The 276106-nt window shown below is 44.0% G+C and overlaps 4 protein-coding genes and 1 long non-coding RNA gene across 13 annotated transcripts; 3 read left to right on the plus strand and 2 right to left on the minus strand.

Moving 5' to 3' along the window:
* Positions 1-1541: 1541 nt before the first annotated feature.
* Positions 1542-19486, plus strand: C9 (complement C9). Its single transcript, XM_035100495.3, has 12 exons — positions 1542-2041; positions 3010-3100; positions 5197-5341; positions 6081-6228; positions 7363-7501; positions 9351-9575; positions 12279-12519; positions 13089-13214; positions 13950-14131; positions 16446-16674; positions 17756-17944; positions 19274-19486. Exons 1-11 carry the CDS (start codon positions 1965-1967, stop codon positions 17920-17922), a joined length of 1770 nt encoding a protein of 589 aa, XP_034956386.3. The 5' UTR covers positions 1542-1964; the 3' UTR covers positions 17923-17944; positions 19274-19486.
* Positions 19487-27592: 8106 nt separating this feature from the next.
* Positions 27593-83176, plus strand: FYB1 (FYN binding protein 1). 4 transcript variants are annotated; one of them, XM_035100805.3, is made up of 19 exons: positions 27593-27728; positions 41142-42261; positions 45811-45967; positions 50956-50993; positions 53134-53153; positions 54241-54287; positions 55023-55134; positions 57906-58062; positions 58444-58588; positions 60838-60860; positions 61736-61808; positions 63517-63660; positions 64693-64724; positions 66010-66079; positions 67013-67118; positions 70534-70696; positions 78502-78535; positions 80187-80221; positions 80380-83176. In XM_035100805.3, the coding sequence occupies exons 1-19, from the start codon at positions 27726-27728 to the stop codon at positions 80400-80402; spliced, it is 2502 nt and encodes an 833-aa protein (XP_034956696.3). In that variant the 5' UTR covers positions 27593-27725; the 3' UTR covers positions 80403-83176. The 4 variants fall into 4 exon arrangements, with proteins under 4 accessions (XP_034956696.3, XP_088509216.1, XP_088509217.1 ...); XM_088653090.1 differs by having other exon boundaries at positions 64696-64724; XM_088653091.1 differs by lacking the exon at positions 63517-63660.
* Positions 83177-87522: 4346 nt separating this feature from the next.
* On the plus strand, positions 87523-156396 carry RICTOR (RPTOR independent companion of MTOR complex 2). Of its 3 annotated transcripts, none has more exons than XM_035100376.3 (39): positions 87523-87690; positions 87912-87959; positions 102102-102199; positions 108423-108487; positions 111289-111420; positions 112039-112102; positions 114590-114716; positions 115108-115277; positions 116518-116585; positions 116937-117004; positions 118673-118755; positions 119682-119769; positions 122202-122292; positions 122401-122467; positions 122581-122661; positions 124287-124387; positions 125947-126109; positions 126472-126573; positions 126673-126719; positions 127789-127924; positions 129823-129870; positions 130431-130630; positions 131601-131727; positions 132300-132464; positions 132941-133017; positions 133122-133200; positions 135098-135207; positions 135337-135424; positions 137458-137550; positions 138265-138371; positions 139097-139326; positions 142214-143243; positions 144179-144359; positions 144974-145058; positions 145459-145698; positions 146137-146295; positions 149107-149230; positions 150670-150808; positions 150905-156396. In XM_035100376.3, exons 1-39 carry the CDS (start codon positions 87642-87644, stop codon positions 150971-150973), a joined length of 5199 nt encoding a protein of 1732 aa, XP_034956267.1. In that variant the 5' UTR covers positions 87523-87641; the 3' UTR covers positions 150974-156396. The 3 variants fall into 3 exon arrangements, with proteins under 3 accessions (XP_034956267.1, XP_034956266.1, XP_088509351.1); XM_035100375.3 differs by having other exon boundaries at positions 130428-130630; positions 150905-152356; XM_088653225.1 differs by having other exon boundaries at positions 87630-87647; positions 130428-130630; positions 150905-152356.
* Positions 156397-158563: 2167 nt separating this feature from the next.
* Positions 158564-200460, minus strand: OSMR (oncostatin M receptor). Of its 4 annotated transcripts, none has more exons than XM_088653230.1 (19): positions 200321-200460; positions 194483-194600; positions 188025-188103; positions 186985-187187; positions 183971-184130; positions 182299-182556; positions 181276-181414; positions 180154-180278; positions 177737-177876; positions 175452-175617; positions 174127-174203; positions 172606-172828; positions 170220-170405; positions 168332-168433; positions 167209-167370; positions 163894-164058; positions 163207-163291; positions 161454-161502; positions 158564-160169 (listed from the first exon to the last, which is right to left on the minus strand). In XM_088653230.1, the coding sequence occupies exons 3-19, from the start codon at positions 188092-188094 to the stop codon at positions 159735-159737; spliced, it is 2745 nt and encodes a 914-aa protein (XP_088509356.1). In that variant the 5' UTR covers positions 188095-188103; positions 194483-194600; positions 200321-200460; the 3' UTR covers positions 158564-159734. The 4 variants fall into 4 exon arrangements, with proteins under 4 accessions (XP_088509356.1, XP_088509352.1, XP_088509355.1 ...); XM_088653226.1 differs by having other exon boundaries at positions 180154-180302; XM_088653229.1 differs by lacking the exon at positions 194483-194600 and having other exon boundaries at positions 180154-180302; positions 200321-200435.
* A 35273-nt stretch (positions 200461-235733) lies between these two features.
* LOC148684461 (uncharacterized) lies at positions 235734-259928 on the minus strand. The gene is made up of 3 exons (XR_015946010.1): positions 259790-259928; positions 244565-244649; positions 235734-237805 (listed from the first exon to the last, which is right to left on the minus strand). It is a non-coding gene; the product is annotated as an uncharacterized LOC148684461 (long non-coding RNA).
* Positions 259929-276106: the final 16178 nt, after the last annotated feature.

Below are 276106 nucleotides of genomic sequence, written 5' to 3' on the forward strand. Positions count from 1 at the left end.
TTCTAAGCTACAAAAAATGTGTTTGAAGTTGCTTCCCCAGCTACCGAGTTCAGGATGAAATAAATGCCACAGCCAGCTAGTAAATGTTTAATTTTTCTTTTGATTGGACATGGATTGCTAAAGAATCAAATGTCCCTCTGTATCTTTGAAAAGTAAACAATCTTACTCCAAACAAGGGCATATTTAAAAGGAACTTTGTCGAACCTTCTGCACAATCAAGTTGAGCTTAAGATTACTGCAGAACTATTCCTGCAGAAGTATGCAGCTGTGGCACTGGCTCAGAAGGGAAGCCAGATCTTGCAGTGCCTTGAACTAACTCTAATCTCTGCTGCCTGATACTATGCGATGGATGTATGGCAGGCTTCTTCAGACTTTGCCCTCCAGATGTTTTTGGCCTACAACTCCCATGATCCCTAGCTAGCAAGACCAGTGGTCAGGGATGGTGGGAACTGTAGTCTCAAAACATTTGGAGGGCTGAGGTTGAGGAAGCCTGGTTTATAGCATCTCAAATGTGTTCTCATTGGCCTCTGTGCCACGTACAACTCATCTTGAATCAAGCAACTGCACGGATCCTGCTCAGCGATGCTACAACCTCCACCAACCTAACCTGCCCACCCTCTTTGGGAGGGTGAATATTCCACTAACCGTGGCCTGTTCTGATGTCTGGTTTCAGCATTTGTGTAACTCTGGAAGTGTATACTCAATTCGGACCAAACTAGGCCTCCTATGTATATTTTGCTCTAGGGGACTTTGTCTGGTCAGAATCAAGTATGCACTTCCAGAGTTAAATACATTATCTGCCATGGAGGCTCACTTATCAGAAGTAGAGGGCCGTGAAAATTTGCGTCCCAGGATTTTTAGACTCTTCTCCTCATGTATTAAAGGGAAAGGGAAAGGACCCCTGGACAGTTAGGTCCAGTCAAAGGCGACTATTGGGTTGCGGCTCTCATCTCGCTTTCAGGCCGAGGCTGTTTGTCCACAGACAGCTTTCCGGGTCATATGGCCAGCATGACTAAACCGCTTCTGGTGCAATGAAACACCGTGGCGGAAATCAGAGCGCACAGAAACGCCATTTACCTTCCCGCCGCAGTGGTACCTATTTATCTACTTGCACTGCTTTTGAACTGCTAGGTTGGCAGGAGCAGGGACAGAGAAACCCCGTCAAGGGGATTCAAATCGCCGACCTTCTGATCAGCAAGCCCAAGAGGACAGCCCCACTCTTGCCCCAGGCTCTTCTCCCCATGTACTGTCTAAGGTTTTGGGCTGGCTCATTGAAGACCCTCTCCTTGTTTTATCTTAGGCGATCAGTTATCTTAGGGATAACTGATAATGCTGGTGCAGCATTAGGGACTTGTGAAATGCTCCAGTTAAGTGGTCTAACTTGTTTTTGGGTGTGCCTACTGCGTTCTTTTCTCCACATTCTTGCAAAGGTTCCTGTTGTGCGATAAAACAGGGCTGCTTTGTTCTCTCTCCCCCCCCCCACTTTGTGCATAAGAACATAGGGTGCTGCCTTACATCAAGGCAAACCATTAGTCCACCCAGCTCCAAATTGTCCAGGCTGACTTACAGGCAGTGGGTCTGCAGGTTTTCGGATGCAGGGAATTCCCAGCCCTACCTGGAGATGGCAGGAACTGAACCCGGGACCCCCTGTATGCAAAGCAGATGCTCTGACCCTGAGCTACCGCCCTATTGTGTAATGCGTGGAATTGGAGAGAGGAAGGACAGGTATTTGGGCTTTCTCTTCTACGCTTCTCTCTGCCTGGGGAATGCCCAGGCCAGCTGATTTTCCAAATGTTTCACTGTCAACAAACTCCGGAGTGCTTCCCGAAAGTCAGCAGCAGGCTCTGCCTCCTTTCGGCAGGGGTTTCTGTTTGTTTTTCTGCTAATCAATAACAAAAAGGAAAGGACAAAAAAGCTTCCCGTTTGAGTGCTACAGTTTTGGTGTCGCAGCCGACAGCAGCACCATGAAAACTTTACTGCCTCTTATAGCGGCCCTGTGCATCTTAGGAGCAAATAGCTTTGTCTCGCCAGGGAGGAAAAGGTAAGTGGACTTTACAATGAATACATAAATAAAATAAACCTGTGTCGCATTTCCCGCAGCAAATGTAGAATTTCTCTTTGGAGCCTGAGGATAGCGAATCCAAATGATTTCCAATTTCAGCATCAAGGTAGTATATGAGACCACAGTTCTGCGTATGCACAGATTGTAATCGGCACCAATGAATTCGATGGAAGTGGCTTCCAGTTCAAACATGAAAGGAAGATCCACTGTCAGGTTTCCCAGGAGGGAACATCTTGGGATGAAAAATGTCCTGTATTTTAGTCTGCCCAGTCTAGTTTTAAAGATAGAAGCATTATAAGAAAGGACAGTAAGGACCTTAAAAAGGTGAGTGCCTAGAGAGCAAGCACCAGATCACCTGGTGGTCACAGGCTTCCCCACTAGAGCAAGATGGGCTGTAAATATTTCTGCCTTTGCCTCTGTGTCCATAAAAATCAGCATATGAAAATATATGTCCCTTTTCTCTTTTGGTGACGTCTTCCCTAGTATGTAAGCGAAGGGGGCCTCTTTTTCCTGCTTCCCCAATAATATTGCTTCAGATTTTTAGTTTACTGAATAGTACTGCGGGACGCGGGTGGCACTGTGGGTTAAACCACAGAGCCTAGGGCTTGCTGATCAGAAGGCTGGCGGTTTGAATCCCCGTGACGGGGTGAGCTCCCATTGCTCGGTCCCAGCTCCTGCCAACCTAGCAATTCGAAAGCACATCAAAGTGCAAGTAGATAAATAGGTACCGCTCTGGTGGGAAGGTAAACAGCGTTTCTGTGTGCTGCTCTGGTTTGGCAGCAGCGGCTTTGTCGTGCTGGCCACATGACCTGGAAGTTGTACGCTGCCTCCCTCGGCCAATAATGCGAGATGAGCACCGCAACCGCAGAGTCGGTCACGACTGGACCTAATGGTCAGGGGTCCCTTTACCTTTACTGCATAAAAGCATCTTGTTGTTCTATATTAAGAGAGCGAAGACAAGTGGACGTCAGGCCCGTCGATTGTTTGCTGAGCCGCTGGAGTGAATGGGGACCGTGCAATGCATGTGCGAAGGAACGAGTAAGTCATGGGATTGTGACTGATAGTTAGCTCAGGAGGCTTTTGTTTAAAACAACAACAATGTGTTTTAGGGATAAGAATGTAAGATTAGCCTGAGGATCAAGACAGTGGCCCACCCAGTGCGGCATCCTATTCTCACAGTGGCCAATCAGATGCCTGCAGGAAGCACTCAAGCAGCACCCCAGCACAAGAGCACTCTCCCCTCCTGCAATTTCCAGCCCCTGGGATTCAGTATCAATGGCAACTAGTTGTTGCCATTGGTAGCCTTATCCTCCATGAATTTGGATTTGTCCAGACCTCTGGCAATGGCACACTTTGTGGAGCTCCTCCAGTTCATATTGTGATCTGTCATAATTGGTGGTGGCTCTGCTTAGCTAAACCCAGAAGCGACTCAGTAACTCCAAACTCCTGGCAGTAAATGTTCGTGACTTTGGGGGGCAGGGGGTAGCTTGTTTAGTTTTCTAACTTCGTAGAGCCACTGGATAATAATGAACTTAGTGGCATCATCCATAATCCGAATCAGAACAACAGTAAGGTACCAATGATTAAGGCTGTTGATAATTTTATCTCAACGCAGGGATTTAGACTCTGTGATGCAAACTGCAACGTTCCAGTCCTATCCTCAAATTATCCGGCAATGTAGTCAGCGTATATTTGGTGGATTGTAGCACAAAGAGTGCCACCTACTGGTGCACTGCACACTACTTTTAGAAGGTTTCTGTGTACAGTACAGTACAACACCCTGCATACTGGATGTTCCTACAGCCCTACTGTTAGGCAAGGTGAGGCAGCCATCTCAGGCAGCAAAAACTGGGTGACAGGTAGTAGTAAAGAAGTTTGCCTTGTGCTTCTTGTACTGCCCTCAAGTACGGCAAAGGACACTGTCCTTTTGCCACTGTTGAAGTAAAATTCAACTGCTAGTCCAGCAATAATAATAATAATAATAATAATAATAATAATAATAATAATAATAATAATTTTATTATTTATACCCCGCCCATCTGGCTGGGTTTCCCCAGCCACTATGGGCGGCTCCCAACAGAATATTAAAAACATGATAAAACATCAAATATTAAAAACTTCCTGATACAAGGCTGCCTTCAGATGTCTTCTAAAAGTTCTGTACAGTGGTACCTCGACATCTGAATGCCTCGACTTCCAAAGGTTTCGACTTACAAAGTAAGCAAACCCGGAAGTCTTTTTGCCGTGCGCACGTTCTGCGCATGCGCAGAAGCACAAAATCGCTCTTCGTGCATGCGCAAAATGGACGCTTAGACAACCGAAGACTTCGACTTGCGAAGAGCGCCGTGGAACAGATTGCCTTCGTAAGTCGAGGCACCACTGTGGTTCTTTATCTTCTTGACATCTGACGGGAGGGCGTTCCACAGGGCAGGTGCCACTACCGAGAAGGCCCTCTGCCTGGTTCTCTGTAACCTCACTTCTTGCAGCGAGGGAACCGCCAGAAGGCCCTCAGAGCTGGACCTCAGTGCTGAACAATGGAGGTGGAGACGCTCCTTCAGGTATACTGGGCTGAGGCCGTTTAGGGCTTTGAAGGTCAGCACCAACACTTTGAATTGTGCTTGGAAATGTAGTGGACTTCTGAATGTGGAATGTGAGGGCAGGGTCCCCTTTTGTCCTTTGCTTTAAGCAGCAAAATGTCTTCAGGCATTCCTGGATATATTAGCATTGTAGACAAAGTAGTCATTGGTACAGTATTTTCTAACCAGACATGCTTTTTGACCAGAACACAACAAATGACTTTGAAATAAGAAAATCATCTACCACCACTCTCCCTAATTGTTAATTGTTTCTTAGAAATAGCAGACTTTATTCTTTGTTTTGTTTTTCAACCATAAAACTAAAACATTTTCATTGTCTGGGAGCTCAAAGCACAAAAGAATGGAGACTCCATTGTGGAGGCGCGATGAGTAGGCCTCCCTTTAATTTCATCCATAATTCCCCCCACCCCAACCTCCCGCTTAGTTTCCGTCAAAGTTATTTGGCATGTGCAAAGAATGTACATCATTTCATGGCTGCGCAGCCACACCAGTCCTTTTGAGCACAGGCTGTAATTCTTCCTCCTTTCTTTTCTGAAGTATCGCTCGAGGAGTGTTGTGAGGTTCGGACAATACGGAGGGAAGCCATGTTTGGAAGCTCTGGGAGACAGACAGTTCTGCCAGCCAGACACCCCCTGCCCTGAAGAGCAACCAGATTGTGGCAATGACTTCATGTGTGAAAACGGTATGCAGTTCTTTTGCATTATTCTCTGAAACGGATTTCCCTGGTGGATTATATTGGAGTTAGTTGCCTAACGCAAGGCGGTCTCTAGGCGACTTACAGTCAAGTTTAGAAACATTGCAAAATCATTGAAAACAAGAGCTATCTAAACTTAGAGCAAATCAATACACATGAAACTTTTTTAAAAAAACAGCCTCCACAGATAACATGCAAAAAAGCATCAGCAACCCACTAATATAAAGCCAGGGGCAGGCAAATATGGATTGCCAAGCACCTGCTCTTTCAAGGATAACGCAACCAACATAGAACAAATGAATTGCTCAGTTGCGTGTTTAGATGTTTAAACCTCCCCCCTTAAATAAATTCAGACAAGACTCAAATTTTGGTTTGGTTTTTGGCAGAATTTAGGCCACAACTTTATTGATTACATCAGGTGAGTGGTTGCATAGGCTCTGGTTCGACTAGCTCCCTGCACCAAGGATCAAAGGACAATTATATATGTGTGTGTGTGTGTGTGTGTGTGTGTGTGTGTGTGTGTGTGTGTGTGTTTAATGTCTACATTTTCACAGTGACAGTTTTTTAAACGTTGAAAGGGTAAATCAGGTTTCCATTTCCTTTATGGTCAAAAAAATCCACCAGTGGCACTGGGGGGAAACCCAACTAGGTTTTGTTCAAGCCAAAAGACTGAGGACAATAAGAGCTGTTTAACAGCTAGAGATACTGTTCCTCATTCTACACTTAGGACACTGTGTAAAGAAAAGGTTAGTGTGTAATACAGAAGACGATTGTGGAGACTTCTCCGATGAAGACAATTGCGAAGGTGATCCTCGTGCACCCTGTCGTGACCGTATAATTGATGTATCAGAGGTTGGAAGAACAGCTGGCCGTGGGTAAGTTCTGGGAAGTTCTTGGGAGAATGATGGGAGATGTAGCAAATGTATTGGCAGGGCCGACCCTACCCTTAGGCAATTTGAGATGCCTACCTCTGGTAGTGGAAGCTGTTAGCTTATGAGGAGCAGTGGCAGCAGGTCCCTTGCCTGTTCCTCATGAGTCCCCTGGCCATTCTGCTTTGTTAGAGGGCAGGTCTCTGTGTGCCATGTGACATGCCCAGCACTCCCTATGATAGCTAGCTTGCCCTTCATTGTGGTAAGGATGAATTACAGTCATACCTCAGAAGTTGAACAGAATCCACTCCAGAATAGGAGCATAGCGTCTAGATCAAGGGAAGTAATAGTACCACTGTATTCTGCTCTGGTCAGACCTCACCTGGAGTACTGTGTCCAGTTCTGGGCACCACAGTTCAAGAAGGATACTGACAAGCTGGAACGTGTCCAGAGGAGGGCAACCAAAATGGTCAAAGGCCTGGAAACAATGCCTTATGAGGAACAGCTTAGGGAGCTGGGTATGTTTAGCCTGGAGAAGAGAAGGTTATGGGGTGATATGATAGCCATGTTCAAATATATAACAGGATGTCATATAGAGGAGGGTGAAATGTTGTTTTCTGCTGCTCCAGAGAAGCGGGCATGGAGCAATGGATTCAAACTACAAGAAAGAAGATTCCACCTAAACATTAGGAAGAATTTCCTGACAGCAAGAGCTGTTTGACAGTGGAATTTGCTGCCAAGAAGTGTGGTGGAGTCTCCTTCTTTGGAGGTCTTCAAGCAGAGGCTTGACAGGCATATGTCAAGAATGCTTTGATGGTGTTTCCTGCTTGGCAGGGGGTTGGACTGGATGACCCTTGTGGTCTCTTCCAACTCTAGGATTCTATGATTCTATGATTCAGAAGTCCGTTCGACTTCCAAAATGTTCAGAAACCAAGGTGCAGCTTCCGATTGGTTGCAGGAAGCTCCTGCAGCCAATCAGAAGCCGCGGAAGCCAAGTCAGGCATTCATGTTCCAAAGAACATTCGCAAACCGGAAAGAATCACTTCCGGGCTTGCAGCGTTTGGGAGACAAAACGTTCAAGTTGGTTTTAAGTGACTAAGATCCTGGAAGACCCTAATTTGTTGTGCGATGTTGTTGCAGTGTCAACATTCTGGGCATGGAACCAAAGGAAAGCCTGTTTTACAATGAGTTTTACAACGGAGTCTGCGACAGAGTCCGCGATGGGAATACTGGAATATACTATCGCAAGCCATGGAATGTTGCTGTGCTCAATTATGACGTAAGCCCCTTTGTGCAAAGTGGAGAGTGTGCATTTGATTCCATGCTTGCGTAGCTTTATCCAAAATGCATACGCCTACTGTACGTTGTTATAAAATGCTACAGCCTGATGCTTCTCACTGACTGGAGTCCTGAAGTCATTGCTAATTTGTCTCTAGCCAAAGTTTTTATTTTAAAAATTGTTGTTGTTTACTAATAATATTGCTGCTTTATTGTTTTGGTAAACCGCATTGAGGTTTTCTACAACCAAGTGGTACGTACATTTTATGAAATGAAATTTAAACAAAGGGGTGAGCACCTTTGCAAATAATGAAGCTGTGCTGATGTGAACAGCTGGGGGGGGGAGAGCTGTGCAACACACCCAGGGGGTGGGAACAACCTTGCCAAGCTCTAAGGCTGTGATAACCTCTCTCTTGCATACACAACTCTGCAATGCTATCAAATCGGTTTACAAACTCCAAAGGGTCACTTTCACATGAAATGAGACCTCTGAAACATCATTAATTCTATTTTTGTGTGGCTACCTTTCGTGTTTTGAGTTGCTATCCTAATCACCAATCACTACCACAGTAAAGCTCTGGACAGGTGTACTGTGGTACTTCGGTTTAAGTACACAATTGGTTCCGGAAGTCTGTACTTAACCTGAAGCGTACTTAACCTGAAGCGAATTTTCCCATTGAAAGTAATGGGAAGTGGATTAATCTGTTCCAGACGGTCCACGGAGTACTTAACCTGAAGCGTACTTAACCTGAAGCGAACTTTCCCATTGAAAGTAATGGAAAGTGGATTAATCCGTTCCAGACGGGTCCACGGAGTACTTAAACTGAAAGTACTCAAACCGAAGCGTACTTAAACCGAGGTATGACTGTATTGTTTTCTGTGAGGCTTCTCCAGCTCACAGAAAAGCAGCATAAAAGGCTTTAAAACGATTCAAGAAGTTCCTTCTCTGGAGTCTAGACAATGGGTGTTTCACTCTAGTCTTCTTTTGGTCCAATGAGGTAGATGTCAGTCATTGCTATGGCTAAAAGGTAAAGCACTGAAGGAGGCTAGTTTCTCACAAAACAATTGAGAATAGCAGCTGCACATTTTGTATTATATCTTAGATATTACAGGTGCTTGAATGTGGGGGTTATGGCTGATCCAAGGGCAACCAACCTTTTCTTCCCACCGCTAGGTGGATGCCCATGATTCTACAGATATATTTAGTTTTAAATATTTTGTTAAAATTTGTACAGACTCAAATTCTTGTTTTTAACTGGTCGGTGGCAGGAATTGATTATTTGTTTATTTATCGGTCCTCTCCCACTCTGCCCCATCTTTTCCCCCTGTTTTGTTTTGGATCTTCTATGCTTTTGTTTTTACTTTGGGAATGTGCTGGCCTTTGCTTATATTTGCTTTTGCAGCCGGATAAATGGGTCATTACAAGAAGTGATCAATTGTAAGGGTTTAAGCCTCGTTTTAAATGTATTTGGCTTTTCAGTGTGTTTTTAACTATTCTATGTGCAAATTGCCTTAAGACAGTGGTTTAGAAAGCTATTAATAAATTAATAACAACAACAAATAAGTAATAAAGTTGATGTGAAATAATAGATAGATAGATAGATAGATAGATAGATAGATAGATAGATATAGTATGAACTTTCAGAGGAAAGGTGAATGAATGAATGAACTTTATCTTAATTAATGAGCTTTTCTCTTTGTCCTGAATCTGCTGCCATACATTTTCAATTATGGGCTCTAAGTTTCTAATGTTATAACAGAGAGTGAAAACCATTCCTTCCATTGGGCTGCATATATTCCATGCAGATTGCCTACTCAATTGCCTGCTATATCTGTTTTTTTTCCCCAAGACAAAGGGAGATAAAAGATTTAGAAATGAAGTCTACGAGGACCAGGTGTCGGCGGTAAGGGAAATGTTCAGCGAAAGGCATAGGTCTGCTCAGTCTAGCTTTTCTCTCAAACTGACGCCTACAGAGATAGGAAATGGCACATCCATCGGCCTCAGTTTCAGCCAGAACACTGATTCATTCGCCAATGGAACTCTACATAAATTCTTAAAGGATTCTAAAGGAAAGGTAAGCTATCCTAAACAAATAAATAAACAAGCAAACAAAAAATGGAGAGCCCTTCTGTGTAATTTTGGGGACTTGATATTAGCATGCCGTTAGGAGTGTTTTATTTATTTATTTATTTATTTAGCATAACCCGTACAGTGGTACCTCGGTTTTCGACCGTAATCTGTTCCGGAAGACCATTCGAGTTCTGAAACATTCAAAAACCGGAAACTAAATAGGCGATAGCTAGGCCTCAGGATCTTGCACTCAGCGGAAGCCGCATGGCATGTTCGACTTCCAAGGCGTGTTCGAAAACCAAAGCATTTACTTCTGGATTTACAGTGTTCGAAAACCGAAATGTTCGTCAGTGCAATGTTCAAAAACTGAGGTACCACTGTATACGGCTTAAGATATGTTTGTGTGTCTTTTCCTTAACAGTATAAAGTATTTATTTAAAAAGCCATAAAAACAGACTTTCTTTAAAAAGGAAACACAATAAAACAATCAAAATATAGATAAAATCAACAGTTTTTTGAAGGGATACATGTGAAACTGACCACAGATCTATCCCTAGCTAAAGAGTTCCAGGAAAGAGCTGGGAAGAATATAGTACCTACATTTTGCCATTAAAAAGTTACCGGTGGCCTTGCTCCTTGTCCTACTTTTTAATACAGATTTTATATTGATAAAACTTTTATATAAACTTAATATTCTTTTTTTAAAAAAAATATGTTTGTTTTAGGGCATTGTGTGACCTATCTACTTTACTATCTCATTGCTCCTGATCAGACAGAGTAGGTTTCATAGGAGACAACTCCTCGGAGCCGAGGTCCCTCCAAGCTCCTCCATTAAAATATTTGAGGGGGGCTGGGCATCCCCAAAGTTGATGGGCATTGCCATTCAAATCCACTGCATCTTGTGATCAGTTATGTGCACAGGGCTTACCTGGGCTCCCCCAATATTTTATTCAAGTTAGTACCGCATTAGGTTCCAAGTCCCTCCAACCAATGGTGTGGATCCTAATCTCCCCTAATAGTTTGAGGGGCCTAAAATGTTTCAAGGGGAGGAGCTGTTCCCACATTAATTTTTGTTTCACCTTCCTTGGATAGGTATGCAAAGTTTTTTGAGTCAGTCCATCCTAATCCCCTAGTTGAAGGGGTCCATTGAAACTAAGTTTTGTTTTGGGGAGTGCAAGACTGTCCCTTCCACCCTGATGCTTAGGAATATGTTTAGAGCCCTTTCCAGATGCATGTTTGCATATACACCAATGAATCTTGAATGAGGAACAATGTGGAAGTTGTAGAGGTTTCCATCAACCTCAGCCAAATTGTCTAATTAAAACAAATTCCCTGCCACTTTGGGTCATTGATAACTGTAGAGCAGGCGAGAATTCACTGGTGAAGCTTCACCAGGAAATATTTAATTTCTATACAACCCTTCATCCGAAGATCACAGGGTGGTTTACAATATAAGAATACAAACCATAATAAGAAATGAAAACAGTAACCCATACACCAGGGGTTAGCAAACTTTTTCAGCAGGGGGCCGGTCCACTGTCCCTCAGACCTTGTTGGGGGCCGGAGTATATTTTGGGGGGAAAATATGAATGAATTCCTATGTCCCACAAATAACCCAGAGATGTACAGTGGTACCTCGGTTTATGAACACAATTGGTTCCGGAAGTCTGTTCATAAACTGAAGCGTTCATAAACTGAAGCGAACTTTCCCATTGAAAGTAATGGAAAGTGAATTAATCCGTTCCAGGCGGTCCACAGAGTACTTAAACTGAGGCGTTCATAAACTGAAGCGAACTTTCCCATTGAAAGTAATGGAAAGTGAATTAATCCGTTCCAGACGGGTCTGCGGAGTACTCAACCTGAAGCGTACTTAACCCGAAGCATGGGTGTAATTGGTTCTGGAAGTCTGTTCATCAATTGAAGCGTTCATAAACTGAAGCGAACTTTCCCATTGAAAGTAATGGAAAGTGAATTAATCGGTTCCAGATGGGTCCACGGCGTTCATAAACCGAAAATTCATAAACCGAGGTGTTCATAAACCGAGGTTCCACTGTATTTTAAAGAAAAGCACACATTCTACTCATGTAAAAACACACTGATTCCCAGACCATCCATAGGCTGGATTTAGAAGGTGATTGAACCGAATCCGGCCCCCGGGCCTTAGGCTGCCTACCCATGCCATACACACACAGTTTAAAAGGCCATAGTTTCTTTAATTGGCCAAAGGCCTGGGAGAAGAGGAACGTTTTCACTTGACACCTAAAGATATGTAAAGAAGGCACCAGATGAACCTCCCTGGGGAGAACATTCTACAAGTGGGGAGCCTGCTCTCGTGTTGCTGTGCTCTGGCACATGAAGAAGGGCCTCAGTCCGTTTATATGGGGAGGCAGTAGAAGCTTCAACTATTCTGCTTTAAAGAGAAAAGTTGAAGAGGGATGGTTGGTAGGTGTGACTTCTGGGGCAGCATTCTAACATGCTACCCTTGTTGAGCACTGCGGGTTTTAATTTTGACAAGGAGTCAAGCCCACGACAAGTTAACCCACTTGCGGAACAATAGTGCTTGGAATCCTTTCCAAAGGGAGGATGCCATCAAACGAAAGACTTCCCTCCATAATGTAGGACACATTGTCACCCTAGGGATGGGAGAACATCTGATCCTCTCGTTTTCCCACTGGCAGAAGGTTAACCCCGCCGTTCTGCGTTACAGCATCAAACATTTTTTCACGTGAAAGGAAACATTGAACTGGGGACCTTTCAAATGCGAAGGCGTGACGTCCGCCTGACCGACACGTTCCTCGAAGATGTAAAATACCTGCCCAGTGCATACGACAAGGGAGAATATTTTAAATTTTTGGAAATGCACGGAACTCATTTTGCTCAGAAGGGAACGGTTGGCGGGAAATATGAACTAATGTATGTACTGGACAACCAAACAATGAGAAGTGAAGGTAGGAACTGTTTTATTAATTTCAGAGGCTATACTCCGATCCAATTCAGGCTGGGTGCTCACCTATTTGATAATAATACTGAACTATGGACAAAAAAACTAGCAAACATACTTTTACATAACCAGTATCTATGGCAATAAACGATCATAAAAGGAACAATCCAAAACCGATAAGTAATTATTGGTCTGTTTGTGCAGCCTAAAGCAAAGTCACTGCTTGCAAGAGAAACCAACCGACTATAGCTGGTGTTACCTTTGATGTATTAGCAAAGCTAGAATTTCCATCACACGAGCTGAAAACTCTTATATTAGACTAGTCCTCAATTGCAAAATTGTGACTAATGTAATATGAAAACAGGAAGTGAGAAAAGCATAACAAAATTTGGCATTAGTCATTATGACATGACTGGATATCACACATAAATGAAAACTAAAAAGTCTTTGCTGCTTTTTTCTTATGGGTACAACTTGATTGTCTTTCCAAATATCATTTCATGGTTCAGGAAATTTGTTAGAGCCTTTCCCTCCTTCCATCTCTTATCGGATGTCTGTTTTTAACTCTGTCTGCAGGAGTCACCGTCGAAGATGTAAAAGCTTGCCTGGGTTACAATACAGATTTTGGTTTAACAGCTGGCACATTTGAAGTCAAGCATACCGGCAAAGGAGGTGACTGCAAAAGTGACAAGATTAGAAATGGTAAATATATTTATATAGTTAAAGATTTATGTTCAAAACACACATAAAGGGGACTATATATTTAGACAAACCCTCTTCTGAAAATTTCATGTCCAAGCTGGCATTGGCGATGGCAAATATGCCCCTGTTGCAAAGGTGGCCCTGTGGCAAGGAGGTGCATTTTCAGCACTCATTTATATTTGCATCATCCATTCCAAAAAAAAATTAAAAGACGAGCAAGTAAAATGATGGACTATGCTGAATCAGCAAAGTTAACAGCTAAGATAAGAGAACTTAACAATGACTGTTTTATGGAACAATGGAAGCCTTTTGGGATGATTTAAAGAAATATTATAATATGATGAATTCGCGAGCAGGATTTGAGCTATTTATTGCGTTGTGGTTATGATATAAAATAGGGAAGATAGGGCACAGTGAAATATTAAAAAACACCATGGAAAATGGGATGGGAAGTCAATAAAACTAAATATTAATTTATTATGTATTGAAACAGTGTGAAATTTGTGGAAATTTAATCAAATACTTTTTTTAAAAAAAAAAGACGTTTAAAAAGCAGATTGCACAGTAGCACAGATTTGAGTACAGTACATATGTTGTCATGAATTTGGCAAGGGGGGGGTTGTTTGTTGTTCTGGGCCTTTCCAGGTGTTTGTCAGCATAAGAAAGTCAGAATGATGGTGAGACAACACCCCGAGGGACCTTGGTCCATCCTTGTCCTGTTTCTTTCCTCTGCAGCGGGCAACGCCCCTAAGAGCGGAATTATCCACGATGTGATATCTCTCGTTCATGGAGGGAAGAGTGAAGTTCTGGTTAGGCTGAAGGAAAAGCTGTCGCGAGGTCACAGTGTCGTTGACGTGGAAGACTATGTCCAGTGGGCAGCAACGCTACCTGATGCTCCCACAGTGATACAATACGAAGTAAGAGGGTTTTCTTCCTAAACTGTTGCGCATATTGATATGTGGGAGAGCAGGCATGGCTCATCCCTGGTGAGAATGCGCATTGCCCTTCCCTTCTCATCAGATCTATTATTTTATGAGCAGGGAGGGGTAATAAACGCCGTTCCTCCTCAGCTTAATCTGCAGGGATCTACTGCAGTTGGTGACCTAGTGCCTTGGTTTGTGTGCAGTGTGCTCCATGCACATGTAAGAGAGAGTGTGTGGCAACATCTGCTTTCGACCACAAGCTGGCTGAGAGCGACTAAGGTCCTTAGGCCAAAATGTCAGTCACCCCTGCTGTAAATGCTGCCCCCTTTAAATGACCTTAGGTGGCGCTGTGGTTAAACCACTGACCCTAGGGCTTGCTGATCAGAAGGTCAGCGGTTCGAATCCCTGTGACGGGGTGAGCTCCCGTTGCTTGGTCCCAGCTCCTGCCAACCTAGCAGTTCGAAAGCACGTCAAAATGCAAGTAGATAAATAGGAACCGCTACAGCGGGAAGGTAAACGGTGTTTCCATGTGCTGCTCTGGTTTGCCAGAAGCGGCTTTGTCATGCTGGCCACATGACCTGGAAGCTATACGCCGGCTCCCTCGGCCAATAATGCGAGATGAGCGCGCAACCCCAGAGTCGGTCACGACTGGACCTAATGGTCAGGGGTCCCTTTACCTTACCTCATTGCTGAACCATGGCGAGTGAACAGGCAAGTGTTATGTTTCCAAGGTAAGCACAATAATCACCTGAATATAAGAGCCAAGGAATTTTAGGTGCTTTCCATGCTAGGGTATTGTGAAGGAATTGGAGTTTGCTGTCCTAGACTGATCGTATGAACCTTGTTTAATGGGCGTTTGTGTATTACAGGCACGTCCAACTCACAAGAGGCTGCGATCTACTCCCAGTATAAAATAATTGGCAGTGATCTACCCATTGTCATTTGAGGGAGGAGGAGTCTTTTAGGGGAGTTGGCCAGAGATGTTGAGCTTTGGGGGGGGGGGGTCGGTCAGAGTTGAGCTTTTTGAGGGGTAAAAGGAGGAAAACTGCTCACCATAAAATGCAGCGATGCCGATCACATGCAGCAAAGGAGGGACCTAGCACAGGCAGTAATGTCCCCGAGATCGACCAGGATCAAGCGCGATCGACCAGGATCACACAGGCGATCAACCTGTAGATCACGATCAACCAGTTGGACATCACTGGTGTATTACATGAGGAGGTAGATCTTCCTGGGTTTTAGAATCAAATGTAATGCAGGAATCTTTGGCCCAGCGTGTGGCTCAAATCCCCAACCCTGAGATTAAGAGTCCTATGCTTTACCGACTGAGCTATGGGTCGTTTGTTTGGAATGCTGTGTATTGAATGAAAATGCATATCTTTGTTCATTGGGGGTTATGGTGTTAACTAGCTACACCATATCCATGAGGCTAAAATGCTAAGGCAAGGAGCTCCGTTGTGAATATGGGGAAGGTCGCATCTCTTTCTGTCGCCTACTGGGAGGGATTGAACTATTATTTCCCAAAAAGAGCTCAACAACGATATGCCCAAAGAGGGAAGGGCTATTACTTGACGTAAGTGACATAGGGACATGCTGCGTCCCTACGTCACTATGCAGCACGTCACTACGGAGGGATGCTGTGCGCCAAGGGGCAGGGTGCTGCCCCCGGTACCAGGGATGCTTGCGACGCCACTGTGTTTACCTTCAGAGAAAACAGAAAGCTTTTTAGTCCGTTTTTGTGTTTTGCTTCAAAGGGAGTATTCTGCAACTTTTGCATGGCACACACCTTTCTTAAAACTCCCTATTTTTGTGCCTTTACTTGTTTCATAAACCTGTATGGCCCCTTCCCTGTTTAGGGGAGGTTTTTAATGCTTACTGTTTTATTGTGTTTTTAATATTCTGTTGGGAACTGCCCAGAGTGGCTGGGGCAAAAGAGCCAGATGGGTGGGTTATAAATAAATTTAATTTAATTTTAACATTCCCCAATAACCTATGCTACTACGTAAGAAGCTTCAAGGAGACCCCAGGAAAGTTTTGGGGGCTGGTAGATAAAGAGCAGCCTTGCAGATATAATTTCTACCCCCCCCCCTTTCATCTGGTGGCAGCAAATTCCTTAAGGGGGAAGAGTGGGTTGAGCAGAAAGATGCACTCTGTGTTACCTGAGAACACCCTTTCCTCACATGGTAGAGGACTCGGAGTAGCTACCGTAAGAGGTGGCTATCATATGTCAGGGAAGCTTATATCATGCTTGTGCAAAGAGTAACGCTGTTGTAACAAGTTGGATTAAGGCATCTGCTTTTCTCTGCAGCCGTACCCAATTTCTACTCTCATACCGGTGACGATACCCAACTCCACCGTAAAGAGGCAGAATCTCGACAGAGCTGTGGAGGACTACGTTGCTGAATATAGTGTTTGCAAATGCCAGCCTTGTCAAAATGGAGGCACTGTCATGCTGTTGAATGGAAGGTGCGAATGTGGATGCCCCCCTTACTTCAAGGGAGAAGCCTGCCAGATACCCACATCGTCTTTTTCACCAGGTCAGCAGTAGATCAAGAATTTAGGGTTCATTTCCGTATTCTATTCAGGACAAGTGAGCTGCGAAGATAAAGCCGTTATCCCACCTAACCCTGTACTAGGGCTCTGCTCATACGAACAGTGATGGAATTGTTCCTGGACGATGCCACTTAAGATGCATAGTTTAATACACCTGCAAAAACCCCTTTGCATTGAAAAGCAGGTGTTACGAAGAATATAACTTTCACCAAGATATTCTCTGGGCCTTCACATCTCTAAACCTGGAACCAAGAAACTCTACCAAACTGGTGGAAAACAGCAGGAGTTGGGGCACAATCTATAGCAAAGCAGTTGGGGTTCCACAATGGGCAGTCGGCCATTGTGTCAGGTAGAAAAGCGCCCTAGGGGAGGAGTTGTGGGGGAAAGGAACAAGTGGTAGGAAGGGTTAAGCATTCCTCTCCTGCACATAGGTGCTAACTCCCAGATTGAAAAATCCAGGATCGGCACCGGAAGTCGCACTGCGGCCATTTTGGAACTGGGCAGAGCAGCACCGGAAGTTGCTTATGCTCTGCCCATTTCCAAAATGGCCGCAGCTCCGGAAGTCGCGCTGTGGCCATTTTGGAACTGGGCAGAGCAGCACCGGAAGTCGCTTCTGCGCATGCTCTGCCCATTTCCAAAATGGCTTCAGCACCAGAAATCGCTTCTGCACATGTCCAGAGACTCCAGACATGCGCAGAAGGAGCCTCCCCGGGCCAGTAAGAAGCCGGGGGATTTACGGGGAGGTTTAAAATCTGGGCTGCCAGCGGGAAACGGCTGGAAAAACGGGGGTTTCCCGGGGAATACGGGAGACTTGGCAGCTATGCTCCTGCCCAGCCCTTCACTTAAAACGACACCTTGTCCTATTGCTTTGTAGCTGTTCTGTGGAAGCAGAGATCCCCTATCCATCTAAGAAACACCCCTATCCCAAACTGCACCCTGACTGACCATTTGGGCTTACAGACACGAAGGCAGTTACTTCAGTATCGAAGTAACTGCAATGCAAGTTTGTTTGCTTTTTGTTTTGATGTTAGACTTAAAATATTTTTCACTCCAATCTTAACTCAGTCCCGACTGGCACCGATGGGGGCTGGAGCTGCTGGTCTACCTGGTCGGCATGTGCGCAAGGAGAACGCACTCGCAGAAGGCAGTGTAATAATCCTGAGGCTCGTGGGGGCAAGGACTGTGCAGGAGCTGACTCGGAATCGGGCTATTGTGCTGCTGACATTAAATAATGGTGCAGAAGACCCAAAGCAGGTTTGTAGTTTACTCGGCGGGTGTAATAAATGGAAGTCCAACTTGGGTGGGGCAGGACAACCCCTAGATCAGCACGCAAGTGGAGAGGTAAGATTGTTCCACTGGGCAAGCAGAAATTCTTGCGTTGACAGAACATTTGTGTTGGCACAATGTTGAACTTTTATTGTTGTTATTACAGGGCGACCGCAAATTACATTCTAGGTCATGAGTGGGGAACCTTGAGCTCATAGGCCTCCCTCATGAAGCCAGGGGCAGACTTGGGTTCCATGCAAGGCCAAAATTTGGTGTGTGTGTGTCCCCCGCCACCTCTCACCTTCTGTTCTGTGCATACATGATTACGCCATAGTTGCAACGCTCTGCCATACCTGCCAAGTTGCTGTCAGAGAAATAAGGGACCGGGCCAGAAATAGCAGACCGGAAGTCGCACTGTCACCATTTTGGAACTGGGCGGAGCATGCTCAGAAGTGACTTTTGATGCTGCTTTTCCCAGTTCCAAAATGGCCGCCATGCCAGAAGTCGCACTGCAGCCATTTTGGAACTGGGCAGAGCAGCATCAAAAGTCGCTTCTGAGCATGCTCCGCCCAGTTCCAAAATGGCCGCTGTGCCAGAATAAACCAGGGGAAAACAAAAAAATCCATTTTTTCAGCTAGGAACAGCTGGAAAAACGGGGATTTCCTGGGGAAAACGGGAGACTTGGCAGCTATGCGCTCTGCCTTCAGCTCTGCACCCAGTGTGGAGAAACTGGTAGCCCTGCCCTAAATCTGCCACTGATGAAACTTCCCAGGCCCTTCCCATTTGCCTCACCAAGCCATTTCAGCCAAGCCAGTTGCCCCTTACCTGACATCATACAAAAAAATAGAATACCACATGCAGGAGGGAGGGATGGCAGTTAACAGCACCCCCTGGTGGAGCCATCCACTCTGCACACAAAGAGCCTTTACAAGTTATGCCCACTGACTAAATAGGTTGCACCGACACCGTACTTTTAAAGCACATTCAACACATCTGGCTTCCCCAAAAGAATTCTGGAAACTAGTTTTCCCTTTGCAGAGCCGTAATTCCCAGTACCCATACCAAGCTACAGTTCGCAGGGTTCTTTGGGGGAAGCCGTGTGTTTTAAATGTGCATTGAATGTGTTTTAAATGTGTGGAGTGGATGGGACCTTTGTGGCAACTCACATGCGCAGAATTTTGACCATGGCGTCGATCTCAAGTTATTTGGAAGCCACCAGCCTGCTTTGACATTGCAAATGTAGAGGATCTCTGCACATTATACCAGCCGGAAGATTCTCTGGTTAGTTGATCTAGCTGACTGTGTGTCTTTTCACAGGTGTCTGATAGGAACACAAAACAACTGGGATGACCCTCAGATCTCCACAGCAAAGTTCAAGCTGCCAAAGAGATTTGAAAGATAAGCCAGAAAATCTTGGAACCTTAACAGTACCTGTACCTGCTTGTGTTAATTTGTTTTTCTTTTCTTTTTCTTTTCTTTAAAAAAAAGAGAGTTTAAAATAAATTTCAGCTGATGACTGCCTTGGCAGAATACATTTGTATTATTTATTGCTGATACTTTTGTGTTAAATTTGTGTGCCACCCTTTCTCCAAGTTGCTCAGTGCAGGGCTTGATAGATTTGTAAAATCATTTATATTCTACTTTTGGGGGCCCTAAAGGACGCCCCCCCAAAAAGCAGCTCACATCCAAGCACAAATGTAACACAACAGAAATCAATCAAAATACAATAAAACTGAGAACAGAATAAAACAGCGAAGCATAATCACCAAGGAGAGACAATGGATTTAATTGTTATTATTATGGTATTCTTTTTTGCTGGCTAAATACTAGGTGGAAGTCTGAACAGCTCGTTTAAAAGGAGGGAAGCCCGACAAACCTCTTTAGTAGGGAAGCTTTTCCAGATTGAGGGACACATTCCCTTCCCGGACACCTTTTGAGGGCCACATACTAGCGGTAAGAGTGCTGTGTTTATGGAAGACAATCTTACTCGGCTATGAGTGATCGAAGAAGAAGAAGAAGAAGAAGAAGAAGAAGAAGAAGAAGAAGAAGAAGAAGAAGAAGGGGGGGAAGGGGGGAAGGGGTGAGAGTGGTCAGAAGCAAAAGCGAGTGCAGCAATAAATGCCAATTTTACCTTTTTAGTGCTCTCTCACACACCCCTTTCTATCCTCCATCAGCCCAAGCAAGAGACATTACCAGAGTGCAAGGACACATTCCAGCAAGGCAAAAACATTGGGGTACAAAGCAGGGTGTGGCCTAAGGAGAGTTCCATGGGCCAGACTGAGCGTTCTGGAGGGGCTACATTGGGTTCCCGGTCCTGCTCTTTAGAGAGGGAGTCCTATAACCTGAGTGCTGCAGTAGAGAAGTCCTACCTCATGTCCCAACCAAGTGTGCCTGCAAAAGAAGTGTCTTCTCCCTCAAACTTCTGCAAACTTTGGGGTTATTTCAACCCTCCTGTTGCCTCCCTCTCTTGTGTGAGCAGTGCTTTTCTGCCATATATGGACAGGCACTCAAAGAACAAATTTGCTATTGGTATATAAGATGCTATCTGGTTGGGCCTTTGAAATACCGGTAGTTCGTTGTTGGGAGGAAAAGGAAATAAGAATCTAAGAACATGGAAAGAACCTCTCAGCCTTCCTGAGAGATTTCAATGGAGGATGCAATGGAGAGAAGTTTTAGGTCAGGGGGGAATGGAGAACCTGTGGCTCTTCCGATGTTGATGGATTACAACTCCCATCATCCTTGACCATTGGCCATGGTGACTGCGGGTGATGGGAGTCCAGCAGCATCTGAATTGCAACAGCTTAACTATCCCTGATTTAACATAGCAAAAGCCAGCTTTCAATTGCTTCGTTTTTATCCAACTTCTGTGCTTTTTCCGATCACTAAGTTTAGGCAGGCATTTTGCCAGTATGGAAGATGTTTTCTGCCCACTTCCTGGTGCCACACAGACGGCAGCTCATAAAAGCACCATTCCCACCAATGAAGTCCCTCAAAAATCCCTCTGAAATTTGCAAAGTTATTTAACAGTAATGGGCTTGTGAATTGTTCAGCTGAGTTGAACAATGCTGACATTGGGTGAACTGGGGAGGGTGGGGGAGCAACCCATTCTGTAAGAAAACTGTAGCATCATCTACATCAAACGCTGGACACTCTGAGTCACGCTCAGTGACATGTTTGTTGAATGTCTTTCTTATTTTATTTGGCTTTTGTTTCCTTAAAAAAGCCTTAGTGACCAGAATTACTGTCCAGCTGGGATTAAAAATCTGGCATCTTCTTTCTCTTAACAAAGTAGCACTTTGTTTTTCAAATAACCTTGTGGGGCTGTGGGTCTCTTAGGACGAGTCAGTGAGTTGGATGACTTTGCAGAGTTAGAATTTAAATTAAAAGTTGGCTGCCTATGAAAAAAAACCCACAACATTGACAGGGCTTTGTTTTTTTTTGTTTTTTTGCCTGCTTCCAACTTTCCAGAGTTGTGAAAAGTTCCAGAGGTGGTGCTAGGCGAAAATGGCTGCTTGATTTGCAAATTTGTACAAATGGTGCATAAATGCAAACATAGACAGCTGCCTTATACTGAAAAGGGATGTAAGATGGCAGCGATTTTCATTGTGATATGTATTCATCACAGTGAGTGCTGCTTCCTTTCTGCTGCTGTTCAGTTTCCGCCAAATGCTACATTATCTACAACCCAAGCTTAGGGTATTCATGAGCAGATTTTGAACATCAAACTGGATATTGGAGATTTTATTACCCTCCTGTGTTTAGCTGTTTGTTCTTTGTAATATTTATTTGAAGAATTCATAAATAACACTTGTTTGCACGTATACTTAAGAACTGCCAGGGAGCCCAGCTCCCCCGGCCTCACTTTGTATTAAACACTGCTTTAAGTATCTGAGGCAAATGAGTTTTGCGTGCAAGTGACCAGGCAAAAGTTGTACTTGTTTCTATTTATTGCTTTTTACAAAAAGAGTCTTAAAGTGACTGCAAATACATCAATTCAGACAATAATACACATTAAAGGGGTTTATCCGAAGTACTGTAATCTATTACAGGTTTTTAAAAATGTCTTTTCCATTTGCAACATGAGGACGAGCCACCAGATACAATCAAAATTGCTTCAAAATTGCATTAATGTCCAAATGCCAGGAAAAAATAAAAATGTCTTTGCTTGGGAAAGATATTTGTCAAATCAGGTGACATTCTGTAGGAAGAGTGCTCCAAAAGCAGGGGGCTGGCACTGAAAAAATTGACTCTATTTAATTTGATTCTATTACAGGTAACTAGCAACACATTTAACTTTTGCACATTCAGCTTTACACACTTGGCCAAAAAAAAAAGAGAGGGTGGAAAGGGGGGACATGAACCCAGAAAAAAAGACTTTGGCTATCCCATTGAAGATTGTGTTATCTGAAATGCTGTGTTAATTATATATATGTTGCAGATCTTTTCCTGCCCTAGGACTAGCAATTGCTTAAGGAACATAGACCCTGTCCATAAGACAGGGTCTATGTTCCTTTCCCCAGCTTTCAGAGTCGCCGCACATTCCTCAATGGAAAGATGCGTCCCCGTTTGCGAACCCCAGCTATTCCCCCATAGTGTCCTGAGAGTAAAATCCAATTGCATCCCCACCATACTTTACAAATAACCAGATTTTGAACCTTCAGGCAATAAATAAATACATCACAGTAATGTGCATAGTGTTAAACTTTGTGCAATGCATTGTGAGATTTTTGCTCCATACTGCACTCACGGCAGGTGTCAGAGAGAGAGGGGGGAACACTTGAGGAATGTGATCTTGTGAATTCTGATAAGAAATGATCTGATCCAAACCCCCTAGACTAACATGTGGGTCTGGACTTAAGCTATTTACCAGCTGTCACACTTTCTGAGTGTTTTGACACCAGTCTTCTGCTCAAAAGAAACACCAGAATACATTTAAAGTCTGTATGCTTCTGCCTATTTTTGAGAGTAAAGATTTGTGCACATTTTTAAAAGTGTAGATTAATGAATAAATGGGACTTATCAAAACGTGTCAAGCCCTGGAAATAAAACTGATTTGCCCATCTCCCAAGGTTTGGATCCCCTCTTCCTAGATCTTCTAACCCAGGCACCCCCAAACTTCGGCCCTCCAGATGTTTTGGACTACAATTCCCATCTTCCCCGACCACTGGTCCTGTTAGCTAGGGATCATGGGAGTTGTAGGCCAAAACATCTGGAGGGCCGAAGTTTGGGGATGCCTGTTCTAACCCATAGCTTAGTAAGAACCCACTGGAAAATTGGGGCTGGGGGGATGTTAGAATAGCTAAATTGGGAAAGCAGAAGCTTGCAGAAAGAACAACACACGCCAGGGAAGGTATCTGAGATGCATTTGTGGTCTGGGGAGGAAGAGGGAGGAGAAAGGGGAGCTGCCTTCAACAAGAAGCTCTGGTTCAGTAAAATGCTTATAAATTTTCATGATCACTTTAAAAAACAACAACACACACACACACTGATGTAGAAATAGAGAGAACTAACTAAAGGTTAGGATGGGAAGCTGGGAGAAACCAAAATTGACAGATCCACCCATAGCATCAGATCAGGATACTATGGACTAGTTAGAAAAGACTTTATTTTTATCTTAATGCAACCTCTTGTTTCTTTTACTTCCTCTGTCTTGAATCCCTCCAACAGAAGTCTTGAACTAGAAACTCTGAAGGTGGCTCTGTATTTTGCTAAGGAAGGATAACCACTTCTGCATGCCCCAAGCTTAAAGGGGAAGTAAGCGGAAAGTTCAGATTTTGGTCCCTTTGTTAGCAAGACCCTGAGATTATGTCCCAACCCTCAGATTAATATCTGAAACTCTTGGCCATCTAGCAGCTGGGGAGCAAGGGGATTAAATGGGAGACGGTGGAAGTCTGTTAATGAATTGAGGAAGTGTGGGGCTCCTAGCCTCTTTACCTTGCATGGAAGAGATGGGAGTGAAAGCCCCTTTTGTTACAAGATGTGTGTCAAACAGTTGGAGAAAGCACCTACTCCCAAGATTACCTTTGCAGGAGCTCCAGGCTGTGTTCAGTTCACAGCAAGTATGTTCCTCCTTGCTTTGTCAGCCATCCATCTTCCTGACCAAAATGGAAGATTCAGACAGGACAACAAGCAGATATGACCTTCCTTTTGCATGGGACTGGCTTAGTTACAATCCTCTTTCCTTTTTGCGTGTTCAGACCTCCCTCCTAAATAAATACACACACGACTTTAGCCCATAACTTTATTGATTACAGAAAAGTGAGTGGTTGCATAGGCTCTGGTTCGACTAGCTCCCTACACCATTGCAGGTAGCAACGGTGGTTCCAGCATAGGTCAGCCTAGGGTGAACACCTGGAATGGCGGAAAGCCGGGGACATGCTATATCCACCACCCAGATGTCCCCCTGGACTCAGGCACAGGCACAACCCCTTGCAGGGTTGACCAAACCATAGAGTTCCTGGATTCCTTTAATGGAATACCCTTCACATTCTTAAGGAAATCAGCCCTGAGTGCTCACTGGAAGGACAGATCCTGAAGCTGAGGCTCCAATACTTTGGCCACCTCATGAGAAGAGAAGATTCCCTGGAAAAGACCCTGATGTTGGGAAAGATTGAGGGCACAAGGAGAAAGGGACGACAGAGGACGAGATGGTTGGACAGTGTTCTCGAAACTATGAACATGAGTCTGACCAAACTGCAGGAGGCAGTGGAAGACAGGAGTGCCTGGCGTGCTCTGGTCCATGGGGTCATGAAGAGTCGGACACGAGTAAACGACTAAACAAACAAAAAGGATGGAGAGACCGTTCTCCCAGCCCTATCACATGAACCAGTGCCTATCCGCAACCTTACAAGTTGTGACAATTTGCTATGCGGCAGGCAAAACCCAAATAGCAATAGCCAATCACTTACCTTCCAAGTCCCGGACTGCAGAATCCGGGACTGGCAGCCATGTGACACCGGAAGTTGCGTCGACGTAACTTCCGGTGTTGCTTTGCCCTTCTATGGGCACCAAAAATGGCCGCCACCAGCTTTGAAAGTCGCTTGTACGCATGTCAGGAAGTGCTTTGACACAACTTCCGGTGTCGCTCCACCCATCTATGAGCACCAAAAATGGCCACCGCCGACACCGGAAGTCACGTCTATGCACTTCCGGACATGCGTAGATGTGACTTTTGAAGCTGGCGGTGGCCATTTTTGGTGCCCATAGAAGGGCAAATCGGAAAGAAAAAAAATGGCCACTGGCAGGATTAAATAACGGAGAAAAACGGGAGACGAAGTGATACGGGGGACCCCCGAGAAAAGGTAAGTTTCCCGGGGAAAACGGGGTACTTGGCAGCTATGCAATCAGCTAAGTGGGGAAAATTCCTTTTGTGCCCCTCTTCCAACAACAGATGACACATGACGGCATAGCAAGGTCAATTGCAAAATACCCTAAATATAGGGAGAGGTGGGCGGGTGTTCCGTTTGCCCAAGCCAAAAGAGAATCTCTAGGTCACGTGCAATTTAATAGGTCGCTCGAACTGTTTAGACTGCACCCCATTGGCCAGATTACAACCAGCAACGAGGGACCCATTCATCCCTGACAATTGGCCAGACTTGCTAGGACTGATGGCGGTTGTAGTTCAGCAACAACTGGAGGGCCCAAAGTTCCCCACTCCCACAATAGAAGATGCCTCAAATAGATGATCTTTGAGAATCTAGGGCATTCTTGTTTTTGTTTTGTTTTTTTACCTTTATCTTTTCATCTTAAAACGAACCAGCATACAAAAAACTTCTCAGTCACTCAGCAACCAGTTCTTCCTGGAATCACTTGCAAACTCAGGTGGTTATGTTGGTTTTTAAAACTTTTCCCTTTGATACTAAACTAAAATAGCAGCTGCTCCTTTTCTCTTAGAATTCAGACTCTGGCTCACTACATAGACCTGTTTCTGTAGCTGTCTGATAAATCTGCAATATTTACCCACATGCATACAAATCGAACTGTTAGGCTGTGATTTACCTCACTTAGAAATCTGCGAAATCAATGCAAAATATGATGCATTTCCACTTTGAAGTCCAGAGTTCTTGATTAAATATGAAGTGAAATCCAAATCACGGTAAGCTTGGCAGGGAGAGGGGATGTTGGTTGGATGTGTGTTTTTCAAACAATACCTGCCCCTTCCTTCAGTGCCACACAGCAAAATGCTACAGAAGCTGAAAAAAAATTTTTTTTGGGGGGGGGAAGCATTCTGGGACTGCTTTTCCAGGAAAGAAAAACCTCCAAAAGAAATATCACTAGGCATGGCCCATCTTGCGATAAAGGGCCTCTTTTATTGCAGTGAGCTCTTGCAGAGAAACATCTTTGGGATCTTCCGGATTGGAAAGCTTTTTTGTGTGGATATTCTCTGCAGAATAGTCGTACCGTAATGGTAGATTTATACTGGAGCATATACAAGGGATGGGGCGTGGGGGTGGGGAATGAGTCAGTTCACATTTAAATGCAAACTGACCTGATTCCCACTTTTCCAAACAATATGTAGAATTTTCACGTCTCCAAATTTTGCTGTGCAAATAATGTGTACAAAAATGCATATACTGGTGTGCACGGATTAGTGAAAACAACATAAAAGATGCATTATGTTATAGGAAATTCCTTTGCAGGAAAATATATACTGTGGTACCTCGTGTTACCTACTTAATCCGTTCCGGAGGTGCGTTCGTAACTGGAAACCGCTCGTAACACGAGGAGCGATTTCGCTAATGGCGCCTCCCGCTGCTGCCGCACAGCCAGAGCGCAACTTCTACTCACAACCCGGGGCAAAGTTCACAACAATAGGCATCTACTGCCAGGTTAGTGGAGCGCATAACCCAAAGCATTCGTAAGGGGGGGGGCAGTACGTAACACGAGGTACCACTGTATTGGGCAAAGACAAATGTGTATATTAGGAGAAATGCACATTAAAATGTGGATGAATTTTTTATTTAAAAAATGCAAATTGATGTGGAAATGTGGAGAACCAAGTTTACAGTAAGCCTGGAAAAATGAGAAACTGAAAGCAATCACAAATACCAGACTGTCCACACATCATTCTGCTTCTTTAGTTGCTCTGTTGGGCTGGTGATTGGCAGCTGCTGGCAGTGAGCGGGCAGACGATTTTCAGCAATCCCCCCCCCCCCAAAAGCTCAACAACTCTGGTCAATCCCTCCCCCCAAAAGCTTAACAACTCTGGCCATCTCCCCCCTCAATTCTCTTAATTTGGGCTCCTCCAAAATAGGGGTCATCTTATACATGGGGGCGTGTTATACATGGAAAAATATGGTAAATCAATATCCTGTTGCAACTCCTAGAAAAGCAAGACCAACACACACACACACACCGGGAAACGTGTGTGTTAGTATAGTGCTAGGGATTTTTCTAGTTATTTGTGTATTCTCCCGCCCAGAGTGGCTGAGGCAACCCAATCAGATGGACAGGGTACAAGTAAAATAAAATAATTACTATTATTTGTTTGTTTGTTTGTTTCCCAGTTCCTTTGCCCCCCCCCCAGCACTACAGGGCGTTTTCAGGTTACTGCTACAACAAGCCGTGCTAGTTGTTGGATCAAAATATGCAAACTAAGGATTGCACTTGTTCGGTTTTTCCTACGAAGGCTGGATCAGAAGAAGAAAAAACAAGCCCACTTCCTATTTTGAAAGTGTTAACCGTTCCAGGCAAAAGGACAAAGAAAAATTTCCTCTTCTAACACTACATTCTTCAGCAGGCTTGTGATCCCACAAAGAACTTTGTTGTCATGGTAAGTGCAGGCTTCTAATTTTTATCGGTTTCACTGAAATAAGTTGTTAAAAAGTAAAGTGATAAGACAGCTGTAAGACTGTATTGCAGCTGTGGTCATGAGTGGATGATGCATGAGTTTTCATTTCATATCTTTGAAAGACCAGCTGTGTGTCATTCTAAGAAACTGTCCAAACCTCTTTCAGCAAGGCCAGCCGATCAGGCTGCACGCAGCTTGTGATCTACTGAGCCAAATGCTGTCTGCCAGCCACATCCTGGTGCCTCATCTGCAGAAGGTCCATGGCCCAGTGGCAGAGTGCATGTTTTCCATTCGAAAGGTCCCAGGTACAGTTTCCAGCATCTCTAGGCATGGCGGGCAGAGACTGCTGTCTGAAACCCTGGAGAGCTGCCGCCATTCAGTGTAGACAATGCTGAACAAGGTGGTCAGAGTTGCTATATGGCAGCTTCCTATGTTCCCGTGACGATGCCTTTTCTTTTCTTTCTGCAATTTGAGACAGGCTGCACAAATGCATTTCTCAAGAGCCTGGTGGTCCACCATGCGTACGTAGCTGGTGGGCTGCACTCCTCTCCATACACCACAAGTTGTAGATAAAACTGAGTTGTGTTGTGGTTGAAGGCGGGGGCAGTAAATGTGCCCCGCCGGTGTCCTGGACTAGAACGCCCATCCGCCCCAGTTAGGATGGCCAATGGTCGGGGATGATGGGAGATAAAGTCTACAACATCTGCAAGACACCACATAGGCTGCCCAAGGGTTAGTACTGAGCTAGGAATATGGAGCTCCAGGTCCAAATTCCTACCTAACCATGCAGCAATCCATACCACCCAAGTGCCCCTATTTTCCAGGGCCAGTCTCGGAATTTACAAGAGCCTTCCCAGCTTCTGATTTGATCCTGGAATGTCCCTATTTCCCCCACCAGTGCTGCCGCTGCTGAGCTCAGGGAGGAAGATGTCCTGAGCAGTGGCACAGCTGTGAGGGAGCACCTTGTTGCCTCTCTTTGGCCTCCCCATGGCTGCCGCTGTCAGCCTCCTCCCTTGGGCATCTCGTAGCAGCTGCTGGAGTGCAGGCAAGGAGGAGGAGGAGGAGAGGCTACGGTTGCAGAGGCCTCGTACGATGCACTGGCCCCGAGGTGCAGGTAGAGGACAGGGGCTGGGTGGGAAGAAAGAGGGAGCAGAGCAAAGTATAAAGAATCTAGTTTTTTTTAAAAAAAAATTGCTTTGGGTGTCTGCAGCTAATCTTGCCCCTTTCTAAAATGTATTTATTAGTGTGCAGGGTTTTTTCCCTTTTCTGTAAATCTAGGTAAAGGTAAAGGGGCCCCTGACCATCAGGTCCAGTCGTGTCCGACTCTGGGGTTGCGGCGCTCATCTCGCTCTATAGGCCGAAGGAGCCGGTGTTTGTCCGCAGACAGCTTCCGGGTCATGTGGCCAGCATGACAAAGCTGCTTCTTTCTGGGGCTGAGGCTTTGACTGGATCAAGAGATTGTCTGTGTACCTGCAGTCTTCAGACCTTCCCCTGAAGATCCTTATCAGCTCTGCACCTCTTCCACCTAACTCTGGGAGTTGAGAAAGAGTGATGTAACTTCGTGCAGTGACTTCATGCAGTGATTCCCTCTATGTTTGTGTCCTTGAGTGTGTGTGAGAGAGGCTTATCAGTGTCCACCATAGTCTGTGCTTAAAAGGTAAAGGGACCCCTGACCATTAGGTCCAGTCGTGACCGACTCTGGGGTTGCGGCGCTCATCTCGTGTTATTGGCCGAGGGAGCCGGCGTACAGCTTCCAGGTCATGTGGCCAGCATGACAAAGCCGCTTCTGGCGAACCAGAGCAGCACACGGAAACGCCGTTTACCTTCCCGCTGGAGTGGTACCTATTTATCTACTAGAACTTTGATGTGTTTTCGAACTGCTAGGTTGGCAGGAGCAGGGACCGAGCAACAGGAGCTCACCCCGTCGCGGGGATTCGAACTGCCGACCTTCTGATCAGCAAGCCCTAGGCTCAGTGGTTTAACCCACAGCACCACCCGCGTCCCATAGTGCTTAGCAGAGCATTATAGAGAACCGGCAACAGCCACCCATTGAACCAGCATATTGTAGGAAGGATTGCAACATGGGCAGGCATCTTGCTCATGGCCAACGTAGCCTGCTTATGCGCCATACATTCAAAGAGCCCCTCCCTCCACACCCTGGGCACTGTAGTTTGTAAAGGATGCTGAGAATTATAGTTCTGCAAGTGGTGAACTAGAGTTCCCATGTTTCTTCGCAGTGTACTTGAAACGTACCGTATGGTGTGTGTACATCTGTGGACATTAGGTAGGAAATGCATAAACATCTCTTTTATGGAATCAAACTGCTAAGAACTTTGTTCTTCCTGAATCCACAAGAATAGCCAGCTTTGATAAGTAGGGAAATACTTTTTATTATTATTATTGATAAGGACTTTCTTGCTAAAATTGTTGTAGTTGATCTCTACTGGCCCTTGAACTTCAGCAGCTTTTACAGTGAAATAGCATCAGAGAAGAACAACCAGGGCTATCTCAGGTGTGGCGAAGCCCCTGCTTCCAGGTTGGTTGCAGCCTGCTGTTGGGTTTCATCAGGTTCTCAGAGCCCCCCTCCTGCCTATCAGCTGCACAGCAGGGAGCAATGAAGAGGTAAAGGGGCTTTGATATTCTGCAGCGTGTGCAGTTTATACATCTTCCTCTGCAAGTTTTTAAGCCTTGCTTCAAGAAGATCAAAGCAGGAGGGGAAGCGTTTCAGCAGAGAGATAGTCTTGGGCTCCTTACAAATATGCAAAAAGTGCTCATGCATTTTGCAATCGTATGCATGCCATTTTCAGGATGAAATTGGACTTTGAAACATGAGGCTTTCTATAGGTGAAAGGAGAGTGTGCACTGATGTCTTTTGCTCTCTGCTGCTGGGATCCCTGAGCTCTTTTTGCAGGGCAGGGCAGGGAAAGGGTATCGGAGAACATTTTTGACAAACTTTGTTTTAAAAGAAAAATTACTTTCACTTTTTAAAAAACTCCATTAATTCAATTCCGATCCCTTTCCCCATTAATCTATGACATTTAAAGCAAAAGACTCCTCTAAAGATATGCATTTAAATGCATATTTGTATTTAAGTATGTATTTAAATACACACTTAAATGAATATTTTCTCCAATATACTATTTAAATGCTTGCGGTACTTCAAAAGGCATATTTAAATATGTGTTCAAATATGTACTTGCTCTAAAAATAAAATAATTAGATTATTTTTGTAAACCACTTAAAAATTTTATTACAATCAATGGGCACATACATTTCATTAAATAAATTAATGCATTAGTATTTTCTCGCAAAATACACATGCATAGTTTGGGATATTTAAACAGCTAAGGGTTCTTGACCATATGCAGATTTGTCCCTTAACCTGAAAGGTGAGGGTGAGGTCATATCGCAGAGGAATTCACAGAGACCAAATTATCCATGTATCCCTGTGAGTCAGCAAACATCTTATACCAGAGACCAAATTCATACCACATTTGTTTTGTTAATATTTACTGAAGTTTAAAGTTGAAAGATAACCAGGGCTGTCTTAAGCATATCCGGCACTGTGGTTCAAAGATCCCTCCGGCACCCCCCCCCCCCAATTTCCCAGAGTTGTCTACCTTTTCCCAAGCCTCTGTGGGAATCGCTCTCCTCCCGTGGAAGCTTGGGAAGGAAGCTGCACGCCTGCCAGCCATAGTCATACCTTGGTTTAAGTACGCCTCGGTTTGAGTATTTTCAGTTTAAGTACTCCGCGGACCTGTCTGGAATGGATTGATCCACTTTCCATTATTTTCAATGGGGAAATTTGCTTCAGGTTAAGTACGCTTCAGGTTAAGTACGGACTTCTGGAACCAATTACACTCATACCTCGGGCTAAGTACGCTTCAGGTTGAGTACTCCGCAGACCCGTCTGGAACAGATTGATCCACTTTCCATTACTTTCCATGGGAAAGTTCACTTCAGGTTAAGTATGCTTCAGGTTAAGTACAGACTTCCGGAACCAATTGCGTTTGTAAGCCGAGGTACCACTGTAGTTGGCAGAACGCTGCTTCCATCCTAAGCCTCTGCGGGGATCTCTTTCCTCCTGCGGAGGCTTGGGGGGCAAGCTGCACGCCCGCCAGCCATATGGTTGACGGGGCACAGCTGGTGTGCATGCAGGGAAAGGGGAGGCCGCCGGCAAAGCCATGCAGCTCCCCCACTCACTGGGGCGCCCCTGAGAGGCCAGCACCCTGGTGCAATGTGCCAGTAAGCCCAATAAGAAAGACTGCTCTGAAGATAACACTTAAACCAATTGGGAGAACAAGCAGGTGGCACTACAGCAGCACATTGATCAGTTTGCATCATTGGGTAGAATGGACTCCCAAAACATTCAACTCAATAGGTTGTATCCAACTCAGTTATACTCAGAGCAGACCTGTTGAAACTAATGGACCTACTTTCAGTCCTGTCCATTCATTTCAATGGGTACTCTTGAGTAGGACTAACATTGCATACAACCTTCTGCATTGTAAACCAGCATGGCATAGTGGTTAGAGTGCCAGACTAGGATTTGTGAGACCAGGGTTCAAATTCCCACTCAGCCCCGATGCTTAGGTGCCATAGAAGTGCCCTTTGGAGGTTTGCGTGATACTTCAGGCACTTTGTTTAAATCTACTTTGCATTTGCTCAGGGTGGGAAGCAGATTAGCTATGTGAATTCATGGCCATGGGCAAATGCGTTGCACAAATAACTGCACAGATGTTTTACATATGCAAATTTAAGATGGAAAAGAAGGCACAGCCTTGTTCTGGAACAACATGACAGGCGGAGGGCAATGGAGGTAATAATACCTATTACCTATGTAGCACTATTTTCCTTGAGTGATCAAAATAATGCACATGCATAATCTCAGGAATCATTACAACTGCTCAGCAATGCAGGCCAGCTCTGTTTCCTCTAGAGATTACACATGAGGAACTGAGGTGAAGGCCGGCATCGCTTACCTAAGGCCATGTAGTGAATTCATGGCTGAGGAGAGTTCATGTACACTGGTTAATCCTATATAAGTTTCCCTGCTTATTATCCTCCTGAATTTCTTTTACAACTTGATATCCAACTAAATTAAAGGTGATTAAGAAGAGAGTGATCATATCACATTAGTACCTGCTACCCAGCTATCCCTAGCCTGCGGCAACAAGTCCTATTTTTTGGAAGCTCTTTCAGATAAATCATAGTTCCAGGTTTTACCTTGGTAAGGCAGGGAATGCCTTGTTTAAAAAACGTTAGCATGTTAGAGAAAAGGCGGGATGTGTATAAACCATCTTTATATATGGACAGTAACTACAGATTCTGCTGTTTTTCTCTCCTTGGGATGGCTGCCTCTTGGATTCTGCTGCCTGAGGTAGTTGCTTCCATTTGCCTCATGGATGTGCCGGTCCTGCCCCCAGGCCACATCACTTACCAGCCCTGCTTCACACCCTCCTTGAACTCTGATTTCCATTTGTTGCTCCTCTCACTTTGGCCTCTGACCTTACCCACCACTGGCACGCAGCCCTTGGAAGGTTTCCAGAAAAGAATGTGGCCCTTGAGCCAAAATGGATTCCCCACCCCTTCCTAACAGTAGGGTTAGCCCTGGTTGCAGCACATAGCAGGGAGGGGGGCTTGAGATTGGAAGGGGGTAGGGGGAATCCAGTCCCTAAGTATGCAGACTTTTGAAAGTTTAGCCAATAAATGCTAATAAAAATTTAACATCTTCTGTTGGGTATCTCCTAGGGTCAAGCTATACCACACTCTCAATCTTGATTTAGGCCCTTCAGTTGTTGTTGTTTAGTCGTTTAGTCGCGTCCGACTCTTCGTGACCAACATGGACCAGAGCACGCCAGGCACTCCTGTCTTCCACTGCCTCCCGCAGTTTGGTCAGACTCATGTTCTTAGCTTCGAGAACACTGTCCAACCATCTCATCCTCTGTCATCCCCTTCTCCTTGTGCCCTCCATCTTTCCCAACATCAGGGTCTTTTCCAGGGAGTCTTCTCTTCTCATGAGGTGGCCAAAGTATTGGAGCCTCAACTTCAGGATCTGTCCTTCCAATGAGCACTCGGGGCTGATTTCCTTCAGAATGGATAGGTTTGATCTTCTTGCAGTCCATGGGACTCTCAAGAGTCTCCTCCAGCACCATAATTCAAAAGCATTGATTCTTTGGCGATCAGCCTTCTTTATGGTCCAGCTCTCACTTCCATACATCACTACTGGGAAAACCATAGCTTTAACTTTACGGACCTTTGTCGGCAAGGTGATGTCTCTGCTTTTTAAGATGCTGTCTAGGTTTGTCATTGCTTTTCTCCCAAGAAGCAGGCGTCTTTTAATTTCGTGACTGCTGTCACCATCTGCAGTGATCATGGCCCTTCAGTTACTCCTCAGCAAATGAAAAATACAGAGCTGTAGAAACATATCACATTTAATTTGACCCCTATTATTTGGGAGAAAATGGCAACTATCATTTGCCAAGCTCTTTTTCCATTCATACAGTTTGTTGTTGTCAGTAACAGAAACATCTCAAGAAGTTCAAGGCAAGGTGCGGAGAAGGTTGTCCCAACAGTTCTCTCCTGCCATCGCCAGGAGCTGATGGTAACTGTGCTCTTTGGTCTGGGACTCCTTGCTTCTTTCTTCTCTCAAGGTGCCCCAAGAATTGTCTCATGAGTAGACCTAGTGGCAAAAGTAGACGTGCTTCAGCCAAGCTTCATCTGATTGTCCCTGAAAGCTACAAGAAAGTATAGCCTTAGGACATCCCAGTTTGAAGGATGGAGGCCCAAATCACACACTTGTAGAGAGTCCTTTACAAGTGTTAGCTCCAGAACTTTAGCTGGTTTGTAAATAAATGTACGCCTAGTCCTCCTGGCAAGGAAACCGCAAGGCTTGCTTAACTGTTAGCACACACTGAATATTTTTGTACGTTCTCCTTCTATGACAGTAAAACAGGGGTTGAGAAAAGAGAGAGAAGTTCAGCAGTGTTGGCCAATGTTTCATCTTCCTCTTTCCTTGCCCTTTCTTCTCTCTCTTTCATGTCAGCTGATGTAGGGCTTGAAGGGGAAATAACAGTGTGTGAAAAGCCTTAATTTGACTACTAAAGGACAAAGAGAATGATTCAGGCTGGCAGAAAATATTGCAACAGCTTCACATTCTTTGGAGAATGGAGTGGTCTAGGGTAGCTTTTGCCAAGCAGATGCCCTTCTGTATGATCTTGTCCTTGGGTTATTTTACAAAGAAATGGCTTACAGTATTTGGAAGCTGAATGGGGGAACTCCTCTCCAACTGTCTTGTGTTTGGCCTGTAGCTTTTTAGTAATCTGTTGATTCCATTTGTCTGAATCATACACACAGAGAGAAAAGGACCTTGGTTTTATCCAAAGGCAAACAGGTCTTATTTCTCTTTTCAGGCCATCATAGCCAAATAATGAAACCATATGCAAAACCCAGCACTGAAGTTTATCAGCAGCAAGACAAGGATGTGTTGTCTTAGCTGTAAAGCAAGGCAAGGCATGCAAAGTATAGCAGGAAAGAAACATCTAAGAAGATAGAATCATAGAGTTGGAAGAGACCACAAGGGCCATCCAGTCCAACCCCCTGCCAAGCAGGAAACACCATCAAAGCATTCCTGACAGATGGCCGTCAAGCCTCTGCTTAAAGACCTCCAAAGAAGGAGACTCCACCACACTCCTTGGTAGCAAATTCCACTGCCGAACAGCTCTTACTGTCAGGAAGTTCTTCCTAATGTTTAGGTGGAATCTTCTTTCTTGTAGTTTGAATCCATTGCTCCGTGTCCGCTTCTCTGGAGCAGCAGAAAACAACCTTTCTCCCTCCTCTATATGACATCCTTTTATATATTTGATATCTCTACAGTGGTAGAAATGACAAAATTTCTCATAACTGGAAAAGAATGAAGAGCATGCAGATTATTATTACTATTATTTATTTATTTATTTATTTATTTATTTATTTATTTATTGCTGAGCCCCATCTGGAAGCAATTAAGCTAATATCTGGCAGTTAAGCTAATATGTGGGCAACTATATAGGTTCTTCCATTCAAAGGGCAGGCAGTTAATCAACCCAGCTATTAAGATATTTGTTTCTAAAATCATCGTTCAAATGCTCTACGGGGCTGAGATATCTGAACTAGAGGTTCGACAAAATAATTTTTTGAGGCAAATTTTGTGGCTTTCCCTTGTGGGACACCGGCAGCCCACCTCAAAACTGAGTTGGGCCTTTCATCGCTAGCAGCCAGAATTGACCTAGCCTATCTGAGATACGGGCGCAGGCTAAATGCCTTCGAGGATCATACTCTTACTAAGCTCTGCTTCCAAGGAACCCTGAACAGAAGTATTCCACACTGCAACATTTTGTTTCAGGCCTCCCTATTGCAAGAACAGTGTGTGTGCTTTTTGGCTTGATATATCACTTTAAGAGACAATTTCCTGTGGGGACATATCTCTACTGCCCTGAAATGCTGCCACAAAATTAACTCGTGGCTCTAAAAATACCAACCCATAATGAAATAAATAAATAATCCTAGGATCTAGCCCTAAATATATTAAGTAAATGAAGAACTGCAGCCTTTTCTCATTCCAGAAATCACATGGGCTACGCTTTTCTTTCTGAAGCCACATGAATTCACATACTAGTTCCTTCTTCTGTTCCCGCTCATATATCATGCTCAGCACTTTGCCTGCCCAGCCACTCTGGGTGGCTTCCAACAAAATATTAAAATACAGTAATCCGTCAAACATTAAAAGCTTCCCTAAACAGGGCTGCCTTCAGATGTCTTCTAAAAGTCTGGTAGTAGTTGTTCTCTTTGACATCTGGTTGGAGGGTGTTCCACAGGGCGGGTGCCACTACCGAGAAGGCCCTCTGCTTGGTTCCCTTTAACTTGGCTTCTCACAGTGAGGGAACCACCAGAAGGCCCTCAGCACTGGACCTCAGTGTCTGGGCAGAACGATGGGGGTGGAGATGCTTCTTCAGATATACTGGACCGAGGGCGTTTAGGGCTTTAAAGGTCAGCACCAACACTTTGAATTGTGCTCAGAAACCATATTCAGACCCTATTTTGCGCTCTCCTCTTTCACCCTCATTAATAGGTTCTGCAATTCCTCCTCACTTTCTGCCATCCAAGTTGTGTCATCTGCATATCTGAGGTTGTTGATGTTTTGAGTATACAATTTTGTGTAATAGAATGCATTTGATGTTATTTTCACTAATACATGCATTTCTGTGTGTATTCCCCTCCCCCAAATATACACATTTTTGCATGCATTTCGATTGGTTGGCGAACTGCATCGCAAAATTAGGAGAATTGCTAATGCTTAAAGGTGGCTGTGCTTCGGTTCATGCGCTGCTTCGGGAAGTGTGAATTAAGTAACACCGAACCGAATTCTTCCCCAGCGCTAGCTACTGCTGCTGCTGCTCCTCCTCCTCCTACAAATGAGAGCCCGTGTGGTGCAGTGCTTAGAGTATCGGATTATGACCCCACTCAACCATGAAGCTCACTGGGTGACCTCGGGCCAGTCACTGCCTCCCAGCCCTAACCCTATGAGGATAAAATAGGGAGGAGGATAAGTATGTATGCCACCTTGAGTCCTTGGAGTAAAGATGGGATGAAAATGCAATTAAAAAAAATTGTAATCAGGATAACATAGCTGCCAAGTCTCCCGTTTCCCCCGGGAAACCCCCGTTTTTACTTACCTTTTCCCGGTGGTCCCCCGTATCACTTCATCTCCCGTTTTTCTCCGTTATTTTCTCCTGCTGGCGGCCATTTTTTTCCCTGTCCGATTTGCCCTTCTATGGGCACAAAAAATGGCCGCCGCCGGCTTAAAAAGTCGCATCTACGCATGACCAGAAGTGCGTAGATGTAACTTCTGGTGTCAGCGATGGCCATTTTGGTGCCCATAGATGGGCGGCCCGACACCGGAAGTTGCGTCGATGCACTTCCGGTCATGCGTAGAAGCTACTTTTGAAGCCGGCGGTGGCAACTTCCGGTGTCACACGGCTGCCGGTCCCGGATTCTGCAGTCCGGAACTTGGAAGGTAAGGGATAATAATCTAGCAAAGAAAGCTATAGCTATACTTACCTGGCAAGCGAGATAATCACGAATGTTGGTTTTCCCAGGGTGATGCTCACTCATTGCAATCCAAGTGTGCTCACCTCTCCAATGCAGGAAACCTGAGGGCATAATCTGCAAATAAAAACAAAAAGTAATGTAAAATCCTAAAGTAGGAAAGGCATTGCATCAGAAAGTGCCGGTAAAAGTGCTGCAGGGCAGAGCTGGCTCTGGTGGTGATGACGGTGACGACGATGATGGTGGATGGGGGGATGCCAGCAGTTTCCAAGGTGAGAAATGAAAATGCAATGAGAATGCCCCCTAACACCATAGCTATAGACTGTCTTCTTGTCGCTTTAAAAATTCCTATAAATCCAGTACCATTTTCTCAGTCTGTCTGAAATTTCAGAGCTCTGATACCTTTGAGGAACAGGAGACTGTTCAGATAGAAAACAGCCATGTTACAAGCAACAAAAGCCTACGTGGGCCACCCATCAGTGGCATGGGATTTATGGAAATAAATGAACTAGCTCCAAAACAATAATAAAATGAGCACAATTGGGATAAACAAGGGCAGCATTCAGCTAGGTTTCCGAGTGGACCTGTTGAGGTGAATGGACCTAAGCTAGCCGTGTTCATTAATTTCAATGGGTATGCTATGAGTAAAAAAATAGTTGAATAAATTAAAGGAATTAACCTTTTAATAGTGGAAATGAAAGGAGTAGTGAAATGATTTCTTTCCCCCGCACAAACTCCTGTTTACTTTCTCATAAATAAGTGAATGGTTGTGGCAAAAGTAAATCGCCCATGATTCATTGTCATGTTCCAACATTTACAGGATTTCTAGACTGGTACAGTGGTACCTCGGGTTACAAACGCTTCAGGTTGCAGACTCCACTAACCTGGAAGTAGTACCTCAGGTTAAGAACTTTACTTCAGGATGAGAACAGAAATTGTGGTCTGACGGCGCGGCGGCAGCAGGAGGCCCCATTAGCTAAAGTGGTACCTCAGGTTAAGAACAGTTTCAGGTTAAGAACGGACCTCCGGAACAAATTAAGTTCTTAACCAGAGGTACCACTATTTAAATAGAAGCGTAGCGAAGAGACCTCCCAGATCTTAATGTCTCATCCTTATGAGGTCAGCCTGGTTTGAGAACTCTTCAGTTGGCACATTCTCTTGTGCTTCATGGAGCACTCTGCCTTGAAAATCTACAGGTTCGTGTTTCAAAACGGGATGAGTGTGTGGCACATGCTGACCTGCACATTCAATGCCCCACAGGGCTTTTATGTCAAGCCTCTGACTTCATGCTTCTTAGACTCCTTGGTTCATGATTCAGTCTAGAGTGCCAGTTTACAGCTTGCGGCATTGTGGGTTAAAACCACAGAGCCTAGGGCTTGCCGATCAGAAGGTTGGCGGTTCGAATCCCCGCGATGGGGTGAGCTCCCGTTGCTCGGTCCCAGCTCCTGCCAACCTAGCAGTTCGAAAGCACGTCAAAGTGCAAGTAGCAAGGGCGTACCCACCACGGGGCAAGTTAGGGCAGCTGCCCTACTCTAGAAGCCAGCTGCCCCCCCCAAGCTAAAAAGAAAGAAGAAATCTCAATGCAAAAAGCGGGGCGCGCGGCCCCAGCCAGAAAGAAACAGACCAGCCCTCCCCCCTTTCCCCTTTCCATAACCCATCGCACTTTCTCCTCTCCCCCTCCCACTATCGAGCTGCAAAAGCGGTGGGGTGTAAACGTAAGAGACGGAGGGATCCTCGCTTGTTCTCCCCACCCCACCCCAACCACCCCCACCAAGAAGTCACTTCTTTGTAGTTTTCTCTCCTGCAGCAGGAGAAACAGACACTCCCCCAATTCAAAATACAGTCAGTCAGTCAGTCAGCAGCAATCGCACACACACGCACACACACACACACACACACACACACACACACACACACACACACACACAGTGCAGGCTCCTTCAACCCTTCCAAGATCCTCCCTCCCCCCACTTTCTCCCCGGATCGAGGCACTCACACTCACTTTTCTGGCTGGGTGCCTTGATGTCTATGCAGAGCAGCTGCAGGGGCAGCTCAGCCAGGGACAGTGGCTGCGGAGCCAGCCCAGGAGGCACAGTGGGGAGCCGGGTGGGAAGCAGAGGAGGAGGAGGCTGAGCCGTCTGCGCTCGGGGCAGAAACAGCGCACCCGGGGGATGGGGCGAGCTGCCCAGAGGGGCGACCAGTGCCGTGGGCAGGGGGGCAGGAGGGGGCAATTGCCCCCTAGAAGCAAAAGGCTAAGGGGTGCAGCGTGGCAGCCCCAGGCTCCGGCTCCCAGCGCAAAGCTCCAGAGGCGCAAGGGGAGCGTAAGCGGAGGAGCGCTAAGCGGGAGCGGGGAGTGTAAGTGGAGGAGGCAGCCACAGGCTCGCGTTCCCCGCGCACCTCTGGAGCTTCGCGCCGGGAACAAGAGCCTGGGGCTGCCTCCTCAGAAGAGCTGGGAGGATGCAGGCCACATAGCCCCGCCCACATTCCCACTGTGGCCCCTCCCCTCCCGCCCCTTGCCCCCGCCCCTTGCCCCCCCTAATTTTGATCCTGGGTACGCCCCTGGCAAGTAGATAAATAGGTACTGCTCCGGCAGGAAGGTAAATGGCATTTCTGTGAGCTGCTCTGGTTTGCCAGAAGCGGCTTAGTCATGCTGGCCACATGACCTGGAAGCTGTACGCCGGCTCCCTCGGCCAATAGAGCACCGCAACCCCAGAGTAGGTCACGACTGGACCTAATGGTCAGGGGTCCCTTTACCTTACAACCGACAATATAAGAAAGTCAAAAACTGTCTGCTGCAATCAGCATGTGTGCAGGGTTCATGTGGGTGAGTAGCATGAAATGTGAGGTAAGGAAGGCTTCCTTTGTCGAAACTGAACTCACCTCACAAGGCTGTAAGGACACCAACAACACATGCACTATGAGAGGACAGAACTGCTGGGTTTAGCTGTATGGCTTGCTACATACATTTTAGGTCATAATATCACTTCTTTGTTCCGCAAATACGTTGGGAAGGGGGAAATTTCAGCAGTCATAGCAAGGCCAGATCCAGTCAGCAAAACTGCTCGTCTGCAGTAAACGCCTTGAAATAATACTTTAACCACAACGAGTATGTAGCAAAATGCTGAACATCTTTAGCCATACAGGAAGTTTAATGCTGAGATATCTCTAACCAATCAGGAGCGTCACAAGCCTCAAACCAGGAAACCCTTCCAAGTACAGTATATGCGAACGTTGCTGCAAACAACTTCTCACTGGGCTTCTTTATCTTTACCTTTTTTTTTAATAAAAAACTTCTTTGTGCATTTGTAGGATGGCAAGACAAATGTGAAGTCCATCATGGCAAAGTTTAGTAACAACCCAGCTGGGGAGGTTGACAGCCGACAAGCCAGAGTTGCAGGACAGCCGTCGTTGGTGGCAAGGACTGCATTTGAGAAATTTAACCACCTGGAAAATGCCGCTGCACCTCCCAGACCCAGCAACATCCACAAATCTCCATCTTTTAAACCACCTTTGGGCACCAAACCGTCTCTTCCTGACACATCGGACAAGGACCCAAAGCCACCCCATTTGAAGAGCAATGCAGTGGCCAGCAAGGTTGCTGCCCTGGCGCAGGCAGCTAACAGGGAAACGAGTGAAAAACCTGGATTTCCTAGGCCTTTGGGTCCCAAACCTAGCGATGGACAAAAAGCTGAATCCAGGCCATTGTTCCCAAAGCCTCCTGACAACAGGTTGCCTGGCTCCGCAGCACCAAAAAATGAACTCAGGCCACCGGGACTACCCAGGTCAAACTTTAAACCTGAACCTCAAGGAAACGAGACAAAGCCTGTGTCTCAAATGGCGGCTGGATTTAAAGAAAAAATAACCGCGGCCTCGCAGAATGACCCCAAACCTCCTTTTCCAAAGCCAGCCCTTGGGAAGAAACCAGGTCTACATCCTGTCCCCAATGAAGAGACTCCCCCAAAATACCCCTCCTTGAATCAGACTTCTCCAAGCCCACTAGGCCTCAAACCCAAACCCAACTCATTTATAATGGCCAAGGATGCCGAAGGAAAGAGAGAGAATGGGATGGATCCCACAGCTAGCGCTTTCCCTGGTGTAACCTTGAGACACGTCGCCGACAAGAGCAACCTGTCTCCGGCCCCCCCAAAATCTTACGGCCAACAGAGCAACGAAGAAGCAAGACCAAGTGTGGCCAAGAATATTTTCAAAGTCAGTCAAGAGGATTCTGGGTCAACTTCTGGAGGACCTAAATTCACTGGTCTGCCCAGGGCGACTATGACAGGACCTTGGGATAGCAACTCTGAAAAAGAAGAGAATTTGCCGAGACGGAAGGCAATCCCTCCGCCATTCAAATTAGGTCCGGCCCCGCAGAAACCCAGCAGACCACCAACGGTGAACCTTGAAAAATTCAGGAAATACACTGGAGAAAGTGAGTTATTCATCCCCTATTTGCTGTTGATTTTATGCATGGTGGAAGAAAAGCTCCTCTATGCTGGGGGGGGGGGGAGAGAGAGAGAGACATAATAAGAATAATGTGCCATGCAAAAATATTTCCCCAATACATCTTGTACTGAATTGTGTTTTATTGCGTAGTAGGGAACGCTCCATTGTCACTGATTCTCTCACTGTGTTGGTTACCTGGAGCTTTTGACTGGGCCACGCTAGATATTTATTTCATTTATTTACCAAAATCCATATACTGCTTGAATTTTAGTAAAATAGATGGGTGCAATTTTATCCTGGTTGCACTTTCTAAACAGAGAAAACGGCATCCACAGAGCTGATCGGGAGAGGAATGTGTTACCCTTTCCCCCACTTGCCATTTCCCACCCCAAACTGCCACTAGGGACTCTCCCACCTTGTGAAATTCCCTTCTTAATGTGTGTTCGCCTGCACAGGGAACTTTGTGAGGCAGGAAAGCTTGCTAGACATGGCGATTTGGAACGATGGAACAGTAACAAGAGAAAAGGTTAAGCACCCGCTCACTCTATGCCGACACCCCCTCTGACTTTCTGGTGCCAAATCATCACAATATTGCTTTTCCTGATTAGAAAGCGGTCTTGAGGAAAAGTGATATGCATTCAAGGATTTTTTTTCAGGGGGAGAGGGGCTAAGTAGAACAGTGAAGGGTGGGGGACACAGCCTAGTTTCTCACAAAAATGGAGAAGAACGGTGTGCATACGTTTTGTTTCACCTCTCAGGTTCTACAAATGCTAAAAACTGTTTGAAAAATGGGGTTTCTGGTCCATGTGGGGGTGGGGGTGCAACTGCCCCTCTCCCACCCTTGTGGATGCCCGTGGATGCCTCTGTGTGTAATATGCAGCCTAGACCACCAGCAGGAAGGCTAGAAGTAGATATGGGGATGCAAAGTCCAGTTATGTTCATTCATGCTTAGGTGGTGGCAGAGGGGGAAATCAGTTCAGCCGTTCTGAACCTGCCCCTGTTTGGAATTAAAACTGGGAAGTCTCCAAGCTTTCTCGTGTAGAAAGTTCCCTTCATGTCGAAAACAAAAGTAAACTAGCACATCAGATAGAATTTTAGGGATGGTTGCCACAGGGGCTTTTGGATGTATGGAAACATTAAAGTAATGTCACACCCATCTATGTTCTGAACTGGTGAAGTTCCAGAAGGATCAACCATCTGCCTTTTCCAAATTTGTGAACCCCCCATTTTACTGCTTCAGACTTGCAGCAGTCTAGGTGACCACAATATTAGAACTGAGACCAGGACAGAGCTCCTGTGCCTGCAATAGCATCGATGCACCACCATAATCAGGAACACCTGTTGAATTTCTGCATTGAACACTAAAAAGGGGGGGGGGTGCTGTATAAATGCAAGCTACTCCTTATGCTATCAGTTTAAACTTCCCATTATTTTATGCTGCATCATTATCTCAAATTTAATGCACAGAACTTGTTGTGTTCCTCCCTAAACTTTCACTTTCAACTTCATTTGTTAGTTAGTTTTATTTTATTTTTACTTTTTTCGGACACTTATTACATAACTCGCTAGGGTTGCTGTGGAATCGCTTTCTATAATAGTTCTAAAAGTTTGTTCTTTTTGTCTATTGAGGGGAAACATACAAATACACTTTACCAAAAAAGTGCGTTCCTGGATGCTATTCGCCCCAAGAAAGGGGGGGGATGGGCACTATTATTATTTTTAAACATCCATCAGCATGAAAGTTGCGTAGCCACACTTTTGTTTTCACCATTATAACAGTTTTGTGCTGGTTTTAATGCATGTGCTGTATTTTGTAAGTCACTTTTGAGTTAAGAAAAAAAAGCAGCTTATACAGTACAGTACATGCAATTATGAATAATTTAAATATCTATTTATAAGTGTATTTCTACACGTGTAGCGTATATATGTGACTGGGTTGCTATTTTTCTTTTTTTAAAAAATATTATTGCTAGTACTAAGCCTTTCTGCATTTAAATAGATTTCATTAACTATTTGTAAGAATTTGGTTTTTTAAAAAAATATGTTTATAGTTATTAACTGATTGGAGTTAACTTTGTATGCACATTAATTTTGCAAGTAAATATATTTAAATAAAAGATGGGGAAAGTGGGTGGATTTTGTGTTTTAATTGTGTGAGACGACTGCTCTTCACTTGCTTCTTCTATTGTCATGTATTAAGTTTGAACTTGTTTTAACTCCACTGTTTGTCTTGCCCCTGTCTCTTATTTATCTCTATTGCTTTCTCTCAGCTATCTACCTTAGCCTTACCACACATTCAGTACTAATCTCACTTACTAAACTCCTTATGTATGGATCTTTGGCACATTAAATACTCAGACGTCTCCTTTTCATCCTGTTTTAAGGAAAGCTTATCTCTGCCCCTTGACATTTCCTCCTTGATGTACGATTTGATTGCTTTTCATTCTACATTGATAAATTATTGTATATAGCCTTTGCTGTGCTCCATCCCAGACACCAGGTCTGACAACAGCTTATGGGAATCAAGCTGAAAAAGAGCAGGGAAGGGTTGGACGGCATTGCTCCATTCAAAGTCCCCTACAACTGCCTTAAAGTAAAAAAATAAAAATGCAGGGAGATCCAAATCATTGCTCTTTCTATGGCACACACTCCTGCTTTTATATATAAGATGCGCAGCAGATGCCAGCTACCGGCACTGAAAGACCTACACCTAGCAAGATGGCAACGAAATACAGGAGTCTGCGTTTTAAGCAGCCTGCAAGAAAAAGGAAACTTCTGCAGATGCAGTAGGAAGTGGATGTTGTTATAATTAAGCAATTTGGGAACTTTTTAATTTTTTTAAAGAAACAGCAATGTGCAAACAGGCACTTTCTAAAGTTCCCATGGTAAGCTGCTGTTGTTTTAAAATCAAACTGCAAATTGATGTATCTAAAGAAGTGTGCATGCACACAAAAGCTCTTACCAATGACAAACTTAAAAAGGTAAAGGGACCCCTGACCATTAGGTCCAGTCGTGACCGACTCTGGGGTTGCGCGCTCATCTCGCATTATTGGCCGAGGGAGCCGGCGTATAGCTTCCAGGTCATGTGGCCAGCATGACAAAGCCGCTTCTGGCAAACCAGAGCAGCACATGGAAACGCCGTTTACCTTCCCGCTGTAGCGGTTCCTATTTATCTACTTGCATTTTGACGTGCTTTCGAACTGCTAGGTTGGCAGGAGCTGGGACCGAGCAACGGGAGCTCACCCTGTCACAGGGATTCGAACCGCCGACCTTCTGATCAGCAAGCCCTAGGCTCAGTGGTTTAACCACAGCGCCACCTGGGTCCCTAATGACAAACTTAGTTGGTCTCTAAGGTGCTACTGGAAGGAATTTTTTTATTTTTAAAAAAGAGAAAGCGAGAGAAACTGAAATAGACGGATTCAACCTTCCCTATCTATCCTTCATGCAAATTGCAATGCTAGGTTCTTCCTGTGTATAAAAATGGAGCTCCCTGTGATTTCCCCCTTAAATATTATATCTTTTTCTTCCCTTGCAGGCTCCAGCAAACCCCATGCGGCAGGTTTACCTCCTGCACTTCCACTGCCTGTTTCGACCTTGCAAACCGCCACCCAGCTGCCTCCCCCGCCTCCTCCATCAGCTTCCCATCCATCAGCACAAGCTCCAGTCCTTCCCCCAAGAAACATCAAGCCCAGGTATGTCTCTATGTAAATGAATGTAAAATCTGTGTGCACGGGGTGGTGGTGGTGGTTTACATTCTGCTCTCATTTCACGGGGAACGAGGGAGCTTCTGATCTCACATTTATCAAAGTGTCTTCCCCATACAGTCATCCTGAAGTACCTTGTCTTTGGCACTCATCATGTCCCTTGTTTTCTTTTGCTGCTTTGTGACGGGGATGCTATGCTTGACGCGGTCAAGGGACGCGGGTGGCACTGTGGGCTAAACCACTGCGCCTCTTGGGCTTGCCGATCGGAAGGTCGGCGGTTCAAATATTCGTGATGGGATGAGCTCCCGTTGCCCTGTCCCAGCTCCTGCCAACCTAGCAGTTCAAAAGCACACTAATGCAAGTAGATATAGGTACCCCTGCAGTGGGAAAGCAAACGGCATATCCTTGAACCCTAGAGGCCATGCAAAAGCCAAATTAGACATAATGCAGCAGTAGCTGCCACATTTCTTTAATCATCCACCTCGAGAACCCAGATGTTCTTGGACTAAAACTCCCATTATCCTCAGCCAGCTAATGTATTTGTGACTATATATTTAAAAAATGGGCATAAGCGATTTTTATGCAAATGATTACCCTCTTTCCCCTCTTCTATAGTGATGCTTAAGCAGCCACCCTGTTCATGCCAAAGACGGGGAGTGGTGACTTTTCCCCCCATATGGAAATGGAAAGCTAAACATTTCTCTGACCTTATAGTTAGAGTTACTGGCAGTGAGCGAGGCCAGGAGAAAAATTAATTCATTGGGCAAGTGAGGAGAGTGTGCAGAGGAAGGAGAAAGTGTTCTATCCCCTCGTTCACATCACTTTTCATGTTAATATACTAACAATGAAGTCAGGTGCAGAGTAATGATGGCTTTGTAGCCAAAACATGGCTATTGGAAAACAAAAGGGAAAGATCAGCATAATGCCAAGGTTTGCAGAAGTAAGGAATAAAGTTACAGATAGGTAGCCGTGTTGGTCTGAGTCGAAACAAAATAAAAAAATTCCTTCAGTAGCACCTTAAAGACCAACTAAGTTTTTATTTTGGTATGAGCTTTCGTGTGCATGCACACTGTGTATCTGACGAAGTGTGCATGCACACGAAAGCTCATACCAAAATAAAAACTTAGTTGGTCTTTAAGGTGCTACTGAAGGAATTTTTTTATTAAGGAATAAAGGTTAGGGGAGGGGAATCCCTAGGAGGCAAAAACCTTTTAAAAACAGCCCAGAGCATTTCACGCTGCAAACTCAGTGTTATGGGTTGTCTCCTACGCAGAGTAGACCCACTGAAAATGATGGGCCTAGGTGTCTGCGAAAATTAATAGGCAAACATTGGCTCTAACTGTATATGCTTCCTGCAGGAAACACTAGTTTCAAGGGTAACCACAAAAAGCAGCCTCCCCGAATCTCACCAGATGCCATTGGTCTACCAACTCCCAGCAGCCCCAGCCAGCACGGCCAATATTCAGGGGTGATGGGAGTCGTAGTCCAAAATGTCTGAAGGACATCCAATTAGGGAAGGCTAATAGAAATCACTGGATGGGGCCAAACGCAGGGGCGTAGGAAGGGAGGGGCACTGGGGGCGCTTCGCCCTGGGCAGCGCGATCCTGAGGGCACCATGGCGGCTGCCCCCCCCCCCCACGCTGGGCGCCCTGCCCCAAGAACGCTTGCCACGCCCCTACGGGTGGAGCACCACGGCACTAGAATGCGCACCACGCCCCTACGGGTGGCGCGCCACAGCCCCAGAACGCGTGCCAGCCCCGCTCTCGCCTGCTCTCCACCCCCGGTGCTGGAAAATGAAGCTCAAACAATGGCCATACGTCATGCTTCAGCCCTCACAGCTCTTCAACAAATGCATGACACATGTTACTGAGGCAAGCCATATGGCTACGACAATACCTTATGGGAAACAGCCCTACTAGAAAAACGAACCAACAAACTGAAACTAACACAAGGACAAATAAAAGACGATGCCTTCACCCCAATATGGCTCCCCTTTATTACATACAGTACACAGCCCAACAAGATAACAACAAGAACCCACTGACAGCATACAAATCGACATGGCTGACTTGACCCAACAGCCTCACACATGCAAACAGAACTCGCTGCATTCAAGTGAAGGCAACCAACCAGGCCCTAGGCGCCCCAACCTCTCTCACCACCAAAGAAATCCAGTAAATGTATAGAAAGAGAACCTACCTGCGTGACACTGACACAAAGTCCCTTCCGCCGTAGGAGGAGGGGAGATTGTGGGCAATCACGAGCCCGAGCACATGCTGGGAGAATGGCTGCCATTCTCCCAGCCCATTGGCTGGCTCCCAGACGCGGCGCACCCTTGGCGTGTCCAATCAAGACGCTCCAAGTGGGCGTGGCTCGCTAATTTAAGCGAGCGCGCGGCTGGGATTCAGTCTCTCTTTTCCTGACCCCCAGCTGCTTCGTTTTCCCCGCCCACCCTCCCTTTAGGCAGGGCCCCCTTCTTTTTGACATTGCTATGGACCTCGGTTGGTCGCCGTTGAGGGGCCTGGTAGGAATTTTCCCACTTGGCGAATTGGCTCTGGCCTGGTGGTTTTTGCCTACCTTGTAGCAACTTTGGTTTTTGGCAGTAGGCATTGGATTATCTCAGAAAGGTTACAGGTGGAGGGGGAGGTTGCTGCCATCACCTTCCCCAAAATGCTGAAGGGTACTCCCTTAAGGAGTCCGGGGGCGTGGCCATGTCCGAAGCCGTGGGAGGTGAGGGCCAAAAGGCACAGCCCCTAGCGGTGGCCCCAGGGTGAGTCCTAGTTGATGTGCATCACAGGACTCACCCAACGGTGGTTAACCCTTCACAGACTGCCAGCAGAACGGGCTGGAGTCGGATATAGACGGTTAGATCCAATGCCTAAGCTAATACCTCTCTACATCCGTAATCAATAAAGTTGCGGCCTTTTAACGCCCATTAACCCAATGCAATTTGTCCAGTGTCTTTATTTACTCTGGGAGGGATCGGGGTATCGCCACACAAAAGCCTCACACATACACCATGCAGAATGAAAGTTTGCTACCCCCACCTCTCTTTTCCCGCAACCTTATACTGTGTACAACATTAAAATCTCACATCAAATAAAAAAAAAACCCAATACCTTATGGATAGTAGTTGTTGCCTTTATTTTTTGACCGGCCTTTAATGTGGGGTTTTTGGGGGGGGGATTTCAGGCCTTATGTGTGGAATGCTTCCTTCCAGGCATCTTTATCTGGACCTCAGTCCACATCACCTTTCTAAGGGCACACCCCTCTCTGGACCTGCCATCATACAACAAGTGTTTTTGCCTGGCTGGAATGTGTCTTGTGCTCTGAGGATGCCTCTTGCTCATCTAGTCTGGATGGGTGTGTGCGGAGCCTGGTGTCCAGAGGCAAAATGCACATTTGCTGCTCCACCCCTTTTACCTCTGCCCTCTCCCGCCATTGGCATGTTGCCTTCAGAAGGTTGCCCAGATGGCCCTTGGACTGGCAGGGGTTTCCCTCCCCTACTTTAGTGCAGCAGTGGCAGGCAGAGTTTCAACAGCATGGAAGTGCTGCAGTGTGTGAAACCTTGCTTGCCAGATTTCTTGCTGTCGCTACAGCTGTTAAAAAAGAATGAAAATAAAACCTGCCAGGGAAAGGTGTCAGATTCAAACTTAAGCATGCAGGCCTATATTCCTTTACTTAGGACTCTTGGAATCAGTGGGGGCTACATCTGTGGGGTGTCAGGTTTGCATTTTTGGGTTTAGAGATCTTTCCTATTCTAATTAATTCAAGAAGGTTCTGGAAGCTTCTCTGTGTGATACAAGCTGGTTCAAACTAGAAGTTTCTATCTAACAAGCAAGTTTCTATTCTGCCGAGAAACAAGCAGAAGGTTCCTGATGTTTCAGTTATTCCTTCAGAGAAGCTGACCAGCTGGTTCAAACTGGTTCTGTTATCTCTTTCACTCAAGGTCATGCTGACTATAATAATAGGCCAGAAGGAGCCTGGGTTTCACTTTCTGTTTCTCCTTCTGGTGTGGTGGTCAATACAGTGGTACTGTACCTTGGTTCTCAAACTTAATCCGTTCCGATAGTCCGTTCAACTTCCGAAACTGTTCGAAAACCAAGGCATGGCTTCCGCTTGGGTGCAGGAGCTGCACCCAAGCGGAAGCCACGTCGGATGTTCGGCTTCTGAAAAACGTTCGCAAACTGGAGCACTTACTTCCAAGTTTGCAGCGTCCGGGAGCCGATTTGTTCAGGAGCCAAGCCGTTTGATTACCAAGGTACCACTGTACATAGTATGCTTAAGTGCTAAGGTTTTAGTCTTATTGTAAGTTTAAGTTAAGTCTGCTGCAGCTGGATTTCTTGTGGACTGTACCAATCCTGAAGATGTTGGATTTGTGAATGTAAAGCTCATTTGCCTTCAGTAGTTTTTTTTTTAAGAGCTCTGCTGAATGAAGTTAATTGCCTCTGAGTTATTATTGGGAATCCTGCATTGTGTTTTATGTTTTTACTCTGCTAACTATATGTTGGGGTATGCTCTGGATCAATATGGAGCAGAATTCATTACATGGAGGAATGGGAAAACCTAATTTCATTAGAGGGTGCTCTTTTCCCAGCTTCTGCCAACAGAAGGTTTATAGGCTTCACAAACCTCCTCTAATGGAAAATAAAAAAAATTCCTTCAGTAGCACCTTAAAGACCAACTAAGTTTTTATTTTGGTATGAGCTTTCGTGTGCATGCACACTTCTTCAGATACGCTGAAACAGCTGTGAAGAAGTGTGCATGCACACGAAAGCTCATACCAAAATAAAAACTTAGTTGGTCTTTAACGTGCTACTGAAGGAATTTTTTTATTTTGCTTTGACTCAGACCAACACGGCTACCTACCTGTAACTAGAACTCCTCTGATGGGTTGGCTTTCAGTCAAAAGAGTGTTACGGGAATTGCAGCTGCATCTTTTTCTTTTGAACCTGTTCACCTTTTTCTTTTCATAGGGACAATGAAGAAAGCTACGATGATGTTGAGTTTGGAGGTAAGGCTAATCCGTTTTTGTTAAGACGGGCATTAGGAAATTTGTAAGTGGGAGCTGCGAGAAAGCGTTAAAATGTGGCGTGCTCCTGTTTGGGTGCCAGCCACCCCTGTTTCCACTATACTCCATTTCCCTTCCACTGTTTTCCATTACCGCCTCTCCCTTACAGGCAGCCCATTCAGTATTTCATGCCCTCCATCTACCGTACGCTCAGTCCTTATCAGTCTGTTTTTTTGTTTTGTTTTGGAGAGGCTATCCCCCTAGTATTTCTGAGAACATAGGGGTTTCTTCAGATCTGCCAATGCCTCCTGTTTGTGTGTGGATGGTGCCATTTTGACTATACGGTATAAGGATAACTTATCTCCCCGACCTGGCACTCCCCTGGTGATGTCAGGTGACCCAATATTGCCTGCATGGCATGAAATTACTATGCAAACAAAGTCACAGCTCACAAAGTGCCAACAAACAGCTGATTGTTGGGGCTGGCAAATTCCAGTGCACAGACATTGGCACAGGGCTTTGCTGGCACCACTGATTGGCTAATTATTGCGGTGAAGGCGGGCATAACTGGCCTAAATGACCTTGTGGCCCAAATGCCACAAGGTGGGCCTGATTTTCCCACTGCTGCTATATAGGATGACGGTGATGGCTGCTGTAGTACGGCCTTATGAATCGGAATGTCCTGTAAAATTATATCATTACTCCCTCTTCCCAGGGAAACCCTAATAACACTGTATTTCTGTGAGGAGGAGCTAGGGATCCCCCAACAGAAAATCCTGAATATACATACACCTTGCCCAACTACAATACCCAGAATTCCTTGCAAGAAGCCATAGTATAATAATAATAATAATAATAATAATAATAATAATAATAATTGCAGTCAAAGCGATATAAATGTACAGTATTGATAAAATGCAGATAATGAGAAAGTTAAACAAATAGTATTTATACAGAGTATAGTTTATAATGGTATAGCATCTATATATACCGGTATAAAAATGTGGAAGGTCCATGTTTGTTCAAGAACAATCTTCTCCGAAACCGCTTACCCGATCATTCTCAAATTTGGCCACAACCTCACATTCCCCTATGGGAGTGTTTCCATGCACTTACTTGGGATAGAACTCACCTAGGACAGGCATAAAACCTGGATTTTTGTAAAAAATAAAATAAAATTGCGCCCTCCAGTGGACATCTAACTCACACACGACAAACATACTTCCACAATCCTGCCCACTCCCCATCAACCCCCACCACCCCGACACACAACCCGCCCCATAGACCATGCCCACCACAAGCCCAGGCTGATCCCCATCCCGGACCGTCCACGGAGTAGGCCGCTATAGAGCCCTCATCCGTACCGGAGATCACGTCTCCACAAAGGACCAGGCCGACTTGACGGCACTGCCTACACAATGGAGACCGGGATACCCGCCTGCTCCCCTACCACCAAACAGACCGGAACACACCGACAACCCCACCACCCCCATCAGAGGTAGACCGGACCCCACCGGGAGTCACAGGGATGAACCGGGGGGATACAGGCTGGGGATGGGGGGGAGTCACAGGGATGAACCGAGGGGTGGGGGTGGAGGGGGGTACAGGAAGGGGGATCAAAACAGTCACAGGGATATGCTGTCCAATTGGGGGGAGGGGCCACTGCAACGCGTGGCAGGGTACAGCTAGTAATATATAGTATATATAAACCTTATGCCATGTATTTATAGCATGTAATACATAGCATATAGTTTGTTTTCCGCATGTAGTCAGAAGGGGGGAATTAAAACCAAGTTGTGGTGCTTGAGGTGCATACTATAGCAGATAAGCAGCTGGCATGAAGTATATTCTTCTGCTACAATTTAATTTCAGTTTTGATCAAATATAGATTAGCTTTATGTGGAAAGGTACTGAGCACTATAAATATATGGCATAATCTGTATTTGAGTTAGAGAAAAATTCTCGCAAGTAGAAATATCCAACTTTGTCCTAGGCAACGCTGTCCTTTGCCCAACACTTTTTGTTTAGAGGGCAATCCACAGACTTCCTGCCCTTTTATTATATATGGATATGATTATATTATATAGAAAATCTTCCCTGCAACAGAAAATTAACAATCAATGTTTGCCTTTTGATTCTTCAGGAAATGGGGATGCAGATGAGGTCAGTATCACCGTTCACAACATATATAAATGCAGCACAACTCTCTTTCATTAACACCCGTTTCATGAATGCCGAGGGGAGCCGTGGGATGTGTGTCTGTGGAAAGGGATGCAGGTGGCGCTGTAGGTTAAACCCCAGAGCCTAGGGCTTGCCAATCAGAAGGTCGGTGGTTCGAATCCCCATGACGGGGTGAGCTCCCGTTGCTCGGTCCCAGCTCCTGCCAACCTAGCAGTTCGAAAGCACGTTGAAGTGCAAGTAGATAAATAGGTACCACTACAGCGGGAAGGTAAACGGCGTTTCCATGTGCTGCTCTGGTTTGCCAGAAGCGGCTTTGTCATGCTAGCCACATGACCTGGAAGCTATACGCCGGCTCCCTCGGCCAATAATGCGAGATGAGCGCGCAACCCCAGAGTCGGTCACGACTGGACCTAATGGTCAGGGGTCCCTTTACCTTTACCTTTACAGTGGGAAGGTAAATGGCCTTTCCGTGTGCTGCTCCAGTTCTCCAGAAGCGGCTTTGTCATGCTGGCCACATGACCTGGAAGCTGTACGCCGGCTCCCCCGGCCAACAACACGAGATGAGCGCCGCAACCCCAGAGTCAGTCACAACTGTACTTAATGGCCAGGGGTCCCTTTACCTTTACCTGTGGAAAGGGGCAAAAGGCAGAGAGATTGCTTCATTTGCAAAGTGCTTGATGGCCTTGCTCTGTTTGTAGTCTCTGGAAGGGCTTAGCTGGAAGGAGAGTGTAAAGAAAGGACTGCAATGAATGGCTCAGAGGAGGGAGAATGAAAGTCTGCCTGGGTGAGTGAGAAGTTGTGGAAGTAGATGCAACTCAATGTGTTCATTATACCCAGAATGAACACCTAGAAATGGCTACGGTCTGAGCAATATTAAATAGCTGAATGGTCAAGCTCTAAAGAAGACCTTATTTCATACAACAAATGGGGTTTGAATTAATGAAATGACACATACCATTTGCTGTCCTTTTCCGTCTTAGTACTAGTGCTTAAAAATAAATTGTTGCACTTGAACTAAAGTATAATTTTCTCTTTCCCATTCATTTCTCATTACTTTTTTCCCCTACAGAGTCTAAACAGTGAAGGGGAGACGTATGAAGATATAAACGAAATGAGGTAAGAAATATGCAGCTCTGCAGATATGGCGGCTCTCTGATTATTGGGATCCCACAACTGAAGTGACAGAGAGACAAAATATAAACAGAATAAGATGCCCTAAGAGTAAATAGCAGACACCATTGCATAACCGTGGACAAAATATCCAAAATCTGAATTTGCAGCTTTATCATCTTCTAGGGCAGGGCTAGCCAGCATGTTGTCCATCAGATGTTTTGACCGCAGTTCCCATCAGCCAATATGGTCAATCAAGGATGATGGAAGCTGCTGTCCTGCAACATTTGGGCTAGTTTGAGAAGGTATTGGCTTGTATCCAGACTTTGCTTCCAGCAGCAGAAGAGGGAAGAGGAGAAGTGATTTTGGCTTTATCTCCCTTGTAGCTTCTAAAACTCTTCTCCTAAGGGTTTGTGGGCACCCTGGAATGGTGTAGGAGGGCACCAGCAAAAATTGCCCATGTCAGGCAAAAGATTCCTGCATTGCCAGGAGGGCTGGTGGACTAGGTGACCCTCATGGTCCACCTCTACCTTCCAGCTCTACCATTCTCTGAACCCAGCAGGCTCTAAAGGTTGGGTCCAAGGCCTCATGCACATGGACAGCTAAGCTTAGATCCAACGCAACAGCAACCATTGAGCACATTGCTCCAATATAGTCATCTTTCAAGAGAAGTGAAAGAGGCCCAGGTGTTTGTCCTCTGCTGTTTGTTGAGTTAAGTATGAATCACTTTTTATTTCACAGACCTACATCTAGAGATGATGAAAGGAAAAAGGAGAAGGAAGAAAGAAAGAAATCAGAGAAAGAACAAAAGGAGAAAGAGAAAAAAGAGCAGGACGTCAGGAAGAAGTTCAAAGTAAGGGTTAAGCTAGCAATTTATTTTTTAAAAAACTTTAATGAAAACAAATACATTATCCTTTAGCATTGTTAAAGATACTCTGTTTGTAGAGATGGGGGATAAATTCAGTTCAGTTCACATTTACAGGTGAACCTATTTAATTCGCACTTCCTGAAACGGCAAGCAAGCAGAGACAACCTCCCTTAAAAATTTGCATTTCTCTAATCTTGCAGTGTAATTCTCCAGGAGACTAATGTGTGAAAAAAAATCTATATACTACAGTAAAGAGTGCATATAAGTGCATGCACTAGTGAAATTAACATAAAAAATGCATTCTGTTAGGGAAAATTGCTTTGCAAAAATGCATACATTAGGGCAAAATTGCATACAACAAGGTGAGCATTAGGATAAATTTGTACTAAAATGCTGGTGAACTTCCATGGGATGATGATAATAATAATAATAATAATAATAATAATAATAATAATAATAATAATAATAGCAAACTGATATGGAAATGTGGAAAACTGAATTTAATATTAGGGGGGAAAAATAAACAGATTTGCCCATCCCTATCCATTTGACCCTTTTGCTATTTTATTTGAGTGCAAACCTTAAAGTCTGAATGAAGGATTTGGAGCTGAGCATTCATGCCTAGAGATTTAAAGCGTGTAGTTGGATCTAGCAATGCTGAATTGCAACCCACTTCAGTGGGAAACAAGTTGCAACTGGTGCATGTGAAGGCACTCACACAGCCTGATACTTTGCAGTTCTGCTCAGATGTAAAGCCCATTGACGTCAACAGTCGTCTTAATAGATACAAGGTAAAGGACCCCTGGACGGTTAAGTCCATTCAAAGGCGACTATGGGGTTCCAGCACTCATCTCGCTTTCAGGCCGAGGGAGCCGGCGTTTGTCCACAGACAGCTTTCTGGGTTATGTGGCCAGCATGACTAAACCGCTTCTGGTGCAACGGAACACCGTGATGGAAACCAGAGTCCATGGAAATGCTGTTTACCTTCCCAGTGCAGTAGTACCTATTTATCTACTTGCACTGGCGTGCTTTCGAACTGCTAGGTAGGCAGGAGCTGGGACAGAGCAATGGGAGTTCACCCTGTTGTGTGGATTCGAACCGCCAACCCTCTGATCGGCAAGCCCAAGAGAGTACCACACGCATCCCCTCATCTTAATAAGCAAACGTGTCTAGGAGCTATGCTTCAACTGCTGTTTATTTTATGTTCTATGTCTCTAACAATCAAATGTGTATTGAAAGCTTAACAATTAGCTGCAAACAAATTAACAATGACTGGTTAGACCAGGCATCCCCAAACTGCAGCCCTCCAGATGTTTTGGCCTACAACTCCCATGATCCCTAGCTAACAGGACCAGTGGTCAGGGATGATGGGAATTGTAGTCCAAAACATCTGGAGGGCCAAAGTTTGGGAATGCCTGGGTTAGACCGTTCTCAGAATATTAATTCAGATGCTTATAAATTCCGTAGCTTCTTATAGAGTTATTACATGGGAAATATTGGCATCACCAATTCAATTAGTAGAACTCATATTACAAAACCCCTAAGTAGAACTTGCCATAGCATTGATCTGATGTGTTCCCTTCTCCATTGTAAGTTGTGATTTCAGATATCTTTCATACAGTTTCTCATTAATGATCAATTAATGAACATTTCCGTTTTCCAGCTAAGGTTGTTTTTGCAGACTTGTGTAACAAGAAGATAATGCCATGCATTAAAAATAATAGACAATTGCCAATCTTTAATTTTAAATAATCAAATACTGAGTCCTTAGTGTCTTTATAATTCCATTGCAAAAATGTCTGAAACAGGTCCAGGGGTTGAATGTGGGTCTCCAGTCCTCTCTACTTAGCATCAAGACTCAATTCGCCTCAGGCTACATCTTGTTTCCCTGACTGACACTTCTTTTGTTCGGTTTCTGATAATTGGTTCTCATGGGAAACTTACAGATTCTTGCTTCACACAATTAACTCAAGGCAGTGTCAATTTACTCTTGGCAGAAAGCCAAGGTCTGCCTGGCCTGGCAACAACTCTCTCATTGGTTAATGACCAGCACTGAACTCTGTTATCTAGGAATGCTAGCACAGTTGTTTCTTGTGGGTGTTAGGAGTAGGAGTGCTGCGTATGGTTGGAGAGAGAGAGAGAGAGAGTAAGGATTTATTTTGCTTTGCTTTGTATGCAGAAACTCTGCTGGTTTTATTTTCTTTTAATAAATCCTGTAAATAGTTATTCTCCGTCTAGCCGACTAGTCATTTCCACCTCAACTAGCTTCTGCGCTGTGCAGGAAACCTCTGCTACGTTTGGGCTAAAGCCACTAGAGCGATGCCTGACACTTCAAAATTCTAAGATCTTTGTGCCCTCAAGTAGACACGATTGCGATAATGCCTCTTGTTTGCCTGTACACACCTCTTGACCTCTGTGCATCTGGAATCAAATCTGGAATTGTGTGTAAGAATCACATTGTGCCTCTGGCCATACCCACTATTTGATTCTGGTCCTTCCCACCATGGACACATGGGAACCAGAAGGTTGGCAGTGAGGGAATGCAACCCTCGGGCTGAAAATGGTTCCTTACCCGAGGTCCCGGCTCCAATTTGTCATGCCTGTTTCTCTCTCTCTCTCTCTCTCTCTCTCTCTCTCTCTCTCTCTCTCCCTCCCTCCCTCCCTCCCTCCCTCCCTCCCTTTCTCTTGTACAGTATTAATCCTGACCGTATGTGTAATGCTGATTTTCACCCATTTCTTATCCTACCTCTGTGTAGCTAGTGGGACCCATTGAAGTCATTCACCAGGCCCGAGCTTGCACGGACTTCAAAGGAGGGAAGAACGATCTGACATTCAAGCAAGGAGATAAAATCGAAATCATCCGCATCACTGACAATCCAGAGGGGAAGTGGCTGGGAAGGTCAAGAGGCTCCTGTAGGTATAAATTATGCAAATTTAAGTGAACTTATTTTAATATGTTTAATCAGAGTAATTTTTCCGATCAGAAAATTTGGGTTCACTCACCATTTGGAGTATTTGAAATGTCGCTAGTACACAATTCTTGGCCCTTGAAGACGTATCTGTATATTTGTTAAAATACTTAAAACCTGCACAACAAAGAAACAAACAGCAATTTGATGTTAAAAAATTGCACACCATGCAATGAACACCATTCTATATTGCACAGTGGTTTTTAAAGGGTGGGGTTTTTTTTGTTTTTGTTTTAAATTGCAGCCCTTATGATGTCTTGCTACTAAGTTTAAAATAAAACAGCTGGATCTTAGTCATGAAATGTGTCGGGCTTTTGCTTTTTAGATGGCTACATTAAAACAACCATGGTGGAAATTGACTATGATTCGTTAAAGCGGAAGCCGCGGCCTTCAGTCAACATTCAAATGAGGCAGCCAGACAGTGACCAGGAAGTGTATGACGATGTCGGGGAACAGGATAGCGTCAGCAGGTATGTCGAAAGGGATGGCCACACCTGTGTCCAGTTCTAGTGTGGCTTGCAGTGCAATCTAGCCAGCCATTCATCAGAACAGGAAATGATGAGGAAATGGTTGTTTAGCATTAGTAAGGGGAACATTTATTGTAATTTTTTGAAATAAAGTTATTGTTACATTATTTTTAGATTAGTAGTGGTCTTCAGGGAAGGTAGTATAGGGAAAGGACCCCTGGACAGTTGAGTCCAGTCAACAGCGACTATGGGGTTGTGGCGCTCATCTTGCTTTTAGGCCAAGGGAGACGGCGTTTGTCCACAGACAGCTTTCCAAGTCATGTGACCAGCATGACTAAACCGCTTCTGGCACAACGGAACACCGTGACAGAAGCCAGAGAGAACGAAACGCCGTTTACCTTCCCGCCAGAGCGGTACCTATTTATCTACTTGCACTAGTGTGCTTTGGAACTGCTAGGTTGGCTGGAGCTGGGACAGAGCAACGAGAGCACACTTCGTCACGAGGATTCGAACCGCCAACCTTCCGATTGGCAAGCCCAAGAGGCTCAGTGGTTTAGACCACAGCGCCACCCGTGTCCCCTAGGGCAAGGTAGTTGCACTTACCTGACCTCTCGACAGCAGCATCAGTTCCAAGGGCAGTGGGGGGCAAATGTGTGAGCGCCAGATTGACGCTGCTGGTGTGTTTGCACCTTGTGGCTTCTCCCTCCAGGTCAGTGACAGGAGGTCAAGTGAGCGCCAACGCCCCACCAATCGCTACTGCATTGGATTGTTTACTCCACAATCTCCAAAAAGCTCTGGGCGGTTACATTATCCCCCTATCTTTTATCCTCACAGTAACCATGTGAGGTAGGTTAGTCTGAGAGAGATCCAATATGCCTTTTGGCTGAGTGTTGTGATTTGGACTTGGGGATTGCTGGTAAGAAGTCTCAACAATCTATCCTCACCACAGTGGCTTTTCTTGATTGCTCATCTGCCCAAAGCAACATATAAGAAACTGTAGACATAACAAGTATAAAGTGTAAAGAAAGAAAGAAAGTCTAAACATTAAAAATAATGTCAGGCAGGCACGGAGAAAGAAAGCAATAGCGCTACCCACAAATGTTCCAGGTGAAGTGTCTGTCTAATGGCTTTTACCATTTTAATAGCACATCTGAAACCCCACAGTGCAGTGTCCTGATGAACTTCCTCAGGGGAGGTATTCCCAACACTGGTGCCACCACCAAGAAAGGCATATCACAGATGGCATTAAGTCTTACCTCTCAGAAAGAAGGTCCTTGAAGCAAGGCCTCCACAAACAATTCCAAAGACTAGGGAGGTTAGGAGGTGATATCAGTGAAGCAGTCTTAAGTCCTAAAGCAGGCATGTCCAACAGGTAGATCGTGATCTACCGGTAGATCACTGGACGTCTGCGGTAGATCACTGGTAGATCATTGGCTCCCCCCAAAGAAGCTGAACAACTGGCTCCCTAAAAAAAAAGCTCAATATTTTACCTACTCCCTGAAGAAACTCAACAACTTTGACCCCAACCCCCCCAATGGGGTTTCCTCAACAACCTGAACCCCAAAAAGGGGGTAGATCACTGCCAGTTTTTAACTGTGATTAGATCGCAGTCTCTCGGGAGTTGGCCACCCCTGTCCTAAAGGGATAGAAGAAGAACTGTCACTTATTCCTAATCCATTCCATAGTGGCAGTGTGAAGGTGCACAGGACAAACATAAAGCAATAGCTATGAGCTTCATTGGGGTGCCTGGCTGGCTACAACTTGAGACAGAATTCTAGGCTATAAAGACCGGGGTGCCCTCGGTATATTTCTGGACTACAACTCCCATCAGACCCAGTCCGCATAGCTAACTGGAAAGGATGGTGCGAGTCCCAGCAAGAGCTGGGGGACACCATATTGGCAACCCCTGACAACAGGCCTGATCCAGCAAAGCAATTGATACCTTCCTTATTTATTTATTTATTTATTTATTTATTTATTTATGGATTACCAGTTTGAATCACATTTGCCATTTTCTAGGCAATTACCTGGCTTTATGTGGGTTACAGAATATTGCAAACAATTGGGTTGGGGGGGGGGACATGGACTTTTCAGTGCATTCCTATATGTACGTGTGTTCTTTGGATGTAAGTCCCACCATGTTCAATGGGGCTTACTCCCAAGCAAGTATGTTAAGAACTGCATTATTTATTGTACTGTTTCCTCCTTTGACTTCAACCATTTCCCCTCCTTTTGTTTTCTCATGGCCAAAGTGGAAGTCAAAGTGCTGCAGGAGGTAGGTTCTGCTGTTCCTATCTATCCAAATTTTGGGGTTTGTGGGTCATGGGGCCCATCTTTTAACTCCTTCCAAGGGTATCAATTGGGGTATGACCAGGGTTTGTGATATCTACCAGCGGCCAGCAGACAAGCCATATATAGTCAAAGAAAAATAACAGTCCCCAAGCCTTCATACTTCCTCCTTCAATATTCATTTCTAAACCAATCCTGTAAACACCAGGGTCAAGGCCACTTTCAAGATTAGCAAATCTCAGGATTAGAAAATCTTGAGAATCTTCCCCTCCATCCCCACTCCCCCATCAGCACCAAGATGATCCAGAAAGGCTTGTCCTCCTGCTAAAGCAAGAATGGGAAAGACATGCTCTCCAGAGGTTGTTGGACTCCAAATCCCATCAGCACCAACTAGCATGGCCAATTCTCAGGGATGAAGGAAGCCGTAATTGAAATACAGTCATACCTCGGTTTAAGTACGCTTCGCTTTGAGTAGTTTCAGTTTAAGTAGTCCGCGAACCCGTCTGGAACGGATTAATCCACTTTCCATTACTTTCAATGGGAAAGTTCGCTTCAGGTTAAGTACACTTCATGTTAAGTACAGACTTCCGGAACCAATTGTGTACTTAAACCGAGGTATGACTGTAGTGCAAACAATATCTCTTGGTTTTTTCAATAGAAGCAGTACATATTGTTGAGGCTTGTTGTTGTTGTTCTTATTATTGATCATTTCAGTGTTAATGTTTTATTTTACTTTATGTGCATTTTGGAGGTAAGTAGCCTAGAGACAGTTTGCATTAGGTGACATAAACTGAAACAATAATAATCGAAGTAGTAGTGATAATACTGCCCTGCTTTTGCCTTTTAATTTTTTTTAAACAGGATTCCCTCCTCCTCCTCCTCCCCCTGATGACGTTTATGATGGGATCGAGGGCGATGATGATGCACAAACAAGGTAAGCATTAAAAGCCAACAAAATAATGAAAAGCAGATGGAGAATTCTTGTTTAGTTCATGTTTAAAAGATTATCTCATGATTAAAATATTAGTCCTCAATTGATGCATGATAAAATGGTATCAGCTGGGTAGGGAGTGTGTCTTAGAAGGGTGTGGAGATAATGTTTTTACCATGGAATTAATTGCTTTGGGTGTTGTTTTAATAGTCTTTACTGTTTTCATCTCCTTCACATGGATTGTATTAAGGCATAGCCTTTTCCAACTTCTTTAATTTTCAAGCAGAAGCCAGCAAGCCAGAATCTGAAGCATGGACAGATGTTTGTGTGGCATCAAAACAACGGCACACCTGACTCTTTAGACCTTAGTGGTGCTGTGGGTTAAACCACTGAGCCTAGGGCTTGCCGATCAGAAAGCACGTCAAAGTGCAAGTAGATAAATAGGTACCGCTCTAGCAGGAAGGTAAATGGTGTTTCCGTGCACTGCTCTGGTTCACCAGAAGCGGCTTTGTCATGCTGGCCACATGACCCGGAAGCTGTACGCCGTCTCCCTCAGCAAGATGAGTGCCGCAACCCGAGTCGTCCGCGACTGGACCTAATGGTCAGGGGTCCCCTTAACTTTACCTTTACCTATCCATTCATTACCAGTATGTATTCGCCCTCCATAGAAATCCACACTGATGCTGGTGAATTTCTCTGATCCTGGGATCAGAGATTAGAGCCACAGGGCAGATCAGGAGGCCCATGTACTAAGAACTTGGTCCAGCTGTGTTTGTATGAGGCTCACTCTTCATGCTGCTGCAAAAGTAGTTGGGTGCCTCCCCCTCTCTCTGCTGAGTGGTGGCAAACAGCCCATGGGATTCCAGGCACTCACCCAGGGTCTGTGGCTCTTTGGAGAATTGAGACATGGCGGAGACAGTCGTCGCTTTAAGAAATATGGTTTATTCACCTTTTTACACCTTCAGTCTGCAAGGAGGGACTCCAGATCTTACAGCATGTTTCTTGCAAGAGGGGCTTGCACCCCACAGCAGTGCTTGTACCCCACAGCCAACCACCCTTCTTCTTCCTCCTTCCTCCCAGCAACCTTGCTCCCAGACTCCCCTTTCCTGTCACCTCAAGGCAACTTTTCAAACCCCTGTATCTGTTCATACCTCAAGGCAGGGGGGAAAGGTGTTGTCTTGTATTGCAAATGGACCTCTATTGTTCTTGGATGGCCCTAGCTCAGTCAGGTTGTTCTGCTTAAGCTAGCTCAGGAATTCCTCTGCAGCTTGCATTCTCCCTCTATATCCCAAACAATTTCTAGGATTCAGGGGGTGTGGCATTTAAATTTATAACAATACATTTGTCGCAGGGAATACTGGCATGGTTGTGTGTGCTGTGTAAATGGTGATGGTGCCCTGAGATGTTCTCCTAAAGCAACCTTTGCCAACCTGGCGCTTTCTGGATGTTTTGGACTACACTTCCCATCAGCCCCAGCCAGCACTGGCATACTGGATGGGACTGATGGGATTTGTAGTCCAAACCAGTCAGAGGGCACCCGATTGGCAAAGGCTGTCCTAAAGAATGCAGGTATGAATGGACTTGAAGGTCCTTTTTATTTTGGGGGGCTGTTGTTGTTGCTGCTGATGTGAATCCAATGCCCCAGCCCAAAGTCATTTCAAATATCTTGCATTTCATTCTGCAATGTGATAATTGCGTGCATACTCCAAAGGTCTGTGCCACATGGTGAAGATAGGAGTGACTCCTGGCCCCGTGGGCTTTTGAAGAATCTGTTGAAGGGAAAAGATTTCCCCAAGAGAAGTATACGAGAGGCAGCAACTAAAATCAATGTGACGGAAGATAATGGAGGTTCCTCGTAAGAGACTGCTGTGAAAGAAAGAAAAATAACCGGTTCACTAAAACTAATAGCTAATATACGTGTTGATCATGCCCTACTAACAGCTTCTCACAGCAGCCTAACCAGCCACATAATCGTAGCACATGGCAGATAACCAAAGCTATGAAACCACCACATCCCTTTTCAAAGTTGGGCCATGCTCTGTCCTTGAATACCTCTTAGTTTAAGTCATAGGTACCTGTTTGCAGAAACAGCTTCACCATGAGGCGAGGTAAGATGGCCAACTCAGGTGGCCGATTAGGGGGTGACATTACGGGTGGCAGAGTTGGAAGTAGGCAGATCTGACCCATGGAGCAAAATCTGTTGGCTTTGTGTGTCTCCTATTTATTTCAGAGAGGAACTGAGGTAGAGCATGACACATGATCACCAGCGAAAAGTGGGAGTTTCTCTGGATTCTGCCTCAGGCACCTAAATGTCTTCGGCTGAAGCTATACAGTGGTACCTCTACTTACAAATAACTCTACTTACGAATTTTTCTACTTACAAATGGAGCTCCGTCCGCCATCTTGGATGCGGTTTAGATAGGATTTTTTCTACTTACGAATTTTTAGATAGGGTTGCTTCGACTTACGAATTTTTTCTCCCAATGCATTCCTATGAGATTCGACTTACAATTTTTTTTGACTTACAAATATGTGTTCAGAACACATTAAATTCGTAAGTAGAGGTACCACTGTATCTGAAAAGCTAGGTCATGGCCCAACTTTTGTTCCATTGCCAGCAATTTTGTAGATGTGATCCAGTCTTACCCATGACAAACAGTTTATAATTTCACATATTTAAGGGGCAGCAAATTAGTTGCAGTTGAATATGTGAAGGAAAGCACCCCCACACCCCCTTTGTTTTCGTTATCCAAGATAAAGTAGGTTTCAACTATTCTTCCTTTTGTCATGATGTACACATGATGTCCCACAATCATTTATATCCTGGGATAGGAATGGTTCATATGATTGCAATGCTTAATGAAAGTTATTATTTGTTTGTTTCTAGCAGGACTTCGTCAGCAAAGCAAATAGGGAAGGGTAAGTAATAAGATCAAAAACATGAAGCAGTTATTAAGCTGTGATTGAGTTCCTATAATCCTAAAACAGAAGCTTCCTTTTACACACATCGTGGTAAGCCAGAGTATGTAACCACAGTCTGCAACCAAAGGGCAAACTTGCTGATTTTGATTATGGAGGAGAGAGACTAACCATGACCCTGTGTTTGGATGACAAAATAAGTCAAACCTTGGCTTAGCTGCTAGTGATGCAGGAAACATTTGATCCAGTTTGCATTTGAAGACAAGCCTATGTAAAGCGTTCTTTCCAAAACAATATGCAAACTGAACTATGGCCATCCTTTGAAAGTTGCATTCTTCTGAGCTTTGCAATGCAGTTCTACACCCAAGTAGTGAAAAATGCAAATTCTAAGGTAAAAGTGTGGATAAAAATGCATATATTGAGGGAGATAACATACACAAATGCATTATATTAGGGCAACATTCTTATTAATCAATGTTGTTGTTGTTAATGTTAATGTTAATGCCCTTCATCCTAAAGTCCCAGGGTGGAGTAAAGGGGCCCCTGACCATCAGGTCCAGTCGTGTCTGACTCTGGGGTTGTGGCACTCATCTCGCTCTATAGGCCGAGGGAGCCGGCGTTTGTCCGCAGACAGCTTCCGGGTCATGTGGCCAGCATGACAAAGCTGCTTCTGGCGAACCAGAGCAGCGCACGGAAACGCTGTTTACCTTCCCGCCGGAGCGGTCCCTATTTATCTACTTGCACTTTGATGTGCTTTCGAACTGCTAGGTGGGCAGGAGCTGGGACCGAGCAACAGGAGCTCACCCCATTGCAGGGATTCAAACCGCCGACCTTCTGATCACCAAGCCCTAGACTCTGCGGTTTAACCCACAGCGCCACCTGGGTCCAGGGTGGATTACAACAATTTAAAACACTGCTTGAAAGAGTTTAAAAACTTAGAATAAAAAAATACACTCACAAAAATAGGGCGGCCTTAAAAATATTCATTATGGGTATCAAAGAGGTGAGTCTTTAACATTTGACAAGAACTGTATAATGAAGTTGGCCAGATGCACCTCTGTGGTGAGGAGGAGTTCCACAATTCAGGGGCTGCTGCAGAAAATGCTTTGTGAGCCATCCATCTGAGGGTGGCAGACAAACCAAGAGGCTCCTGAGAGGCTTTGTAGGAAAGGAGGTGGGTTTTTTTTTTTGGTGTTTTATATATTTGGGGCCTGAGTTGCAATGATTATATATTATTTCTCATTTTTTTAAAAAACAACAACAACCCACCACTTTCTGATTTTAGATTCTGGAGACAGTGATGTCTATGATGATGTAGAGCCAACTGACTTCCCTCCCCCACCCAAAGAACTTAGGTGAGTGGACATATAAAACAAGGATGTGTGCAATGGCCTACTGAGGGATGCGGAGGTGCCGACCTGTTTGCTGTTACTCAAGGGCCTCACGACACACGTGTTATAAGTGACATGACTTAAATACCAGGTGCAGCTTAGGGTGAAGGGAGGAGACTGAAACTTCTCTTTGCAACGCTGCAAACCCAGACATTTAGAAAGTTTGTATGGGTTTTAATTTGCTTTAGTTTATCCTACTGTGGTTTTACCTTCTTTTGAAGGCTTTAAATTGGGGTTGTGGATTTTTAGTGATGATTTTGTTGTCTTGTGTTGTTGTTTTTTGGAAAGCACTTTGAGGGTCCCCCCCCTTACAATCAAGCAGTATGTAAATTTGATGAAACAAACAAACAAACAAACAAACTGTGATCTTGGTAAAACATGCCCTCCCTTCACTGTGATTTATCATTAGAAAATTGTGCCTTCTGTTGGGTTAGTGAAAGTTCCTGGCCCGTAATACTAATTGCCTTGAAGGGGAGGGATATTTTAAATATCTGTTCCATGCATACTGCATTCTTGGCGAAATCCCCAACCACATTTGATGCATGCATATATATATATATATATATATATATATATATATATATATATATATATATCCTATCCTAATCTGAAGAAGTGTGCATGCACACGAAAGCTCATACCAAAACAAAAACTTAGTTGGTCTTTAAGGTGCTACTGAAGGAATTTTTTTATTTTACTTCGACCCAGACCAACACGGCTACCTACCTGTAACCTATCCTAACCATGTCATTAACAAAAACTTAATTAATTATTTAATTAATTAGCTTGCCTTTGGCTAGGCTTTAATTGACAACCTGTAAAATAAAAACTTACCTAATCTTTATATTGACAATCTTGATATTTTTTCTTCTTCTGTTTTGCAACATGGTGCTTTAGCCTAGCGAAATCCCTGAGCATTGCAAGAGCTAAATCAGATGACCGTGATTCGCAGAAACTCAAGAAGATGGAGAAAGAGGAGAAAGAGTTCCGAAAGAAGTTTAAAGTAAGACCTTGGTTTCTTAAAATTGTTTCTTAAGGCATCAGAGCTAACAGTATAAACCAGAGCAATAAAACTTTGCAAAACACTAAAACAGCATAAAACACCAAACAAAATGAGAAACGGGTCCAATTTTGTGTAATTACCACAGCCACAAATCACATTACAAGCCTTAATGAAGTTTACAAAAATAAAAAAATTAATCCAGGTTTTAGCTCACCTGCCTAAAATTAATTTGGCAGCTGCCTGTCTCAATAGAAAATGGAGTTGCGCCTCTGGAGGTGAAGTCAAACTGCTGTGTTAGTAGCACTGAAGTGACCTCCACACAAGCCTGGGTGGTGTGTATGGAGGTGTACGTAAGCAACAAAAAGTAAACAACAACAAAACCAAGGCCTCATCCGGATGACCTATTTATATAGCATTTATCCTGACTTGCTTGCTCAAAGCTTACAGGGAAGTTATATTACAGCCAGTCCTTATTCAGCATTAGTTCTGATTTGTTTGTGGGGAGGTTATAAGACAATAGGGACGTGGGTGGCACTGTGGTCTAAACCACAGAGCCTAGGGCTTGCCGATCAGAAGGTCGGCGGTTCGAACACGGCAACCCCTCAGAGGTACATTTGGCACTGTCACTATTCAGCCTGGTCATATGCTGAAGACAAATCTCTTTGCCCTCGACCTTTGACACTTGAGACATGTGCTTTCAAGACCAACCTATTCCTGTGACTGCGAATTGTTTTAACTGTTTTAAATTATGGATTTTAAACTGCTGTAACCCGCTTTGGGACCTGCTAGTGTAATAAATCCAACAAAAACAAAAACAACACCAAATGAGGAAGCTTTCTGAATATAAAAAGGTTGAGCTTCTGCCATCAGCTTACGGCCATAAATATTTAGTGTGCACCCCGTCAAACGCAGTGTGTTTTACAGTGGTACCTCGGTTTAAAAACACAATTGGTTCCGGAAGTCTGTACTTAACCTGAAGCGTACTTAACCTGAAGTGAACTTTCCCATTGAAAGTAATGGAAAGTGGATTAATCCGTTCCAGACGGTCTGTGGAGTACTTAACCTGAAGCGTACTTAACCTGAAGCAAACTTTCCCACTGAAAGTAATGGAAAGTGGATTAATCTGTTCCAGACAGGTCCACGGAGTACTCAACCTGAAGCGTACTTGACCCGAGGTATGAGTGCAATTGGTTCCAGAAGTCCGTACTTAACCTGAAGCGTACTTTCCCATTGAAAGTAATGGAAAGTGGATTAATCCATTCCATACCTCGCAGAGTACTTAGACCGAAAATACTTAAACCGAGGCCTACTTAAACTGAGGTATGGCTGTACTTCCTTGTGGCCATATTCAGGACTAGATTTTTAATTTAAAATGTTACACAATGACAAGAAAGCTTTTATGAAAATCTGTTTGGGAGAGTGAGCATTTTTCTTCACTTCCCCTGGGGGCAAATGTGTGAAAGTGGTGCACTTCCCCATTCTAAATACTATCAATGAAGCTCATTATGACGACGAGGGGAAGTTATTGGTTGTCTCAGGAGAGCATTTGAGGACTACATCCAGAGGAAGTGCGAACCGTATTGTTAAGATGGTTGCATGTCATTCATGTAGCACCTTGCTGTGAAGAAAACCAGGTACAGTATCCGTAACTGTAGGCCTTGCATTCCTGTAGGCCATACCTTTTCACTTGTGGACCACTTGTGGACCTAAAATGGGCATACCTGTGTAAAATCCAATGCATGTGGGACTGTATTATGTGGTCAATTGAAGACCCGCACTGGATGTAGCCTCCTCTTTCCACAGTAGCCATCTAGGGAATTCCACAAGCTGGGTGAGTGGGCAATAACTCTCTCCCACTGTAACTCCCCAGGAACTGATATCCCAGAGACAAAACACCTCTGGCATACTCTCCAACATTTCTCTGATGAAAATAGGGACGTCCCATCCGCAGTGATAATGTTACTTCCCTAAACAGGGCTGCCTTCAGATGTCTTCTAAAAGTCAGCTTCCAACATATATAAAAACACAATAAAGCATTCAACATTAAAGAAAACTTCCCTGTACAGGATTGCCTTCGGACGGCTCGGCAGTTGGATAACTCCATACCCTCCTCCAACATTTATCCAATGAAAATAGGGACATCCTAAGGAAAAGTGGGACATTCCAGTATCAAATCAGAAGCCGGGACAGTTTCTCTAAATCAGGGACATCCCTGGAAAATGGGGACACTTGGAGGGTCTGCTCTGGTCTTGGAGGCAGTACATAACCATCATGATTCATGGGTGTTGCTAGGCTTTTCCACCATAATTTTGTCTAATCCCTTTCTAAAACCAGCTAAGTTGGTGGTCATCCCTACCTGTTTTGGAAGTGAGTTTCCATAGGTTAACTCTGCACTGTGTGAAGAAGTCTATCCTTTTGCCTGTCCTGAATCTCTTCACCATTCAGCTTCGTTGGATGGCGCTGAGTTCTATTACGATGTGAGAAAGGGGGGAAACATATCTCCGTCCACCATGCATAACTTTCCACCCCTTTGCCATTTTTCTCAGCTAAAAAGTCCTAAACCTCGAGGTGTTGCTCCATCTCCATGTTCATTCCGGTTGCCCCCCCCCAGCTGTTCTACATGCTATTTGATATGCGGCAGACCCCCCTGGATGTTTTGTGACTGTTAAACTCTTGCACTTTTAAGAACATTATGACCCAAAGATAGGACAGACCTGCTGGGTGAATGGGGATGGAAGTCATAGTCTTTCGCTTACTGCCAGGCATAAGGGCATTAACAACCATGGATTTGTGTAAAGGTAAAGGGACCCCTGACCATTAGGTCCAGTTGTGACCGGCTCTGGGGTTGTGGCGCTCACCTCACGTTGTTGGCCGAGGGAGCCGGCGTACAACTTCCAGGTCATGTGGCCAGCATGACAAAGCCGCTTCTGGCGAACCAGAGCAGCACATGGAAACGCCGTTTACCTTCCCGCTGTAGCGGTACCTATTTATCTACTTGCACTTTGACGTGCTTTCGAACTGCTAGGTTGGCAGGAGCTGGGACAGAGCAACGGGAGCTCACCCCGCCACGGGGTTTCGAACCGCCGACCTTCCGATCGGCATGCCCTAGGCTCCGTGGTTTAACCCACAGCGCCACCCGCGTTAATGTGTAATCCTCTCTTAAAGCCACCCAGGTTGTATACATCTTGTATTCTTACCCAGTTCTGTCCTTTGAGCATCAGATTTCTATAGACTCCATGCCAGCCCACCAGGTTTTGTTCTGGCTCACCTACACCAACAATGCCAATGGGCCCAGTATCCTTGAGATTTAAAAGATAGCTTGAGCATGTCTTGTTTGTAAGAAGAAAGTGTGGTTTTAACTTTGTGCATAATGCTTTTTTGTGTGTGCAATCAACCTCTATTTTTATTTTCACAGTATGAAGGTGATATCCGAGTTCTGTATATTACAACCATATCCCGAGCACCATCTGCTAAGAAGAGAGGCTCAAAAGACTTACAAGTGAAGCCAGGAGATTCGGTTGAGGTTATAAAGAATGTGGATGATACTAAAGTCCTGTGTAGGAATGAAGAGGGGAAATGTAAGTACCAAAACATAAGGACAACCTGCTTTATGGTACACAGATAGCAAGGTGCAAAGGCTCTTTATGTGTCCCAGAACACTGGGATCTAGATAAACATTACAAGCAATTGCCCAGATCATGTTCAAATTAGTCATAGAACTTACTCTGAGTAACTGCTAACAGAACCCCAATTTCCCCTATTATTTTTAAATATATCCTTGCAAAAATCCATATCCTGCATATTTTCCTCTATCCGGGGCATGCCTTTGAAAGCAGGTTCAAGTAATTCGCTGTAGAATTAAATAAAACCCTAACTGCTGAAATTAAAGCCACAAAATACTGTTCAATGCACTTTAGTGCTGTTGATTTTACTCAGTTGAGTGAAGCCGTGATACCTAAGTGACCTGCTATCAGTTTCAGTGGGTGCACAAATAACTGCAGAATTAATATATCATGCATGTCCATTATAGTTGGGGGAGTAGGCAATAAGAGACAAATCTAAGCTTTCTCTACTATTTCTGGGCTGCAAGGCTAGAAAACCACTGGATTCTAGAGGGCTGTGACCAGCCTTAATATGGATCTGATCTGATTGTTGTATTAGCAATAGCAGTTGTGTTGTTGACTAGATCACATCCAGAACTGAATTATCAATAAAGACAGTTTGCCAGCATCTTTGTGCATACAAAACCAGGTTCCAACATTTTGTCAGGTTTTAGTGTCACTAAGAAATGACCGTACGAGCGATGCTGTGTGCAGGTGAAAAGGAGCAGGGCTACAGATAAAGGCTTATGCTTGACTCTCAATGGATGGGGTCACCAAGAGCAGAGATTAGGCTTGGTCTCCAATGTCATTAAATGTCAAATTAAAGTGCTAATTGGTTGCAGCAGAAAGTGTCGGATAGCATTTGCTTGATGCAACACAAGTCGCATCCGCACTATACATGTAAAGCTTATTTATACCACTTTAACCATCATGGCTACCCACCCCCCCAAAAAATCCTGAAAACTATAGTTTACCATTCTCACACCTTCAGTTCTCAGCTGCCTTAAACTACGGTTCCCAGGATACTTTGAGGGAAGCCACAACTGTTGGAAGTGGTGTAAAGGTAAAGGACCCCTGACAGTTGAGTCCAGTCGCGAACGACTGGAGCCAGTGTGGCGTAGTGGTTAAGAGTGGTAGACTCATAATCTGGGGAACCGGGTTCGCGTCTCCGCTCCTCCACTTGCAGCTGCTGGGTGACCTTGGGCTAGTCACGCTTCTTTGAAGTCTCTCAGCCCCACCCACCTCACAGGGTGTTTGTTGTGGGGGAGGAAGGGAAAGAAGAATGTTAGCCGCTTTGAGCTCACTCGCTGGATCATCACCTTGTCGTGGTGAGTGGGCTTGCATGTTCCTATGACCCTTGTGAGCGAAGCCGTCGGGAATCTCGTACTCCCAGCAGGGTCACCCAAGGCGGTAAGGTCAAAGGGAAGGAGCTAGACAAAGAATGATCCAAGAAGTCCTCAACGGCAGAACAGGCGGATGATAACAAGTGGTATGTTACAATGGCTGTGAAGGCGGATGAAGGCTGCAGCAGATAGGAATTTACCAGTTTGTTGTGACTACTTCATGCCATTGGAACAGAGCCCTACTGCGAAGACTATGCGTTGGTCAGCGTGCACTGATCTACACACATAAAACAAATTCACACACAAATTCTAAATGTAGTAGAAACACAGACAACTGGGAAACCCTGGCCTGCGGGCGCTCCAGTTGGAGAACAGCCTTTACCAAAGGTGTCATGGGCTTTGAAGAAACTCGATCTCAGGACGCAAGGGAGAAACGTGCTAAGAGGAAGGCACGCTTGGCCAATCCACACTGTGATCAACTCCGGCCTGGAAACCAATGTCCCCACTGTGGAAGGACATGTGGATCCAGAATTGGCCTCCACACACAGTCACTTACGGACCCATTGTTAAAACCGTGTTTATGGAAGACAATCTTACTCGGCTACGAGTGATCGCCAAAGAAGAAGAAGAAGCCACTTTGAGACTCCTTAGGGTAGTGATAAAGCATGATATCAAATCCAAACTCCTCCTCCTCCTCCTCCTCCTCCTCCTCCTCCTCCTCCTCCTCCTCCTCCTCCTCCTCCTCCTCCTCCCCCTCCCCCTCCTCCTCCCCCTCCTCCTCTGGGGTTGCAGTGGTATAAGGGTACATAAATAAGAATGAGTTCTCAATAAATACCTAACGTTTTCTAACTTTCCAGCAAACCCTGTGCAAACATGTCTGAATGAATTATCAATAAACAGCCCACAAGACCTCTCCTTCCCTCTCCCCCTCTCCTCAGTGAGAGCATGGGTTGTGGAATGAGAGGAATGTGGAGTGGGGCTTGTGACCTTTCACTTTATCTGCCTACGAAAGTCTTAGAAAGGGGAAAGAGGTAGCATTCCCCTGAGGTCTCACAAAGGATATCCGGTCTCTTCTGCCCACAACATGATATTTTGTGATGAAGGATAAGGAGTGCCCAGTGTCTTCCTGGGCAAAGATTCCTCTAATGCAGATGATGATGATGATTATTATTATTATTATTATTTTCATACCAGGAAAATTTCCTCTCTTTTTTCTATTTTTCCAAGAAGAAACATTCAGGCACGTTCAATTTTCATGCAGATTACTGAGACTCTCTTCTTTCAAGGCACAAACCCCACATTTATGTCCAAATGTGTATAATGAAACTGTGGCAATTCTCATAATTGCTGTAACCTAGATTTTAAAGAATTTATATATATTTAAAATATTAGGTAAAGGTAAAGGGACCCCTGACCATTAGGTCCAGTCGTGACCGACTCTGGGGTTGCGCGCTCATCTCGCATTATTGGCCGAGGGAGCCGGCGTATAGCTTCCAGGTCATGTGGCCAGCATGACAAAGCCGCTTGTGGCAAAGCAGAGCAGCACATGGAAATGCCGTTTACCTTCCCACTGTAGCGGTTCCTATTTATCTACTTGCATTTTGACGTGCTTTCGAACTGCTAGGTTGGCAGGAGCTGGGACCGAGCAACGGGAGCTCACCCCGTCACAGGGATTCGAACCGCCGACCTTCTGATCGGCAAGCCCTAGGCTCAGTGGTTTAACCACAGCGCCACCTGGGTCCCAATTTAAAATATTAGGTGTTGCTATTGGATTTTGCCCTTCTTTTCGTTCCCCTCAAAGCAGATACACGAGAGCAGAAAACTATTTGAAATCACACACACACACACACACAACCAGACATTCTTCACATTTTTTTTATAGTGAAACTAATGACAGATGATGTGGCTTGGCTATCTGCAGAACAACTGAGCAAACTCCACCCTCTCTCACAAGGCCTGAACATCTGCCTCGTCAGCTTCCACAGAAATTGCCGGCAGCTGAGGGGGTTCGAGATTATTTCTGGTTTCTTATCCCACCCTTTCCCAGAGGCTCAGGGTAGAATGCAGCATTTGAAATCTTTTTTTAAAAAAAATACCATAACCATCGCTCAGCCAGTAAAATAGCTAGGAAATTAGGAAATAAGCTTGCAATTTCCAGCCTTTTTGCCCGACCCTATTGTTAGGCAGAGTGAAGTTCCTGCCTCGGGCCACAGATACTGGGAGATGGGGATCAACAGGAACGTGATGGAGCTGGGTGTGCAATATGTGGCCTGCCCTATGACTCCTAAGATGCCCTCCAAGCCCGCTCCACCCAAGTGTAACCAAGGATGTTGTCCTGTTACCCCTGTGTTGAAGTAAGACCCAGCTTCTGTCCATGAAATTCTGAGGGAGGGGCCATTTTTTCCTTCCTCTTGGGTAGCAAAATGCCTTGGGAGCAGCTGTGCTTTGCTTGGGCCAAGGTAAAGGTAAAGGGACCCCTGACCATTAGGTCTAGTTGTGAGCGACTCTGGGGTTGCGGTGCTCATCTCGCTCTATTGACCGAGGGAGTTAGTGTACAGCATCCGGGTCATGTGGCCAGCATGACTAAGCCGCTTCTGGCGAACCAGAGCAGCACACGGAAACGCCGATTACCGGTACCTTCCCGCCAAAGCGGTACCTATTTATCTACTTGCACTTTGACGTGCTTTCGAACTGCTAGGTTGGCAGGAGCTGGGACCGAGCAACGGGAGCTCACCCCGTCGCGGGGATTCAAACCGCCGACCTTCTAATCGGCAAGCCCTAGGCTCAGTGGTTTAACCCACAGCGCCACCCACGTCCAGGCCTAACTAAACCTCATGCTAAATGTGCACTTGCATTTAATGTGAGCTTTTCCTTCTAACTAATAGGCACAAGGCAATCAGGATTTCAACAAAGGCACCCAGGGAAGGAGGTTTAACCTTTTCCCCCAGCTATTTCCCCGGTGAAATATTTCACACAAACGGAAGCAGCTTATAAACCATGGAAGGAAAGCTGCCAAATCCTGAGGCTAATAGCAGCTTTGGGGAGGTGAAGTCATCAGGACCATTGCAGGGGTGGAAGGAGACACCCCCTCCCCACGTCCCTTCATCACATTGGGGAGACCCAGGGCTTTAATATGGAAGGGGGAAAGAAAACTAGACCAGTTAGTCTGCGTACAAACCATAAAGCAAATTCCTCCCCCCCCCCAAAAAATGCTAGGAACTGCAGTGTGTTAAGGGTGCTGGGAATTGTAGCTCTCTAAGGGACGCAGGTGGCGCTGTGGGTTAAACCACTGAGCCTAGGGCTTGCTGATCAGAAGGTTGGCGGTTCGAATCCCTGCGACGGGGTGAGCTCCCGTTGCTTGGTCGCAGCTCCTGCCAACCTAGATAAATAGGTACCGCTACAGCGGGAAGGTAAACGGCGTTTCCGTGTGCTGCTCTGGTTCGCCAGAAGCGGCTTTGTCATGCTGGCCACATGACCTGGAAGCTGTACGCCGGCTGCCTTGGCCAATAACGCGAGATGAGCGCCGCAGGCCCAGAGTCGGTCACGACTGGACCTAATGCTCAGGGGTCCCTTTACCTTTACCTAAGGAGCAAACTACAATTCCCAGGATTCTGTCATGTTGTGAGATGGTTTGCTTGTTCGCTTTGAAGATTTATCTCCTGACTTTGGCCCAAAGAATGGAAGCTGAGAATTACAGAAGTTGGAAACAAAATAAAATAAATAAATTACAAATTAAATAAAGCACAGCACAGTCGGTTGCATGGCGGTGACAGCGGCAGGGTTCGGCGAGATACTGCGAGATCTCGCTGGAAATTGATGCCAGCAATGGGGCAGGCAGGGTTCCCATGGGGTGCCTGCCGTGGGAGACGGCTGCTTCACCCTATCCTACCAGCCCTGCCCTTCTCGCTGCCAGTTGTGCTTGGACATGCTACCACTCAGATCCCCTGGGAAGTAAACAATGAAATAGTTCCACTGGGGCACATTTGACTGCACATCCCTCTCCTCTCCCCATGCAACGCCCTTGTTCTGTGGGCTGCCTGTCCCCTTTGGAATAGATGCGGGGGGGGGGGGCAGAGGGACAGGAGAAGGCAGGGGTGTCCTGTTGCACAAGCAGAAAATCCTCCTGCTAGAGGAACTACTCTTTGGGATACTTCCCCCATGACAATCCGGTTTATAACCCCCTGGAAAGAAACTGCAGCATATTTGGTATGTAGAGTTCTGAATTTCAGTTTGCTAATGTGGGTGGGAAGCAGGCATTACTCATGCAAACCTCAAACAACACACACATCCCAGTGGCTTTTGCTTCTCTGGGAAGTGACAATATTGCAATAACCACTTCACTAAAAAACCTAACATGGGTTGTCTTTAAGGGACTTGCCAGCTCACACTCAAGAAAGACATCCTCTCTAAACAACACAATGTGATTTATATATTTTGTGCGGCCGTGACACTAAAAATCGATGATTTGCTCTGAAAGGCTTGCTAATGGCAAATATTATCTTGATGCGAGACCGGAAAGGGGAATAGAATACATTCGATATGAGCTCATTTCCCCAAGGGAGTTGTCCTGAAGTTGTGGTATTGTCCCTCCTTTAAGGAGAAGTCTTCCTGTCTTGAAATGAATGACAGGAACTCAGGTTTCAAAGGCCACCGAGGGAGTTCCATTATCAGGTTCAGAATGTTTGCCTTGCTGTTTTCAACTGCTGCTACGGAAGAAGAAGAGGAGGGGGAGTTTGGATTTGATATCCCGCTTTATCACTACCCAAAGGAGTCTCAAAGCGGCTAACATTCTCCTTTCCCCTCCTCCCCCACAACAAACACTCTGTGAGGTGAGTGGGGCTGAGAGACTTCAAAGAAGTGTGACTAGCCCAAGGTCACCCAGCAGCTGCATGTGGAGGAGCGGAGACGTGAACCCGGTTCCCCAGATTACGAGTCTACCGCTCTTAACCACTACACCATACTGTAGAAAAGAAAGTATCATTCATTATTCCTGTTTTCCCAGATGGGAAACTGAGTCACAAAGGCTGCAATGCACAAGCCAAGCATAGTCCTTTGAAAAGTCACTCTGAAAGTCATGAAGGAAACAGGCCGTGGAATGCTGCCAAGGCGCTTAGCACAGTATGAACATGACAGACAGATTTTATTTTTGTACTATGGCAGTGGCAGCGGTGCAATTGCTGATTCTCACTTCAATGCAGGAGAAAGCAGCCTTGCTGCAGGGCACAGAATCCTGTCCACTGTTTTAAAAAATCATTCTAGCACTGTGGATGCCGAGAACACAGCCTGCAGAGCAACAAAAAAAATGGGGAGGAGAAGGGGTTTTAAAAAAGTGTTTATTAAGATTTATGATAGCGAGTTAAAAGAGTTCCAAGCTCAATAGGTGATGGTATAGAATACTCTTGATGTACATTTCTGAAAATGCCTGCCGCATCCATTCAAACTTGTCCTGCTGAAAACAATTTTTCCTCTGGCAGACAGATGCATGAGTCTTCCTTCAGAACACTGATCAGCACTGAGTGTGCATTTTCCTTTCCAAGTTTGCAAAACCATCAAAAGAAAGAGGTCAAGGAAAGTGCAATGCATTGCTGTGGGGACGGAAGAAAATCTTCTGCCCCTTTTTGCAATGAGCATCACTCTTTCACTTTGAAGGGCTGTATCCGGGCTTTAGGCTGTTCGCATGTAGAATTGTGAGTCACTGAGTGGTAAGTTATCTGTTACGAAATGCAGTAGAGGCTAGTCCATCAAGTTGCTGCCCCACCAACCTTGGTCTGCTTGCCTCCTGTGAGGGGGTGGCTCTGCCTGTCTTTGGTGCCACCTACAATCAGAAGGTCGGCGGATCGAATCCCCGCAACGGGGTGAGCTCCCATTGCTCGGTCCCAGCTCCTGCCAACCTAGCAGTTCGAAAGCACGTCAAAGTGCAAGTAGATAAATAGGTACTGCTACAGCGGGAAGGTAAACGGCATTTCTGTGTGCTGCTCTGGCTCGCCAGAAGCGACTTTGTCATGCTGGCCACATGACCCGGAAGCTGTACACCGGCTCCCTCAGCAATAACACGAGATGAGTGCCGCAACCCCAGAGTCGGTCACAACTGGACCTAATGGTCCCTTTACCTTTACTTTCGGCCTCCCTGCCTTCCACCCTATCATTCCCGATGGCAGCAGCCATCACTGAGAACAGCCCTTTGCATGCTCTCTGGACAATGATGGTAAAATATAGAAACAAGCTTCTGAATGGGTGGTGGTGAGGTATTCGCTGATTTTTATTTCACAAACCTGTGCTTTATACCTTCTATAATATGCACCTAGATGGTAGAATCCCTAGATGGCACATGTCCTTTCTGCATTATCATTTTCACCTTCCTGCCTCGTGGTTTTCTTTCAGAAGAGTGATATTAGCTTCAGCAGATGATAACTATGTGCCTATAATTTTATTTTACAGATGGTTATGTCCGGAGAAGCTGCATAATGGATGAGTAAGTGCAATGTTTTCATATTGAAACTTTTTATAATACAGTATTGTCAAAGCTAGTGAAACAGTTTTGCTTCCCAAACAAGGAAACGCCCCCACCCCGGGCAATGCTATGTAAATGAAGACTTTCCCATAGAATATTGCTAAGTTGTTCCTTTGGAAAAGTTCACAGAAACAAAAGAAATTCTCAGAATTTAAAGCCAAGTGTTTATCCTCTTGATTTTTTTTTATAAGGATAGTGTTAATCATCACTTTCATTGTTTATTGGCATAATATATTGGGTAAAATCCACTCAGAATTTTTCCTGTATTGAAATGAACAGCATATGCAACACAATAGCTCAGTTTGAAGAGCATGAGGCTCTTAATCTCAAGGTTGTGGGTTTGAGCCCCATGTTGGGCAAAAGATTCCTGCATTGCAGGGGGTTGGACTAGATGATCCTCATGGTCCCTTCCGACTCTACATTTCCATATTCAACATGTCTTGCCCTGCACCTGTGGCCCAATTTCTTCTTCTTCTGCTTCTGCTTCTGCTTCTGCTTTACCTTAAAAACATTTAAATGGTTTCTAAAACAAATTAATACCTTTTTAATACATACCGTACTTTTCTGTGTAGAAGACTAGGGTTTTTTTTACTCTAAAATGATGTTTAAAAATGCGGGTTGCCTTATACACGAGGGTTATCTTCCCCCATTGTCATAAAGTTGAGTCCCCAAAATGGTTGCCGTGTTATACACAGGGGCACGTTATACTCAGAAAAATATGGTAAGTTGAGTTGCACTGGGATCTGATTCTAAGCGTTCATCCTTTTTAAGGTTTAATGTTTTACTGTGTTTTTATACATGCTGGAGGGACCCAGGTGGCACTGTGGGTTAAACCACTGAGGCTCTTGGGCTTGCTGATCAGAAGGTCGGCGGTTCGAATCCCTGTGACGGGGTGAGCTCCTGTTGCTTGGTCCCAGCTCCTGCCAACCTAGCAGTTCGAAAGCACGTCAAAGTGCAAGTAGATAAATAGGAACCGCTCCAACGGGAAGGTAAATGGCGTTTCCATGTGCTGCTCTGGTTTGCCAGAAGTGGCTTTGTCATGGTGGCTACATGACCTGGAAGCTATACGCCGGCTCCCTCGGCCAATAATGCGAGATGAACGGGCAACCCCAGAGTCGGTCACGACTGGACCTAATGGTCAGGGGTCCCTTTACCTTTACCTATACATGCTGGAAGCTGCCCAGAGTGGCTGGGGCAACCCAGTCAGATGGGCGGGGTACAAATAAATATTATATCATCATCATCATCATCATCATCATCATCATCATCCACACTTCCACTTGACCTGCATTTTGATTCTTTTGTGTACCAATCAATTCCCCCTGGGTCCGAGAGCTTTCCTCATTGTTCCATGGCCATGCCTTGTGAAAAGATGATCTTACCCGCTGCACAGGATCTTATCAGATGCACAGAAAAGCCAGAAAAGAGAGACTTTGCTTACCTGAGCTTCAGTTCAGGTAAGGTCAGATTTTCTCAAGGCTCAGCCATGGAACGAGAGAATGAACCATGGTCAAATGGACCATGCCTTTCTATAAGGCAGCTTCCTCTGTTCCTAATATATGTGAAAGTAACTACACCAATTGATTTTCTTTTTTTCTTTCTAAACTTACAGTGATGAAGAAATATACGATGATATCGCTGATGATGGTATGTTACACATGTCCAACAGAATTGTAGTGATTTGGGATTGAGTAAACAGAATTGTTTTATTTTGGTTGGTTTTTTTTAATAACAAGGGTAGGCATTTTTCATACTGTATTTACATTTACATTTCTCTCCCCACCCCCACCCCCACCCCAATATAGGCTGCATATATGACAACGATTAGCTGTGGATTTCCCCTCAGCCTGAGCTTCATCTACTCTAAATCACCAGGTGGTTGATGCAAGAGTGAAATGTATTCCTCACATTGGTTGTCGTCTGCATAGGTACAAAGATTTGGTTAAGCTATCTCACCAGTTTCTGGACTGTAAAGCAGGTCTCACAATGAAGGCATTGCAATGTTGATGGGACATGTCACTGTATTCCTCGATCAGGTTGAGGAAGCAAACCTCCAAACCACTTCCCTCTTCCACCAGTATGGTGAATATTAAATTATTCAGGCAACCACCCAGTTCTCATTTTGCAAACTTATTTTGTTTGTTTCCTCAAAGCATGCGCTTCTAAAATATTTCACAAATTAAATTAGTCACACTTATGTGTACTTGCTATACCCTGTTCTCACACCTGAAGCATGCTGGGCCTATTTCAGCTCTTCTCTATCAGTTATACATTGTGTTCATTTGCTCACCAGTACCGTACTTCTCCGTGTATAAGGCAAGGATTTTTTACTTGAAAATAATGTCACTGCAGGGACGCAGGTGGCGCTGTGGGTTCATGATTCAGTCTAGAGTGCAAGTATACAGCTTGTGGCACTGTGGGTTAAAACCACAGAGCCTAGGGCTTACCGATCAGAAGCTCAGCAGTTCGAATCCCTTCGACGGGGTGAGCTCCCATTGCTCGGTCCCAGCTCCTGCCAACCTAGGTTCGAAAGCACGTCGAAGTGCAAGTAGATAAATAGGTACCGCTACAGCGGGAAGGTAAACAGTGTTTCCGTGTGCTGCTCTGGTTCGCCAGAAGTGGCTTTGTCATGCTGGCCACATGACCTGGAAGCTGTACGCCAGCTCCCTCGACCAATAACGCGAGATGAGCGCCGCAACCCCAGAGTCGGTCACGACTGGACCAGAGTCGGTCACGACATTACCTAATGTCACTGCAGATGATGACAGCAGTCACGAAATTAAAAGACGCCTGCTTCTTAGGAGAAAAGCAATGGCAAACCTAGACAGCATCTTAAAAAGCAGAGACATCGCCTTGCCGACAAAGGTTTGTATACCGGTAATTAAAGCTATGGTTTTCCAAGTAGTGATGTATGGAAGTGAGAGCTGGACCATAACGAAGGCTGATCGCCGAAGAATTGATGCTTTTGAATTATACACGGAAAAATACAGTAAGTTCTGGCTTTAGAAGCAGAGTGCATTAGCAAACTGACCATAGAATCATAGACTTGTAGAGTTGGAAGGGACCACGAGTGCCATCTAGTCCAACCCCTTGCAATGCAGGAATCTATTGCCCAGCATGGGGCTCTAACCCACAACCCTGAGATAAAGAGTCTCACGCTCTACCAAGCTAAGCTATCCTGACCATGATAGTTTTGTTTGTAACAAGAACTTAACAGTCTTGCAACAAGTTCTCTTCGAGTGCATTTAACCCCCATGCACTCTTGCCTTGCTAGCTGTCTTGTGGCATGAAACGAAGCAGCGTGATGGCTTTTTTGCATGCATGCATATTAATTTGCATCACACACAAAACATAAAATGCTCCAACATTCTAGGCTCTAGAGATAGGGACTAAAGCCTGAAGAATTTTTAATGCAGTTCAAACTAATACAAAATTTAAAACACATCCCCAATATCTCTCCAAAAGGCAAAATAAGGACAAAATAGAGACAGTTTTTTCACCTCCTCCCACAAGAACAGACAGGTAGTGGAGAAGTAAGGGCTGTTCTGTTAAATATTGTTGGAGCTTATGCAAATATTCCTCTATGAAGGCCTGCATGGCCCCACTCCCTCTTATTTGCTTTGATCTACCTCAGCCTCCCCAATAAATGAGCACCTTGAGACGGACCATTGGCTTTTTCAACTTCTAATGTACTTTGTGGGGTGAGTGGGATGCAGAAAGGACCTGGGCACTGTATTGTTTATTTGAACTGTTTATATCAGTCGTGCTGCAAAATATGTGAGAATACACTTCATACACAGTTCAGTCTCCATCATAAGAGATTAGTCTCATATCAAAACTTGCCTGTGGCTTTGCTAGTTGACAGAAAAGACTGGGCAAAAGGTTCCTTATGCAGCAATACTTGTTCAGCAGACAAAGACCACACTACTTGGAGTGACGATGAATGTCAAAGTCCACACAACGGAAATTACAGGTTTTAGTAGTAAAGGTTGCAAGATGATAGGGATGCGTTTGCATCCATATGCATAAGTGGGTTCAGTAATTAGCACTAATGCTGATCAAGATAGAAGGGAACAGGGAGGGGGGTAGGCATCAAACATTTAGCCCACAGCTGCCCTGCCAACAGCCGATATACCGTTTTGCCTTTCATGGGACTGGGAATACATGTTCAGAACTGGCAACTGGGTGAGATAAGAAACCACACAACACGCAAACAAACACAGAACACAACTTTGCACGCACAGTTTCTCAGTGTAAAGATACATGCGCTGAAGCTCCTTGCTGACTCAGAGTGACAGAGGAAATGTGCCACCCTCACAGATAACCAAGGAATATATTTTCTAAAATTAAGTTATTGCACTTGGTACAAAACAATACTTCTGTGGAGTGTTTTCATTGAACAACCATGAATGTAATTTATGTAGTTTTCAATCCTTTATTTTATGCTGCGTTCTGAGATTCCAGCCTTGGCACCCATGGCTTAATTATAGTAGCATCTTGCTATGCTAAGATATATTAATCTTGTGTTTTTATTCTCTATAGATTTTGTTTTACATTTTATCATGCTTTGGGAAACATTAAAGATTTTATGGGTTTTCTAAACTGCAGCATTCTCCTTGTGCATTTCTTCACTCCCTGCTCACCCATAGTTAAGGCATCTTATTCGTTTGATTATGAAATGTATTTCTAACCCAATAAAAAAATTCCTTCCAGTAGCACCTTAGAGACCAACTAAATTTGTCATTGGTATGAGCTTTCATGTGCATGCACACTTCTTCAGATACCAGTTGATGGACTTCCATTTCATGAGGCTCAATGTGGTGCCTTCCATAGTTCTAGTTACAGGTAGGTAGCCGTGTTGGTCTGCCGTAGTCGAAACAAAATTAAAAAAAATCCTTCCAGTAGCACCTTAGAGACCAACTAAGTTTGTCATTGGTATGAGCTTTCATGTGCATGCACACTTCTTCAGATACGTATTTCTAACCCGTCCTCCTCCTGCACAGATGCTAGGGTGTGGCACAACACATAATATCAACAAGCTGCACAATTAAAATTATGACACGCAAAAGAAAAAAACCCCACATCGCAATAAAAAGAGATAGCTACAAACAAAACAGCCGCAGAATGGATTGAACAGTAAAACTCTTCCAATAGTTTGGCCACCTTTGTCAACCGCTGCTTCTAGAATATCTGGCAAAGCCACCCCGAAGAAGAAAAAGTAGAAGACGGATGTTTAATAAGTATGACTGGCTTGCCCACGAAAGGAGAGCGCTGTTTGGAATGGAAACATGGCCGGGAATGTGGAGTGATATTGCTGTCTTCTTCCATCGCAGCTTGAGTCAGCTCACAAGGGGAAGGTGACGGCAGCAGAGCCATGCTTGGTCCAGGCAAAGCCTGTCAGAACCCTGGACAGAGCACAGTAGGTGGTGGTGCCTGGAGCATACGCACCCACACAAGGGAGAGCTGTGCCCTTAGCACAGGGGTGGGGAACCTCGGGCCCTGGGGAACAAATGCAGCCTACCTCTGCACACCACGCACATTCCTCTCCAGGTCACACCCGCCCTCTCCCTCCCCGGGCTGCATCCCTCAATGGCCCAGTTTCATCGAAAAGTTCATTTATTTCAGTAATGCAACTTAAAAGGTGAAACCAATATATGAGATAGATGCATGACATGCAAAGCAAGATATGTCAAGCCTTTATTTGTTGCAATTGTGATGATTACGGCGTAGGGCTGAAGAAAACCCCAAATTCACAATGGGCGATGGTTCTTCAGTCGTGGGATTCTTGGTGGCGAGGCCCTAGGGGTCTCGGGTGCGCTTTTAGGCCTTGGCAAGGTTTCCTGTGTCTATCTTCAGGTTGGGAGGGATGCAATCAGGCTCCCCTCCCATGCGGCGGCTTTTGCAGGGGCCCGTTAAAGGGCAAAAACCGGGAGTCCCTGGCCCTAGAGCGGCGGCATGTAGGTCAAACTCCTGGGCCGAGGTTAGTGGAAGGGCATGCTGTGTAAGTGTGTGCTTTACAGTCCCCTTCTACTGTACCTCATCAGCCTGCATATCCTCAGCCAACGGCCTGAGAGGGTTAGCTGCCAAGGCCTATGCCAAGTTTCCCACTTCTGAAGCTCAATAAAAGTTGTGGCCAATTTTAACCCATACTCTGGTCTCTTGCATGTGGTTTAAAGAAAGAAAAAGGGCCATGGGACAGATATGAATTTTCATTCAGTGTTCAATTCATTGACAGATACAGCTATCAAAACAATGGTAAAGCACAACTAGGGGTTAGGCTTTCTCCATGGGAGGTGGGACAGGGGTGGGGAATTCCCCCTTTTAAGTAACATCAGTATGGACCTGTGTCACTCTGGCCAAATAGATTTTTTGCAAGTTTTTGAAACAATATAAAAGCCCTTGGAACCTTGTTTCTAGAGGCAAAAGTGGAATAAGCAGAGATACGGTATATTTCCCCAACAACTTCCAGCTCTTGTGGGGAGAAAAACGCATTTTAGCTGCCTTAAATCTCTGTGTTGGGAAGTAGAAAAACAGTTTCAATACTGCAGTCAGGCACAATTATTCTGAGTGTAAACAGGAAGCAGATAGTCATTTTTTTCAAAGAAAAACCAGTGACTTTTCAGAGTAAAACCACACACCCCATGAAGTGTGAAACTTTGCACACACTATTTGTTGAAAGTTGTGAATTGAATTTAGTGCCTTTCATCTGGGGTTTTTAAAATGCTATTTGCACAGCACATAGGGCACATTACACTTCACACAGCCTTTAAAATGTAAATTAAAAATGCTTTTAAAAGCAGACTAACCATTTGTCGTGTATGATAAAGACTTGCTATGCTGTATGCAGGTCGCTTACTTGCACTCCTAGTCATGGGTCCCCTGCAGATGGCATGGATCCAGTATTTAATTCATATTTTATGAATGTCCCCTTAGACTGTGGTGCCTTGAGAACATGTTAAAAGAAGCCAGAGATTACCAATGTGGATAGTCCCGCAGGGGTATTATTTTTTTAAAAAACTACTCACATCCTTTGGCTGAGAGAGGTTCATATGCATATCATTCCTGCATATATGTTGGGCCATGGCCATTTAGATATTCAAGCCTGTTGTAGGAATCATCTCTTCGAATAAATAGCACAAAATACAGAGATGAAAGGAGTGTTATTCCCTCACCATGAAGTCACTGTATGCAGCCAATCACCAACGTCTGTTTACTGCGCGGATGTGGAATCCAGCGGCCAAATGCGGCCCTTGACATTTCTCTTTCTGGCCCTCAGAACTCTCCCCAGGCCATACCCCACACTGCCCTGAAGCCACTGGGAAACCGACACAGGGAAGGCATTAGAGGCACCACACCCACTTGAATATTTTTTTGTAAAGGCCTTTCACAGCAAAGAGCTGTTTTCCTTTTTTTTCATTTCTGCCATGGTGAAATTTATTTGCGTCATTCCTTAATTTGAAATAGCCGCCCAGAAATATTCCCTGGGTGGCTTAGCAGAAGCAAAACAATGTTTGAGAGAAGTATAGTATTAAACCCAACATTTTTGTTCCTAGGTAAAAATGTGCAGCTCTGCCTGTTTTTTGATGCCAAGTGTACAGTGGGACCGTACAGTGGGACATGCCCACAACCTGTACTTTCCTGAAACAACCGAAAGGCATTCTTCCCCTTTTTTGTCTTGATGAGCTTTTTCAAGTGGGTTTTAGGTGTTCATTTTTGTACCAAACAGCTCTGTCCTAGGGGCTCATTGTGTATTGCTTTTAAACCACTAAAGCCATTTTCCAGCACCGTATATAAAGCTGTTTTTAACGTATATCGGCAAATTGCCTCAATAAATTATCATTTATTTATACCCTACCCTTTCCCCTGACAGGGACTCAAGGTGGCTTACAGTTAAAAACATAAAGTGCTGTTTAGACATGTTTAGAGGGCAGTTCATAAATGACTAACAAGAACAGATATTTAATATGAGTTTTGTTGGGGGGGGGGGAGTAGGCTGTATGTGAGAACCTTCTAACTCCTGGAACCAGTGAGTGTTAAAATAGAAGCCAGGCAAGCTTCCCATGTCAGGGTGATCGCCTGAGTCATTAAGTGAAAAAAAGAAAAGGGGTTAGTAGTTAGAAGGGTAAGGTCATACCCAACAACATTTCTGAGATGTAAATGGGGACATCCTACCATACTCTCCAATATTTATCAGATGAAAATGTGGGACATTCCAGGATCAAATCAGAAACCAGGACAGGTTCTGTAAATGCAGGACTGTCTCTGGAAAATAGGGACACCTGGAGGGCCTGGAAAGCCAGAGTTCAAGGTTATGTTGGTGATGTGACCTAGAAGGACAGCAGCAAACTGTAGGAAAAGTCAGACCAACAGTTTGGGAGCAATGTTTGATTTCTGTTTGAATCCAAGACTGCAGCTATGGGGGCAAAAAAGCCACTTTCAGAAGGCGTTGATGCTGTGAACCCCTCCATCGCAGCCTTACACATCGCAGGTTGTGTAAATCAGGGTTTCCCAAAGTTGGGGCTCCAGCTGTTTTCGGGACTACAACTCCCATCATCCCTAGCCGGCAGAACCAGTAGTCAGGAATGATGGGAATTGTAGTCCCCCCCCCAAAAAAACAGGCGCCCCAACTTTGGGAAACCCTGGTGTAAATAAAGCACGCATCAAAAAGACAACAGTCTCCGCTGCGCCTCATCCCCAAAATGAAACGGGAATCTCTGGTGGGGAAGAGCCAGGATCAACTGGAACCTCGCAGCAAATAGGTTTCCACAAGGAGCAAGCCGAGGGGGCACAGCCGCCTGCCCCGAGGAGGCGGCGGAGGCGGTACCCCCCGGCCGCCCCGCGGCTCCTCCTCGCGGCCCGCCCCCCACCTCAACAACGGCTTTATGGGCTGCCTGGCACCGGGAGCGTGCCGCCCGCCCTTCCCTTCCAACGGCGCCCGCTCCTCGAGTGAGAGCGCGCGGGCCTCCCGCGCGCGGGCAGTAACTAGGCAAGCCGAGCAAGGCGGCTTCCTCCGCTCTCTCGCGAGATCGGGCGAGGTTTCCGGTGTTGTGACTGCGGGGCCGTAAACATGGCGGTGAGTCTCCGCGCCCGCTCGCTGAGGCACCTCCGCATTCGAGGTGAGGAGGAACCCCCGGGGTGTGTGTGTGTTTGGCCTGCGCTTCGGCGGCGGGTGGGTGGATCGGTGTCCGGCTCCTGTCTCCCCCGTCGTCCCGTCCTCCTCCCCCTCCCCGGTCTCAGCATCCCGCTCCCTCCGGCCGCCGGGCTCAGCCTCTCCTCTCCTCCTCCCATCAATGACCGAATCTCGTCTTCTTTTCTCCCCTTCTTCCCCACCGCCCAGGCCGGAACGACAGCGGCGAGGAAAACGTCCCCCTCGATCTCAGCCGAGGTAATGGAGCAGGAGTGGGGGCCCTGCGGGGGGGGGAGCGGGGTGGGCACCCTGGTGGCCAGCGCCTCCCACCATCCCGCCCCCCACAAACTCCACATTCTGGGGTGTGTTTTCAGAATGGGAGTGAATGGAGGCTGGGGAGAGAGGGGAGCTCTTTCCTGACTTAAGGGTGGGGGTGGGAGATATAGCCCTGGTAGCGGGGATGTGTCTTCCTCCCAGCAGCCGGTCCCCAGCAGCAGGGAGCGGGGAGAATACTTGCTCCAGGATGCGAAAATTCCTCCCATGCCCAAGGCAATGCACATTTATTAAGGGGATTCAGCCCCATGGAGCTCAGGCGGGGGTGTTAGATTGGGAATGAAACCCCCTTCTGTTCTGTGGGTCTTCCTGGCAAGCATGGGCTGCAAAGGCTAAATTAGTAGATCTTGTTTTCATTTAAAATAATAGTAATAAACACCATGATAGGCTGCTAGCTGAAGCACCGTTGTGGAGCATCTCATGCAGGAGGTTGGACTAGAAGACTCTCATGGTCCCTTCCGTGATTCTCTGATTCTTCCTCCTTGCAACGGGACTGGCCTCTTTTTTCCCTCTCTCTCTTTTTTTTTAAAAAAGTTTATTACCGGCTTAAGTGCTGTACTTCTCTTTCTAACTAGAGAGGGTGAGAGTGACTGTGAGAAAGCAGCACCCATTTTTATCACTTGGCTAGGAGGAGGAGGAGGAGGATAGGTGTTCTGTTTCTGGTTACAGGTAGGTAGCCGTGTTGGTCTGGATCGAAGTAAAATAAAAAAATTCCTTCAGTAGCACCTTAAAGACCAACTAAGTTTTTATTTTGGTATGAGCTTTCGTGTGCATGCACACTTCTTCTTCTTTCGTGTGCATGCCACTGTATCTGAAGAAGTGTGCATGCACACGAAAGCTCATACCAAAATAAAAACTTAGTTGGTCTTTAAGGTGCTACTGAAGGAATTTTTTTATTTTACTTGTTCTGTTTCTGTTAGCAGAAATAATTTGACTTTGTGTTCAAATCGTGAGAGTGGAAAAGAGAATATGAGGAAATGGTGGAAAGCAAGTAGTCAGCTTCGGAAAACCACAGGGCCCACCGGGCAAGCACTGGAATCCCGCCCTTAATGTGTTATAGGAAGAGAAATCTTAAGTCACAAGGGGAGATGGCGAAGTCTCACTCTGGTGAGCTGTTTCTTGACACATGAGGGAAGGGGAGAGGGGGAGCAGGAAAACAAGAAGCAGCTGATGGATTATTGGCAGGTATGTTGCTCTCTCCACCCCCTAGACTTGTTTTGTACAGCTTGCTGTGCTGCAGGTTCATTATTTCCCGTCTGCTGGCTGCAGATGGGGCTGTTAGCATCATTTGAGCTTTTCAGAGCTTGGGCATTGATGTAGCCAGCAGTATGTAAATTCCAGTGGTCTTTCCAATTCCGGTTCTCTCCTACACTCTGCTTGCAAATTGATTCTGTGTTGTCAGTGATCTGCTTGGAAATAGTCCACCACTAGCCAGAGTTTGTAGATACTGTACTTAGGGTTGAACTCATGACTGCCTGTCCCTATAGGCAAGCTGACTTCTATTATACTTGGATATAGATCTTAAGACAAGGTGGCAGTTAGAATTCTTATCACAGTGAAATTTTTGAAAAACAGTTTGGATGCTTTGTATATTCCCATAGGTTTTTTTTTACTTCAATTACGGGCATATACAGAACAAAACTGTACAGAGGTGTATGCTGCGTATATTAACTGTTAGTGCACTGTGTAAAGAGAAAACAATTGCCAACAAACTTTTCATTGCTGCATTTTAACAAAAATCTGTTAAAATATTAAGTTTATTTTTTTTATGAAACAGTAGATATATTCAATAGGATTAAGAGTGCTGCATGTTATGGATTCAAGATAATTTGTACTGCAAAGTAAAAACTTTGTAGTAATGACACAATATATATAAGTAGACAGGGTATGGATGGTACTTATAGAAGTATGTAATTGGTGCTTTTCCACATGAAAATAAGGTAGCATTGAAATAACTGACAAAATAGTGTGTGGTAATCAGGCTGAAAGCACATTGTGAAATCTATAATGTTTCAGTGTAATATTCAAGGCCCACTGGGGGCCAGTAGGAAGATACCACACTATTCATCTGATTCATGTGTTTTCTCTATCTGAACGTAACTAGAGTAATGTGAGACCGGAGTACTGCCGTGGTAATATCTGAATTAGCACTACAGTGAATTGGAAAATTGGTGTTGAAGAATTGTAAGAGTTAAAATTCAGTGTTGAAATTCAAAAGGAGATTGTTTTCAAAAAGCTTGTTCTTACATTGCAGTTTGGTGTTTGCCCAATAAGCTTATTTTTAAAAAACAACAACACTGTTTTGTGCTATGCTGGTTACTATGTGCCCATTTTCTACATTACTGGGAAAATGCATACAGTATTTACATATTTATTTTTGAAGGTCCTAAGGTGCAAGTAGCATCTAGGGAAGTCTTTGAGCTTTCACTGCAATATTGTTTTTGTGTTACTTTGGTTTGTTGCATTAGGAAATTCAGCCCATGGCATTGCCATGTTGTAGTTGCCAGTTCCGGGGACACTAAGAATTCCTTTTTTATCAACGGCTTTTTGTTTTGCTTCTACCCATGCAGGCCTGCTTGCTCCCATATTATGTTAGATCTCCTCTTGCCACAAACAGATAGGTTCATTAGTTTAACTCAGGCACCCCCAAACTGCGGCCCTCCAGATGTTTTGGCCTACCACTCCCATGATCCCTAGCTACCAGGACCAGGTTGGGGATGATGGGAATTGTAGTCCAAAACATCTGGAGGGCCGAAGTTTGGGGATGCCTGGTTTAACTATATGTGATATAGAATTGTAAAGGTAAAGGGGCCCCTGACCATCAGGTCCAGTCGTGTCCGACTCTGGGGTTGTGGCGCTCATCTCGCTCTATAGGCCGAGGGAGCTGGCGTTTGTCCGCAGACAGCTTCCAGGTCATGTGGCCAGCATGACAAAGCTGCTTCTGGCAAACCAGAGCAGCGCACGGAAACGCCGTTTACCTACTTGCACTTTGATGTGCTTTCAAACTGCTAGGTGGGCAGGAGCTGGGGCCGAGCAACGGGAGCTCACCCCGTTGCAGGGATTCGAACCGCCGACCTTCTGATCAGCAAGCCCTAGACTCTGTGGTTTAACCCACAGCGCCACCTGGGTCCCTATTTTTCTGTCTAATATAGAATTGTAGAAATTCACAAATTTCTATTACCTTGTCTGTTTCTTCAAACTCATTTGAGAAGATTAACCTGAATATGCATCCCCTGGGAAATACATGAATTTATTAAGCATCCTGTGATGCCATACCATTTCTAAAGCCAACCTATGGCTACTTAGCATTAATGTTGTCCCTTGATATTTGAAAGTGAACTCTGCTACTACCTGTGTTTGATCCTTGGATAACAGCCCCTAAACTCATTCCTAACCTCTGATCTGTTTTTACTTTCAAGAGGTGAATGAGAGGTTGAAGTAAGCTAAAAATGATTCAGTGGCACGTGGCAGGATGAAAAGCTTTCGGCTTGTCTCTTCTCCTTAATCTCTGGATAAGTAATCCATGTAAACAATAGCCGACTTGTAGCTCTCTTAGATGGATAGAACTGAGTTACGACACTCACGCTGTGGAAATGGTGGTAGCGCACCCACAAGTGACTTGTGCATTTTGTTATGCTTCTATGGTTTTGTGCTCAAAAGGAGAAAAAACATCTTTACTCTGGAGTCATGGGTGGGCTCCCCTTTCAGTAACTTCTTGAGATAAGACTCCAAAACAGGAAAAAGGATGCAAGTTACTTGCACATTTTCTGTCTACTATTGCATGCCATGTGAAAAGTCATCTCCAATTCCCTGCGTAACTTTGACGCACATAGCTGAATGCAAGTCATGATCAGTGCAGTGTGGTCTCCCAAGTCCCCAAGCAATCAGTGTTTATTGAGCCCCTGGTCAGCTGACATGCCTGACTGGTGAGCTACGATTGTCTTGGTGGATCAAATGTTTTCCAGCCCTGCTTGAAAGAAACACAATAACTTTTGAATGACTGAGAAATAGTCAAGGAAGGGGAGAGGAGCTGGAAGTGACAAGAGTGAAAGTTTGGGATAACCACCTCTGAATACTGAATGTGTAAGCAAGCTCCAAACTGCCCATTTTTATTCAACATCCCAAAAGCTTAAAACAGTTTTTAGAAGAATTGAGGATCCCTGCTCTTAACCGCAAAACATCACAGTATAAATGGATAATTGTATCAAGAATGCTTTTTTCTTTTTTAATTTTCTAATTTTTCTTTTTCTTTTTTGTTTCAGATTCTATTTTATGTAGACATTTGTGAAAGTTTGCTTTTCATTTTTCTTTGAGTTTACTTCGTATTATTCTATGTCTATGTTCTGTACGATGATTTATTATGTAATGTTTTTAAGAAGAATAAATAAAAGTTTTTTAAATTTTTTTAAAAAAGAATGCTGAAATAGAATGTTATTTAACTAGACAAACACACTGAACCAAAACACCTAATTGTATACAACAGATGATAAATAACATAGATGAACCTTGCAATATGTATATAAAGAGATACCAAAGGCTTCAACACATTTCAACCTCCAAAGGTCATTAGTGGGAAACTGTACAATTTAAATATAAATTTCTACCTGCAGGGCAGGATATTATAAAACCCTAACATTTTGATTAGGTATGGATACTTATTTCAAAAGTAGGACATCTGTGGCCCTCGAGATGTTGTTGGACTCCAACTCTCATCAGCTCCAGCCAGCATGGCCAGTGGTTAGGGATGGTTACAGATATGGAGTACCCAGATGGTCGCCAGATTCTGTGTACAGATCTGTAGGCGCAGAGCACCACCACCCCGATCCAAACTAGTTCATCAAGAAAATCCCCAAACTCAGTCCCTCGGGTGATTCTAGGTCATGTCTTTGCGGTAGCTTATCTCAAAGTTTTTAGTGTCTATACTGTACGCTTATTGCATTTATAAATTTTAAATTTACTATTCAATGTTTAAAATGTTTGTGTTCCCTCTGGGATTGTACCCACGTGTGTTTTATATGCTGGTCTCAAACAGTAATAAATTGTCTATCTATATGGAGTACCACAGGTCCCCCACCATTAATTTAGTTTATTAAATCATGTTATTTTAAACTTTTTAATTTAACCTCTTGGATTGGCTTAGTTTGGTTTATGGTTAACACTAGATCATTTTTGTTGTTGAATTTATCAAGCAACATCCTTGATTCGTGAACATGGATGATTGATACTGAAATATGTAGGATTTCACTATTTGTGTATATATCACTTGGATATCTGTCACATCAGATGTTTAGTAGGTACCTTGTCCAAATATAATCACGAATATCTACAGTCTGGCATCGTAGGTTAAAAATATGTAAAATCCTGTTTATTTCAGTGTGTGTTGAATGCCTCTTAAGCTTCTCAAAGTTCAGAACTTTCATGATGGATTACATTAAGAGTATGCTATGTTGCAAATGAACTATTGTTTTATGTTGTGAAATATCCTGTTAGAAACAAAAATCCAAAGGGACTATGGGAAGGATTCTACAAATGTGGTTGCCTTCAGAGTCCTGGAATCTCTTTCAGACAGCAGACTGAAATATCTCTCTTCCTTCCAGTTCTTTGTGCCTCACAGAAAACTGGGGTGAATAGGGATGTCTATCTTACTTTATGTGTTACAGGTAGGTAGCCGTGTTGGTCTGATGCAGTCAAAACAAAATAAAAAAATCCTTCCAGTAGCACCTTAGAGACCAACTAAGTTTGTCATAGGTATGAGCTTTCGTGTGCATGCACACTTCTTCACACTGAAGTGTATCTGAAGAAGTGTGCATGCACACGAAAGCTCATACCTATTACAAACTTAGTTGGTCTCTAAGGTGCTACTGGAAGGATTTTTTTATTTTGTTTTTACTTTATGTGGTCCCCTACTGTCTGGAATCCTGTGTGCATGCTGGGAAACCTGGAGAATGTTCTCAGCAAGCCAGAATATGTGAACTGATGACTATAGTGATATAATTTTGAATATCTGAGACTATTTCAAGTGTTATTTGTCTCAGTTTCATATTTAGTAGCATTTGTTCTCAAATTCTTTATTAGAGAAGACATATCATGATGTGGAAGACTTCCCCTTTTCCATGCCTTTCTACTCCTTTCACCTGAAGCAAACAACATGTCAGCTTTGCTGGGTCTTTGGCCAGCATTTGAAAATAACTGTTTTGCATAATACAGTTCACATTTTTAACACTGATATGAAGTAAATTGAAGCTGAATCCTGAGATATGTGTCCTGAGTTATTGAGTCTAGGAAGTGGGAAGACTTCATGTTCTGGCTGTGTTTGCATTTCCTGGGAAGGAGCAGGTCTGTAGTTTGAGGGTTTTCTTGGATCCAAAGCTGTCACTGGAGGCTCAGGGAGGCTTGGTGGCTAGCAGTGTTTATTTCCAGCTTTGGCTGGTTTGCCAGCTGTGGCTTATTTTGGAGCAAGATGGCTTGGCTGCTGTATTCCACATTCTGGTAACTTCCAGACTGGTCTATTGCCATGTGATCTACGTGGGACTACCCTTGAAGACTATTGGGAAATTTCAACTGATCCAAAGTGCAGCAGCCAGATTACTAACCAGGGTTCTATTTTGAATTCATATAACCCCCGTTTTTAAATATCTGCACTGGTTGCCAGCTTGTATCTGGGCCCAATTCACGATGCTCACATTAGTGTTTAAAGACCTAAGCTATTTAGGCCTCCTTCATGGATCATGGATCACTGCCTTGTCGTGGCGAAGGGGCTTGAATAACTCAGAGAAACTATGAGCTATGCTGTGCAGGGCCACCCAAGACGGACAGGTCATAGTGGAGAGTTTTGACTAAACGTGATTCACCTGGAGAAGGAACTGGCAAGCCACTCCAGTATCCCTGCCAAGAAAACTCCATGGACAAAGATAACAGGCATATAAAAGTTATGACGCTGGAAGATGAGCCCCTCAGGTCGGAAGGCGTCCAACATGCTACTGAGGAAGAGCGGAGGACAAGTACAAGTAGATTCAGAGCTGATGAAGCGGCTGGGCCAAAACCGAAAGGTCGCTCAGTTGCGGATATGCCTGGAAGTGAAAGGAAAGTCCAATGCTGTAAAGAAAAATATTGCATAGGAACCTGCAATGTAAGAACCATGAACCTTGGTAAGCTGGAGGTGGTCAAAGGAGATGGCAAGAATAAATATTGACATCCTGGGCATCAGTGAACTAAAATGGACGGGAATGGGCGAATTCAGTTCGGATGACCATCATATCTACTACTGTGGGCCAAGAATCCCGTAGAAGAAAGGGAGTGGCCCTCATAGTCAACAAAAGAGTGGCGAAAACTGTACTGGGATGCAATCTCAAAAATGATAGAATGATCTCGATACGAATCCAAGGCAGACCTTTTAACATCACAGTAATCCAAGTTTATGCACCAACTACCAGTGCTGAAGAAAGTGAAATTGAACAATTCTATGAAGACTTACAACACCTTCTAGAAATGACACCAAATAAGGATGTTCTTGTCATTATAGGGGATTGGAATGCTAAAGTAGGGAATCAAGAGATAAAAGGAACAACTGGCAAGTTTGGCCTTGGAGTTCAAAATGAAGCAGGGCAAAGGCTAATAGAGTTCTGTCAAGAGAACAAGCTGGTCATCACAAACACTCTTTTCCAACAACACAAGAGACAACTCTACACATGGACATCACCAGATGGGCAGCATCGAAATCAGATTGATTACTATATTCTCTGCAGCCAAAGATGGAGAAGCTCTATACAGTCAGCAAAAAAACAAGACCTGGAGCTGACTGTGGCTCAGATCACCAGCTTCTTATAGCAAAATTCCAGTTTAAACTGAAGAAAGTAGGAAAAACCACTGGGCCAGTAAAACACAATCTAAATCAAATCCCTTATGAATACACAGTGGAAGTGAGGAACAGGTTTAAGGATTTAGATTTGGTGGACAGAGTGCCTGAAGAACTATGGATGGAGGCTCGTAACATTATACAGGAGGCAGCAACAAAAACCATCCCAATGAAAAAGAAATGCAAGAAAGCAAAGTGGCTGTCCAACGAGGCCTTACAAATAGCGGGAGAGAGAAGGCAAGCAAAATGCGATGGAGATAGTGAAAGATACAGGAAATTGAATGCAGATTTCCAAAAAATAGCAAGGAGAGACAAGAGGGCTTTCTTAAACGAGCAATGCAAAGAAATAGAGGAAAACAACAGAATGGGAAAAACCAGAGATCTGTTCAAGAAAATTGGAGATATGAAAGGAACATTTCGTACAAAGATTACCATAATAAAGGACAAAAGTGGAAAGGACCTAACAGAAGCAGAAGACATCAAGAAGAGGTGGCAAGAATACACAGAGGAATTATACCAGAAAGATATGGATGTATCGTACACCCCAGGTAGTGTGGTTGCTGACCTTGAGCCAGACATCCTGGAGAGTGAAGTCAAATGGGCCCTAGAAAGCACTGCTAATAACAAGGCCAGTGGAAGTGATGATATTCCAGCTGAACTATTAAATTTTTTAAAAGATGATGCTGTTAAGGTGCTACACTCAATATGCCAGCAAGTTTGGAAAACTCAGCAGTGACCAGGGGATTAGAGAAGATCAGTCTACATCCCAATCCCAAAGAAGGGCAGTGCCAAAGAATGCTCCAACTACCGCACAATTGCGCTCATTTCACACGCTAGCAAGTTTATGCTTAAAATTCTACAAGGCAGGCTTAAGCAGTATGTGGACCGAGAACTCCCAGAAGTGCAAGCTGGATTTCGAAGGGGCAGAGGAACCAGAGACCAAATTGCAAACATGCGCTGGATTATGGAGAAAGCTAGAGAGTTCCAGAAAAACATTTACTTCTGCTTCATTGACTACGCAAAAGCATTTGACTGTGTCGACCACAGCAAACTATGGCAAGTTCTTAAAGAAATGGGAGTGCCTGATCACCTCATCTGTCTCCTGAGAAATCTCTATGTGACAAGAAGCTAGTTAGAACTGGATATGGAATAACTGATTGGTTCAAAATTGGGAAAGGAGTATGACAAGGCTGTATATTGTCTCCCTGCTTATTTAACTTATATGCAGAATTCATCATGCGCAAGGCTGGACTGGATGAATCCCAAGCCGGAATTAAGATTGCTGGAAGAAATATCAACAACCTCAGATATGCTGATGACACAACCTTGATGGCAGAAAGCGAGGAGGAATTAAAGAACCTTTTAATGAGGGTGAAAGAGGAGAGCGCAAAATATGGTCTGAAGCTCAACATCAAAAAAACCAAGATCATGGGCACTGGTCCCGTCACCTCCTGGCAAATAGAAGGGGAAGAAATGAAGGCAGTGGGAGATTTTACTTTCTTGGGTTCCATGATCACTGCAGATGGTGACAGCAGTCATGAAACTAAAAGACACCAGCTTCTTGGGAGAAAAGCAATGACAAACCTAGACAGCATCTTAAAAAGCAGAGACATCGCCTTGCCGACAAAGGTTCGTATAGTTAAAGCTATGGTTTTCCCAGTAGTGATGTATGGAAGTGAGAGCTGGACCATAAAGAAGGCTGATCGCCGAAGAATTGATGCTTTCGAATTATGGTGCTGGAGGAGACTCTTGAGAGTCCCATGGACTGCAAGAAGATCAAACCTATCCATTCTTAAGGAAATCAGCCCTGGGTGCTCACTGGAAGGACAGATCCTGACGCTGAGGCTCCAATACTTTGGCCACCTCATGAGAAGAGAAGACTCCCTGGAAAAGACCCTGATGTTGGGAAGGATGGAGGGCACTAGGAGAAGGGGACGACAGAGAATGAGATGGTTGGACAGTGTTCTCGAAGCTATGAACATGAGTTTGACCAAGCTGCTCTGGTCCATGGGGTCACGAAGAGTCGGACACGACTAAACGACTAAACGACAAATTTAGACCCAAATATCTGAAAGACTGCCCAGAAAAACTGAAAGTGGTTCTCCACTTCTGGCTTAGAACTTTTGGCTGCATTGCATGCCATAAATATCTATGCTACTGGCCTACAACACTTAATAGCTAAGCTGGTAAGTGTGCAATTGCCTATTTTGTGAGGGAGTTGTCTGTTGGAAGAGGCAACACCAATTCTCTTCACGTGCCCTCAATATACACACCAGAGTAGTTTCAGAAGTTAGAAAGGAGTCTACACCCCTCTAGCAATTGGTTAGCATCTCCAAGACCCGCTGCTCTTTCTGTAAGATGTTAGAAGCTTGAATTCCATACTTAACCAGAAGGAATTTTTTAATAATTAACCGAATTAATGATGTTAAATAATAAATGGAAAAGAGACTTGTTATTTATCAGTATCCATTGTTAATTACTAGATACGTGCTACTTATATGAATTTCAGCATAAATGTGCAAGTAATTTTGAATTCCACCAGAAGGAGTTTGCAGATAAGTGCTACTCTGACTCCTAACTCAATTTTATAAAGCTTCAACTTTCTTTAAAATTTAGGCATATTTAACTTGAAAGCTTATTTAAAATTCAATGGTGGTTTCCCTAATTGATACAGTAGTGGTTTTGCTCAATACCAAATATTTTTCAAACTCCTTTTTTCACCACCTCTCAACATTTAATGCTTTCATACCATATAAATGGCTTGTTCTACTTTTCTTCTAAGTTGTGTAACTTTGTGGCATAGCAGGACTGATAATAAGCAACTTAGGCATACAACCAAACAACCAACTACAAATATTTAATACTGTGTAACTCTTACTTTGGTTGTTGTTGAAAAATTCTGGATTTTCAGAGCTTGTGGGGAAATTTTTGAAAATGTGACTGCACTCTTTTTTGTGTAATTTTTGAAATACAACCAGTGCGTGTTTCAGGATTCTTTGCAATCTGAAATAGATTATATATTTTAAAAAGCAGGATGTGAATTAGAAGGAAGAGTGAGTAGCAGTTTACAGCTGGAGACCATGATTAATCACAGGAGAATTTGCTCACATAAGTGTGTTGAAGTGGCCAGTCCTGGTTCAGCACAAACTGAAACCAGGAATCCAGGTCCATTTCATAACAGGCTTTAAAAATCAAATACTGTATATATATTCTTTCTCTTCTGTATACATACTCATATACATATTGATACATGTTACACACATGCACTGTACCACTGTCTGGAAGATGTTGTGGAATACGTACAAGAGAGTAGCAATCTATAATTGGAATTTATTAATGAAAGTAGAAGAGGGCATTGTGGGATGGGAAAATAGCAATAGTGTTTGATAGGAATCTGGGGAGGTTGTACTACTGCAGCAAAATTAAAAAAAAGTTTATTGTGCATGTGAAAAGTCTTTTATTAAATTCAAATATATTTGTATTTAATATCTTTAATAGTTCTAGTTTATGAGAAAATAGCTTCAAGAACCACAAGTTCTATGCTTTTGCAAATATATTGCAAAATGTAGCTGAAAAGTGTGTATAGTGCCTCGATTATTTTTAAAAAATGTGTATAGAGGATATCATTGGAGCAGCCTTTCTCAACCTTGAGTCCCCAGATGTTGTTGGACTACAACTCCCATCTTCCCTGATCTCAGGCTTAAGAGCTCCACACTCCATCCTGCTGCAGTCATGAGGAGGAGATTAGTAGTTTTCACTTCCTTTTTCAACTAACTGCTGTTTAGGACATAATTACTACCTGAAAAACTGTGGTTAGTCTACTCTTAACTGTGGTTTAGGGCAGTGGTAGGGAACCTTCTGAGTTTTTTGGACTCCAGGTCCCATCAGCTAATGATTATTCCTAAAAATGTGATAAATAGCCATATTACCTGTCCATCATCTCTCAGATGCCACAACAGTTCTCCACGACAAGTGGTTCTTCAGGGTCTTCGGATAAAGTCTTTCCATTTGCCTGACCCTTTTGACTGGAAATAACAGGGATTGAACATAGGGCCTTCTGCGTGGAAAGTATGTGCTCTGCCATTTCTAGTTATGAGTCTTTATAATGAAAGGGAGTAACGTACAAGCATTAACATTCTTGTATGAATTTGATTTGCCCCATCTCTTCAGGTTAGAATTGGAAAATAACGTCTTGCTTTTACATGCAAGCTGGAACTTGTTTTTCTCCAGGATGTGCTCATGGTGGGATATGAATTTGCTGTGATTGGTTTTACTTTTTTACTTTTTTTGCAAAAGCTGTGGGGGCAGACTTCATTACTGAGGTATGCCAGACCTCACCATAACATGCCACATATACTTTGAAAGGTTTTTCCCCCAATGATTTTTGTGTTAAGAGTGTTTATTACTTACCCAGAGAAGGAGAACATCCTTAGTTTTTGCTTGACATTCTCATTTGACCAATTTAGAATGTTTTTCTTTTCTTTTCAGGAACCTTAGTGAGGAAGTATCTTGTTTTTTTAATTCATGAAATCAAACATTCTAGAGAAATCTTTGAGGCACTACGATTTGGTACTTGAGATGCAATACCAAATCACTTGTACAGCTCAAAGCTTTGAAAGCTAGGGTAGCTGTCACCAATATTATGCTGAAAGCGCAAAACAAAGGAATAGGAATCAGTCAAATTATATTTTCAGCGAAGCTAAATTATAGGGAAGCAGTTTGCTCCCATCTATTTTATATCCTTGAAATTAAAGGTTATAACAAACTATTCTCTTTAATCTTGTACTTGTGGTTTGTACTACTTGATCTTGAAACTGGATGAAATGTTCTCTAGAATGGTCCCCCCTGGTAATCCTGAGCTTCTCAAATGCGATATGTGACAATCCATTCCTTCTCCACAGTATGATTTCCTCCACCACCATATTTTGCTTTGCTGTTGAAGAAATTTCAACTACAGTAGTGGCATTTGATGGCTTTTGCTACATCACTTCTTGAACAACTTTAGGCATATTCATAGTAGAACTACTAAAACTAGTTGACACAAGTCCGTTGATTTTAATGAGTCTGATCTGAGTATGACAAATGTTGGATATCACCCTGAATTCTTCCACTAAAATATGTGCTGCTTCATAGTAATTGATTCCAGGGGTAGCTTAAAAAAAGAAAAGGAAAGTAGCTAGTTATTTAGTTTTTAAGTTTGTTTAGAATTTTAATTTGACCACTTTGAAGCAAAAAACATTGTGTAAACTCATAAAACAAAGAATAGCCCCCCTAAAGTTGAATAAACTCCCTAATCCTAAACTGGCGTCAAACATTCACAAAGGTGCATGTTGAGATATGTTAGAAAATAGACCCCAGTATTCTTCACTAAGTAGTATATAATCTTCAGCAGAACCTTAGTTAGGCTGCTTCATGAAATTTTCAACCAAATTGAAAAAAGCTTCATTTGACACTTTCAATAGTGAAGCCTGTTTAACATATTGGGTAGTCCAGTGTTTCTCAACCTTTTTTGGGCCACGGCACACTTGTTCCGTGAAAAAAATCACGAGGCACACCACCATTAAAAAAGTTTAAAAAATTAACTCTGTGCCGCCCTATATTATAATTATGACTGTAAGAAACACTTGCCAAATATTGCTTTCCGGCGGGTCAGCGCTGCCGAGTTCTTAAAAGATCCAGGTTTCTGATCCACCCCACCCGACCCCGCCGTCCCGTATCTTACCCTGTGCGTGTTCTCGGACTTGTGAGAGGACGATTTGGCCTTCATGCCTCCGTGAATTAGCAACTAGTGTGCCGCGGAACAGCAGTTGAGAAATGCTGGGGTAGTCCATGTTTGTTGCTTACAATTATATTGCTAGTAAATTCCCAAATTGTGGGTCTTCCAGCTTTGGAGAGCTCTAGCTAGAACTCAGCCTTGGCCTTGGAACTCAACCAAAGAAACTTTGGGCATGATCCAGATACTTTCTGCAAATTAGATTTGGGTACGTCCTCATTTGGGCCAGGCAGCACTCTTTGGGAAACAGAGACCTGCATTTTTTGAGAGAAAAATCTCAATTAGCCTTCACTTCCCTCCTGGTCTTTAAACTATTAGCCTGCTGCTATCAAAATGTTTACAACTTCCTTAGCAGCAGAAATTGATTAAAGAAAGACAGGATAGGTAGTATAGTTGTTGCTTCTCTAATCTGTGCCTACCAAAACTTTTTCTCTTGTAGACCCTTCTGATAACCTGAGAGAGATTCTCCAAAATGTGGCCAAATTGCAAGGGGTTTCAAATATGAGAAAGCTAGGCCACTTGAATAACTTTACTAAGGTAAGAATTTTTATAATAGTTAAAGCATTTATGGGTTTGTTTGTTTTTTGCATCATGCCAAATCAATTGATTCAGTTGGCAAATAAAAAATAATCATGGTATGGAAAACTTGTGAGTGAATGATGTAGTGATGGGATGATAAAAGTGATGAAGGGAAACTGTATCAGTTCATTAATGTTTTGCTGAATATTGCTTACTTGGTCATCACAAGCTTTGTGCTACAGGAACTTGAGCCAGAACTTTAATGCAGTGGGTGGTATTCAGCTACATTTTACTCTGACAAGGTCCATTGAAAGTCATGGACCTATCTTTTTAAATTTCAGTGGGTCTGCTCTGATTATAATTTACTTGAGTAGAATTCTATCCAGTGAAAGAAATGGTTGAAGTATCTTTGACAGAAAAAATATTCGTCATTTTGGATATAGATAGAAATAGGGATATGTAAGACGTGTAACAAAATAACCAAAAGAAAAGCATATTGAAAGATATGTACAGTGCATCAGAAGTACCTGATTTTAGGAATATTATTTTGGATAGAGATTGTATAAATGAACTGCCATTGATATCTATTTATTTTATTTCATTGGTTGTAAACTGCTTTGAGGTTTGTTTGTTTGTTTGTTTACAAAGAGAATAAAACAATAAAAGTAGCAGTAAAAACAATTATTTAAAATGTTCAGAAAATAAAATCAGCAATAAGCTAAAAAAAAGTAAAACATACATAAACATTCTTCTACATGTCTGGGTAGGTTTGCCTAAGCAAAAATGTTCTTAGCAAGCGCTGAAAACTGTACAGTGAAGGTACCTGCCTGACGTCCATAGCCCAGGCGTTTCAGAGTGTAGGTGCTGCCACACTGAAAGATCAATTTCTTAAAAATGCAGAATGAGTATTATGTGGCACATGTAACAGTGGCAGAATGGGGCCTTTAGCAGGGTGGCATCTACCCTTTGGAACTTCCTCCCATTACATATCAAATGAGCACTGTCTCTATTGCCTGTTTGATATCTGTCAAAGTCCTTTCTTTTCCATCAAACCTTTTAAGTGGACATTTTAATTCTAGTCTGTACCTGCACTGAATTTGAGTTGCATATATACACAGTCGTACCTTGGATCTCAAACGCCTTGGCTCCTGAACAAATCGGCTCCTGAATGATCGAAACCCGGAAGTGAGTGTTCCGGTTTGCAAACTATTTTTGGAAGCCGAATGTCCGACGGGGCTTCCACGGCTTCTGATTGGCTGAAGGAGCTTCCTACAGCCAATCAGAAGCCATGGTTTGGTTTCCGAACGTTTTGGAAGTCAAACAGACTTACAAAACGGATTCCATTTGACTTCCAAGGTATGACTGTATTGTATATGTCTTGTTAATGCATTGAGATGTTTCATGGGAGGAGATTCATAAATGGAATTAAATAAAGTAATGTGCACCACATTAAGACCATAAATATTGAAGTTTGGCACTCAAGTGTAATTGTGCTAGCTACATTTTTGGAAATTACATTTAAATAGTGGAAAGGGAAAAGTTTGAAATTTTATCCTTTTAAACAGTAATCTCCTCAGACACTTTCACTGAATGCAGGCTTTTTAGAGTTTCTGCGTGATCCAGTGGTTTGACATATATCTCAATAACTAAATCTTCTATTTAGGGGAAAGACAGAGGGAACTAGTGATATGATCGCTAAACCATGTGAGTGTCACACACTTGTGTCTCTCACTTGTCATGATTTCACTGGATCAAGTAACAGGCATAGCTGACTGCTGACCAACAGAACTTAAATAATATTTGTAGCTCATTTAGCTCATTTTGACAACATATCTAGCAAGCAGTTGAGTACCTAAAAAAAAAAAGTGTTCGTCTTCTGAAAATTTAGTAATTTTTGCTGAGTTATTTTACGCAGGCAGTTTCTTGTATATTAGAATACAGTCGTACCTCGGGTTACGACCACCTCGGTTTGCGAACAGTTCGGGTTACAAACTGCGCAAACCCGGAAGTGTTTTCGCTGCCCGCGCGTGCGCAAAAGCGGTGCGCGCGCTATCGCGCATGCGCAAAATGGCGGCACCCATCGCGTTCAGGTTACGAACTATTCGGGTTACGAACTGCGATCCGGAACGGATCGCGTTCGTAACCCGAGGTATTACTGTAGTACATAATAACTGGAGCCGGCAAGCAGCTGTGCCTTGATGCTTTTTAATAACCGGGGTCCATGAGCCTACAAAATTTTCTTACATGCCTATATTGATGAAACTGACTTATAGTTGTAGATCTCATCCTTTTCTACATTGGAACAGGGCTTTTATTGTGGCTGCCCCTGTTCTGTGGAACAGCATTCCTCTTGAAATAAGACAGGCACCCACTATCTGCACTTCCTGGAAACAGTTGAAGACATTTTTGTACCACCAAGCTTTCTCAGCTATTTGAGTAGGTCTCTGCCATGGGTGTCTGTTTTGTGTTGTTTTTAAATGCCCTTTGTTTTTGTAACTGTGTTTTAGCTCTTTTTATTATATTGTAAATTAGGGGCATATGTGGAAGGCAATTAGTAAAGAACAGCAGCAATCAATTTAGTATTATCCTTTGTGTAGTAAGCATTTTTTTCAGGCCCCTGAAGTGGTATAATCTTTGTCTAGAAAGTTTTGCTGTATCTGATAGACCTCTTCTATGATGGCTTCTTAAAAAATAGCCAACTGCAGTTCCTGGCCTCTATATGTCCTATTATTTAATCTCCTCATCATTTGACTTTGTGTTACATGCAAACTGTTGATCAAGAAAGCTAACAATTTTTAGCTCACTGTTGATCAAGAATCTTAACCATTTTTGAAAAGTACCAGCCATGTTCTAACTTAATTACATTTAGTACTACTGCATATGCAGACTTGGTGATTTCATTCAGTATCATAGAATTGGAAGGGACCACAAGGGTCATCTAGTCCAACCCCCTGCAATGCAGGAATCTTTTGCCCAACGTGGGGCTTGAACCCACAACCCTGAGATTAAGCGATGGGCTTTGTGAAGTGCTTTCACAATTTCTCCACTTAGACTTTATTTGTCTGAACAGAAAAGCATACCCAATCCCGTTCAGTTAAAATAACTGTTGATATTGAATATATATTTTGAAACTTAGAACAAGATCTGAATTGCTTGTCATGGGAAAAGTCATAGCAAACCCTGCTAAGTTGAGGTGAGGGCTGGCTGAAAAATACTGCAACTCTTGAATGTAATAGACCTTGACCCAGCTCATAAAGATTCTGTAGTTTTTTTAAAGCGTCTCGTGTGCAACGCGGTTTAGCGCTTCTGCACATACGCACGCGACGAAACCCAGAAAGATACTTCCGGGTTTGCCGTGTTCGCATCCCGAAGTTTACGTATCCAGAGGGATACGTAAGCGGAGGTACGACTGTATAGCTCTACAATTTGTTTTTGTTTTTTTAAATTTGTTTTATTAAATTTTGTATAGCATTTAAAAAACATAACAAATTACAACAAAACATCAAAAATAACAAACCCAGAAATACACAACAATAAAAACAATAAACACATATCATCTTATATCATCTTGTTAAATCATTGTCCCCCTATAGCTCTACAATTTGGAGCCTCATAAGGACTCCTGGGGAAAGCAGCTTCGCCTTCCCTTTCTCCCAAAAGGGTTACGGGGTGGGGGGAAATGGACGTAATGGCAGAAAGCTGGAGGTCATTCCCATGCTGTGAAGTGTCATGAGGAGATGGGGAGCATCCCTAATTCTTCATGCTGTTTGGGGGAGAAATTTGTGTACTTCTGTGCTGGTGGGGATGCATTAATTCCTCATTTGTTTATTGTATTCTATTTATGGATGGCCAGAGGCAATTTACATTAAAAGCAGATTTTTTTCAAAAATGCCCATTGTCAGAAAAAGGAAACCACAACAAACCACCTTCATCAGGAAGGGTTTTTTCAGTTTCTTTGTGGCTGTGTTTTAGTTTTTTATTTGCAAAATAATAATAATAATAATCTGTGCACATGCTGAGTCCTTTAAGAAACCTGTTACCTTGTCTGCGGGTGGCCCTGTTTTGCTATTCTGCTGTCTGGCAGGGGATCAGGAACTGTGCAGTTAGAAGGAATGATAATTTTTCTCCTTTTTCTTTTCCCTGTGGCAGCAGCAGTAACGCCTGATAGTTCTAACTGTAAGCCACTGTTTATGCAATGACTCAGCCCTGTAGCTTGAACTATGGCTAGGTGTTATCCTGGAAGTTTTCACACTTAAAATATGTAGCTTCAATATCAGTGTGGCGAAATGGTAGAGTGTTGGACTAGCACTTGGGAGAGCAGGGTTCAAATCCCCACTCAGACCTGAAGCTCACTAAGAAAAAAAAATCTATATTAAAAGTAATATTTTTGGTATTTCCAACAACTACTCAGAATGTGTTGTACATGCTAAGTATTGTCAATAAGCAACAGTGAGTTCACCATATAGGTTTTTAAGATACCGTACTGCCTTTTTGGTTATTTACTGGTTATAACTATAGAGATGGGGAACCTCGTGCCTGGGGGTGGAAGGTGGCATTCCTGGCCTCTGTTTGACCCTTGGGATTCTCCTCAGTCTTATGCCCCCATACCCTTGCCAGATGCCTCACCTTCAAGGAGTGCATTTGCCCGGCTGGAATGTGTCATTGAACTGTGATAATGCCTCTGGCTTGCCTTGATGGAGGGGTGTCTGTAGAAACCTCTGACTTTTTTGTGGCAGGAATGTAGATTACCATAGAAAGGTAGGACTTAACATCTGTTATTATGCCCACGTTTTTTCCCCTCTGACCCACCCACCATTGGCACTATAGAATTCAACCCTAAGGCTGAAGAAGTCCCACCCCCACCCCCAGCTGTTGTAAACCAACATCCCACTTCCTCTTTTCCAAGTGTTTATAGTAGGATGAAATATTCTGCCCCCCCCCAAAAATATTTTAAAAAAAGTGTTGTTGTTTAGTCGTGTCCGACTTTTTGTGACCCCATGGACCAGAGCACGCCAGGCACTCCTGTCTTCCACTGACTCCCGCAGTTTGGTCAGACTCATGTTGGTAGCTTCGAGAACACTGTCCAACCATCTCGTCCTCTGTCGTCCCCTTCTCCTAGTGCCCTCAATCTTTCCCAACATCAGGGTCTTTTCCAGGGAGTCTTCTCTTCTCATGGAGCCTCAGCTTCACGATCTGTCCTTCCAGTGAGCACTCAGGGCTGATTTCCTTCAGAATGGATAGGTTTGATCTTCTTGCAGTCCATCAATAAAAGGGTACTTGCAAGTTAAAGTTTGTTTAGTGGTGATAACCCAACCCTTTTTTTTTTTTGCAGAGCTGAAAAAAATGCTTTTCACTTGAATTTCACTTTTCTAGTTTCTATCCCTTTAAGACATTCTGCCACTTACCTGGAAACCTTTCTATTAGAAGGTGACCTGCTTATCTGTGTTTTTAACAGCTGAATCATATAAAGCAAACTTTATCCTCTTGCCAGCCTGTATTTATAGATGTATAAACAAGCGCGGCAGCAGTGAATTTGCAGTTTTGCAAATGTCGAGAGTGGCAGAGGTTAGCTTCATGCACTTCAAAATGAAAAGTGCTACAGAAATAGATTGGACAAAGATGTGAAACTATTGTCATGAAACTCATTTCAGTCATTTGAATTATCAGCATATTTTATTGAAAGTAAAGGTAAAGGGACCCCTGACTGTTAAGTCCAGTCACGAATGACTCTAGGGTTGCGGCATTCATCTCGCTTTAGTGGCCGAGGGAGCTGGCGTACAGCTTCCAGGTCATGTGGCCAGCACGACAAAGCCGCTTCTGGAGAACCAGAGCAGCACACGGAAACGCTGTTTACCTTCCCGCTGTAGCGGTACCTATTTATCTACTTACACTTTGACGTCCTTTCGAACTGCTAGGTTGGCAGGAGCTGGGACCGAGCAATGGGAGCTCACCCCGTCGCAGGGATTCGAACTGCCAGCCTTCTGATCGGCAAGCCCTAGGCTCTGGTTTAGACCACAGCCCAACCGCGTCCCCCTTTATTGAAAGTACTTTTTTTAAAAAAAGGGGGTTGCTAAAATGCAATAAGATGATAACACATCTTTCTCTTTCAGCAATACCTTAAAAAAATTGCTTAGTTTGGTTATAACTAGGGAGAGATTTGAGTAGCTGTGGAGAAAAGTGTGTTTGACTTGTTACAGAACTCCTTACCCTGCCAGTTGACATACACATTTTTTACTTGCAGCTTCTTTGTAATGCTGGTCATACTGAAGAAAAGCTAGGTTTTACTTATGAAAACATCATCATATGGTAAGTCTCTCTCTCTTTATTTTGGAGCATTATTTGGACCATTCATGAATGATAAGCCAGTGTTTCTGTGACTGTTGTTTCAGTTGTAAGCTAAACAGCATTTTGAAGGCCAGTGTGTTGAGGTCATGATTCAGATTGTTCTGAGTATGTGGCAGGTGCACTATCCATTGCAGAGTTCTTGATTCTGATACAGCATTAGAAGCTGAAGACCAGAAACATCTCAGCCATGATCAGTTCTTGTGTTGGAGGAAGGAGGCACTGGTCTAGATTCTGGTCCTGGCTCTGTGCCCCTTTTGTCATTTCTTGTCCCTTAACTTCTACCCAGTAGCATTTTTCTACCCAGTCTTTGGTCATAGGGATGCCCTGTTGAAATGCTTAGTGTGAGCCTGGTAGCTTGTCTCAGATGGCACCGACAGGCTGCTGTTTGCCAGGTTTTCTACTCAGTTCATCGTGTAGAAAATCTGTGAGCAATTTATCGACTGAAAAGTCTGATTTTACAAAGTTAGCTAAAGTCCTGCAGGATTTCTTTAAACTATTGCATTGAAATTTTGTTAAAGCAACATGCTTAATATTTTATAAGCATAAATACAAAAGATGGGGTTTTTTTTTGTAGTGGTAATCCGCTAGCGGGTAACCCGTTCTTTACGTTGAAGCCAACATTGTCACCAGGCAGAGCTTCACTCAGAGCTTCATGGTGCATCTCCACAGATTTTACTTCAGTTGTAACATTAACTGGGGCAAATGTTACTACCATGCCTGGTTTCAGGATACCAGTTTCCACACGACCAACTGGAACGGTACCAATCCCACCAATTTTGTAGACATCCTGAAGTGGCAGACGCAGTGGCTTGTCAGTTGGACAAGTTGGTGGCAAGATAGAATCCAGAGCTTCCAGCAGTGTAGTTCCGCTAGCATTGCCATCCTTACGGATCCTTCACTTTTATCCAGTGAAGAATCTTGATATTCACATACTATATTGTTCTCTGCTAAGTTTGTGTATCAGAAAATGTTATTTATTTTACCATTAGCATGGGTAGCAGTCCACATCTCATTTACTGCTAAATTCAGTAGAACTTGTACAGCATAAGTCTATAACCCTGCTACATTAAAATCAGAGAGAATTTAGCACTTGTTGTCTATAGCAGTTAAGTGGTATACAGTCGTACCTTGGTTCTCAAACACCTTGTGACTCAAACGTTTTGGCTCCCGAACCCCGCAAACCCGGAAGTAAGTGTTCCAGTTTGCAAACTTTTTTGGAAACCCGAAAGTCCAACGTGACTTTTGATTGAGTGCAAGAAGCTCCTGCAGCCAATCGGAAGTCGCACCTTGGTTTTTGAACATTTTTGGAAGTCAAGCGTACTTCCAAAATGGATTCTGTTTGAGAACCAAGGTACGACTGTATTGTAAACAAATAGAGTGATATATTACTTTCATGGGCAATGAAACCACCCAAAAGATAATTGATAACTTCTGTGTTACCAATCACTACTTCAAATCTGAGTGCATATTTTATTTTTCTTCTTTTTGGGTTTTAGACATTCACTTGAAGTCTAATCTGATATTTAAAACAAGATGTGACATTGCAGCAGCTTGTGATAATTTTTGTGATGATTCCTAATATTTTAGCAATTATTTGATTTCTACTTTAGAAGGGGATGTGGCTAGTGGACTGGATCCAGTTCCTACCCTACCTTTAATTATCATTTTTTTAAAAGTGCAAATGAATCCAGACAAGAGAAACTAGCACCTCCTATCTAATTATTGGTATTAAAGAACCATTACATTAACAGATTGCTAGAGCTATTACCGTGTTTCTCATATTATAAGACACGTCTTATATTTATTTTTTCCTCAAAAAAACACACTATGGCTTATTTTCAAGGGATGTCTTATTTTTTTCCTCCTCCTCCTGCCACGGCCGGCATTGCTGCTGCGCCTATCACTATGTCTTATTTTCGGGGTATGGCTTATATTCCCTGAATGCTTAAAAATCCTGCTATGGCTTATTTTATGGGTATGTCTTAAAATATGAGAAACAGGGTATCTGTCTTTGAACTTCTCAACTAAAAATCCAGTTAATTTGTGCCAGCTGTAGAAAGAATGGATTCCACAGTCAAAGGGCCTAAGGCAGATAATTCCCCAAAATAGCTACAGAGGTAAGCAAAAACAGTCTGTCACTAAGCAGTGTGATCAGAATAGCCTCCCTAACCCTGAAAGTGGTGAACAATTGGCCTCTGTTTGTGCAAGCGGGACCATCCAGCTGAGCCTTTGAGACGCATAAGCTCTTTAGCACTGATTTTTTTTAAACCAAAGAAGCTTCAGAACAGGAAGCATTGGGCCACACACATTCCACACACCCTAGCCCAAATAATGACATCACAGGCTGAGATGGTAAGTATTGTTTAATATTCTCTGCACTGTTGGTTGAATTTTACAAATTGGCATTGATGGGAGCGTCCAGCTAGCTTTGAAGTGGAAACCAAATTACTTATTACCAAGCTGTTGAAAACTTGGTGTTCACAATTGTGTAACTATTTAAAATGAGGACATGCTTTTCATGGAAACAGGCAGTCTTAACTTACTTTCATTATTAATATTGTTTTCAGCAAGGAGAAGAAAATGCAAAGAAGTGGAGAGTTTTGCTTACATCTTGGGTGTTAAAACGTCTAACATGAATAGCTGTGTACTTAAGCATGGATCTGTTCCTGTCTCACAGAAAGGAAGAGGGAGTCTGTTTTTAGCAAAAGGGACACACTTAATTATTTAAAGCCTGAGTGATTTTCTTATCATTTGCATCATAGTTTGCGGTTAGCTTTACTGAATGAAGCAAAAGAGGTGCGAGCAGCAGGCCTACGAGCCCTTCGATACCTTATCCGAGACTCCAGTATTCTGCAGAAGGTGTTAAAATTAAAAGTGGATTACTTGATAGCCAGGTAATTTGAAATCTTTTTCGTGATTTGGATAATGAATCACCATTTATATGACTCTTTGAACCTTTTCATCTGAGCAGATGGGAACCCGTTACATTTAATATCCATAGATGCCTGCTTTGAGTGACGTGAAACAATAAGGGTTGCATGCGGCAGTGTCAGGCTTTCTTTGATGGAATGAGGAGAGAAGAAATATTTAGCAGTTCCCCTCCCTGCAGCCTCCTGTACCTGAGTGACGCTGTGGGCTACAATCCCAAATGCACAACTTTTCAAAATAAATTTATTTTGAAATTGGAAATGGGAGAAACACGACAAATCAATAAATATTTATTGCATAGCCTGGTTTTATTGAAAGATAGCCTCAAATATATTGTTACATTGGGTTTAGCTGGTTGCACAGAATGGTAATGACTAAATTGGAGAGTAAATTGAGGGGCGTTGGTGCAAGTGGCTGTCTGGACTGTTTTGCACCAGTCATCTCAATAACTTGAACCTTGCCGCTATATGCTCCAAAGTGAAAAATGAATATATCTGGGAAATGCACGGCTGTTTTAAAATGCACTACATTCTGCCACCTTGAACCCTAATTAAAGTATTTCCTCCACGTTTTTATGCTTTTAGGTGCATTGATATACAGCAGAGTAATGAAGTAGAAAGGACACAAGCACTTCGTTTAGTCAGGAAGGTATGTTCGGAAACAATAGTATAGTGCAATTTTCCACTGAATAACCCAAAACCAAATTCTGTATGACTATGAAAAAAGCAGTGGACATGTTGCTTTAATGTGTGAAATGGCTGGAGTGTTGCAACTGTGTTGCAAACGGGGTTGTAAAAATACAGTGGAACCTTGGTTTATGAACACCTCGGTTTACGAATTTTCAGTTTACGAACGCCGCAGACCCATCTGGAACAGATTAATTCACATTCCATTACTTTTAATGGGAAAGTTTGCTTCAATTTATGAACGCTTCAGTTTATGAACAGACTTCCGGAACCAATTACACCCATGCTTCGGGTTAAGTACACTTCAGGTTGAGTACTCTGCGGACCCGTCTGGAACGGATTAATCCACTTTCTATTACTTTCAATGGGAAAGTTCGCTTCAGTTTATGAACGCTTCAGTTTTTGAACAGACTTCCGGAACCAATTGTGTTCATAAACCGAGGTACCACTGTAGAAACAGCGTGTACAAATGCAACAGCTAGTTAGTATCTATAAGTTACATGAAGACTGCGCATGAGTAGGGCAGTTTACTGCCTCTTCTTCCTACTATTGTACTGTATAGCCCTGTGGTCAGGAGCCCTCAGATCAAGCCATTTGAGGGAAAAAAAATTACATTCAAAACTACTTCTGTCAATGCAATTTACTTTTCACGCTCAATCACTGCAGCAATGTATTGAGCTACTAACAGGTATGTTATCAGTAGTTGTAAGTTTGAAGCAATAAGCCAAATCACTTAAAAGTATTTCATAAGATGGGATTTTATTTCTACTTTAGTTTTAGCATGCCAAATGATAAACAAACTAATAAGCAATCTTCATTTTTCAATTCTGTAATACAGACAAAATTTGTTAGTAAAAGAACCCGAGCTATAAGAAGTGGTCACTTGTTTGTACTTTCCTGCCACCCATGATGAGCATAAGTTTGTTCATGCCTTCAGTGCAAGAATGTAAGTTCTTGTATTTGTGAAAGAGATTGCTACTCCATTTCTAGTTTAATGGTACAAAATACAAATTAATTAAATGAAAGTTTATCTTCTTGGAGGGAGAAGGGTGTAGCTTTTCCTTTGAAGTCTAGTCTAAAGGAGCTTCCTGTTACATAGTATCAGATGATTTACAAAGCAAGAGTTTCTCAAAAATATCGTAAATCTTTCATTGTTGAAAGACAACTTGCAAATAAAGCAGATTCCTCCCTCCCATCCTGTCATAAGTAGGAAAGGAAGAAATTTGATGAGTTCCTATAACTAGACTATATAAAGGGCCACATAGTCCATTGCATCATAGTAGTTGTTCCAACATTTTCCATAGTAACTAGAAATTTCTTTGCTAAAGCCAATATACATGTCTTAAACCAGGCATAGGCAAACTCGGCCCTCCAGGTGTTTTGAGACTACAATTCTCATCATCCCTGACCACTGGTCCTGTTAGCTAGGGATGATGGGAGTTGTAGTCCCAAAACATCTGGAGGGCCGAGTTTGCCTATGCCTGTCTTGTACTAACCTTTCCCTAATTTAGAAAGGTTGGAAAACAGTGATTGGAGTATGCAGTGCTCAGCCTCTCCCTCTTTTTGCACAGTTATTTGTGTGATGTATATTCTACTCCACCTTCCTCCGAAAGGTTCTTGTTTTCCTTTGGGGGACTTCCCACATTACTTTTCCTGAGACCTATGCCGATGTTGTATTTGAGGGGGAGAAACACTGTGTGGTGGTGAATCATGCCTGCCCTGACTCGCTTCTTGTGCGCTTGCTGATGCCTGACATTCATGCACTTGAATGGGGTTGCATAGGAGGCCACACATGTAGGTCTAATGGGTGCAATCTTGATATTCTGTTTTCGTAGTGTATAAATTACATGGATTAGGCTTTTGCACATTGTGCTGTATGTGTGGAGGCCCTGATGCAAACAGGACATCCATTGTGCAGATGTCATGCGGAGGCAGTATGGATCTGCATGATCCTTCTCAAATACAGTGGCTGCATAGAGGTAGGGAGACCCTGGAATTACTTGCTTTTCTAAGAAAATGCATGAGCCCTGTGGTGCTGTTTCGTTTCCAGCTTTGCCCCACAATTTATCTGCTGCGAACACTTCAGGACAGAGGGGGCCATTCTTGGTGAGCACCATTTAGAAACAGCTTCTTGAGTGCATATCTGCTACTCCCTAGTTTAATTGAACCAGAAGGCCCTGAAGAGAAATCTGCATGGTTGTGCAGTAGATCCTTTATCTTAGTATGGCTTCTAACCTTTTACAGTGCATAGCCATCTTTATGTATTTGTCGAAGAAACTGTTTAAAAAGAATGTGGAAGCGAAAGAGCAGAATACAGAGCCCAAATGTGCAGGTGGGAGAAAGAGTTTGGTACAAACATATAGCAGAGCCAATAGTGTTGTTTTGTAATCCTACTGTAATGTTGCAGTGACAAACCCATCTCTCCATTTCTTTTTGCATTTCTTTGCAGATGATCACTGTGAATGCTTCATTATTTCCTAGTTCGGTTACCAATTCCTTGATAGCTGTTGGAAATGACGGCCTTCAAGAGAGGGACAGGATGGTTCGAGCATGTATTGCAATTATCTGTGAACTAGGTAAGAAAGTTGAAAAGTATTATAGTTTTGTTGCGTAATTTAATTATGGACATTTATATTTCAGTGTTTTAATAGGTTTGTTTTATTGTGTGATTTAAGTATGGCGTGTTTTTAATTATTTTGAATTTTAATAATGCTGTACAATTGGTTTCTATCTTTTATAAATGGATTAGAAGCCTATTTTGGCATTGGTAAATACCGTAAGTAAATAATGATATTTTTTCCCTGAGCATCCAAGAAAAGGAATTTACAATATTTTTTGACTTTAAACAAAAAAAGATTTTAAGCTGAAGTCTTAACATTTTCTTGATATGAAGCTTAACATAAACATAGAAATAAGATTCGATGAGAAATACAGTTAATTGGTTCAGTTAATATCATTCTCTTTCAGCAATTCAGAATCCAGAAGTAGTTGCACTTCGAGGTGGTTTAAGTACCATTTTGAAAAATGTGATCGACTGTCAGTTAAGCCGTATAAATGAAGCTCTCATAACAACCGTCTTGCATCTTCTCAATCATCCAAAGACTCGACAGTATGTGCGTGCAGATGTAGAATTAGAGGTAGGAACTTCATTTTCTTATATAGTCTTAGTTTATCAACACTTAGGTTGCATTCCACACCCCACTTAACTAGGATTAAGACTCACTTAATTCAGTAGGATTTACTGAACAGACATGCTTTGGGTTGTTGCCTCAATCCGGTGATCTATATTATCCATATTTTCTTTTTAAACAAACCCTTAAAGAAGCCCTCAATTGGCAGTACTTTCTGCCAGGTCTGTCAACAAGTAAAAGTTGCAAAAAGATGCTGCATATATTCTTTTTCAAAAGGTAAGTAATAATAGGTCATTCTAATTGGATGCTGCGACGAAAGTCCTTTACTTTCCGTCTTATTTTACAACCAACTTCTCAAATTATAAAAGAACCAATGGGGGTATCCTGAGGTAAAGTACACCTCCCACTATCCCATTTTTTCTCCCTGTAAACCCCCTATAACGCTTGGGGTTTAAAGATAAAATGAGAGCACTCTTCCAGCACAAAACGTGGCCAGGTACCTATATAGACTCGAGGCTATAAGTAAGACTGTTCCTATGTGTACTCAGATAAGGGTTTCACTTCACTAGAAACTCCCTTACTGTAAAGCTAGCCTCCTTCCTGGGGTAACTTTTTTACCATCCAGAACCTGTCTCCTCCTTTAGCCCCCCCCTTTTATTGGTGCACTCTCAGCCACAAACTAACCTTTCTCCTCTAAAAGGCAGTTTTGACAGTTTAAAAGAGCTCCCCACCAACTGGGTTCCTGGATACCTTAGCTGGAAATTGAAATAGACGATTACTGGTATGACACTTTAAAGATGGATATTTATTGGCTTGAATCTTAATGGTTGCTTTCTGGTATCATTGGTACAAACTTAATTTCACAGGTAACGTTCTTGGTAATCAAATAACAGAATATCTATCAACTACTTCATCTACTCTAAATCTACCTTCTCCACGACCACCCAAGCTCCCACACAAAAAACCCTCAACCGCCACTTAATGGCTGCACATATACAACAGAACATTTATTTAAAAAAACCAAACAAACCTGTCACAGATGCCTTGACTTTACTCTGCTTCATAGATAATTTTGCTGGATGTATCTTTGTTAAGGTCAGAAGCAAATTCTATTTTCTATATCACTTAAGAAAGAACTACTTATGTTGGAATAGACAGTATTTTTTCAACATTTAAACGATGGATAATAATAAAGATTTTATGGTGATGATGGGAATGACTCCAAACTTTTATTTCCTTACTGCAGAGGATATTAGCGCCCTACACAGACTTTCACTACAGGCACAATCCAGATACTGCAGAAGGACAGCAGAAGTAAGTACAGTCTCCATTAGCTGCTACTTGTTAACACTGATATTCAAGTACTTGAACTTTCTATCCTGGGCGAGGGCTTTTGCAAGCCATTCTCTGACTTTTGAGGGCACGCTTTCATGAGTGATACTATTCCCTGCCCCTCCAATATTGAACACTCCATCTGTCCCATGCATAGCAATTTTCATTTTAACAATCCTCAGTAGAGAAAATGGGGGTGGAGGAGAGAGAAACCCATAATTTTCATATTCTTACCATACAATTTTCACAAATCAAAGATACCCATTTGAGTGTTTAATAAACACAACTCAGTTTAAGATGGATATTTATTCTTAATATTGTTTTTTATGGCAGGGAGGACCGAGAAGCACGGCTGTCTGCTAGTAAAATGGGAATTGTTGCAGCATTTCGATCGTGGGCAGGTAAGAACTTGGTTCAACCTTTAGAATGATGGCATACTTGGAGTGTGGGGAAAAGGTGTATGTTACTGGATATATATATATATATATATGCACACTCTTGTATGCCTCACGTGAAAATGGGTGGTTGACAATATTGGGAGATCTTATTTTCAGGGACCACATTTATGGAGGGTGGCTGTAATTGTTCTGAACAACCATTTCAAATAGATGCAACAAGAGGTGAAGTTTGAGAACTGATTGGCAAATTAAAAATGAACGAATTATCTGGTCAGAAAGCACATACCCAAGATTTCTTTTTAAAAACCAAATGTGGTAATTGGAGCTCTTTTAACTGTTAATGCATTAAAAATGTGCATCCTGCCTGAGCTCAATTAAGTTATCAGGGCAGCTTGCAGTGAAATAAACATATTTACGTCAATTTTGAAATAAAACAGCTGCAACTGCAAAGTTGAATCAACCAATACTGAATTGGGAGAAAAAGTAACAAACACAGCCGATACAATAAAACCACTTCAGCTAACATTAAAAAGGCCTATGAAAATAGATCTCCCCCCCCCCCGGGGGGGGGGATTGAAAAGGCCAAGTAGGCGCTAGACAAAGCCTCCCCAAAGAGAACATTTTATAGATAGGGCACCACAATGGAAAAGTCACTTGCATTGCTAATCCCAGAAGGCTGTGGAGTTTGGAAAAGGGCTTTCAACTGTTTTAGTGCATGAGCCAGTATTTGGGGAAGCAGGCAGTATATGCAACTTGCTGCTGAAATTGGCCTTCTTATCACTGGATTGAAATTGTGACTTTTAAAAAAAGATTCAGGAGGAGCTAGAATTACTAAACGTATACGGGAGAAAAAATATTGCTGAGGAAGAACAAGTATCAGAATCAGTGCTGTCTTGTCGATCTTTTAGAACTAAAACATGACAAAGTAGCTGATAAAATAACGACAAAATAAATTGTTGCAAGAGCATTAACAGGAAGGTTTTCGCAGCAACACAAAGCCATCAGGGAGGGGGTGAGATGAATTCTAGGGAGAGAATTCCACAACCCAGAGGTAGCCTTTAAAAAGCCTCGGGTTCCTGACAAACACAACTCTGAAATTGTCTGGACACAGAAGATAACTTCTTTAGAAGTTCTGATGGGAGGCTAAAGCTTTGTCGTTGGCAAAAAAAACAAAAACAAAGGGAGATGTGGTGGAAGTTTATAAAATACTTCATCTCACAGCTGTGCAGTTCATTGCCATAAGATGTGGTTGTGACCATTATCTTAGGTGGCTTTGGGAAAGGGTTAGGTGCATTCATGGAAGTTCTAGGTCAGGGGTCCCCAGACTTACCGGGTTTGGGGCCGGTTCCCATCGCGCGGCGGGCCGGCGGGCGGGGGAGTGCGCATCCGCATTCCCATTTTTCGGTAGCATCACTTTGGCCAAGATTATTATTTTCTTTTATTTTGTTGCTTCCTGGCAAAGCGAATGTTGCTCTCTTTGAGCTATATTATGATGATGATACCATGATAAAAGAAACACATTTTGCTCATGGTTCTAGAAATCCTGTGACGTTTATGCTGTGTTATTTTTAGACCAACTGTCTGTTGTTCAGCCTGTGGCAGAAGTTTTTCCACTGGGTATTTGCACGTGCGTTTGCCATCATGTAATTATGCATTATATTTTGTTTTTAGGCATTATTAGTTTATGCAAGCCTGGAAATTCCGGGATCCAATCTCTCATTGGAGTGCTGTGTATACCTAATATGGAAATAAGGGTATGTGTTTGACTTCTACAAGATGGATTCTGAGGGCTTGTATGCTCGCTCTTCTCGTGTAGACAGATGTACAAATTCTGTTTTCTCAGAAATCGCTCTGTGTGTATATATCTGTATTATTGGAGGTTGTGCACACATTGGCCCTCTGACTCCATGGCATGACTGACAGCTGGAAGAGCCACAAAGCTACTAATGCCCAATTGCAGTCCTCAGAGGCTACAGAACCTCTCAAGAATGAGCAGAGTTGGGAAGCTGTAAGTTGAGGACGACAGTCACTTGGAAATAGGGACAGGAGAGTCAGGATTAATCCTTCTTGACTGCCTGAAGCTACAGTGTTGGAGCAGAGAGGATAGGGTCTCTGAAACAAGAAGAGTGACAGCTGGTCAGATCTCCCTGAAGTGGCATCGTCTGACCCAAATAATCATGAAATGAGAGCACGAGATAGGTTCTAGAGCAAGAGAGTTAACAAACAAAACAAGTTGAGAGAGGGGTTTTTTTTATACTGTTGGAATAACAGCTGGAAGATTAAAGAGTGAATCTATATATACCCCTGAGTCATCTCATATTATTTGTGATGTGTTCACTAGGCATCTGTGACTTGCAACAAGCCTTATTGCTCACTACAAGATATTAAATGCTAAAATTGTATGAATGAGCAATGTTATTTTATTATGGTCATGCTTCTAAGAGGCAGAAGCTTAGGATCCGTCTGTAATGTAAAATTATTTGTGACAAACTGTTGAATGCAAATCATGCTATGGAAGACTATTTTGCTTATTCCTTCTGTGCCCTCTGGGCCACTATGGGAAGAGGAGTGGACAGCTGTAGGGGAAAATGGTATCAGCAAAAGTCACCCCTCACACTCCAGTGCAAATTCATTAAATTTCTACTGGTTTTTAAAATTCTATTCCTTTTTATGTTTATAGCGAGGACTGCTTGAAGTTCTTTATGATATATTTCGCCTTCCTCTTCCTATCGTGACAGAAGAATTTTTAGAAGCACTTCTCAGTGTAGGTTAGTATTGAACTTGCGTGTTACTCTTCATTCATTGGGAAAGCTTATCAAGTCCATTCCTGTAATGGCTTCTGCATACTTGTGTTCAGCAGTTCATTGCCAGACTAAGTCATGAGTACCTTACTGTAGAATTGCAGTAACCAGAAGCTTCTTCTCTGTCTAAACAGCAGAAATATGTCTGCCACTTAGCAACAAGGATTCCTGCCAAATCTCTGATGGAAGACTCTCTCAGCACGGGACTGGCAACACTAAATGCTTAACTTATAGTTGAAGCCTGAATGGCTTCTGAAACACCCCCATGCTCTTCCAGATAAAAGGCAGTGCTAATCCAGATGATATCAGTGATGGAGCTGGGTTACATGTGCTCAGGTAGTCCTTAAAAGTATCTGGGATCCAGGTTGTTCAATCAACACAACCTTAAACAGTTGCACAGGCTGCCATATGCTACAATTTTTAGCAAAGGTGCTACATGCTGTCAGAGAGCTGCCCCCACCAGCAGTCTAGCTGCTGCTTTCCTCACTTTCTGGAGCTTCTGGACTAGCCCCACGAGCAGCCCCACCTAGAGCACATTGCTGTAATCCAGCCTCAAGTTTGTCATTGCATTGGCCAGGCTATCCCACTCCATATACAATCGTAGCTGGCATACCAGATGAAGCTTATAAAAGATGCTCGTAAACACAGATATCACTTGGATGTCTAATGATAAAGGTGTATCCAGGAGTATCCCCAGGCTAGGTACCTGCTCCTTCAGAGGGAGTACACCTCCATTCAGAACAGGCAGTTGACCTATCTTACGGAACAACCCTACTCACAGAGCTTCCATCTTCCCATGACTCTCACCCAGTTTATTGCCCCTCAGCCAATCCACAATTGCATTCAAGCTCTGGTTCTGGGCGTAAACAACTGCTGCTCATGCAGGTGTTGTGGAGAAATAGAGCTGTGTGTCATCGGCATAGTGATGACCCTGTGCTCCAGATCTTCTACTGGCAGCTTCATATAGATGTCATTCATAGCATATTGTGGATTCCCTCTATCGATGAAGATTCCACTTCCAGGTTTAGTTATCAGAAAATTTAAAGTTAAAGAGGGTTTAACCTCCTTGCAAGGTTCCTCCTGATTCATCCCTGCAAGTATGCTTTATCAGCCTGGCCATCTCCTCGACACCAACAGGCTTCTCTTACATTGTGACTGTTCTGTTGTTGCTTTTTTGTGCATCTGCAGGTCATGTGTACACATGAACAATTTGGCGGTAGCTGGCAAACAAAGGAAAAAGGGATGCCATAAAGCCAAGCAGCAGCTTGAAGTGCTTACTGATCAATTCATCTGCTGCTTGGCCTTCATGGTGTCCCTTTCCCTCTCTCCATTAATGATTCCTGCAGTGTTCACTTGCACATATGAACTGCAGATGTGCAAACAGCAGAGAAAAATAAGAGCATAAACAATAGTATAACAAAGTTAAGTAAGAGGTGGCAAGGGGCAGTGGTGCAGACAGATGCTAAGATTTTGTTTTGCAACAAGGCTGAATGTGTCATGCCTCTGTCCCCCCTTTTGCTCTGATATGCTCAGGCAGTCCCCACACTTCCCTGTACCACCTTTCCACTCTTATGAGGATGTACTGCTAAGAGCTAGGCCTTTTCTGGTTATTTCACTAAACCCCCTTTATTCCTGCTGCCACCACAGATGCTATTTATCTGAATACTTACCCCCAATGTAGCCAAGAATGAGGCAGGTGGTGTAATGAAACTAATTTGTTAAACATAAAAAGGTTTCAACATGACTTGCGTACATAAACATACGATTTCAGTTTTCTTGCGCCATTAATGGGCGCATTAATGGCTATTATAAGGTGGTTCCTATACAGTACGGTTGCAACGTGCGCTTTCAGCTTTTCGCGTGTGGTAAAATTAATGGGGGGGATGGAAAGGGGGCAGGGTTAGAAGGGATGTAAGAAATCCACAGTATCCCTCATATACATGGGCATATTAAGCAGATACTAAATGGTTTCTTATCAGGGATGTTGCATTAACAGAATCTTTGAGGTTCCTTCAAGCTCTGTGGTTCTGAAACCTGAAACATGTAAAGTTCTATTAAAGTGTGGAAAAAGTACATTTTACTTGCCTTTAGAATAGGTCCACCTTGTGTACTTTTATATGTCACCGACTTGTATGTCTTTCTGAGATAAATGTGAGACCATTAGTGCCTACTGTAATTTAAACCTGATACCATTTATTATGTGATTAACTAAATGGGAGCTTATGTGTATTTATGTAGCTATAAAGCACACACACTAGCATAGAAATCAAGCAGGAGACAAGGAGAGTGGAATAACAATACCAAATCAAAATGAAAGGTGACTAGGGATTATGGTACTGGCATACTCCCTTGCTCTTGTTAATTAAACTCAGAATTTCCACTCGGTGGCTTTCTTGTAGATCCAAGCCGGTTTCAAGATAGTTGGAGACTTTCTGATGGTTTTGTTGCTGCAGAAGCTAAAGTTATATTACCTCACCGAGCCAGATCAAGGTACTGTGTTGTTATCAAAAGCATTAATGCCACTTCTGCTTGCTTCACTTAGATAATATGAAAAAGAGCATGAAGCTGATCTCAATTTTCTTTTGCACATTTATCTAGGCCTGACCTCATGGACAACTACTTGGCGCTGGTTCTCTCTGCTTTCATTAGAAATGGACTCTTAGAAGTACGTTCAGACTTTCATTTAAATGACAATTAGTTAACTCTGTTGTAGTAGGTTCTGGGCAAAGCAGAACAGTGAGATGGTTACAATAGCGTTTCACTTCTTACTTACTCCAGGGTCTAGTTGAAGTAATCACAAGCAGCGATGACCATGTATCCGTCAGAGCAACAATCTTACTTGGGGAACTTTTGCATATGGTAAGGAAGACTTTCTTTCATGTACTGATGATTAAATTCTTTACTTTGGGAATCTTCCAAGCATGGAAGAATAGTTTTAAAAGGAATATTTTACTTAAGGAAGATGGTATAGTTACCGAATACAAAGAATTCTCTGGTTCCCTAGAAGTGTGTCCTTGCTCCAGTAAAAGATGCAGTAGGTTATAAAAAGGTCATAGGATCATAGAATTGTAGAGTTGGAAGGTAACCCGAGGGTCATCTAGTCCAACCCCCTTAAATGCAGGAATATCAACTAGATCATACATGACAGGTGGCCATCCATCCTTTGCTTAAAAACCTCCAAGTCCACCGCTTATCATGAGAGTTTGTTTTACTGTCAACAAGCTCTTACTGTGAGAAAATTATTTCTTCTTTCTTTTAACTTTAATCCATTGGTTTGGGTCCTATCCTCCAGAGCAGGAGAAAACAAGCTTGCTCTATCCTCCATGTGACAGCCCTTTTGATATTTGATATTAGATATGGCTATCATATCTCCTCTGAGTCTCCTCTTTAACAGGCTAAACATACCCAACTCCCTCCACTGTTCCTCATAAGGCTTGGTTTTCAGACCCTTGATCATCTTGGTTGCCCTCCTCTGCACATGTTTCAGCTTGTCAATATCCTCCTTAAATTGTGTTGCCTAGAACCGGACACAGTACTCCAGTTGTGATCTGACCAAGGCAGAATAGTATACTTCTATACTTCTGTTGTTGCAGCCTAGAATAACATGAGCTTCTTTTGCTGCTGCATCACACCTTTCACTTTCTTCCTGCTGCTATGATTCAAAACCCTGCTGTCTTGTTGAGAACTACCAGAAGGACTAGGGACTGGGCATGGCTCCTGCCCAGTTAAGTTTCCTGTAGACTTGTCTCAGCTATGGAAACTCGGCTAGTTCTCTGATGGATCCTTGCTTTCTTCAGTGGATTACCGGCCATCCCTGGATGGCTATCTAATACTGGCTCAAGAGAGCACAGTCAGCTCTCATAATTGGTTTACAAGCTCCCTGTTCATCATTCATTATTTCTGCAGGTTGTTAATTTTGTACTTTTAGAATTAAGAGCCCCAGCTATAAAAGTCATTCTCCAGAGAAGCAGCTGTGTTAGTCTTTTGCAGCAACAGCAAGACTCCAAAGATTAATATTTATTATAGCATAAGCTGTAATAAATAGCTTACATTCAACTTCATTAGATGCATGGATCCACTGCTTGTTGGCTCCTTTAATGTGGTTTGCCAACTGATAATATCTCAAGGAAGTGGGTTTTCCAAGAGAATTGTTAGAAATCTTGTCGAAGCCTGCAACATATACAAGCAGTTAGCAAATGCTTTTTCTACAGTTGTCATCAAATTCAGTTGTTTGGAACAAACTTAGTTGGTCTCTAAGGTGCTACTGGACAATTTTTTATTTTTTAAAATTTATGTCAAATTCAGTATTTTAAAAAAAAATCTGTATTAGCTGAATTGTATCTGAAGGGGAAAGAGAAGGGAAAAAGTGATTTCCTTTTGGCAGAGTTCTGTTTGTATACCATTCAAGTTAAATTGGTTTCCATTGGGTGGGACCTGGGCTGTATCTGAAAATGAAAATCTGTGATGTTTCTTCTCTTTTTCAGGCAAACACCATTCTTCCTCATTGTCATAGCCATCACTTACACTGCTTACCAACTTTAATGAACATGGCAGCTTCTTTTGACATCGCAAAGGAGAAGAGACAGTAAGCATACATTTTATTAACCTGCTGAAGTTACCCTAAATTGGCATATCCAATTCAGTATAGCTGCACTTCTTCTTACGGCTTATCTAAATGAGTGGCTTTAGTGATTTTATATATTTGAAATTAAAAGCCATATTATCCAAAGAATACAGAGCAGTGGGCATGATAGTAAATACATTTATCAATGGGTACCATATCTGAATGGTGCTGTGGGTTAAACCACAGAGACTAGGGCTTGCTGATCGGAAGGTCGGCGGATCGAATCCCCGCGACGGGGTGAGCTCCCGTTGCTCGGTCCCTGCACCTGCCAACCTAGCAGTTCAAAAGCATGTCAAAGTGCTAGTAGATAAATAGGTACCGCTCTGGCAGGAAGGTAAACAGCGTTTCCATGTGCTGCTCAGAAGCGGCTTAGTCATGCCGGCCACATGACCCGGAAGCTGTACGCCGGCTCCCTCAGCCAGTAAAGCGAGATGAGCGCTGTAACCTCAGAGTCGTCTGCGATTGGACCTAATGGTCAGGGGTCCCTTTACCTTTTACCATATCTGAAAGGCTTTCATGATAAAAAAACAACTCAGCAGAAACGGGACGAAGAGCAGGAAGAAACAAAAGCCATGAAAACAAGAACACAAGTTTCTCTTCTTTTTTTGGCTAATAAACTAAGCTATCTAATATGTACATTGTATGTACATTAAGTCCACCTTCCATACAGTGGGGAAATTAAGATTTTTTCTTCACCCTGTGTTTTCTGAATTACAGATATCTCACTGACCTAGTTTACATGTAATGCTGGTCATGTGGCCAGCATGACTAAGCCGCTTCCGGCGAAACCAGAGCAGCACACGGAAACACTGTTTACCTTACCGCTAGAGTGGTACCTATATATCTACTTGCACTTTGACGTGCTTTCGAACTGCTAGGTTGGCCGGAGCTGGATCCGAGCAACAGGAGCTCACCCCGTCGCAGGGATTCGAACCGCCGACCTTCTGATCGGCAAGCCCTAGGCTCTGTGGTTTAACCCACAGTGCCACCCGCGTCCAAGTTATCTCTAGTCAGGTTCAAATTCTAAGTTTGCCCTCTTCTTAAAGCCTGTGATTACGAACCCAGAAATGGAGTGATTACTCTTTAAGGAGTGAGTTGTGGTTTGCTCCAGAATACCTGTGATAAACTTTTACAGTAGCCGTTTAAATAGTTAAGTGGAATGTTTTCCTGTCTCAATTTAAAACTGGGAGCGCTCCTAAAAGGAACAAACTCAGGCTCAGTTTATATCTGCCTCAGATTAGTTTCTGTAAAAGGTCATCTCTGTCCATGTTTGCAGCTTGGTCATGCATCCAGGAGCATAATGACTCCTGTGTGCCTCCCCACCATTCTTCCTGTAGCTGTGACAGGCAGGTGCAAAGGGGGGGCTGTGTTGTTCAGGCCATTGTTAGACTTTGAAGCCATCTTCTAGTGCAAAGATCCCTGGGAAATGCAGTTTGACTATATTACGCATCCTTTCAGATTCCTTACTAAAGGCAGTAATCTTATAGAAAATTTTGACTGTCAACTTTCCCCCTTGGTAGACGGGCCAGCGCTGCACTAAATTGTCTAAAACGCTTTCATGAAATGAAGAAACGAGGACCGAAACCTTATAGCCTTCATCTAGATCACATTGTTCAGAAAGCCATGTCAACACATCATCGAAGGGATCAGTATCGTGTGCAGAAAGACATATTTATTCTAAAGGTAGCTATTTTACTGCATTGTCTGTGATTTTCCTTTCCTTTCTTTCTTTCTTTCTTTCTTTTGTAAACAGCCAATAATCTTTATTGATTTAAGCTGAATTTTCAAAATAAGAGTTGCTAGGAATTACAAGTTTAAATGAAAACCTTTCATGGGGGGGATAGGGTGGGGAAACTGTTGCTCTAGAAATCTGACATGGCTTCTGAGTGCAGAGCGAGAAAATGTGGGCATACATTTTGGTGGTGGTCTGTCTACAGTTCAATATATTTTAATCATCTGCAAACTTGTGCATTACTTTCTAATGTTGATGCAAGTGTTTGCAGCAGTTTGAACTTTGACTTCTCTTCTTCCTTCTGCTATTCAAGGATACTGATGAAGCACTGTTAATTAATCTAAGAGACAGCCAAGTTCTTCATCACAAAGAGAATCTTGAGTGGAATTGGAATCTGATAGGGACCATACTTAAGGTAAGCCGTTATATGGCTCCCTAATTAATGTCTGAGGATTAAATTGAAATAAAAGGAAGTAGTATACAAGTCTTACAAAACTCTCTATCTATTTTGCAGTGGCCAAATATCAGCGTAAAGTTCAACAAAGATGAACAGTGGAACAGGTATTAATATTTACTAAAGGAGGGTGGTTCTGTTCTGCCTTGGCAGCTTGCTTTTCCTCCTGCAACTGCTTCTGGGGGTTCTTGACACTTGTAAATTGTGGGGTACATTGTCTGTACAGTCGTACCTTGGAAGTCGAACAGAATCCGTTCCGGAAGTCTGTTCAACTTCCAAAACGTTCGGAAACCAAAGCGTGGCTTCTGATCGGCTGCAGGAAAAGGTGCTTGCATTTCTGTTTTTTCCCCCAGTTGCAGTTTTGAATTACCTGGCCTTTGTGTGTTTTGAATTAGAAAAGGAAATTCCCTGAATTGAATTAACTCTCTTGGGGAAAGAGGACAAGGATGCCCTTCTTGAGGTTCCCCTGCCTAATTGAGTAAGATGGGTGGTTAAAAGGAATATGACCTTTCTCAGGGTGGCACCCTATTTATTGACTGCCTCAGCAGAGTTGCTTCCCTGACACCAGTTTTTCTTCTTCTTTTAAGCACCAGGTCAAGACCCTTCTTGTTTTCATAGGTTTTAAAAAATTGTACTGAGTACATCTCTCGAGTGCATTACACCTTTGTACAAAGTTTCCCGGTTACTGGTTTTATGTTGGTTTTATCTTCTGTGCATGAGCTGATTTTAGACTTTGCTGTTGGATTTTTTATAATTGCTTTTAAAGTTTTATTGTGTAAAGTTTTGAATTGTAGCTAAATATTTTTAATGTTTCCATAAACTGCACATAGAACTTAGTTAAATGGTAGCATACAAATAGAATGAACAAATAAATTAATAAATGCATATTGCTTGGGATTTTTTTTGTATTAGGAAACTAATCTGCTCTTCCATCAATAAGCCAGTACAGTCACAAGCAATATATAAGCTAGCAGCAGGGATCAGGCAGGCTGGTATGGGAAGAGAAGGTATTGACTTCACTATGACTCTATAATAGCATTTGCATTTAAGTACAGGTGCTAACATTTGAAAACATAAAGCCTCTTGGCCATCTTGTAAATAAAACAGTGTGGTATACACATTTGCCTGAAGCTTGCAACAAACTTTTCAGCACCTCATATGTCTGTTTAATATTAGATTTATACGGCGACTGATGTATTTTTACAAGCCTAGCAGCAAATTGTATGCCAACCTGGATCTGGATTACGCAAAGGCCAAACAGCTCACAGTTGTAGGTTGCCAGTTAACTGAGTATCTCCTTGAATCTGAAGAGGTAAGATTCATTTTGTTTAGCTCTAAGTAACAACTAGCAGCTTCTTGTATTGTTGGCATTACCTTTTGGGGGGTTATTACCTTTATTGCATATTCTAAAAAATATTAGAAGATTCATTAGACCAGGTTTGCCAGGTCTAAAGGAAGTGCAATTGGAACATTTCATTCAGGCTGGGAAATATGAGTATTTGCTGGTCAAAATCTTAGAAGAAGAATGGAGTTTATGAAAATGTATGGCTTATCCCATTGATATATAAAGTCGGGCGAAAAGTAGCACATTAGTAAGTGTAATGGTGCTGGGGCTTCCTCACGAGTAATCCGCTCCAAACTCTGTGGTTGGTTTTTACAGAGTTTTATTTATATACATATGTACAAGACAGAGCAACAAAAAGCATGACTGTTCTATCCCGAATCAGAATCCAGAAGCAGTGCCCTTCATGACTTCCTCCAACAGAGCACGCTGGGTATTCGGAATCTCCTCCTCTCTATGCGCCTCTTTTCACCCCTCCGTTGTTGGGGTGATGGGGCTGCTGGAGAACCACCACCCCACTGGGGGGCTGGTGCTGTCTCCTCTGGCACCTCCCCTTCCTGGGCATTCTGGTCTGACCCTCCAACGCTTCCCTCTGGGAACCTTTCCCTCTCAGCATCCTCAAGGCTCTGCACCGCTGTCTGAGGGTCAGTACCACCTTCTGCGGACAGCTCTGAAGCGCTGCCATCCCGGGCTCCTACTGCATCAGGGAGCCCCTGTCCGCACTTCCTGGACTCTCCGCTGACCCCTGGTGGTCCCCTGACAGTAAGAGCCCTAAACTGTAGCAATTCATTAATAAAACAGAAATGGCTTGATATCCCTGGAGTCCTTCATAGTCTTTACCCAGCTCCTTAACCTTGCACTGCAGGGCGTCACTAGGTAAGCCGTATTCAATGGGTGTCTAGTTACCCTCATCATCCTGATTGGCCAGTGAATCACTAACTTTAACCAACTCAGTTAACAGAGCAGTAGATCTCTCAGTTTTATGGGAGGAGAGATCTTGCTGGTTACCAAGTCACTTCTCAGCCAGCTCCCAAGCTTTGCCTATCCCAGCTACCTAAACTTTAGAGCAGGCATGTCCAACCGGTCAATCGCCGGTTTCCCCAAAAAAGCTCAGCAACTTTGGTCAAGCCAATGGGTAGATCACTGCCAGTTTTTTATAGTGGGACATGTCGGACATACATGTTGGACATGCCTGCTCTAGAGGATGAACGGATGCCTTTGGTTCAGAACACAACAGATAATTAAGTTTATTATTCGGAACACACAAGTGTATCCAACAGTGTCGTTCAGCTGATGGTCAGGCTTAACATTAGCAGAGTGGCAGGGGAAGCAATTTCCAACAATTCCTTTTCCACCTGCAGCTCCCCGTGCCCCCTAAATCTGCTCTGACGGGTCTCCCAGTTCTCTGGAGCAGATTTATGAGAGGTGCAAGTGTCTACGGGTTGGAGAGGGAATTGCCAAAAATTGCTTAATTGCCAAAAATTGCTTCCTTCATTTCACCGAAGGAAGCCTTATCAGCTGAACAACACCTCTGGGAACAAAGCACAGAGGATAAAGCCCACTAAATAAACAAAGAAAAATGATGGCTATAGATCCTGAGACTTGCCCTAGCTGGAATAATAGACACCTGATTCATCCCTTATGCACTGTAGGAGATCTATTATAAGAGGCAGTAGTGGATTCAGGAATCAAAGTCTCCTCTACATTCCTTTGTCTACAAATCACAGCAACATGGACACTTAATGAAAAATCTAGCTTTCATATTTGTAGAGTCTTGCCTATGAAATTTACACACTGGCCTGATAGGCTTCAGGATATTGGGAGGGGATGATACAGAGGTCAAATCAACATGCCCTTTTGCCCCTCAGGAAGGAAGACAGGAAGGAAAGAAGGAAGGAAGGCAGGTGCAACAAAAGGTAGATACAGACTTAAAATTATCTCAACTTTCTGTAGCTAATGCCTTGCATTCCTAATTCTCTGTGACACATAAGGGGTAACAACTTAAAGGTGTTCTTCCTAGTCTATTTTCTTCTTTTGTTTTCATTTGACCAAATTCAGAAGCTGGTGGAAGAGGGAAAGGACCAGAAGGTGTTATGTTCACTTTTGTAAAAACCTGTTCTTGAGCTGCTTCACTCGTCACCTGCCACTGTTAAGCTCTCACAAAACCTGGGACTGCCTGAGGCATATTTACTCTTGTGACAGGCATAATCCCCACAGGAATTGACTTTTCAGCTTGTGACAAGATCATTTGAGGGCAGTATCACAGCAGATTCTCCCCACATTTCAGAGTTTACACATGTTGCAGCGTTTTCACAATAAAGGGTTTTCTTCTGGTTTTAATTTATCGGGTGCTTTTAGGTTTGATGGTCGCTTTCTCTCTCTTGTGCCCAAAGAAATGTAAATGGGTGCTTTTTTCAATGCGGCAGGGAAATGCTGCCAAAGGAACTGAAGTTTTTGTCCTTTCACTTTGAAGCAGGATGGACATGGTTACCTCGAAGAGTTAGTGAAAGATATCGTACACTGGCTCAATTCTTCTTCTGGACTGAAACCAGAACGCAGCCTCCAGAACAATGGGTTACTTAACACTCTTAGTCAGCACTACTTCTTGTTTTTTGGTACGCTCTCCTGTCAACCCCACGGAGTGAAAATGCTTGAAAAGTGTAACGTGTTTCAGTGGTAAGCATTATCTTCAGTTATAAGAATCTTTTGAACTACTCAGATCCTGGAAGTTTTAAAATGAATTCTTTCACTGTTCTTAAAATTTCTGTATAAATGGATGTGGTTAGTTGACCCAAATTTTTACATTTTTTGTAGAAGAAAAGAAAAGAAAAAGATAAATAGATTCCCAAAGGAACTAGGTTAGGGGTGATATGATAGCCATGTTCCCAAAGGAACTAGGCTAGGGGTGATATGATAGCCATGTTCAAATATATGAAAGGATGTCATATGGAGGAGGGAGAAAGGTTGTTTTCTGCTGCTCCAGAGAAGCGGACACGGAGCAATGGATTCAAACTTCAAGAAAGAAGATTCCACCTAAACATTAGGAAGAACTTCCTGACAGTAAGAGCTGTTCGGCAGTGGAATTTGCTACCAAGGAGTGTGGTGGAGTCTCTTTCTTTGGAGGTCTTTAAGCAGAGGCTTGACAGGCATATGTCAAGAATGCTTTGATGGTGTTTCCTGCTTGGCAGGGGGTTGGACTGGATGGCCCTTGTGGTCTCTTCCAACTCTGTGATTCTATGATTCTATAGGTTGCATATACTGTTCAAGTTGAATGAGCTCATCCAAACCATCTATATTTCATCTACATTATTAAGAATAGTACTAGATTCAGAAGTGTACAATTAGATTTTATGAAAGTGACAGTAATATGCAAAACATTTTTAACTTTTTCAGGAAAAAGAAAGCTTTCAATGCTGAAAGCTGGAGAAAACTCTCCAGCTTCCATTCAATAGAAATAATTTTATATCATCCTATTGGGCTACATGGGATTTTAGGGTAATTTAGCAGAGGGAATAAATATTCCTGGCCTGAAGGACTTAGCTTAAATAGTGGAGAAAGGCAACCAATGAAGGAAAAATGGAGGGACTTTTAAAGTTAGTCCAATTCTCATACAGATTTACAATTAAATGTTTCCGTCTTCTTCCAGTCTTCTTAATCTTTGCTCCTTGAAGAACCAGGATCACTTACTCAAACTGACTGTTTCTAGTTTGGACTACAGCAGAGATGGATTAGCGAGAGTTATTCTTTCCAAAATCCTAACGGCATCTACAGATGTAAGTGACAACTCCTCTAAATGCCTACATTCTGAAGATTATCTTTAAATAGATGTTTTCACAGGGTGGTGTTACAGATAGAACGTTGGCCTGGGGAGACCTAGGTGTAAATATGTTCTTGATCTCAGCCCTGAGCCTGTGACTTTGGATCAGTCGCTTCCTCTCAGCCTCAGTATAAGCTCAAGGCAGTATATCATTTGCATTTAATTTTAATGGCTTGTTAAATGAATGGCTCTAGGTGTTCTGCATCAATACGTGTGAGCTAAAAGTAGGGAGAGGTATAGGTGCAGCCACACCACCTTGACCTTCTTGTGTTAAGTGGTAGGGTCTGAACATGCTTAAAAGCCCCCTTCAGACTTTTCTGCTCACTATGAGAAGATTTTAAGTGGAACTTGCATGCTCATTGATGTTGGTGTGCTTGTGTGTATACCACTGACCACTCCCCACATTGTGTATGTTCAAGCTGAGTGCTTGGAGAGAGCATGGATCTGGCTTTCTGTGTGCAAAAATCTACTTTTCTCTACTGTATTTCCCTTGCCGTTGATCAATTTGCTTGTTTACTTGCTTCGTAGAGCTGTAGGCTGTATGCCACAAAGCACTTACGAGTACTGCTGAGAGCCAACGTAGAGTTCTTCAGCAACTGGGGAATCGAGTTACTGGTCACCCAGCTTCATGACAAGAATAAAGCCATTTCCTCTGAAGCACTTGATATCCTCGATGAGGCATGTGAAGACAAGGTGAGAATCCTGGCATCCATTCTTCAGTTACCATGAATTAATACTGTTGTTTATCAGTTTATTAAGAAGCATGACATACTTCTCAAGCAGTGGTCTTAGGCCTGGGCGATATATCACCCAGGACTGGTCCATGATGTTGGCTTCACTCAGCAGTATATCACTGGTGAAACCGTCACTGCTCCTAAGTCTCTCTGCTAGCGACTTCCTCCACTGGGTATTGCTTGTTCCTTCCTCTGCATATTTTAACTGCTCAGCTGAGGAGTGTGTGGTTGCTGCTCCCCTCCGAGCAGTTAAAGGATCCCCCAGCCCAGCACTGGCTCCCGCCCAAGCAGGGGGAGCACCAGGGATGGGGAAGCCTCCCCATTATTGTATATATTGAAATTTCCTGCTAATTCCTTATTGATGTGAGTGCCAGTGTAACCAAACTGATTTCCTGAGACATAACTGCCCTCCCTCTCCCTGGCTCTCTCTTTTAGGCAAATCTTCATGCTCTTATTCAGATGAAACCAGCGTTGTCTCATCTCGGAGACAAGGGCTTGCTTCTGCTCTTAAGGTAAACACCAAATATGTCACTTCATACGAAAACAAACCAAATTAACTTGCATTTTCGTAATCGGTGAATATGTTTATAAATGGTATATGATGGTACTTTTTCAGGTTCCTATCAATCCCAAAAGGGTTTTCCTATCTAAACGAACGAGGCTATGTGACAAAACAGATGGAGAAATGGCAGAAGGTACTTTTAAACAAATCCAAATCTCTCTATGAAATTCATAACTTGGAATACATCTCTCCTTGTTATGCTGAGGCTTTCCTTGGCTAAAGCCAGCCCTATAGACCTCCCTGGAATGAATATGCTAGCCCCATCCATCCTTTCTTGTATGTCCAGTTGTGTTTCTTCATTCAGAAAGGTGAGATAGAGCCACTTGCATGGCTCTGAGGTCTGTGGACCTGATGAGTTTTTAAGGGTTCCTGAATTTAGGCATAATGCTCAGCTTCATTGCACCTGACAGTCCTGCTTTTGTTGGGCCCATTATGTATGAGCTATTGGCATATGAGAACTGAAAAGTTAGGCTTACAGGCCTGATCCAGAACCGATTTTCCCACTTGAATTATATTCTCTTTGGATTACTTTTGTTCAAACTGTACTTTATACAGCTCTGTATCTAGGAGAAAACAGCTCCCAGGGAGGATAGTTTTTACTGTAAGTTAAGAAGTTGCAGGAAGGAGGATTCCAGGTGTATATTTAAAGATAAGCACTTGGGGTGCTTTAGACTGAGGAAAAGGACACGGGACAGATTTGCAGAGAAAAAGCAGCAGGCAGGAAAGGCTAAGCTTTGCCCAGAAAAGAAACGCCCACACCACTTTGCTCTCACCCAGAGCAGCCTTTGGTTAGAAAATGTGGCTGTTGGAAATGATTCAGCATAACATGTAGTTTCACCTTTTTTGAAAAAGGCTTTCTGGGCCAAAATTTGAAGAGGAGAATAAATCCTTAGGCAATATATGAGGTGACACTTGAATGTATTCACTTACTAAATTGGGTAGAGATCTGCTCCATCATGGAAGTGCTATGGAGAGGAAATTCACAAGTTAGAAACAAATTTCCCATTTATATCAGTCAGGCTACTCTGTAAAAATGAGAGGCAGAGAATGTTCTAGGGATAATAGGGTTTCAGCCATTTCCCAGTCTTGCCAACCATTATTCTAGAACAAAAGGCTTTGCATTGTGAATTAATTAATTTATTGCAAAGTGTTTAGACAGCTAAACATCAGAATATCCGAGGTCATGAAACAACATCATGAAACAACAAAACTTAAAAGCATAGTAAAACTTCAAACATATTCAAAATGCTGTTAATGGACAAATTAACAATAATACAAAACTAGTAAAGATCAGGTGAAGAAGAATGGTTTTTTGTAGTATATACCAAAAGCCCACAGTTGTAGGAGGAAGGGAATTCCAGAGAACTGGTGCCACAACACTAAAGGTCCTGTTCTGTGTAGTCGAGCCACCAGGCGTGTAAATAAATATTTTCTTTCTTTCTTTTTTTAAATGGTTTTTATTGTTTTAAAACAACAGAGACAACAGATACACATTTACATAAAAAGGATAATAGGGTAGGAGGGGGGGGGAAAGAAAAAAAAGAGAAAAAAAGCAGTAAATCAGCAATAAAGTAAAAAAGAAAAAAAGGGGAAAAAAGTGAAAGAAAAAAGAGAAACCTTGTCTCACAATATTTCATCGAAACGTATCCTCACAAGTTTACAGAACAAATATAAATACAAAGCAAATACACTCATTACATCCACATATAGATACTTCCCGTCCCTTTTGTTGCACACTTTTCAATATCTTATTTTTCACAGGCTTATGTTAACGGTATCCCTTTTTTCTCCTCATTATCTTTTTAATCATTTCTATTTTTCGTAAATAAATATTTTCATTCCAAAATAGCTTTTGTCTTTTTAATCAAACGTTTGACTTCAAAAACCTTCAGTAGTTCCCTTGGAATTATGAAAATAAGAAGATTTTTCTCATTTGGATCACAATGTCCAAATTTCACAGTATTGTAAATACGAAGATCTGCTGGAGAATTTTCTCTCTCTCTCATGAGCTCTGTATCCCATCATCTTAGGAGTACAACCTAAAGTATGTTGAGTTGATAGAAGAGCAACTCAATGAAGCACTTACCACATACCGCAAACCTGTTGATGGCGATAACTATGTTCGCCGGAGCAACCAAAGGTAAGCTAAGTTGCAAATGACCTTGATCGGTTTGTTAAAGCAATTGCTACATATGAGATGATTGTGTGACTGGTTTTTGAAACAGCCATAAGGAATGCTGTGCAAACAGACCATTTTTCTTTCTGGCAGATTACAGAGGCCACATGTCTACCTGCCGGTTCACCTCTATGGACAACTGGTACACCACAAAACAGGCTGCCATTTGTTGGAAGCTCAGGTGAGGAAATTTAATATACCTGATTCAAAATCAAGGTAACATTAAATGCATTGCAGCCTTCTTGGAATTGCCCCCCCCCCAATTTGTTTGGATGCTACTGGTTCAGGATTGTGTGGCATATGCAACATCATTGGGAAATTGGGCTTGGTTTTTTTTTCTGTTTGGACTGCAGAAGAGGAATTCCCAGGCCATGCATGCATCCTTGTTCTATAAAATAAGCTTGCTTCGGCTAGGGATTAAATTTTCTCACTTAGCTGGAGCACATAGAAGACTCCTTTTCACGGATTGGAATAGTGAGCAAGGTTGTGTAGACTTTGCTTGCAGAACAGAAAGCAAGGGTTGTAGCCAAGGTAGCACTGAATAAAATGACCTGCTAGCACAAGGATTTTCACTTGTGCCACAGGAGTCCCCCTCCCTGCATACCCCCGGAATTTATGCTTGGGGTTCCCCCAAGGTCATAGCTTCAAGTCCTACATTGGGCAAAAGATTGGGCAACCGCATTGCAGGCGGTTGGACTAGATGAACCTTGTGGTCCTGTCCAACTCCACAATTCTGTGATCTATGAACCTTCTAAAGCAGATTGGGGGGGGCAAGGGGGGGAGGTTTGTTGGGCAAGTGGACTTAGATGCCACCCCAAGTACTTTTTTGGTAATCCCACGGGAACTGCTTTTATCTGCCTGAGGATCCTATTGCCTTTTCGTCTTTCTGCATTTTTAGGCTATGAATACTGACTTCTGGGGTAGGGTGTCAAACACTGGTAGGTGGTGGTATCTTCCTCTACCAACTGTCACCTAGCTGCAGCCATTCCAAAAGGCTGCAGCACAGAGAGAGAGAGACAGAGACAGAGACAGAGAGAGAAAAGGGAGGCAGAGCCACAATATCAGCTGTGCTGAGAGATCAGAAACTTTGGCACCTACTTTCCATGAGCTGTTTCCAGCTGGAAGGGAATGCACTTTACAGCACACAACTTGTGCATGGATTTGCTTTTTTTTCTTCCTTTCTTCATTCTGGGATGCTATAGCTAAGGACTAGGTCTTGCATAGGCAACCTTGGCTCTCTAGATGTTTTGGAACTACAACTCCCATGATCCCTAGCTAACAGGGCCAGTGGTCAGGGATCATGGGAGCTGTAGTTCCAAAACATCTGGAGAGCCAAGGTTGCCTATGCCTGGACTAGGTGATTGGTTCTGAAATGTGCAAGATGCTGCTGTTCTTACCTTTATGTGATCGAATTCTGAGCTGTGTCTTCTCAATTTTGAATTGAAAGAAGAAAAGAATACTGGCTTATTTTTATAGAAATTGAATTACAGTGGTACCTCGGTTTATGAACACAATTGGTTCCGGAAGTCTGTTCATAAACTGAAGCGTTCATAAACTGAAGCGAGCTTTCCCATTGAAAATAATGGAAAATGAATTAATCCGTTCCAGACAGTCCGCGGAGTACTTAAACTGAAGCGTTCATAAACTGAAGCGAACTTTCCCATTGAAAGTAATGGAAAGTGGATTAATCCGTTCCAGACGGGTCCACAGAGTACTTAAACTGAAGCGTTCATAAACTGAAGCATGGGTGTAATTGGTTCCGGAAGTCTGTTCATAAACTGAAGCGTTCATAAACTGAAACGAACTTTCCCATTGAAAGTAATGGAAAGTGAATTAATCCGTTCCAGATGGGTCTGCGGCGTTCATAAACCGAAAATTCATAAACCGAGGTGTTCATAAACCGAGGTTCCACTGTACATGTTTGTGTTTTTAAATATTTCTTGTTGAAACAAATAAATAAAAAGTCTTATTTAATGACCAGAGCTGTTATCATTGTTCTGTATATCTGCCAGAGTACCAGTAGTACTCTTGTTTAAATGGTTGGTAGTTTTTGAAAAAAATGTTTAAAATGTTTTTTATATTAAAAAAAATAACTAAACCTATTTGTATTTTGCTCTTAGCATTTATGTAAGTTTGAAAAGCAATTCAGCAGATTTGAAGAATGTTAAGCTTCACATTGAAGCTACTTTGTGATTGATCTTTTTATTCTTTTAGAGTATTGTTCCTGACCTGAGTTACACTGTTCGTTCCCCCATGCTGGATAAATGGGAAGGGATTAAGCAGCTGAAGGCAGCTCTCTGGGCTCTGGTTAGTAAAAAAAAAAAAATCCACCATGGTGTTTTCTGCATTTCTGCAACCAAAATAACAATAATGGTTCCCCCAAAGATCTGTTTTTTGAGTTTTGGATGTTGCAAATTAAATGGCCACAGATACAGCAAATAATTACTAAGCACTTAATACACGTTATTTTCCTGAATAAAATAGATTTGTAATGACTATTAATAGTAGGGCATTCAGGATTTGAGAATCAATTTTCAGTGTTTGAAGCCCCTAGTCTTTTCACTTTTAATCCAAAAGAGATCTCAAAATGTCGAAAGTAAGGCATCTAAAGACAAAAGACTTTGCAATGTGGAAGGGAGCATATGAACCCAACCCTATATTTCTAGCCAAATTAACAATCATATTTGTGTGTGTGTGTGTGTGTGTGTGTGAGAGAGAGAGAGAGAGAGAGAGAGAGAGAGAGAGAGAGAGAGAGAAGAATATAAAAGATCTAAAGTTATATCTATGAAGTTGAGAAAGTAGGTAGACTGTAACAAGCTGCTATTAAATATTGTAAAAGAAAAGGCTTGAATTGAAGTGAAAGAGACTCAGCTGTGGGTATAAAGAAATGTACAGTATAACTTATATACAAAATATCATAAGTTTGTTAATCAAGTTCTAACCAATACCCCTTTGTTATATGACATAGTATCAGCAGTATCAGCCAATAGCAAATTTGATCACAAATTGTTTACATTACAGGGTAATATTGGATCTTCAAACTGGGGTCTGAATTTGCTTCAAGAAGAAAATGTCATCCCTGATATAATGGCACTCGCCCAGCATTGTGAAGTCCTATCTATTAGAGGGTAGGTATGACATGGTTTGAAATTGACTTATAAAGTGTTTATAGGAATTTTTTTTTTGTCCTGGAGTCTTTAGAATGATTCTATGCCATCTGCTGCTTTATTCTTTAGAAATGGTACCCTTTTAATTGAAATAATAATAATCAGGTGACTTACTATTAAAATAGCAAGTTGCTAGTTATTATTATGTTAATAGATTTTTTGTGACATTAGTTTTGCAGCCTTATGGGTGTGTGTGCGTGTGTGTGTGTTGCAGTCATGATTTGAGGAGCGCACACAGAAGATGGGAACAAAACTGGACGTCTCCTACTGTGTTGAGTGATAATAATTTTAAGTAATACTGTATAGGCATGTAGTGAATGAAATAACACTCCTCATATCTGTTACATGCCTAGTTCTACTCTGTATCCCCTTAGAGAATAAGGCTGCAACCCTATCTAGGAATAAGCCTTATTGAACTAAGTGAGACTTATTTCTGAGTAGACATATACAAGACTGCACTGTTAAGACACCTCAGAGTTACAAGTCATATGTGAACCCATTCAGTTTTTCAGCCTGTATTTGCAGGCCAGCTTACACAAAGGATTTATATTTTTCATTTCACATATTTATAGAGCAGCACAAGTAACATTTCCTGAGGGGAGGGAAAAGAAGCTGGAGAATAGTTTTGGTGGCCTGAATGTGAAATACATATTTGTTTAAATTGGATTTTTGTTTTATAAACATAGGACGTGTGTCTATGTGCTTGGGCTGATCGCCAAAACAAAACAAGGTTGTGACATTCTGAAGCATCACAACTGGGATGCAGTGAGACACAGTCGTAGGCAGCCTTGGCCAGTTGTCCCCGACGACATGGAACAACTCTGCAACGAACTCTCCTCTATTCCCAGCACTCTTAGTTTGAACTCTGAATCTACCAGTTCAAGGCACAACAGTGAAAGTGAATCTGCACCGTCAAGTAAGTATGCATAGCAGCGCCAGCACAGTTAGTAAATTCCCTTTGGGAAAAAGCAGATCATGGGTCAATCAATAGAATCGTAGCGCTGGAAGGCACCTCAGGGGTCATCTAGTCCAACCAGGGTGGATTTGAGTTAAATCAAACTGATATAAATCACGATTTAAATCACTAGTCAGTAAGGCTTGATTTTAATCATAGTTTTCTACATAAAGACTAATTCTTGCTGGTATAACTTTAATATGCAAGTAGATGATGATTTCTAGAATAACAACTTTTCATATTAGTTTTTTCTATCCCCAGTTTAATAGGTTAATCATTCATATTTGGGCAACTTTTCTGTTGTACTTAGGAAGGAGATAAATAATCATTACCTTAATAATAATAATTTAAATAGATGTATTCAACTGAAACAATAACATTACAGCATATGTTATTTGCTTAAACAAACATCCATGTTTGTTAACTAATTTGGCTAAACAATATATATATATATATTAAGAAACTTAGACTGTCAGCCCAGCCTACACATGAAAAACTTAAATACTGTCCTCTGTAGCTCACTCGTAATGGAATTTATTTACCAAAAAAAAAAAAATATATACAGCCTTATTCTACATAATTAAAAAAACTAATCTTTATTTGGATGGAATATCTTTATATGATGGAATATATTTTCCTCAAAAAGCATTTTATTTTAAAAAAATCCTATTTTTTAAAAAATCTGATTTTATTTATTTATTTATTTTAAATCATTTATTTTTATCCACCCTGATCTCAACTAAAGCATCCCATGGTAGATGGCCATCCAACCTCTGCTTAAAAAAGCTCCAAGGAAGGAGAGTCCACAACCTTATGAGAGAGTCTGTTCCACTGTTGAATAGCTCTTGCTATTAGAAAGTTCTTCCTGATGTTTAGTTGGAATCTCCTTTTGCCTACCCATTTTGAGGCATTCTGTATTCTTACATGAGCATGATGTATGCTTAGTGGATAAAGACGAGGTTTATAGAACGTGGCTGGGTATCCTTTGATAATTTCAGAAATGATCGGGATATAGGGTGTCCAGAATGTCCCTTTGATGATCAGAGGCACTTTGATTCAGTGAAAGCTTTCATCAGTGAAAGGAGGGAATTTCCACTTACTCCCCTCCCTACTATACTGTACAGTCCTCCAACCCTTTGGGGCAGATTGAGGCTGCTGGGGGAAGGAGAATTGGCAAAAACCTCACCCTCTATGTCCTGCTGACAGAAGCCTCTGCTGGGTTTAAGTGCCTTCCGCCAACAGAGATACACTACTGGGTAAAGCCCCCTTGGAGATTCTATAATTTGATTGTATAGTCTTTTTTTAGTTTCATCTTCCGATGCTGTAGAAAATACTACAAATGTAATCATTTTAGATCATGCTTTTATCTGGTGTAAATGAAAAAATAGAACACTGATTTCCTTTGCATAGAATTAGATCCATTTCTCCTCCAGGATGATAGTATAAAAGAGAAGATAAAGATTGGACATGAGAAAATTCTTCCCTGAAAGTTAGAAACTGATTTAAGATGGATATGGGAAACGTCAAAATATCTATTAGGATAGTTTGAGTATCTAAAGAGCAGGTTCGGGATACGTTGGAGCTAATCAGAAAAGTCAGGTGTGGAAAGTAAATACTATCACCAACTAGATAATGCGAAGTAATGTTTTGATATAAGAGAGGCACATTCATTTTAGAATTGATTTTAGCCTGAGGCTGTTGCTGGACTACAACTCCCATCATCGTTGCCGTTGCTGTCTAGGACAGGTGGGAGTTGATGTGAACAAACACTGACCCCTCACCTACAGCATGAAATTATGGTACATTTCCAAAAGTGTAGTTTGGCTCATGATGACCCCTAAATTCATGTTAAAAGGTGAAATTAAGAACACTAATATGAAAATTTTGATTGCTCAAGAAGTGATTAAGTGTACCATTGTTTTCTTTCTTTTTTAAAAAAAGGCCAGGTTCTGTTTATTTATTTATACCCCGCCCATATGGCTGGGCCTCCCCTGCCACTCTGGGTAGCTTCCAACAAAATATTAAAATACAGTAATCCATCAAACATTAAAAGCTTTCCTAATCAGGGCTGCCTTCAGATGTCTTCTAAAAGCCTGGTAGTTGTTGTTCTCTGGTGGGAGGGCGTTCCACAGGGCAGGCGCCACTACCGAGAAGGCCCTCTGCCTGGTTCCCTGCAACTTGGCTTCTCGCAGTGAGGGAACTGCCAGAAAGCCCTTGGCGCTGGACCGGGTAGAACGACAGGGGTGGAGATGCTCCTTCAGGTATACTGGACTGAGGCCGTTTAGGGCTTTAAATTTCAACACCAACACTTTGAATTGTGCTTGGAAACCTACGAGTAACGTTTGTTGTTGTTGTTAGTCGTTTAGTCGTGCCCGACTCTTCGTGACCCCATGGACCAGAGCACGCCAGGCACTCCTGTCTTCCACTGCCTCCTGTAATTTGGTCAGACTCATGTTGGTAGCTTCGAGAACACTGCCAACCATCTCATCCTCTGTCGTCCCCTCCTCCTTGTGTCCTCCATCTTTACCAGGGAGTCTTCTCTTCTCATAAGGTGGCCAAAGTATTGGAGCCTCAGCTTCAGGATCTGTCCTTCCAGTGAGCACTCAGGGATGATATTCTTAAGAATGGATAGGTTTGATCTTCTTGCAGTCCATGGGACTCTCACGTAACGTTTAGTAGCACCTAAAAGGATACCAAGCACATTTCCCCTTCCTAAAATAGCCTCTAGCCATTACGATGCAGTTGGCTTTCATAGACTATGCAGTGACTTTTGAGAGCTAGTTTTAGTTACCAAATATTCATAGACCAAAAATATTTGTAACAATGCAAGCTTTTATTTAAATTTCAGGTATGTTTATTTTGGAAGATGACAGGGTTGGCAGCACCTCTACTAGCACATTTTTCCTAGATATATCTGAAGATGCAGAACAGAATTTCTACGACCGATCTGGACCCTTGAAAGATAAGGATCGTAGTCCCTTCCCCTTCTTCACTTCCAGCAGGCTTGTGAAGAATCGCATTTTAAATTCTCTAACCTTACCTAATAAAAAACATAGGAGTAGCAGCGATCCTAAAGGTGGCAAGTTATCTTCTTCAGAGAGCAAGATGGGTTTGAGACGGAATCGTACAGTAACTGAGCCTTCCAGCAGCATGGATTTTACACGAGGCGAGGACTTTGCCCCTATGTTCCGGGTGCCTAAAATCCACACCCTGAAACTAGAAACGTCATTTGTTGGGAGCAGACACAGCGAAGATGCAGATAGCACTCCAAGTATAGGCGAGAATGACCTCAAGCTTCCCAAAGGCCTCGGCCACGAAAACCACCGGGAAAATGCCAGCCGGGAAAGACTGATAGGAGAGGTTTCTACGCAGACTCACTTCAAAAGCCGCAGCTTGAGTTTCAATACAGACACCACAACGAGTGGCATAAGTTCAATGAGTTCGAGCCCTTCGCGGGAGACTGTGGGAGTGGACACTGCAAATGTAGACACAGACAGTGGGAGTTTAAGTACTGTGGTGAGTACCAAGACAGTTAAAACAATCCAGTGCTCGACCCCACAGCCTAACCACCTCCCCCTCTCAAAATCAAATTCTGTCTCCCTGGTGCCACCAGGGTCCTCGCACACCCTTCCTCGGAGAGCACAGTCGCTTAAAGCCCCTTCGCTCGCTACAATAAAAAGCCTGGCTGACTATAACTTCAGCTACACCAGTTCGCGAGATGCCTTTGGGTACGCAACGCTCAAACGCTTGCAGCAGCAAAGGATGCACCCCTCTTTGTCACATTCGGAAGCCCTGGCATCTCCAGCAAAGGATGTGCTCTTCACAGACACAATTACTATGAAGTCTGGTAGTCTAGACTCTCGACTAACACCAAACAGGTAAGTACTTCTTCCTCAAGTTTTCTTCATAGCATAGCTAAGTAGTGTTCTCGCGATTCCAGCTGTTAAACAAGAAAAAAATTATCCAGGAATTTGGGGTGTGATCCAAACAAGTTTAATTGTACGCAGTGGAGAGCTCCATTCACAGCCGAAGCTTCCTTTGATATGTTTTCCATAGCTTCCACCGCCTAAGAGGCAAACGGCCGTTCAGTTTCAACTTCGGAGAAAGCTCTAGCTGCATGAAAGTTTCTTTTTTCAATCAGTCATGGCCTTCCACTTCAGGCAAGGGCCTATACCAGTGAATTCCCAGGGCATTCCTAGCACTCTGAACAACCAGGCTTTAGGGAAAATAGCAAACTCAGGGCCTCCTTCCAATTCAGGGAGGGCTATTGGATCCTATCGTAAAAACTCCCAATGCGGGGCTCGAACCGACAATCCTGAGATTAAGAGCATCATGCTCTACCAACTGATTCACAGTCCCAATTCAGGAAGGGCTGCTGAATCCTATCATACAGTCTCAGTTGCATTGAAAAACCAACCCTCCTGCTCAAAGCAGTTCACTCTAAAATAATAATTTTAATAATCGGGAGGGGGTTTTTAAGTTCAGAGCAATGGAAATATTAACTGAACTATTTTCAAAGTTAGTTTCTGAATGCGAATGGAATAAGAGAGTAGAAAATACAGATGATGCCCATCTGGAACTGAACACAAATTTACCTCTTAGAAATAGTTTCTGCTGGGAAAACCGTTCATAACAGTATATGTGTTGCTCTCACAGTATGTCCTTCAATTATTAATAAACAGATAATATATAAGAAGGTAAACTGTATACTCACCCAAACTAGTCCTACTTTAAAAATGCTGTCTGTGTTATTACAGAGCAGAGTTGTGATTTTCAGGTTATACTGACCTTGGTTCCCTTAATGCTGTTACAGGTTCATGAGAGCTTTAAGTTATGCATCATCTTTAGATAAAGAGGATTTATTAAGCCCTATTAACCAAAATACACTGCAGCGTTCTTCTTCTGTTCGTTCCATGGTGTCTAATGCTACTTATGGAAGTTCAGATGATTACATTGGGCTTGCTCTCCCAGTTGATATCAATGAAATATTTCAGGTATGTACACTGTGTGTGTGTGTAAATTTTCATGCAGAACAACATCAGAACAATGAATCTGAGATGACAGGTTCCCTCATGTGAAATCACTTCCCGTTCACGTGAGAGAATTTGGCATCTTAGATTCATTGTTCTAATGAATATATCCTCTGGAAGCTACACTTACTCAGAGAAGGGATTAGCATGGAGCAATTTGGCTAACTTACTTGATCAACTCTAGCATGATTTTTAAAAAACCCTTATTTGAAGCCTAAATCCACATATTTACTGGTTATCCATTTCTTTCCAATTCAAACCATCAGTCATCATCATTAAAGCCCTATAAATGACTTAGGGTCAGATAATTTAGGGACTGTTCTCTTGCAGATCACCAGATCAGCCTGCCCACTTAATAAGGAGACCTCCCTTTGTGAGGCAGATAATGTCTTTATGATTGAGTTTTACATGTTTCTATGTTTTATGAAAATGTGGGATTTTTTAAATGTTGGCTGCTCTGAGTTGTGAATTCGCATTCAAATTAAATGCTTGAATGAATGGCTATTTACCAAAAAATAGAGGGCTTGTTCGCTTTTCTAAAAACTCATCCGTATAATTTTTCACTTCAAATATTTCAGGTAAAGGAAACCCCTTATTTCCAGAAGAAGACCATGCCTTCACTTGATGAACGAGGCGCTAAAGTCTATCCCCAAGATGCTGGAGGTACCTTTTCCTTTCCACTCTTTTTTTTTTGGTCTGCAATGGAGTCTGTTCAGCAGTGGAATTTGCTGCCAAGGAGTGTGGTGGAGTCTCCTTCTTTGGAGGTCTTTAAGCAGAGGCTTGACAGGCATATGTCAGGAATGCTTTGATGGTGTTTCCTGCTTGGCAGGGGGTTGGACTGGATGGCCCTTGTGGTCTCTTCCAACTCTATGATTCTATGAGTCTTCACACTTTTTTGAGTTCCTTCTGGAATTTTGTCAGTGCCAATTTATTTCTTGGCAGCACTGACTAATTTTATAGAACAAAATAATTCCCAAAAAGTCAGACATGGGGTTGAATGGCAAAAGCTGGTCTTCTGCCACACTTATCATTAATATTTGTTTTTCTGTCCTTTAACTGGAAGCCTCTCCAGGTGTGCCGAGTGGTTCTTCCGAGGTGGTGAAGAGTCCCTTCCAGATGCTTCGCCAGCAGATCAGTCTTACAGAGATAATGAACACAAGCCGCTCGGATGCTTCTCAGTTCCTTGAAAGCATGGAAGACACGGGGCTCCAAGAGCACACAGAAGAGAATTGCCTTTATTGTGTCTGCACACACATTTTGGGCTACCAGCAAAACAAAGTGAATTCTTCCTATAGTCACACTGGTTAGTACAGCTGGGCCTCTTTCAGTCAGAAGTCTAGCCCAGGCATCCCCAAACTCAGCCCTCCAGATGTTTTGGGACTACAATTCCTATCATCCCTGACCATTGGTCCTGTTGGCTAGGGATGATGGGAGTTGTAGTCCCAAAACATATGGAGGACTGAGTTTGGGGGTGCCTGGTCCAGCCATTGCTCCTATTTGCGTCAAGGTTATGGAGGCTGGAGACCTGTTTTGGGCTTCTCATTCATCATGAAATAACTTTCCAGAATGTTTCATAGTCCTGAGACGCAGAAACCTACACTGAAATTTAATGTAGGGTGTCATATTCTGTGGAAGTTAACATGGCTATGGTTCACAATTATAATTTATATTACGTTAAATTATCTAAGTTGAAATGAAGCTATATATTTTCCTTTATAAACCATTCCGTATGTATTTTCAGAATTTTCAGACATTCCTTATTCTGACTGGTGTGGAAAACCCATGCACAATCACTTGGATGTGGTCCCCCATTCCTCAAAGTTTTCTGGGATTTCGGGATGCAGCGATGCTGTATCTCATGGCTCAACTAGTAGCACCAAGAGTACGGATATTGTGATAGGTAAGTGGCTTTATTATAAGCATAACAACATGTGACTCTGCCTACCTCTAGTTATTGGGAAGAAGTCAGATATTTTCTTTAAGGCACTTGCAGCCTGATTCTGAACATTTTGCGTGTCGGTATTGCATGCGGGTGGCGCTGTGGTCTAAACCACAGAGCCTAGGGCTTGCCGATCAGAAGGTCGGCGGTTCGAATCCCCGCGGGAAGGTAAACGGCGTTTCCATGCGCTGCTCTGGTTCACCAGAAGTGGCTTAGTCATGCTAACTAAGCCACACCAGAAGTGGCTTAGTTAGGCCTTCTCGGTAGTGGCACCCACCCTGTGGAATGCCCTCCCACCAGAGGTCAAAGAAAACAACAATTACCAGACCTTTAGAAGGCATCTTAAGGCAGCCCTGTTTAGGGAAGCTTTTAATGTTTGATGGATTTTTGTATTTTAGTGTTTTGTTGGAAGCCGCCCAGAGTGGCTGGGGGAACCCGGCCAGATGGGCGGGGTATAAATAATAATAATAATAATAATAATAATAATAATAATAATAATAATAATAATATATGCTGGCCATATGACCCGGAAGCTGTACGCCGGCTCCCTTGGCCAGTAAAGTGAGATGAGTGCCGCAACCCCAGAGTCGTCCGCGACTGGACCTAATGGTCAGGGGTCCCTTTACCTTTACCTTTATTGCATGAACATGTTCTTCCTCTAGCTCAACTTAGGACTGCAACCTTTATTAAAGGTAAAGGTACCCCTGACCGTTAGGTCCAGTCACGGACGACTCTGGGGTTGTGGCGCTCATCTCGCTCTATAGGCCGAGGGAGCTAGCGTTTGTCCGCAGACAGCTTCCAGGTCATGTGGCCAGCATGACTAAGCCGCTTCTGGCCAACCAGAGCAGTGCACGGAAACGCCGTTTACCTTCCCGCTGGAGCAGTACCTACCGTGTTTCTCATATTTTAAGGCATCCCCCAAAAATAAGCCATGACAGGATTTCTAAGGGTTGGTGAAAAATAAGACATACCCCGAAAATAAGCCATGTCGTGTAGCCCCGACCGAGCGAGAGGCGAAGGCGCGGGACCCAGCAGGAGCTCCCTGCCTGCTTCCCCGAGCCGTCGCGCATCGGGGGACAGAGCCGAAGATCGGCGGGCGCTCCTTGCTGGGCTTGACAAGCCCGGGAAACAGCGCCCGCCGATCTTCGGACCTGTGCTGTGTGACAGACAGGGGTGGGGGGAAGCGGAGGTCGTTCTCCGCTCTCCCCCCACCCCCGCCTGTCACCAAAGATCGGCGGGCGCTGTTTGCTGGGCTTGACAAGCCCGGCAAACAGCGCCCGCCGATCTTCGGCCCTGTGCTGTGTGACAGGCGGGGGTGGGGGAGAAGCGGAGATCGTTCTCCGCTCTCCCCCCACCCCCGCCTGTCACCGAAGATCGGCGGGCGCTCCTAGCTGGGCTTGACAAGCCCGGCAAACAGCGCCCGCCGACCTGTGCTGTGTGACAGGCGGGGGTGGGGGAGAAGCGGAGATCGTTCTCCGCTCTCCCCCCATCCCCGCCTGTCACCGAAGATCGGCGGGCGCTCCTAGCTGGGCTTGACAAGCCCGGCAAACAGCGCCCGCCGACCTGTGCTGTGTGACAGGCGGGGGTGGGGGAGAAGCGGAGATCGTTCTCCGCTCTCCCCCCACCCCCGCCTGTCACCGAAGATCGGCGGGCGCTCCTAGCTGGGCTTGACAAGCCCGGCAAACAGCGCCCGCCGACCTGTGCTGTGTGACAGGCGGGGGTGGGGGAGAAGCGGAGATTGTTCTCCGCTCTCCCCCCATCCCCGCCTGTCACCGAAGATCGGCGGGCGCTCCTAGCTGGGCTTGACAAGCCCGGCAAACAGCGCCCGCCGACCTGTGCTGTGTGACAGGCGGGGGTGGGGGAGAAGCGGAGATCGTTCTCCGCTCTCCCCCCATCCCCGCCTGTCACCGAAGATCGGCGGGCGCTCCTAGCTGGGCTTGACAAGCCCGGCAAACAGCGCCCGCCGACCTGTGCTGTGTGACAGGCGGGGGTGGGGGGGAAGCGGAGATCGTTCTCCGCTCTCCGCCCACCCCCGCCTGTCACCGAAGATCGGCGGGCGCTGTTTGCTGGGCTTGACAAGCCCGGCAAACAGCGCCCGCGTGCACTTTATTAAAAAATAAGACATCCCTCAAAAATAAGCCATGTCGTGTTTTTTTGAAGAAAAAATTAATATAAGACATGACTTATAATATGAGAAACACGGTATTTACTTGCACTTTGATGTGCTTTTGAACTGCTAGGTTGGCAGGAGCTGGGACCAAACAACGGGAGCTCTCCCCCCCCCCCCCCCGTCTCGGGGATTCAAACTGCCGACCTTCCGATCAGCAAGCCCTAGGTTGTGGTTTACACTACAGCGCCACCCGCGTCCTCCGCAACCTTTATTAGGTTTTTCCTAACATTACAACTGCCAAATAGTGGAAGGTGATGTGTGTTCTCTTAAGGGCCATTCAGGCAGCGTTCATTTTCCCACCTTCCACAACATGTGCTCGCACCCTCTGTGCATAGTGTTTTGGGGTGACACAATTCCTTCATGTTGTCCTCTGTTTTCCCCTGTCTCCTTTATTGCATGTAGAAATGAAGGTCCAGACCAGGAGGATCTGTGTTTGTTTCTTCTTGGCCCTAGACTTTGGCCCCATATGTAGTGTTGAGGAGAGGGAATAACATCTGAATGAGTCCTTGGCCTAATGGCAGGCATTGTAATGCAAGTGTGGCACTTCTCATTGAATACGCATGGAACGATTTTGATTCTGTAAAATGTCCTTCCCCCTCAAGGTGTAAAGTCAATCCCAGATGATACCCCTGTATGCCGCATACTACTGAGGAAGGAAGTCTTGCGATTAGTGATCAACCTGAGCAGTTCAGTAGGAACTAAAGGACATGAAACAGGTCTCTTGACGTAAGTAGCACTCTCTTCTCTTCTCGCTACAATTTTAGCTTTCTGCAAATAGTCTGTCAGCAGTGGCTGAGGGAGGCAGAGGAAAGGGGGATGGATGTTGTCGTGGAATTCTACTCAATATTGATCCAGAGCAGATTCACACATATCAGAGTAAACATAGCGGAGTAAAAACTTAAACAAGTTGCAGGATTCCCAAAAAATAGACCAAAGGCGATGGTAGCTTTACTGCTACTGAAGGCAAATGAGCATAAATGGTCACAAATCCAATACCTTCAGGATTGGCACTATCCATAAGAAATCCAGTTGCAGCAGACTTAACTTAAACTTACAATAACTTATAATAAGTCTAAACCTTAACACTAAGGATACTATGTACAGAACACCACACCAGAAGGAAGAGAGATAAAGTGAAGCCCAGGTTCCTTCTGGCCTATATTTATAGTCAGCATGACCTTGACTGAAAGAGATAACAGGACCAGTTTAAGCCAGCTGTACTCAGCCTCTCTGAAGGAATACCCAAACATCAGGAACCTCCTGCTTGTTTCTTTCACACAGAGAAGCTTCCAGAACCCTCTTGAATTAATTAGAACAGGAAAGATCTCTATACATCAGATCAATACTTTCTGCACTAAGAAATGCAAACTGACAGGTGTAGCCCTCTCAGGCTCCTCTCTAATCCTTTGGAGTTGGGAAGAGTGGGGAGGAAGGTTGTGGGTGAGCTCCTGGCATCATCAGCTCTTACCAAAGAGGACGCAATGAGAATATGTTAGAAATCATTACTGTTGATTGGGGTGCGGGGAGTGGAGACTATCCCATATGCCAGTCTAGAATCATAGGTGGGTTTGGAGGCCTTGGCAATTGTGGCAAAGCCTTCCTTTGAGAGATGCCATTGAAACCGTGACCCATCAGCCAATCCCTTAGCAAAGGTGGTTGCTGTACTTGGTTCTAGAGTTAATAAAATTACTTAGCCGTCATGGCTTCAGGGCCCAAGTGTGAGATGTCAAGTTTATGCCATGTCTGTGGTTAAGATTGTTGTGGGCGTGTTCGGTTCATATCACTTTTGATATGCTTTTGACACAACAATGTCAGTGTAACATCTGCAGCAGTTGAATCCAACATCTGGTAATGGGGATATGACCATCTTGGAAAACTATTTTCCTGCATCTATCACATGCTGCAGTAATTGTGAGCATATGCCCTTTGAGGTTCGGATTAGACTCGTTCAAGCCTTTTCAGTTCCATATTTGTCTTTTCAGTCTGTATTTTTGTTCCTCTTTCAATTGAATTCACATTATTATTTCCTGAGATTTGTCTTCATTGATTTGCGTGGAATATCAGATAGCTGTCTCAGCTTCCTTCCCTAAAGGTTTATGGTATTAGGTTTTGATGGAACAGTTAAATCATGGCACATGAATTGGTTTCTTTTTCTTTCTGATTAGAATTAAAGAGAAGTTTCCCCAAGCATTCGATGACATATGCCTTTACTCTGAAGTGTCCTACTTGCTAGCTCACTGCACATTTCGATTACCATCCCGAAGGTTCATACAAGAGCTCTTTCAAGATGTCCAGTTTTTACAAGTGAGTTGAAGTGAAATCTAGCTAATTCTTGATAGGCTTCCAGTACGACTTTGTCTTTAATGCTAATTTACCAACATTCTATCTCATTACTTCCAGATGCACGAAGAAGCAGAAGCTGTACTAGCAACCAATCAGCAAATGGCTAACCCATCGGCTGAATCCTGACCCCTTGTTTTTTGTGGTGTGGTTAAATATGAAGTTGTCGGTAGCCTCGGATAATAGCGTCTAATTGACTGGGCGAAGAGAAGAGAAGCATTCTGGGTACAAGTAACAGAACCTCTCCTCCATGAAACTTGCTTCCCCATCCATCCATCTGAGCCCTATGGGAATGGTTAAAACAATGAAAGTAGCAATTACCAAGATATGCAAGGAGAACGAAGCACTGAACACTTGCACAGGTTTTCATTTCACTTATTTTTGAAACGCAGCATCGTAATAACAGAGGACAGCGTGCAGGGACGTGTTGTACATGGTTGTGTTTTTTTAAAACTTCCGTTCAGGACAGAGAGTGATGCCTTTTAAACCCTGGATCTCGGAGCAGCTAAGGATCTATCTCCATTGTCATCAATGGAGCTGCTCGAACTGTGGACGTCAGGGGATTAATGATGGCTTTCTGTGATCTTTTTCCTAACCTTTGTGAAACACTACTTGGAGAATTTCTGGTCTCTGAGAGAGAGAGAGAATCCTTAGTAACTTGGGGTAGTCTTAAGTTATTGTTACAACAGCAAAAATCCTTATTTGTGTTAGCAGTCGGTCCAGTTTTGTTGCAGTTACATGTGATGATGTGTTAACTGAACCAATTAAGGAACTTCACTACAGTTCGATTATTATTTTTTAAGAAAAGAACAAATCACTTCTCAGACCCCTGGGATCAGAATTTCCCTGTACATATAATAATGCATGTTGTTCGGTCGGGTTTTCTACATTAATGCTCATCTAGTATGTAAATTGTCTAAATGTAAACCTTTTAACAAGCATGACTTCCATCAAATAAGGGTGCATACTTTATCAAGAAAAACTAGGAAATATATACCCGTTGCTGCTTTTGATCAGGAAAGAGGCAAGGAAAAAAAAAATACCACATTCCATGTCTTTAATTTTTCTCCTTACCACTTAGCTTTGATTATACATGTGAAAGGTTAATTGCAACAGAATACCGGTAATGGTAGTGAAAAGCCTTAAAGGTGCAATGCGGAAGCGAACACTCCTTTGCTTTAATCCATTGTTCTTTCACAGATTCTTTGCACAGATGATGTGATGGTGACAATATATAGGTCAGTTCTCCCCACACCCTTAGTGCGATTCCTAAATTTCTAGAAGTGCAGACTTGAAACACGTGCATCTTGTCCCCAGACCGAAAGCCCCCCCTAGAATCAAATAACTTGATATATGCAAACCTGTACATACAAATGCCCAACCACTTTCATTACAAAAGACTGGCTGTAGTGGATTGAGGTCACTCTGTAATTTCTTGTGTATGAAAATAGTACAGCGGGACTGTACTGGCAATCATATGTCCACCCATTTTTACCTCTCTTTCCCCCCCCCCCCATTAAACAAATTCAAAGATTTGCTTATCAAGGTGTAATTAGCTCAGTTTTGCATATTCCTTATCACAGCTTAATCAGTGCGCTAATTCTTTTTGTGGTAGGATTTTGTTCCATGTTATAGAACGTTAAGAATATTTGAATTTTTCATTACGTAATCCAATCTTGGTTAGGTTACCTCCATTGCCATTCCAAAAAAAAAAAGCTCCACAACTCAGGGAAGACTGCAAAAGTTAAAAGGCCAAACCACCTCTAAGAGTCACTGCTTTCCTTAGTAGGAAACTGGCAAGTGCTTACAGCCGGCATCTTTTTGTCAAGCTCCTTTTTGCAGTTCCTCGTGAGCCCTTCTTTCACTTAGGCTCCTTGCCCTTCCTGTACAGGGCAGATGGAAGAACGAGCAGTTCTTAACCTCTGGAAGTTTTGGATACACAGCACCCGAATCCACTTCTTTTGTTCTTCTCCCACATTCACCACGGTGGCTCCTCTTGAGAGCATCTTCCCCATCACACTATGGCTTACTTTTTGCCAAAGCCTCTTTCTCCTGGCTCGATGAGCTCAGCGTTCATCTCCAGCCTCCGTGTTTTCCTTGCATTGTCCACACTGCCATCCTAACCTGCCATTGGGGAGCAAATAATTTTCAAGGAACAGGAGTTGTCTCGGTGGCGGGCTCATTTTCACCTCTTCAGACTTGATGATGACTTTGGTTCCAAGGGATGCGACACTGGGTGGGGTTCCAAGGGATGCGACACTGGGTGGGGTTGGGGGGCTTGCAGAGGTTTTGAGATCTTCTTTCACATATGATGATGGCAGGGGGGGGGAGGAAATAAGAATAGTTACTAGGTCTTTGAAGTTACTTTTCTCCCATTTGTTACTTTTGGAAGCTGTTAACTGGAAGGTGACAGGAAGGAGCAGAGGGCCCGTAGAGGCAGTTGTCACCTCCCCACCACCACCACCACACTTTACCCAGACGTCTTATTTTCCTTGAGCTGTAGAGGAATGTTTGGAGTGGCCGTGGAGGTTCCTTTCAAGTAAGAGTTGGCCATTTCCCCCTTCCTATAGTATTACTTGTTAAAACTGCTTTCATCGGGTCATGTGGCCTTCACTATAATTTAATCTGTAGAACCCCTTTAGGCCTATAAATGGAGGGTTCCTAGCAAAATTAGCTCCCTCAGATTCCCCCCCCCCCCCATTTCCATCAGAGCTCTTTGGAGATTTTGGTGGGGAGCTTCAGCTGCTTTACTGCCTACCTATTAACCGCATGGAATCTATTAATCTTATCCGCCAGTATGTACAGATATATCGTTTGGACTTAAATACAACTCCTTTGCAAAAACCAAAATGCTAGCTGCAGTAGACCAAATAGTGGTGTAAACCCCAAAGGAGTGATGTAGTACTCATGGTTAAAATGGGGGGGGGGGAACCGCAATCTAATACAGTAGTAGTGAACACTACCTCAGTTAGGATAGAGTAATTAAGGCCTATAGGTTGCTGATTCCAGCTGGAGTTAATTCATGAACTCTAGTTTACATTTCTGCTTCCAAGACAAAAGGTAGCTAAGGCTTTTTTAAAAAATAAATAAATAAATCTATATTTAACAAAATAAATTGTTCAGGTGGTTAGGCTTTCCAACCCAGCTCTTAAAGAAGGGACATGAAAAATGAATAGGGAAAATTAAACAGTAAACTTGGATTGCAGCATCTACACCCAGAAAATTCACCACTACCTTTTTTTTAAGTGCAAAAAACTCTTGACTTCCAATCCTGACGATCACCAAGAAAAGTGCAAAGTAACATCAAGTGATTTTTTTCAAGTACATTTAAGGAAAGGCAACATATTTCCGTAAGTGTCGAGGATGTAATAATGTCAGTACTGAGTGTTTCATATATGATACCTTGCGTTTACTTTAATTTGTCAATTAATTTGATGTGGCAGAAAATATTCTGGAGTGTAACACAATGTGTTTTCATTGAGAAGCTGTGTTTTGAACTGAGTACTCCTTGGCCAGTCACGGTAGCATCTCATTCGGTTGAATACTTGGATGTCCTTTAACTTTAATCTTTGATTAACCTTTAATCAAGCCAAATGCAAAAGCCCTGAATTGTGAACTGCCTGAGTGTTTGACAACCTCATGAGTCTCCGAGATACAGAAAAATCAGAGGGTGGCTGTATATACTTGGTCGGTTGCATTTGGCTCGGAGGATCAAGAATTCGACAGGGTAGCCTTAGGTGCTCCTACACAGGAATTTAGCACCAAGCCAAAACCATAGGAAACGTTCCCTGAAAAGGAAAATACGATGGCATGTGGGGAAACTCTCAGCATCGCATTTTGAATTATGTGGGTGGTGTGGACCATGCCCCTCATACTATGTCCCACTGTTGCTTTTGCAGAAGGGTGGGAACTGCAGGCTTGGCTCAGTGACTTCTGGGACATCAGTGCATCCGATCCCTGTAGAAATCCTTGTGCTACTGATCCCCCTTCTGACATTGTGAGGCACGTCACAAAGGAGATTCCAAGTGCTTCAGAACCGACCCTTGTTTAGATGCAGCTATCCCACTCTCACGCACACACACTGTCCTGCCCTACTTACTGCAGTAAAAGTTGGACAGAAGGGATTTTAAACAAAAGACCCCAAAGTTCTCCAGGTCTTTTAGAGGGAAAGGGGAGCATGTAGTATTCCCAAAAGCTGCATTTGAGAGAACACTTTTAATTGACACCCTTTTCCTGCTTTGGTTCAGCGCATTCCAAATGTAACTCTGTAGGAATTCTATTTTTCCTGTGAGAGATAAATTAAGGATTAGATATTGGCTATGACGCCGACTGTTAGATCTGAGTACCTCCAGTTCAACATCTCCATTAATACATTTATGGCAGCAGCCTGATTATATGATATGCATAGAAAACCTTTAGCTGTTACTAATTCTCTGTGTCTTTAAAAGGTCTGATCATCAGACAAGGAAGTGTTGGCCCCTTGCAATATAGGCCTGGATTCAAAGTTGGTCCTCTGCTCACATAAGCAGGGTGATTTCTGCCAATTTCCTCTCTATTTGCCAATGGCTTCCCCTTCTAGTCCCAAAGGCCCCTCCAACTCCCAGGAGCATATTTTTTGAAAGGGCAAAGGGGAGCGGAAGACAGGAAAGCTCTGTCCACAGAAGATCCAAGTCATATTGTCAGATGCGTGACAAAAGGCCCACACAGTCCTAAAAAGACCCTGTTCATAATATCCGCCATGTAGGCTGCTGCTAATTAGGCACCATCGGTTTTCATTCCTCTAGAAGAGGAAAGTTGCTTTCTCCGACACATTCTAGAATACTTGCCAGGCAACAGAGAATGTCCTTTGGTAACTCTTCAAATAGCAGTATAAGGAAGAAATACAATTCTGGAAGCATTTTGGTTGCAGCTCGGCTGCTTGCGTTTCTGGCAGCACTCTATATATAAAGATTTTTGTAAAGTTGATGTCCCACTTGTGAAGTGAATGTAAGTTTCAGAGGGCATGGGGTCCGACCCAAAGAGAGGCACTTATAAATTTAGGGCTTAACTCTGGATGAATATTGCCTTAAACGTATTGATCCTTTTTCTTTTTTGCTTTTAATAGAGATTTTAATTGGAGATTGCCTTCTGTAACAATCCTTATTACCGTACCCTTCCGCTTGCCCTCTTGTGCAGAAAAATGTGACACTGCAGATGGGCCTGTGTTTTCCAGTTAAATGTACCTCACTATTAAATGCTGGCTAGTGGTGATGGGAACATGGTAGAATCCCTACTAGAAATTTTCCTTTTTCTAGAAATGGCAATAGCCCTGTCTTTGTGGGGGTTTTTTTGTTTTTGTTTTTAGACATCTCAGCGCAAACCTCCAGATTTGCTATGTAATTATTATTTTTTAATTCAGTCAAGGACGTGGTTTTTATTTGGATTTTTTTTCTTTTGTAAAATAGTTGAATAGCAACGCCACAGCATGCAGAAATTGCACTTTTTTTTTGCTTGACCTGCTTGTATAAAATAGACACTATTTAATTTGAAAAAAATGTAATTTATGCCAAAAATAGAAAAGAAAAAGAAGAGCGAGAGAACTTGCCATTCTGCCACTGCGTAAGGTTAGATTAGCACAAAACGCAAGAAGTTTTGAGGGGGAGGGGCAGTATTTTGTAGGTGTAATTTGTGGGTGGGTGGGGGGCGGGGAGATGTGTTTCAATAGTGGCTGCCAATAACCCAAACTATGTGTGATGTTAGAGATTATGTAAATTAATCATTCTGAGGAGTGGGAGAAGAGAGTATGAAAAACTTCAAAGTTCATTGTCTCCACCTCATGTGGTCATATTTCCTTTTTTCTTTTTTTTTAGTTGACAAGCTGCTACATATTTGGAAGTTATATTGTTTGTAGGTCACTGAATGGACATTGAAATCTGATTTATATTGTATACCTGTAACATAGAAAGAAAGAAAAAAATATTTATATATTTTCTGTATGGATATTTCATTGAGCTGTGTATAATTTTGAAGAGGCTTTGTCCCCAATTGGATCTGCCCATCTGGATTCTTTCTCTTTTCCCCCCCCCTTTTTGGATTTTTGTTTTGTTTTGTACAGCGTGTACAGTTCACATCTATGAACATTAAAAGCCTCCTGAAGCATTATCTTATCAAAGGGATGCATTGTTAATAAAATGGACTTTAAACTTGCTCTCTTAAAGTAAAACGCCTGGTGTTTCACCATCTTTGCACCGTTTGGTGCTACTGGGTACCAAGCTAATCACCTTACGGCAAATTTAAGGTAAATATCCCTTTCGTTTTTGCAACTCAGGTTTGCCACTGTATCGAGACATTAGCCCTATTCAGATGTTTGCCTGCCAATGCGTGGACGAAAGTGGTGGAGGGGGGCAGGTCCTGTGCGTGTCCCTGCTCCCCATGTGATTCTAATTGCGTTGAACAACCAAGTAGGGTTGTTGGTGTTTAGCATTTGTCTTGTCTTTTGACCTTTTATTAGCTGTGGCTTTCTGCCTTCACCCTTCATTTTTTGTTTCCTTTTAAAGCTGACCTGGAGTTTTCCTTTTCCCCACCAGGCGGCACTGTAACCTAATACTACGCAAGCTGACTTACGTGGGAGTCAGACCCAGTGGTCCATCTAGCTCAGCGTTGCCCACACTGGCAGGCAGCAGCTGCTCGGGATCTCAGGCAGGGGCCTCTCCCTATTTGGAGTTGCCAAGGGTTGAACATTGGTCCAGATGCCCTACTACCCCTGAGCCACGACCACTTCAGCTGTAGTGAAACTGAAGCAGGTCCTGCTTTATAAGCACAATGCATTTCCAGGGAATGGTTCATTAGGTGAATGTTCATATTCTAATGCAGGGTTTGTTCGATCTCCCCCCCCCCCCCCCGGTTTCTTCCTGAAATCACTACAGCCAAAGGAAATAGCAGGTTTGTCAGAGCTCTCTTGCTCACTGATAGGTCCAACTTTTCCTTCTGTATGATTTGTCTGACCTTGGTCCCCACTCTCTCTCTTTCCCCGTGGTTTCTGTTTGAAAATGGCCGATGGTTACCCGCAAAGCACACAAAAAAAGTAAGGAAGTCGACTGTACAGATAAGTGAATCTGTGGAGTGTATAGCAATGTTTGGGCATAATTCTTTAAGGGCAGATTGATGAATTTCCGGTTAGCGGGACCCGCATGGACAGTAGTATGAAAGTTCTCTACCTTGTGCCAATAGCTTCCAGTAGTATAGAGGTCGGAAGAGCAAGAGTAGTCAACATGGTGCCCCCGAGATAGGTTGCAACTCCCATCATCCCACACCATCGGTCCCCAGGCTGGCTGGGGCTAATGAGAGCAGCATTCCAACAGCTGGAAGGGCAGCTGTGTTGAGATACCCTGGACATTTTTGTTTTGTTTCTTTCAAAATGAAAAATCACTTGGAGAGGCTCTGTCTTGGGCAAGAAAAGTAGCTGCTGAGAGGAGCTGATTAGACTCCTAAGGTGATCAGGAACCAACAGACCGCCCACCCAGTGGCACTTCGCTCTTGAAATTTATGGGCATTTTCTTTCAACACATGGGAAAGTGCTTTTGAAACTCTTGAGGAGTCCTCAAAGAGTTTCAAATGCAACTCAAGTGGAAAGCATGAGAAGATCGGCTGGCTCCAGTAGAACGGTCCGCGATCCCCGTTAGCATTTAAAGGAATCCCAAATGGTATTATATAAATGTAAAGAAACCAGTAAGGTGCAACTTGGTTCTGTACTGAATTTAATTGGGAAACATACGGTATGACTGGACCAGTCATGTTTAAAAGTTGCAAGTATTTCCAGCTGAATTCCTTAGAAATGTGCATGCTTTATGTGAAACTCAAGGTCGCGCTATGTTGAATGTTCTGTCTGTGCAAGCATGTCAGTTTACCAGATGGAACAACCCCCCTCCCCTCTTCCCTTGCATGCTCTAGGGGTCTCACGAAACACATCCCCAGCCAATACAGGGGGGCACAGGGGAAAGCCCTGTTGCGCAAGTGAAAGGCCTTGCCCAGGGCTTCTGCTGATGGAGTTCATTAGGCAAATCCTGACGTAAGAATGGTACACCTTTAAAAAATATTATTTTATTCTTTACCCTGCTCTTCCACCCCACCCCCCAAAGGCACCTAAACTGGCTTACAAATATCAGTGCAAAGGGATTCCCTGCTCTCTGTATAAAAGACACAACACAAAAGGAAAAGGGACTGGGAGGGAAGAGGGGACAAGCATACGAGCCTTCTTACTTTAGTGGCTCCCCAGCTGCTTCCTCCCACCATTCCTCTGCCTGACACCAGCTTTAGAAAAAGCCACAATCTCAAGCCCTGACACAGAGCGCCCTGGGATCCACAGGATCCAAAACTTCCCCATTCCCCTAACTGGATCAGCCCTGAAGCCATACCAGACTGGAAATTAATTTCCCTGCCTTTGTGCTCAATAGGAATTAAGGGTGGCATGGAAGAGAGAATGAAGAAAAAGTTGCCTCTTTCCACACTGACCCAAAGGAGCCAGCAGGGGCCTGGGTGCAGCAGAAATCTCTCTCTGCCGCACCGTAAGTTCATGGCCTAAATGTGTGAACCAAGCCGAAAGCAGAAAAAAGAGCACTTTGCAGATTCTTCTACCGTGATGTACTGTCCCCATTTGCACTATGAGAAGGAGTGATTGTAAGGATCACCACCTCTGTTTGTTTCCACATAAGGTAAAAAAGGCAAAGGACCCCCGGACGGTTAAGTCCAGTCAAAGGCGACTATGGGATTGAGGTGCTCATCTCGCTTTCAGGCCAAGGGAGCTGGTGTTTGTCCACAGACAGCTTTCCGGGTCATGTGGCCAGCAGGACTAAACCGCATCCACCTGTCCGGCTTCAGAGACTAGGATCTAGAAGCAGCTCCTGTACAGAGCTCAACAGTGTATAGCAGTTAAACGCGCCATTTCATCATCGGATGCAGGTGCGTTTGCTCTGGACTCTTGGGACAGCTGGGGTTTGTAAACCGATAGCTGCCTGGGTTCAACAGAACCCACGCCGAGAGACACTTCTGTTTGAGAGAGAGAGTCTAAATCACCTTCACTCGTTTCTGGCGGGTGGCTGATAGCGGTGCTTCCAAAACCAAAGCGCTCGAGCGGCTGGTAAGATGTCAGAGGTAAGTTGGGCTTCTTGCTTGCTGCCTTTTGTGATGGTAGAGTCTCGCAACCGTGCGGGTTAAAGTAGCTCCAATTTTCCACAAAAATTGGAAGTGGAGGCTGCTTGCAGACAGGACCTGGACATGTTCCCATCAGCTGTAATTTGCTGGGAGGGGTGTCGCTTATTTCCATGGGTCCGGACTTCACCTGTGGAATCTACAGAAAGCAAGCAAATTAAAACCAGACTCAGAAAGATGAAGATAAAGAGCACTCCCTAAAAAAGAATGGGCTGGATCCAGGCTAAAGTGTCCTCCAGCCACTCCTTCCATTTCTGTGGTAGATGAGCGTGAATTTAAAACATCTCATTACCTTCCAACGCACGGAGGGCAACTTGCTCAGGCAGCTTCCTGCAGCCAAGGAGGTTTCCTTGTGCATTTTAGAACCCTGGAAAGTATGTAGGGCAAAAGGAACACTAGGCTAGCATATTTGTTTCTAGAGACCCACACACTATTGCCCAACACAATCGGAACAGGTTTGAGTCCAGCTGGATGTGATATCAGTGGGACTTTCCATGACTTAACTCTCATTGGATTTCAATTAAGGAAGAATGGTTGATGAAAATCTTGGAATATGCAGAGATGGCAAAATTGATGGCACTGACAAAAGGTACTACAGTCGTACCTCGGTTTAAGTACACAATGGTTCCGGAAATCTGTACTTAACCTGAAGCATACTTAACCTGAAAAGAACTTTCCCATTGAAAGTACTGGAAAGTGGATAAGTCTGTTCCAGACGGGTCCGTGGAGTACTCAACCTGAAGCGTACTTAACCCGAAGTATGAGTGTAATTGGTTATGGAAGTCCGTACTAAACCTGAAGCGAACTTTCCCATTGAAAGTAATGGAAAGTGGATTAATCCGGGTCCACGGAGTACTTAAACTGAAAGTACTCAAACCGAAGCGTGCTTAAACCGAGGTATGACTGTATTTTAGAATCTAGGCTCTATTAAAAGTTATTTCCCACACATTATGACCACAGTGGAGTTTGAAGTGTTTCTTAATATGCTCTGCTATTTTCTTACATGTTAGAGAGGATGAAATAAGATAAGATAAAATGCAATTGTATGTAATTTGGGTTAGAAACCTCAATGTTGGGTGAGGGGGGAGTCACTAGTTTTGTTGAATTGGAATATAATTGTTGAGTAACAAATGTAACTTTCTGTATGCAAAAAAGAATAAAATATTTATTTATTTTTTAAAAAATTCAATTTAACCAAAGGATGACCAGCTTAGGGCTTGTAGCCAACTGAAGGGTAACACGAATGCAATGACTTTTAGCTGTGCAATGTAACTTCCCTGCTCTAAATCTGCTCTGGAGGTTTTGGGGGAAACCCCGGAACAGATTTAGGAGAGAGTCACATTGCACACCTAAAGGTAGTTTTGCCAGCTTCACTGTTTATAGAGTCCTCCACTATCAGATTTTGATAGTGATTTTATCCTACCTTTAAAAGAGCTGCATCAGGATGGGGGATTTTCAATGAATTCTTCACGCTAGAAAAGCATGGGAGGGGAAAAATAAGAAAAGAAAGGCAACTTATTTTGTTGCTTAAAACACAGCAGTGATAAAGTTATTTGTCGTGTCAAAGGACTAAATCCACAACGGTCTTCTGAGAATCAGCTGAAACAGTCAAATGCAATTGGCGTGTTTGTCCATAAAGTTAGATATTTACCTGCCCAGGTACGCTGTGCACTAGCCCCCTTGCTCTGCCCAGAGTAGGTAACTGAAGTGCACCTGGGTAGGAGGCACAGCACCACCGGCTTATCAGGGGAAGCCTAAGCAAGTTTGTTTTGTTATTGCTCCACCTTTCCTCCAAAGAGCTCAAGGTGGTGAATGTGCTTCTCTCCTTCCCCATTGCTGGCCCAACATCACCCAGGTGCCAGTCAGAAATTAACTGCTGCTGCACCACAACTGACATCAAGCCTTGAAGCTGCACTTAAGAATTAGCCTGTTAGGGTGACAGGAGCTATTCATTCTCCCACTCCTGGGCCATGACCACTGTTCTGAACCATGCACACACACACATATATATATTTACAGTCAATGATCATTTCATAACTTAATAAGCCAAGATATGAAAAGCCTTTGTGCGTGTACATACCCCCTTTGCTTCAGCCACAGTTTAACCAGGTAGCCTCTAATTAACCATCGTTTCCCATTTTATCTAAACCAGGAAACTATGGTTTGCAGCTGTCCAGGCTCTGAGCCATCTTCCCTTAGTGGCTCCCCAGCTGGTTCCTCCCCCCCCCCCGCCCAATTCCTCTGCGTCCAACCAGTCTCTGACACCAACTTTAGAAAAAGCCAGGATCTCAAGCTGGCTCCACGTAATGACACCCTGGCTTGTTCCCAAGCTGGCAATTAGTTTTCCAGTTTGGTTGAAACAAGAAACCGTGTTAAGCAGAAGCTTCTAGGTTTGTTCATTCACACCACAAAGGGAAGAGCAGAAGGACTGCACAAGTAGGTAGAAGACCCATTCACCACACATTAATTCAAGATACAACACCCCAAATGGGGTCAGTGGGGGAAACAGAAAAGACAATGATGGATAAAGAGTGAAAGGGTCACTTAATAAGAAAGCAAGGGAGTTGGTGTTTGATGTACATAAGCAGCTGTGCTATGCTTTTAACTTCATCGTTACCCACTTACAGATCCACTCACAACTGGGTCATTCTTATCTGAAGGGCACTGCACCAGCAGTATTGTAATCACTTTTTAGAGAGATGGTATGACAGAAGGAGGGACGCAGGTGGCGCTGTGGGTTAAACCACAGAGCCTAGGGCTTGCCAATCAGAAGGTCGACGGTTCGAATCCCCATGACGGGGTGAGTTTCCGTTGCTCGGTCCCAGCTCCTGCCAACCTAGCAGTTCGAAAGCACATCAAAGTGCAAGTAGATAATTAGGTACCGCTACAACGGGAAGGTAAACGACGTTTCCGTGTGCTGCTCTGGTTCGCCAGAAGCGGCTTTGTCATGCTGGCCACATGTCCTGGAAGTTGTACACCAGCTCCCTCAGCCAATAATGCTAGATGAGCGCCACAACCCCAGAGTCGGTCACGACTGGACTTAATGGTCAGGAGTCCCTTTACACACAACCAATCCCCTCTGTACGTGTGGGGCACCCCTGCACATGAGGAGAGACCCTGGCTGGGCCAGGGTCCCTCCTCACATGTAAAAGATTAATGAATTGTGCTAAACCCACCATTCACTTTTCCAAATGCACACAGCAAGTAGGAGCACTGATGGTACAATCACAAGTGGCAGAAGGATCTGCAGCCATCCATTTCCTGTTGAAGAAAAAAAAATAAACAATATTAGGAACAGATGCAGTACCCAGATCACTCAATGTTATTTTAGATGGGTTTTCAGTACCAGGAAAAACAATATGGCCAGATAAAATTCAATAAAAATGAATGGGAAGGGTGGTTCTGTAATATGCATGCCAGATGTGGAATTGACATGCAATATAGACTTTAAGAAGGCAGATTTCAAAAACTTTAAGGAACTACTGGGAGAGATACCATGGTTAGAAATACTCAAAGAGAAGGGAGTCCAAGATGGAGGGAGTTTCTTAAATGTGAAATATTGACGGCACCAATGCAGACAAATCAGTCTTCCATATCAGGACAGGATTCATGACTAAGGAGACATGAAACTTGTCTCCCGCTATATAAGACAACTTGTCAAAATACTGCAGCTGATGAAAAATGACAGAATTCAGCAAACTACAGAGCTTGTTCACAATTGCCATACACATAAATGCCTTGTTAAAATATGCAAGTAACATTTAATCCTCCAGCCAATGTGCCCAATGATCAGGGAACAACATCTGGAAGCCATTACATTAGTTACCCCTGCTTTAATAAATTAAGTGACTATTAAGACTTACCATCCTCAGGGGGTGTCAATACTTGTCTGAAGTTCTTAGGGAGAGCTTGTGAGCCGACACTGTAAGCTTTAACTCCAACCTCGTAATTTGTGCTGGGCTCCAAGTTCCTCACTGTAAAAGTCTTAAGATTTGGATCAATGGTATAGATGCAATGCACTGGATGGTCTGCATTCAAAAACAAAGGCAATGGCAGGTAAACAAGTTCCTTTCTTCAAGCTCTTGTAGCCACCCAATATAGAAGAAATGAGGAGCCTGTGTTTTTTTGACTCCAGTTCACATCAGACCCAGTAAACCTGGCCAATGGTCTTGGCAGATGGGAGCTGGGTGGGCACAAGCTCATCATCTCCATAATATAGGGCCACACAAATGTGGATTTGTGTGTGCATATGATAGAAATCAGAATGAAAATCACAATGCTTTTCGCTGATGTTGGGCCACCTATTCAGTGACCAGTCACCTGGATCTGAAGAGCATGGCTTTCCCAACTTGCAGCATCTATATATATAAAATGCAAGTGTCTCTGCGTCCACGTTTTCCGTGTGTCCCTGGGCTACTGCGCATGTGCCCCAGGGACACAGGGATTGGATGCAGAGACTGCACGCACGCGCACACACGCTCTCCCCACCCCCCCACCCCTCTGCCAACCGCCGCTCCCGGCCGGACAAGCGCCTCAGTGTGCTTGTGCTAAAGAGCGAGGAGGAGGCTGCTTTCCCCCCCTTCCCCCCCTACGACCAGCAGACCAAGGGGGCAGGGAGGGGCGCCGGGGGAAGCCGTGGGTTCTTCTATCCGAGAAGGGGCTCAGTACCTTGGATGCCGGTCTGGTGGGACATGACGGCAAGCAGCCGCCAGGAACTGCCGCCTCTTGGGCCGGGGGCAAAGGCAGGAAGCGGCGCCGGGGAAAGAGAGCCGCCACTCAGCGCCTCGCTTGCCTTCGCCCCGGCGGAGGCTCCTTCGGGCCAGGCAGCGGCGCCAGGACTCGGGCCGGAGACACCGGGAAAGCGGCGGAGTCACCGGGAAAGCGGCAGAGTCACCGCTGCCATGTGCAGCTGAGGAGGAGGCGGGCTGAGGAGGGCGGCCCGGGCCGAGGCGGCGGGCCGGGCCGAGGCGGCGGGCGTCGAGCTGAGGGGGCCGCCGGGGAGGCCGCCTCGAGCTCCAGGCTCCTTCCTTCCTCCTCCTCCTCCTCCTCCAGCAGCAGCAGCAGGAGCGCGACAATGGTGGGACCCCCTCCTCCCATCTCCCGGCAGCTCCGGCCGCCCCTCGTGGCTCCTCACGGGCATCGCCATAGCCTCTGGCCGGCTGCTGGAGGAGGAGGAGGAGTAGGCTCGCTGGCCCCGGGATCCACCCACCGCCACCTCCTTTCCGCCCCTTGGCTGCCTGAGCCCCGATACCTCTCCTTCTCCCAGCGGCGCCCATGGTGTCCTGGCCGAGGAGGAGGCGCCGCGGCCCCGGCTTCTGCCGAGACACGCGCTCTAGCGCCCGTTTTTAAACGGGCTGAATTCCACTAGTCATTTATAACTGAGGTGGCCCTTTCACACGTGTCATACTGACACTGTATGAAACCATAAAAAGCATCCGTAATACAGAGCTCAGTAGAAGAAAAATACACGCCAACTGAGGGGCAAATAGAAAGTAGATTGGCATCCAGAGATAGAACTCCAGATTGTTTGCAGTAAATAAGTCAGTGTTTTGAACTCCCAATGGTTTAACAGCGGCAACAGCGAAAAGACTTCCACCCTCCCCAAATTAGACTGATCAGGGAGGTGGATAAAATCAGGACCGTAAGAGACTCTGAGCTCAGAGGTGATCAGAGGTGCTCTGTTTGTTCTAAGTCCATGCACACCCCACCCCTGAACCACGACATAATTTGTACTTGGAGCAGGTGGTAGATCTCTTGGTTCTAGAAAAACAATAACACAACCACATTCCCCCCCCTTCTACCAATTCCTAAATGACATTTGACGTAGTAATCATGTGCCGCACCCTATTTGAGCATCATTTAAAGCTTAAAGGACCCCTGGCCATTGGGTCCAGTTGTGACTGACTCTGGGGTTGCGGCGCTCATCTTGCGTTATTGGCCGAGGGAGCCGGCGTACAGCTTCCGGGTCATGTGGCCAGCATGACAAAGCCGCTTCTGGCGAACCAGAGCAGCACACGGAAACGCCATTTACCTTCCCGCTGTAGAGGTACCTATTTATCTACTTGCACTTTTGATGTGCTTTCAAACTGCTAGGTTGGCAGGAGCTGGGACCAAGCAATGGGAGCTCATCCCGCCGCGGGGATTCGAACCACCAACCTTTTGATCAGCAAGCCCTAGGCTCTGTGGTTTAACCCACAGTGCCACCTGCGTCTTATTCGAGCATCATACTCATGTGTAAAGACAGTGTGAGAGTAGGACTACACAGAGTACCCCCCCCCCCAGATGCACCAAGTAAACCCTACTCTGGCAGCTGAGCATGTGGTGTGAACATTTGCAGAAGAGGGAGCATGGTAATAGGGCAACGCTGTGAAACTGCCCCCACCTGACAGTGGTGTCTACGTGAATGGTGTGAGGTCAAAGAAATGCAGGATCAGGGCACAACATGGGCACACCAGGGGAGCTAATCTGACACTCTTGTCTTGACTCACTGTGAGCCTCCACTGTCCAGAAAAGTGTTACCAACACTGCTGTCAGGGAGGGAGGTGTGTACAACCGCGCACACAAATCAGTGTTAGAAACCGAGATGTGAAAGCTAAGAGCTAAACGGCACCTTAAACCCAGGTTATGGGCGCAACAACGGGCTGCCTAGGTGTGCTTTTTAATAACAAGAATACAATGCTGAAAATTAATGAACTGCAGCTAAAATATTATGTTCATTTTTCACGTGGTCTAGTCCTTTCCCTGCCCACCCCCCTAATATTCTTAAGAGGCTCTCTTCTTCAGTCTTCAGAGAGTAGCTGGAAGTGGGGAGGCAGAAAAAGGTCCTCCTTTCCTTCCACTCTGCAGTTTCAATCTGAAATCTTTGGCGCAGTACTGCGCCCAGAGCTCAGAATCTGCTCGCGCTAATGAAATTCCTTGTCACAAAATGTGCCTAGAACAATGGGAGTTTCAAACACTGACACAAAGCCTTCCATGTGATCTGGCACCCTGAGCAATCAGCTGGGACACATGAAGTCCCCTCTCTCAACATGTTGGTCTTGTATGTGTGGACACAGAGGGAGGCCACACATGATTATGGGGATGTGGCTACTTGGTACAGCACAGTCCCCCTGCCCTGTTGGTTTTAAACATGGGTGTTTTGCCTGAATACAAGACGTTTTGGGTGTTGAACCAATTACCTGGATGTAATGTGCAGTTTCCATGTTCCATTTTCACATAAACATAGTAACCTCTGATAAAACCTGGGTGGGTTTTATTGAGATGATCAAATTCCCAAGTTAGGGTAAATGAATGGGAAGTCACTGTATGTGTTTTCAGATTCTCAGGCTCATGAGCTGGGTCTGGAAGAAAGGATGTTGATGAAATGGTTATGTGCTTCTTGGACTGCCAACCTTTGACCTTGGCTCCACTGTCAGATTTCCATTTCTTGCCTGTGCAAGTTTGCATTTTGAGAACATCACCAATTTAAAAGGAAACAAGGGAATTGAGCCAACTCTTTCTCAGAAGTCCTCACTATCTTAGAATAGTCATCTCACCCCTGCTTCCCAAGACAGACACACTCTAAAAACCCCAACTTAGGGTCAAATCTCAGGATTTCACCTAGATCCCATTTTTCAAGTTTCTTTCTGGTAAGAAACTCTGTTGTTTTACAACATCAGCACCATACAGTGGTCTGAAGGTACACCATGCAGCAACCTGGCTGAAACTAAACAGGGGGTTTGGGGGGGAGGGAAGGGGTAGCACATAGACTAGAGGCCACTTCATAGCCTCTTGCATACTAACTTGAGTTCAATGGGAAAAACACAGGCTATAAAGGCAATAAATAAATGCACTGAAGCATGCACTTCCATGGGCTACAACCAGCTGCAGAAGATACTTCCACAAACACACTCAGAAAAAACTCATTAGTATGTGATTCAGCACATGTTTAAGTGTTCTACTGAGTGACCCAACTCCCTTGGACTTTGCCTCCTGTTATAATAATTACAGAGACCGTGACCTCCTACTATGTGGCCATGGGCACACTTTGGACATAGCTGCAGCTATTCTGGTTATAACACCAGGGGCATTGTTTGCCAAATAGCAGGATTCTCTGCACACAAACCTGACAGATATGTCTAGCTTCTGTCCAGCAAGCAGTGTTGATACAACTCACCATGCGCACTGGAACATGTCCATTGCTTGGCTTTTGAAAAAAACAGGGTCCACAGTACTTACTGGGAACCACTGCTCTAGACTTGTTTTCAGAAGACTTGTTCAGCACATCATTTTCAATGTAGTCAAACATCACCACGGGCTTACCTGATTCGTTAAGATATTTAGCCTTCTTTTCCAGTAAATGGGCTCTACCATCTATAGTCCCATACACCCGGAAAGTGTATCTCACATGAGATTCGAAAGCATCTAGAACATAATACATTTCAGGTAAGCATTTCTACTTAGAGATTAAAGTCAGATTGCATTTACTGAACAGAGCAAGCCATCAACTGAAGGATGTGATATTTAAGTAATGGAATGAATAGGAACGAGATGAAACTGGGTGTGCTTTTGCTTATGAGGAATTTGTGCCCATTCTCCCTTCAGCTGTCTCTCACATTCCCCCATTCATATACCCTGTTTCTCATATTTTAAGACATACCCATAAAATAAGCCATAGCATGATTTTTAAGCATTCAAGGAATATAAGCCATACCCCGAAAATAAGACATAGTGATAGGTGCAGCAGCAATGCCGGCCGCGGCAGGAGGAGGAGGAAAAAAATAAGACATCCCTTGAAAATAAGCCATAGTGTGTGTTTTTTTGAGGAAAAAATAAATATAAGACGTGTCTTATAATATGAGAAACACGGTACATCCAGTCTCATAGATTATTATGCAATAAATGTATGCACCATGTCATAGCATCAAGCCATCAAAGTGCAGCGTGCAAGACAAAACCCAAACCCAAAAAACAAATTCTAGAACCAATCAAATTATTTCGGCAAACCCTAAGAACAATTAAACCATGTTTTGATACTCTTAAAAAACAATTTATGCAGATATATGGATGAAACAACAGCTGCACCCATTCCTGGACAGGGATGGACTCTCCCGTGATGGTCCAGGCATCAAAAACCTCACATTTAGTTTACTGTAATGCACTCTGCGGGGTTGCCCTTGCCAGGGGTGTAGGAAGAGGGGGGCGATAGGGGCGCTCCGCCCTGGGCAGCATGCCCCCGAGGGTGCCATAGCGGCTGCCCGCCTTGCCCGTGGGCGCCACGCCACGCCCCCAGAACCTGTGCCACGCCCCCACAGGCGGTGCTTCACGCCCCAGAACACATGCCAGCCCCGTCCCCGCCTGCTCTCCGCCCCCGGTGCCGGAGCATGAAGGTCCGCCACTGGTCCTTGCACTTGGTTCAGAAGCTACAACTAGTGCAAAATGCCAAACTAGAGTACTGAGTGGCTCATCAAACGACATATGCATTACTCTTCGTTTTTAAGGATCTGCATGCCACACAGGTCACTTGGGCCTCTAATAATGATTGATTTGCTCCTAAACCAGCGCTGTTTCTCTAGGAAAAGAGGTGCCAAAACTCACCATGAACACCTCCCTTGTTCTTTTCGAATGGCAATGGCACCCACCTGAGAGGTGCCGGAACAGAGTTCTGGCAAGTTCTGGCTGGGAAAAAAGCCCTGTCCCAAACGATGTATCTGCTCCGGCAGAAGAACTGCAACCTCATCCAGCACAGGCAGGCATTTGAATTCTTGGGCCTGGGAACCACCGGCCCTTAAGATCTTCTCAGTGTTCAGTTAGCTAGCCCTCATCCAGCCTATTATTGCATCTGGGAAACAATTCAGGACATGCTCCTGACTCAGATGTTACAGAAAAATACACTTTACTCCAGATCTTATGGTCACTCCCACAGCAGATGGTAAATAGCATTGGGGAGAATATGATGCCCTGAAATGCTACTCTCTGGAACCTTGCCTATCAAGCCATCTGCCCCCCACCGATGGGGACAATCCAAGGGAATATTGCAGTCAATGGTTGGTGTATGTGTGTATATACACACACACCACTGAGTTATTGATAAAAATGGACAGCTTCATCACTGTACCCCCATCTTTCTCCTGGAGAAAGTTATCAGAAGTTTCACTTCCTCTTCAGCTCAAGAATTAGTCATTCAATGACAATGGTATGCTGTTCCTACCAAGTGTAATGAGAGCACTGGAGTCATTGGGGCCGAACTTCTTCCACTGAAAGTCACAAAGATGGGACTTCGGGTTGTTGCACCAGTCCACGACGTAGCCATCAAACCTGCTTTGAGACTGCCAAGCAATATAAATGCCATGTTCTGTGTTATTCTGTGTGTCTTCCATGCTGCAATTCATGTTCCCTAAAAAGCAGTATATTGTAGCATTAGTTAAGAGCTTTGAGTGCTATCTCACCCAAAGGACACTGAACTTTGTAGTGTTGTCCCTGGAACGCTCAAGGAAGCAAGGCGCATATCGCAACATGGAGAGCCAAAAGTTGCAAACCCAAGTATTTTGTTGCATCAGGTTAGACAAACTAATGAGATAATGACCACATCTGAATGTCAAACTTAGCATGTGAATGAGCTGCATTGAGTCACGGGCTCATCCCTTTCTCCTACTCCTTTGTGGCCAGGAGCAGAATTTCTACAGCTTTCACTGCTGCTTGCTTTTAAGCATGGTTTATCATGTTGTCCAGAGAGACCGTGGTTAACATTAGCAATGGTTAGGTCAGGCATCCCCAAACATTGGCCCTCCAGATGTTTTGGCCTACAACTCCCATGATCCCTAGCTAAGAGGACCAGTGGTCAGGGATGATGAGAATTGTAGTCCAAAACATCTGGAGGGCCGACGTTTGGGGATGCCTGGGTTAGGTCAAAACACAGGTGAACAATCTATGGCCCTAAGGCTTTGGCCCAATTCCTGCATTTGACTAGGAAGTGAAAAAATAAGCAGAGAGAAGGGGGCAGCAGAAAGAAAGTAGGGGGGGGGTACTTCTATTCACTTGTGACTACTGCACAGATTGCCCTCAAATGAAATGTGGCCCTCAACAGAAAAAGGTTGCTGACTCTTGGTTTAAAGCAGACCTACTTGATACTTTTTTCCCCTGAAGATAGCTTTTTCAAATTTAACCACAATTGACATTGAGTGCAGTTTTGGTTCCAGACAACACTGCAGATTGTGGATGTTATGTGCTTTGGAAACAAGACCTCTCAAACTCTTCCTCTCAACCACTCAGGACAAGAGATGAGAGGGAGTGAATGAGGTGAAGAGGAAGCTGGGTTCATTAATGTCTCTCTAAACCACAGCTTGGCTCACACATAACTAGTCATTAAATCTGTTACAACCCCATGTAACAACCCCGTGAGAGAGAAATAATACAAAATTGATTTTTTTTTAGTGTTACCCATTATGGCGTTTGCCTATTATGCTAGTGATGTAATCCCAGTATGAGAGTGAAAGAGTTAACTGTCTGCCCAATGAGAGCCCAGGGGGCGGAGTCAGCTAGGGTATAAAAAACACTGGGGGAGTTTTAGGAGTTAGTTGAGTTGGTGGAGTTGAGGGCTAAAAGTGGAGGGTTGAGAGTTGAGAGTTCTAAGAGTGGGGTCTGTCGGTTGGTTTAGTCCGTGAGAGAGAAAGCGAGTCTGAGTCAGAGATAGTCAGGGTCTGAGAGAATCAGATGAGAACTTAGACAGTTTGGGTTGGAAACTGGGAGGAGGTTGGTTGGATTGTGAACTTGTGAACTGGATTGTGAAAGGTATATAATAATAATTATTATTATTATTATTTTTTATACCCCGCCCATCTGGCTGGGTTTCCCCAGCCACTCGGGGTGGCTTACAACAGAAAAATGAAATAAAATAATCTATTAAACATTAAAAGCCTCCCTAAAAGGCCTGCCTTCAGATGTCTTGACATCTGATGGGAGGGCATTCCACAGGGCGGGCGCCACCACCGAGAAGGCCCTCTGCCTGGTTCCCTGCAACTTGGCTTCTCGCAACGAGGGAACCGCCAGAAGGCCCTCGGTACTGGACCTCAGTGTCCGGGCAGAACGATGGGGGTGGAGACGCTCCTTCAGGTATAGGAAGGTATAAGAAGGTATATAGGAACTAAAGATAAGATACTGACAGAATACTACCTGAGTAACCATAAGCTTGTAATCTGTGTTTTGTGTTCACATTCTAAACCCTGACTGGACTCAGTGATTTATCGGGGAGTACCTGGTTGGTGGCAGCGAGTACTGTGGTGGCGCAGGGATCAATAGACCGTTAAAGGACAGGGGACCCTGTGTGATCGCCACACCCATCTCCTTGGGATGTGGTGGCAGGAGAAAAACACACAATTTAGTGTTTCAATGCACAGGATTAAGAAACCCACTTTTGAGTGAACTCTAAGGCGTTCAGCCAGCTAGAAGTCCAAGTCATGGCAGTTCCACAAAGGAAAGAAGGTAGAGTTCTAGGTGTACAGGGGTTCTCATATATTTCTCAAATCTGGTAGGCATAACATTATCTCATTGGGACAAAAGGAAGAACCACATATTGGAACACGTTTAGCTGTACAAACCATCATCTTCAGCTGCCGAGATGACAATCACAGCAGGATGAGATGCGTTCACAGAGTTCCTTGCCGAGACGCTGATTTTGTAAGATGAGTTACCAAGGGAAATGGTGCAATTATTCAATGTGGGGCTTATGTCACTGTGATGTGTTTCAGTAGGTTCCGCTAACTTTTCCCACAATATCTCATACTTTACAATTTTTCCATGAGCATGGAAGTCTGGTGATGCCTATTGGGAGGAAAACAAAACAATGTCCTTTTCTACAACAGAACCAAGTTGCTTTTGTTGACTATTCTTTATAAGAAATGTCAGTTTATCTTTTTGTATTTTTCTCTTGAGAAATCAGAAGCTGCCAGTTGACAGCTGCATGCAGGGTGAAGCGACAAGACTAGTGAGTCAACTGGGCAGGCAGATTCTGGAACAACGACTCTCTTGCATAATGGCTTTTGAGCCTTTTTATTTTTGAAAGGGAAAAAAACCACCCTTCCATATAAAACTCCTGCCCATTAACAGGGAACATGGTTCCATCCTGTTCTTTGAAACCAACAGCTCAAGTTGGAGAAAATTCCAAGGCTGTGTACAAACACCTGTTTAACTCTGCGCCTAGTGTGTTCCCATTGCTGGTTTGGAAACTGGTGTTCACACAACGTTGAACAAAATCCGTACCGATCTTATCATAACGATCCTGCTGTTATTTTTATTATTATTTATTGAATTTATATACCGCCCTATACCTGGAGGTCTCAGGGTGGTTCACAGAATAAAATCAAAATATAAAACCACAAAATATATAATCAAAATAAAAACAACAACCCTTCCGCCCCGCCCCCCAAAAACCCCACATTTTAAAAGGGCATAGGATTTTTAAGGGCATTGTTGCTAATGAATTGCTGTGTTTTGATGTGCTTCCCCGCCAAACCAGATTCAATCCAAATTAAGAAAAGGAATGACATAGAAGCCTTGAAAGCTGGTCAAGTGTACACAGCCTGAGTCAACCTATTTATCCAACTACCCCAGGACCAGCATTGGTTTTCTAGTACTGTAGGCCGAGATTTTTCTCATTCCCTGCTACTGGATCCTTTTAACTGGAAATGGCAGGGATTAAACCTGGGACCTTCCACATGCAAAGCATGGGCCCCACCAAACTATTGTCTCTCCCCAATGAGGTGGTACCCAAGCTCCCATTGTGGAATTCTGGATATATGGACAGCAGAGTACTAAGGGGGCAAGAAGATTTGCTTAGACTGGTGAAGCCTCCTGGCCAAGCTTACCCATCCTTTCCTTTTGTTAGGGAGCTACATTTTGTCAGGATCAAGGGTTCTTCTGACACTCCAGTTAACAAACTCCTTAAAAAATATACTAGTAATTTCCTAGGGAACAGTAACGGAGCAATGATTTGTAATGCGCAATGTATATGTGAAGTACTTTATCTAAAAAAATAGTCTAACCCTTGCAGTTTTTAGTTATTAGCAGTGGAAGGGGTGAAATCTCTCATCATCACTGGCTGCATGACCTGAAAGACTTACTTTCCAGAATATGGTTATGCTACAGTTCTCCAAACACGAGTTGATGTCTCTCCAAATATCCAGTTGCCCTGATGGAGCTGTAAACCAAAGCACATAAAACAGGGTTATACACTGTGGAATGGAACTCATATTATAAAACCCAGGTGGGGAAAACAGCTGAAAAAGGCTTCTTTGTCACTAGCTCCAACAAAATATCCTAAACCTCTTGGTAGTGTGTGCAAGAATAAACTTGAGTGCTGGACATGAGTGTCGTTCAGACACACACCTTATAACATTGGACTTGGGACCTGGGAACTATTACGAGTACAGTGGTACCTCGGGTTACAAATGCTTCAGGTTACAAACTCTGCTAACCCAGAAATAGTACCTCAGGTTAAGAACTTTGCTTCAGGATGAGAACAGAAATCGTACTCTGGCGGCGTGGCAGTAGCAGGAGGCCCCATTAGCTAAAGTGGTGTTTCATGTTAAGAACAGACCTTCGGAACGAATTAAGTTCTTAACCAGAGGTACCACTGTATTCTAGATGTCCCAGTGGAGGAAGAGAGAGAGAAAAAACCTTGCTGCCGCTGCTGCATTATGAGGCCCATGTGGAAGATTTGCAGTCAAATCTAACAATGCTAGTTAGTATGTGAAGGAGTTAAGGATCACAGAGTTCTAATTTGCAAGAGTAGGCTCAGTGATGTCACATCCCCTCTTCTCCTGGAAGGGAGGAAGTAAGGCTTGTTTCCTGTTCCTGTTCCCCCCTCTCTCCCTACATATTTCTACTCAATAATGTTCATGCCTGCATTTGCTTATTGTTGCTGCTTAAGGCAATCCATGACGATAAGTATATTTTAAACTTACTTCAGTGTGTGGTTTGTTTCACTGCAAAACAGCTTCATGCAGTTGAACACATTATTAAAAGAAGGTTTAATGACCTATTCCTATGCTTCTTTAATCTGCCTAACGATAGGATTTAAGCTCTGCTACTAGGACTCTTTATGTACTAGCCCCCATGGTTTTAAAACAGGTACCAGCCATTATTTTCCTTTGTTAGTTAACCCGCACAAGTGGGTCTGTAGAGGATTAAATAAATTTACTGTATCTTCTTCCCAATTCCCATGATAGGAAGAAGGAGAGGGGGAGATTGGGGAGGAGTGGGTCATCTACTCCATATGTTTTTTTATTCTTTTGCCATTTTTCATTCTGCACATTCAAAAAGTGAAAAAGTTCCCTTTTGACCATTTCCCCACAATTTTTGTAAAATGTGGGCAAACAGCATCCTGCAGAAGAGGATTATAAACCTAGTCACCACAAACTTCTTCCCCACAACATGGCATCCTTACCAGCTTCATCTGTTGGGATAGTTTTACTTTCGCTCCATTTGCTCCATTTCCAAAAATGTCTAGCAGCACCACAGCGTACTTTTAATGTGTAGTTTGTAGAAGGCTGCAACCCATCCAGGATAATTTGGGGATGTGAATCTTTACTGTACTGCAGTGTAACATTTTTCTGCAAAACATGAACATTAAACATGTTTAGGGTCAAACTACAGCTTCCTATTGTTAAAAACCTTTTGTTGCATTTAAAATAACGTGTTATGCAATACATCCATCCACATTAGAAACTAATAAGATGCAGAACAGGGCTATATCAAAAGGAATCAAGTTTCAACCAGGACTTTCATGTTAGATCACACACACTCCAACACTGGTCAGCAAGGAGTCCTAAGCTACTCCTGGCTAAGGGTGGGACCTTTGTTTATAACATGGCTGTGATGTTGGTTTTCAATCTATATATTTAACAGGGTCTTTAAGGATAGAAGATTTGCTATGGTTATGCGTACAGTTAAAGCTATGGTTTTCCCAGAAGTGATGTATGGAAGTGAGAGCTGGACCATAAAGAAGGCACAAGGAGAAGGGGACAACAGAGGATGAGATGGTTGGACAGTGTTCTCGAAGCTACAAACATGAGTTTGACCAAACTGCGGGAGGCAGTGCAAGACAGGAGTGCCTGACGTGCTCTGGTCCATGGGGTCATGAAGAGTCGGACGCGACTAAACAACAACAATAACAATGCGTGCTTATTTGCTTTGGTTGAAAGTACCAACTTTTTGTGCTTGCAGCTTTAACAATTAATGCTATAATCACATCCATGATTACATGGAACCCAGCCCAACTCAATATACTGGTAGTAGTCTCATTCACACCTCATAATCAGCGGCGGCTGGTCCATTGGGGCAAATGAGGCACTGCTCCACCAACCTCACTCTGTCCTCAGGCAGCCCACACCTGCCTGACTTCTTTAATGCATCCAGTCCTGGTTGTGGCACTAGCTATCAGCTTCCTCTTCCTTAAGCTCAGTGTTGCCATTGCAGAACTAAGTTGGGAAGAGCATGGGAGCTGAACTAGAAATAGTTGGCTTTGCTTGACGTTGACTGTGGCTCCACCTATTTCTGTCTTACTGGTCGCAATGGGCACCAGTCACACCACTGATCACAGTAAGCCACAGTTAATGGCTTACAATGAACAAGCAGATGACTCCCACTTCACTCCTCCCCTAACAAAAGCAAAAAAAAAAAGCTTGTTGTGTGAATGCAGGACCACTGTGCCTAGTTCAGGAAAAACAACAACTAGGAAGCCAATAACATAGCTTAGCATCAGGTTGTGGTTTGTTTCAAGGGAAACAAGGCCCAATCGCACATTTGGAAGTCACAGCAAATCAAATTTCATGGGCTATCATGGATGCTTTGGTTGAGATTCCTGCATTGCAGGGGGTTGAACTAGATGCCCCTTAGGGTTCCTTCCAATTCTACAATTATGTGATTTTATTTCATTTCTATACTGCTTTATATAGAAGCGAAGAAAAGAAGTGAAATCTCCCCTGTTGGTGTAGGGGAGAAGTGACACAAGAAGTCATTTGCTGTAAGCCATAAACCATGGCTTCCCAAAAACTTGGGAACATGTAGTTTCCTTTGTAAGCATTTGCAGGCATGCACTATATGCCACAGTTCTGTGGAATAAAATCTTGACACACAGGGGTCCCTTCAGGAGTTGAAAGTTTTGTGCCATGTTTTTTTTAAAAAAAATTACTTCGCTTTTGCAGACTAATCTGCGTATTCTTTTTTTAAAACCATTGTGTATATTGAATTTTCACACAGAATACAGCAAGAACCATAACACTGTCAATGTTAAATTTAAAGCATAACAAAATATAAAGAAAAACAAAACAAGTCTGTAAAATGGATGGGTGTAGGACCTTGCCCGATACATCGTCACAAATCTGTTTGTTGCTTTTGCTTTCCCAACCACAGCTGTTTATGTGTAGACAGGCGGCTTAAGTTATTTTCTTTTCTTTTTTACAACCATGTACAATAAAACAATACCACGTTTCATGAAATTTATATGCCTCTGATCCCCTTTTTTAAAGTGTACATTTTGTAAGTAAGCTTTTTCCTTTAGCACTAGTTTCCATACTTCTTAAAACAACCATGCAAAAGATTGCCGTCTAGTGTTTTCTAAGCTCTCCGCCATCACTAGATGTTGAGCAATTTAACAGGGAAGCCACAAATGTTATGAATCTGAAAAAGACCACCACACATTTCTTTGTGCTAATCATGTTTCCTCCTTACCTGTTCCCCATCATGAGAAGCACCATGAATTTCACATAACAGCAACAGGGCTTGGCTTGTTTCATTTATCTGCCATTGTAACTGGATGGTAGTAGCGTTTGTATAACCTGCAAGGAGGTTGTAGGGGGCTGCAGGATGAACTAGTTTGAGAAAGAAAAATGTACATTACTGAAAGAGCAATTCAGTGACTTTGGACAGTAAAACGTGTGCAATAATAACTCTGAATTATTTCAGGATAGTTTCATAGAATTCCATGATCAAAACTGGAGGTGCCTCTGCTGTAGTCTTGGAACATAAATGCAGATAAGAGGAAGTGAGAGAGCTACTGCTGCTATTTATAAATAGAGTGTTTTAGGAGTACTCTCATTTTCCTACTCATATTGAAATACTGCCCCTCAATGAGGCCAAACTTAGATTCACAAAATGTGAATGAGGGGACGCGTACCCCTGTGTGTCCCCCCCAGAAAAAAGCACCGTATAAATATATGCTAGTAGATACTTGGTGGGTAAGTCTGCTTGTCTCAGTTGTATTTTGGTTCTGCTAGTAGCCATTATGGTCCCTATATGTTAGTTGTTTTAGTTTTAGGTTGCTGTTTTAAGAAAGATAGCTTATCAAATTGTTCTGTGCTGTCACAATAGCTTTTTTGTGTTATCTACTTGTGATATTTGTACAACGTTGTAAGCTGCTCCGATATTTCTTTCAAATATGGAGCTGTATACAAATTGTTGAAATAAAAAAAGGCCCAGTTATCAACTCTGGCAGCTCAAGATGTTGAGCGGTATTGGCTTAGGCATTGGAACCTAACCACTAAATCTGACTGCAACCCGTGTGTTGCAATCTGTGAGAAGTTAACCACCAGCAAGTTGCCCAGTGATGTACATCTACCGGAACTGCCTTCTGTAGCTGCCGTTGGGGCGTGCATTACGGCCCTGACCTCCGCAGGCTCAGGACAAGCTCCGCCCCCAACACCTTTATCGGAATATTTCACTACTCTCTGGGCAGATGACGACGTAATTTATGCTAATTTCTAGGCGGGAACTCCCTGCACGTGAAGGGCTGGGCTCCCAGCCCCATCGCGAGAGTGCAGAAGGTCCCCGCCCACAACAGCACCTCCATTGGGATGCGGAAGTGGTTTTCCCCCTCTCTCCCAGCACCAACCTGCTTTTGCTACAGAGGCAGGACAAGGGAAGAAAATAAGGTCTCCCTCACTTATCTCAAATGCAAACAGGGCACTGAGCCAAGTTTCCCAGAAGTCCTGCTGTGTTTCCCAACATCCCTGGCATCAGTTTCACAGCTTTAGCAGTACCAAAGAGGGAGAAGAGAGAAATGAGAGCAAGCAGGAGAACTAAGGTGAAGGAGTGAGCAGGAGATATGTGCATTGATCAGAGCATTTATTTGCTATTTTTGCCCATGTCTCAATCCAAATCAAGCCTGGGGGGAACGGGTGCTTCCAGTATCCATTTAGCCATAGGGCTAAATCTTCCTTGCATAATATTGAGTGGACCATCCCTTACAACAACAACAACAACAACACCCCACCCCACCGATAACCTGGTATAGATCCTTCTGAAGGTCATGTCAACATTCATTGTTAATATAAATGATATGTCTTGACTATTATTTTATTCATTCAGCAGCTAAATGTAGTTCACCCTACAGGCAACGGGGGGGGGGGGGGAAGGGGAATTCCATATTGCTCTTGTTTTGCACCCCGTTTAAGTTCTGGAGGCAATTAAGTTCTGTATCAGGCCAATGGCACATCTAGTCCAGAATCCTGTTCTCATAGCAGCCAACCTGTAAGGAAAGAGCAGCAGGAAATTTGGAGCTGGATCTTTACCACATACTGGAACTGGGAAATACCAAGGGGGCAAGGCAGTGCATTGCAAGCACCGCCATCTCATGGGTTAAAATTAACACAAGGATTTAGCTTGGCCTTATCTCACTGGTAGAGCACCTGCTCTGCATGCAGGCGACCCCAGCTTCAACCCACAGCATCTCCAAGTAGCCCTTCTGAAACCCTGGGGAGCCAATGCTTTTCAGTATAGACAATACTGAACTAGATGGACTTGGTGCTCAGTAGAAGAGCAGCTTTCTGTGTTCCTACTTCTTCTGCTTCCATTGGTAGTAGTAGGAGTATCATCCTCTTATCACTTGGGAGCAACCAGAACAGAGTAAAAGGGAGATATTTGCTGAGATTTACCAATCTGGAATTTCGGCTTGCCCAGAATTCTCTTTGTGGAAATGAACTGGATCACCTAAGAGTTCCTTTTACCCACTTGGGGATGTCAGGGTATAGCTTAAATTTTCATTTAATGTTTTGCCCCAGCTGCAATATGCAGGAACCTAGTCTTTATTTTAGAGGTGGTGGTGGTAGTAGGTGTAAAGTGTAACACCGATAGAGAAAATAAACTCTTACCTCTGTGGGCTACATCAACAGTAAGATTGGCAAGTTTCTCGCCAATGCAATTTCTGGATGTCAGTATTAAACTGTATATGGTTCGCTTGCCCATCTTGAATGAACAGGATGGTACAGAGGTCGAGCTGCAATACGTTTCGTTGGAAGAACTTTCGATACATGGTAATTGACGTTTCGGAGAGGAAGAAAAGAGAGTTTATTGTTCTTCCATCAGAAATAGAATATTAGAGAATATTTGGACCATAATGGGAGTGGAAATCAGGGTTTTAAAAAATGCATACATTTCTCCCACCTACCACCCACACCACCCCCTGTAGGGCATGTTGAATTTTTCAACTTTCAAATTGCAAAAATGAGGGGAGCTAAAATGTCGTTACTTTACTTGAGATTTCAAAAGATATTTTGGTTGTTAATATAATTTAGTTTTGCTTTGTGTGTAAAAATGCATAGAAATAATTAAAAATGATTGCCAAGTACTTGCATCATCATCATCATCATCATCATCATCATCATCATTAAGCATTACTTGACATTTCCAGAAGGTAAAATTAAAATTCTTTGGTTTTTCGAAAGCAGTTTATGTGCTGCTTCTTCAAATGTAGACTTACCAAGCTAAATGTTGTCCAATCACAAAAATAATAGCAGAGTTGAATTTCTCACACTCAAAAACATATTTTAAAGCCCCCTCATTTAAGAAATTTGCAAAAAAAAATAAGTTTCACCCCCTAAAATGACACCCGCTACCACCTCAAGTACAAATTACTAGTTAGCACTAACTAGGTTTCCTTCTGAACCATGTCCTTTAAGCCCCAGCCAGCGTGACCAATAGTCAGGGCTCTCAGGGATGATGGGAACGGTATCTTAACATCATCTGGAGGGCTATAAGCCCCTCCACCCCTAGTGCACAAATATAAAGTTTTTCCTCTACCTAAGTCCTGTGTGCAAATAATGAATTTGATCCAACCCTCTGATCATCTTCCAGGACACTTTCTCTCCCTAGAATTCATTTCGTCAACAACTCATTTCCTTAAAAAAAAGGGGGGGTATACTATGATGCCTGGCATAACTGTTGTCACTTCCTAAGGATCTCTCCTGTCAGCATCAGGGTTTCAGAACACTTACCCGTCAGACAATGTGAAGTTTGCTGGACATTGCAAATCAGCATTCGTATATTTAGCTCTATCACCAGGATCCCAGGTACAATTTAAGTTAATCATGTCTTCTGTCTTGCAGGCTAGGTCTTTGGGTTTATCAGGCTGATCTGTTGAAACAAGGCTGGGTTATGATGTTTTTCTTTTTCATTTCATTCTTTCAACCACCTTGGAAGACAATTACTGTTAGGGTCAGCTGTGAGCACACCATCAACTGACTACCAATTTTGCAGATCGAATCAATTTGAACTGATATTTTTGCCACCTTTGATAGAGCCGCTCATGGTGACTTTCTGGATATTCATTTATTAGGATAACTTATATCATATCTTTCTACTTTGCAAACTTTCACTCAAGGTGGCTAATAATGTCCAAAGAACAGAACAATCATCAGCAGTCTTTTTAAAGCTGAAAACTGCATGGCAAATTATTAAAACACCCAATTCAGGCCAAAAAAAGCATGGGGAATTAAAAAGCATGTGTGAACAAAACTCATCACCAGGTGTAGTGTAGGAACTTAATGAGACATGGGGCACAAACTGGGGTGTGGCCACATAAAAAAACTCTCTCATTCTTCCCAACTTAACCTAGCACCCATGCACACGTATCAGGATATGGAGAAGGGCCTCTACATATCTTGGGGTGTGTGCAGAATGGGAGGAGGCAGTCCTGGGGAAAGAGGGTGAGGAGCGTCAAATGTCTCTCCCCCTGGTCTTCATCCGGCCCACAGGACTCTCCCCAGGCCAGGCACATCAGTGGTCCTCCTCAAGTTCTCTTATCAGATAGAATGTGATAAGGCCTTTTGCTCAGAGGATAAAGAGAAGCTCTGCTCACAGGATGAAAGAAGGTTCCTCACCCCAGCTTTAGGACACGAGTTCCTCTTCAGGTATTCCTGTTACAAAACTTCATGAACCTGGCCAGTAAGTATAAAAAGCTGCTCAGATGGGACACAATCCCCCTCCCTCAATGGAAACACCAAATATTTTCTGCTTACTGGTCACAAAGAGAGATGCACTTTCGGAAGCACACTGGATAGTGTAGCCAAGTCTCTTGGAACGAGTAACATTTTTCAAAGTAACTAATACTCTTCGTTGCAGTCCAACATTCATCTGCATATCACCAAAGTAAAAATTCGGCACACTTTTGTTTTCTGCCCCAATGCAGCAATACTTGACGTCAGAACCCATTTCAACGATCTTCTCACCGGCCTCTGGCCATAAGAAATACCAGTGAATGTTTACGACATCCAGCCCTGAACAAAGCAACGGGGGGGGGGGGGAGAGAGATTTGCTTGTACATATAATTGTGACAATGCAACTGGCACCCTTTGAGGCGATTGCAGCCCCACTCTGTAAATTAAGAGTTTTAATTTAAAAATAAAAAAAAAGTTTCCAGGGCAACAATTCCTACCAGAGAATAAACACAACAAACACAATGAGGCTTACTTCTGAAGAAGTATTATAGGATTACGTTTCATTCATTGTAACTGGAATTCACTGTACATTTGTGTGTGTGACTTCACCACCACCTCAAAGGCTTCTTTCTATGAAAGCTCACGCCACTAGGTACATAGGACAGTCCTAAAATTTCTACATGGTTCTGAGCTTTTTGGGGGTAACAAACCAAACAACAAACCACCTGGATGTTGTTGTTTCATCTTGAAGTTGTCTCAGAGGTTTCCTTGATATTTTGACTCTAATGAGTCCTAGGGATGGAAGCGGTGTCAGAAGGAAAATGAATTGATATGGATTATACTGTATACAGTGGTACCTCGGTTTGTGAACACAATCCGTTCCGTGGAGGCGTTTGCTCGCCGAGGCATTCGCTCGCTGAAGGCACGCTTCTGTATGCGCGCGAAGCGCCGATAGAGCGCTTCTGCGCACGCACGCACTCACTGCGCAGATCGCTTGTTCGCATGCGCACGCTGCGCAGATTGCATCTGTGCATCCGACGCCGTGGAACCCGGCTGTAAACACTTCCGGGTCCGCAGCATTTGTAAACGGAGGTTTTCATAAACGGAGGTAGGCGTAAACCGAGGTTCCACTGTATATGCGTGTGTTTGTGTGTAACATTGTACTAATGTAACATTTTCACATGCAACTGTATGTAATTTTAACATTTAAGCTGTCCGTTGTTGCTTCAGTTTTCTGTACACAGTTTAGAGATATTTTCAGTATATGGAGCAGTATAGAAATGAAATCATCAAGCAGGCAAGGGAGCAAGCAGATAAGATCTTAATGCAAATCAAACACATCAACACTTCCCAAAAGGACATAAAAAATGAAGCACAAAATTCTTTCAAAATTCTTCCAATATCTTTCAAAATTCACACTTCCTCCGATTCTGTAATGCTGTTCTCCAACAAAACGTGTGTGTAAATGTGTAAACAAGCATGCCTTATATTTGGAGCAACAGCTTTCAAAAACGCCCTTGCTATCGGCCAGGCTAAAGGGTCTCTATCCTTACATGCAACAGTGATAATACAGTTCCCCCAATGCAGGCATGTCAAACCTGCGGCCCTCCAGATGTTTTGGCCTACAACTCCCATGATCCCTAGCTAGCAGGACCAGTGGTTGGGGAAGATGGGAATTGTAGTCCAAAACATCTGGAGGGCCGCAGGTTTGACATGCCTGCCCCAATGGGAATTTTGCTCTTTCATTGCTCACCATCTGCTATCTTCCATGGGCTCCAGTCGCTCCAAACTTCTGAAAACCTCACCATGCTCCTGATCCTTACTGCATGAGCTGCACACTGCAAGGGTATTTCTGAAGTCCAGTTCCATTGCAGATGTCTTTTTGATTTACTGAGAATGGTCGTATAATTCTCCTAAAAAGCAGGCAATTGAAAAGGAAAACACTGAGGCAATATATATCTTAGTTGAATAATTAGGGACAACTCTATCAGTAGAGCCTGAGACTCTTAATCTCAGGGTTGTGGGTTCGAGCGCCATGTTGGGTGCAAGATTCCTGCACTGCAGGGGGTTGGACTACAATTCCCATCATCCCTGACCACTGGGCCTGTTAGCTAGGGATCATGGGAGTTGTAGGCCACAACATCTGGAGGGCCGCAGTTTGGGGATGCCTGGACTAGATGATCCTCATGGTCCCTCCCAACTCTAGAATTCTACAGATTATACGCTTTAGCTTATGAAATGTGCAGGCATCTGTGTATGTGGATGAGTGACCGTTCTAAAAATAATAATCATAGGGCTGTCTCCAATATTGCATGAGCAGAACTCAAGCTTGCACAACGGATCTTTCCTCATTCTTCCTCCTTGTCTATGTCCTCGTCCTCTGTGGAAGCCACTGTGCCTCATCCCTCCCATTTTTTTAAAAGTTTTTTAAAAATTATTTTCATGTTATACCAATCACCAACAACCCCGACAAACAAAAGTGAACCCCCCCCCCAGGCTGCCGATACAGCGGATGTACATCCACAATAAAACATATTTATATCAATCATATGTACAATTCTGTACATATGTACAATATGTACAATTCTGTATCTCACATTCTGCAAGGTTTATTTAGCTTTTAAAATTTTAATTACCTCAATTTGTTCAAACATACCCAAATAATTCAGTGACTTCTCCAGCCAGTCCTCCTCTTTCTCACTGACCTTAAATCCTTTCATTCTGCATATCTTCACCGTTAAATATTCTAAAATTATAATATTATTCAATTTTCCCCTCCAATGGTTCACTTCTATTTTTTCTGTGTTTTTCCACTTACCGGTACTTGCTATAACCTGTCTGGATCAGAAAGACCTACCGCAACATGTGTGTTGCATGAGGTTGCAGTGCTGGGAGGTGGGGGGGGGTTGTCTATTGAACTTAAACATTGGCTTAAGATTCCTCTGCTCAATTCCAGGCAATCCTTCCCTCTCACTGCAGCCCCAAATGACACAGACCACACTATTCAGTAGGTCTCCCTACAACAATCTGGAAAGTCTTTCTAGATTATTTATTTATTTGTTGAATTTATATCCCACCTTTGGCCTCCATGGAGCTCAACGTGTCTTACATGCTTCCCCCCCCCCCTCATTTAAATCCCACAACAACCCTGTGAGGGAGATTAGGCTGAGAGGCAGTGACTGGCCCAAGGTCACTCAGTGAGCTTCCTTGGTTTTCTTGGTTAGCCACTTTTACTGAAAGATAACACTGGATCGCAGACTAAACGAATAAGCCTGAATCATTCCCAGACTTCCAAGTGAATGCATGGCATTCCATTTTGGTGACTCAACATACACCAGTGGTGCCTTTTGAGTTTTCTGACTTTTGCAAAATGTGCCTGGGATTTGGCAACATTCACATACGAGTGGAGGCAGTCGCTAATAAAACATACGTAAGACCAATACGTTGAAAGCTAGCTCCACTAATATCAGCTTGGTTTAGCAACTCAGTCAAAGATCTAGTCATACACACACACAAACACACAACAGACTTATATCTTATGTTCCACTTGTTTTCAGTTAGATAGGTTAGACAGATACTTTCTACTTTGTCAGATTAAATGATAGCCTGAAGTATGTGTTAAGTGTATTAAATATACCTTAAATTTCTGTAATAAAATCCACTAGATTTGCTTGACACCACACCGCAGCATTCCATTTATTGCTGGACTATTGAACATTGGTTCTACTTTTAAAAGGACTAACCATAAGCTTAAATACTGAATTATTTTTATTATTTTAAACAGCTTTATTCACAAAACTTACAGCCCATGCTTGATTACGTGCTAACAAAATCCAAGGAGAAATTGACAATGCCCTACAGACCTGGGTTTGTTTGGCTTTTTAAAAATTGTACACAGCTGATAGCAATTTCGCACGGGGGTTCTGTTCCTGACCCCTGCATGCAGAAGTGCCCCCTGCCCCATGACACTCCCCCCCCATTACACCCTTTTCATGCTGTGTTGACATTTTTGGGTCACTTCTGGGTTCAGTGCAATGTGCATGTGGGTGATCGCATGTCTTTTAGACACGCATTAATCAGCCATTGCCTGAATTTGAAAGCTTTGTCATTCCTCAAGAGCAAATGAGGAAGGCAATTCTTTCATAAATATGCCTCCATATCCCAGAAAATAAGGAAGACTAGAGAAAAGATACCACAGTGGTACCTCCGATTGCAAACAAGATCCGTTCCAGAGGTCCAGCCAGATCCCGAGGTTTTCGCAACCGGAGGAGAAGCGGTAGACCACTTCTGCGCATGTGCGCATGGCGGTAGACCGCTTCTGTGCATGCGCACGGGGTGAAACACTTCCAGGTTTGCCACTTTCGCAACCCAAAGTTTACGTTACCCAAGGGTAACGTAAGCCGAGGTGCTACTGTATTTAATTCTATGATTCAGCCCTTTTGCAATTACAATTCTGAGTATTTACAGCAGTTTAAGGAACTGGCTAAGGATTGTGGTAGGCATTAAGAATCTTGGGTTTCAACTCAACATAGAACAATAGCTTTCCCCAGCCTATATTCAAATGTTTTGCTTTTTCTAATGCAGCCTGGTAAGTGTATTTTGAATAACAGGCATAGAAGAGAACACATATGTATGTGGCTTATCTGGTTTTCATAGGAACATAGGAAGCCATCTAAAACTGAGCCAGACCATTGATCCATCAAGCCCAGTATTAACTACACTGACGGGCAAAAGCTCTCTCCAGTTCCAGGCCTTTCCCACCTATACCTGGAGAAGCCAGGGTCTGGGAACTTCACGAAATGTTGGGAAGTCAATAATCTTCTCTTCGGTTCGATTGACTTGGATATTAAAAACAAATTCTGTTTCAGAATCTGCTTCAGAATCACTGCCAACATCCCATTTCACTGATAGCTGCTGAAGACGAATCCTCATGGAAATCTCAAGGTTTCTAGGTTGAAACAGATTACGATCTAAGGGAGAAAAGAAAAGACTCGCTGACACTTCAGGATCCGTTGAACAGTCTTTAGGGTAACATTTACCCAAGAATAGTTCCATCAACTGTGGCGTAGCATATCACCTGTTACTTCAGCTTTGTGTAAAATAACTAAAAATCCCTGCACTTAAGGACACAGATACTTAGAAAATGTACCTCGTTTGGCCTTGTCTACTCAGAAGTGTGCTCCATTGAATACAGTGGTACCTCGGTTTACGAACTTAATCCATTCCAGAAGTCCATTCTTAAACTGAAACCTTTCTTAAACCGAGGCGCACTTTCCCTAATGAGGCCTCTCACCGCTGGTGCCCTTCCACCGATCGGCTTCCGTTCTTAGACCGAGGTAAAGTTCTCAAACCGGGACACTATTTCCGGTTTTGCGGAGTTTGTAAACCGAATCATTCTTAAACCCGACTAAAAAAATTCCTTCAGTAGCACCTTAAAGACCAACTAAGTTTATATTTTGGTATGAGCTTTCGTGTGCATGCACACTTCTTCAGATACATCTAGAAGTGTGCATGCACACGAAAGCTCATACCAAAATATAAACTTAGTTGGTCTTTAAGGTGCTACTGAAGGAATTTTTTTATTTTGCTTCGACTCAGACCAACACGGCTACCTACCTGTAACTTAAACCCGACTGTTCTTAAACCAAGGTACCACTGTACTATGGTACATACTCGTAAGTTCTACCAGTTTTCTTTTTAAAAGCAGGAAATTACCAATCCCAGTTGGTACACACACTCAAACACACATTGTTGCCTTGCTATATATGTACTATTTTTTTCGAGGAAATAAGCATTCATATACATACCTTGATTTTCAAACAGGCCAGAATGCAATACTATATAGAGCACTACCGTCTGAAGCACCAAACGCTCCATTGGTTATACCTGAAAGAAACAAGCAATACATTTCTTTGGGGTAAATCCTCTGTTTGGAATCACATTCAACAACCCCAAATTAATTTTCAAACAATGTAATAAAATAATAATAGTAGATCTGAACCGCTATAATCTTGGACAGAAATAGGGTAGTCCCTGGGCTAATCTTGACCCTCCGGAGATCCAAACTGGCAATTTAATTTTTATTTTAAGTCACGCGTACTCACCATAGCTGCCAAGTTTTCCCTTTTCCTGCGAGGAAGCCTATTCAGCATAAGGGAAAATCCCTGTAAAAAAGGGATAACTTGGCAGCTATGGTACCCACCAATCAAGTGATGTCACCTGTCAGTCATATGGTGCATTGCCACACCTTACCAGGGCAGCACTGCTATTGATTGAGCCTATTTGCTCAGTCAAGCCTCTCTGAGACTTTTCCCTAACTTAGACAGTTTTCAATTAGGAGCCAGAATAACTGTTGCTTGGGAGTTGTTTAAGGAGTCTCTGGCCACTGTGAGCACAGGAACAAACTGCCGGATCATGACAGTGGCACAACTGTAATGAAAACTAATAAAAAAAATTGTTACAGAATGAAGCGCCCATGTTGAGAAACCTTAGTTCACTATCATCCATGCACACGAAAGCTCATACCAATGACAAACTTAATTGGTCTCTAAGGTGCTACTGGAAGGATTTTTTTTATTTGTTTTGACTACACAAGACCAACACGGCTACCTACCTGTAAATATAACTCCAAGAATGCCAACAAGCAGGACTTTCTATGTATAAAAGCCACTGAATAAAATTATCTGATACTGCCTTTTTTTTAAAAAAAATGTGGTGTTTATCTAGTGTATGCTTTTTAAATTGAGGTTAAAACCAACTTTTCCCTGCTTTACTGTATGTGCTAAACTGCAAGATTCCTTTATGCTAAGATGCAACCCAACCTAATTCATGTGTCCTGCACTAACACAGAGATCAGAAAGCAGCTCTTGGTCAGGCAGCAGAATTCTCTCGATTTAGTAACACAGTTCTGGTTCAAAAAACAGGCACATAAAAATACATTTACAGGAATACCATATAGCCTCCCCACCCCCCATTTTAGGAAGAAATGCGTACAAAGTATATTTACCAGTTTTATGGGGTATGACAGCTCATTAGCACAGATGGGCTCGTCATGCCCTTGCTTCTGCCAAAAGACCAATATTGATTCACTGGGAAGATAATACTTTTGGCCCCCTTTGATCATTGGATAGAAGATATGGCAACTCTTGCAGCCTATGAATGGATTGCTTTTAGACACAGATTGTGCATGGATAAATATGATGAGACTTGAAATGCTTTTGTAAAGATTATGATGACTTGTGATTAAATGTATACTTATTGAAATAATAGCATTACTTATATAAACATTATCGCATTGTATTACAGTTTCAAGCACCTTTTTCTTTTTAAAATTTCTTTCTGTTTAATTTCTTGCCCCCTGAAAAACGTCAGTAGAATGTCAGTATTAATTCCACAGATAGAACAAGAAGAGTTTGCAGTCCTAAATTGGCATTTGGAAAATATTTCCCTGGTAGAACTCCACAGTAATGTAGCAGTATTTTGTTTTTGCTGTGACTGTTCTTGTTTTTATGAATGTCAAGTGTTCTAAAAGCTAGCCAATTTTTTTTCCCTAAAAATCAGTAATCATAGAGAATGTGGAGGAAGGAAGGTTCCTATGCAGAAACAAAGATGTTCTGGAATTTTTTGTTTCCCTTTAAACAAAAGTAAACCACAGAACCCATATGTGTGCAGTTAATGCATAGATTATGTTGGAGCTCCACTAGACTGCGATGTTTAATGGGCTGCTGTGTGATAGATTCCAGTAAGGACAAGGAAGGAGCAGCCAAATCTATTTGTTTCAGTGCCAGATGTGCCAAATAGCACATGCATATAAATCACCCATTGGATGCAATTCAGAATGGTCAGCCAGCAAAGTAAGGTTCAACATTAAGATACAGCATCCCATCTTCTGAACTGGTCATGCTGATGGAAGTTAATGAAATATCTGCCAACATCAGCCTGTATTGGAAATGATAAAACAGTACGGCATACCCGGCAAGCATCCCAGAAAAATTGGGAAATCTCATTTTTTTATTGTGAAAGAACAGGGGCCATTTGGGTTGCTGTGATCTCACATGATTTTGCAGTGTGATCCACCCACCCACCCCCGGAAAAGTGCTTTATCGGGGTCTGTGATCTTGCACGGCAACCCCAAAACATGTGTTTTGGGGCACCATGCCTGGAAAAGCACTTTTGGGGGAGGGGGAAACCACCATGAGAGATCACGCAAGGTCATGGCAACTGAAATGGTCCCTGTGCTCTCACAATGAAAGATGAAGATGGTGTCCAGGATTACGGATTCAAAATGTTATGGTAGGGTAGGGTATGGTAGAATGGCTAGACTCGAGAGCATTGGTGGGAAACCTGTCACCCTCCAGTTGTAGTTGGACTCCCAAATAGCATGGTCAATGGTCAGGTAGGATGTGAGTAGTAGTTCAGAAACGTCAAGAGGGCCACAATTTTACCACTCCTGAGCTAGACTTGAGAACCAGGACCAGGGAGACTTGGTTTCAAATTGCCACTCAGGTGAGATGTATAGTGCTCACTCTCTCCCAGTCCAACCCAACAGGTTGTTGAATCTAGAAGCCAGCATGCAGCACCCTGAGCTCTTGGGAACTAAGATGGAATGTGATAGTTGCAAACATATTCGCTATTTTTTTCAGCGCATATCATAGCTCTCTATATTTACAGAACTTTGATGTTTCCACAGATGTTGCGACAGTTAAGCAGCTTCCTTTATTACTATGCCATGGCACTGATTTACAATGATGTTGCAATAAAACGAAACCATGCATTTTAAAGAAATGGGATGTAGCAGGGTTACAAAACCACACAGTCAGCCTCTGTCTATTTTACTGGTCAAGGGCATTATTAGAGCCAGTCCCCGGGTCTTTATGCTGGGCCCCAAGCCCCAATGCACCTTTACATCCTCTTTTAAAAACTTTGCTCACAGCTGAGGACAATGAAAAGCACTACGCTGATGGAAGTCCAGCCAACCACCAACTTAATTTGCCCAGAGGCATCTATAAATATAAGTTAGGACATAAAAAATGTGCATCAGGGCCCGCGACAGCCTTTGATTAACTGCTGGACTGCAAGAAGATCAAACCTATCCATTCTTAAGGAAATCAGCCCTGAGTGCTCACTGAAAGGACAGATCCTGAAGCTGAGGCTCCAATACTTTGGCCACCTCATGAGAAGAGAAGACTCCTTGGAAAAGACCCTGATGTTGGGAAAGATTGAGGACACAAGGAGAAGGGGACGACAGAGGACGAAATGGTTGGACAGTGTTCTCAAAGCTACCAACTTGAGTCTGACCAAACTGCGGGAGGCAGTGGAAGACAGGAGTGCCTGGCGTGCTCTGGTCCATGGGGTCACGAAGAGTTGGACACAACTAAACAACAACAAAGGGTGATTTGACCACCACCCCTGTCTCCTATGTAGATCTTCACTCACTCCCTTGTTCCCAATGTAGATATTTCTTTTCCTGCGGTAGATTGCCACCCACCCCTTCTTCCCTGGTGTATGTAGAGGCACCATTTTGTGGGTTTGCCTTAGATGCCAAAATGTATTGGGCCGGCCCTGGACATGGGTATGTATCACATGTCCCTTTGTTTCTCTAGCAATGCCCGTTACCAACGCACAACCAGGGGTTGTGTGAACCAGAGCATCTGGGTGGCAGTCTAAGTTAATATGGTCATATAACCCACCCAGCCATTTTTGCACAGAAGGTACTCCACCAGAATCCCAAATAGCCATCCCATAACACACACACACACATGCACTCATGCACACTCTTTCTAAGGCCACATTGCTTTGCATCCCCAAGTACGAGCACAATCAACACAGTTTCTTCTACTTGTGCAAAAGTAATCCTAAGCATCTGCCTTACCAGAATGTGGAATTCCATCAGCCACCAAGTTGAAAGTGTGAACCAGTGGGTAAATTGAGTAAAGCGTGTCTGGTGAAAGCTACAGCTGGGCTGTGGGCAGCACAGTGGGATGAGCCAGGAACTGCAAGCAGTGAGACTCAGCAGGAATCGGGAGCAATAGACAAATCAAAGAGTCAGGAGCAAAGATGCAGGAGCACCCCAGAGCTCACAGAAGCCATGCTGCTCAAATATGGCTGAACCGAAAGAAAAACCTTTTATATCCCTTAATGCCCAGAGGGATTCAGGGCCAACCTAAGTGGGTGGAGTCAGCCCAGGGCCAGAAGGCTCTTTACTGAAGAACTAGCTCTTACGGTTCACCAGTTAGGGGAACGGTACACAGATCCAGCACATCTGGAGAAACCCACACCCAAGAGGTGCTGCAAATCCCAGTCTCAGCAAGCAGCAAACATCTGGCAAGATTACCATCTCCACATCAATGTATAAGTTAAATAGAATTATAGGCAGAAGAAATGAATGTGTGATAAAACCAGAAAGGGAAATTGGGGGATGTCAAGAAAATATAAAATGTAGTTTTTTATTTAGTATTGATTATGTTAAAATATATTGGAAAATCTCAATAAAAATATCACACACACACAGAGAGAGAGAGAGAGGGGGGGGGGAGAGAGAGAGAGAATAAAAGTGAGGATGGGTGAACACAAATCCATAGCCTATACAAATAGAACTAACTGAATCCTACCAGCAGCACTGCCCCAAACTATCCCAAGGTTCAACACCCTCAGTTAGGTTTGTCTCTTCATCCTGACTATGCAGAAGTTATTAAGACATCATTTCATATAGGGAAACACAGATTTTTCTCTTGTCCATCTCTAACAGAACTTCTTCTTGACTCTAGCAAATCAGGACCATAGGTGCACAGAGAAGGGGAAATAGGTTTCTAGACATATCACTGAGCATGCCTTATTTTCGCACACTGCCTAATATACAGAAACAATCAGTAGATTATATAAATATTGAAGCCAGCATTTTATCATAAATGATACAGAAAGATACCAATAAAATTATCAGTAAAACAAAGCAGTGTGGTAAAATCCCATGAGCCAGGAAACGCCTGCAGAAAAAAAGATAAGTCTTTAGGAGAGGCTAAAAGATAACCGCCATTTCTGCCTCACGAACTTCACATGGGTGCTGTTTTACCTCATGATTATGTGGTTACAGCCTGGGTCAGGTCCCTTAGATCTCTGAGACCCAGTAAACTGTGTCCTTCCCCTCCCTCATGCTTCCCCACTATCATTCCCTTGCTCAAACTGGCTGCTTAGCCTTAGGCTGCTCTTCAGTAAAAACAAAACAAAAAAAAGAGAAAATTGGGAGATGGTTCTGAACAGTTTATGAAGTTAAGGCATCAGTCCAAGTAGCCTGCCAATGTCTGCACTCGCAGTGGTTCTCCAGGGAAAGATATTTCCCAGCCATCCTTCAGATAGCACAGCTAAGAGAAGCCAGGGTTCCTACTCAGCATGGGATTGGCATATACAATGGAACCTTTTCCTTCCTTCCTTCCTTCCTTCCTTCCTTCCTTCCTTCCTTCCTTCCTTCCTTCCTTCCTTCCTTCCTTCCTTCCTTCCTTCCTTCCTTTATCTGAGCTCTGACTCTAGGGCTGCAAATATTTTTTCTGGGCTCCCCACTGTGCATTTCGAAGCAGGGAAAACATTTGGGAATTAAGCAGGTAAGGCTTCTCCCTTCAATTTTATCCCCGTGCCAGGAAAAATGTATACTAATACTGCATTTCTGCATGTTATCAGCTTGCTGTTTAATAGAAAGCAGGTGCGTGGCAGAGGGAAAGCAAGGATGGTTTAGTAGTCATTCAGATAAACGCAGGAATACAAAGGGACAGCTCAAGGGACAACACAGATGTGAAGCAGGGGATCGGATCTCCCAAACTCCCCCCCCCCAACCTGCGGGACTCCGTTTTGATCAGGGTGGTGCCCATTCTCCCTAAACAGTTATTCTGATCCAAGTCTCCCTCCCCAAGCATGCTATTACCCCCACAAGGTAGGGAGTGGTAGAGAAAAAGACCATTGGGCTACAAGTATATTCCCCACTTTCCCCAGAGGGGCCATTTAGATCCTGCTAGGATATCCCAAACTTAATTCAATAGGAGAGAAGAGTCATTTTTTTTGCTGCTGGGAGGTAGAAATCCTTTCCCGATCTAAAGTAAACAACTCAGAGACCTGCCAGGAGATCAGATCTACTTTCTGCCCACCCCTGGCTTTAGGTCAAGGAAATGGGATGGAAAAAGAGCTAGCACCCCTCCTGCCATGAGGGCCTTGCTGCAAAAGTAAAACATTGCTTGAAATAATTAAAAGAAGCACATTAAAAACCAAAAAGGCAACATACCTCGTCCCTGTGGCTTTCTCTGTGCAGCGGTCTTGTGTAACTCTCCCAAATGATCTTTTTGTCTTATCTGGTCACAACGTGCTTTGAGCTTCCTCTTTTTCCATTCTTCTTTTCCTTGCTATTCAGGGTAAAAAGGGTTTTGTTTTTTTAATCCTTCATGTTTTCTTGTTGTTCTTGCAAGTTATTGTTATCATCCACAGTGCAAAAGGAGTGAGTAAATGGGCCAGCGAGATCCCAGCCAAGGAAAGCAGTTGCTGGGAAAGAAAACGTGGCGTTTCACAAACGAAAGTGCCCACCTATTATTTGCATGTATTTTCCCTTCGCACAGTACTTCCTTTGATCCAAGGGATGTAACATAGGAAGGTGCCTTATACTGAGTCAGACCACTGCTCTTATCTACAATGTGGTCACTATGGTGCTTTCAGACGTCCCTCTTGGCACCTGCCAAAAACTCCTCTGAATTTTATTTATTTTAATAAGGATAGGGTGTTTTGGCTGAAAGGGGTTACCTTCTTTTGGGTGGGGCTCCCTGCTTTTTCTGTCTTAATTTGTTTTGTGTGTGGTGCATAGGTGTTTCCCTTTGTTGTTTAATTGGGAGAAGAGATCTGAGCATCACCACTTGTTGCTTTGTGAAGTGGATATTTTGGGGTACTCCACAGCAGTTTCTTAGATTTCCAAATGTGTTTCCAGGCCCAGAAAGGCTGAGGCCTCCTAGCCTATGGTGGCTGGTAGTGAGTCTTTAAAGCTTTGGACACCGATGGGAATTCTCTGTTAATCCGCTTCCTGGAGATGTCTGGGATAGAACCTGCAACCTTTGGCATGAAAAGCAAGTGCGCTATCACTGAGCTAATTTGACCCAGAGTACAAATATGTATGGGATGCAGGTGGTGCTGTGGGTTAAACCACAGAGCCTAGGGCAGGCATCCCCAAACTGCGGCCCTCCAGATGTTTTGGCCTACAACTCCCATGACCCCTAGCTAACAGGACCAGTGGTCAGGGATGATGGGAATTGTAGTCCAAAACATCTGGAGGGCCAAAGTTTGGGGATGCCTGGCCTAGGGCTTGCCGATCAGAAGGTCGGCGGTTCGAATCCCTGCGACGGGGTGAGCTCCCGTTGCTTGGTCCCTGCTCCTGCCAACCTAGCAGTTCAAAAGCACGTCAAAGTGCAAGTAGATAAATAGGTTCTGCTCCAAGCGGGAAGGTAAACAGTGTTTCCGTGCGCTGCTCTGGTTCGCCAGAAGCGGCTTGGTCATGCTGGCCACATGACCTGGAAGCTGTACATCGGCTCCCTCAGCCAATAACGTGAGATGAGTGCCGCAACCCCAGAGTCGTCTGCGACTGGACCTAATGGTCAGGGGTCCCTTTCCCTTTACAAACATTACTGCTACATTAATGCCCAGGTGCATTTGTAAACCTACAATCGTGCACTACTACAATGAAACTCATTATTTGTTTTGCTCCAATCGGACAGTCATGGGAAAAGTTGTTAAATTTATTTATTACATCATCACACCTTCCTTTCTTCAAGGAGCCCATGGCTTTTCTCTACCCTCGTTTGATCCTCACAACAACCTTGTGAGGTAGGCAATCTGAGGAAGACCAAACTGGGTCCCGGTCATCCAGAGAGCATCATAACTGACACAACACGCAAAGATTTGGAGAAGGGAACAGGACCAAAAGGCTTCTTGTATGCAAGTTTTTAATCCAGGTGTCCCTAGTTCAGGATAGGAACCTGTGGCTCCTCATATTGTTGGAAGTTCATCTTACATCAGTCAGTCAACAGAGTCAGGGATGATCCACTATTTTTGGATGGCATTCAGTCATGTTATTTGTGGAATTCTCTCAGTGAGGCTAGCCTGACACTTTCAAAACGTATCTTTAGGAACCAGCAAAAACAGTCACCTCCTAGGCCCTGGGATGTTTAAGCAATCTATGGCATTTTAAATGTGCCTTGGGAGAATATTGTTTCGTGTGTGCATTTCTTGTTATTATGTCATGCATTTTGTGCTTTTATACTGGAAAATGTCCTGTGATCTTTGGATAAAGGGTGGTGTATATAAAATAATAATAATAATAATAGCAGCAGCAGCAAATTCTGGTTGCACAATTAAACTTGATTTGGTACTCTTGCAACACAAACCCACTTCCCCTCAAAATCAGATTTTTTGCAATAAGGAAAATGATGAGAAAATGAACTGGAAAGCATGGGGAACTGATTGCTTGACAAACATCATAGAACCTCCTTGCAAACAAGCCCCCTTCCCCACTTGCGACTCCTAGCAACTGGTATTCAGAGGTGTACCACCTCCGACAACCGAGGTAGAAAAGGTCAACAGGTCTCCTCTCCAGTAAAACTTAGCTGGATCTAGCCCATTTTGTTGGGGGTTGTGGTGAACTGCAGTGAATGCACACACAAAAAAGGCAGAGACCGTTCACAGAATCTTCTGAGAAACGGTTAGCTTTTGCATGACAGCAGAAAACCAAATCAACAGAGCATTATCGGGGAAGCCTCAGAGAAATCTCTTCTGAGAAATCACAGTTCAGCCGTAGGTTACAAACGCCATCCAGCAGAATTGGAGTCCCCACTCTTCACGTGCAAGATCCCTGCTGAATCAGATCTATTTTGTGCAGTGGTGACTCTAGGTTTGGAAGCAGAGGGTTCTGGGAAATTTAAGCCATGTCATGTGGGGTAGGAGGTACGTGATCAGACCATTGACCCCTGAGTTTTAAAAATATTATAAATAATAAAGCTGCTGTGCTGGGGCAGGGAAACTTTGACTGGTACTGCAGGAGGGATGTGTAACCAACTCCCACCAATTCCACTTGTTCTGAATCTTGCCCTCTCTCTCTGAAAGTACTATTAGCCTTTTGGGTGGTGGTGGCAGAGGGGGAGAGGGAACAATACAGTAACAAAACAGGCAGCCATCTTTTTCTGCCACTGGAACAAATAGCAGCTTTTGGAGGGTAGGGAATTCTAGAAAAAGTCACAGCACTATTACTCTAATGAAAATGGACTCACACACCCCACCCACACACACACCTGACACCTCAGCTGCTTTTAAGTTTTGAAAAAAAAGTTGAGGATTCCCCAAGAAAGTCAGGCAGTTCTGGTCACTGTGCATTCAAAAAGGACACTCTGGTGCTGGGGGGAAAGTGCAGAAAACGACAACAAAGATTATTAAGGGGCTGGAAGAGCCCTTCTATGAGGAAATGTCATTACGTTGTTGGCTTTATAGTTTAGAGCAGGCACGTCCAACAGGTAGATTGTGATCTACTGGTAGATCACTGGACGTCTGTGGTAGATCACTGGTAAACTACTGGCTCCCGCCTAAGATGCTCAACAACTCTGGCTCCCCTAAAAAAGCTCAGCATTTTTGCCCTGCTTTCCTCCTCCCCCCCAAAAAGCTCAACAACTTTGACCTGAAAGGGGGTAGATCACTGCCAGTTTTTTAACTCAGAGTAGATTGCAGTCTCTTGGGAGTTGGCCACCCCTGGTTTAGAGAAAAGAAAAGTAAGGGGGAGAGGGAGATGGGAAATGGCCGATCTGCATGGTGTGGAGCAGGCATTCCCAAACTTTGGCCCTCCAGATGTTTTGGACTACAATTACCATCAGGGCCGTCTTGAGCAGATCGCGCGCCCTGGTGCTGAGGGGCGGAGATCGCTCCGCCGCCCGCCCCGCCCTCGCAGGGCGCAATTGGTTTCCGCGCGGCTTCGTCGCGCGGCGCCCTCCTTGCCAGGCCGGTGCCCAGCTTACCAGCCCCACGCCATGGTGCACTGCGCCACCGGGGGTCTACGACGAGCCGGCCCTGATTACTATCTTCCCCGACCACTGGTCCTGTTAGCTAGGGATCATGGGAGTTGTAGGCCAAAACATCTGGAGGGCCGCAGTTTGGGGATGCCTGGTGTGGAGAAAGTGGATAGAGACAAGCAGATATTCATATAGAATCATAGAACTGTAGAGTTGGAAGGGACCCTGAGAGCCATCTAGTCCAGCCCCCTGCAATGTAGGAATCTCTGCTATAACATCCATGACAGATGGCTATCCAACCTCTGCTTAAAAACCTCCAGGGAAGGAGAGCCCACAACCTCCTGAGGCAGACCATTGAACAGCCCTGAGGAAGAAAAGTTCTTCCTCGGAATCTCCTTTCTTGTAACTTGAAATCATGAAAAAGGTTTATTGATAACCAAGCTATTAAATCTGGATTTTCTTGCATTTTCTGCCTCTTATTTTGCCAGTGAATGCCACCCAACTTTGCTCCCTTGCTTGATGTGAGTTTTTTGACGAAGCATATTCGGCAAATGGTGAGAGACTGGCAAAAAAAAAGAGCATAGGGCAGTTAAAACTGGAATTCGCTAACCACAAGTTGCCTCAACTGCTGCCACCTTGGACGGCTTCAGAACACAAAGTGGACTGAGGCATAAACAAAAGCATCTTCATCATGGCTGTGCATCACCTGTGGGTTCAGGTGCATCCTGCATCCTGAGCATCAGCCACTGAGGCTTAGGAACACGAGAGGGCTACTGTGTTCTTCCAGTAAACATATGGCCACTGACCAGGCATAGACTGATGGCCGGACTCAGTATAACACAACCTGCTGCAACAACGACAACTTTCTCTCAGCACAAGACTTAGGAAGACTCCCACCTGTTAGGTACCTGCCTTTGAGGTTTTAAAGAGCAGAGGGCAAACCAAAATCACCGCCTTCATCATAGAAGCCAACTCCTGGAGGCAGGGGTCCCTTCAGCCCCACAATAAAATATTTGAGGGGATGCCCCCCCCCCCAAGTTGAGGGGAATTTTCATTCAAATGGCATGTGTAAGTCAGGTCATGTGATCTATTATGCAGGGCGGGGCTTACCTCCCCCCAAAAACATTTTATTCAAGTTGTCTTCTTCTTTCTTTGGCAATCACTCATAGCCCAGTAAGATTGTCTTCCATAAACATGGTTTTAACAATGAGTCTGTAAGTGACTGCGGAGGCCAATTCTGGATCCACACGTCCTTCCACAGTGGGGACATTGGTTTCCGGGTGGGAGTTGATCATGGTGTGGATTTGCCAAGCGTGCCTTCCTCTAAGCAGGTTTCTCCCTTGCATCCTGAGTGTCTTCAAGGCCCATGACACCTTTGGTAAAGGCTGTTCTCCAACTGGAGCGCTCACAGGCAAGTGTTTCCCAATTGTTGTTGTTTATACTACTTTTAGATTTGCCTTGAGACAGTCTTTAAACCTCTTTTGTTCACCACCAGCATTACACTTTCCATTTTTTAAGTTCGGAATAGAGTAGTTGCTTTGGAAGACGATCATCGGGCATCCGCAAAACATGACCAGTCCAACGAAGTTGACGTTGAAGAATCATGGCTTCAACACTGGTGATCTTTGCTTCTTCCTGTACTGCACACTGGTATTAGTTTGCCTGTCTTCCCAAGTGATGTGTAAAAAATTTCAGAGACACCGTTGGAGTTGGAGATGGCGTTTAGAAGTGGTCCATGTTTCACAAGCATACAGTAAGGTTGAAAGCATATAGTAAGGTTGGCACTGGTCATGGCAAAAGAACAGCCCTGCTGGGTGAAGCCAAAATCTAGTTCAAGCAACAGTTTGCCTAATAATCCTTTCCTAACAAGCTGCCCATGTTGGTTTGCCCTGAGCTATAAACCTGACGCTGCGTGACGATTCAGAACTACGACGCGCTCGATTTTTGTCCCTCCGGACTCACGAGCATCGACCAGAGAGGGAGAAAGAGAGGGAAGGAGAGAGACACACTCTTGTTTTCAAGACTCCTAGATTGGGGGAAAAGAAACGAAGGGCGCGAAGAGGCCCAGCAATGGAGGTGGGGATACTCACGGCGCCCGTGGGGGCCCCCGCAAGAGGGTCGAGAAGAGATGGGGGAACCAGGAGATCCCGCTGCTGCTTCTGCCGCCGCCGCCGCGTGTCGCTCCCTTCCAATGGGGACGGGGGAACTTTGGAGGGCGCGGGGAGAAAAGGGTGTGCGAATCCCAACCGCGGTGAGTCAGCGCCCCACGTCCCCAACCTTTAACTGGAAGGGGAGAGGATTCCCCTCAGGAAGGTGGCACAGCGCCCGGGGCGGCGCGACCCCACCAATGTTATGGAGCTTTCGGGTACTTTTAAGAGCGGCGTCGTGAGGGAAGTTGCGCCAAGTTCGCTTTCGCGCGGCGGCGGCGGCGGCCTGGCCCGACCTCCTCCGCCTTTCGCCGCGTGAATCAATCATCCTCGAGTTGGGTGGAAAGCACGTCTTTTCCACGGAAGCCGACCGGCGTCTGGCCCTCTCTGCGCTCTTGCGAAAGCCTTGCTCGCCACCGCTGCTGCAGTGGGATTTGGGGAGATTTTTCTGTTCCCTCGTACACCGAATACGACTTTCTGGCGAAACGGAGGAATGTGGCACCTTAAGTTCAGGAAGTGAGCAAGGAAGGCCGGGCACCGCGCTCCTGCTCTGCGCCCCCAGCCGTCCGCCGGCTTTTCCAACAAGAAATTGCACGGGGCGCCCAAGAACGACGTCTGGTTTGGGCTCATTCACACGTGCAATATAAATTAACAACAACAACAACAACATTATTTATAACCCGCCCATCTGGCTGGGTTGCCCCAGCCACTCTGGGAGGCTTCCAGCATATATAAAAACGGAATAAAACATCAAACAATAAAACTTCCCATACAGAACTGCCTTCAGATTTGTTGAGTATATTTTTTACTACCTTACTTTCACATATCTATGCACACACGTGTGTGTGTGTGTGGTTTATTTATTACATTGATGTACTACTTTTAGCTTCCAAGGAGCTTAAAGTGATGTACATGGCTCTCATCATCCCCATTTCATCCTCACAACAACCTTGTAATTCTGGTTAGGCTAAGAGATGGTGACTGGCCCAAGGTCACCCAGTGAGCATACACACAAATATAACATGTTGTACATGTGACCTTGGAGTGGGCCGCAAGAGCATATGGGGCAAGGCATTCGCTTGTCTACAGCGTCTTCTTTGTATGCTGCATTTCCATGAAAAGGATCACGCTCAAAAGTGGCTTACAGCAAAGAAAACAGGAATACATCACAAGATCTGATCACAAGAATAATTTCATAACAATACAACAACACAATAGGGACTATAGCAACATACCAAAAACGTTTAAGCACTATATCCTGAAGCCAACTCCTTTCTGTGTCTGGAAACAGTTTCTTCTGCTTAAGAAAATAGTAACTGATTGTGTCTCTGGCTCCAAATGAATGTTTAAGTGGATAAATGTATCACAAGCACTTTAAACAATTAAAATGGTGGACAGCTCTCCTCCTGACACATTGACGAGGGGCAGAACCAAACACTAAGAGTAGGATATGGGCAGGAAAGCACCTAACAGGATAACATCATAGGATAGGGTATGTGTTCTTACATGTCCCTAGGAAGAGAGGGGAAATTTGATACAGTGATGTCATTTTTAAGAGTCTTGTTTCACCACCTGAGTTGACTCAGAGATCCAGGGGAAGAAAAATTGTTGCTGTTAATAGATTCCCCCACTCCTCTTTCAGATGTTTTATAGACTCATCTCTTTTCTACTGTGTATTAAAGCCAGGGGGGGGCAGAAAGCAGATTGGGATCTACTGCAAAATCTTTGGATAATTTATGGTATGATCAGCTTGGGCAGGGATAGCCAATGCCGTGCCCTCCAGTTGTTATAATCCAACTACATCTGCAGGGCACCATGTTGGCCACCCCTGTTCTAGCATTTCTGGCTGCCAATTGCTTAAAAATCAAGTTACTTTCCCCACCCAAATCATGCTGCTGAAATGAAGAAAGTTAACCAGGATTTTTGTGCAAAGGGACTCAGTTCAGTTTTGGAAATAAATCCCTAGGCTCAGAATGTGCTCAGAGTGCAGCCTGTTATGTCTCTTGCAGCCGGCAAGGGTTGGTAGATTTTGGGGTTTTAGTGAACAACAACAACAACAACAACAACAACAACAACAACAACAACAACAATGATCTAACAAGACTGAAGTCTGTCCAACCCCATTTTACAGCATGGATATTAAGTTCAAGAAGGATACTGACAAGCTGAAACGTGTCCAGAAGAGGGCAACCAAAATGGTCAAAGGCCTGGAAACGATACCTTATGAGGAACGGCTTAGGGAGCTGGGTATGTTTAGCCTGGAGAAGAGAAGGTTAAGGGGTGATATGATAGCCATGTTCAAATATATAAAAGGATGTCATATAGAGGAGGGAGAAAGGTTGTTTTCTGCTGCTCCAGAGAAGCGGACACGGAGCAATGGATTCAAACTACAAGAAAGAAGATTCCACCTAAACATCAGGAAGAACTTCCTGACAGTAAGCTGTTTGGCAGTGGAATTTGCTGCCAAGGAGTGTGGTGGAGTCTCCTTCTTTGGAGGTCTTTAAGCAGAGGCTTGACAGGCATAAGTCAAGAATGCTTTGATGGTGTTTCCTGCTTGGCAGGGGGTTGGACTGGATGGCCCTTTGTGGTCTCTTCCAACTCTATGATTCTAGATGTTGTGCTCCATAGTAGCAGGTGACCCAGAGAACCTAACATGACTCCTGCTGGATGAAACCAAGGTGTCTTTGTTTGCTCCAGCATCTACCCAACAGTGACTAACTGGATATCTCCAGGAAGTCCAGAAATAGGGCTTAAGAAGAAGAGCCCGCACTCATTGTTTCCTCCCCTGAATTTGTTATTCTGAAGTACATGCCCTCTGAGCTAAACATATCCAGTAAACCTTTCCTCCATGAATTTGTCTACTCTCATTGTAAAGCAACGTACTCATGTAGCCATTGCCATATCTTCAATCGTTTCAAGTTCAATGGGACTTAATCCTAGATTAGATCTCAGGCTCATCTAGTCCAGCATTCTCGCCAACCCAATCCTCTAGGAAGCCTACAAAGCTGGTAAAAAGGTAAAGGGACCCCTGACTGTTAGGTCCAGTTGCGGACGACTCTGGGGTTGCAGCACTCATCTCGCTTTACTGGCCGAGGGAGCCGGTGTACAGCTTCCGGGTCATGTGGCCAGCATGACTAAGCCGCTTCTGGCGAACCAGAGCAGCGCATGGAAACGCTATTTACATTCCCGCTGGAGCGGTACCTATTTATCTACTTGCACTTTGACGTGCTTTCGAACTGCTAGGTTGGCAGGAGCAGGGACCGAGTAACGGGAGCTCACCCCGTCGCAGGGATTCAAACCGCCGACCTTCTGATTGGCAAGCCTGAGGCTCTGTGGTTTAACCACAATAGCATCTCCTGCTCACTCTCCCACTTGTGATCCCAGCAACTGGTGTTCATAAACATTAAAAAGGCACTAGAGAAATTCACAGGGAATGAGATTGTCAATGCTACTAGCCTTGTTGGTTATAATACCCCCAGCATCTGAAGCGGTACAGATTTGGCTGCAAAAAGCTTTCGTTGAAAAAGAAGTGCTGGTGCTTATGCATGCATGTTTTGCCGTATTTTTCCCCATCAAAAAGAGATCTGCTTTGTATCTCTCAAGGAGAATCATTTTCATGCCTTTAGTCTTTAATGCACTCACATACTTGTGTGTGATGCTGCTGCCAAGACCACACAGATTTGTTCGGGGTTATCTGCTCAAGGGCCAGTGGAGGAAAAAAAGTCTGTTGAGTTCCTGCTAGATGGCGCAGTAGGTCAATGCTTTAAGTTTGCGTTCCTGTAAATTTCCATAGACTCTTCCTATCCAGCAACATGATGGAGCAATTAAGGTTTTGTGATTCCCATGAAATGGGTGTTCCACCAACATTCAACAATAATAAAAGTGCCGACCTTCACATGCATATTCCGTACAGTACTCCTGCAAACTGACCTGAAAGAGGTTAATGTTGCAGACCAAAGTCTTTAAAAACAAAACACATACGACCCCCAAAGCTTTCTGGATATTTTCATAACACACACATATATCAATCCAGACAGGATATTTAACAGGGGAGGGCGGGGAGAGAAGTTGGAATGTGAAATGTTTTGGATGGGGAGAAATTGTTCTTTGTTTTAAATAAGAATGCAAGGCTGGCAAACATGTAAACAACAAGAGCCCAAACCCAAATGTTCTTGATAGAGAGGAACTAGGATTTCAGTGGTGTTTTCAGAGGAGGAATTCTGTGGGCAGAATGTATGTTTGGCATAGGACTGCTCCTTTATTATCCACTGCAACTATATACTAATCTCCACTCCTTTCCACATTCCCAGATTCCTTATGAAATCTTTAGGCAAATAGTACCGATCTCTCTGTGTCATTTTATGCACTGAGCAAGCCTTAGCAGCGTTCAAAGAACACAGTTTATGCACTGAGAAGGGGAACGAGGCTCCACCTGCCAGCCCTTCCACTAATACGCCCCTGTGACCACACACCCTTGTGTTTGGCAAGCATGAGGAGGGACCCTACATGTGCAGCAACATATTCACATAGATGGGGGGTGGGACACATGGCTTGAAAAAGATCTAGGGGTCTTGGTGGACCACAAGCTTAACATGAGTCAAGAGTGTGATGCAGCAGCAAAAAAAGCTAATGCTATTCTAGGCTGCATCAACAGAAGTATATCAAGGGAAGTCATAGTACCACTCTATTCTGCCTTGGTCAGACCACACCTAGAGTACTGTGCCCAATTCCTGATGGCACCACCTGCGCAGCCAGTGGATTTCCTCCAGTATTTCCCTCTCTCTCCCTGGGCCACGACCTTCAACAGGAAGGAGTGATGAAAAGACCACCCATCCCCCAAGACTTCGGCTTCCAGCCCAGAGTCTCACAGTCCCTTTCCATATGTTGAAAGCTGTGCACGGCAGTATGATTTGTACCCACAGAAGGAAGGGGTACAGGCAGGGGACTTATCTGGAAATCATACATAAGCTGTTCTGACCTTTTCAAATAAAGAGTCTGTGATAAACTGATAACTCAGAAATTATATGGGCCACCTTCAGATGGCTCCTGCTGAGAGCAAAAGGAACTTTGAAAGCTCAGTCTCCATACACAAAGTGCTTTGCTGGATCCGACCAAGGCCTGTTTGGGCCAACTTAAATGGGCTTTCAGCAGCCGATACCTGTCCATTTCTTTCCCAAATCCATTAATTCTCATGGTTGAAAAGCATTGTGGTGTACTTATCTGGTTCACTTTCCTTAAATGCTACAATCCAATTTCAGGATCTAATTATTAAACGTAATAGCATAAGAAGAGTCTTGCTAAATCAGACCACAGCCCCACCTAGACTGTTCTTGCAGCAGCCAACAAGACTGGGAAGTCCGTTAGCACGGCATGAGTGCAAACAACATTGAAGCATATGCTCATAGCTGTCAAGTCCTCCCTCTTTTTAAGGGAAATTCCCTTATGCTGAATAGGCTTCCTCGCGAGAAAATGGAAAACTTGACAGCTATGCATTTGCTATAAACTAGGGCTGACTCCCAGTGAAATAGCAAACTTGTTTCAGGACTATTACAAATTACATAAAACATATTCTATGTTGGAGCAAACTGTGAACCTAAAGGGAACTTCCCTCCACTCACAATATTTGAAGGCCTCTTACAGATAGGTAGCTTCAGTACTTTAGAATAGCAGTTTCATGCAACATGCACTACCGGTAAGGTAAAGGTAAAGGGACCCCTGACCATTAGGTCCAGTCATGACCGACTCTGGGGTTGCGTGCTCATCTCGCATGACAAAGCCGCTTCTGGCAAACCAGAGCAGCACATGGAAACGCCGTTTACCTTCCCGCTGTAGCGGTTCCTATTTATCTACTTGCATTTTGACGTGCTTTCGAACTGCTAGGTTGGCAGGAGCTGGGACCAAGCAATGGGAGCTCACCCCGTCACAGGGATTCGAACCGCTGACCTTCTGATCAGCAAGCCCTAGGCTCAGTGGTTTAACCACAGCGCCACCTGGGTCCCACACTACCGGTAGTAGTTCCCATTCAGAGACAGTAAAAAAGAGGGAGGGTCAACACCAGATAAAGTAAGGTGAACCTCAAGCAGATGCCAAAGAAGAATGCATTTATTCATTTAAAATACTTACATATTTTGGTTTTAACACATCACATACAAGAATGCATGCATGCATTTGTTCATTCATTTAAAATAGTTATATGTTTCTGTTTCACCCACCCACCAACTCCGAGCAGCTAATAATAATGTAAAAGAATTGTAAGATAATTATAAAACCACCAGGTGGTACCAGCTGGTGCCTGCCATCACATCATCTTGTGACCAACCTGGTCAGAACTAAACATGGCCAGGCTGGAAGTGATGAGTTCCAGCAGCAGGTAGCATTCTGGTCTCCCCTGCAGCAACATAAAGAGCAGGCACAGCCAACAGGTGAGTTGAAGTTCTGTTAGAAAGGCTGGAACTTGGAAGCCACAAAACAGGAAAGGAACTAGCCAAGCAAGGGCCACTCTGAACTGTGAGTTGCCCACATCTAATTACCAGGTGGCAAGCCAGAAAGGCAGGAGGAACTAATTGGAGGAGTCCTGGGTTGGGAGATTTTCAGGGAGTGGGGGACAGTGCCAGGAAACAAGGTATGTAATGAGCAGAATGCTCAGGCCTCTTGCTCAGGGTTTAGGGGACTCGCTATATTTCCTCCGAAGTCAAGAGGTAGGTGTGGGGCTCTGAGGATGCCTAACTTTGTTAGGAAACTCCCTCTCCCCTGGGCTGAGAAAAAAAGAAGAAAACCCCAAACTGGAAACTACATCTGGGGTTCCCAACCTTTTTGGGGCTTGGGGGCACATTAGGAAACTCTTGTTAGCACCACAAAGTACTCATTTTAACGCCAATTAAGCAGGTGAGTAGAAAATGCAGCATGTATGTGATTTAGTCTCTCTCGTCTTTCTCTCCAGGTGTTTCTGGAGTTTCTCAAAGAGCCTTCAATGGGCTCAGGTGAGGCTGGAAGCAATCCTGCTCCTGGAAGGATGGGAGTCCCCTCTTCCTCTTGTGGGACATCACGTCAAGTTTCAAGCCATGATGCACCCTGCTTGTGGGACTGGAGCTGCTTGCTGTATCCTGAAGGAGTATTTGGCTTCCAGTTGACTAATGCTACGTGTGAATGTGCACAAGCTAAAATGCAGATTGGTTAGTCTCCACATATTTTGTCAGTCATGCTGGTTTCATCCATCCTTGTTTGTTTTGCTTTTGTGAACAACCCTATGAATCATTTCTGTTGAATCTGGACCTAGCAAATGACTGCATTTTGCAGTCTAATTATAAGTTATTTGGAAAAGCAGCTACCCTTGCAGCAGCTGGGTGTTTTTGCTTTTTTCCAGACTGGCTGACTGGAACCAGGAAATCAAGTCCCTTTCCTACCACCGCAAGAAGAGCCTGTTGCTTATTTAGGATGAACTTAAAGGGGGCAGTTGGTTGGCTTCCACCATTGCTTCCACCACTGCATGATTTAGTGCAAAATAGGGCAGGGATGGGGAACCTGTGGCGCTCTGTAGGTTGCTAGTGTGCTGGTCCCAGGGGTTATCCAAGAGGGGAAGTCCAAGTCCAGTCCATGGTTCGTAGGTTCAGGGTAAAGACAGTCCGAAGAAGCCGAAGCTGGAAGCAGGTCAGGGCGTCAGGTGAGGTCAGGAACAGGTACATAGGCCAGGAACTAAGGCAGGTCAGGAACACTGGCAGGGTCTAGCAACCAACAATGTTTCTCCCGCAACCCAGTGGTTTGACTGCCTTTTATCTTGAACGGGGTAACGGATGGCCCCGATACCGTGCCGACTCACTCCCTTGCTTCGCTTGGAGGTGAGCACTACTCCTGCGAGTACTCAGGTCTCTCCTTCTATCAGCCCCGAGTCTCTGCAGCTCGGGAGATGCCGGCGGGTTACTGGACCCAGGAGCCGCCTCAGCCCCAGCCAGCAGTGGGCCAGCTGCTGGTGACGACCTGGCCGATGGCAACGAGGTACCCCCTGCATCTGGAACCAAGGCAGGGTCAGGCCCCAGACTCAGTTCAGCTGATGCTTGCTGCAGGGGAGGCTGAGTGGCTTGAGGCTCCTCAGGACCAGGCCCCAAACTTGGTTCAGCCGATGTTCCAGGCAGAGGGTCCGGTGCAGGCTGCGATTCTTCTGGCTCCGAGTCCGAGCCCGAGTCCCAGGCCATCACAGCTAGACTCTAACTTCCACCATCCCTGACCACAGGCTATGATGGCAGGGGCTGATGGGAACTGGAGTCCAACGGCATCTGAAGGACTGCATGTTCCTAGCGCTGCATTAGGAAGAGTGAGGCAGCCAGCTGAGGTGGCAGGTTCTGGGGGTGGTGGTGAAGGAGGCAACAGAGGAGAAACCCTTCGCCCCAATTGTCCTTCCTAAGCTTCCCAACCCATTCACCTCTGTTGAACTGTCCATGTCAGATGACCTGTCCTGCGTCACCTGGATTTCAGTTTTGGTGGAACAAGCTGGCCTTTCTCAAGTGCTGGAATATAATTCAGCTGCCAGAGTGGTTGGTGCCTTTGCAAGCGGGAAACATCCTTTGCCTGACTTCCGGTTCAGCGCCAGCGCCGTCCGGCGGGGTCCGTCTCGAGCTCCGAGGCGACCCGTCTCTGCGAGGGAGGGGGAAGCAGCGGGAGCGCCGCTGCACCCCAAAGAACCCCAGATCGCGCGTTCTGGGGGCAGAAATAGCCAAGCAGCGCCCCAATCCCGACTCCCCAACTCTCCGGTAGGCTCTAATAAGAGCTCCGGAGCGAGATGGGTCGCAGTCGCGGGGGCCATTTTGGAGCGCCATCGCTACCCTCGCAGGGAGAAGCTCCGTGCCGGAGGCGGAGAGCGCTGGATTTTTCCAAAGAAGAAGTCAGGAAATTGAGAGACCGTGAGTAAAAAGGACTCAAAGATTTAAAATTGGATTTGAGATTCGGAATGGGGGTGAGATTTAAAAAACGGAAGCCGATCTCCCCCTTACTGATCTAAAAAGGAAAGCAGCTTAAGGAGGAATCCCAGTGCCGGGGGCTAAAAACTTTATTGTTTGAATATCTCCAAGGACTGACTAAAGACTCTCCTCCTGAGGCAAGGTTAGGGGGGAGAACTGTTATAGACAATAAGAATCCCTGCAAACATATTTAGCTGAAGAAGAGACCCCCCTCTGTACCCTGAAATTCGGCACCCCGAACAGAACAGCGAGTGGAATATAATGGGGTGAGTGAAAGGAAGGAATTGACATTTTAAAACTTTTGGTTCGACATTTGAGAATATACTGTATCCAGTTTGGGCTATGTGGAAGAACTGCAACTTGTAACCACTTCCTATTTTCCAAGTCTTGCTCTGCCCTTGAAAAGCTAGAAAAATGCCAACAGAAGATTACACACCTGGCTTCCAGGAGAAAGTTTTGAAACTTTTGTGGGAAATGAGAATTAATATGTATAAGACTCAACAACAATTGGAAGGAACAAACCAAGATCAAGATCTACAGGAGGATGAAATACTTCAAGAAATGGTGCATGAGGATAAACAGACAGATGAACCAATTTACAACACAATTGAAGTAAATGACGATGAAATACAGGACTTGCCAATGAATAAAGACTTAGCTGAGAGTGGAATTAACCCTCCTCAGGAGGGGAACAAGCAAGAATTTCTGAAGAGACAAAAAACTCACAAGAAAAGCATCAAGCAAAGAAGAAGGGACTTATGGGAGGGAGAGAACGGAGAAGATTGGATTGAAAAATTGGTCAGGAAGGGGGTGGGATGAAGGAGGAATATTTGTTGTTTAATAGGATGGATAAAAAAGGACTGAAAACTGGATCACGGACTTTGGACTTGCTGGACTGGAAGGGGAAAGCCGGGATCAGGGGATAGAGAGGAAAGAATTGAGGATAAAGACAAAATCTAGAATTGGGAATGTAAAAAGGTTTTTAAAATTATGGGAGTTCTGGGGGGGAAATTGGGGCATGGGAAAAAAAAGGAAAATTGATAAGTTAGAAATAAGATTTAGGAGTTATTTAGAAGTATCAAAAAAGAGAATTTGGTAAGATGAATGATTGAAGGGACGGTTGGGGGTTCTGGACCTCTTGTCGGCCCTCTGCGCGCGCGGAGCTCCTGGTGGCAGGGGGGGCTCCTGGTGTGGGGAGGGCGGGGAGGGAGGGAAGTCCCAATTGGAAAAAGAACCATTGCCTCTCCCTTTCTCTCCTCTGGGGCTCTCGGTGGCAGAGGGAGTGCTGGGGGGGAGGAGGGGAGGGAGGGAATGGGAAAAGATGTCAGAAAATAAATTTAATAGAAATAAGGATACTATTGAAGTAAGTTTAGAGAGTTTGGAAAATAGAATGGGGAATATGAGAAGAAAACTGCTAAAATGGAGTCAAAAATGAAAATCAGAAAAAGGGGGAGGTAGGGGAAGCCCATAATAATACAATGATTTTAAAAAAAGAAAAGAAAGGAATAATTAATAATTGTTCCTTTTTGTTTTTTCATTTTTTTTCTTTTTTTCTTTTTTTTTGCAGCTGTTCTTTTTTCCTCTTCTTCTTTTTTTTATTAATTATTCCTGTGGGTTTTTTTTCTTCTCTTTTTGGGTGATTTTTGATCAAGTTTAGATAAATAGTTGGGTGAACACCCACCCGCTCTCTTCTTATATCCCTAGGATCTCTCGGTGGCAGGGGGGGTTCTGGGGAGAGGAGGGGGGTGGGGACAAGCCCAACTATAAGATGCACCACCTTCGACTGCGCACTGTCCATGGGAATACCTGGTGGCAGGAGGGATCTCATGGGGGGGGGGTTGGAAGAAGGAGGAAAATATGTTATTTTTTTGTTTATGTGTTTATCTCTTTGCTTTGTTAATATGCAAAATCAATAAAAATTAATTTTTTTTAAAAAAGGGAAACATCCTTTGCCTCAGGTAGCAAAATGTCTTGGAAGGCAGCAAGAGCCGTAAAACTACTTGCCCAATAAAACCCTGTTTGGACAAACCAGGCTCGTTGTGTGGTTCACAAATCTTGGGTGCGCTACATCAGCTTTCCTGCCACCCCAAACATCCTCCAAGTGGTGTTTCAGGAATTACATGGCTATTTTCTGACGTTATTTTCACTGTTAGGAAAAACAGTGCATTACCCAGAATGCACAACCCATGGCACATGTCAGAGACTTGGAGATTTGAAATAGAAATGTCAGCCTTAGGTAAAGGGTCATGACTCAGTGGTAGAACATACAAAAAGGTTCAATCCTCAGCATCTTCAGGTACAGCTGGGAGAAATCTCTGCGTGAAACCTGCTGGTCAGTTTAGACAATACCGAGCTAAATGGACCAATGGCCTGGGTCAATACAAGGCAGGTTCCTATATTCCTAAGTGTGAATAAGATCAGCCTGCGTGACTTGACACAGTTACACTCACAACTCATGCCATCTTCTCAGCCTTCCCCTTTCAGCCATCCATAACTTTTGGCCACACCTGGCCATGAGTACATGAATCAAAACGCCAGTTCCTGTGGCAGCCATCCACCCCATATGCTCACCACATGCTTGGTTGTCAATACCCTTCATATGCAGGAGTCCCCCCCATTACGCAGGGGCTATGTTCTGGGGCCCCACAACCAAAAGCAAAAATTGCGCAAGTGAGGAGCACCCTCTAAAAAGTCTGTTTTTTCTTGCTCTTCAGCTCTCTCTTCCACTCTTTCTCCACACAACTCTCTCTTCAGCTAGAGTTGAAGCTCTGGGGACTGTTGGAGGATGTGCGGAAAAGATGCTGAATTTCATTAAAAAAAAATTAATGTGATGAACTTGGAGCTTTTCCTGCTCAGTCAAAATTTCCCTAGAACTAAAGGAAGATCAGTAAGATTGGTGATATTCTTCAGGAGAATGGGAAGGTTGCAGACCTTAAAACTGCCGTTGAATCCTGCTAAATTTGGAGTCGTATCATACAGGTAACATACCTTAGGAGTTATGTTGGGGGGAAGCTTTTCATTTTGGCACATCCTATTTTGGGAAAAGCTGGTATTCTTTGGAATTGTTTGCAGAGTTTCGCTCTGGCACCCAGATCACGTGATTTCTCCTCAGCAGGACAAGGCAGAGCTCATATGTGAGGAAATGAAACTTGAGATTTCTCAAAGCGTTTTGTGAGGGGGGGGGGAGAGAAATCTAGCAGTGTTTTAAGAAAGTTTTTCTTTGCGTTGGCAATGCACCAACCTTACATATTTCCCCTGAATTCATTTCTATTAGCAAAGTCAACACAAGATTCTTCCCTAATGGATTTTCTTGATCTAAGAATGTGCATGTTGGTGAATGATGTGCTTAAGTGTTCACTTTAGAAGAAGGAGCTATGGTGAGTTGTCCATTTTGTGCTAAATTTCTTGTTGTTTATTTATTTTTTATTTTTTTATAAAACAGACTACATCTACACCAATTAAACAAGAAGAACACAAAGAAATTTCACCCACCATTCACTGCAGCAAATAACATAATAAATATTAATTTCACTTCAGCAATAATAATAATAATAATAATAATAATAATAATAATAATAATAAATTATTTTGCAAATTGCAGTATAATATAGAACAACAATAATGGAACAGGTACAGATCTCTCATGTGTTGTCACAGTATATGATTGGAAAGAAGTGATAAGCACTGAAATCAGATAAAGAATAAGCAAAACAGCTGTCTGATATGGCCCTCCAAAACCCACTGTGGGTAGTGGGAGGTCATGAACTCACAAGAAAAGTGTTTATGAAAGTCAGGAACGGAAACCATATTGTGTCAAATTGTTTCCTTGATGGGGTGGGGGAATAGATAGAGGGGAATGTTACAATGCAAGAATAGCTACGTTTTACCCAGTCAGATCATTAATCCTTCCAACCTGATACTATCTACCAAGACTGGCAACAGTTCCCTGAGGTCTCAGACCATTCAAAGACATATTTCAGTCAAAGGGCACTCAAGGAGGGTACAAAGCAGGACAGGAGATGGGATGGTCTGAGCCCCAACAGAGAGGCCTTGAGGGCTCCATTTGGTTCCGGAGTCTGATATTGCCTATCCATGCACTAACACAGCACTCCTAACAAATGACAATTCCCACGGGGAGTGCACCATTTTGTGTCCGTCTTAGGCAGCAAAATGCCTTGGGTCAACCCTGTCCTATTCCCCAAGATCCTATTCTTAAGTGGAGATGCCAAGGGCTGAACTTTGAACTCTTTGCATGCAAACCATCTACTGCTGATCCGTTCTACTGTTGTTGTTCTGCTACTAATCTTACTGCCTTCTGTGCCAACTTTTAAATGCTGGAAACTTTTCTATTCTGCCAGGCCTATGCAGGCAATTAAGAGCTCGTCCTTCCAACAGTGGTTTATTGATTTATTTATTTTAACTTTTCAGCTCTTGAATCATTTTAAACTTTTGAACGCTTTCTTATTGTGTGGGTTTTAATCTTTTTAAATCTTGTAAATCACTTTGAGATAATAGTTTTTATGATTTAGCAGTTATAGAAATATTTTTTAAATAAATAAATAAGAAAATTTTATGAAATCGTTTCACAAAGGCACGTGGAATGTAATGATCAGTTTCAGCATTCTTTTCTCACCTGCCAAATGTTGGAAGAATAAGAGCACTTAGCTCTGCTGAAGAAATATGAAAGGAAGGGAGGAAACCCTTCATATCACTCTGGATTCTTCAGAAAGAGAGAAATGATTATACGTTGCTTAACAGATGTGTGTGTGGTGTGTTGTTGTGGTTTTACAAGTTCTCTTGTAAGGCACTGTCTTGAAGGTACACACATACAACTGTGTGATGTCAATGGAAATCTGGGTTTGTCAAAGGCCAATTTTAAAAGGGAAGTGGCCGATAAAGAGGAAAAGATGAAAGAAGAGACAAAATGTACAATGTATAAACTCATTTTCTGTCTACTTAAAAAACATAGAGAGAGAGGACCCTAGAGGAACCCTCAGCTTCAAAGCCATCAGGAAAAAGGTAAAGCTGAGAAAACAACGAGGTCAAAAGGTATTGAACCATACTGTGTGCCCCGATTGAACTCAACAGAAAAAGCAGCTGTAGGACCTATGTATGGAGGGACACACACAGAGAGAATATCAAAATGTTTTAAAGGGGGATATGTTTGAAAATAGAAAGAAGCTGGCTGCCAAGAAAAGTATGAGGGGCAATAATAATAATATTTGATTATTACAAAGAGTTGTCTTTGTCCATGGAGTTTTCTTGGCAGGGATACTGGAGTGGCTTGCCAGTTTCTTCTCCAGGTGGATCACGTTTAGTCAAAACTCTCCACTATGACCTGTCCATCTTGGGTGGCCCTGCATGGCATAGCTCATAGCTTCTCTGCGTTATTCAAGCCCCTTCGCCATGACAAGGCATTGATCCATGAAGGGGATTGGTGCTTTTGAATTATGGTGCTGGAGGAGACTCTTGAGGGTCCCATGGACTGCAAGAAGATCTAACCTATCCATTCTGAAGGAAATCAGCCCTGAGTGTTCACTGGAAGGACAGATCGTGAAGCTGAGGCTCCAATACTTTGGCCACCTCATGAGAAGAGAAGATTCATTGGAAAAGACCCTGATGTTGGGAAAGATTTGAGGGCACTAGGAGAAGGGGATGACATGAGTTTGACCAAACTGCGGGAGGCAGTGGAAGACAGGAGTGCCTGGCGTGCTATGGTCCATGGGGTCACGAAGAGTCGGACACGACTAAACGACTAAACAACAACATTATAAAGAGTCTAAAACGATGTTTGGGACTATATGGAGTCAACATTCAAGCTGTACACATGTGGAAAACTGGTTCTCTAGCTATTAGCTTTGCTCTGCTGAAGCAGAAAGGAAGTTGATTAACCCTTACTGAAATCCAAGGTTCCCCTTAAGAAGGAATTTTCAGAGGCATATTAGTCAGTTTGCAACTAGGGCACCACCTGTAGTATACATTAAAGCAGTCATTGCATCATTATTTTTTAAGGGTGCCGAGAGTTGTTACAAGTCCCTGGCATTCCTGCCCCACAATGCTACAGTTTCCAGAGGTCCCTGGGAAGAAGGACTGACTTTTAAACTGTTTTGAGAATTGTAGCTCTGTTAAGGGAAATAGGGTCTTCCTAGCAACTCTCACCACTCTTAAAAAAACTACTTCCCAGGGAGACACGATGGCTGTTTAAACTGCTATGAACCTGCTTTAAATGTATAGTGGGAGAGATGGTGCCTGTGCGGATCAGGAGAAATGGAATCTATCGGCCATATACTTTTGCGATGCTGCTTCTACGAGGAGGTGCGAGGCGAGTTTATCCACACTATACTGGCAGAGCTACCTGGACGCTCGGATAATTTCTATATAGAGTGGCTTCTTTCCGACGCTAACTCTAATTGTCAGCGAAGGTAGCCAAATTCTGTGCTAGAGTCATAAAAATTTGGTCTAATCTAATTAGCAATGTCCAAATATCTTCAGAACATCTTCAGGACTAGCTCAAGAGGACCCAGTGTTATTAATTGCTGTAGTCTACCTCCCTAAGTAGTAACACTCCTTTTAATCAGTTTTCTTTTAAACAATTGTTAAAACCTATATTTATTGCCTATTTTTAGATTATTACTTATTACTATTTTTCTTTTATTGTTTTATGTATTGCATATTTATGTGTGCTGGTCAAGAACCGTAATAAATCAATCAAAGCTTCTGTGGTTCTAAATGTATAGTGGCATATACCTTTCATAGTCTAGAGCCTATTTCCTCAGATGTATGATATTATGAGGTCCGCTTATTATTTTTATATGGATAGCCTGTGCAGGGAACCAAAGGCTGAAATTCCAGTCATGGAAAGACATGGGCGTAGCCTGAACCATAACCAATATCCAGGTGGAACGCAGACAACTCTGAAAAGTTGTCTGATACACCTCTGTGGTATGGCTATTTTTTGCGACTTTATCCCTAACCAGACCCAGACCTGCTTAGTTTCAGCAAGGGGTTGACACCCAGTGTCTTCAGACTATACCCTGCTAGCTGTCATAGTCTTCAGAAGATGGTTTCTGCTGATCTGCTTGCCTTGTTTATACATAGAACTTGCCATGGTTCCTTCCCTTTTGTTCTCCTTTCATCCTGACTTAGAAAATCAGTACGTTGCCTACCCTTTAATCTTGTGGGTATTTGTTACAGTCGTATACACAGCACTGCATTGTGGGGGACAGAATATACCAGCCACAAGTCTACCTTTGCAAGTCCTGCTGGTGTCCTGCAAGTCTCCCAGTCTGTCCACTGTCATAACCGCTGGACCACCCAGTAAGTCCCTGAGGAGGGGGCTTGTAAGCCCAATGGAGGCCCTTTGCCCTGGAGGCAGCATTGAAGGCGCTGTGTGAAAGCGAACACTGCATTATGCCAGTCCCCAAAATAAATGCCTCACAGATATGTCCATAGATCAGAACCAAAGACACAATAAGTTTAATGCTACCTGAAACAAATAATATTAAGGTGTAGATCTAGAAACAACAGTACATTTGCTAACAGCTGCAATGATCTTCCTTTCCAGAAGCTGGAAAAAGAATAGCACTCCAGATTTGGCAGACTTTGGAGTTTGGACCACAGTAATAACGATCCAATTAATGTATTTAAAAAGGGCCAGTGTCGGAAACTTGAATAAGTTCATGGAAAAAATGGTCACTTTTATAATGCTCTGGAATGACAATTAGCGGGACAATATTCAACCTTGTGGAGCATTTCTATGTTCAGTTTAATTTTTGTCTCCTTTTCTTTGTACAGAAAGCTTCTCTATTTTCATGGTGAAAATTGCAAGATGTTGAAGTTGATTGTGGAGAATTAACTAACAGGGTGATTTTGAGCGTATGCTGAGCCCAGGAATTTGTTTTCACTTACACAAAAATGCGCTCCTAATTCTCACAACCACCAGCAGCTGTGTTAATCTTAGTAATAATAATAATTTATTATTTATACCCCGCCCATCTGGCCAGGTTCCCCTAGCTACTCTGGGCGGCTTCCAACAAAATATTAAAATACAGAAATAGTAGCCTAATTTAGAAAAAAGGGGAGCCTTCTCATTGTTTTGTTTTTTTAAAGAAAAGACAAGAGTCAGAATCCTTGCTGATCATTCAGAGATGCTGCGCCAACCTCGTCTTAGAAGTTTACTGTTAAACATAACCTAAAAAGGAGGGCATGAACCCTAATGCAAGTTAAATTATAACTCGAAATGGCAGGGTATAATCTTAAGTACAAAACAGTATAATCTTAAAAACAAGGGCACTGTCATTTCCTGTCATGGAGAACCTCAACTAAATACAGCCTAACCAGCAAAAGTGCTTGGGTAAGTTACTGAGTTGCCAAGAGAGATTTAACGTGGGAGCAGGCCAGCTATTCAGTGTTTACCCAGACAGCCCATTGGTAAGAACTTAAGACAAGTCTGCTGGATGAAGCCAGTAGCCCATCTGGTCCAACATCCTGTTCTCACACTGGCCAACCAGATGCCTGTGGGAAGCCTGCTAGCAGGACATAAGGGCAATAGCATTCTGTCTCCGGCAGTGGATGCAGAACATAGCCATTCATGGCTAGTAGACATTTATAGCCTTGCCCTCCGTCAATTTGTCTCATCCTCTTTTAAAACCATCCAAGCTGCTGGCCAATTGTGAGAGCAAGCTCCACAGTTAATGCACGGCATTAGAAGTGCTTTCTTTTGTCTATCTTGAAACTTCCAACATTCAGCTTTGTTGGATGTCCATATGAGTTCTAGTGCAATGAGAGAGGAGGAGGCTGGAGCACAACCTCACAGGCCCCACCCACTCCACTCCCAACAATTTATTGACACGAGCTGCTGCTTTGTGTATCTGTTATTAACTTAACCTTGTCTACTGCACAGGGCTGTTGCAAAACTAAAAGGGGCAGTGTGGATGGGGCCTAAATTCAGATATTTGGATGGGGACCAATGCATAGCATGTTGGTGACTTGTGGAAGCCAGTGTGATGTATCACCAGAGTAAGCAGAGCCCCGGCAGAGTTCTCAGAGGTTTTCTGCTCCCAGCAAACAGCTTCTTCCAGAGTTCCTGGTTAAGGATAAAACTCTTCTCCCATACAGTTCAAAGTAACAAAGTGTTTATTGTCTCCAGACAAGAGAGAAAGCTAAACACTATCTGTTCTGGCCTTTGAAGTGAAGATACGTATGTAAAGATCCACGAAGACTATCACCATGCTAGCTAAGGCCACTGTATGAAACCCACAGCCTCTTCCCCTGACTCTCACAGATTCAGAGTCATACAGTATCAGGATTTGCAACAGGACTTAATGAAAGCGATGTCCTAGAGATCATTGTGCCCATCTCTACATGGAAGGGTGAATGACTCTAGGGAAGCTAATAATAATAATAATAATAATAATAATAATAATAATAATAATAATAATAATAATAATTTATTATTTATACCCCGCCCACCTGGCTGGGTTCCCCCAGCCACTCTGGGTGGCTTCCAACAAAATATTAAAATACAGAAATCCATCAAACATTAAAAGCTTCCCTAAACAGGGCTGCCTTGATGGATTTCTGTATGTTAATATTTTGTTGGAAGCCGCCCAGAGTGGCTGGGAGAACCTGGCCAGATGGGTGGGGTATAAATAATAAATTATTATTAATATTAATATTATTATTAATATTATTATTATTATTATTATTATTATTATTATTATTATTATTATGACTCAGCAAGTCATATACTTGATCTCTCTGGTGTTGCTATGGCAACACAGTGCACCTGGCACCTTTCTCTCAGAACATCCAGATGTGATGGTTGTGCTCCTCAAGGCATGAGACAAAGCACTGTGCAATTTAATCCATTATTAGCATTACACTATTCTGTGAGCCAAACTGTGACCCACCAGGTATCACTGAACAACTCCCAACATCCCTGATCGTTGGCTAACCCAGCAACATCTGGAGGGCTGCAGGCCTAGCCTCTCGTTTGTTCCCTTTCTTGGGCCTCTGTCCTGAATTCTCCACAATGCGATAAAAGAAAAAGAAAGTGGCAGGGAGGGGAAACGCCTTCTGTAGCCTATGCAGCTGAGGTGTTGCAAGGGACATGTTTAGCTCAAAGTCAGGATAGAAGAATTAATGTAGGTATTGTTACGTGCGTCGAGAAAGTGTGAGTGGACTGGTCAGAAGGAGCTGTACTGAAGTGGAATTACGTGGTGGTGGGGAAACTGCCTGGTGTGCTTCTCAAATAATATCAGTCTTAAGTCCAGCCTTTCCATTTCTGGCCTCATGACAAATTATATCACATAAATATAGTTGAAACTTGTTAATACTAAGGAAGAGGACCCATTTATCATACACAGGCTGTTGGCAGTGGAAGACTAAATTGCACGTGATATATCAAAAGAAGGCATGTAAATATTTGCTTCTTTCTTTTTGGTCATTGATGAATAATAAATTTACTTCAGCAATATGCCTGACTTCAGTTGGAGATGATGAATCATCTATTATATGTCAGGGAGGGGGAGGGGGTGGATTTTGGAAAGGTAAATTCAAGCGTTTGCTCCTTAAGGCTTTGGGGATCGTTTAGGTCCCAGGTAGCAATGGGCCCACCTCACTGTGAGCTTTCCCCACATCTACTGTTCTGTACCCAAATAGTAGTGGAGATGATGAGGAAGAGGATTCCTGTTGAAGCTTCTCTTAGGCACTAGAAACTCTTTCAACTATTTCAACCACCCTGAGCCCCAGGAACCTTGGAAAAGGTAGCTTCCACTTTTCCTGATATCCCTAGCAGACACACTAGAAATCATTTGATACTGTTTTGGGCAGCCCTTGCATATATAGATATTAGGAGCCATGAAACTACATCTTCCGTGGAGATATATTTCATCTCTTGGAGCCCAAGAGATGCCCTGTAATGTGAGCAGAAACTAAAGTGATTTAGAAATGGTTGTATGGAGGGAATGAGTTCTGGGTTAGACTAGCAAGGGAAGGAAACGAAGGAGATCGGACCAGTTTCAGTTTTGTATACAGTTGGTAGCTGCACAGTGGCAAGCAAAGGTTGTCTCTTCTAATCCCGTCTCTGTGAATCATTTGTAATCTTGCAAATCCTACACATGCCCTGCTGGGAGGTTTTGCTGGCAGCAGATAGGTAAAAGGCAGTGTTGTGGGAGGGTGTGGAAAGGCTTAGCTAGGAATGAGACTGAGCTTAAAGAAGTCAACTGAGATCCTATCAGTTTGAATTGTTGAGCGAGGCTCATTCCAAATCAAGCTGGGGAAGCTCACCTTGTAAAGACAGTCGACTTGCAACTTGCCTACAACTAACTTGACGATCGCAACATTACGTGCAGCTACAACCACACACATTAAACACACACAAGGCATAGCTGCCAAGTCTCCCGTATTCCCCGGGAAACCCCTGTTTTTCCAGCTGTCCCCAGCCGAAAAAACGGATTTTTTTGTTTCCCCCCGGTTTATTCTGGCGCAGCGGCCATTTCGGAACTGGGCGGAGCATGCTCAGAAGCGACTTTTGGTGGTGCTCTGCCCAGTTCCAAAATGGCTGCAGCATGACTTCTGGTGTGGTGGCCATTTTGGAACTGGGCACAGCAGCATCAAAAGTCACTTCTGAGCATGCTCCGCCCAGTTCCAAAATGGCGGCAGTGCTACTTCCGGTCCGAGCCCTTATTTTTCAGGCTGGAACTTGGCAGGTATGCACAAGGCAGAGAGCTTCAAAACTCTTCGTGGTGAGAGATTTTAAGCTCTCCATATTGCTTATTGGGTTCTGGGAGTCTCTAGGGCTCTGGGAAGCTTTTGCAAGATCTTGTGGCGCTCTCCAAGGTTTCTCAGGACCCTCCCAAAGCCTGGTAAGCAAGGTGGAGAGCTTAAAAGCTGTCTGCCTTGCATTGGGGGCAGGGGTGCCAACTTGAATAAAATATTGGAAGGGGGGCAGCTAAGCCCTGCCCTGCATAATCAATCACAAGACATGGCACACACACACCATTTGAATGACAATGCCAATCCACTGGGGGGGCCTCAAAAAATATTGGGGGGTAAAAAGACCTCAGCCCCTAGGAGTTGGTTCCTATGATTGGGGGCAAGGTCTTCTTGGTGTGCTGGCTTCAGAAATGTAGGGATGCTCATGCAGGGCGAATCCAGATCTGTTCTGACTACATGTGATGTCAGGTTTATGCACAATCCCCAGAATGTAACTCCCACAGAAGCTGCAAAATGACTGGAACTTGACAATGAATTTGTTGCACGTAGAGAACGTTGCAGAAAATCTTCATAACAAATGTGGGCAGCTTAAAGGCTCGCGCATGAGATTCACGCATCTAATGAAGTACATGCTTGCTTATCAAAGCTCTTTAACACGATACCAACGTGTTAGTCTTCAATGGTAGCCGCCAGTGGGGATAGCCCTAATAGCCTGGAATTGTGCTGTGTCTACTAGGGTTTGTGAGGAAAGAAAATGGTGATTGGGCCTCTGAGAAGGGAACGCTGCCTGCAGCAGCAGCAGCAAAGACAAAGCCATTGCCATTTTTAATAATAATAATTTATACCCCAACCACTCTGGGCAGCTTCCAACAGAAGAATAAAATAATCGATTAAAGATTAAAAGCCTCTCTAAAAAGGGCTGCCTTCAGATGTCTTCTAAAAATCTGGTAGCTGTTTTTCTCTTTGACATCTGATGGGAGGGCGTTCCACAGGGCGGGTGCCACTACCGAGAAGGCCCTCTGCCTGGTTCCCTGCAAGTTGGCTTTTCGCAACGAGGGAACTGCCAGAAGGCCCTTGGTGCTGGACCTCAGTGTCCGGGCAGAATTATGGGGGTGGAGATGCTCCTTCAGGTATACTGGACCAATGCCATTTAGGGCTTTAAAGGTCAGCACCAACACTTTGAACTGTGCTCGGAAACGTACTGGGAGCCAATGTAGATCTTTCAAGACCGGTGTTATGTGGTCTCGGCGGCCGCTCCCAATCACCAGTCTAGCTGCCACATTCTGGATTAGTTGTGATTTCCGGGTTACCTTCAAAGGTAGCCCCACACAGAGTGCATTGCAGTAGTCCAAGCGAGAGATAACTAGAGCATGCACCACTCTAGCAAGACAGTCCGCGGGCAGGTAGGGTCTCAGCCTGCGTACCAGATGGAGCTGATAGACAGCTGCCCTGGACACAGAATTGACCTGCGCCTCCATGGACAGCTGTGAGTCCAAAATGACTCCCAGGCTGCGCATCTGGTCCTTCCGGGGCACAGTTACCCCATTCAGGACCAGGGAGTCCTCCACACCTGCACGCTTCCTGTCCCCCACAAACAGTACTTCTGTCTTGTCAGGATTTTTAAATGGCAACACACACACACAAATAGCATGTGGTGAATTCATCCCAAAATGGCCTCCTGTTTTGAGTCCTGACTTTTTGCCCACCCTCCGCCATATGCTGGAATTCTAATTTCAGTCATTATTTTTTACCTCAGTTCTAGAATATATATACCAGGAACAGCCAATAATAATAATAATAATAATAATAATAATAATAATAATAATAATAATAATAATTTATTATTTATACCCCGCCCATCTGGCCGGGTTCCCCCAGCCACTCTGCCAACATGGAACAGCCAACATGGAACTGAACTACATCTCCCTCATTCCTGACCATTGGCTATGCTGGCTGGAGCTGATGATATTTCAATACAGTGGTGCCTCGCTAGATGAATTTAATTCGTTCCACGGGTCTATTCTTATAACGAAAAATTCGTCTAGTGAATCCCATAGGAATGCATTGCATTTTTTTGATTTTTTTTTGCCCGTAGGAACGCATTAATTGAATTTCAATGCATTCCTATGGGAAACCGCGATTCGCTAGATGAATTTTTCGTAAAACAAATTCGTCTAGTGAGGCAACCTCCGCTAGAAAAATCCTTTCTTTAAGTGAAAATTTCGTCTTACAGGGCGTTCGTTAAGCGAGACACCACTGTATCTGAAGGGCACGAGGTTAGCTACCCCATATAGACCAAATGTGGCACATTTTGACATATGATATGTGGAGAATTGGGACCCAGGTGGCGCTGTGGTTAAACCACTGAGCCTAGGGCTTGCTGATCAGAAGGTCGGCGGTTCGAATCCCTGTGACGGGGTGAGCTCCCGTTGCTTGGTCCCAGCTCCTGCCAACCTAGCAGTTCGAAAGCATGTCAAAATGCAAGTAGATAAATAGGAACCGCTACAGCGTGAAGGTAAACGGCGTTTCCATGTGCTGCTCTGGTTTGCCAGAAGCGGCTTTGTCATGCTGGCCACATGACCCGGAAGCTATACGCCGGCTCCCTCGGCCAATAATGCGAGATGAGCGCGCAACCCCAGAGTCGGTCACGACTGGACCTAATGGTCAGGGGTCCCTTTACCTTTACTTTATGTGGAGAATTAAGAACAACAGCCCAAGCAGAGGGAGTGTAAACACTGGAAGTTTTGTAAAAGACACCAGGAAGACCACATTGGGACAGGGTGTACAACTGTGGTCAACCATTTTCAGGAAGGTGATGGCAAACTGGAACTGGCTCACAGAAAACCATTTAAAGTGTCCAGACGGAATAAAAAGAGGAGACTTAATATTGTTTAGTCTGGCAAAATGTAAGCCGAAGATGGACACTCACAGTCTCCATAAATAGAGCTATGGTAGGAACATCAAGTGGAGTGGGAAAAAACCTCCTTATATTAAAGGACAATTGTTGGCATGAGGGCAAATGCACATAAACAGGAAATGAGTAAATTTAGACTGGAAATTTAGAATTCCTTTACCTTTTAGGGGAATGGAAGCCTTGAAAAAGGTTGCCAGAAGGAGTGTCGTGGTAACAAATTTCACTTATTTGGAGACAAAGGGTGATTATTTTACAGAAGGTGTAGTGCGATGCGATTGACAAAATTGTTAAGACATAAATTTCTGGTCAGAGGTTACTCAGATTCACTGCCTACATTTATAACTACTTTATAAATAATTGACAAATAGTTGTTCAGGGCTTACGCTAATGTACCTTTGGTTATGCCTAGTAGCAAATACACAGCCAGTGCAGCTTCTGAAGAATTTATGTTGCATGATTCTTTTTTTTTTTTTTTAAAAGATTTTTATTGAAGTACGAGAATTTTTACATCCATTATATTCTCTCCTTCCAATGTTTAATTTCCCGTACCATTTTTTCTTTCCCTTCCCACCCCCTCCCTCACCCATAATCCATTGGAAGGGTTCAAACAGTTGTCCTCAGCCACGGGCACAATGTCTTTAATTTCCACTGAATGTCTTCTGGTCCAGTAGTTGTTATCCATTGAAGATAGGGGTTCCATCTGGTCCTTATCGCAGTAGACTTGGCTTTCCATGTCATATCCTGTGACGTTACTGCCACGATGTCTGACTGTATAAATTCAAACAGATAATTAGTCCAGACCTCTACTGTCCATTTTTCTCTATCTTTCCAACCTAGAGCTATTGTTGCCTTTCCTGCTAGTATCATTGCTTTGAAGGTATGCTGGTCACCTTTCTCTATGGCCGTGTTTCCTAGTATACCCATTGTCATAAGATTGAAGTCTATAGGTAGCTTCACTTTAAAAACTTCATTAATAACCTTAAGGATTTTATTCCAAAATCCCCCTACCTCTGGGCATTCCCAATACATATGGGAGAACCATCCCTTGGCTTGTTCACAGTGCCAGCAGTTAGGGTTCAATCCTGGTATCATATTAGCTAGCTGGGCCGGAGTTCTATACCATTTTAGAAAGAATTTTAGTTCGAGCTCCCTAAATTTGCTTACTTTAATCTCATCTATTCCTTTCATTATCCTTTCGACCTTTGATTCGCTAATTTGTTCTTCTTTACTCCACATCTTTTGAATAAGTTGGGTTGTCAGTTCTTTATTTGTAATCATCCTCTTATAGATTTTACCTATCATTCCTTGTTTAGCTTTTTCCATTTGTTTATATAGTTCCTCTATTGGCTCTTCTAATCTCATATTTCCTATCTCTTGAGCTTTAAGAATTTTATTATATAGCCCTCCAATTTTTAGCCAGTATTGGTTACCTATGTTCTCTGTTACTTCCTGCAATGACTTTAAGGACTCTCCTCTATACATATCTTGGACTATGTGATATCCCTTAGCACTAAGAATTTTCCACCATTTGGGGTCGTCTATTGCCTCGTATATGCTTTCTAAGGGTGCCCACAGGGAGATCCTTTTTAACCATATAGGTTGCCATCTCTTCCATATGCCTAATGCCAATTTCCTGGGTCCTATTGCAGATTTCAGATCTTCCTTAACATTATTTGTGAAGATTCCAAATCTTCCTGCACCATTGTTGGCCTCGTCCTCAAATCTGATCCACTTTTGTTTATTTTTTGCTCCAATTTCTAGTAAAGTTTTTAATTGGACGGCTTCATAGTAATTATAAATGTTGGGGAGGCCCCACCCTAATTCTGATTTGTGGTTATACACAAACCTCTTTTGTGTCCTTGATTTTTTACTTCCGAATATCCATTGTCTTATCTCACCATTCCATTGTTCCAATTGCTGTTTTTTTTTATCTCTAGTGGGATGGCTTGGAAAAGATAACTTAGCTTGGGGACCCAGAACATTTTGGTAGCCTTGACTCTAGCTGTAATGCTTAAAGTTTTGTTTCTCCATCTTTTCATATCCTTTAGTATTTTATTCCATGTCTTCTTATAGTTGAATTCTGCGGTCTTGTTAATATTCCTATAGAGTTCAATACCCAGGTATTTTATTCTTTTAGAACCCAGGCCCATACCTGTTATGCTATTTATTTCTTTTTTTTCAGGTAGGTTTACATTAAAGTACATTATTTCTGATTTTGTTATATTTGCCCCTAATCCGGAGTATTCCTCGAAATCTTCTAATATTATCTTTATTTCTTTTATCCCTTCCTTGGGATTTGTTATGATTACAATAATATCATCTGCAAACAAGTTAATTTTCATCTCCTCTTTCCCGATCTTATAACCCTCTATCCTTCCACAGTTTCTTATTCTTTCCGCTAGTTGTTCTATAGCCATTATAAATAGGAATGGCGAGAGAGGGCACCCCTGCCGAACACCTCTGCGTATTGGAAAGGGTTGGGAATGTTCTCCATTGACTCTTACCACTGCTGTTCCATCTTTATATAGTTCTTGTATTGCAAACCGATAAGCCTCTCCTATTCCATATTTAGTCATTATTTCCCATAAGAATTCCTGTGAGAGTGTATCGAATGCTTTAAAGACGTCTAATTTCAATAACCCAAGCTTTTTTGATTGTCCATGATGTAATACATTAATAATATTTCTAATCGGGTGGGCAATATTTCTACCCTTAACAAATCCATATTGGTCTTCTTTTATAATTTTGGGGATGGCATGATTCTACAGTGAGGCATCAGAAAACAGTCTGGTGGCTGCATTCTGCACAAGCTGCAGTAGGGTAATGTAGTAGTCTAACAGGGCAGTTACTGTATTGGCCCGAATATATGGCACACCTGAATATAAGCCGCACCCTTAAAATTGGAGGGGGGAAGAGAATTTTTTTTAAAAAATACCTGAATATAAGCCACTCCATTCCTCACTGATCCTGGCTGCATACTGGGCAATGGTAGCAAGGAGCTGTGTTGCTGACGGCCTTTTCCCTTCCTCACTCTCTCCCATCCCTGCCTTGGGGGAGAGGATGGGGGACTGTGTGCGGGGTGGGGGCCGCTTTGCCATGCTCCTGGTGCTGTTAGCCTCACACTCCTGGCTGCATACTGTGAAATGGTGGATATAAGCTGCACTTTAACTTTTCACAGTCGGAATTTGGGGGGGAAAGTGAGGCTTATATTCAGGTACTAGAGTATTGATTACTGTGAACAGGAAGCATCACAGCTGGCAAATCAGCTGTGAAGGGGCCTCAAGTTACAACACTGGATCCATGAATACCCCCAAGTTTTCTATTTGTTCCTTTAGGGGGAGTAAACACCCACCCACCCCAGCTTAGCTGCCAAGTACTCCGTTTTTCGCAGGAAACCCCCGGATTTTAATCCGTTTCCCGCTGTTCTCCCGAATGGAGAAAAATCCGAGAATTCCCCCAGATTTCCTACCTGCCAGGGAGCCTCAATTTTGGGTGCTGCTTTGCCCATGTGTGGGCACCAGAAATAGGGCAAAGCGGCACCAGAAGTCACTTCTACGCATGCCCGGCGGCCATCTTGGTGGGGGCCGCATGGTGGTGGCAGTCACCAAGATGGCCGCCGCCATGCGGCCACCACCAAGATAGCCGCCAGGCATGTGTAGAAGCGACTTCCGGTGCTGCTCTGCTCTATTTCTGGTGCCCACACATGGTCAGAGTGGCCCTGGAAGTTGCTTCTACGCAACGTCCGGTGCTGCGCCACTGCTGATCCCACATTTTTCAGTGGGAGACTTGGCAGGTATGGCCCCCAGTTCCTGGACATGACCACATCTACCCTCAGCACCTCCATCTTCTCAATATTCAGTCTCAGTCTCTTCATCCAGGCCATTGCTACCTCCAGATGATGGTCCAACGCCTGGAAAGGTAAATGACATCTGAATATTGAATGTGGGGAAAGCAGAGTCCTAGCAATTTGCAGTGTGTGTCTGTGCACATTCACATTCATATATCATTAAAGGTAAAGGTAAAGGGACCCCTGACCATTAGGTCCAGTCGTGACCGACTCTGGGGTTGCGCGCTCATCTCGCATTATTGGCCAAGGGAGCCGGCGTATAGCTTCCAGGTCATGTGGCCAGCATGACAAAGCCACTTCTGGCAAACCAGAGCAGCACATGGAAACGCCATTTACCTTCTCGCTGTAGCGGTTCCTATTTATCTACTTGCATTTTGACGTGCTTTCGAACTGCTAGGTTGGCAGGAGCTGGGACCAAGCAAAGGGAGCTCACCCCGTCACAGGGATTCGAACCGCCGACCTTCTGATCAGCAAGCCCTAGGCTCAGTGGTTTAACCACAGCGCCACCTGGGTCCCTTAATATATCATTAAGCCAACATAATCTACAGTCCGCATTTCACTTTTAAAGATTTAGGAGAAGCAACTGGGACCTGGCAATTAGCATCTTCAGAACTCACGCTAACAATTTTTTTTTTTAAGCCATTGCTCAAATAGTGCGAAAGATCAAACAGGCAATTATTGATCGAGTATGGGTACAAGAAAATAGCAGCTAGTAAACAGAATGTCATGAGATTGCAAGATACAGAATGGGGGCTGAGAGAATTCACTTCATTTAACAGGGACATGAAGTGAAGCCACATGTTTGATCTTCTGCCAATGCTGTCCTTTAGTCCAGATCGTTCCAAAGAACTCTGTTTAGAGATATTTAGAGAGAGTAATGACCCAGGAGCTATCTTCCCACTGCAGGGTCCTGTGTGAAACTTTCTCCAAGGCTTGTGGTTCCTGTGGGCTGGATCCGAGATGTCTTGTACCATGGCTTTAAGAAGGCTAGCATTTTCAACCGTCACGCCCACATTTACCGAGGATGATGGATTGCTTAGCGGTACCAAGATGCCACAGTGCAAATTTCCCTCGAAAATTAAAGTCGTATGTCAGGGCAAGCGGGCCAGAGGTTAGAAGAAAATCTCCATTCCTATGAAGTCCCCCTGGGAGCAGTGAAATCTCAGCCTCTGCTAGCAAACTTTGCTTCAACGTGCATAAACATCTTCCCTCTTCCATGGGTAATTACTTAAGTATGATTCTACAAATATTTATATTACACAGAATAACAGGCTCCCCCATACACTGCATGCAAATTTGGGTACTGGATGCACTCCCAATCATCCTCTTTAAAGGCCAATCTCAAGATGGCCTTTTGCACCAATAGGGACAACTCTTGGAATATGAATGCAAGAGAAACAGCTTCCCAGAAGAGAGGAAAGTTGCATATTACTCACCAGCCAACTTTCCACTATGAAAAGCCAGATGCCCCAGGAAAGTGAGCAAGAATGTCATGATGAAAATCATTGTTAAAGGTAAAGGGACCCCTGACCATTAGGTCCAGTCATGACCGACTCTGGGGTTGCGGCGCTCATCTCGTGTTATTGGCCGAGGGAGCCGGCGTACAGCTTCCAGGTCATGTGGCCAGCATGACAAAGCCGCTTCTGGTGAACCAGAGCAGTGCACGGAAACGGCGTTTACCTTCCCACCACATTGGTACCTATTTATCTACTTGCACTTTGACATGCTTTCAAACTGCTGGGTTGGCAGAAGCTGAGACTGAGCAATGGGAGCTCACCCCGTTGCAGGGATTTGAACCGCTGACCTTCTGATCAGCAAGCCCTAGGCTCAGTGGTTTAACCCACAGCACCACCCGCGTCCCTTGAAAATCATTGTTATCTGTTGCTTATTGGGGAGAGATGTCAGTTCAGTAGTGAAACACATGTTTACAAGAACAGCGAGGTTGGAGTTTGCAGGATAAACATGTTTATAACTGTGTTTATTGATCATTTTAATTCATTGTTTGGTGCAAAGCAGCATATAAATTTTATTAAGTAAAATAAATAAAACCTTTAAGCCTCTTTCTCCCGGCTACCACTTGCAGGCTCCACCCACGTATAGAGAACACCAGGCACTCCATTCCATAACCTCCCTTCTAGTGTGCTGCATGTGCTGCTGAACTGTGGTCTTCAGTGGGGGGCATTTGGTTCCTCGGGGGAAGGCGCCTATGGTCAGCATGCATGCTGGTATCTAGAGGTGGGGCTAGCCACATATTCTCACTTGCCCCTTTAAGCATTGGACTATTATCTTTCCACATTCTAATCTCCCTTTTGGTTCTTCTGCTCATGTTGTGTTGGTGCGAGGAGGGACTTAATTTAAGTTCTATGCAGATAAAGATGCCCCTCTAGGTCTGATGGGAGCTGTAGTCCAAAGCAGCAGTCGAGGGAGGCTGCAGCAAGAAACGATACATGTGTCAGAAGATTATATTGCATGCTTCAGAATATTGTCAGTGAGCCTCTAGAATCTACTGCCCCTATAACGTATTAAATTTAAGGGGTAGTAGCCAATGCAAGTCATCAAGTAGATCGATTGATTACAGTGTGTCTGCTCTGAGTATAATTTAGCTGAAAGATCGCCCAAGTTTCTTCCTCCTTCCTTAATAGTGCATCTACCAAATAAATAAGGTCCACTGATAACGAACAGGTAGTACGTCTAGGAGTGATGCACATTGTCCCTGTAATATTCTTTCTGTGACTTACACGCTTTACGCATTCATAGCAACTATGAGCAATGTGCCGTTAAAAAAATGGAACGGCCCAGTGGTGAACTGAAAAGATGTTGCTGTGTTCACATTCCAAGACATTTTACCAACCTCCAATAAAGAGACTGATGTCTCAACACAGAGCACTCTTGTTTTCAGCAAATATTCCCCATTCCTTGGCCTGGCATTCTTCACATACACATTACTGTGTGTATGACCCATATACACATCCCCAACAGCCGGCTTGCTTTGGTTTTCCCCACTGCACACTGACATTAGGAAATTCTTTTTCCCAGCAGCAGTAATTTCATTTACCATAAATTATTTTATTTGCAGTACCTTGGAGACATCCTAATGCTTTCATGTCATAAAAAGCTCCTTCTTCTTGAAAGCACGTCTTCAAAACATAAGAATTACACTTGGTAAGAAAAACCATCACATAATATGTGAAGAGAAAAAGGCAAACTGGCCTTATGGACTTTAATTGTGTGCCAGCTTGGGCAAAACTGTAATGGCAATTTACAACGGTTAAAAAAAGAGAAAGAAATCAGGGCTAGTCCTACTCAGGGTAGACCCATTAAGATACGTTTTACTTTTAAAAAAAAGTAAACTTAGATGCATTAATTTAAATGGGTCTACTCTGAATTAGACTAGCACTGGATACAAAGCATAGTTGTCTCCACTGTGTAGCATCCATGAATGTGCAAAACTTAACACCCAGAACATTAAACTGTCGAGATCAACCCCTGCCAAACCTCCTGATACAGGACTGCCTTCAGGTGTCTTCTAAAAGTCGTATAGTTGTTTATCGCTTGGGATGCACACACTTAGAGGACCTCATGCTAAAAAATCTGACACTTTCTCCTTGCAAATACCCATCTTTCAGTAGCTTCCCCCCCCACACACACACAATCCAGATTTCAGATGCATGATAAAGGAAAGCTTTGGAAGGCCAATAGAGTAAAAGCCAGGAGGGGGGAATTCCATGGAGAAAGCAGAGGCAGAGGTTAAGATCTCCTTCAACCCAGCACTCCTTCCCTTCCCAAACTGCGCTGAAGCAGAGAAACAACAGCAAATGTTCGGATAATGTTCTGGCCAGATTCTTCTAAGTTTTCCTGGAATTAGATTTTTTTAAAAAAGAAGAAGAAAACCCCTACATTCTTGAAAGTTTTTATAAAAGCCTGAGAAATAGCCATACATACATCTATTATACTACGGACTTCTTTTAAAAAAAAAACCCCCACACATTTTGCACGTCACACACTGAAGCGGCAGTGACCGATGGGAATAGGTCTCACTGATCTTTCCAGTAACAATTCTGCACTTCCCATATTTCACGTTCCAGAAGGAGTGAGAAGTTATTAGCCTTTAAAGGCGGCTGTTGGTCGTGTGACCTCCTACTTCTTTGGAAGGAGGGGAGGCAAATTAATGAGATCATTGCGAGGGCCAGTTCACAAGAAGCTCATTTCCATTTCCTCCTTTTAAAAAGGGGCATGCTTCTTGCAGTTTTCAGGGACTGGTTGTTGGGTTTTTTAAAGAGATAATAAAGAAGGTTCTTAACCAGGGCAAGAAATGACAAAAGAATGCTGTAGCTCTGGTTCGTTAAGATGTGCGGTGGGGGTTCAGTTCTGCCCCTATGATGTCAGAGAGAGAGGAGGAGGAGGAGGAGGAGGGGGAGGAGGAGGAGGAGGAGGAGGAGGAGGAGGAGGAGGAGGAGGAGGAGGAGGAGAAGAAGAAGAAGAAGAAGAAGAAGAAGAAGAAGAAGAAGAAGAAGAAGAAGAAGAAGAAGAAGAAGAAGAAGAGAGAGACCCAAACCCAGACCCAGACCCAGACCCAGACCCAGACCCAGACCCAGACCCAGACCCAGACCCAGACCCAGACCCAGACCCAGACCCAGGACAGAGAGCTGGAGAAATGTTTGCGTGGACAGGCAGAGTCCCCCAAACCCCCAGGCGACCCCCTGAGCGGAATAAAGACACAGGACCATGGGCGTACCCAGGATCAAAACTAGGGGGGGGCAAGGGGAGGGGCCAAGGCACGGAAGGGGAGGGGCCACAAAGTGGGCGGGAACAGCGAACTCGCGCTCCGCCGGGCTGTGCCCCTCCCTAGAAGCAGGGCTGGTGGGCGGAGGCGGAGCCCAGCCCAGCGGAGCGTGAGTTCAGCGTTCCTGCCCGCCGCGCCGCGCTCTCTGGTTCCCCGCCGCGCTTGGCCTTGCCAGAGGGCGCGACGGGGAGCTGGAGGGAGGGCGCAGCGCGGCGGGCAGGAACGGCGAACTCGCGCTCCGCCGGGCTGTGCCCCTCCCTAGCAGCAGGGCTGGTGGGCGGAGGCGGAGCCCAGCCCAGCGGAGCGCGAGTTCGGTGTTCCCGCCCACCGCGCCGCGCTCCCTGGTTCCCCGCCGCGCTTGGCCTTGCCTGAGGGCGCGCCGGGGAGCTGGAGGGAGGGTGCGGCGTGGTGCGGCGGGAATGGCGAACTCGCGCTCCGCCGGGCTGTGCTCCGCCTCTGCCCACCAGCTCTGCTTCTAGAGTAGGGCAGCTGCCCTAACTTGCCGCATGGTGGGTACGCCCTTGCACAGGACAATGTGCTATGGGATTCAAATTGGCCACAACTTTATTAAGATTCAGATGTAGGGAGACCTTGGCTCAGGCACTGGGCGTTATCCTTCCCAGTCCTCAGCCGGGGTTCTGGGAGGCTTCGGGATTATCCAAATGTATGGGGGTTGGGGCTGGCTCTGGAGAACATATGTTCAAGCAGAGAGAGCCCGCCCCCCCATTCGTCACCACTGGAAGGGGGAAGTGATGACGCCTATTGGCATGGTCAAGGCTTCCCCCAATACCCCGATCTTGTTGCCACAAAGGGGGTGAGGTCTTCACCTCATGCCCCTCCCTCTAGGAAAATCGCCAAAGAATTCTGCACAAGGCCTGACACTGCCAAAGTTGTGACGTATTGCCACGGGAAAGGCGGAACCTGCCAATGCAGGAAAATTCCTTTCTGACCCTTCAACAGCGGCCTCAACAGCAGCCTCCCCTTACCTGGCCATTCCCTGGCAACACCTCCCCAGGCAGGATTGGACGCTAGGCTTGGGTAGGCACAGACCCCTGGCATCCTACCTGGGAAGGCGATGCCAGCCGCAAACTACCAGGGAATTGCCTCTGGGATCAGGGGGCTGCGCACGACCACGCAAAAGTCGCCCCCCCCCATTGATGTGTGGAGCGGTCATTCCCAGGAAAGAAAAACACACCCCACCCATGGCCACCTTGCTATGATTAAGATCAGAAAGGAAAGGAAAGGAAATCCCACACACCGAAAATATAAAGAAATTCTCAAAGGCCCCGAGAAGGAGGCAGACAGAAAAATGGAAGAGTCTTAGACTGAGGATGAAACCTACCGATAAACTGAATGGCAGATTTTGGCACACCGCTAATTACAACAATAACAAAGTAGACAATTAAGAAGTCAGCCTGCCAGCCAATTACATAGCAGATGCAATGTAAACAGAGGTGAGGGGGATTCCAGAAGATAGTGAACCTGAGTATTTCCATATGATTCAGCTTTCAAATCCCTCCCTTGGTACCTGACAGCGTCCTGTTTTCCTCTCATTGTTCCAGGGATCTAAATTTGCTGCAAAGGATATTTGTCTATGAGAGCGGTGTGTGTGTGTGTGTGTGTGTGTGTGTGTGTGTGTGTGTGTGTTAAACTTCAAGTTCCCAAGAGGGTCATAGGGCAGAGTTTCAGTGTTCTGATAGCTCCCTGCCATCTTTAGCACCCGCAGACATGCCTTTTATTGCACATTCATGATGATTTGCACACTTAATGCTATTGGGGCAATCACACACAAGCCCACTTTCAATACTGTGTGCACCTGAAAGTTTTTGGTCATGTTGCTTCACTTCCCATAGCTTCATGCTGAAATCCCATAATTTTCTATACTACCAGTGTTCTGGTTTTTATTTCTCCAGCTTTTGTTGTGTTATAGTCCCTCTGGACAGCAAACATGTGGCAGCGTAAAGGAAGCATCACAGAAAACTAACAAAGTAGAATAAATCCCTCACCAATGCAATATTATCGTGTTAAGGCATAGCTGCCAAGTCTCCCGTTTTCCCCGGGAAATCCCCGTTTTTCCAGCTGTTCCTAGCTGAAAAAACGGATTTTTTTTGTTTTCCCCCGGTTTATTCTGGCGCGGCGGCCATTTTGGAACTGGGCGGAGCATGCTCAGAAGTGACTTTTGATGCTGCTCTGCCCAGTTCCAAAATGGCGGCAGCGCTACTTCCGGTCTGCTATTTTCGGCCCGGTCCCTTATTTCTCTGACAGCAACTTGGCAGGTATGGTGTTAAGGACATGTTGCAGAATATACCTGCAATAAAACACCAGTCTGGAGGGGTCCTCTATGGCAGTGTTTCCCAACCAGTGTGCCTCCAGATGTTTTGGGACTACAACTCCCATCATCCCTAGCTAGCAAGACCAGTGGTCAGGAATGATGGGAGTTGTAGTCCCAAAACATCTGGAGGCACACTGGTTGGGAAACACTGCTCTATGGTATTCTGAAATGAAATAAACTGTGCAGCCTAAGCAAAAAATGCTTAACAGGTTCTGAATTTACCTTCCTTGAGATTAGAGCTGCAACTAAATGAAATAATCAGATTAATTGGAACTGCTGTTGACCCCGAAGTTGATGGTCGTGAACCTGCATACCCTGGCCTGAGCCAGGATGCTCACAGATTCCTCAAGTACAATTCACATGAGAAATTAAGCTCCTCCTGTCCTGCTCTTCCTTCCACAGGAGCCCAAGACTGAAAACACATCATAAAAATATATAAACAGTGCTATTTTTCTAGAAAAATAGGTGCCAAAACTCACCATGAACACCTCCCTCATTCTCCTGAGAAGTGCCAGAAATGAGCTCCAGTGTTCCAGCTGGAAAAAAGCTCTGTATATAGCTAGATTATTCTTTTTTTAAAAAATCTAATTTTCTCAGTCAATGGCTAAGAGGTTTAGGTTACTTTGGTGCAGAAATCTGATTGTTCTGTTCATTGTGGGAAAAAGGGCAAAGTATATATACACAGCCCTATTACAAGCACTCACATTCTATCTCTCCTTTCCTAATAGCAAGCATTGTAAACTATAATGTGGCACGTGTTGCAGAGGGCTTGATCCAAGGATGCTGTAAATTAAGCACAAGAGCCTTGCTTCCCCCATCCTGAAGGGTGGGGGTTGGTGGAGGGATCCACACAAGGCTTGGGTTGGCTCACAGACAAACAACCCAGAATCCTCTTTGCTGACCGAGTCACATGATGTCAGAGGGCCAATCCCATGTCACGTCCAGCTACGGTAGGAGGCATGCTACCTTCCCTCAGCTGAAGTAGCTTGTTGCGTAAGGCAAAGATTCGCAGCGAGAGCCTGAGTGGGTTGGCAAGTAGAAGTGGAAGGTGTCCAGTTGCTCCAAGGTGAGAGATAGAATCATAGAATTGTATGGTTGGATGGGACACAGGGTCATCTAGTCCAACCCCCTGCAATGCAGGAATCCTGTCCACATGGGGCGGGAACTGTTGCTAAGACCATCTGGTTTTTCGGTTGGTTGAATATCCTGCTTTCTTTACTCACGTATTTGGTTAAACCTATAATTCTATTTGTCCTCATCATGGTTTAGCTTTGTTCTCTTTATAATGCAGTTCTTAATTTGTTCCTCATTTACTGGACTTGTTTTTTATTGATTTTTTTGTGTGTGTAACTTCTCCATCTTGACATCCCTTTTCCTGCATATTTTCATCATTGCTTAGTGTTCCCTGCTCCAGAATGCAAAATACTCAATGAAGAGTGTGCTATAAATCCTTCAGATAGATAAACAAACAAACAAACAAACAAACAAACAAACAAACAAGAAGGCCACAGATTTCTTTTTCCATGTACTGCCAGATTGCCCATTTTTGGCCTTCAGTATGCCCACCCGCCCTTGGGCCTGAGAGCTTGACCTCTTTTCTTTCAGCAAACATAGTACATGAGGTTTTTACCAGACAGCTTGGCTGTTTACGTCTGTGCCAATGCCTCAACGACTTGTCCTCTGTTTTCTTTACACTGCCACTGTGCTGATTAACGTCTTGGTGAAGATCATTGTCATAACCGTGAGACACTAGAACATGGGTAAACCAATGTCACCAATGACTAATGGCTCTGTATAAGGAGTCAGCTATTTAAAATGCAAACATAAAAAAGTAGAAAAACAGATTAGATATAAGCCATGCAGAACTCAACAGAGAAAACCACAGTCCTCCAGGTAAATCCTTCTAACTACCGGCTGAGTAAGTGTAGAAACATGGCAGTGTACAAATGAAACCAACATTCCGGTAGTATCATAGAATTGTAGAGTTGGGTCATAAGGGTCATCTAGTCCAACCCCCTGCAATGCAGGAATCTTTTGCCCAACATGGGGCTCAAACCCATGACCTTGAGATCAAGAGTCTCATGCTCTACCAACTGAGCTATCTCAGTTCGCTTGCTTCTCTGTTCCACATTGTTAGACCTGATGGTCTCAAAGAGTTTGACTGACCATTCAGACGAATGTTTTCCAAGGATGAGAAAATTTGTCAGTTTTTGGTTTCTCTCAGTTTCTCATTTTAAAAATCTTATTTCCACATCAGTTTGCAATTATATTTAATTTTAAAAGTCTTTCTCAAAATTCACCAGCCTTTTAGTGCAAATTTCTCCTAATAAGACACATTTTTGGTATGCAATTTTATCTAATATGCACATTCTTGCAAAGCTATGTCCCCTAATATAATGATGTTTCTTATCTTCATTACTGTCAGGGGGTTGTTACGGCTACTCTTGAGTAAAGACGCTCCAGCCTGCTCTGTCTTTAAGAGCTTTATTGTGCATACTATTTACAGTGCAGAGACGTCAGAAAACATGACTGCCTAGTCTGATTCAGAACCCGGCAATGGCGCTTGTCTGTTTCTGCGCCAGCATAATAGTCTGGGAACCCCAAAATGCCGCCCCCTTGCCCTACGTCTGGGTGCATGACCCAACGTGGGCGCTGGAAGGGGCTGTGTTCCTTCTCCCGTCCTTTGGCTGGAGCGTTGCAGAGGCTCCGACACCTCGCTGCGCTGTCCTTCCTCTTCTGGCCAGCTGGGTCGGTGCTGAGGCTCTGACATGTCTTGGAGCCCCCTCTCCTCTCCACTCCGCTCCATTCCTCATTCCCTCCTCCTGACCCGCTGCTAGCGCTGTCACTGGGCGAAGTGCTGGTCAGGATGACTGGGGGAGGGTCCTGTAGGGAGTCCCCCTGACAATTACTATATGCTTTTATAGATGCAGTGTTTTTGTACGCGCATGAAGAGCTACATTGCAAGATTTGGAGGAGTGCCAGATTCAAAGGCTGGCTCTGTTTCAGTTCACATGTTGTTTGTAAAGTACGAATTGCCTTTAAATGCAAAATGAATTGAATTTCTCCTCCATCTCTTAAGTGGGGTCACAAATCAAGTCCAAAGTATGAGACAATGCCATGGTATGGTATCTTTAAGGGCTGCCACTTCCCGTATGAAGTGGGTGATAATGCTTCATGCAGTGTCACCTAACTGCCCTGGAAACAAATTGGTATGAACGCTAAAAAAAAATAGGCAGAATTGTCTTATCTTTCTGCAGACAGATCAGCAATGCCGGATTTACATATAAGTTAAACAAGCTATAGCTTAGTGCCCCACTCTCTTGGGGGCCCCCCAAAAAAATAAAGGAAAAAAACTTGGATGTACATTTCCAAAATATAAGATAAAAAAACAAATAAAATAAAACTTACATACAGCAACAGTGTTTTGTGTTGTGTAGGCTCCTATTTTGTTATGTGCAAATGGCTTTAGATACCTATTAGGTCCATAAATTACCATATAGCATATATTCAACACAAAAAACAGCAACAATTTGTTGTTGACAAAGGACAGCTGGACATATAAAGGGCCCCATTCCCTTCAGTAGCTTAGGGCCTCATCAAACCTAAATCCTGCCCTGCAGATCACTATGAATGATTGAAAAACAGGTCATCTGGAAGCAACTGCTATTGTTTGTTTGTTTGTTTGTTGCTTTTGTAAACCACCTTTATGCCATGACACCCAAGCTTTACGATTTATAATATTAGCAGAGCTTCAAGGTCAATCTAAAAACACTACCCAGATTCACTATGGCTAAATGCGCCATCTAAGTGGATAGCCCAGCCAACATCTGAAGAACAAGTTGTTCAAACTGAAGAGGTGGGCCAGAGTTTGCAGCTTTATAAGACTACACAGATTACCATTGGTCTCTGGCATCACCTGACTCCTTCAATGCACTGGAATACAGTGGAGAGAAGGCAACAGCAGCCTCCTCTGGCAAGTTGCTGCAGCAGTAGAATGAGCTCAGCCTCACCGCTAGAGTCTCTCCGGTGCCTTTTGAGAGTTACGTGGCAGCTCTCGAATTGGTGTTGAGCTCTGTAAAACTTTTTTTCAGGGAGAGGGGGATGCAATCCAAGCCCCAATGGTGTCTTTCTTTACATCAGTTCTTCTCCATTGCCCCGTGATATAGTTTTGTCCAGAGTTGCAATCACCTCTGATAAACCTCTCTCGATTCCAGCCAAGCGAGTTAAAATCCTTAAATCCCATTGTTTTCAAAAGGCGCAGAGAACCCGTCACAGGACTGCTGCATAGCTGGTTTTCAGCCACTCCATTTCAAAGGACAGCCTTTGGTCTTCACCTCTCTGAGCAGCAGCCACCAGCATATTTGTGGCGTGGAGGACTTAAAAAGTATCTTCTCCCTTTAGGACTTGGCTGATCAAGCAAAACCAGGTGGATTTCAAGGTCTGTGAGCGTCAGCAAAGCCCTGTGCAAAGATCATCATCAGGGCATGACACACGCACCCTCCCCAAATAATAATAAAAGAAATAAAAGTTGTTATCTCTTGATGATGTGGAATGGATTGTCCAAGTGAAAAAAAAGCTTCAGGGTGGCCATGGAATAGGGCACAGCAGAATGGGTGGTAGAAATCACAGAGGTAAAAGTTATATTCCCAGCTGCTATATGATTCTGTCTGGCTTCTTCATTATACAGTTTCAGCGTGCGTATGCTGCAAACACACCTATTTGCCCTGGCCTTTGATACCTGAGATGCGTGCTTTGAGGGCGCACCCTATTCCTGTGACTGTAGGTCCTTCTTAATTCCAAATGTTAAATTGTTGTAGCCAGCCTTGGGACTTGCTGAAGTGTGGATAATAAATTTATCATCATCATCATCATCATCGGGCAGCCTCTTTAAGAGTTAGTGTGCTGCTTGGGGATGCGGTTTCACACAACGCTCTCTGTGCTCTGTGGGGATGCCACACTCCCCCAACATCCACACGTCCTACCTATGTCAGATAGAGATTTGCTTGAGCACCAAGGCACACATGTAGTCAACTTCCACACACGAGAAAGAAAGAGAAGAGGGGGGGGAGGATTTTCAAGGCCAGCACAAATAAGGAGGGAAAGAACTCCGATGGGACAGAAGAACAGGGAAGCTTCAGGAACTGTCAGGGGGCTGCCTGTGTCTGACCTGCAAGTATATATGTGCCAGGCTGCAGTTAAACTGTGGGTGGCGCTGTGGTCTAAACCACTGAGCCTCTTGGGCTTGCCAATCAGAAGGTTGGCAGTTCAAATCCCCATGACGGGGTGAGCTCCTGTTGCTTTGTCCTAGCTCCTGCCAACCTAGCAGTTGAACCTAGCAACCTAGCAGTTTGAAAGCATGCCAGTGCAAGTAGATAAATAGGTACCACTGCACTGGGAAGGTGCGCTCTGGTTTCTGTCATGGTGTCCCTGTTGCGCCAGAAGTGGTTTAGTCATGCTGGCCGCATGACCCGGAAAACTGTCTGTGAGCAAACCCCAGCTCCCTCGGCCTGAAAGCAAGATGAGAGCCGCAACCCCATAGTTGCCTTTGACTGGACTTAACCTTCCAGGGGCCCTTTACCTTTACATTCAAACTGATATTTAGCATTAGTCACAGAGCTGAACCTCTGAGATCAATGGGTCTTCTCTGAATATGATTAACATTGTCACCAAATACCATATCCAGTGTTGTGTAATGATTAGATCAGAGGTGGGAAACTTTGGGCTTGGAGGTCAAATATGGCCCTCTGGGCATTTCTATGTGGCCCTTTGAACTCTTCCGAGGCCATGCCCTCACTGGCTCCATTTTGCGCACACACACACACACACACACACACACACACACACACACACAATGTTTTTGCCTGGCTAGCATGTGTTCTTGAACTCTGATAATGCCTCTTGTTTGGATGGAGGGTAGAGATGTCTGTTGTACACATTATACAATGGTAAAATCTATGTTTGTTGCCCTGTCTGCTTTTGCTTCTGGCTCCACCTGTTCTGCCGCTGGCACATGGACCTCCGAAGGTTGGCCAGAAAGGAATTGGCCCTTGGATTGAAACAAGTTCCTTTCCCTGGGCTAGAATTGTGGGCTCAGAATGGAGAGATGTGGGTACAACCCCATGCTCAGCCATAGTTTATCCAGTGATCTTGGGCCATTTGCTATTTCTCCATCTGACCTGCCTCCCAAGAGTACTGTGAGCATAAGTGGTAGGACTACCTAGGTACTCCTGAGATTCTCAGGGGGGGGGAATCAGGCAGAGCACCAATGCAAGTAAGAAAGCTGGCAACCCTAAATGCTATTGCTGGTGAGTTTCCAAGAGGCATATGCTTGACCACCGTGAGAATAGAAGGCTCAATTTGATCTGACCCAGCAGGACTCTTTCTGTGTTCGAAACTAAGAAAAATAGCAATATGGCTTGGGGTGGATTTTTTAAATTAAGTCACAGTAAATGGGGGGGGGGAGACATCTTTTCTTACAGATCCACTTTTTTTTAAAGAGTGCCCTTGAAATTACGTGCTCCCAGTTAACTGTGCAGTTCTCTGTTCCAAAACATGAGACGCAGCCAAGCTGGCATGCTGATGAACAGCAGCTTCCCTTCAAAAACAAAGTCAGGAACGAGATTCTGGCACAGTGCAGCTGGCAAAGTGCAGTTGAGAATGGTAGGCACGATCCGAGGCAGAACTGAGCATGCTTAAGCCCACTGAAATCAAAGGGATTATCTGTGCCTGGTTTGTTCCAACTTGGACAGCAACCTACTGGTATATATATATAAGTGTGTGTGTGTGTGTGTGTGTGTGTGTGTGTGTGTGTGTGTGTAAAATATACACAGTATATGTAAGTTTTCAGGATGAATGAAATTGTTTAATTAAGGTTTAGGTACAAGAAGAGAAGCTATCGGTGTTCTTGTGTCAGAAAAAATAGCTTCTTTTTTTAAAAAACAAACAACTCCTTTTAGAGATTAAAGTTCTTTTTACATCCAGTTTGCAGGGTGTTCATGATTTTGTTGCTAAGATAATAAAAATGAGTTTTTGTTATGTGCTTTCTTTTCTTTTCTTTTTTTAAAGCCCTGCCTTTTTTATCTTCTGACTTCCAAGTGCCCTAAAGTTATCATTCAGCCATTAAGGAAATTGAGTTCAACGGAGGTTGAATATTCAGATCCAGGCATGCACACCTCGAGTTTGCTCAGGGTTTGCTTCTGCAAATACAAGTATAATGTTTGCTTGGGTGTAGAGCTGTACGCCTTAGTTTAAAAGGTGAGTGGCAGGTCAAACGCACACCGCAACAGAAACACTTCGAATCAGCGAAAATGTAAAAGCAGTAAAGTCGCATATGGACATAAAAGCATAAAATGGATAGCAAAACCAGCCAGTACCCACAGGCTCACTGCAGACATAAGAGCATAAGAGCCTTGCTGGATCAGGCCAGTAGCCCATCTTGTCCAGCATCCTGTTCTCACAGTGGTCAACCTGTTCCCTTTGGAAAACCTGCAAGCAGGATCTGAGCTCAGGAGCAGTCTCCTCTCCTGCCGTTTCTGACAACTGGTATTCAGAAGCAATTCAGCCTGCCTCTGACCACAGAGGCAGAGCAGTCAACTTTGTGGTCAATATGCCATTAATTAATAATATCAAAGCACAATTATCACCTAATGGCAGGCATTCAATTGGGCTACAGAACACAGAGAATATCTGGGGGGGGGGGGGTGTCTTTGTCAAAAGCCCGGCTGAAATCAAGATACGCTATGTCCACAGCATTCCCCTGATCCTCCAAACTTGTGACTTTAACAAAAAGAAAGAAATGAGATTTGTCTGGCATGACAGCTCCCAATGTTCTTTTGTTTTAAATGTATGGTATGTACACAACCTAAGTCTTTATCCTTTTCAGTGTGTCAGCCCTTCAGGTATTTGAAGAGCGCTGTCATGTTCACCCCACCCCAGTCTTCTTTCCTCAGGCTAAACATGCTTCAATCTCCCCTCGCAGGGCTTGTTTTCCACACTCTGTTCATCTGCTTCATGCTCTTTCCCAGTGACATTGCTGATAGATTCATTTAAAGCATTTTTATTCCTTTCTTTGGCTGAAAAGGCTCCCACAGCCACCTATAAAAGTCATTAGTCATAAGACTTGGCCTGAGATACCATCTAAAAGACATGACATACAAGAAAAAAAGGATGGGGAGGGAGGAGGAGGAGGAAAGAAAGCAAGGTCAGGCCCCCATGCCTTACAGTTTTACAGTGACTAGATGGGATGGTACCCTGATGGAATGGATGCCAGTAGATTACCATTGGGGGAGGCCCAATGCCTTCTGGCAGAGGTAATGGAATAGGCCTGATTTTTCAGCCAAAGAGAGGAGTAAAAATGGAGAGGCTGGTAAAATCTGGGCTGGATGAAGTAACCGTTAGGTGGATTTGTAGCTGGTTGACTGATTGAACCCAAAGAATGCTCATTAATGCTTCCCAGAAAACAAGTGACAAGTGGAGTGCCTCAGGGTTCTGTCCTGAGCTTGTTGTTGTTCAATGTTTTATAAATGACTTGGATAAAATAATCAAGGGGATGCTCATCAAATTTGCAGATGACACCAAACTGGGAGGGGTAGCTACAGCTGTCCAGCATGTGGGCTAGAGGTGTTTCCAAGACCTGCTAGCTGAGATCTTTTAAGAGATATCAGGGAATGAATGTGTGGCCTCCTGAATTTAAAGCATGTGATATACCACTCAGCTATGTTAGAATCATAGAATCATAGAGTTGGAAGAGACCACAAGGGCCATCCAGTCCAACCCCCTGCCAAGCGGGAAACACCATCAAAGCATTCTTGACATTTAAGCCTCTGCTTAAAGACCTCCAAAGAAGGAGACTCCACCACACTCCTTGGTAGCAAATTCCACTGCCGAACAGCTCTTACTGTCAGGAAGTTCTTCCTAATGTTTAGGTGGAATCTTCTTTCTTTAAGTTTGCTATCCATAAAGGTAGTGTAGTGGTTAGACTGTTGGACTAGGATCTGGGAGGCCAGAGTTTGAATCCTTTCTCAGCCATGAACCTCACAGGGTGACCTTGGGCTACTCACAGTCTCTCAGCCTAACCTACCTCACAGGGTTGTTGTGATGGATAAAATGGGAAGGTAGAGAACCATGTGTGCCAACTTGAGCTCCTTGGCAGAAAAATTGGAATATAAATGTGTCAACAAACTATATATTGTTGTCACAGATGGGGTCTGTAATATTTGCTACTTCAAACCACCAAACAACCAAAGACTAGAACAAACCTTACTTAACAAGATGTAATTTCTGTTACAAGTGAAATTATTTTTTCTTATGCTTTAAAGCCATACAACAACATGGCTGCTGTCTAAGGTTCAGTTCTCTGCTAGCATCCCACAGAACTTCTTTCTTCCTTGCATGTGCTCCCAAAAACTTTGATTCCTACTACCATTACAGCAGGTGGTCTCAAGTCTGGAAACTGGTTACTTTATTCGTGTACCACACTTCAGCAAAACAACTCCCAGAGCAGTTCACAATGAAGTTCTCCAATAATAAAATTAATAGAATGCAGCAGATAAAATAATAAATCATGCACAAAAGCAGCAATAGTAAGCTAAGATACCGAAGGGGGGAGCAATAAGAGTGTACCCCAAAATTCAATGAAGCTACCTCTTGTTAGGGCTCTGCATTCACTTAATGGACAGAATACCATTTCCAAGTCTATTAATAATTAGCCAAGGTGCAGGAAGAGAACCTGAAGAGGCAAAGGAAAACAGATTAATTAAAAATTAACAGGTAAACACAAAGCTGATTCTTTCATAGTTAGTTATTAACTTAAAAACTTAAAAACAGCCTTTACTCTTGAGGAGACCTGTGAATTGTTTTTCTGCTGATGCAAATCCCTTTACACAATCGTAGCATTCCAGATAACCATTGTTTTTAGGGCTGCCTTTGATATTGGCCCAACACAAACATTTCGCAAGCAAAGTTTTGCCTCTGCTGGGTAGGAAACCTTTCATGCACTTAATTTCTGTATGCTACAGTTAAAGGCTCCACAGCATGTTTAAATCATTCCCAGCAAATAACTGCCAAACTCAGACCTTCCACATGTCCCTTTTCCCCAGGGACAGTCCCAGATTTACAGAAGCCATCCTGGTTTTTGATTTGATCCCAGAATATCCTGCTTTTCCTTAGACTGCCCGTTTTCATCAGAGAAATGTTGGAGCGTATGGAGTTATGCAAACCCCAAACTAAGGAGATAAGTAACTATACAACCTTTGGAAGAAACCTGAAGGCAGCCCTGTATAGGAAAGTTTTTAAATGATGTTTTTAGATATGCAGGAAGCCACCCAGGGGCAACCCAGCCATGCAGGGGCAACCCAGCCAGATGGGTGGGGTATAAATAATAAAATTGTTGTTGTTGTGGAATACAGTGTCCCTATTGTTATAGGAATTTAGGGGGTCGGGTGACCCAGAAACAACTTGGTTCTGACCCAGGAAGAGTCCGAGAACCTGACAAGGAGACCAGTTTAAGGAGCTCCTTGGCAGAGTAAAATGACAGGGACCACACCAGAGCATCTAGAAAGCAAGGCAGTTTATTTCTAGTAAAAGAAAACTGTTGCAACAGGGTCCTTCACCCACGTAGCAGGACGGAGTGAAGAACCCAGAACAAAGGGAGCTTCCCACTTTTATAATATTTTCTCCCCATGTTACACAGTCACAAGAAAAGGCGGGAGACAGGTTGGGAGGAGGGCAATCAGGTGAGTACAAGGGGTTGGTAGGTTTTTCAATGTGGGGACCTTAGCAGGACAATTGGGGTGATGGTCCTGATAATGATTTTGCATACATTTTATTTGTTCACAGGATGACACCTGTGTTGAATGAACTTGTTTTTCTTCACTGAGTTGTGTATTGGTGTCATTATTATAAGACAGGCTAGATAGAAGTGTGGTAGGGGGTCACAAGAGAACTTGTCAGGACGGGAGGAGACTGACAGAATGTGATACAAGTAATACATAGGAACAATTAATACATAGGAACAATTAATACATAGGAACAATATTAGAGGGAGAGGACGCGTACACTCAAAGGTCCACAGAGTATTACAGAAATAAAGTAACTAGCAGTGAAAGGAGGAATACATTTCAGCAACAGTAATACATTCATGGTTTAAGGCAACGTTTTGACACTTTACGAAAATCTCAAAGTTTAGTGAAACCACACGTAGAAGAGTACGTAGAAGGAAACCCTTGTTTTAAAAGTAGAATCAAACAGATAGGTTTATACAACATAGTTTTATTCAGGTAGAATTAAAGAGGGTTTTAGAATCAGTAAGTCTCCTTCCTGGGAGGAGGGGTTGGTGCAAAAATGCACAATTGCTGTCGGCTAGGGGCTTCCTGAGCTAAGGCATTGTTATGTATGATTCTGGGGAAGTTGTGAAAGGGTTAGGCGATAGCTATGTAAAAGAGGTGAGGTGTATCCAGGTGAAGGTCTGGGGTCAAGTGGGGATTATTTTCTCCCATGGAACAGGGGCTAACCTTCCCTTGACCCCAGCTTTCTGAAGGAATAAAATGGCTCTCGTTTGGTCAAGGCAGTGGTTCCCCTCTCTGTGTATTACTGGACTCATAAGGCTTGTATATGGGGTTTACCCCTTATATCACTATTTTCATTGGAGAATACTAGTCCATTCTTCCAAGAACCTCATCATCCCCCTGCCCTTTGAATGGGTTATACAACAGACAGATCTACCATCAAGTAAGCAAGAACTTGGCCTCTGTGTTCAAATGAAAACATGTATAATTCCTTAATTTAGCTCTCTAAACATTTTCTGTTTATTCAGCATGACCCTTCTTAAGGGGAAATTGTCAGCTCTTATTTGGCACAGATATCTCTCTACATCACTACATATTGTGGTAGCAAGTTCCACAGTTTAATTCCATCAATGTCACCAAGTTGCAAGAACACTCGTAGAACCCAGGGATGCAACTTCTATGCTCTTCTGCTTGCTATATTCTGTTTTCACAAATAGTTAAAGATTGTTCTTCTTCGGTAGGGAAGAACAGTTTGGAAAGCTGGACTATAGTTAGTCAGCAACGGTGGTGTCCAGGTTTTGTCGCTGAATGCCAAGAAGGTGGCTTGGAAGTGCTCCAAAGGCAGGCGGTTTGCTGGGGGGGGGGGCACTGATATTGTTTAAAATACCAGCACTTTCCCATGGGGTGCTTGTCTGCCCTCCCTTCAAAGTCCTTATTAGGGTATAAAAAGGATAATTTGGCACTGATTTAATGTTGTATGAAAATAGCCAATTGTGGGAGCTTGGCAGAGAAAATAGCCACCTTAAGATTTCGTGCTGGCACGTTGGCAAGATTTGTGTGTGTCCGGCACACTGACATTCCTAATAACAACTCCAGTTTTGTTTTGACTGTTTCAATGTGCAAAGCCAGCTCAAGACATTTGGGCGATGGGCAAGATTCTCTCTCTCTCTTTCTCCCCCACCCCCTTCCCTCAAATATGAAGCTTCAACACTAGCAACAGGAGACCATCCTCTGTCGTATCTGAGGGCAGCAGGCTAAGCTAAGGGGATGCAAGGCATAAGACACACAAACTCACACTATACCCATCACTTTGTTACCATGTGCTCGCCACCTGTGCGCCTCTAGATGATGATGGACTACAAACTACAGCATTTCCTATGATGGTTGGGGCTGATGGGAGATTTTATGAGGCTCCAACATCATCTGGAGGCCAATAGGTTAGCCATTCCCGGTGAAGACAATACTGAATTAGGTGGACCATTTAATAGAACAACTAAACACATTTTCGATGCTTGCCAGAATGTGTTGCCTGTGTTGGCTGCCTGCTCCTTCTTTCAGGGGCATTCCCTAATGATGCTGCTACCTGTGATGAGTTGGGAAGAAGAGGCAAGGCAAGGAAGACTAGCAACATCCAAGCATCACCTGTCTCAAACCCTGGAGAGCAGCTACCTGCCCATGTGGACCAACATGGCTCACCTGTGGGCCTCTAGATGATGATGGACTACAAACTACAGCATTTCCCATGATGGCTGGGGCTGATGGGAGATTTTATGAGGCTCCAACATCATCTGGAGGCCAATAGGTTAGCCATCCCTGGTGAAGACAATACTGAATTAGATGGACCATTAGTCTGATTCAGCATAAGGCAGCTTTGCATGTGCTTATGATTGTGACGCATGAGCATCAAAGGATGACTTTTATCTATGTGATATCCAAGGGGTAGTTCAGTCAGGACAGCATGAGATTCTTAATCTCAGGATCGTGGGTTCGAACCCCAAGTTGAGCAACAGATTCCTGCATTGCAGGGGGTTGGATCATGACCCTCGTGGTGCCTTCCAGATCTACAATTCTACAATTCTATGAGTGCCTCATCACAGATCAATCAGCCTAGCCCTAAGCGCTAACACCTACCAAAGTAATCATGCACTCACCATGTTGTCAAATACTGACCATGAAGTTTCACAATGAGGTTTATGTATTCGCATTTCACCTCTGTGCTTGCAAACCGTTAACAGGAATATGTCTGAAGTTAAAGATACCTCTTTCTTTCTTTCTTTTAAGTCATGGGAAAGAAAACCAACAAGTCCAAGAAATGCCAACAGGCTCAGTGGAGTGCCGTTCTAATGAATCCCCATGAAAGGATTATTAACTGTGGGCTGTAGAATGTGGCACTTGGGGTCTTTGTAGAGCTCTCAACTACAAGGAAGTAAATAAGCATCATTCTTGAGAAGCTGGCTTCAGTCCAACTGCAGAGAATGAGAATTTTAGCAGTGGCTTTGGAAAGGCCTAGAGACAGACATATATGGAAGCCAGGAGCACTTTTGGGTATAAGCAAGCACACAGTGAACCCCAGTGTACCAGCATATAGACACAGACCCTTCGCATGTCCCTATTTTCCAGGGACAGCCCCAGATTTTCAGAAACCCTCTCAATTTCTGATTGATCCCAGAATACCCCGCTTTTCCTTAGGACGTCCCTACTTTCATCGGAGAAATAATAAATAATAATAATAATAAATTTTATTTATACCCCGCCCTCCCCAGCCAAGACTGGCCTCAGGGCAGCTAACACCGAATATAAAACAATTAATTAAAATACATCTTAAAAACAAGATTAAATACAACATTAAAATTAGAATGCAGCCTCATCAGAAAAAGGAAAAAGGGGGAGGGAATCAAGTTGATTCCAGGCCAAAGGCCAGGCAGAACAACTCTGTCTTACAGGCCCTGCGGATTCAAATCCTGCAGGGCCCTGGTCTCATGAGACAGAGCATTCCACCAGGCCGGAGCCAATGTTGAAAAGGCCCTGGCTCTGATTGAGGCTAATCTGACTTCCTTAGGGCCTGGGATCTCTAAGGTGTTGCTATTTATGGACCTTAAGGTCCTCCGCGGGGCATACTGGGAGAGGCGGTCCTGTAGGTACGAGGGTCCTAGGCCGTGAAGGGCTTTAAAGGTCAAAACCAGCACCTTAAATCTGACCCTGTACTCCATCGGGAGCCAGTGCAGCTGTAAAAGCACTGGATGAATATGCTCCCATGGCAGGGACCCCATGAGGAGCCTCGCTACAGCATTCTGCACCCGCTGGAGTTTCTAGGACAGCTTCAAGGGCAGCCCCGCCTAGAGCGAATTACAGTAATCATGCCTGGAGGTGACTGTCACATGGATCACTGTGGCCAGGTCGGGGCGGGAAAGGTAAGGGACCAACTGTTTGATGCGGTGAAGGTGGAAAAATGTCGCCTTAGCTGTTGTTGTAACCTGCGCCTCCATAGAAAGGGAGGCGTCAAGGATTACACCCAAACTCTTAACGGAAGGCAATGGCACCAATTGTGCCCCCGCAAGAGAAGGGAGTTGGTCCCTCATCCCCATGCCATCTTGACCCAGCCAGAGGACCTCTGTCTTCAAAGGATTTAGTTTCAGTCGGCTCCCGCGAAACCATCCAGCCACGGCCTCCAAACATCTGGCCTCCATCAACAGATAGAGCTGAGTGTCATCTGCATATTGGTGACAACCCAGCCCAAAGCTCTGGACAATCCTGGCAAGGGGGCGCCTAAAGATGTCAAAAAGCATCGGGGAGAGGATTGCGCCCTGTGGCAATCCACACACCAAGGCAGGGGCGTAGCCAGGATCAAAATTAGGGGGGGCAAGGGGCGGGGCCAAGGCATGGGGGAGGGGCCACAGTGGGGCAAAGAAAGCCATGGTCGTTCAGGGGCGAGGGGGCGCCAGGATCAGCTTTCCCTCCACACGCCCCACAGCCAGCCAGGGAGAAGGAAGACGTCCCTTCTAGCCGGCTGGCTGTGGGGCGGGCGGAGGGAAAGCCAGCCAAGCGCTTTGCGCGGCTCTGGGGCTTTCCCTCCACCTGCCCCACAGCCAGCCAGGGAGAAGGGAGACGGCGGCGGGCAGCGGCGGGCAGCGGAGCAGGCTGGCCAGCGGCCCTTCTTCTAGGGGGGGGGCAACTGCCCCTCCTGCCCCCCTGCCTACACCCATGCACCAAGGAGTGGCACGACAACATCTCCCTCCCTAGTGCCACCCTCTGTCCCCGACCAGATATAAAAGAGTGCAGCCATTGTCGGGCTACACCCTGTATCCCCCACGTCGGCAAGGCGGTGGTCCAGAAGATCATGTTGGAGGATATGGTAAGGATGCCCCTATTTTCATTGGAGAAATGTTGGAGGGTATGGAGTTGTGCAACCCCCAAGCTAAGGAGATAAGTAACTATACAACCTTTAGAAGAAATCTGAAGGAAGCCCTTTATAGGGAAGTTTTTTAATGTTTAATGTTTTATTATGTTTTTAGATATGCAGGAAGCTGCTCAGAATGGCTGGGGCAACCCAGTCAGATGGGCGAGGTATAAATAATAAAATTATTGTTGTTGTTCTTATTAGTATTAAGTAATACAGCATCCCTATTTTCATTGGAGGATACTGGTCTATTCTTCCAAGGACCTTATCATCCCCCTGCCCTTTGCCCTTCGAATGGGTTATACAACGGACAGTTCTACTACCATCAAGTAAGCAAGAACTTGGCCTCTGTGTTCAAATGAAAACATGTATAATTCCTTAATTTAGCTCTCTAAACATTTTCTGTTTATTCAGCATGACCTTTCTTAAAGGGAAATGGTCAACTCTCATTTGGCACAGATATCTCTCTCTATAGATATGCAAATATGGATCTATAATATACCCAACGTATTTTACAATACTTGGGCGGTTGCAAAAGTTTTCAAGAGGGAGAAGATGGATGGAAATGAGAGTACTTTTTTAAAAAGCTGAACTGTTCAAATACATACCCTATGCTCTAGTGGCCACCCCAAACTGACAAACAGCAACAAATGAAATGTTCTCAGTTGTGATTAATTGGCCAAGTTGCAGAGCTGACTTTCAAGTGCCAAGTTTCATATGGCAGAAAGCATTGATTTGCTGTTAGGGAGTGTTGCACTCAGTGCCAGAAAGTGGGAAAAAGAAGCAACAGGGATGGGGAGGGAGATCACACATGTGAATGACAAATAAAACAGCCAAACAGCAACCCTAAATTGAGAAATAGTTTTTAATAACAATGTGTCAAAGACAAGGCTTTTCCCCGTTGAAAAAATAGGTACCAGTACTTACCATGAAGTTGTTACAGTAAGTGTCACACTTTTAAACAAAACAACAACAACAAAAAGAGGTGCCGATATTCACCATGAAGTTGTTAAAGTGCTACACTTTTTAACAACAATAAGAGCACACCCTGAAAAAAAGCACTGGTCAAAAGGATGGATACAGAAACAAACAAAACTACATTTAGAGACAGGTAGGTAGCCGTGTTGGTCTGAGTCGAAGCAAAATAAAAAAATTCCTTCAGTAGCACCTTAAAGACCAACTAAGTTTATATTTTGGTATGAGCTTTCATGTGCACTTTTGGTGGCTTCTGTTTCTAGTGTATCTGAAGAAGTGTGCATGCACACGAAAGCTCATACCAAAATAAAAACTTAGTTGGTCTTTAAGGTGCTACTGAAGGAATTTTTTTATTTTACATTTAGAGTGTTGTGTTCAGTGAAGTCTTGCTCAGAATGGAAATTAATGAATGTGACTAAATTAGTTTCGTGAATTTTAATAGGTGTACTCTGGGTAAAACATACCTGATTGCCACCAAAATCTATTACATACATAAAACAACTTCAAAATGGTAACTTTAAAAAAAACCAATACTGTATCATAGTCCAATGGCTAATGGATTCATCTCCATATGCAATGATATTGACAAACTGGATACATGCAGATATAATAAATTACAATGACATGTCATGTACAGTTGCACGAAGCAAATTATTTCCAAAGCCAGTCACTGTAACCAGACAAGTTTTGACTAATCGGTCTTCTTCAGTGGCACATAAGGATTACAAAATAGCAGAACAGCATTTAGTCTTATCTAGTCTTGCTGGCTATACTACCTCCGAAATGAGAGGTAGTGTGCCTCTAAATGACAGTTTCTGAGGATCTTGACGACATCCCTTTCTCTCCCAACTTGCGCTCATCACATGCAGCGGGATTTCTGCTTTGCTGCAGTTCAGTGCATTATTTGTCTCACTGTCCACTGTGGCACAATATTGCACGTATCGTTATGCAATTCATTACACTATTTCACCCCATTCATTTCTGAGCAAAGCAAATGTCATATAAATAGGGGGGGGGAATAATCCATTGCGTACTGTTTGTCACCTGAAATCGCAGCAGCAGTAAATACCAATTGTACTTGCTGGATTTGTGTTCTGAACGGGGAGCAAATAAGTGAACATTGAACATGTTTGCTTCTATTTCTGTTGGGATTCTCAGACACCCCTAATTATGACCAAGAGGGGGCTCTTGCATTCATGAGCTGCTTACAGGCTTCCAAGAGGTGTCTGGTTGGCCACTATGAGAACAGCTTCTTCTTCATCATCATCATCATCATCATCATCATCATCATCATCATCAATTTGTATACTGTCATTCTATCTTACAATACCCAAGGTGGTTTACAAGCTGAAGAAACAAAGAATGTACTACTTATAACAATCTAATGCAATAAAAAAATGTGATAATAAAACATAACTTTAAAATAAGCAACTTACATCAAATAAAGTAATATTCAACAACCATAGAATAATATTAAATATCAGCATATAAAAATTAAACAGAAATCCACTCTTAGCAATTACAATAAATTATTTCTAAACTACAATCAATAAAACAATGGCAAGCCAATGGCAAGCCACAGTGTAATAATAATAATAATAATAATAATAATAATAATAATAATAATAATAATATGGTATACAACCCTGAACTCAATGGGCATTTAGTCTGATCCAGCAAGATTCTGCTTATGTCCATGATATATTTAGCTGAAAATCAAATACAGTAGCTATTAATGCACGCACCCCGCCCATAACAAAAATGTTTGGTTCCATTATCTTCCTTTTATTTCCCCCCACACAATCCTTTGTTTCTACAGTATACGGTTAGATACCTCCGGGCACATTTTCTGGCTAGGGGCTTTCTCACCATGACAACCCGCCCACATCTGCTCTTTGTCAGCTTTCGGAGATAAGTCTTTTTACAGAATCCCAAAGGTCCAGCCTGTGTTTCCACTCCCCTTTCAAGCCCAAGGCTCTTTCACCTCCATAATAGGCACCCATGACAGGTTGATAAAAGGGAGATCAAGAGTCCCTTGCTAGGCAGGTTTAATTGGTTATCGTCACCTATTATATCGATCCCATTACTCCCTCATTTTGACACCCTCCTCTTTTGCCACCTGCTACCAAGGTGGAAACAAAAAGTTGTGATACATGGCTCCGCTGGTAGGCTGGTTACAAGAGACTGTTGACCATGTGGGTGGCTGCTTATAGACACAGCCTGGGGCATCTACGCCCGCACAGGAGCATTTGCAAAAAAAAGAAAAAAAAACAGTTGCAGAAAAATGGTAAAACAGTTCCCAGTTCATATCACTGCAGCCTCCAGAGCAGAGGGAAATGATTTAGTTGAGTGTTTTCCTATGAAACATATCCTATGTACATATAAAGCGTACATATCACAGGGAAGCTAGGTCAGGACTGTGGCACCTGATAACCAGGGGTTCTTTGCGCAGTGTGTATACAAGTGAGGAGGAATGTTTGTACCACTGCCCTGAAGCGCTAGAAACAGAATACGAAGCTGTAAAAACATGTCTATTGGGTGCATCAAGCTTAGTATTGTCTACACTAATTGGCAGCACCTCTCCAGAGTTTCAGGCAGGACTACCTAGAGATACTGGGGATTAAATCTGGGACTTTTTGCATGCAGAGCATATGCTCTACTGCTGAGCAATGGCCATTATGCCGCAGGTTTAGGGTTAGCTAAGGACCAGAAAAGACACACACACACACACACACCACATTAGAGCTCACATCAGAAATAACTACTACTAGTAGCTTTTACCATTGATAGAATTGAACATGCAAAAGCCACAATTTAGAGCAGGTTGCCAGCTCTTATCTGTTTGTGTGAAGCTGGAATGTATGCCTTAGAGCCAGCTGCATTTTCAGTTAACACACATTACTTGAGCTATAGAGCGTGCGCACATGCACATTAAGGAGCAACCTTTTCAAGTTTGAACCAGAGGCCCCAAGAGGCCTCGCCATTGGCTTTGAGCCTTAACAGCTGCCTGAGGATCATAGCTTCCAAGTCTCCTGTATTCCCCGGAAAACTCCCATTTTTCCAGCCGTTTCCCGCTGGCAGCCCGGATTTTAAAAAACCCCGTAAATCCCCCGGATTCTTACCGGCCTGGGGAGGCTCCTTCTGCACATGTCTGGAGTCTCTGGACATGCGCAAAAGCGATTTCTGGTGCTGAGGCCATTTTGGAAATGGGCAGAGCATGTGCAGAAGCGACTTTCCCGTGCTGTTCTGCCCAGTTCCAAAATGGCCGCAGTGCGACTTCCGGTGCTGTGCTGCTGCCGATCCCGGATTTTTCAATCTGGGAGTTGGCACCTATGCTGAGGATACCAGGTGCTGATCATGGAGTTGATTCTAAGGTTAGGAATATACCATTTTGTGTTGTGTTTCGTGATGTGCGATGGCTTTCCTCCATGTGCCAGAGCATTTAGATTTATTAATGCTCTTACTGGGCCACAGCGCTCACCAGGTGTTAGCAAGGGGTGGAGACATGTCCTTTCTCTTTCCATGCACTTGCTACAGTGCCAGAGAATGTAATAATGCATTGTGCTTTATAGCTGAGCATTAATCTCATTAATCTGAAGCTACCCTAACTGATCTGTAGCTTCCATGGTACTGGGGAGATAGTACCTGCACACATTGCATTTAATGAGTTGATTCTATAGAAAACAACCCTGAAGGCTCTCCCAGGTCACACCCACTGCCCATCCACACCCTCTAGTGGCTCCATATCCTCCTTGAGTGTTTTTTCTTTCCAAGCTGGAAGGGATCCTTGACCTCTGATGATTCCTCTGACTTGTCTAGATGGAGTGGAATGGATGAGTCTGCCTGCTCCTCCACTTCTTCCCAGATCAAAGAATGTCTCTTAAGGTCTACACCAGGCATCCCCAAACTTCGGCCCTCCAGATGTTTTGGACTACAATTCCCATCTTCCCCGACCACTGGTCCTATTAGCTAGGGATCATGGGAGTGGTAGGCCAAAACATCTGGAGGGCTGTAGTTTGGGGGTGCCTGGTCTACACAATTCTGAAAAATCTTTTAAATACAGATTTTCCTACAATGTAAGCCCCATTCACATATTACTTGAGTGATTACTGGGGCAGTACTGTAATATGATATGATTCTTGGGGCAGCACATCTGGTGTCAGTCCTGCTGCCTGGCTATCCTTACAGACATCCCTGATTCAGCATGGTCACCTGTAATGAAGAGGCCTCTGCACAAACAGGTAGGCTTTTGCAAGTCATAGGGGCCCAGTTAAGAATTAATGGAAACTCTGCATTCTGGAAATGCAGTGTTTGGTGTTCTAATCCACTTGATTGTCCTTAGATACACAGAAACACCTAATAGGATTTCAACAGAATTTACAACAACAGTATCACCCTGAAATGAAGAAAAATATACAATGAAAAATTGAGGCAACGAGGGGTCAATAGCTGCCGTTAGGGCCAGCTCACCCATGAGACAGGGTGAGGCTACTGCATCAGGTGACAGTATCCACAGGCACAGCAGATCTGGCCTCCAAGGAATGCATTACCCCCTACTGCTGCCACCCCAGGTTTACTTACATTTCAATGCAGGCAGCAAATACTGCAAGGTAGTTTGAAGAAAAAAGTAGTTCTAAGTTACAGTAAAATAAAAGTTGGCAGTCTTAGCTAACATGACTGAAAGCAGAAGCTTTAGCCATCTATGCATGGTCATCTTGGAGGCATGGTGGAAAGAGAGGGCCTCCTCAGAAGCGGAAGGAAGTGTAAGGGATTGTCTCCTTTGTTACAGAATTCCCAACCAGAAGAGGCAAATGAAGTGGTCACACACAGAGGGTCCTCTCTAGGAAGTTTAAGAACTCTCTGTGCACTAGCCCTGTGCTTGCCTAGCAAAACAAACATTTGTGATTTGGGCTGCAAACCCCACAGAATCTTCATTTTGCTGGATTTTCTGTACTGCATCCAGCTCCCAACAGGCCTAGTCAGCCAATGGTTGGGGATGTTGCGAGTTCTGCTCCAGCAGTACAGGGCAATAGGCTCCCCATATCAGATTTATAAGCTGGGGAAATCAAATGCTGTTTGATTAGCAACTCTAAAAGGGATAGCATGATAGTGCTGGATTTTATGAAATTGGCTTGCTCATGATTCCGCCACCGATTCACTTAATCTGGGAGAAGAAGAATCATTTCTAGCTGGACCTGTTTAATATTAGAGGTTATGCAAGTCGATTAAGAGAGTCATATACTCCCCTGAGCGCTATTTGAAATTTGCTTCTATTTTAGAACATCAAAATCAAAGTTGCTCAAACAAAACTGGATTGTGGTTTATGACCATGCCTTGTGGCAATAAACAAATATTGATGGCTGTTTCCAAAAGAATGAAAGGAATTAATAGCTCAAGTTATAAATGGACTGGTTTTCCAAGGATTGTGAAGTTCTTGGCTATTATGTTATTTTTGTTACGCTGGATTATAACAAACCTATAATAATCAACTACTAATTTTGCTTGTTTTTCTTTAAAAAATGAAACACAGGAAGTTAACACTTGTTTGGATTGTATAAATACTTAACTGGCAATGGGATATACCACAAGAGAGTCCCTCCTTGGTGCCACAGTGTCGATGGGCATCACAGGAAGGAGACAGGGGACTTTTCTGGAGACTGAGAGAGGACAGAACCCCTAGGAATCAGAACCATAATGTGCAATTTATTTTTGGTCATTTTTTTCATTTATTATCTGTATATCTCACATATCCTCCATCAAGCTAAATATGGCACATATAATTCTCCCTCACCTCAATTTATCCTCACAACAACCCTGTGATGTAGGCTAGGCTGAGAGAGAGTGACCAGCCCAAAGTTACCCAGCAAGCATTGTGACTGAGTGGGGGGATTTGAACCCTGGTCTCCCAGGATCTAGGCTGACACTCTAACCACTATACAACACTGTTTCATGACAAATAACTCACTGAGCAAAGTGATTAGAACTTTGCGAACACAGATTAGCTGTGTTCTCACCTTCCATTTATATGCCTGTTTTCTTTGTCCATGGAATTTTCTTGGCAGGGATACTGGAGTGGCTTGCCGGTTCCTTCCCCAGGTGGATCACGTTTAGTCAAAACTCTCCACTATGACCTGTCCATCTTGGGTGGCCCTGCATGGCATAGCTCATAGCTTCTCTGAGTTATTCAAGCCCCTTCGCCATGACAAGGCATTGATCCATGAAGGGGGATGGATTTTTGCTCACTGGAAGGACAGATCGTGAAGCTGAGGCTCCAATACTTTGGCCACCTCATGAGAAGAATAGACTCCCTGGAAAAGACCCTGACGTTGGGAAAGATTGAGGGCACTAGGAGAAGGGGACGACAGAGGACGAGATGGTTGGACAGTGTTCTCGAAGCTACCAACATGAGTCTGACCAAACTGCGGGAGGCAGTGGAAGACAGGAGTGCCTGGCGTGCTATGGTCCATGGGGTCACGAAGAGTCGGACACGACAAAACGACAACAACAACACCTTCCATTTGCTTCTTCCTGATTGGAAAGTGCTCAAGGCTCATTGGGGATCTGGGCCTTTCTCTGTATTTATGGAAGCAAGCAAAATCTTGGCCAATGGACCTTATGCTGGGCTTTGGATTTTAGGGTCCAGATAAGTGCTTATTAGGGCAGGTGACAGGACCTCCTCAGGGTAGGACCCATGTAGTTTGGGATAGATGCACAATCTTAAATTGTTTGCAAAGCCCTGTGGTTGCTTTCACCAACACCCCTATACCTTTTCCTCTTTGGAATTGCCTTTGCTCACTTATTTTATGTAAAATTACTTTATCCGGATTACATCATCAGATTGTTGCAATTCAGGTTTCTGTGTTCTTTTCTTGTGCTTTTTCAGACCGAATTTGTGTTTGTGTGTTTGTTTAAGTAAGAAAATTGCAGCACAAAGCCTGCCCAATGTGGGATGCGCTATCAAGACTGTTAAGAGTTATTCTGGATTAATTAAATGAACTCTTTCTCATTCTTGCCCATTTTATTGCTTCCCATTGATAAACAACCTCCTGCTTGCCTCTGCAATAGCCAATAGCCCCTGTGTCAGTTTCTGTTCCTACGAAGTTTCAATGAATACGTAGCTTCCTCTCATGAAAATTGATTTCGTTTCATTTTCCATAGTGAAATAGTGCTGGGGGGGGGGAATAGAGGAAATTATTAGGTAAGTTTATCCCTAGTCACAGCAGAAGGCAGGATTTAGCCCTTTTCTCATCCCGTATCTTGATATCTCAGTTATATAATCTTTGTGATGGTATCATCTTTGCATTGGCTCAGGGAACAGTGTGTAGCTCGATGAACTGGAATGGCTGTGGAGGGTTGCTAAATCCTCAGCTGTATTTAGTGTGCAGAGTCATAGCGTTAAGCTTTCCTTTGGCTTTTCTCCAGCTCCTGCCTACCGGTAGGGATGTGAGTGAGCTGTTTTGAACTGTTAGGGATAATTCTGGGTGCGAGGCTGCTCAGCCACTCAGCTCGTCAGGCAAGAGCCCGCGGTCCATAAAGAAAGGAGTCCAGCCACCAACCAGAGCAAAATAGCAAGGTTTATTGCACAACAGGTTCACGCCAAGACTGAACACCGGGCACAGGGTTACAAGAACTTTTAAAACTTCCCACCTAAATCCCAGAATCATCACTACATCATAGTTACATAGGCAACACATCAGAAAAGGGGAGGTACATAGAATATTAACATACTGGTAAACAAAATTTACATAAGGGTAATGGTTCAGGGCAAAAGTAAATGTGTGATAAGTACCTGGAGGAACTTCTTGCAAATAAATCAACACTTCTATGCAAATAAATCAACACTTCCCTCCATTCACTAGTTGTGGATTCCTACTTGTCTAAAGTAGCAAGGGAGGACCACCCTGGTTGTAGAAGAGGAATCAACTGGTTCAACCATCCCTTTCAGTATTTAACTTTCATTTCTTGCTTTGATTGCTTTCCTAAGGTTAACTTTAAGGCATTTTCATATGTCCCCCCCCCCCATATATACATTTTGTACCCTGTTTTGGTTGGAGATTCAGCAAAATGTGGATTTCGAATGATTTTTTTTTTTTTGCTGGCTTCATTTTTGTTTGCCCAGGAAGTGTGGTCCAGGAAATCACATTCAAATGCAAACCAAACTGAATTTCTCCACCACCACCCCGCCCACCCCTAATGTTCAGTGGTACTCACTCCCAGGTAAGTGCACGTAGGGTTGCAAAGTAAGTGCAATTATTTCAGCGAACTTCTTCTGGGCATCCTCCAGGAAGCTTCCACTCCAACCAAATAAGCAGCTTCCCAGGAGATTATGGTGGAGAGCTTTCTTATGCATTAACTTATGCATTAACTTGCAGGGCAGCCCATTCACTTTGTTCTAATTAGCAATTGGACTGATAAGAAACACACTGTTCAGGATCAGCCAAGAAGCCAGGCCTGATGAAAGTGTGCAAAGACAACGGCGTACACTTAGTGCTCTGTAATTGGACTGCCTGAAGTACACAGCCTCAGGCACAAATAAATAATCGGAGCCCCGTGGGAACAGGTTCAGCAGCTGGCAAAAATGAGCAGCTGGCAGGTGCAAAGCGGCATAGTGGGTGGAGGTGCCTGGATCACACAGTGCTCATTATCATGCGCACTCTGTGCATGTACACAGCCTGCCTGATTCTGACTTCTGCTCGTCAACTTTATTGGCATAGGCCTGTGTGTATCTTGCAAGCAATGCCACTCAAGTGTTGCACCAATAAATCCCGCAATCAGAATAAATTCTATAGATTGAACAAGCACCATATTTTAGGTCGTAGTGATCAAGTGGCATATAAGTGTTACGTGCAGTCATACCTCAGCTCCCAAACGCCTTGGGAGTCGAACGTTTCAGCTCCCGAACAATCGAAAACCGGAAGTGAATTTTCTGGTTTTTGAACATCTTTTTGGAAGCCGAACGTCTGGTGCATCTTTCGCTATTTTTTCTGGTGCACCTGCGCAATTGAAACCAATCGGAAGCTGTGCCTTGGTTTCCGAACCTTTTGGAAGTCGGATGGACTTCTGGAACAGATTCTGTTCAACTTCAAGGTACAACTGTACTTTATTGCACAGGGTTGAATGCACAGCCATACAGTACCACCCAAGTATTGCACCAAGGAACTCCAAATTCAGCTGTCAGAATAAGTCCTGTTGTTTGGCACCTGTTAAATGTGTGTGTGTGTGAATCATAGAATTGTAGAGTTGGAAGGGACCCCCTGAGTAATCTAGTCCAACCCCCTGGAACGCAGGAATTTCAGCTAAAGCATCCATGACAGATGGCCATCCAACCTTTGCTTAAAAACCTCCAAGGGAGGAGTCCACAAATTCCTAAGGGAGACCATTCCACTGTCAAACAGCTCTTATGGTCAGAAAGTTCTTGAAATTTATACATCTACATTTATACATTTTTTTTGCTGTCTACTACTGAGCAGTGGAATTCCACCAGTGCGATTACTTCCTTCTGGTTTCTGTTTCATGGGCATGCATTTCAGTTGAGAATAGGAGGGACTAGATCCCTATTTTATCAGAGTACCAATCCCTAGAAAAAAAACGTGCTCCATCTCTGTCCCATAGGATAAGATGAGCCTTTCTATTTGCCTAGTAATCTGTACACCCCAGTACAACAACTTCAAGTTCCCATGTGGTACTGTAACTAAGGCCCTGTCTGCAATGTACATTTACAGCAGTATCATGCCCCTTTAAGCAGTCATGGCATCACCCAAGAATCCTGGGAACTGTAGCTTGATAAGGATGAAGGATTTCTTGACAGCAGTCACGAAATTAAAAGACGCCTGCTTCTTGGGAGAAAAGCAATGACAAACCTAGACATCATCTTAAAAAGCAGAGACATCACCTTGCCGACAAAGGTCCGTATAGTTAAAGCTATGGTTTTCCCAGTAGTGATGTATGGAAGTGAGAGCTGGACCATAAAGAAGGCTGATCGCTGAAGAATTGATGCTTTTGAATTATGGTGCTGGAGGAGACTCTTGAGAGTCCCATGGACTGCAAGAAGATCAAACCTATCCATTCTGAAGGAAATCAGCCCTGAGTGCTCACTGGAACGACAGATCGTGAAGCTGAGGCTCCAATACTTTGGCCACCTCATGAGAAGAGAAGACTCCCTGGAAAAGACCCTGATGTTGGGAAAGATTGAGGGCACAAGGAGAAGGGGACGACAGAGGATGAGATGGTTGGACAGTGTTCTTGAAGCTACAAACATGAGTTTGACCAAACTGCGGGAGGCAGTGGAAGACAGGAGTGCCTGGTGTGCTATGGTCCATGGGGTCACGAAGAGTTGGACATGACTAAACGACTAAACAACAACAACAAGGATGCTGAGAGTTTTTAGCATACCCGTGTTCCCCTCACAGAACTACAATTGCCTGAGCGGTTTAACAAAAGGGGAGAAAGAGTCGACTTTAAATTCCTACTCAGACGGAAGCTCAATTGGTGACTTTAAGCCTATCGTTTTCTCTCAGCCCAGCCTTCCTCACATGAAAAGGTATGTGTGTCTGCATAGGAAAGCCTATGCACCCTGCTCTGAGATCCTTTGGGAAGGGATGGGATATAAATGTAATCTACAAACTGCCCAAGTTGAATTTCATGGTCTGCATATAAAATGTAACATGTATTTATGTAAATTAAGCAAATTGTCAGGACTAGACTTATTTCACATGCTTGCTAACTAGCCAGACAGAGGTGCAAGGAGCAATTCTGGAGAAGGGCTGTTGTAGGAGAGCACATATGTTGCCTGCAAAAGACACCAGGTTCAAAACTCTGGCAACTCCACACAGAGGTACTTCTGCCTGAAACCCTGTAGCTGCCAGCCAGTGTTAGGCAACACTGAACTAGAAAGACTCCTGGTCCAATGTGGTATAAAGCAGCTTCCCGTGAGCCATAAATATTGTTTAGCAATGCTTCTAGCACCAGAGAATTCTCAAGGCATAGATTAAACACTGCCAAGCATATTTCCACAGTCATAAGGGCTGTGAAGCAGTTTTTTAAAAAGAAAAAAAAGTGAAAGCTGAGATTCTTGGAACCTTTTGCAGCCTTTTGTGCTTTACCATAATTGTGACACCCTTGCAACCCACAAGGATTTGACTGCACACTCATTCTTGCAGATTAATTCTTGTGTCAAGATTGTAATCAGAAGGTCAATAAAACACCTCTAGTGTTCAGCTACAATTGTATTATTTGCTCCCCTGTATGAGCCTTCAGAGAAAGCTTGCTGGATAGAAGAAAAAAAACCTGAGTAGGGGTAGAGGAAAGGGATAGGAGTTTGGGTGCACAGCCTGGGCAATCATTTTTCTCCTCTGAATCTGGACAGGGAAAATAAACAACCAGAGGTGCTACGTATGTAAAGTTTGGTTGCTTCAAACTGTCAGGATGCCGGAAATTCAACCATGATGTCCGCTGTTTCCGTTTTCCTGTTTTACTTTTGCACCCAGAGTGAAGTGATAATCTCATAATAGCTAATCCTGCTTGCTCTAGTTCTTGCCATTGACCCAGTTACACTCTGCTCTTTTTTTAAATCATGCTGTTTCTTGCAACCTGAGAATTTTGCAGATAAAGCACCTGCTCCATCCAACAGCTTCCTTATTTCTGGCTTCACCAAGTTCTCCATCCTTTCTTCTCTTTCCTCCTCTCTCTTGCTTCCTGCCAGGATCTGAAGGTTTGATTGGGCTCCTGCTGTCCACCTGAACTCATAGTAGTAAGCTGCTGGTATATCACTGCCCCCCTGTAGCTTGTGAGTGTTTGATTAGTTGATTCAGTGCACCCAACATTTGCAAATCCCAAGCTCTGGAAATGTATGGTTAAGTCAAGCATGCCTTTTCAAGCCCTTTAATGGTCACATTTCTTTGCATTTCTTTCTTCAGCTGATGTGCATTGTTGTTGTTTAGTCGTTTAGTGGTGTCCGACTCTTCATGACCCCATGGACCATAGCACGCCAGGCACTCCTGTCTTGCACTGCCTCCCGCAGTTTGGTCAAACTCATGTTCGTAGCTTCAAGAACACTGTCCAACCATCTAGTCCTCTGTCGTCCCCCTCTCCTAGTGCCCTCAATCTTTCCCAACACCAGGGTCTTTTCCAAGGATTCTATTCTTCTCATGAGGTGGCCAAAGTATTGGAGCCTCAGCTTCACATCTGTCCTTCCACTGAGCACTCAGGGCTGATTTCCTTAAGAATGGATAGGTTTGATCTTCTTGCAGTCCATGGGACTCTCAAGAGTCTCCTCCAGCACCATAATTCAAAACCATCAATTCTTCGGCGACCAGCCTTCTTTATGTTCCAGCTCTCACTTCCATACATCACTACTGGGAAAACCATAGCTTTAACTATACGGACCTTTGTCGGCAAGGTGATGTCTCTGCTTTTTAAGATGCTGTCTAGGTTTGTCATTGCTTTTCTCCCAAGAAGCAGGCATCTTTTAATTTCATGACTGCTGTAGCCATCTGCAGTGATCAAGGAGCCCAAGAAAGTAAAATCTCATGTGCATTATAGTTCAGTAAAAACTGAATTCAATGCCACATTAGGAATCCAAGATGAGTTTACATAATCATCTAGTCCAGCAACTTGTTCTCACAGTGGTCAACCAGATACTTTGGGCAAACCAGTCAGCAGGATCTGGGCACAAGCCCACTCTCCCCTTCTGGAATTCGGAAGCCTCTGAGCATGGAGGCAGAGCATTATCACACCTACTAGCCATTGATACCTTTACCCACCATGAATTTGTCTAATCCTCTTTTAAAGCCATCCAAGTTGATGGCCATCACTGCCTCCTGGGGGAGCAAGGCTGGATCTACAGTGACCTGTTTAACGTTATTAGAACAATATTAGATATAGAGTTCTAAAATGACACAGGGCATAATTGTAAAATAACATTAAAAACCATAAGTGCAGATCTGCCCCTAGTTCCATTATTTGACTATGCGCTGCATACTTTATTTTATCTGTCCTAAATCTTCCAGAATTCAGCTTCCTTGGATATCCGCTAGTTCCAGAGTGATGAAAACTTTTATATTTTTATATAAAAAAATTAAAGTTTCTAATTTGCATTTCAAAATATTCATTTAAACAACCTTAAATTAATGACTTCCCTTCTTCTCTTTCCATGGTTCATTTTGCAAACCATGCATCCCTGCATATTTTACATGAACTAAACCATTCAGTAATCCATTGTTACATCCATCAAAACGTATTTACACGGTTGTTGAGTTTCTCTTAATGCTACCAGTGTTTTTAAATAAACACAATTTTCACCCATATATTCAGTAAACATTTTCCAGTCTTCTTTAAACGTACATTCTTCTTGGTCTCTTATTCCAGGCACATCCAACAGGTAGATTGTGATCTATTGGTAGATCACTGGACATCTGCGGTAGATCACTGGCAGATCACTGGCTCCCCGCAAAGAATCTGAAAAACTGTGGCTCCGCTAAAAAAACGCTCAAAAAGCTCCTCCCTGAAAAAACTCAACAACTTTGACCCAAACTGCCCAAAATGGGCCTTCCTATAAAAAGCCCAACAACTTTGACCTGAACCCCCCAAAAGGGGGTAGATCACTGCCAGTTTTTAACTCTGTGAGTAGATCGCAGTCTCTTGGGAGTTATTCTATATGTTAAGTCTGCAAGCTGTGCATATTACATCAGTTAAAGTTGCCATTTTTCTTTGGTTGGGACCTCACTCGTTTTCCATTTGGGGGCTAATAAAACATGGACCGCAGTAGTAGCATACATAAATAGTCTTTTTTGACACCTAGGAATTTCTCTATCCTCTTTCTCCATGCCATGCATAATGCTATAAACTTCTATCATGTCACCTTTTCCTCTAAATAGCCCCAAATGCTCCAACCTTTTTTAAAAAATAGGATCACTCCACCCCCTCGATCATTTAGGTGGCCCTTTTCTGAACCTTTCCCCACTCTACAATATTGCTTTTGAGGTGTGGCAATCAGAACTGCACACAGCACTTCAAATGCATTCGCACAGGTTTGTAGAATGGCATTAGGATGTCGACAGTTTTATTTTCAATTTCTTTCCTAATGATCCCTAGTATTATTAGCTGGGAGTGAGTCCCAGCGAACTCAGTGGGACGGATTCTGAGGAAATACATATAGAATTGCTCTGTAAGTTTATCCTTAGGAAGACTGTCAAGTTTGGTATATATGTAAGTAATGGACAAGAATTAAAGTCAAGCGGCTGAAAGCTGGGTGGTCCAGTTAAGACTCAAGGGGATTCAGATCTGGCATCCACATAGCCCTTGAGGCCAAAGATTTTAGATATTTCACATGGCCTTAGGGTCAAATGACACTGAGTTCTGTATCTTTTTCTCCTGTTGGTTTATTGCTGGTTTGATGAAAAGCAGCATTGGGAGGCTGCAAAAGAGCAGGAAAAGAGCAGCAAGAAAGAAAAGGATTAAGCAGATGCTCCTCCTCACAGCTTTTCTGCCCAGGCCCGGCTCGCCCATTGACTCTAGTGGCGCGTTGCGCCAGGGCGCCAGGGTGATCAGGGGGCGCTGAGGGGCGCCCCAGCAAGTGGGGGAGCTGTGCGGCAGCCTCCCTTTTCCCTCCACCAGCCGCGCCAGGAGAGCAGGGAGGTAAGCGAGCGGAACAGGGGCACTAGGAGCCTGTTCCGCTCTGCAGCACCAGGGTCATCCCTCACCCCGGCGCTGTGTTTCATTGGTAGAGGCGACGCCACATGGCAGCACCTCTACCAATGAAATGCAGCGCCCTGTTGGCGGGAAGGAAACGGCCGTGGACCCAGCAAGCGCCGGAATCGCGGGAGACGGCCGGGAAGGCCCCGGCGAGGCCCGGCCTGCCCAGGCACCCCGGCCTGCTGGGAGAAGGGAGGAAGGCTGCGCGGAGCAGCAGCACCCCCTCCCCCACTCAATCTGGCACCGGACAGGCGGGCGACCTCCGGCACAGCGTGGCCCCGCTGTGAGGTGCAGGGGCCGCCGTGAGGCACGCCAGGTAAGAGCTTTCCTTTTTTTTAAGAGTGGGGGGGGCGCCCAAGGGATCCCTGCACCAGGGCGCCCGATGACCTTAAGATGGCCCTGTTTCTGCCTTCTGATTGCAGCCTCACGAGACTGCTTTGCATTAAAAATAAATAGGAAGGGAAAGAGATGCAGAGCTCTGTGTCTCCTCTAGTATGGCTCTTAGCCAGTTTCACGCACATGAGCCAGGGAGGTAGAGGCAACTTAGGGGACTCTGTTCTCAAGGCCACCCCACCACCCAAGAGGGATTAGCAACAGAAACCCTGCTAGTGTCCATCTTTTAGATTCCCTTTTTGTCCCTCTAATTCAGTGGTTCTCAAACGGTGTGGCAGGAGAGGATAGCAAGGGTGGCAGGAAGATTCAAGGGCAATCAAAGAAGCATTTAAACAGTTCAGTGTAGCATAGTATAGTATCTCTCATATATATATATATATGTGTGTGTGTGCGCACATACATACTGTTTCTGATTGTATATTCATATGAATATACAATCAGAAACAGTATCCACACTGCTCTTCAAGAGCATTGGCTATTCTTCTACAGTTCTCAACAACATATTGTTGTGAATAAGGATTTTCAGCTCTGACAAATATGAAAGATCAGAAAAGAGAAAGGCTTATTTGTGATGAGGAGGAGATGAGGTTAGCTTGTCTCACATTAGATCTAATATAAATGAGATTACCTGGCAAAAGCAAGCTCATGTCTCTCACTGAGTTTGTACACACACTTAAGGTACATATGAAAGAGGCTCGTTTATAATTATTTCGGAATGGTTCATATGTTCTTATGTAGCTGTATGTTTTTTTTACTTTCTGGGTGTCCAGTGGTCATATTATAAAGCAGTTTATTCTATGTTATAAAAATCAAGCACTGCTAGGAGTTGTTTCTTTCTGTTTTCCAATGTATTTCTTATCAATTAAAAAATATGGTGCGGCACGAGTAAATTTTTTATTCCAAAAGTGGGGCCCAGAGAAAAAAAAGTTTGAAAACCACTGCTCTAATAGGGTCCAGACAAATGAAACGTACAAGGAAACAAATCCCTGAAAGAAAAGCCTGGAGAGTCGCTGCCAATCTGTGTGGACGAGTCAGATGGACCAAATGATCTATCTCAGAACATAAGAAGAATCTTGCTGGATCATTCCAAAGGCCCAAATAGACCAGCATCCTCCAGTTTTCACAATGGCCAACCAAATGCCTATGGGTAATCCACATGCTGGGCCTGAAAAGACTCTCCCTACTTGTGATTTCCACGAAATACCACAAAAGGTATTCAGAGGCATCCGAGAGCAGAGCTGGAATGTAGCTGAAGTGCAGGTGGGTTCCCACGAGGCAAGAGACGGTGATAACAGCAAGAAGCTTTATTGAACTAAAAGAACTAGACAACAGGGGCAAAGCAACTGCTTATATACATTTTTGAAGGCCTGGGCCACTCCCACTCCCAACGTGATTGGCTATCTAAACTTCCAAGCTGTGAATCATAACTCAGAGTTTAAGGGCCAATGGCAGAGGCCCAAATCCTGAATTGTTCTGTGATTGGATATCATGTTTTGAATCAGAACACAGGGGCTCAGAATCCTTAGTCCAGACTCAAGCTCAGGCAAACACAGACCACTGAATATATAACAGTAGACATCATTGCTAACAGCCATAGATAGCTTCCCCTGGTACAAGGTACAGTAGCTTCCTATATGCCTATGGTTCTCTTCCTCTTAGCATGAGGGGGAGGCCAGATAAAGACCCCTTGCCCTATGTCTTGACGTGAGGTGGCTTGACGTGAGAGGAGAGCTTTACCACAGAGGCTCAGTTGTTGCTCACACCAGGAAGGAAGAGGGTAAAAAGTACTTTGGCTCCATCCTGGTTAGAACTGGCTCCATCCAGTGGATAGAACTAACAACGCTGGCCCCTTCCCCTTTTCCTCAGTTCGAAGTATCACACACACACACACACACACACACACACACACACACACACACACAGTTAAAAAGTAATTGCTAGAACAGGAGGTAAATGGTAAATGAATAGACTAGGTGAACTAAGGGTGAAGAAGACAAAATTAATATAACAACAGAGAGCACAGAGTGGACCCAGGATCCTCCAGGTTTTATAATTAAATTGGAACTCCCTCCCCACAGAGGTGTGCCAGGCACCTTTATTGTACAGCTTCCAAAGAATGTTGAAGACACACCTCTTTAATCTGGATTTTGACCTTTGCGGTGCACATTTTTAGGGCTAAAAACTGAACTCTTTTAAACATTCAGCATTGCATTTTAATGCTGCAACCTGCCCTGTGAACTTAAGGTGAAGAGGGCGCAGTGGTGATGAATAAATCGCTAATGCATGGCTGCCATATTTATCAGCGGGGAAGGGGAAATCCATCAATCATAGTTTCTCATTCTTCTAATCTGAAATTTAGTTCTCCACGTTTCCACAGTAATTTGGGGTTTGTTTCTTTGTTTGTTTTAAATCCTCATGAAAATTCACCAGCATTTTAGTGGAAATGCAAGCAATTTCCCCTAACATTTAGCAAATTTGTCTGGTTTTTTTAAAAAAGGAGGAGGAGGAGGAGGAGGAGGAGGAGGAGGAGGAGGAGGAAAGAATGCACTCACATTTATGCACACTTTCCTCAAATGTATGCATTGTTTGGTTGGAGAAATGCATTGCAAAATTCAGAGACGTACAAATTTCTTTGTCTTTCTTTTAAAAAATATATTTATTGATTTTACAATATAAAACATACAACACAGAAAAATCACACATGATATACACAAAAACAAATTACAAACACCACAATAAAAAGTATCAAAACATTCTTCTATCAAAAAATTCTATCTTTGTCGACTTCCTCCAATCCCTCCCCACTGCGTTTCATTATATTACTTCCTTACTACTTCCATATCTTGATTCCAATCTTCTTAATAATTATCTAAACATATTCTATCACTTACTAACTTATCAATCTTATGATCTCTTATAATTGTCTCAAAATACAATTCTATTCTTATTAAATCTTAAAACTCAATACAATAACAACACTTAACTAAATCTTAATATATAATAATAACTCAACTAAGCTCTTCCACAACCTCTTTATACTTCCAAATCTTTTAATAAAACTACTAATCTTATAATTCTTTTAAATTTCACAGGGTAATAGAGCTTCGGTTCTCGTATCGATTTAAGAAGTGCTAATTGGACTGCTTCTTGCCAAAATGCAAAGAAAGTTGAATTTATTCCCTACACACCAAGGTATCCCATGCCAGCTTAGCTATCTTGCACCTCCCTTCAGGATACTTTTGTTTTAAGGGGCAAAACAGATATAAAGGAGGAGGAGGGTGCTACAGTGCTAAATTTTAAAATGCAGGAGCTCATCACGACAGCCCTCATAGCCGCATCCCTGAGCATAGCTGCCAAGTACCCCGTTTTCCCCGGGAAACCCCCGTTTTTACTTACCTTTCCCCGGTGGTCCCCCGTATCACTTTGTCTCCCATTTTTCTCCGTTATTTTCTCCTGCCGGCGGCCATTTTTGAAGCCCATAGAAGGGCAAAGCGACACCGGAAGTTACGTCGACGCAACTTCCGGTGTCACACAGCTGCCGGTCCTGGATTCTGCAGTCTGGGACTTGGAAGGTAAGTCCCCGAGGAGGATCCAAAAATGCAAGCAGCTGTGTTGCTCTATTTTATATGGCTATAGATCCCATCAAGGGAAGCAGTAATACCAAGTCAAAGACTAGTGAGCTGGCAAAGGGTAATGCAATGGATAGCACATATCTGAGGTGTGCTGGTTTCACATCCTCGGTCAGCCATGTTTCGTGGGCACAACCGAAATCCTCTGCATAGCTACATGGAGCTCAATTGGACTTATTTCTGACAGTATAAGTTCACTTTACTAAATACACTGAGTCTTAATAAAACATCTACAGCCTGCTTAACTTGAACCTTTTAACTTTTAATTAGACATGCAAGAAATGCAAGCATTTAAATTGCTAACAGGAAGTAATAACCCACCAAAGGAAATAAATGTCCCTGCTTGATTGCTTTCCTCTATCTCTGATTTCCTCCATGGTAATAGTAAATGGCAAAACTTAAAAGCCTTGTTATCACTTCATTCACTTGCCAGATCAAGGTGAGGTGAGGTGTGTGTGTGAGAGAGAGAGAGACCAGGAATCATCCTGGTACTCCAGTTGATGATGTCATTTCTCCGGCTGCACTTCCCCATATCACCCACTCCCAGCATTCCTGGTTCACTACACTACTGCTTTCGGCACCACAGTGGGGCAGTCAATATGTAAATCACCACAGCCAGCTTCTGCTCTGAGCTTGCTTTTGTTCCAGAGCTCAGCTTGGGAAAGGAAAGTTGCGTTTGATCTGAGCGCACTGAGGTTGCTTTCAAAGTGTCCCCAGCTGCTCTAAAAATGTCACATTTGTCTTTTGCCCTAAAGTCACAGTATTGAATTCCCTTCTCACACAGTGTGACAATAGCCAGACAGGAACATTAGCCAAACATGCGCTGCATATTTTCTGCAAGATTCACATTACAAAGCGCACAACAGCTTCTTGTAAGAGCACGATCTGAGCAACTGTAATTTGCGTCGGTAAACAAACACTGAAACCGCAGGGGGAAAAGGAGGTCTCTAATTCCAGTTATCATGTAGACAAGGGGTCTGATTTATCTTGGAGGATGACATTTGGTTTCACCCAGCAGTGCTGAAAGGCTCTTCATCCATGCACTCTCCCTCTCATAGGTCTAATCCTAATACCTATGTGTTGTTGTTTAGTTGTGTCCGACTCTTCGTGACCCCATACCTACGTACCAGACCCCAAAAAGAAAATTTGTAGGAGTATTGTTGCAATACATGCACACTCATATTCAAGTACAGATCTGAGTGTATAGAATCTGGGAGGTGGGGAGAATTTATCTCCTATATTCTGCCACATAGTTTATTTCCATTTAAAGGAATAAAACAGATTAACTTTACACGAGAGAGAATAATTCAGTCGGCCGTTAAATAAACTTTGTGAACCAAACCCCATGAAGTCCTTATAGGTAATGGATCAAGACTGCTTCAACTCAATGGCTGGACTGTAGCCAAAATCGTACAAGGCACAGAAGCTCTATCCACTGTCTACTGGGAATGTGCCCCTTCTGGTTTCTGATAGTTCACCAGGTCCCTTTCAGTCTTAATTCCATAAGGACTAGAAACTTGGAGTGGCATTCAATAGAGAGCTCACCCAGACTTGCCCTTGCCCCACTGCTAAACCTGATCACAATGGCTAAACTTTGCACCTCGCCTTGAACAGCTTTATGTCTTGCCATTATTTGCTCTAGATATGAAGTGCAAAGATTTGCCTGGCTGGAAGCTACTCAAGGCAGTGTACCTGGGTTTGCATGCATCCTTTTACCAATATGAAACTTCAAGAAACTCTCTCTGAGGTGCACTCTGTTGTCCGGAGAAGCTGATATCATAGTTTCCAGCTTGGAATTCCCAGCAGAAATTCCCGAAGACCATGCAGGAGGCCTACGTAACAAATGCCAAAGAACTGGTCTTGTTTGTTTATTTCCCAGATGACCTGTCCAAATACTTCAACTTAGTCAGCATTAACCATGTGAAAGGATGCCTTATTATGCAGTGAAGGGTTACTTTAAGTACATTGGCTTGGATCCTAAAATAGCTTAACTTAAAGGAAGGAAACTTTCCAGTCCCTTTATTTCCCTTCAGTCCCCTGCGCCCCAGACTCACATTGTTTAGGAAAGACCCTGACCCATTGAAGAGCTTGTGGGGTGCCATTTTATTCACCTCTAAAAACAGCAGGATAATCATGGGCAGGACTAGGCAGTCCAACATGGTCTGATTCTGATACATTTTGACAGCTCTGCATTCCAGGTGGAGAGGTTTTTTGCGCTTGTCCAGGTCAACAAGCTCAACTGTAAAGCAGGGATGGGGGACCTGTGGCTCTTCAGATGTGCTGGACTACAACTCCCATCTTCCCTGACCACTGGCTGATGGGAACTGGAGTCTAATAATAATAATAATAATAATAATAATAATAATAATAATAATAATAATATATTATTTATACCCCGCCCATCTGGCTGGGTTTCCCCAGCCACTCTGGGCAGCTTCCAACAGAAAAATGAAATAAATAATCTATTAAACATTAAAAGCTTCCCTAAACAGGGCTGCCTTCAGATGTCCTCTAAAAATCTGGTAGCTGTTTTCCTTTTTGACATCTGATGGGAGGGCATTCCACAGGGCAGGCGCCACCACCGAGAAGGCCCTCTGCCTGGTTCCCTGCAACTTGGCTTCTCACAATGAGGGAACCGCCAGAAGGCCCTCGGTACTGGACCTCAGTGTCCGGGCAGAATGATGGGGGTGGAGACGCTTTAGGTCCAACCACATCCGGGAGAGCCCCAGGTTCCTCACTCCAACTGTAGTGTATGCTTAGCTGCTAAATAGAGGCTCCGTGGGTCCTGATTTGGCCAGGAACTGTGACACATGACCACAGCATACAGCCATTCCATGAGGACAGGGCTCAAGCCATCTGCTGCCCATCTCAGCATTGCTCTGTGCTGTGAAATGAGAAATGTAAACATGAAGTGGCAGCTTAAAAACTGTATTTCTGGAATTTAAAAACATCTCCTGGTGAGTCAGTGGCCCTGAATGTAGCATCAAAGGCAGCCACAAGGATGAGCAGAGTCTACCCAGTAATCTTAATGTTAGTGCTCAAACCTTTAATTTTTCACTGGTTTTGAAATTTCAGGCTTCCATGGGAGCAGGTCCAATGAGCAGCAGTGAAATGTGCATATAACAGAGTGCAATTTCTTAGCTTTCTACACAGCCGTGTATTGAGTTCAAGACACGCGACTGAGCCTAAGTACGTGTAACTGAAAATAAAACTGCATGCTGCTTCCTAGCTGACCCATTTCCCATCTAACTCTTCACTTTGTCTGTTGTTTCCTGTGTCAAATTTTAGACCAGGCCACTTGTATTCAACAAAACACAATACACACTGTAATAAGAATTCTAAGGTCCCAAATATAAAATAAACGTTTATAAATGTACAAGGCAACCACATCCATAAGTATATAAACCATGTGTCTGAAATAGTACAGGAGAGCAATCCTGAAGCCATTTTGACTCTCCCAAATTGACCTCAAATATTTCTCTGCAAGGAGGAAGGAAATGGGAAAGCCTCTCCATTGTCTTTTGCTTACCTGTCTTAAGTGGGTATTTGTGTATGAATAGGGTGAGCCTGTAACCTGGATTCAGCAATTAAAGTACCGGTATTTACCATCACAAAAGAATGACCAGGCTGCCCAGGTAAAGCAACCAGTGACCATTAACAGATATCCAGGCAAACAGGATTTCTGCTGTAGACCGCCTCCTTCTGTGATGTATATATGATGTTTTGGGGGGTGGTCTTGAGCTAAAGGGTGGGCAATTTCAAAAGTCTATATAAGAGCTTGTGCACCATTGTTTGGGGTTCCTTCTCCCTCCTGCATATGGTGAGTGTTGCAACAGTTTAATAAAGACCAGGCTTACTAGCTGCTCAATATTCTCTGGTTGGCCTCATATCTTCTCCTACCGATAGGATACCCACTTAAGGACTCTTTTTTTTATTAAAAAATGCTTTTTCTTTTTTTATCATCATAATTATTTTATTAAAGATTTTATTGGGTTACAAAGGTAGTGCAATGTCTCATTTTTTTCATGCATCATTTTTTACACATCACTTTTACTTGTTGAGACATTATGAGGAAGGGGGGGAAAGAGGTGGGTGGGATGAGGAGTTGAGTGTGGTGGGTTGCCGATGTTTCTGTTTTTCTTCATATGTGTAGGGGTTTTATTAGTTTTTCATACATAATCATTTATACAAACTTATATATTCTTATTCAAAGTAACTGTCAACAATAAAATACTATTGATGTACACTCAAGAAATAAAGTTGTTAACAATACCACTAACCATTCTATCCCAAAATATAACCCCCAAACCCCCACCCATCCCCCTTTATTATATTAACATCTTCTCTTATCTTCTATCTCCTTTGGTTCCGCTGAACCAGACTTCCACCTTCCTTCACATTTGGTTTTCTATCTTCTTTTCTCTTTTACCTGCTCTTTATCCTTCATTTCGCTATGTTTTCTCTTTTTCCAAAACTCATTTATATTCCATTATTACAGTTGTAGGTACCGTGTTTCTCATATTTTAAGGCATCCCCAAAAAATAAGCCATGACAGGATTTCTAAGGGTTGGTGAAAAATAAGACATACCCCGAAAATAAGCCATGTCGTGTAGCCCCGACCGAGCGAGAGGCGAAGGCGCGGGACCCAGCAGGAGCTCCCTGCCTGCTTCCTCGAGCCGTCGCGCATCGGGGGACAGAGCCGAAGATCGGCGGGCGCTCCTTGCTGGGCTTGACAAGCCCGGGAAACAGCGCCCGCCGATCTTCGGACCTGTGCTGTATGACAGGCAGGGGTGGGGGGAAGCGGAGATCGTTCTCCGCTCTCCCCCCACCCGCGCCTGTCACCAAAGATCGGCGGGCGCTCCTTGCTGGGCTTGACAAGCCCGGCAAACAGCGCCCGCCGATCCTCGGACCTGTCCTGTGTGACAGGCGGGGGTGGGGGGGGAAGCGGAGATCGTTCTCCGCTCTCCCCCCACCCCCGCCTGTCACCAAAGATCGGCGGGCGCTCCTTGCTGGGCTTGACAAGCCCGGCAAACAGCGCCCGCCGATCTTCGGACCTGTCCTGTGTGACAGGCGGGGGTGGGGGGGAAGCGGAGATCGTTCTCCGCTCTCCCCCCACCCCCGCCTGTCACCAAAGATCGGCGGGCGCTGTTTGCTGGGCTTGACAAGCCCGGCAAACAGCGCCCGCCGATCTTCGGACCTGTCCTGTGTGACAGGCGGGGGTGGGGGGGGAAGCGGAGATCGTTCTCCGCTCTCCCCCCACCCCCGCCTGTCACCAAAGATCGGCGGGCGCTCCTAGCTGGGCTTGACAAGCCCGGCAAACAGCGCCCGCCGATCTTCGGACCTGTCCTGTGTGACAGGCGGGGGGGGGAAGCGGAGATCGTTCTCCGCTCTCCCCCCACCCCCGCCTGTCACCAAAGATCGGCGGGCGCTCCTTGCTGGGCTTGACAAGCCCGGCAAACAGCGCCCGCCGATCTTCGGACCTGTCCTGTGTGACAGGCGGGGGGGGAAGCGGAGATCGTTCTCCGCTCTCCCCCCCACCCCCGCCTGTCACCAAAGATCGGCGGGCGCTCCTTGCTGGGCTTGACAAGCCCGGCAAACAGCTCCCGCCGATCTTCGGACCTGTCCTGTGTGACAGGCGGGGGGGGAAGCGGAGATCGTTCTCCGCTCTCCCCCCACCCCCGCCTGTCACCAAAGATCGGCGGGCGCTCCTTGCCGGGCTTGACAAGCCCGGCAAACAGCGCCCGCCGATCTTCGGACCTGTCCTGTGTGACAGGCGGGGGTGGGGGGGAAGCGGAGATCATGCTCCGCTCTCCCC

This window comes from Zootoca vivipara, chromosome 10 (assembly GCF_965207765.1).
Source record: "Zootoca vivipara chromosome 10, rZooViv2.hap1.1, whole genome shotgun sequence".
Taxonomy (NCBI): domain Eukaryota; kingdom Metazoa; phylum Chordata; class Lepidosauria; order Squamata; family Lacertidae; genus Zootoca; species Zootoca vivipara.

Excerpts from the sequence above, each read along its gene's own strand:
- C9 (XM_035100495.3), top strand. The coding sequence starts at position 1,965 with ATGAAAACTTTACTGCCTCTTATAGCGGCCCTGTGCATCTTAGGAGCA. Across the intron at positions 9,576-12,278 it reads TAAAGGATTCTAAAGGAAAG|CATCAAACATTTTTTCACGT; the intron begins GTAAGCTATCCT and ends TCTGCGTTACAG. Across the intron at positions 13,215-13,949 it reads AAGTGACAAGATTAGAAATG|CGGGCAACGCCCCTAAGAGC; the intron begins GTAAATATATTT and ends TTTCCTCTGCAG.
- FYB1 (XM_035100805.3), top strand. Across the intron at positions 42,262-45,810 it reads CAGGAAATACACTGGAGAAA|GCTCCAGCAAACCCCATGCG; the intron begins GTGAGTTATTCA and ends CTTCCCTTGCAG. Across the intron at positions 63,661-64,692 it reads GAAGATAATGGAGGTTCCTC|CAGGACTTCGTCAGCAAAGC; the intron begins GTAAGAGACTGC and ends GTTTGTTTCTAG.
- RICTOR (XM_035100375.3), top strand. The coding sequence starts at position 87,642 with ATGGCGGTGAGTCTCCGCGCCCGCTCGCTGAGGCACCTCCGCATTCGA. Across the intron at positions 114,717-115,107 it reads TGCAATTATCTGTGAACTAG|CAATTCAGAATCCAGAAGTA; the intron begins GTAAGAAAGTTG and ends ATTCTCTTTCAG. Across the intron at positions 150,809-150,904 it reads AAGATGTCCAGTTTTTACAA|ATGCACGAAGAAGCAGAAGC; the intron begins GTGAGTTGAAGT and ends CATTACTTCCAG.
- OSMR (XM_088653226.1), bottom strand. The coding sequence starts at position 188,094 with ATGGAGCGTTTGGTGCTTCAGACGGTAGTGCTCTATATAGTATTGCAT. Across the intron at positions 187,188-188,024 it reads TGGCCTGTTTGAAAATCAAG|ATCGTAATCTGTTTCAACCT; the intron begins GTATGTATATGA and ends TTTCTCCCTTAG. Across the intron at positions 160,170-161,453 it reads CTGATGCAGCTCTTTTAAAG|ATTCCACAGGTGAAGTCCGG; the intron begins GTAGGATAAAAT and ends TGCTTTCTGTAG.